Source organism: Strix aluco, chromosome 15, assembly GCF_031877795.1.
Source record: "Strix aluco isolate bStrAlu1 chromosome 15, bStrAlu1.hap1, whole genome shotgun sequence".
Lineage (NCBI taxonomy): Eukaryota > Metazoa > Chordata > Aves > Strigiformes > Strigidae > Strix > Strix aluco.
Window position 1 is genome coordinate 6,562,432 of NC_133945.1, and position 288,358 is coordinate 6,850,789.

General features: G+C 47.5%; 3 protein-coding genes across 5 annotated transcripts; 1 reads left to right on the forward strand and 2 right to left on the reverse strand.

Annotated features, from left to right (window-relative positions):
* Positions 1-3,935: 3,935 nt before the first annotated feature.
* On the reverse strand, positions 3,936-207,512 carry LMF1 (lipase maturation factor 1). Of its 3 annotated transcripts, XM_074840918.1 has the most exons (11): positions 207,314-207,512; positions 196,774-197,083; positions 182,203-182,213; positions 147,704-147,852; positions 123,676-123,741; positions 66,605-66,772; positions 31,538-31,715; positions 28,750-28,903; positions 25,418-25,601; positions 15,637-15,749; positions 3,936-4,261 (listed from the first exon to the last, which is right to left on the reverse strand). In XM_074840918.1, the coding sequence occupies exons 1-11, from the start codon at positions 207,510-207,512 to the stop codon at positions 4,087-4,089; spliced, it is 1,707 nt and encodes a 568-aa protein (XP_074697019.1). In that variant the 3' UTR covers positions 3,936-4,086. The 3 variants fall into 3 exon arrangements, with proteins under 3 accessions (XP_074697019.1, XP_074697020.1, XP_074697021.1); XM_074840919.1 differs by lacking the exons at positions 182,203-182,213; positions 207,314-207,512 and having other exon boundaries at positions 196,774-196,990; XM_074840920.1 differs by lacking the exons at positions 182,203-182,213; positions 207,314-207,512 and having other exon boundaries at positions 196,763-196,949.
* A 1,798-nt stretch (positions 207,513-209,310) lies between these two features.
* On the reverse strand, positions 209,311-215,018 carry LOC141930064 (uncharacterized). The gene is made up of 3 exons (XM_074840373.1): positions 214,965-215,018; positions 213,920-214,371; positions 209,311-210,067 (listed from the first exon to the last, which is right to left on the reverse strand). The coding sequence occupies exons 1-3, from the start codon at positions 215,016-215,018 to the stop codon at positions 209,821-209,823; spliced, it is 753 nt and encodes a 250-aa protein (XP_074696474.1). The 3' UTR covers positions 209,311-209,820.
* Positions 214,307-220,396, forward strand: SOX8 (SRY-box transcription factor 8). The gene is made up of 3 exons (XM_074841148.1): positions 214,307-215,533; positions 216,870-217,108; positions 218,072-220,396. Exons 1-3 carry the CDS (start codon positions 215,091-215,093, stop codon positions 218,806-218,808), a joined length of 1,419 nt encoding a protein of 472 aa, XP_074697249.1. The 5' UTR covers positions 214,307-215,090; the 3' UTR covers positions 218,809-220,396.
* The last annotated feature ends 67,962 nt before the right edge of the window (positions 220,397-288,358 follow it).

Genomic DNA, 288,358 nt, shown 5'->3' on the forward strand with positions numbered 1-288,358 from the left:
TTAAATTGGGGAGGGGGGAGGCCAGCACCATTTGCTGCCAGTGACCAGCCCAGGAGGGATGCCCGGGGGACGTCTGTCACCCATCAGCCCTCGTCAGCGTGACTGGGGGGCAGAGTCGCTTTTAACAGCAATTTAAAAGCCCCCAGCTTCGTGTGGAGGGTCCCAAGGTGGGGATCCCCAGCACAGGGATGGGTGTAGCCACAGAGTTGGGATCCTAAACAGCTTTTTGCTGCGGTGAGCCCTGACCCAGGAGCGGGGCCAGCCCCAAGGAGGTTGGGGACAGCTGGGGACAGCTGGGCACAGGCTCTGCTGCGTGACCGTGGCTGTCCCGGGTGCTGGGAAGGTGAAAAGTGTCTTTTCATGGGAGGCTCCGTAATCCCATCAAGCCAGAGAGCACATGGATGATGTGTGCTGCTCTCGGCCAACTCACCTGCTGAAAAAATCCTGCCCAAGGTCCTGTGAGAGGTGAGACGGGGCCGTGGGGCAGGGTCCAGCCTTGCTATGTGCATCCGACTCCAGGGTCCAATTTCAGCCGTGGAAGAAGAAAATAAAAAAAAATAGTAAAATGCTTCAAATAACATCTGGCAATGAGGTGGGTGCAGGCAGCGCCTGAGCTCACATAGCTGGAGATGCTTGGCATGAAGCCGCGTCGTTACCTCCTGTGCCCATCGAGACACAAAGCCCCACAGGTGAACTCCACCAGATCTCAGAATCACAGAACCATCTGGGTTGGAAAAGACCTTGAAGATCCTCCAGTCCAACCATGAACCTCACACTGACCGTTCTCAACTCCACCAGATCCTTCAGCGCTGGGTCAACCCGACTCTTCAACCCCTCCAGGGATGGGGACTCCCCCCCTGCCCTGGGCAGCCCATTCCAACGCCCAACAACCCCTTCTGCAAAGAAATCCTTCCTAAGAGCCAGTCTGACCCTGCCCTGGCGCAGCTTGTCCTGGCGCTGGTTCCTTGGTTCAAGAGACTCATCCCCCGTCTCTGCACCCTCCTTTCAGGGAGTTGTAGAGGGCCATGAGGTCTCCCCTCAGCCTCCTCTCCTCCAGACTAAACCCCCCCAGTTCCCTCAGCCGCTCCCCATCAGACCTGTGCTCCAGACCCTGCACCAGCTCCGTTGCCCTTCTCTGGCCACGCTCGAGTCATTCAATGGCCTTTTTGGAGTGAGGGGCCCAAAACTGAACCCAGTCATCGAGGTGCAGCCTCACCAGTGCCGAGTCCAGGGGTAAGATCCCTTCCCTGTCCCTGCTGGCAATGGACACAATCTCGACGGACACAGCCCGGTCTCCATCGTCCCCAGCCCCTCGGCGGCTTGGCCAAGCCAGGAAGGACGATAATGGGAGTGAGATGTGGGATGGCGGCGTTCGCCCTCGTCCCTCTGCGCAGTAATCGGAACAAAATGTTCTTCCATTGTTCGCAGAGGAGCGTTGGTTTCCAACTATGGCAAGTATTTAGGAAAACACAATTGAGTCATAAAGGTTATTTACAATTTGGAGCGCTCTATATGTTGCTCCAAGCCCCACAATTAAACCATTTGTCTTGGTTTGAACATGGCTGGGCAACATATAGGACGTTCCCAGTCCCTGGCTGAGAGCGTTAACGTCTTGCAGAAGCGTGGCGGCTCCAGGCAATGGGCTCCGCACCTCCGCCGCTGTCACGGCTTTGCTGGGTGCTGACTGCTCCCTGCCCGCTGGCTCATCCCTGGCGAAGGCAGGCACCTCCCGGGACCCCGCCAGCTCCCAGGCAGGAGGCCACCAGAGGGTCCTCCCAGTCCCTCCAGCCATCCTGAGCTGGATCCACCATGGATGGAGCAGCCGGGCAGGAAAAGCAACCGCAAACCAAGAGGGAGCCCCGTGTAAACACACCCTGGAGAAGGGAAGGGAGAGCTGTGCTCTTGCAGCCCCGGCAGCCTGGGCTCACCGGGATGGTGAGCAGAGCTCAGACGGGACACCAGGCTCTCCCTCGAACGCAAATAAGTGCTGCAACACCCAGGACTCACCTTATTTATCGCCCGTCACCTCGGCCCCGGGGGAGCTGGCATGTCCCCGGTGAGCCACATCAGGGCAGGCACTGGGGGACTGCACCCAGGGCTGGACTGCTGCCGTTTTCCCTTTTTAACAGTTTTAGAAAAAGTAAAAAATGAGTGAAGCTCCCGCTGGTTATTCAAGAGCTGTTTGCTTTAATTCCTTTCCAGAAATACACTCTCAGCGGTGCCCATTCAGTGCCCGCGGTCAAAAAGGGGGAAGAAACGTGTAAAATGGCATTTCTGTGCCCGCATCCACAGCCCGTGCTGCCCCATGCCAGCGCTGGTGCCAGCTTTACCTGCTGGTTTGCTTTTCTCAGTTTGGACCTGTTTTTTCTTTCAAAACCTCATTCGGCTGCTTTTGGCACATCTCGCGCAGGAGAGGACGGGCTCAGCTGGATGAGCCCCAGGGACAGAGGCAAAGACATGGCCACCACCTCTGTCTCCCATGGTGCCCATCGGTCCCTGCTGGGTTGGTGGCCCCTGGCGAGGAGGTAACGGGCTGCTTCACAGCCCGGCACGCAGCAACGCTTTTCCCTTCACTTGTGGCTTGGGTTGAATTCGCTCTAGAAGGGTGAAAGCCTTATTGTAAGCTTTCTGGCCACTGGAATTCCTCTCCAGGGTGGGCAAGGCGAATGCCACTGCAAAAACCCAGGGGGAAAAGCCTGTCAAGCCCCTTTCTGCGCTGCTCCCTGCCCTCTCCTGCTTGGCCACGCAGCCATTGGCACTGGACCGTACCCGCAGGTTGCTCAGCTCCTCCCGAACGCCGGCCGGTCAGACACCTCCGGCACCAAACTCCCTCCAAACAGGCAGATTTCAGCCCCTGGGCCGCCAACAAAAAGCACCAGTTATAAAAATCCCAGGTTAAGCAAACAGGAAGGCGCAGCCCAGCGCGTCTGCGCTGCCAGGCCAGGGCCCGTTAAAACAAGACCTGTTTAAACGTGGTGGGGCTGGCGGCAGACTTGTTGACTCCAACCACCTTTCCAACCCGGCCGCTGCCGCCGGGGCGACCCGCGAGCATCGGCAGCCACGGGCCACGGGATGGGGCAGCCACACAGGGCTGCGCTTGTCCTCGGGGCTGAGTCACAGAGCCCGCAGGGCAGCTCCAGCAAGGAGCTATTTCGGGTTTCTCAGTAAACCTGTGGCTTTTTGCAGGCAAGCCTGATACAACGGGGTTTTATGTGTTACACAGGTTGCTTTGATCTTTTTTTTTTTCCCTGCAAGAAGAAACATGTGCAGCAGAATGTGCTAACAAGCAATCGATTATTATACACTACCCCAGCCAGTTGCTGGCTGTTTCAGACACCGTCCATATTCTTGCTCTCACCTCCCTCCCATCACTGTGATTTGGGCTCACCAAGCAAAACCCACGTGGTGGGACAGTTTGGGGTGATTTTAAACACAGACCGAAATGAGGGGAGACTCCAAAGCAAACAAGAGGGACAGAGGAAATTCAGGCTGATGTCCCAGGGTGTTTCTCCTAGCCTGGGGGCACTGCCCAGCCCCGGCTCACTGTGCTGCCCCGGGGATGAACCATGGGACAGCCAGACCCCTCCCGGGGGGACAGCGAGGGCAGCGTGGGCACAGCTATGTTGGGAATAAAGCAGCTTTGAAGGCTCAGTGCTTGTGGCACACATGGGGGTGGGATGGGATGAAGGAGCAGGACCTGGGTGCTCTGCCTGATGTCAGACCCCGGGGAAGCTGTGAGCAACGGGTTGGTGAAAGCAACACCAACACCCACCCAAAACTAACTGTGGTATTTGTTCACCTTTTTCCCAAATTCTAGTGCTGATGATTTCCAAACGGAGCAGCCTGGCAAAAGAAATCAATCACCAGGCACGGCTGTGGCCAGAAGGATGAACAGAAAGGGAACGATGAGAAAAAACAGAGCACAACAGCAGGTGAACAGGTTGGCTGGGAACCTTCTGTGAAATATGTGAAAACAAGGATATGGATGAAAAATACAGAGAGAGGCAAGACATGCAGTCTGTAAGGGAGCTGACTGCTCTCCCTCTTCCCCAGTCGGTCCCTTTTGACCTTGCTCGTCCTCCTCCATCAGTCCCGCAGAGGGTATGGCCAATTCCTGTCTTCGTAAAACTTCTTCAGGCCCTGGAGGTTGACAGGGGGGAAGTAAGGCCCAATCCTCTTCCGAATCCACCACCTCCCCTCGCTGGCATGCTTCCCCCCGGGTCGGGTGAATTTGTACTTGAAGTGTTCCCCTCGGATCCACCTGCAGAGGAACGAAGCACAGCCTGCTCAGGGGGGTGGCAAAGCTGCCAGGCCAAGGTGGGAAGTGGTTGGACCCTATTTATGCTTCCCTGGGAGTGGAGTTTTTGAGCCTTTCCGTAGCCGGGTGGAGAAAACCGCTCATGGGCGCTCAGCCTGGCTGGCTCCCACCTCCCGGGGCTCCATCCGTCCCTGGGAGAGAGGCACTGGGGAGCTCCCGGGCTCCCCTTGCTGCGACTTCGTTACAGAATCATAGAATCATCTCGGCTGGAAAAGCCCTTGAAGATCCTCCAGTCCAACCATGAACCTCACACTGACCGTTCCCAACTCCACCAGATCCCTCAGCGCTGGGTCAACCCAACCCTTCAACCCCTCCAGGGATGGGGACTCCCCCCCTGCCCTGGGCAGCCCATTCCAACGCCCAACAACCCCTTCTGCAAAGAAATACTTCCTAATATCCAGTCTAAAATATCCAGTAACGAAGCACAAGGCAGAGGAGCTTCAGCCCCACTGACCTGTGCGCTCCCCACCGCCGCCACGCACTCCGCACACCTCGCTACGACCAAGTTTGAAAGAATAATAATAAAAGCAGGATTTTTTTTTTTTTTCCCTTTCTGAAAGCAACTATGGAGTATTTCTGCCTGGGAAATTTCTAGGTACAGAGCCCAACTCTCACCCCAGCTCCCCCAGCATCCCTCTGCCCCAGCCAGCGGCTGCTCCTTCTGCTCCGCAGCTTATTAGCGGGGCTACGAGTGCATCTGTTTTCTGGCCGCCCTGGGAGTTGACAGAAAAGGAGATTTTAAAACAGTGCAGAAAGAAGCATTCATCAGTGTCGCGAAACACATTCGGAGGCTAACCATGCCGCTCGGTTCGGGAGGTTTGGTCCCACTTGATGTAGGGCATGCTGACAAGAGAAGGAGTAACACCCCGGTCCTCCGGCGTTGTGGTCCCTGTTTGCAGAGTGCATCGCCGCGTTTGCTGGATAAGTTCATAAAATAACCCACAATATAAAAATGTCAAAGTCATGTCAATGCTCATTTAAACCTGCTTTGCTTCACTACTAAAATACAAACCCTGCTACTGAGCAGGGCACCACGCTCCCGCAGCTGCTCGCTCCCAGGGCTGCACCTCGGGCAGCCGTAAAGTTCCTTCCTACTGCTAAAATAATTAGGGACAACTCGTAGATATTTGCCGTTAGCGCTCACCTTCGTAACGCCGGCACTGCGACAGGAAGCAGAGATTGCAGACACCAGATAAAACGGCACCCAATTAAAAGATCTGCTGCAATCACATCTTGACATCTCAATTTAAATCTTGCTGGGTACCCAGATGAGCAATACAGAGAGGATTCTCCTAACACACCACGTTAACGCTCATCACACCCATCACTTGCTGCTGACTTGCAGTAACTGTGGTATCATGTTTTTGGAATGTCTCCTGGCTGGAATAAAAAGAGGACAAATATCTCCATATTTCCTCTTCTGCTGAGGATGAAGGGGGGATCCAAGCAAGCCCAGACTAAAGCATTTGGAGCTGCACTAGGACAGCTCTAATTTAAACTACTGGTGAGGGCTGGGTGCCAAGGGAAGCAGGGGGATGGAGGTGTCCCCTGATGCCACACTGCTCCATGGCAGAGCCTCCCAGGCCGCCCCAGCACCCCGCCTCGCTGCCCGCTGACAGAGGGCTGCAGGGAGGCAGGATACCAGCCCTCAAATACAGGAAGGGAAATGGGAAAAGAAGGGGGCGATGCCATGGTCCTGGCTGGGGGTGCACAAACCTGCATCTCATCACCATAAATGCTGCCCCGCAGCTGCTGGCTTCATTACAGCCGGGGCCATTTCTACACCCTCTCTCCCCCCTCTTTTCTGAGGCTGGTAAAAGTCAAACGGGGGCTGAAGTGTTACTCCCACAGTGTTTACTTCGCAGGAGCACAAAATTTCCTGTTAATAATTAGAGCATTGCTGAACAGCAGCGTTCCCGCGGGTCCAGGTAGCCTGCAGGCTCCTGTCCGGGATGGTTAGAGATTTCCAAGCTGCGCTGCTTGATTGCTTTCTTGAATTCAAAAAAACATACTCACCTCCCAAAAAAAGCTTCAGTGGCTCATTTTATGTCAGTCCCTCTCCTGCTCGAAGCCTTTCTCTGCTTTTGGAGTTTTTTCTTTGCTAAGTGACTGCAGAGCATCTACCAAGCTGGACAGGTCTATGTACAGCCCCAATAAGGGTATAACGGGGGGCCCCTCGTGGAAGGAGCGATCTGCAAACCTCATTTGGCAGAGTTCCCGTTTTCTAGATGGGGATGCAGAGCGCAGAGAGCAGTTGACTTATCTGAGCTCCTGGGGCAGAGCTGGGAGACCCCAGGAGATGCCAGGTCTCTGCTCAGACACAGAAGCACCTTCTCCCCACCCTCAAGGACTGTCCTATAACCCCTCTGGAATGAAAATGTCCTTGTCCCTTTCGAATGGGCTTGCCTGCCCAGATTAAATAATATCTATCATCTGATTTGGTAGGATTTTTCCCATATGTTCTCTGTCTATTAAAATGTTTGCTATCAAAGGGATCAGCATGTAAAACTAGAACTGTGTGAGCGTTAGAGCGACCACATGCAACTGAAGATGCATTTTTGTGGCATAAAGTTTGCCTTCCTATCTGACTGTGTTCCAGGCTCTTCTGTTCAGAGCCTAAATCAATCGGAAGAGTCCCCCCAGGCCCCCTGACCTCTAAATTCAGCCACCCTCTTGTCCCAGGCACGGTCACTCCGCTTCCCCCAGCCTGCTCCACCCGAGCCGTGAGCTGGGATGGTCACGGTCCACGTCAGGATGACAAGATCCACGGAGGAGGAACCTGCACAACTCCGTGGGCTGTGGAGTTTGTAAACCCCGTGGAGCTGAGCTCTCCCAGAAGCTGAACCACTCACCCAGCGATGAGCTATAAATGGACCAGAGCCCACGGCTCTTCGCTGTCCTGCACTGCCAGCGCATCTCTGGGATTCAAGACTTGAAGGTTTCCATTCTGGTAAAGGGAGATACCAAAGAGCCTTTGCATGGCTGCAGCAGCCAACGTGTGCTGCAGGATGGAGAAACTGCAGTGGGAATACCTCCGGGCATCACGATACCTCTGAGCATCAAAATACAACAGCAGCATCCATCCTCTCTGTCCTTCCCGGGGTTAGGGGCTGTGGGAGAAACGCAGAAAACCTGGAACCCGTGGGAATCCTTCCTTGCAAGGCGCACGGATGTAAAAGCTGCAGAGTTTAATACTCACCAGAGCCCCTCATTTCAGGGCTCATAGAGTTTACAAGCTACCCCAGTATTTATAATCTACCTGGGTGCCTCAGTCCTGAAGTTACAGGATTTGCAATCTCCTCCAGCACTGCCTCGCTGGACCCGCTCCCTCCTCTTGGGATTCAGGGAGCGAACACACTCCTGCACTAACAGGGCCGAAGCATTAACGCCCCAGAGTCCATCATTTCAGGGCTCACAGACTTTACAAGCATCACTTGGAGCCCTGGACAGCTTGTAACTCAGGCGAGAGGCATGCACGCGTGGTTGCCTGCAGATTAAGAAACTGCTACAAGCTACAGATCACCTTATCAGCAATTGCTTGTGAGTTTTGCAACTTTGGGGCTCAGACAAAGATTTTCTGGCTGGTGGAAGGGACCTGCAGGTCTCTGAGCTCCTTCTGATGCAGGAAACTGCCGGCATGCGTGAACCTCACTTGCTGCTCCAGAGAAATGGGAACATCTTCAAGAAGGTCACGGGGAAGCTGCCTGACTTTGTCTACATTAAAAGGAGACTAATGCCAAGGGTGATCACTCACTCAGAGAGGGATGAGCAAGACTCACGTTTCAGAGGAGACAGAAGGGTCAGGAAGGACAATCCCGGCTGCAAACAGTTTCTCAGGATTTACTGAGTGAACACAAGCTGGCAGCTCCTCCTGGCTCCCTGGGAAGCACCGGGCACCAGCCACCACAGCCCAGTGTGGAAATGGCTCAGGAGGAGCATTAGGCTGAACCAGCTAAGCCTGGGTTCAGTCCCTTAGGAGATGCACGAGGGCAAAATAATCACTTGAGAAGCCAGAAAGAAGGTACGGTCAGATAAAACAAGTCAGACATTTCTCCTTCAGATGGAAAAGCCTCTCTGCTATGACAACAACGGGGACAAGGGACAGAAGAGCCCCTTTGGCACCATCTTCCGAGCCCAGCGGCGGTGCCCAGGAGGAGCTGGCAGAGCGCTGGTCCCAGTGTGGGTGGCTGGAATAGGGAGGACCACTGAGCCACCCAGGACCCACCACCCCACACGGGACGCCGGGACCCGTCTGCCACCACCCTTCTGGGCCAGCACCCGCCCTCCATCACCACCCGGATTGGGCAAGGCTACAGCCTCAGGGAAGGCAGAAAGGCTAAAAATAATAAGCATTATTTTTTAAATCAATATATTCATCCCGCCAGATGCCCGGTAGCAGCTGCGCTGTAGCACTTTTAAGGTTCGATCATATATCAGCCTATTATGACATCTTCCAACTGTACGTGTTAAAAATTAGCAGCAATATTGGAGTTGTTGGGATGGAAGGCTAAATCTCCCAGACAGCTGTAATTAGTTCCAGAGGGTGCAGCTGTCTCCCTGCAACAGCTGAGGGGTTCGAGGGAAAAAACCAGAGCCGGTGGTTTCTGTTAGAATTAATGGCCTGACAGGGCAAGGCGGGGTGGGAGAGGGAAGAAAGAAACCAAAACACGGGGCGTCTTTTCGATTTGGCTTTTTTTTGTAGTTTTTTATCTCAAGGTTCCCCACTCCATTGTAAATCAGGGAGCAAGTGGCAGTGGAAAGTACAAATTCATTACAGTAACAGAGCCTCCATCATCGGCTTTCTTGCTTATTCTAGCCCCGTTAGCAGGAGGGATCATAAATTCATCTTGGCCCAAGTTTGCAGAATAAGGGCAGTTTTATGGATTGTTTTTCAACGCCGCTGACTTCTCTTTCTCCAAGGCTCCTGCAAGGTCTGGCCCTGCAGAGCCAGAGCATCCCAGCGGGCAGTTTAGCCTCAAAACTCTCTCGGGAGATGGCAAAGTGGGGTTTTTTCCCCCATGGACAGGTTAGAAAGGGAAGCTCAGAGGCTGTGTCTATACCGAGGGCAGAGCAAACCATGGGGAAGGAAACCTGGCTCTCCCCAGGCCTCACAGCATTGTCTGGGATGACTTTCAGCATGGACAGACCCAGCGTGTGCGTTTGGGTTCAGAGCTTTGCAGGTGTGATGGGGATGTGGCCGATGCTCCCGCTGGAGCCGAGGCGGGAGCTGCCCTTGCCGAGGGAGGCGGCTTCCACGGCCATGGGACACACAGCGCAGTCCCGGCCATGCTGAAGCTGCCCCACGGCTGCATCTGCCACCACTCTGAGGAGTGGCTGGAAATGCCGTTTTCCACCCTGGGGGACATCCTGATGCTTTGAGATGAGCTCTGCCCTTCCCTGACAGCATTGGCATAGAGGTTGATTTTACCAAAAGGAAATCCCTTAAACTTTCATTCAGGACAGTGGAATCATTCTGATAGTATCAGATAGTATAATGTTGATGATAAATTAAAGATTTTCTTTGAAATTATAGTACATAAGGAAAGAAGAAATGAACTGCAAAAAACATTTCACATGGCGAAACCCAGTGAGAAAGCCAAAAGAACACGTTTATACTTTTTCACCTCTGAGGATCCTGTCACTTCCCAGGGCAGTTTCATTGCTGGCAAAGCCGCTTTTCAGTGGGAAAACCATACAAAATAGTTTACTTCTCTGTGCAGAAGACATCAGCGCTTGTGGGAGAGGCTTTGGGGACTCTGTGGATTTACATCGCTCCCTTACGCTGTCACGTCACATGGACCACATGGGTACTTGGAGGAAGACTCGTCCTGGCAGGGAGATGCCTCGAGGTGAGAGGAAGCACTTGGGGTTCAGCAAAACCCAGTTCAAACCCTGAAGGACTCGAGTCCCCACGGAGCAGCCCATGCCTGTAAGCACCGCTCCTGCCTCCTCTAATGACATTTTGGAAGACCTTGCACAACAGAAATGCCATTTCCACTTACATCCCAACGACACCCATATTTTCCAATAACCCCATACTCCCTGCCTGCTCTCAGCAACGCTCCCAATAGCTACAGAATTACTGTTACCCGCCCTGGGGGTGTCCAGGGGAGCAGCCCCCACGGGAAAGCACCTACACTTTCTGCCAGGGTCCCTGGTGACTTACACAACCCGAAAATCCAGTCCAACATGCCTCTGGGTACAAAGCCCAGAAGCTGTGATGCAAATGGGAAATAAACAGGCAGTCAAATAGAAAAAAAAGAATACCAAACGCTGTATTCTTCTTGCGTTCCTGCAGGCAGGTGGCATCAAATGGGAAGCGCTGCCTCTAGAAATAACACCACCGCTACAAATCCAGGTCTTCAGATACGTGTTGGGGCTTTTTCAACAAAGTGCTACTATAATTGGAATAAAAGTCCTTAAGTGAACATGATTTAGTATCAGAGACACCGAACACTTCAGGTCAAAAATAAAAAACTGATTATTTTTTTTTCTCCTTCTGTAGGCAAAATCTGATTTTTGTTTTCTTTTATTGTTGCAGTCTGTTTCCATGACGGTGTGTTAAACACTTATTAATTTCTCAGCCAAAGCCCTACCGTTCAGATTTATGACGGCTGGTGTTTTATGAACTATCCGCTGCACAATAATATTTTGTAAATCTACATTCCACAAACATCACTGTGCTTGAAGTAAAGCTTCACACTCAGCTAGGCTGGGCGCTCAACAATACCCTCATTTTTAATCAGTCACCTGTTTCTCATTTTAAGTTTATCACACTTGAAAAAATACTATAATTTCTAGAGTTGTAAAGAAACCTACAAACTTTGGTCTCAGAAATTTCATTTCGAAGGCATTAACTCATTTTGAAAGTCCCTTGGCTATTTAAGGTGTAGAGTTTCCATTAACAGAATAAACTCCGTGGAGTATGGAGTGTAATGTTCTTATGGAAAACAGTCCCTTCCCCTAATTATTTAGTCTAGCAGGGAATGAAAATAATTAAGTCTCAAAATTCCCTTTAGAGTGGAGCAGGGTGGGGGTGGGGGGGAAATATGGTAGGAAAATTAGCTTTTTTTCCACCCAGCTACCAAACAGAGCCGAGCTGTGGTGGGCACAATCCTGAGCTGGAAGGTGGGAGCGAAGGCATCTTCGAGGTTTGCAGCAGGCACAGGAGGGCTCCGGCCCACGGGTGAGGGTGCAGGAAACTACCACAGCTACAGCCACCCAGAATTATCTTTTCTTTCCAGGTGTTACCGCTGAGGCTTAAATTTAAGGCTGTTGTTCACAACTAAAATGAAATTATAACAAAAAGGCGATGGCTGGCTGCAAGCAGCTGTCAGCAGTGAGGATGCCCGCACCCAGCGCTCGGTTAATAAGGGGTCTAGATTAAAAAAGTAGGTATCCTGCCAACTGCCTCTTCTTACACTTCTTGCACCCAGATCGGAGGGCACAGATTAATCCCCCAGGTTCTGGCCACGGTGGGAATGGGGCTGTGCCGTGGGCGCAGAGAGCTCGCCAGCCCTGCTGGGAGCTTCAGCGTGCAACAACGGATGTTTAAAATTAAACAAAGAAATGGCAATTTTGAAATTTAAAGGAAAAAACTCTAAACCCGAGCTGGCGAGCCTGCTTGAGAAGGAGTAACGCTGGGTGAAAAGCAGCTGATGGAGCTGCTGTGTCCACGCCAGCTGCAAGCACCACGAGTGTGAACCCAGCAGAACTGGGATGGGGCACAAAAATGAAAAAAAAAAGTGAACGGTCACTTCACTTTTCTTATGCAGGTGAAGCGCTAAACAGCAAACAAGGAATAACCAAAGAAATGTAAATAGCAACAGGAATCGGTGACTGATGTGAGAGCTCAGCGCAGGATCTGACCCCGACCCCAGTGCAGGCAGGAGTGAGCACCCAGCCGTGCCCCTGTCCCGCACCTTCACACCTGGGTGAAAATGCAGATGATGCCAATGTCCCAAGTGTTTGCATTTGGCTCGCTAAAAACCGAAATGTGACCCACAACCTGGGATCCAGAGTGAAATGGGGTGTTGGATTTTGGTCTGAGCCAAACCGAGCATTTGTAAATTGTTATTTTTACTTTACGCCACCCAAAAATACACTAGACCCATGAAAAACTTTTAAAGCAAAGCTAATGCCAGAGCAAAGGCAGCTGACACATAAAACCAGCGCTGGATCCTGATCTTTTCCTACTATAAACTAGCTGCTAAAGAGTGAAAACAGAGTCTGTGCTTTGGTTAAACCACGGTAATGCATGAATCAAGACCCTGTTCAACAAGATCTGTCGCACCGTGTGTTCAGCACAGCATCCACGCTGCTGTGTAATTACTTATTGGACCTGCTTGTATTCCTCTGTACGCTGTGCAATCCTGTAAAAACTAACAAAGATAAAGATTTGCTTTTGGTTTCACTTTAAATTCCTGAACGTTTCCCTTCCTCACCTGTTACAGAATACGGTAAAAAAAACTATTCACCGCCTGGAGCAATGTAGTGTTATCCCAGCCACATCCCACTTCATTAGTTTCATTTTAAAATGAGTTCCTGCGTTCAACTACTTTATTTTAATTTAACACCACTGATGCTAGAAAGCACGGAAAGACGCAGCCCTATGGCAACGTCTTGGAAGGCAAGACGTGATATACATTTTCTTGATTTTTAATCTGTTCTGATGTCTTGTTTTCAGCCTCAGTTGCGGTGAGTACCAGCAGCAACGTTTATGGCACTGGGGGACACGTGGTAATAAACAGCTCTGGGATTATCAAATGCTTCTGTCGCTCCGTGAACCGCGAGAGCCGTTTATTGCCAGCAGCCACCAGATGGTCGCGGCTTCTGGCTGCTGGCACCAGGGGACACCTAATTCAAACTGGTGACTCAGTGTCTAAAGGTCCCAGGGTCTGCTAAAACCCTCGGGGTCAGCCAGCACTCAGGTCTGACTTTCTTGCTTCTATTTTTTTTTTTTTTAAATAAAAAAAAAAAAGCAACATAAAGGAGCACCCTGCAATGAATGCCGCTTGGTGAATTTACAGCACTGAGCCTCAGGGGACTCAAGCAAAGTCTGGTGAGACTCGGTTGATAAATCCACCCCAGACGGAGCCAACGCAATGCAGGTTCTCTAGTCGCTCTTCCAGCTCAGCCTTGCAAATGATGCCCCAACACCATCTCCCTGACAAGCTCCTGCCAGATCCCGGTGGGTGAGCCCTCTCACTGGACTTAATTTCTGCCTGCTGTGAGCTCCAGTGTTCGTTAGCACCCTAACGAGGCACCCACTGTGGGTGCTGGGGTTGCACTGTGCCCCTTCCCTGGCCAGCAGAAAGGTGCCGCCTCCATGGGGACTGAGCACCCCCTGAGAAGGAGATGGCAGGGAGAAGCAGGGAGGTCCAGCTTGCTGTCACAAGCTGCAGACCCCACACTTTGGCTGGTAAATGCATGTACAGTCCAATGAAGGTCCATAAAAACAAAGAGAAAACATGGCCAAAATGGGAAAACAACCAAAGCAAAGAGGTTTCCTGTGCTCCTCCCAACACTGAGACCAGCTGATCGCACAGCATCAGCGCGCTGCTCCTTGCACGGAAAGCCAACCCCAGCGCAGCTAATCAGAGCTAAAACCCCTCCGTCAACATTATTAAAGCTGTATCTGTCTGTGGCGAGGGCTGTGCTGCTCTAGCCCAGCACGCCTTTTGTAGCAATAATTAATAGAGGTTCCCCAGAGCCCTCCTGGGCCGGAGCCAAGGCGTCATTATTTGTGTGTAACAGATCCGCTGGTTGTGTAACCCAACAGACTGTGACAGCACCCTACAGCACGCCCTCAGCTACGAACCACCGTTTATGGGAGCTCTGGTGCAGCTGGGAGCCTCCGGGCTATGGGCAGGATCCTGCCCCGCGCCCCCGGAGCACCCACTGGCTCACTCTGCGATGCTGCGCCCACGGGACAACGGGTTCTCAAATGAGAATATGTGCAAAAACTCCAAATAACGGTTCTTATAGTGGTCTTGGCTCCTGTGCTTAGAATCCCAGGATGGGTTGGGTTGGAAGGGACCTTAAAAATCATCCCATCCCACTCCCCTGCAGGGCCACCTTCCACTAGCCCAGGTTGCCCAAAGCCCCGTCCAACCTGGCCTTGAACCCTTCCAGGGAGGGGGCAGCCACAGCTTCTCTGGGCAACCTGTGCCAGGGCCCCACCACCCTCACAGGGAAGAATTTCTTCCTTAGATCTGATCTAAATCTCCCCTCTGTCAGTTTAAAACCATTACTTGAAGGGATTATGCCCCATCAGCCTGTACTGATGCTCTGATAAGGTGGTTGTGCACTATGAGACAGGGCTGGATGCTTGGGGAACGCCAGAAATGTGGTTATTAGAAATATTAAAATATGATGGTGGGCAACTCACTCAGCGGTTGCATTCCAAGCTGTGCTTCTGCTCTGGTTTTTTGCAGACTCTATACGGACATACATTCTGCTCAGGGTATAAACGGGTTTATACATTTATACCTCTTGGGATGTGTGAACCATCTCGGAGGAAGAGCTTTGGTAAAAGGTGGAAGTTCTTAGTGGCTTAGCTGGAAAAGGAGTCTCTCCTCAGAAGGTCTGGGGGGATGCACTGTGCTAAAGCTGAAAAACATCAGCAGGGTTCAAGAGGAAGTTCATTTCACAGGGTGCTGTGAACCTTCATCCTTGTTTGCAGTGCAGTCTAAGAGCCTCAAATGGAAAATATTAGCAAGAGCTTAATACTACTTGAGTTGATCCAAAATTCCCTTAAAATGTTTTCTCAGCTAAAAATAACTTCATCAACAAGATAGACACTTTTGTGAAAAATTTCCTTTTGTAAAAAACCTTGGGGCTTTCATCTATGCCTTTCACTTGCTGATATTTGCTTTGTCTCTTCACTGAAAACACAAACACTTCCAAGACAAGTGTCCACAAAACCAATTATTTCTGCAGGGCTGTTTTGTCTTTGAAATACCTCAGTAGGCCGGTAGAAACGGTAGTTGTGATCTGAGCTCACCAAGTGATCATGGCAAAAAATCTAAAGCTGATGGGCAGGAAACCACTTCATCAGTCATGATTTCTGTCCAAGAGAAGCAACACCGAGCCCTTCACAGACCTGCCTGGGAACGGACTCAACCAAGGGTCCTTGTGTCCCCACCAGGAAGGCATTAAGGTGCTGACTCATATTAAACCCACCCTATTTAAAGGCCACCCGGGGACCATCAAATACAAAACCCAACACACCAATAGAAACTGCGTGTGCACATCCAAGACAGGAACAACACAGAGCCCAGGCACTTCCAGCTCCCTCAGGAAAACTTGAAGCTTACCGTGGGGGTGCTCTGCCCGCAAATGGGTTTGTTGCCATCAAGGACAAGGTCTCCTCTTCCTGGGCCAGCAGCTTTCCAGCCAAGTGGATTATCCATTCATTCTGCTCATAGGTCTTGGGGAAGGAATAGGAAATAAAAAAGTTAGGCACTGCTGGGCGTGTCCGTGTAGCATTATTAGCATTAAAGACTTTTGCTGCTCCTCCTCCACCTTGGATCATAAATCTCTTTTTTGAGTTGATATGTATCTACCATAGCTGGAGGTGATCTTGCCTATTCTGCCCCCCAAACACTTGATTTTACTGATTTCTTTTAGGAGCAAGCTCCACAGAGGAACACTAACATCACATTTTGAAATGACCATCCATCCATCCTTTTAAACCAGGCTGCTTTCCCTGTCGTGTTACCAGACAGAAAACAGAAGAGAGTGACTTCTCTACTCCTGATTCCTTTCTCTTCTTTATTTCCTTTAATCTAACCTGTCCTCCTTACATCCTGCACCCGTGCCGGACCCTTACCCATGCAGCCACTGAAAGGGAGCAGAGCAGCTCTTGGGAGCCCCAGTCCAAGCTCCAGTGGCAGGACTTGACTTGGCATTTACCTCCCTCCACGAATCCCTGCATCTCATGCTCTTAGCAGGGATTCTTGCCGAGGCTCCATGAAAAGCATTTCCTCTTCGGGTGACTTTCTGTGCTTTATACTTCCATTACAATTTTTTTTTTCCTCTCCTTTTTTACTGTGTACCTAAATGGATTTTTTAATGCAAGCAGTAGGGGACACTGTGGGAAAGCGAAACCCGGCAGCTGTACCTGCAGGACTGTGACTAATGCAGAACATCAAGGCAAAGTTACTCCGCAAATCTTTTCTAATGGTAGAGTTTGTTATTTCCGTTGCTAAGGGAAACAGAGGAGAGAAACGAGATGGAAAACACCAAACGCTGGTGGAAAGGCCCATCAAGCGGCAGCTCTACCTCGCAGGGTTTCTGACCCGTGCTCATCACAATTTAGAGGAAAACCACAGTCATTTAAGCCAACAACTTTTTAAAAAAGCTTACTCTCCCCATCCGCCTGCCTCCGTCCTGCCTCACTGTGCGGCTTGTTCCCGGCTGCACCACCAACACGGACGGCTGGTGGTACTGGGGGTGTTTCCCACCACCGGCTCTGCCCACCCCAAAGCTCCGTTTAAACTCCGGCGCAACCCCCTCTCCACCAACACCCCCTGTCACCCCATCTCCCATCTCCCGGTCCCCTTCCCAGTGCAGAGGAGGTGGCGGTGGCTCTCAAGGAGGGACAGGGCAACCTCAGCCCCTGTGGGACTGAGGCTACCGTGGCCCCGACACAGCGGTCTGGGAGGAGAGATGCAGTGAGCCCTGGAGCTGGGAGCTTGGCGTCACGCGAGATGTTAAACTCAAACCTTGCAAGTCTTGCAATAACCCTGCCAGGGCTGGCAGGGCTGCAGGAAAAGCCGGCAGCAGCCCTGCCAAGGGCCCGACCGCGTCGTCACGGGACAACTCACGCCAAGAGTCCCGGTCGCACCGAGCGCATCCATGTCCCTCGACGGCTCGGTGACGCCCGAGGTGCTCGGCTCAGGGTGGGCTTTGGGAGGGTGGGTGGCATGCTGGGACCCCGGGGCATCCTTGGCTGGGAGCAGGGACCTCCCGAGAGGTGCAGCAGCAATTGCAGATGATCAAATATCATGAGTCAGCCCTTCAGCATCCTGTTCCTCCCCAGAGATCCCTTTTTAAAGTGCTCTGTATAATTTAAAGTGCTATTTCTAGGAGGGCCTGGGAGGTGTAAGGGTTCCAGCGCGTGAGTTGGGGAGAAGCTGGAGAAGAACAGAAAAAGAAATCACCAGACTCCCGGAGCTAGAGCTTTATGGAGGATCCCAAATCTTCAAAGCCTGATTCAAAACCATGAGGCTCTGTAATGGTGGAACTGGCTCCCTGGCTCACATGGTCTCCAAATTGTTAATTAGCAGCTCCATACGCACAAGAGTTGGACTTCTGGTTTGTAAAGTGTTTTTCTTGTAAAATTTACAACATGTCTGGCCCCAGCAAAGTCTGCGGTGAGAAATTTCCACCCGGTGCAGCTCCCCCCACTCCCCCCAGCACGAAGGCTTAGATATCGTACGCCGCTGATGCTCGGAGCACGCAGGAGCCGGAGCTGCACTAACGACCGTGCTGTTTAACTCATTACTCTGTAAAGTGATATGGTGGCAAAGGGAGGGGAAAAAAAAAGAGTCCAGGAGATCTGGGCTGCATCCAGGGAAGCATCACACCACAGGGCGGGAAGGTGACGGTTCCTCTGTCCATGGATCCAGTGAGACCCAGACCCAAACCCTGTTTGCAGAGCTGTGATGGTCAGGATGGGGCCTGGTGTGCTGCTCTGCTTTTGCCAGCTCTGAGCGTGTAAAACAGGGGTGAGAGCTTGGATCATTCAGTGGATTAATAAAAAAGAAAAGCCAGGATAGATGCACACGTTGCCTTAAGGTGGGCAGGCACGCACGTGTTGGGTTCAGCTTTAGGTTTTGGATCATCACTGAGCACAAAGACCAGCAGACGGGGACCGACCCCTCAACAGGTCCCTGGGCTGCTCCGTCTCCATCAAGACATGGGCATGGACTGAGACTCCCACGCCTGCCTCCTGCCCTCCAAAAGCTGGGGGTGCAGCTCCCCTCGTGTCACGCGGGGCCTGTGCCGTGCTTGTGCTGGGATTACTGGGGAACCAGTGACCCACCCAGCCTGTGCAGGGTGCTGGTTGGAGCATGAAATGTGCCCCGAGCTGCACAACTCACTATCCAACCCTGAACAGAGCATCCCTGGCGAGGTGCAGCCCACATGGACACAGACAAGACTCTCTCCTTTATCTTTTGAGAGTTTTCTTTCTGTTTTAGCATAGAAAGCAACTAATGAACCTAAACACAAAAAAAGCCATCATCAGCCCAATTAAAATGCCTGAGAAAGGCAGCTCGGGCAGAGGTTGGGGTTCCCAAAGCAAGGCTACCTTCAGCACAAAGCCAAAGCCTTTCTGTGTTCATGGAAAGACCCTCAGAAACGCAGCAGGCGCTGCTCTCCAACAAGCCGGATCATCTCTAACTGTTCTTACAGCTGGCACCAGCTCTCGAGACCTCCAAAAAATCAGGTTTTAGGTATATCACAGTGGGCTAACAAAGAGGACCTGGGACTAAGTGTTAAGACCTCAGGAGTTTTTATTTCCTGACGGGCTTCAGCCTTGAGCAGTGCTCAGATAGCTGCTTCCCCCCAGGCTTCCCGTGCCCGTCTCGCTGCCTACGCTGCTCTGGGACGGGGGTTTGCTCCTTGTCCCCACCCGCACACGGCCCAGCACGAGGAGCTGAGCATCGCTGAGCACCCCGGGGTACCACCACCTCCCAGGAGCAGCCAACTCCAACTGTTTATGTTCTCTGACCTCTCCACTTACACACTTTACCAGTGTATAAACACGGCATTCTCACCTTGAATATATGAACCTGTATACAGAAGTCTTTAATAACTTTACAGAATCTAAAACCAAATCACCGCTAAGTCAGGCAACGGCGAGGAGCTGGGGGCAAACCAGACGCAGTAGCAACAAAACTCTGCAGAGATAACAAAGTAGAAGAGAATATAATCATCGCAAAAAATACATATAAAAACCACCCCGTGCTACAGGGGACATGTTCCCAACTGAAATAATAATAATAAGAACCCTTTTCCTCTAGCTTTAATTGGTCATTTAATGAAAAAGGACTGCGGATTAGTATGGCATTTTATTGAATCTCGGTCCTGGCACAGGCACACGGGAGGAGGTAAGTATGAGATACACATGTGGAAACAGCTGGAAACTTGGCACGGGAGCCCAGCATTATTATTTCACATGGTTGGGAGCTCTGGCCCGTTTCAGATCGGCGTCGGTGTGTGAGGGCGGGTGACAGAGGGGTAGGGGAGGTTTACATTTCCCGCGCTATGTCATAAGGGGCATTTTTCACGTCACAGCCTACCCACTGCGGGGTGTGAAGCGGTAACTCCACCGTCCTGGATATTTTCACCCAATACTCACATTGCTGTTTACGCTGCTGTTTCCACTTTGGTAGCTGAGGGCCTTCAACTGTTGCTGTTTAAGGAACTTGAGCTATCAGCTGGAGAAATAATCCACATCCCACAGAAAAGAGGGCGTAACTAATGCAACCCTTGGCTTTTTTATAATATTCCAGCTCACCGCCGCTTGCTACCCTCCCGCTACCCAAGCGACTTAACCAAGGAAGGTCAAAGGCTACGTCAGGTCGCATCACTTTCTCATTATCTCCAATAACCACATCCCCTCCTTTCTATTAGTTTCCCAAAGAGGCAAGCCATTTCTCCGCAGGCCTGGCTCAGCGTATAGTATTTCAGCGGGGGCAGTTTCTCAAGCCTCACTAAAAGCCATCCCTTAGCCCGTCCTATTAGGAAATTCTTGGGAAAGCAGCAGGTCCGGGCTGAGGAATAAAAGGCTGCGTGAGAGAGCGGAGCAAGACTTTGGGAACCGGCTCTTAGATCTTGCCTATACAGGGAAATCGTGCACCTGGCATAGCTCCCGTATCACCTCGGTATTTGGAAAGAAAAGTCACTTTGTTCCAGAACAGAGTCTAGACAGGGAGATACAATAGCCACTGTAGACAATAATTATTCCCTGCATAGACAAGGTCTTACTCTGTATTTATACAGTCCACAGCACGATAGGCTATCAGTCTTATTTGGGTTTCTGGGTACTTCCATCACAAAATTACTGCTAGAGGTGAGTCTGCCTGTGATCCAGCCTGTAGTTTGTCTAAATGCAGCTTGGGGGTTTGAAATTATTCATATTCACAGGGAGACAAGTAATCACAGTTAAAAGAAGAAAATAAAATTCTTACATGCTGAACATGGACCAAAATGTATGAATGCTGCAATGGAAAATGGAAGTGAATTGAGGCCTGTATTTTTAGAAGGGGGAAGAAAGGAAATGTAAAAGGCTGTGCTTAGTGCACTGCGCATGAGGTTTAGGTTTTATTACGTTACACACACCTCCTCCTCCATTCTGCTGCCATGCAGCTTTTTCCTGTAAGCACCTTCTGCTGGAAGACTGAGATAACAGAGGCTTGAATAAAATATTTCACAAAAATATTAATCTGCATTCTCTATAAGTAGGGTTACTTTTTCTCAGCTCTCCCAGTTCGTGTGTGATAACGTGAAGTCTCCATCACGACTCCCTGCTACCAGCCAGGGGGGATCCTCAGAGCATCAATCCTGCTGCTGAGGTTTCTCTCTTCTCTTGGGAAGGCAGCTGAAGTTTCTTTATAAACTTATACATCCTATCTAGAAAACACACACTGCTTCTCAGAGCACCGCATATACTGCTCCGTGGTGGGTTTGCAGAGCCCTGTAGGACACAGCGACATGGGCCACCAGTCTGAGAGGCTTCTGTGCCAGCCCTGACATCCACAGACTTTTGGAGCAGCTTCGAGGTACAACGCCGAAAGACGCTGGGTTTAAAAAACAATATGAAGATGGCATTAGCTTTGGTATTTTTTGAGTAGTTATTATTTGGTAAGCACCAAGAGCGTGTGCCTTCGCGTTGGCCAAATGCCATCCCCAAACAGAATAAATAACCTTCATGTCATAGTAAGAAGGGGAAAAGCCTTCCCTTTGATTTTTCTTTATTCAGAGCACTGCAGGCTTTCTACTGCTGCCCACTGGTAAAGAACAAATCTTTGGTACGATAAACAACTGGCTTTTGTAAAGTCCAAGACATCCTGCTACCAGGAAAAGTGACCAACTTGAAGCCCTAAAACTATGAGCAGTATTTTGTTTTCTGGTTGCTATTTATCAACGATGCTGAATCCACCCACAGCCTGCCAAAAACTGTAATGCTTTTCGTACCAGCGGCACAGCATAGCTCAGCTCTGGGTTGTGATGGCTGGGCTCCTTCGATAAATGCCCACCCTAAACGAGAAGTCAAATAATTACAGTAGCTGGAGGACAGACAAAGCTTTAACAATTTGTCTCCAGCTTCTGTAAAAACAGGATGTCTTTGCACTAACACAATAAAGTATCAAGGGGTGAAAGTTCTTCCTAATATTTAAGCTGAATTTTCTTGAGGTTAAATCATATTCTGCCATTTCATCCATTATTTCCTCCCTTCTCCACAGGGACACAGAAAACAGATTGCTGCTTTCCCCTCTGCAGCAGGTGACAACCTATTCCAAACCTGTTTTGTCATCAGGACTCTCACATGGATTTGTTCGCTCTGTTTTCGTGGGAGAAGGTTTCTGCACCGCTGCTCTCTGCGGGTCCCTCTCCTGCACCCCGAGCAGTCAGCTGCATCCTTCCCCAACCGGGTGCTCAGCCGAGTGCAGTGGGAGGGTGACACCATGTGAGCCAAAGGCCCGCTCGCCCATCATGGTATTGTGTTTGCCTTTTCACAACGCTTTTTCACAAGCGTGCTCATCTGGTGATGCACGCTCAGCCCAAGAGGCTTCCCCGGAGCAGGATCCATCCCGTCGCCGTCTGTGTGAGCACCGTGCACGCCTCTCCTCTCTGCTCGGACCCAAACCAGCAAGATCGCTGGGCTTTTAGACCTTGTCCTGTGTTGTGCTCACACCTTGGTGGCACCTGCAAGTGCAATGAGCTGTTCTTTCCAATTAAGCTCCTCTTAAAAATGTGCATTAAGTTGGCTCAGACCTTGGATTAAATTGTTTCGATGGAGGCAGGTGATCCGGAGTGATCGACCTCAACAACAAGCACCTGAACATTAGCTCCTGACCACATTATTTTTGCTGAGGCCACCCCAGCCCACTTTGCAGCTGGGGGACGGGGCAAAGGGGGTCCTGTCTGAGGATGACAAACCACTGAAAAGGGTCACACAGATTTCCACACGCCGCTGTCGGCTCGTGGAGTTTTTCTCCTTCTGCAGACGGGAAGAAGCAAGGCAGACATGTTTTGGGACGGGTTATGTCCCTGCCAGAACTAAATGAAGGGCTTCAATTCAGAGCTACAGCACCCTCGGGATGTCAAGACGTACAAAACAAAGAGGGGATTTAGAAAACAAGTGAAAAGGCATATTATATTTAGATAATAAAATTAACATCATGAAAATTGTTTCCTGGAAAATAATGCCATGTTACATTATGTATAATTATGGCACTACTGGAATGGTAATTAAGAGGCAGTCAACTAATAAAATTGCAATTCAGAGGTGGAGGAGCACCGTGGCTCCTCCCGTTCCCGTGCCAGGGCCGTGCCGGAGGCTCCCTGCCGCGCCGGCCTGTGCCAGCCGTGCCAAGGACCCGGCTGTCCCGTGCTCTGGCTCTTCAAAGCAAATCCTGTGGCTACAGCCAAGGCGGAAAGTTTCGCAGGAAACCCTGAGTGGAGGAAGGCGTCATATGTCAAGCGGTGATGAGGTGCAAAGAGGAACCTGTCACGAGCAGCACAAAGGGATGGTAAATATTTTCCCCCCAAGTCCCTGGGTTTTCTGCAGCCTGTCAGAGCTGGATATGTCAGCTCCTTACCTGGCCACCGCCAACGAACTGCAAAACCAGCCCTGCGGCCGCCTGCTCAGGAAGCGATGGGGCAGACGGCGAGCAGTGGCGTAGAAAAAATCCAGAACTTTTAAAAACAAATTACATCTAATCCAGAGGCTGAAGTAACTTGGTTTTATGGACTCCGTAAACTACTGTACAGGGTTTGCAAAACTTGCCTGGCTTCACAAACTTCTTCTGGGGTTTCAGCTTCTGGTTTCTCATCCTTTCTGCAGCTCTGTGTGCCTCAAGCCTAAACAACACCCGAACGACGGCGACTTCTCCCGGCTGCGGCAGCGCCGGGGGGACGGCAGGATAGCCAGCTCTCCTAGGGGTGACAGCTGGCACCAAATACACAGCTCAGAGTTTTCAAACAAACATTTGGCCACTCCAAATGAGATTTACTTCTACGTTTAAGCAGGTATTTACATGCCTGAACATCCAGATTTGAAAATGCTTGCTACTGTGCTTAGGCTAATTGCCTTCCCATTATTTTCGACATAAGTCATCCCTGAAGAGGTTTTTTTTTTAGTTCCTTTCTGCATCTTTTGTGAATACCTCATCTAAGCAGAATCTGAAATTGCTTCACAGAGACCTGTGTGCACTGGGGGGGTCACGGGAAAGTCCCCAGGGGCAGGAGGGGACAAGGGAACGCTGCACGGGACACACACACACTGGGACAGCCAGGAAGGGGCAACAGGTCCATCCTGGTGGACACATACAGTCCAGGACTGACTGACACACACCTCTGGCACCCACCCACCCGAGCGGGGGGCGAGCACCCTCCTCCCGCCGCCACACGGAGACCCCCGACGCTAATTACTGCTAATCAGACGGCGTGGACAGACGCCTTGGCAGGCATGCACTCCAGCAGCCCCCTGCGCCCAGGCGAACAGAAACACTCCAGGGAACCTTTCAGGGAATTAAAAACTAATAATAACGATGCGAAGGAGGCCGTGTTACTTCCTCTTCCTCCTCCTCCGCAGGCTGTCCCATACATCGCGGTCACTCAGCACCCAGCCCAGCTCTGTGGAGAGACGGCGCTGGGGTGTAACGGCGTCTCTCAGCGCCAGCACAGCTGCGCTCGCCTCTGATGCATCAGTGTTTATGCCCCGTCCTCCTTTGATTTTAAATCTGAGATAATTTTGTGTTTTAAAGCCTTCGTGATATTCCTGCCCTGGAAACAAACAGCCTTTCTCTCATCTCAGAAACGTTTCTCTCCTCTGCAGATACAACCTTCGGTTGGGTGAGCTGGATTTCTTCTCTGCTGCTGGAGCCCTCCCCAAATACCAGATTTAAACCAACAGCTCCCACTCAACCTTCTGCACCTTTATGTAACGCTGGGCACTGTTGCTGGCTTGAGTTTTAACCTTTGCTGTCGGCTTGCTGAGGGATAAGCATACCTAATGCAGATTAAATGAAATTCCAGCACACAAAAACTAGCGGGGTAAATATAAAACCATAGCCAAAGAGCGATGGTTATGTCATCGCTGAGGAATCCAAAAGGCGCCTAAATGAAAATACCACAAAGAAAGCAAACAGAGAAGTTTGGGGCAGGGGGAGAGGAGTGAGAGAAGAGGATACGCCGGGAGAGGATACAGGAACAAAGAGAAAAGCCCATGATAATCTGAGATGGGTTTGCCTCACACCACTGCTGTAAGCTCCAGCTTTGTAAAACCCGGTCCAAGTTCTCATGCTCACGCAAATGAGATTTTGCAGAATAGGCTAAAAGATATAAAATAACTAATTTTCCAAGTTTTCCCTCCTCTTCACTTTTTTAATTTATGGCTGTCACCTGTTTGCTGAGACCACATGGGGAAAATATTTTGAGGGACCCTGTGTCCATACGCAGGCAGGCGTATATATGCGGTGGAAGCACCTGCCCGTGTCCCTGGGGGCGTCCCCGGCAGGGATGCGGGTTCAAGGGGGATGCTACCAGCCCTGGTGAGTCCCGGGCACCCTGTGCGGCAGCTTCTGCCCCGCCGTGCCACCCCTGCACGAGTCCAGAGGCTTTCTCAAGGTTTTCTACTCTTGTTATTGCCGAGAAACAATTAAAAAGCCTCACATAAAGTTTCCAAGAGTTTCATTACACTAGCAGCAGACATCCTTTAGGAATACAAGCTTTTAGGGTTTTTTTAACATAATTAACTTAGCTGGGGCTTCAAATATCCCTTCACCCTCCCCAGCACATAGTAAATTCATATAAATTGTTTTTCCTGGTCACCCAAGTCTCAGGACACCCAAAGGCACGTACCTGGAAGGCAGCGAACCACATAAGCCAGTCCAGGCGGTAGTGGTAGGGGGTGATAAAGCACGGCCTCCTCTTCAAGTCCCCGGGCTTGCATTTGAAGTCGAACTCCTCCCAGACAGCAGTGGGGTCATTGGGATCCAGGCTGGATGTCCCCTGAAGGATAACTTCTGTTCTCTCCTTGGTAATGCTGCGGGACACAACATGGTATTGTTATTTGTCTGAAGCCATGTAAAATGCCGGTTCACGAGAGTCAACATGGCAACTACTTTAGTGGCCTCAGGGTACAGTTGGGCCCTGGTGGATCAAGCTACAGAGAAGCTGTCTATCCGGCAGACTTGTCTCTCTCCAGCAGCAAAGAAGATGGAAAACTCCAAGTTTCACGTCCTCCCACCCTCCCCTCTATCACACCGCGGTTGTGCCAGCCCAAGGAAGGACCACGGCCCAAAAAAGTGATTCCTACTGAAATCAATGGGTCTGTCTTTCTACATGAGAGCCTAACCCTTGTCCAAGACATTGAGAGAATACGAGTGTCTCCCAAGTCCCACACAAGCATCTTCAACCTGCACCAACTTCTCTGTTTGTCCCACGTTTCTGAAGAAAACCTTTGTTTCAGTTACTTTGATGACTCCCATGATACAAGAGCTCTCCGACTACAAGCTCCTGGTTGACAGGAGAAAGCAGAGATGAAGGATGGTCACAAAACAGCTCCGACTACAAGCTCCTGGTTGACAGGAGAAAGCAGAGATGAAGGATGGTCACAAAACAGCTCCATCTCCAGATTTTTAGCACGTGCCATGTGCAAAAATACAGGCTTGTAACTGGCACGTGTGGATGTTCTAACAGCACGGCCACCGATGTTATCTGCAGGGGAAGTTTCACAGGTGATTGTGCACAGAAATCCTGCCTCTGGGTTTCGAAGGTTTGTCCCTGAGACCTCCAGCTGCGGGATCAGCAGAGCAGCTTCCAGCTGGGACCACTCCAGCGTCCCCTTTGCGAGCCCGGCTCTCCCCGCGGCGCCGCTGGCCACGGGGTGCTGAGCTCTGGCTTGAGCCTTGGCCACAGCAAAGGGCAGGCCAGGCTTGCAGGGAGCCCAGCTTAACTGGCTATAGCTGCCTGAGCCGTGGGGAGGCGGCTGGGCCCATATGGAGCACCACCAGGAGCTGACTTTTGGGGCATCACTAACAGCTGTCTCTACGTGCCCAAACATTTCACCATCCCGGCTGGAAAACAGGTCTCATGGAGCTATTACTCAGCAAGAGGAGGAGGAGGGAACATGTAAGCCAATGCAAACCAAAAAGCAGAAAATGAAAACAAAAAAGCCCCCCCATATCCAGTCAATGAACAGAAACTTGGTTAAAAAGCACCCCAGCTTTCTGGCAGGTCACGGCAGCCTTTGCTGCTTGGCTGGACTCTCTCTGCACAGCAAGGTGGTAGAGCAGGGGGGACGGCAAACCTTCCAGGCCACGGAAAGCCCATGTGAAAACACCATCATCAAGTTCTCAATGACCTGTCAGTGACGCTCACCTCCACTGGAGAGCTGCTTTCCATAACGAACACATAACTGCGTAACTCTGCCTATCAAAGCTGTCCAGCTCCCAACACCCTTTTAATTTTTTACTACTTTGGTCCTTCCTCCTCCAACCCAAGAAACCGAAAGTTTGGAAACACACAGCCTCCACCTTCTCCCCTGGTGGCTTCCAGTGATAGATGCTTACAACCCAAGGAATACTGTACGTCTCCGCTTATAATTGTTACCTACATTTAATAGATTTCTGGATTCTCCAGCCAAGTTCCATATTATACACTGGGCTGAGTTATGAGCCGTGGCCAGCTGCCCAATGGTTAGAAACACACTGTAAATCAGGGACACCAAATTACTAATAAAAGTATGTTCCTACTGTGTGATTCAAAATATGTCAAGTTTCACATAATCGTATATTCATTATAAGCTGCAATCCTCTTTTTATTGGTTTACATAGGCTGGAATTACAAACATATTACAGCAGCATTTCATCACATGCTCTTTAGGTTCTGGTAACTGTTGAAACAGAAACCATAGACTGAAGAAGAAAAAGAACAACAACCCAAAGAAAACAATCTCCTGTAGCTTCACCACTCCAACCTTCAAAGAGGTTTAGGGGTTATTTCTCCCTCTCTCTCAAAAAAAGAAGAAACTTCAGCATTTTCCACAACTAGCATTGATATTTCTAATCATGGTTTTTTTCTAACTTTTTTCCTTCCACAGAAGTTTCTGCTATTTGAAAAACTGGGGAAAACATCATATTAATTTGATGTGCTCCAGGTTTCCTCTGCATCTGCAGTGCTCACAGTGGACCTGCTCCTCTCCGTCACCATCCGCTGTGCCAGCCCTCTCAACAGCCAACCTGCTTTGCCTTTTATAAAACCTATTTAATTACTGTTGGCTTCTCCTGTGGGACCTTGTCCAGAGCCCACTAACCCCAGAGCTGCCCATCCCACCCCCGGGCTCAGACCTCTGGGGAACACCCCATGGCCACCACGGCAAGGCGGTGGCAAAACCAGAAGTCCATGTAGAAAAGACTGGCTCTGTTGTTGCCCCTGGGGCAAGTTATTTTGATGAAGCCCTGTTTTTCAGCATTTTCTCAGTCGTCCTGGTCAGGAAGAGGCTGGGAGGAACAGCACACAAGAACGGTTATGGTGAGCCCAACCTAGCCTGACCTAAGCCTGGTGAGCTGTCCCCAGAAAACCCAGACTCAGATGTTTATAAACCAGCCTGGTTGCAAACACAGCTGGAGATGCTTCCCTCGTCCAGTCCCACCTTGCAGCCATAAGCTGGATTTCCTGAGCTGAAGGCAGCAGCCAGACCGCTGCTGGGCCTGTCCTCTCAATCTGTCTTGTTCTTTTCTGAGGCCATTTATACTTTTTGTCTCCACAGTTTCCTGTAGCAATGAATTCCCCAAGTCACTCATTGGAAAAAGCACTTCCTTTTGTTGGCCTAAAACCTGCTACCCAATAGCTTATGCGAATATTTACATGAGGGAGAGCAAATGCATGCAGGGGAAGAGAAGTTCACGTAAATATAGTGGGCTGGTGACGGTGAAGACTATCCACTGGATGAACTCTCTTATGGGTATTTTCATCCTGCTATTACATTTGCTATATCCATATAATGAGCAAACTAAAAGTGGCTCAAAGAAAACAAAATGTAATTCAGTGGGAAAGAAACCTGCTCCTTTTCTCCTTCTCTCTCATAAACAGATATTCCAAGTCTACTGGCTACTGGAAGGATTTCTCTTTAGGTTTAAGGCACACAGAGAGGAGCAGAGCTATAGGATGTGCCATTAAAATACAGGTACCTCCCAAAAGCTCCGTAGGTGTTCACTATTCTGAGAGGGTTGAACGATGTGTTCATGACTTGTCTGGAGTTGAGCAGGTTTAGGACAACCGGGATGCTGAGATAAGCGATCAGGAGGCCGAAGGAGATGTTCACCACTTTGCGGATGTAGCAGCCTGTTTGGGACACAAAAGGAGACCAGAAGAAGGTGATTTCACTCCCTGCACGCCTGCCCGACCCCCCCGTGGTGGCCGGGCCCCTGCCCGGGTGCTCAGAGCTGCTCTCGAGCTGGGGCTGACAAATGCTCCGCCGTAATCAACCCGACCTTGCCAAGGGCCATACACTATCGCTCCAGAGATCTGCCTGTCTCTAAATAGTCTGAGAAAGGGCTAAAAAGAAAAATGTCTAAAATGTAAGATTAATCATTGCTTTAATACAGGGGAAAAAACACAGCTGGCACTTGCACCTTGCTCAAAATTGCCCTCCTGGTTTGTAAGCCATGCGTGGAGTGCCTCCAGCTCCCTGCGGCTCCGTTCCTGCCTGGGGCTGCCTCCTCCTCCTCTCACCACCCAGACTTATTCCCTGCCTTTGCCTCCCTCTCACTCACTAGCTCCATTCAAACCTCATTTTCCTTTTGCAAAATCTCTATTGCTTATCGTTTATGCATGAGCCGTGTGTAGCTTCACCAGCGCTTTGGTGTTCGGTTTGCAGGAGCAGCGCAGGGCTGTGCCGGATTTCGGTCGGAGGAGACACCTACTGCAACCAGACAAATAAGCAGACGTGACCTCTGAGGGGTTCCTACCCTTATGGCCGTTTTAAATTTATTTAACATTAACAGCCCAAGGATCAGATTCAAAGCAATTGCATGTAGCTTTCCCCTTATCTCTGCAGGAGAGGGATGTTTATTTGAACCTCTCTCAGAAGCTATTACTAATTGTTTAGTCTGAGAACATTTCTGGAGAATCATTTGATTTGGGAAGGAGCTCACTGAGATGCCTCCCCTCGCCCCCTGTGTTGCTGTGAGAGCAGTATGAGTCTGCTGGGCGTTTTTTTTGTCTTTTAGATGGGCTGAACTTCCTAGCCTGTAATTAAAGAGCAGGTACAGATGCAGAGCCCTCCACAGGGTCACAGTTTATGGCCACGCACGGCCTGCTCAGCCTTCAGCAAGTGTTGATCGTCGTTGTGCCCTTGGGGTCACAGCTACTCAGTCATAGAGAAAAAGGGTTTAATACAATTAAAAAAAAAATCTACATGGCAAGGACGGAGCAAAACTTGGGGAAGGAGCATGGGACACAAGCCAATGGGATCTGGATCCAGCAGGCAGAGGCTGAGCACTAGCAATGGGAATTCGAGGTCTCAGTAGGAATTACACACACCCACACTTCAAGGATGGGGCCAGAGCCTTGTAAAACCCGGTCCTGAGCTGGGAAGGGCTGGGTACCCTCCTGTCTTCTGCTCTGGTGACCCAAGGGTGAGGCCTCCTCCAAGCCTCTTGCCACACAGCCCATCAGCTCAACAGGCTCTGCTTTGTTAGCAGAAAAAATATGCAGAAATCCAAATTCACCCAGAATATTACAGATACCCTAGCCTTTACTTATGGACTGCCCCTTTTTAAAAGCCCAGAACAGGGACACATCTATGCTCCAGAGCAGTGGTATGTATGGATGGTTCTCCTTGCTTGGGCACCCTGGCTTAGTAAGGTTTTCTGGAGAAGATCACAGAAAAGAAGCAAGTTCCTCAAAAAAAAGGATCCACCTCCCCCTCACGGTGACTCACACGTGCCATAGCAAACAGGCGCCCTTTGGCTTCTCCTCCAGAAAGGAAGGTGCAACTTGAGTGTTGTTTGGGACTGGATGCAAAAATACAGATGGTAGGAGAGCTCTAGGCTCTCACAGCCTCTAAGCAAAGTTACCGGAGGGGAAAAGCTGTTAAAGATTTCTTCCAGCAAAATATGTAAGATAGGAGACACAGAAAGTTTAATGAAACTGCATTAGCCTTGCTGGAGCTAACACTTCTGGTTAATAAGCTGTGCTTCTTGGTAGATGAGAAAGGACTGGAGACAGATGCTGCGTCTTGTTGACATTTTTCATTCTTCTGACAGATGTTTAGTGTATTTAAAAATAAGCATGTGTGATTGTTGTTGATATTATAGGCAATTTGTTGCTTATATGCGGTTTATAAAAATGTTACAAACACAACTTTACATCTGTTATGCAGCCCCATGAAAAATATCCCAGTGTGGCTTGTGCAAGCGATCTTCTGGAACAGGGCTGCTCGAAAACTCCCTTCAGAAGGAAATTCAGAAGGAAACATCAGCCACATTCATCCCTTTTGTTTAGTTACAAACCCCCTTGTATTTGCTTTTCCATATTCACGATATGAACATCAGTTCAGCTCTTCCCTGCCCTGGAGAACTCGCTCCCTGCCGTGACAGTGCCCACGCTGCCCCAGCCACTGATCCTCTTGCCTTCTCCAAGCAGGACACTGAATGGGGAACAGCCACTTTCCCAGCAGCCAGGTCTCTTTCCCAGTTAGCAAAAGAGTTGGTGGAGCCACAACAGATCAACAATCGATTTGGTTCTTTCTGGAAGACCAACCTCATGTCCAGTAACTTAACCCGGGAAGCGGGGTGCTCGTGCAGACCCAGCCCCCGAGGCGCAGGCACCCTCCAACCCACAGAGAAGACCACGCAGGGGCAGAGTCACCTCCCTGCCCACCCAGGTTTGCTCCAGAAGAAGGTGATGGCTTTTGAGATAAGCACACCAAACACACCTCAGTGAAACCTCTCCCCGCTTCTGGGAGTAACTCACCCAGGGGAAGCTGCTCCCTGGCTGCATCTTTGAGCTGCATCTGCACCACCCGCTCTTTCACCCCTCCTGGCCGGGAGCTGAAGAGGAAGCCCAGGCTGGTGTCGTCGAAGCAGGCGATGCTGGGCACGATGGTCAGCCAGTTGAGGAAACTCAGGTTGCCACTTAGTATCAGAAGCACCTAAACGGGAAAGAAGGTAGCAGAGGGTGTTGCATGTTAAATGACAACAGAAGAGTGTGGTGAAGGAAACGCTGGATGGATTTTCGCACCCCAGCACATTCTTTGTGGATTTTCCATGATTGCAACAGTGATGGCAAACCTTTCCCTCCCTGCCCAGGCTACAGCCCAAATGTACCCCACCAGCTTGCAACGCGAGCTCGGCCTTTGCTTTCAGCAGAAGAAAGATCAGCCAGGGTATAGTGTGACTTGATTTCCATAGTGCTCCCGGTGACGGCGCAGCGGTTTGGCCCCTGGGGAATCGTCTGCTTCCTGCTTATGCCGATGTATCTGTGACAGCAACGTTCCTGAAACCCTTCAGGAGGAAACATTGGAACTTCTAATTAAAGAGCAGCATTAAATATAGAAGTGTGTATTTTTTAAGAGGCTCTTTTTTTTTAATTTTAGCTTTTATTGGCCGTTTAGGAGAACGTCTTGCATGTGTAAGGCAGAGAAAGTGGAAAAATCTGTGAGCCTTTGGAGGAGTCTCCATAAATATCTGTACACTTTGGGAAAGGCTTTTTGTAGGCACATGTTATTTTTTGTCTTACTCTTACAATGACTTGAAAAATATGAGGCACCTTTTTGCCATTTTCCAGCAAGTCCTAATGAGCATCCAGCGCTCGTCTCTGGGCACTGCTGGTTTAACCTTGGTCATGAATCACAGCTTTGCAGCACAGGGCTTCATTCTGCAGCTGTAAGATGTCACCTCCTCGCCATGTCAGCCACGGGGAAGGTGGAGGTACATCCCTGCTCGAGGCACCTGCCAACCCCCAGCCAGAGCCTTTCATTAGAGCTCAAGATAAACCCGAATGCATGGAGCAATTTCTGCTGCCTCACAACTGTTGTTTTTAATTTCTATTTTTCTAGCCTAAATTTATTCAAGCCCGGTCTATACATCCTCATTTTTTTCTAGGTCAGTATTTCACCTGTTCACAGACCCTGCTGTTTTATTTGTACAGTTACATCCCTTCTCCTTTTTCATACTTCAAAGCACGCCAAACGGCTCTGGTCTCCTCTCCCAGAGGACGTCCCTGCCTGCCCATCCCCGCAGCCATGCCCTCAACCCGAGCAAAGCTCAGTCCATCTTTCTGGGTGCTGACAAGGACCGTACGGAGGGTATCAGATGGGTCTCACCAGGACCTTGTACAGCGGCGCTAACATTTCTCATGCTCCACCAGACCGACCCCTCCCGCTGTGTTTTAACGCCACGTTTATCTTCACCGCCGGGGTGTCACCTTAGTGCTTGCCAGCCGGGGCACACAAGTCCCCCAACACATAAGCATCTTCCAAATATGCAGTTCCTGGCATCACACAGACATCTCTGCTCCTAACCCACCGCACATCATCCCGCGTGTCGTGCAGTCCAATTTCATCCCATCTGCCCGTTAACCTTTGGAAGGAGGGAGCCCGTGCTGCACTGACACCACCAAGGATGCTGAGACCCGACGGACTCAAAAATCTTTGCTTTCATACACAATGGGGTTTTTAACCGAAAGCATCTGAAGCATTTAATTGCTCCACGTTTCATGAGAGAAGGGATCGCTTCCAGCTCAACCTTGCTGACACCGAGAGGTGCAGAACGGACGTGTGAACTTGCTCCAGTGCCAGTGAAACGACGTGTCAAACGAAGCCAACCCCGGGGCAGCGGCCGTGAAGACACATCTGGGTTTCCCCGGGGCCGCCCAGCCATCGCAGCGGTCACAAAGGAACGTGTCAGACGCGATTTAGCATGTTGGCATAAAACAATATATGGGAATCCAGGCACACAAAGACAAGAAGAGAAAAGCAGCTGATGCCTGTTCAGGACTATTTGAGTTTTGAGGCTGATTTGGATTCTTCTCCTATTAGTCACATTACTTAGGATTCAGCCCTAATTAACTAGCTGTTCCTCAGACACGTTGAAACAAAAGAAGCGGAAAAAAGGAAAGAAAGGAAAGTAGTCCCGCCACCTTATCCATAAAAAATGAAGGTTATGAAGCTGACTTAATCTATTACACGTCGAGAAATAATGCCCTGATGTAACAAAGTCATTTATTTTTCAGCCTTCAGACCAACTAATGAGAACTTCCCCACCTTCCAGCTGGGTTGAAAGCTGTAACCTTGACTGGCACCACTATTATTTTATTTAAAGAACACTTCTCCCATTCACACAGCTGAACTTCATCCTCCCCTGCACTGTTTACTCACAATTTTAGTGCATGTGGTCAAGGAAGACTTTCAAGACAGCGCAAGACTGAGCGTGCAAACCCACAACAGCCCCAGCATCCCGCTGCAGGCAGAGGAGCTGCTGTGTGGACCACGCTCCTGCCAAAATAACCGTGGCCCCGCCACAGGTCTCCTCCTCTCAGTGAACAAGTGATGAATCTTTCAGAAACCCTGAGGAGATGCAGAAGCTGAAGGACCGACCACAGACCCCAGAGGCACAGCTGAAGTTCTCTGCTGCTCTTCCAGCCCATGTTGCACCCGAGGACAGTGGGTCCCTGGAGGAAAACCAGCTTCCCTGAAGAGCCAACTCACGTCAAACACAAGACTCCTTGGGAGCTGGAGACCATCCCAAACTTTCTCCAACATACGTAAAAACCCCACAACAAACACCAAAAAGCAAAGAGGAAATCTTAGTGAACCTTGCAGGTTCTCCTCTGGCCAGGATGATGGAAGCCCAGAGAAGTACCAGCAGATATCACCTCCACTGTGTAATGTATCACGTAGCCACTATCATGGTAAAACTTCCTACAGCACAAGACAGATCATGTAACAGGCCTTTAGCTAAATACTGAGATGTCTTAGGAACGCTGCTATATATTTTTTACATATACCTTCATGCTGCCCTTGGCTTTCAGAGAGGTGTCTCGTGACCTCACTCAGAGGCCTCTCACCTCTGCTGGGGCTTGTTTGAGAGCAAGATCTCCATGGCAGTGCCAACCATACGGGTGGGGACAGGGAAACGAGCCCACCACCTTACTTTATAAGCAGCACACTTGATTTGTTTTCAAGGGCTTTTGGCCATTACCTGGGGACTTGGTATCAGGATTTTGTTATACTCACATAACACAAGGAGGCTCCAATTGCAACGCGGACCTGTTTAACTTGGACTTGCCAAACCAGATGGTAAGAGGACAGTTCCTATCCTGAAAAAACTTAATTTAAACATATTGGTCAAAGTCAGATCAAAATTAGGATGTAGTACAGCCGTGTTACAGGCAGAGAGCGGAAGAATTTTGGCACCTACTTATTTCAGCAGCACTCTCTGGGGATATCGCCTTAAAGAAACTCACTCAGGATCACGTAAGGAGTCTTGCAGCAGAACCTGAAATAGGACCCAAATCTCCCAATTATGAATCCAACGCCTTAATTACAAGTCCCCCCAAAATACCTGTGTGCTCAGAGGCTGGTCCCTGGAGGCTCCCTATGGTTTATCCCGGAGTGCCCCCAGCCAGTGGGCTCTCTCCTCCTCTGAAAAAGGTTCACTGTGGTGTTGCTCTCCCGCTCAAAAATAAGAGGTGGTCTCCCAAAATACTATTCCACAATGCAAACATCGACAACACATGCACAATTTCGGTCTGAGGACTTTCAGCCAGTGTTCTGTTGAAAAGATGTACGCTTTCTCATTAAAAATGACAACAAATAAATGTTAAAACCATGTCATTTCATATTTTATATGATTGGCACCATTTTTTTTAAATACGGTGATTTGCAAGTTACAGTTTTCAAAACCCCAGCAGGACTCTTCAGTAACAGAGTCACATAATCTTAAAAAAATGAGACCAATTACAGTAAGTAACAAAAGTCCTAACTATTATTTAGTTAAAAAATTAACTTATTTATCCTGAGTTGGGTAATTATCCAGAATTATGAGGCGAAAAAAGTATTTAAAATCTGAATTACATACACACGTTAGGTCCTTGAACATAACGTGTTATACTCAAGGTTTGGTGTTCCCCCTTTGACCCGAATGTGATTTAGTTCAATGTGTATTAATCAGCCTGTATTCATTAACACACTTCTCACTTTGCTACTTTGTTAGGAAACTCTGATCCTTTTCTGATGTGATTTGCCTCGTGCAATTGCAGTAATATTAAGAAAATAGTTCTGCACTTTGCCACTTCTGCTGAGGCTCATTTTACAGCTTTGTACAGAGCGACTGGGTGGTCCACGGGAGTTTTTTTTCTAGTAGTGATTCACCTCTCTTTATTGCTTGGAAGTCAGAAGCAAGATATCTTATTTCCACCAGCCCTTAAAAATCAGGGGATTCAAAAATAATACAAGTTTGGCGTTTTCTGGTCTGTGGGTGGAATCACGAACCTGACACATTTTTAACTTCAGTTATTCTGACCGAGCCTCGATGCTCGCGCCAGCCGCTGCGACTGCTGCCGGGCACCGGCCGCGGACTCAGACATGGGTTAGTGTGATACCCTGCCCGAGGGGGACTGAGCACTGTGAACCCCTCAGCTTTGCAAAAATAAACCTGGAAGGAATTCCCGCTTCGAAGTCAATTAACAGGAAAAGAGACAGTTTTTCAAACAGGCTGACGGGTGGCCGTCCTCGCGAAGGGTTTCGTGGCTGGTTTTGCACGGGGTGTGTGTTATTTGATCGACGTGTCCTGCCAGCCTCAAGGGTGAAGCTTTGTCAGCTGAGCAACCGGCGTCTTCTGCAAGCGCAGCATCCCCCCAGGCTAGTGGATCCTTTGTGATCCAAACTAGTATTTGCCTTGGCAGAGCGCACATTTACCTAAATCCTTCCTTTTCTGCGTGAAACCTCCTAAGTCTCCGCGCCCTGCTCTCCCTGCTCTGGCAAAGCAGAGCCACGCTGGTTCCTGGCGGGAAGTTTAATTTAACATGAATTTCTCAGGGCAGCGAGGGCAGAGATCTCTGATCATAGAATCATCGAAGGGTTTGGGTTGGAAGGGACCTTAAAGCTCACGCAGTTCCAACCCTCCTGCCATGGGCAGGGACACCCTGTGTCATCACCTCCCGCCCCGGGAACTGACGGGTGCACATGCCTGACGCTGGTGCTGGTGATTTGGGGTAAGCCACCAAACTTCCCAAGGTCTTATTTCACCCACGTGCAAAGCAGGTGTGTGAGTGCTGGACCTTCTCCGCACCCATGTTTGGGGGCAAGGACACCAAACCCCCGGGAGCTGGTCTGGCAGAGCACGGAGAGCATCGCTGCTCCTTCCCTATCAGCTGTGTGAAGCAGGAGTTTGTTGCACACATCTCACAGTAATTTCAGCCTTTGCACCGTGCCAGGCTTGGCCCTTCTGCGCTCCTGCCACGATCACAACCCATCTGTATCTCCATATCTCCACCCTCCGGACCTCGGCTGCGGTGGATGGGCTGTGTCCTCCCTCCCGTGGTCTTGATTTGTGTTTACTGAGTGTCTTTCTCTTGCTGGACAATATTTAAATGCACAATTATAACAAACAGATGGTATCAACCCCTGTGGTGATTTTTAAAAATTTTTTATTAAAGCACAGTATTAATCATGGTAATTGGGTAGGAACTTTAAGGTTATAAAACTACAGCATGTCTAATGAGCGAGCTCCTTATAGGAGGAACTGAGGTTTTTAATCTAATAATGTCAGTTTTATGGATTATGACTGGAGTTTTATGAAGTGTGATATGAAATACTGTGGATTCATGGCTCTCACTGGATTAATTTGGAAAAGTAGTTTTCCTGGTTCTAGGCCCAAAAACAATTATTCCTTACATTTCTGTCCCTGCACTGTTACCAAACCCCTCTGTCAGAAAATGGGCACCTACACCCATAACTTTTTTACAGGTTAGACTTCTTTGTTTAGCTGGTTTTTATTTTTTTAAATCACAGATTGTTATAAACATACAGTAGGTAGGAGAAGCTCATATTCTGGGTAGCAGACTGTATATTTGTCCAGAAGGAACAACAACGGGCTGTAAACTCTTAAACACGGTCAAGGGCTGGCTGGAGCTTCCAGGCTCTGCCCAAGCACAGGGACACAGTCACCACGCAGCACTGGAGCTTTTAGATATTAAGCCATTGGCACAGAAAAGCCAAAACTGGGGTGCCTGGAAGAGCTATAATTTATTTAAAGAGAAAGACATAGGAGCAGAGGGCTGGAAGAGACTTCAAGAAGCCGTCCAGTCTTTCCTGCTGCCCCAAGGTAGAGTCGTCTCTACCTGCACCGCAGCGTGTTTGTCTAAACTCTTCCTAGAAGCCTTTGTTGAGTGATGGAGCCAGGTCCCTGGCCTTTCTGGCTACCTGCTCCACTGCTTCATCACCTTTAAATTATTCCTAATATCTAGCCGGACTCTTCCTTGACAATATTTAATCCCATGACCCCTTCTCTGCTCACTGCCATCAAAGATTGTTCTCCTCTACCTGCAATAGCCCTTCATACAGGTAAAAACTGTCCGTGGTCCACTGCCTCTTCCCTCCCAGTCATGTTCTCGTTTGGCTTAAATGATCCCAGTTGGTCCAACCCTGCCTTGTGAAGCCAAGTCTCTAGATCTCTGCTTATTCTCACCATCCTCTGGATTTTCTCCAGCTGGGATGTATCTTTCCTGAAGGGAATGCCCAAAGCTGAGCAACAGCTTTTAGCTCTAGCCTTACCAGCAGCAGAGAGCAGGAAGGATTTATATACTCTGAGCACAAAGAATTTATGGATTCCAGTAGGATGTGTGCCCTTTCTGCAACAGTACAGCCCTGCTGACTCGACAGCATTGCCAAGATTATTCTGAATATTCATCATGTGCACCAATAGCCTCGACCTGAGCGTGGTCTACTAATATTAGACAACATTAATGAAAACCCTGAATATCCCTAGGTAGACCCTGCAGAAGCCCCCTTGATAAATCCTTCCCTCTGACAGTGAGCCATTGATAACTGCTGAATAGACTTTCCAACCCGTTTTGTTTGCTGGACAGTATTTCCTACTTCTTACAGACCCCATTTTCCTGGGTTGTTTATGAGATTTTATGTGAAACAGTTTCAAAAGCCTCAGTAAAGGCATATATTGTTTATCCTCTATTCATGAGCCTTGTTTTGTCAATGAAGGGAAGAAGACTGCTTTTACATGGTCTGCTCTTGGCAAAACCACGATGGCTGTAGTTATCCCCCTTGTTTTTTGGAGGTATTTAGAAATGGCCTGTTTCATCATTTTTTCACAGTATTTTTCCCGTAATGGCTCTGTAATGTCCTGGCTCTTCCCTTTTTCTCTCTTTAGAGGACAGGTACTTTATTAGCTCTTCTCCGTTCTTTCATTACTTCACCTACATTCTAAGATAATCACTGATGCTGACAGGATCTCAACAACCAGCTCTTTAACAGCCCTAGGATAGATTTCCTTAGGCTCAGATGATTTGAAAGGATCTAACTTAGCTAAGTACTCTCCAGCTCTCCCCTGCCTGGGGCTGAGGTCATCCTGCTTTGTTACTGGTATTAATTATACCGACAGCCATGTGAGATGTGACTTTTTAGTGATGGCTGTTACGGAAAAGGCACTAATCATTTCAAGATAAAACACAGACCAAATGTATCAATGAAAAAAAAATAGGATGTTGAAAAAACAAAAGTAAACCTCTTCCCTTCCACACAAAATAGTTGTTTATATGGCTTAGTCACTCTGTGCTCGTGAAAGCTGGAGAAAAAAAGAGTCCAGCTCATCTGTGCACTGTCAAAACTGCAGTACCTGGGTCCCGCATGGACCTTCTCATCGCAGATCCCCAGAGCAACACAAGATCTGCTCAGCTGCTTGGGACAGTGAAGACCCCCTCCTCCTGGTGGACCTGCTGCTGGATGTCCAGAACATAAGAACGCTCCTCAACGGACTTTGCATGTCGCCAAGAAAAGAGGAAATTGGTCTTTTAAGCTGGATTTTATGGATCCGTATGAAGGAGCAGAGGCGAGGAAGGGCCCACGTCAGCACCCAAGAATGTGTGTGCCGTGCTCTCTGGAGCTACCAGGGAAAGCAGTGGCATTCGGCACCGGCAAGACCATCTGGTCCCCATCCCCTTCCATCCCGTGCACGACAACAGCACTACTCTACAGCCACACAGGGCTAATGGCAAGAGGCCCAGCTGAGAGAAATGCCTGCACCAGCCTTATCTCCCACGCTTGAGCAAAGGCACTACGGGCTGCTCGGCTCCCCGTGGGAACCAGAGAGAAGCGGGAGTTTGGAAATGACCCAACCGGGCCATGCCTTTGAGCAGAGAGGGACAAATCCTGGTGGTACGGGTGACACGCAAACAAATCTTTCTGGTTTTCCTCTGGGCACCCAGCAGCTGGGCTGGGGGAAAGGCGGATGGTGGCACACTGGTGCCACTGGAATTGAAAGCGCAAGCGCTACCGGCTGCGTTGGGGATGTTTCATCGCCCACAGTCTCTGTGCCATCTGTGCCTGGGATGAATCTTTAAAAAGAAAATACCAGAGTTCTTCAAAGGTGCACACATTGCTTTGGTTTTGGTTAAGCGGTTAAATCCGCCCTTCTAAAACGCGCGGCCCTGCCGCCGAAGAATCTCCTACTCTTAGGATGACCTGAAACTTATAACATCAAAAGTTGGTCCCTCCTATAAGAGATAGGAAGAACAAGCCTCAAAAGCCAAATTTGATTTTAATGTGCCTCTAGTTACTTGCGTACCATGAAAACATAGCCTCCCACAAAGAAAAACAGGCTATCATTCCCCCATCTGGTTTCAGTTTGAAAAATACTTATATATATAGTTTTTCCCAAAAGTTATTGTAGGCACGGGCAAAAAATTCCCATTAAATGACAACAGCAAGAACATTTAATTTTCCTCTATTATTAATCTAATCTCTTGTTAACCTCTTGATTAAATATTTGCATGAAGATTTCATCTCTGCTTTGCAGAGCTGTTTAGTGCAGAAAAATACATAGGAAAATAATTACCTCTGTCCACTTGCTCTGTTTTAGACAGCAGATAAAACAGTTTTGTGAATCCCACAGAAATTCAGACAGCTACTGGAAGTACCAGGAGCAAAAGGAGCAAAGTCAGTTGTGACAGTAAGATGAGAAAGAAGAGCGTGGCTTGACTTCGGTTTACTTTTGACGCGCAGCCAATGAGGTGGTCTCAACTTAATTCACATTACAAACCGCAGCCCACGAGAGAAAGCCAACTCCCTTTCTCCATCCCTTACCTGCTGTGGGGTCTCAGGGCACATAAATGCTCCTCAGCAACCTCAGCCCTGAATTTCCAGAAGGGGTGGAAGCACCTACCCAGCTCACTGGGAATATCGTGGAGTCAGGAACTAGCCCGGATCTGGTATCCAAAACATGATTTCATAGGCGAAGGCTGAGTATTTCCTTCCCACAAGATGATAGGAGAGAACCCACATATTATTACCACATTTAATACAGAAATAAGAAAATAATAAACCTTGAGCTGTTCATTGCACAGTTGCACACACACACTGTGCACCTCTAGTTAGACTGAAGATTGGCAAATCATTTGTTTAGAGCCAGAGGAATTAGCTAGAATTCAAAGCATTTTATAATTCACATCCTGTATACAGATTTTTGTTTTCCTGAACAACTATGACTGGCGGCTTGAACAACTATGTTAACAAAGACCCATATTTATCCCTAAAAAGCAGAGGTCAGTATTTATACTATTTATAAATACTTGTATAGATAGAGACTGCCCATAATTTATAAATATATAATGGAAATATTGAGGAATAAAATAACTATTGAGGAATAAAATAAGTATAGATGCATAAATGCAACGTGCAGCAATCTTCACTAAAACTTGTCCTTGAACTGGGTCAGATTTTGACATATTACAAATTGCACTGTAAGGCTTTTGCAATCCTCGGTCTAAGACCGGGTCTAAAGTTACAAACAGAACTGTGCTAAAGCAATAGGGAACCAAACCCTTTCCATTCCTGTTATACACCCGACATTTGTTCTTGATCTAAATGTGAAGCAATATAAATGTCTCACTCCATACTCATTTTTAATTTGTAGCTATATGAGCCACCTACTGCAGTTCCCACAGATTATGGGATTTGACTGCGGAGCGTTTCTATGGATAAGCACAACTTCCAGATTTTCAATGGAAAAAATTTTAAAGAGAAGCAAGAGAGTGAAAGTGGAGTGATTATGGTTTTATATATATGTGCGTGTATATATATATAAACAAATCTCACACTTCAGCACTCCAGCTGACCTCCAGCGACGGGCGGTCAGAAGTACGGACGGACGGCGGCTCAGTGCAGGCTGCCCCTTCTGAAACACCCAGGACTGGGGTGGGAAGCTGGGGTGAGAGACACGTTCAGTGCCAAAAGGGTTAAACTTACCTCCTTTTATTTATCATGTAGCCCAAGACGTCGTAGTAAGTATTCCTATTCTAGGAAATTTTATATGTTTAACTCGATTACCGAAGTATTGTGTGTGAATTTAGGATCGGTTGCTCGCTTTGGGTCTGAAACACAAGTGGACCCCTCCTGTCCTGCAGAGCCGAGATATGTCTCCGAATTACTGACTTTGACACATTTATTCTGCTCTGCAGCTTTGTTATGTAAAATACCTCTTGGTGTTGCTTGATCCGTTGACTCTTTTGCTAGAGGCTACAGTGTTCCACATTAATATATTACAGGCTAAATAACTGCCGAAGGACTGCTTATGTAAGTGTTGGACCAATATAAAATGAAAGAATAATTTTACAGAAGGAAGGAATTTTTTGCTACTCTGCTCTGAATTATCAACATCTTTCCATCCCTGATGGTAAAGTTACTTCCTAAAGGGGGAAGCTGTCACAAAGACACTTAATGTCAAAAAACTTTCAACACCTTATTTATTTCTTTACCAAAGAGCATTTTCATGGAGCAGCAAATCTCAATGAGCTTTTCAGCAGCATTCTACATTAGAAGACCAATTTTAGATAATTTCTTCCTGATTTTACTCAAATTTGCTCCAAAAAGTTGATTTCAGTGGCAGACCTCCTAGATGAAGATGCTGTTTAAGGTGAGGAAGGCAAGTCCAGGTAAGACCAAGTCCTCCAAGTTCGGGACAGAGAGTTTCTCCATGAAGAACATGTCAGCACATGAAAAGAGGGTGGCAAAGGAGCGAGAAGACCTTCTCTACAGACCCTCAGCTTTTGAGATTGTACAGAGATAACTCAGAAACGATTCTAGCTGCTAATCCAAACCAGCCCTGCAGGCAGGTAATACCTACGAGGCAGCGACTCAAACCCCTAACCATTAGCAGAAGACTTGGCAGGTCACCACCAAAGCTACTATTGCCATCAGGAGCAGGAAGAGGCAGAGCTACTGGAGTGAACTACCCCGTTGGTTTGTACCAGCATGAGATCAGGATCTGGCCCCGATTCAGTCCCGAGAAAACCATATTAGCATGTAATTATGGGGCCTTGTGTGGACTTTGAAACAGGATGCAAAACCAAGTTCCTGATTACTCATGGTCATAAAAGAGACCATGGAATTTTCTACGAAGCCGGGAGAAGCAGGATGCAGAAGATCTCAACCCAAACTCCAAGTCAGGTTGTTACAACCAGGGCACCACAGCCCTTCCCAGCATGCCTGCAGGACCCAGCAGCCCTGGCACACCGCCGAGGAGCGGCGACGTCCCACCGCCAGCAGAGCTCCAAACGTGCTCTTCGCTAAATGCTTTAGGATCCATCCACGGGACAAGAGCGCTGTGGAAAACCAAAGCATTGTTCCCCCAGAGCACGCCTGGGTTTCTTCACTCGGCACGAGAGCAGCACTCGTTCCGATTAGCTCATTTCATCAATAAAGTCAAACAGCACATTAAAAAATTTCTACATCTATTAACGGTCCAAGCGTTTCACTAACCAGCTCCATCCCACTCATTAAAAATACTTTTATTGCAAATGTAAAGTTGAAGTCCAGCAGAAGGGCTCTGCTTCAGTGGTATCTCCAGACGGGTTATGTTGGAAAGAGCTCCGGAGGGACGTCAGGCTCTGCCCTCCATCTGTCTCCTCCATGAGGAGAGCAGGTTGGAAAGGATTTTTTCCAATCAGAATTTGTGAATTCATCAAAATACTAAATGGGCCAGACCCAGCTCTGAGCACCTTCCCCAGGAACCCTGTTCCCATCCAGGATGCTCAAAGACCATCCATCTGGTTTGTGGGACACCATCAAATCTGAGCTTCCAGAGGTGACTCACAAGTGGAATTGCCATCCTGTGCCTGATATTTTTGTAGTAACAGCGACAAGGCCAGGCTACGGACCCTTGAGCAGCCGCTCTGTCCCTGTGCACAGCCCCAAACCACAGATTGCCCCCAGCTCCCAACCCTGCGGCCGGGGGAGACGCGTGTGACGGGCGACTCGCACGTCAATGTGGAGCAGCTATGAAGCCAGGTCTGTCACCAGTGGAGACAGGCAGACACAAGATAAGGCAGATCAATGGCAAATAAGCTAAAAGCAGTTATCTGACTGTAAAAAATGATAAAATATTTTTCTTTTCTTGTTTGCACGGCAGTAAGGTCTTAGAGTGCAACAGCAGCGGTGTTTAATGACGAGCTCCTGCCTGTTTCAGTTAACAACCAGCAGCTGGTTTGTAATATCAAAACCAACTTTCTACTGAAAAGTGATTGAAGAATGCACCCACAAAAAATTATTTCACAGCTTCCTTTCAAGCTGGTTTCCAATTTGAGCTAGACACCTAGTAAATAGCATTACAGCTTTAAAAAAATAATCCTAAATATAACCATGTCTTTTGGACAGTACTAGTTGGACCGGGCAATACTTGCCTAGTCAAGTTGTTCTGGGAGCATTTTGCTGCAGGTTTTTATTTTTCCTCTCTGCTGAGGTCTGCTACATACTTGGATATTAAGACATCATAAGAAAAATTCCAGCATGGCAATTAATCATTAAATGTCATAGTTTTCCATAAGGTGCAAATTTAAGGTTATAAAACTGTCAAAAACCTAAACAGTTACATGGGCTGCTTGTGCTGTTGGCTGGATGCACTTCTGGAAGCGGATGCAGACAAATGCCTGCGGTGCTGTGGGCTGCGGCGCATCGGGGGCAGCCGGGGTGTCCCCGTGGGAAACTGCGGGGTGGTCATGGCGTGGTCCTGCACCGCTGGACCTCTGGCTGGTGGGTCGTCCCCGCGAAACCACCCAGGGCGGTCGTGATGTGTAATGCAAGGTTTGGTAAGGAGCCCGCTGGACGTCTTGCCCACAGCCTGTGAGAGCTGCTGAAGCTGCCTCTGGTGAGCCATGGAGCACATGGATCATCTTCTAGTGGACAGGAAACTAGGAGAATGTCAGGCGGATGAATTAAGATGATGCGAGGATGTGGGAAGCCCTCAACAGAGGAAATACTGCCTTTATGTTGATAGAGTACAGCCCCTTGAATGAGAGGACCTTAGGTCCGTATTCCTAAAGAATATGGAATATGAGACTAAGGAAAGTCACTTCCACACGGCAGTGTTTTGAATTCAATCGTGTGCAAAAAATAAAGAAGTAGAAAGTCACTCAAGAGGCACAATTATGGCCCTTCAGCATTACACAGCAGCAGGGATCAAGAATGCCTTGCTAGGCACCTTGGTCTTTCCCAAGAGGTACAGGGGTTTGAGGCATGGCAGGGTTCGGAGGACTGAGACCAGCTCCACAGGGCCTTTCCCAGCAGCTTCAGCAAGACCAAGACGTTGCAAGGACAAACCAGTGGTTTGACTCATGAGTTGGTCAAACCACAGACGCCATTTCATTTGCCATTTCTGCTTCAGAGCAAGCATTATCTCCTAATATTAACGTACAGGAAAAGAAGTAGTCAGCAAAAGTATTTTTCACCCTAGTAGAAATAATCCTTGTTTGAGGTCTATCCTGTTTTAATTGCAATCTGGAATAGGCTGTCAATAGGCATAAATCAGTAACTCGCTCACCAATTACATGGCAAAGCACAGAACGCCACCGTAATAAATGCTAAATGATTATTGAATAATAAAGTAGAACAGTATTAAGACTAGAAAGTGAAAGCCCTTTTTCCAGAATATCCTTTCCTCTACTAATTAGGACATTCTTCACTGAGAGACGTGTGGGTTCAAAATTCCCTCTGCAAGAAATGATGTGAATTAAACCCTGCTCTCTCAATCCTGGATCAGTCTGAAGTCACATGGAACTGTTTATATTCCTTGATTGAAGGAATGCTAAAATATTTCTGGTGAAAATACTTCAATTCCCTTTCCACATACAGTCATTGCAGGCTCCTTTGAAATTCACTTTTTCTACAATATTTAGACATATCTAACAATTGCCAAAATGAGAGCAAACCCCATTAGAGAAGGAGAAAACATCAGAAAAAATCTATTCTGATAGCAAACTTTTTGCCTAGTATCTGTCCAGGTCTTGGTAAAATTTGGATTAAATTGGTATTAAAGACAGAGTATGGGGAAAACAATGCTCTTTGGAATAAATTTAGATGGGCAGGGTGAGTACCTCAAATCTCAGACAGCTCTGGCATAGGGAAACGGGATCTGTGTTACGAATCCCTTTCAAAACAACTCAAATCCAAGGTTTTGGTTCAACCAATTGTGGAGGCACAGCAGCCAGCTGCAAAAGCTGGACCAGGACTCCGCTCTCCAAATTCACTGGCATTTCAATCCCAACACAGATTCAAACTCATCTTTTCCTTTTAAAGTTAAAAGGAAAGGACACGACCACATCCGCAGGCATAAGGAAAACGCAAGGAAAAAGTAAAGGGGATGTCACATCTGATCAGCTTGACACTATGGTGGAAAACATTGGTGGCTTCTCTGATTTATATCTTTCTGCAGCTACTTTCTTTGCCTCATTAAAGTACATAATTTCAGTAACTCTAAGCTCTTAGCAACATCTGCAGTAAAATATTTAACTTGGGTTGGCTACTCAGTGTCACCGAAAGCCAAGGCTGGGTGTATTTCAAAATCGAGGATGACCTGGATTTTTCCACCAAACCAACCTCTCGCAGCACGTTCAGAGCTAATACACGTACGGGCGTGGACCTGAGCTGTCGGCCGAGGGCTTCTGCAAGATCAGGAGAAATAGGAAACAGTTGTGGCGTGAAAATGCACTGAGAAAAAATAATCTGGTGCCATATTTGGGGCTGGTTACCATTTGATTTTAATAAAGAAAGCCTGCAAAAGCCTCGGGGATAAAAAATGAAGTACTAAATGTAAAAATTTTAGTAGAAATGCTAAGTTTAATAAAAAAAAAAAGAGGAGAAACCTGAAGAAAGTGCAGAACAGTTACTGAGCCTTAGCATCTCCATCGGTGAAGAGCCTCTGCGGCAGGCAGCAAAGCACCGGCTGCTCCCCGCTGCACTCACCCTAAGTGGTTCCCTCCACTCTATTAGAAAATGGGTTGAAAATTGTGACAAATATATGATGTATCCAGCCAGCTCGCTGACAACGCTGCACTGCATATTTAAAATATGAAATGCCCAACCGGTGGACATAAAGCCTTTGTTAAATTTTCCAAGGCCAAAAGAAGAAGAAGGAAAAAAAGACGTTTTACTTACATCCCAGATGGCAGCTTAGCAATCCCCAAGCTGTCAGTGGCGGGGACTTAAGTAAATAGCAAATGAAATGTATGTTGGGCAAAACCAGATATGCTTAAGAAAACACAAAACGTGTTAAAGAACACATTTTTATGCTGCCATCTGCAGCAGTTTCTTTTCAGTGTTGGGGCGCCTCGCTTGTAATTTAGGTTACAATGGGTATGAGGTGTAAATTATGAAATGATCAAAAAAGGAGAACTTTCAGCTCTTGCCCTCCCCTCCCCGAGCAGTTCCTTCTACACGGGATCAAACCGTGCCCGAGGACGGCTGGTGGGATGGAGCCAGGGAAGGACGTGCAGAACGCAGGAGGGCTGGGATGGTCCAGCCTCGCTGGGGGGGCTTTTATTTTATCTGTGCATTTGTGTGCACATTTATTTGCCTGTAGAAAACTGAAATAAACCTCCAATACAGGACCTGATCGCATCCATTTAGCACTAGATACTAATTCAAACATTTAAAAGAAGCTAAAGCCCTGCATTTAGGCTTGCAGAGGAAGACAGAAAAGCTAAGGTGCTCTGAAGGGTATATGCAAAAGAATAAACTTTGTGCAATTTATCTAATAGGTAGCTGCCTGCACACATGGCATATTACGGTTTCAAAAGCTGCCTGAGGAGCCTGTCTCCTACAGGGAGCTTTGAAGATCTCAACCATAAAGAGGTTAGTGCAGTGGGTATTTCCTGGTAGTATCGTACTACTTTTCCCAGCACAGATTTGGCCTATGTCAGATGGGATCACATGAAATGTAGATCCCGGAGGATGCGGGAGAGGAAGCTGAAAATGCCACCCACTTTCAAGGTCACAGCTGCAAGGAGATCCCTGCTCATGCTGCTGCACTGATCGCTTACATATGAGATGAACCTTGGAAGAGGAATGAAAATATATGTATATCAGAATATTCCAGGAAGAGCTGTCACCGGACAGCCTTACTGCTGGCGGCGTAACGCTGCAATGAGCCCTTGCACTGACAAGAACCTAATGGCAGCTGCGCTGTTATCAGGAAGAGATGCACTCTTGGAAAAAAACTGCATGGGGCTTGAGGTTTTCCAGCTCAAAATAATCTCCAGCAGAGGATGAAATACAGCTGCCTGTCCGTGAGTAAGTTCCTACGCTCCAAAGCGAGCGTGTGACTCATTCAGCAAAAACCAAGCGCATCAACATCAGCCATGGGGCTGATTTTAAAAGGTTACTCATTATTCACCAGCAAATTACATTTATCAACAGAGGGAGAGAGCAAAAATTCAGTGTTGCCTGGTTCTGTGATTCAAACAGCCTCATCTAGCGAAGGGGAATAATGAGCTTTTCTGAGGCAGGTGACACTAGTGCGACATTAAAACGGAAGAGGGGGAACAAGACACAGAGCCCAGAACTTGCTCGGCACCAGCCAAGCGGCGTTTGAAACGGCAGCGATCAGAAGGACCAGGGAGCTGAATGCTCCCAGCCTGCTGCACGCCAGCGCGGAGCTGGAAGAAGATGCAGGGAGCTGGGAAAAGATGCAGGAGCTCTGCTGGTCCAGTTTTTCTGCACCGTCAACCTCACGATTAGCGCTTTGGCAAGGCGGCTGCGTGCGAGCGGCCAGCGCCAGGTTCGAGCAGTGTGGGAGGGGGAGGAATGGCGCTTTGTCGGGCAGCAGCACTGCTCACGTGTGCCAGATGGGCTCTGCAAGGAGAAAATCTGGTCCACGCCCCTGGAAGGGCCTGGCTTGGGTGGGCATCTGCATCCTGGACCTTCACGCTATGGACTTCGGTCTGACATTGTTTCGGGTAGTTTTAGTATGGCTTTGTAGCTTAATTTCTTCTGACAGTGAGAAGGAACCCTTAAGGTTTCTGTAAACCAAAATGTTTACAAGCGAGTGCCAGAGAGCCGGGTCCAACGCGAGCAGCCAGCCCCACCACTGCAAAATTACATGATGGAGCACAGGACGTGCCACAAGGCATTAATCTCCCAACGCCCAATTTTAGCCTTGAAATCTCTGCGTGACAGATACATGAACAGCTCAGACATGACTGAGGGAAGTTTAACGAAGCAGCAAATTACAGTTCTGCCCAGGATTTTCCACCCGAGATACCACATAGGTATTTCCCAGGACTCACTCATTGGCAGTTGTGGTCGGAGCAGCTCCTTTCTGGCGTCTTGTGGTGGCACCACTGCTGTCATGGTGCTGGTGGTCATGGGTCCCCGGGCCACATCAGGGCACTGTCACCAGAAAACAGACGAGCCCAACACAACACAAGGTATTTGCATGGACCCAGCGAGCTCTAAAGGGGCCCTGTGCTACCTGCTCAGAGGTGTCTTGTGGGTGAGTCTGGTCCTGAAGACCCTCAGGGTTCCCTGTTTTGACCCTGCCCTGCACAAGGAACGGTCGTTAGCCTGTGAGCTCATGAGTGTTCATGTTCACATCATGAACGCCTGGGACTTCTCTAATGCTTTGCTTTCAGGATCTCCATGTGCTTTCCAAACTCAGGAGAGGCCAGATGGCAAGAGAGAGGCAGGAAGAGCAGCAGTGTGACACAGCACCTACAGAGCCAGGAGCAGACCCCACCGGAGACACACCTCAGGAATGTGCTCAGCCCCTTCTCTGCAGCAGCCTCAGCTTTGGAAGACAATGAACTTGTGGCTTAAGGAACATCAGAGCCATTTCTGGCCTGATCCATTCAGAGAAATCCCTCCGCACCCCCAAACTCAACTACTTTCCCCAACTTACTGATATTTTAAATAAAAGTACAGATTATTTTGGGTGTCATGGACGGGATGGAGGTTTGCACTCAGATGCTGCACCAGTACTGCAAGGGAGGCAAAGCACCACCAAGAAAGAAGCAGCAGAACCAGCAGGTATGTCCCTGAGGCATCCTCCAACCAGGGCATCTCCACCGGCATGCGGCCAAGAGCACTGACTGCCCAAGCAGCCAAGGAAAACCACCGCAAGGACTCTTATCACAGGAGTGGATGTGTGTGGAGTATTTCATTTGGCACTCTTTGGAGCTCTCATAATCTTTTCCTTTATGATTAATATTAAACAAGTCATATTCCTTATGGAATTTCCTAACTGTGTCTGTTTATATTTTTCTCCACATCATAGCTAATATTTTAAGATTGTCTCTCTCTTTTTTTCTCTTTCATTTCACATTCATATGTTTTTCCTCATTTTATAAATTAGGTTTCTTGTTTAGTAGTCATGACAACATCTGACTGTGGTGGTTACACCACAGCCTGGGGCTTTTTTTTTTTTCTTTTCTCCCCCCAAGCTGTCTTAGAAAAAATATCCTTTAAATAAATAGAAGGATAAAATGAAAGGGGCAAGTTCGGTACTGACTCCTCCTCCTTTCCCTTCAGTGACCCACTTCAACAAGACTTCCCAGCATGGTGGGTGAGGACTCATTTGGCTTTAATCCTGCAAAGTCTTATCCATTTAGTTAACTTCAATGGGAATACTCAGAGCACATCAAGTGAAACACATATGTAAGTCTTTAAAACCTTAAGGCCTATGCCTGAAAGGCAGAAAGCAAAAACCTGGAGTTGCATTTTCCTTCTGGGCGTTGATCTTTGCACAACAACTAAAGGGTAGTGGTGCTACGGGGGTGAGCTGAGATGTGCTGCTCCCCGGGGGTGAGGATGGGGTGACTTCCACGAGATGCTGGAGTTCAACTTTATCTTCTGAACAGGGATCACCACAGGACCGGCGACCGCAGCTCCCGCACAGCCTCCTGATGGCTTCTGCATCTCCCTCTTGCTCTGGACTCAACAAAACCCAGCGGTCGGAGGCAGCTGGACCCACTTGCTTCCACCTCTGCACTCTTCACTTCAATTAGCAGGATGTGGTGATTAGAGCCTGCCTGTCAGGGCAACCTGGAGATCAGGCAAAGGAATTTCAAAGCAAAGGGGCATCATACCAACAAATGCATTTTTGTGACCTAGGGAATACTAAAGAATAGCTTTTTTTTAAAAAAAATGAACATTATATTTCAGTCTTCTAGGATGTTGGTAACCAGTAGCTTAGAAGGAATTTAGGCTTTTGAAAAAATAGGAGTATATTTTATTTTAGACTTCTCCCACGAGCACAGTAAATGGCAATGGGTTATGGCTCTGTGTTTACTCATGGCAAGAGATAACTAAAATTCCATGGTGTGTTTTACATACTGAACATAAAATACCAATTACATAGATGGCCAGGCACACTGAAAGCAATGCTGAATCAAGAGGAGGCAACGAGGAAGGGAAAAGGCCGGGAATTTAACAAAGGCAGATGAACCTTTAATACGGCAGAACCTCTGGGAGCCCTGAGACACTGTGTCCAGATGTTTGGAGGTCGATGTAACCTGACTCCAAGAAGGAAGAGGATGTATTTCTTAAAATTCCCTGTTGTGCTTTAATTTACTGCAGTCTTGCAGAGGACGCATGTGGTGATCACAGGTGGAGTTTCAGATTGACCATAAACATGAAGTTGGGGGCAAAAGACTCGGAGCTGTTTCAGGTTTGGCTGCCAAGACAGTTGAGGTACAGATTTCCAGGAAAACATCTTCCTCCCTTTCCCCTGTGCTCCAGTAATCAGTAATGGGGGCCAGAGGAAAACCCTCCAGCAGAGATACTGCGGGCACCAACAACCCTTTTACTGATGGCAATCAGGACCAGAGACAGGTGACCGCCCGAACCGGGGCTCTCCAGCCGATCACTTCTTTTCTGGGTGGAGAAGGGGAAGGAACACAGGATGAACGACAACATTTTGAATCTCCAGTTCTTATCTGTGGTCACATTTCTTCTAAATAGCCCCAGGAAAATGATCTCTCTACTTCTTTAGGACCCCACTGTCTGCCCCTGAACACTTTGCGGGGAGGAAAGAAAAATATTGGCCCCATAGTGTCTCTGGCACCGTCCCATCTGCCCACTGAATCACAGAGACGGAGCCGATTTGGTTGCATTGGGTTTCAGAGTGCCCCCTCCCCCAGATCCTGACCCTTTTACCTTGGCTTCGCTCCCTCTGAGGTTTCTGGCCCACAGTAATGATCAGCGTTTGATTAGGAGAACTGGCAGATTTGCTGTTGTTGCTGCAGAGGGATTTGCGTGGGGATTAGAACTGGTTTTCAAGGGTTGGCTATGGAATAAATGACATTATTGATGCAATAAAAGCAATCCCTGTCCCTTTCCCATTCTCCACTCCTGCCATTCCCAACCCCAATCCAAACAAACAATGCAGAGGAAATTTTTCCAGAGGAAAATTTTAAATTTAAGTTGACTACCTCCTGAGTTTTCTACTGCCCCTGTATTTCTGCATCTCTCCAGAGCACCCAGCAGCAGGAGCTGGCAGGCGCTCCAAAGGAGACCATGATGTGATGGTTGACTGATGGATGAGAAATGATTGTCCTTCCTTCTCTCCCAACCTGTTTCATGTTATAGGAATGCAGAGTTCAGCAAATCCCTCTCCCTAACCTCTTACATTGCTCAGGAGGAATCACCTAAGCTTTCATCATTTAACCTCTCCCAAAATCTACTGTCTCCTCAAGGAAGGGGGATGCAGCTGAAGGAGATACAGAGGAAATCTCACCTTGAGTGTTAACCAGCCTTAGGACTCCTGGCACAGGGCAGCACAGACCCAAGTATCCAGGCAATTATTACTAAAAGACATTGGAAATTGGGTAAAAAAGGCTCCTGCAGAGGAATTGGTTAAGGTAATGATGAAAACAAATTCATCAATCTCTTTTTACTAGGAAAAAGATGAGCTTCACAAAGAAACAACCAGTACAGTTATTAGAGTGATCCATGCCTGCCAGGCACCACCTAACACCAAACCCAGGCAGGTAACAACGACTTCTGCACCCCGGGAGGATGCAGGGGCGAATATCCAATTATATGGCGAGGGGTTGCTTCCATCCCTGTGGCTCGTGGCCAGAAACGAGAGCAGATGAACAGGAAACGCATCGCTACAAAACACCGGGGGGAGCATTTTGCAAAGACCATTTGGCACGGGAGGTTTTGGTTCCTCATGTCATCTGCTGGTTTTCATGGCTTCAGCCGTTACAAAGGTTGCGGCCTGGCACTGCCGCTGGAGGAGCACTCCTCAGAGCAGACCTGGGGCTTTCACACCTTCAGAGGGGAGTAAGAAGGTTCTGCTATCTATTTCTTATATATATATATATATATAAAAAATATATATACCTGGGGGAGAAGGGTTAATGGAGCACATGCAGGTGTGAATGTGACTTCCAGCCCACCTTAAGCCGATGGTGCTGAGCTGGCCAGAACGGCTATGGTTTGGGTTGTTGGCACAAACCCAACGCAGAGTTACCCAAATACTACAGAAACCAGCCAAGGTGACACAGGGGCACTTCAGAAGCAAGAGGGGCAGCCAGGCAGCAACCTGCTATCACAAGGAGGGCTCCTCCGAAATACCTGACCCTCTCCTCCTCTCTGCTTGCTTGCAAATCAATCCACATGTCCTACCAGCCCTGACTGCTGTGCCACACAGGCCATAATCTGATACTAAACATTCCCAAACTGCTCTAAGGATTTACTGCTTATTTTGTGAGCTTTTCTGCTAGACCTTCTCCACGCTCCCACTGCACCACCTCGTATACATGATCTGTGCAACTGGGAAAGACCCGTGCTATGCACACGTAGATGTTTCCTCTAACACCAGCAGGAGTTCAGTAACAATATGTTTCAGACAAGAGATCCAGCTTTTCAAGCTTTTAGAGGGTTCAGATCCTTGGATCTTTATTAGTTGAATGAATCAGCCGCACGGCTACCAGAAAGCCTCTGGGATTTTTTCTTTCATCTCTCCTCTCATCAGCACAAGTCACAAGAAGTGCCGATGTGATGAGTAGGGAACATTGTTTTAGGCACTTGCTTTCTCAGCCTTTGCAAAACTGGCATTGATCTAGGGTCTCTTGGTGCTTGCAAGTTTTTCTAATTAAAGTAGGGTGTAAATTTAAAGCGCCATATCTCTTCCTGAGTAGCTCCACATGTAGACATCAAGCCCAGAACAAACCTGTGTTGTTCCTGTTTAGCTTAACCCATCTTCAAAGGGGGTTGCGTATGTGTGAAACGAGCAGTTAATCACCAAAACCTCCCGTGGACAGAAAAACTGTCAGCGTGCTCCTGGCAGAGGCAAAACTAAAATGCAAGAGTCCCTCAGAGGAAAGCAAGAGAGGTGAGACCTCGTGCTACAAACGCTGGCCTGGAACAAGGTATTTTGGGGCTCAAGGCTCGGCTGAGCTCAGCCACCGACTCAGTTTACAGCAGCGAGAAAACCCCATTATCCTTCTGCAAAATGCCAACATCACCCTCAGGAAAGGAAAAGTGAGACTTGGGGTTTGCAAACAAGTCTCCAGGCGAGGACCACCCCCGCCCATCGCCCAGCATCTCCATCCCACGGGTGGGTGGGCACCCCGGGAAGAGCTGGGTGCCGCTGCCTGCGTCCAAGGGCAACATCCCTCATCCCGGCCAGCGCGGCAAACAAACCACAGCTGCCTGAAGAGTATCTTGCACTAATCCACAATTTCTCTGAGTCACCGGCTCCAAGAAACCCCAGTTTTTTATAGGAAGATGAAAGTAATGAGTGACACAGGTTTCCTGCAATTTCTAGCTGTTGCATCACCAAAGAGATAATGTCTTTGGTGGTGCCTGGGGAATCAGATAATACAGCTGTGTAAACTGCGTGTGGGCTAAAGTATCTCAGGGCTGCATCCTCATCCCAACACTTCCAAATCAAAATAAGACCTCTCTGGAGGCAGCATCATTACAGAGAAACACTAAACCCAGCAATTTAGCCCAGAACAAGCAAATGAGTTATTTTCATCAAAGCAGGACACTATAAAATCCATCTTCACCTCCACCTCTAAGCAGCCCCGACACTAAGTTCCACGGCTTTATCTTGACTCTGAAATTACATTCTAGTGGCTCTAATTAAAGCTATCCAATCTTTGTGCAAGGGATACTGGTAAAACTTGCACCTCTGATCCGTGGGTAGTTTTATGGATTCAGCCGACGCAAGGTGTGCTTAAATCCAACTATCCACACACATAAAAGATGCACTAATTTAACTTCGCAGAAAATCACTTATTGAAAGATGCAAATTAATAAAACCTCTGAGTTGACCACCTGGGAGGATCGAAGGTATCATCTGGCCACCCAGGTATGTCTCGATGGACTCTGGGTTACCCTGATTGCCCCACATGAAGATCTGCCCCACAAGCTGGTATCTGCAGCTCCGGTCTTTGCCCAGCAGGTCCCAGCCCAGCCGACGCGTGCACTGCAGCGATGCCGTCAGCCTGCCCCGGCCTTTGCCCCGGCACACCCCTCCCCACGGGCACAGCTGCCAAGGAAGATGTGTAGAGCTACGTCTCTGCAAGGAAATTGGGACATGGCTGAAGACAGAATCAACAGAGTCAGGTTTCCCACACACGGAGGGAAGAGCTTGTTCTGAGGAGTCCTGACCCACTGGGCTCCCTGGCTTTGCTAACCTGAACCCAGAAACCCAAGCTAAGAGCAGAATTTAAACTGCTCCTGTAGCCAGTGATAGCAGGGGAAAGATAAAGAGCAGTAATGGTAGGAAGCCCTCATTTCAGCCAGGAGAGCTCGCTGTAACCATTAACTGCAGCAAAATCCTCCCCTCACCCCCAAGAACACCGCACCAAAGGCAACAGCCCACTCTCAGCCCCTTCCACTCCTCAAACGGGCACGTTCTGTCTTCACACTTCTATATCTGACACTATTAAATGATTCTCTTCATAATACATGTATTATAAATTCCCTTTAAAAAAAGTTCATAATCTGCCATCTGTTTCCAGTTAGGCTGTTCTGATTTCTTCTTTTTTGAAATGGAATATAAAACATTATTTAAAGGTCCCGTAATCTAGATGGTGGGAGGAGAGAAACCAAAATCCAAATACCACCACCACCACTGTCACCCTGCCGAAAAGCAAAGACTTGGTGAGAGCCAAGGGCTTGGGAAGATGCAACGTGACCAGTTCAGATCAGGAATAAGGTACTGAAAATGTGATTAAACTTGGAAGAACTTTACCACCACTTCAAGCCATTACACTGAAACTGGATAAAGCTACAGCCTTAAGACATGTGACACGTATTAGTGGGCGAGTCCTTTGGCTTGGGCGACGTTAATGGATCATAATGGCTTTAGTTAGCTTTAGTAGCTACACCTAAACAGAAATAAATAATCATCACTGGAAATATGGTAACAGTGAATGCTCAAGATCATGTCACTGACTTCAGTAACATCTCTGGTTTATAGCTGGTCTGGCTCTTATTAGAAATAATGTTTTATACATACACTTACACATACATGCAATCACATGTGCAACACATACTTTATCTCCCATCCTTGTTTGGACCCAAATGCTGCAGCACAGCATCGAGCGAATCACATCTGGAAAGTGCAGATGTTTTGAAGCTATTGCAGCCTCGCCAACTCATATCGTTTCACTGACAACATCATTGTAATTGATTTTTCTCTCTCTTCGAGCCCAAGCACCTGGAAATTCTGCTAGAGGACTGCAGACACAAAGGTTCTGGATCGCAGAGATATCTTGAAAATCAAATGCAAAATTAAAACGGGAAAAAAAAAAATACCCCAACCCTGCCCCAGAGCCCTAGGAGCCGAAGTACTCCACAACCTCTTCCCTTGGCAAAGGAAGGAGCACATGTGGTGGATGTCAGCCATGTCATTTAATACGGCTCTGGAAGGTGTTCATGTAGTGCGAAGAGGAGAGGGGTGTAAAGCCTACACAGAGCAGCACAGAAAATGAGACCTGAGAGCACCCTGGAAGGCTGTAACGCGGAAGAAACACCGAGGGCAGCCAGAATTGGTTGCGCTTTCATTACACTTAAGCAAATCTTGCAACGTGGGGATCTAACCTGTGATCTTTGAACGTCAGAGCTTAGCACCACACCCAAGGACGCAGGGCCACTGGAGCCTACCTGACCCCTGGGTCTCCCTGGTTTGGCCACCGTGGTTACTGTGATGATACCGATGGCCCCAACCCAGGCCACCGCCACCGGGACAGCCCGACACACGTGGCACCTTCCACCACGACCCTGAAACTCAGCTGGAACTCATCCCTCTGGCACGGCCGCACGCTCTCTCCCCTCCCTGCCACCATATCCTTTTGCCATATGAGCCAATATACGCTTCTCTGAAACAAAACAGTGCTCTTGGATGGCCAAACTCACTCAAGCTCTTCCTGGCCCCAAAACCAAGAGCCGCAGTCAACAGTGAAAATTAATACGGACCTTCCTGCTGTGTTTTTATAGCCATGGCAGCGCCCTGCATCCTGGGGGCCTCCCACGCAAATCTGATTTCACAGCTGGGCGTAAAATCTCGCTCTCAGGTTTAATAAGCAAAACCACTATCAGTAGCGAAGGTGAGGTGACAGGCATCGCGGCCTGGGACATCTTAACCAGCTGCCTCCAAGACACTCCGAACCCTCCTCCGTGGAAAACCATCACGTTTCAAGTCGGACAACCAAACGCAGAGGCACCAAAAATCAAAGGCTGACAGTGTCCCAAATAACCACTTTTTATTTTCAATTTAAAAAAACCAACAACCCGCAAACCCAAGGCTGTGGGATCCCTCCAAAGTTTCTCTCCGCGTGCCAGCAGGATGACTGATGGTAAATCACACCAGCTCCAGGGCTCCGTCGCAGACTGCTGCCAGGCGGCTCCGCCTGTTGGAGTCACTGACGGTCCCCCTTCCAATTAATCAAGTTCCCATACTGATTAACAGCATGATTCATGTCTCTCGTTAGGCGCATTCTGTAACAAACAAGGCTGTATTTCAAGGCTGCTGGCTTAATGGTTAAAATAAATACCTTCCAAATTTCTATTTTCAAGTAGCTGAACCTTTTCCACCTTTACAACTAATTCAGACTTCCTTCAAATTATTTTTCTAAGTAATATAACAATTTGTTTTTCATTAGAGCTTGTCAAAGCCGGACTTTGGTTTATTTTGAGAGAAACCAGCACTCTCCAGAAACTGTTTAGTACAATTTGAATGACGCCCAAAGGGGTTATTGCAGCCACAATCAAAATAGAGTTTACAGCACTGGCTAGGGGTGACACTTTATTTAATGATTTAAAAAAAAGAAAAGAGAAGAGAAAAAACCCCCAGCCCCCTGAATCAGAAGCTAATTAAATGCACTCCTATGGCTAACAGTAAGTGTTTCTAAGTCACTCCGACTACTGCAGAATGCAAGAACTTAACTTGTTGCTAACTAATACCAGACACCATTATACGAGCAGCGTTATTTACTGATTTGGGGTGGTATGTGCTGGTATTCTCGTGTCTGGCACAGCAGCCTCGCCTCGCAACAGATACTATCAAGCTGGATGTGAAATCAAATATAGGAGTGGTTAAATAGTTTGGGTTCTGCCTGCTTAAGTTAGATTTTTTTGGGTGGGGGGTATAGCTTGCTATTTAATTTAAGGTGGCTTAAATGTAACAGAAAATCTACCCTGCAACTCCTTTGATTTCACATTCCTTTTGTTTTGCTGTCGAGAAAAGCCGAGCTGGAGCCGCGCCAGGGCTGAGCACGGGAGGCTGGAGGACGAGCGAGGGGCAGGAGGACCACGGCCGCCCCTCGCCTGTGGGAGCCGGGATGGGTGCACGGGGCTGGCCCGGGCGACCCAGAGGCTGCAGCGCTGATGATTAATCTCCATAATCCCAGTCCAGTGCTTCAAGGGTCCCAAACAACCTTTTAAAACGCTCTCCCTGCATCCTCCGTCTCAGACCCGAGTCCAAAGCAGATTTTTAAACAATTGAGCAGCAAAACTATTTTCCATCAGCCCATTCCTCCCCTAGCAGCAAACTCATGTTCTGCTGTTAATTTTCCTGGGACGCTCTCCGTTTGTTGTTTTTTTCTAAACCACAACAAAATCAACAAAATTTGGACTTTTGTGAAGGCTGAATTTCCTCTTTGTTTTCGCAGGGGAAAGGCTGTGCTGCTGCCCAGCCCGAGCAGCGAACACCCACTCGCTCGCAGCCTCCCAGGGATGCTGCAGCCAGAGATGCTGGTCCAGGGAGACCCCGCACCCCAACAGCCGTCCCCGCAGGGGATCTGCGAGTGAAATCAGAGCCTGGCCTGGGGATATCACCTGGAGGAATATCTCCCGAGGTCTCTTTTACGGTCTCAACTCCAAGCTACTCACACGGCTGATCTCTATGGGAGAAGTGCGGAACTGATGCCCGAATTTCCTGGCTGGAGCCTGGGGTGGCTCCTACAGCAAAACAGGCAGCGGCTTTATTCTCATGCACAACATGTTCATAAAGTAACGACACTATTCTGCATCAATAAAGAAAAACAACTACTGGAGGAGTGCAAATGTCCTATAGGTGCATAATTAAAGCACAAACAAAGGGCCTGATTCTTCTGCCACAAGCCTGGGACTTGTGTAACCCTGATAAACCTCCTGGAGACACACATCTGATTTACACCAGCCTAAGAAAAAGAACAAAACCGAGCTCGTATCTGACAAGTGAAAACAAACACTGGATTCAGACACTTTCTGCAGGGAAGGGGGGAGCTGTTTAATTTTTGTTCCTTCTTTCTGGGCTGCTGCTGTGACCTCTGCTACCTCCTAAGTCAGCAACACAATATGTTGCAGCTGTGGCACTGCAACAGCATGATTTAATTTGCGCGTGTGTGGCTGGAAGGGCAGTTCATCCCTCCAACATCTTGTGGCATGGCAGAGGCAGCAGCGATGGAAGCGGGGGGCTTGGTTCTCCCCTCCCAAAAGAGAGGGGGAAAACCCCCGCTTCGCCTCCCATGCACAGCTTTGGAACGGAGATGGGAAAAGGACTAGCTGGAGGAAAATGTCCATTTCCATCAAAATTTTTAGGAGGTTGGGGTTTGTCCAAGCCAAGGCAAAAAAGAACAGAAAATATTTATTTATTCAACAACTGTTTTCTGCTTAAAAAACAAAAAGAAGAGGAAAATGACATTGCTTCCCTCTCTCCTGCATGTTCCCGGCTCCCACGAGCACAGGGGCTGCGTGTCCCCGGTGCGGTGCCTGGCTGGGCAAGGGTCGTGCTCAGAGCTTTTCCGAGGGAAAAGAGCTGGAAGTTTCTGCTGCAGGAGGTTTCTGCTGCAGGAGGTTTCTGCTGCAGCCCCCCCAGCCCGGGTGCTCCCTCTCAGCGGGTCCTCCCCCCTGGCCCTCCACCAGCTCGTAAAGCTGCCGCGTTCCCGCGCAGCTCCTTGGCCGGACCCCGAGAGCTGTCCCAGGAGTTTTCTTTGTGAGTTTGAGGGGGTTTTGGCTGTGGAAGTTTTATCTTTGCCTTCCGCAAGGCTGGAATTCAGCTTCGCTCTTGGCATTGTCATCCCCCCGCTTTATATACGGCTCCTGCTGAAAAACATCCTGGGATAGCCTGAATTTCAGCCCACTGCCAAGCCTCCACGGGAGGAGGACCAGTGGCAGGGAAGAACTGGCAACCCTAAAGCTTCGCCACCCCGGCTCCTTCGGGGAACTTCTGTCCTGACGTGTGACGCTGGGGGTTGAGCTCATCCCGGCACAAATGGCCCCGCTCCAGAGGATGTTCCACGCGGGAGGACGTGCCAGGAGCTTTCAGGGGCCACGGAGAGGAGTCAGGCTCCCCAAATTCATTCAAATCTAAGGGGGTTTGAAGGTCTAAAACTCTCCCCACATCCTAAAAACCCCAAACTGTGCCTATAGGACTGTGACCCAGAACAGCAGCATGGAAGCAAATGAACGACCCTGTCTTTCCAACAGTGCTAGCCTTATATTTTCCATTTACTATTTATTTATTTCTGGATTTTACCTTTGTGATACTGAAGATCCTTCCCATCTGGCACAGCCAAAACCATCCCCTGGCTCTAAGAAAACTCAGCCCCCCCTGCCCGGGTGCTGCAGGCTCCTTGCCGTGCTCTCTAACCCAGCACTACCTGCCAGCTCATAGGGGCAAGGTGGCTTTTTCCTGCCTTTTTGGCTTTCTTCTCGCTTCCCCTCATCAACTCGTTTGCCAAGCAATGTAATTTTACTGCCTGGCTTAAGGAGCCAAGAAATACGTTTGCTGGTGTAAGCTGTGCATTAGATGTCGTGAAAAACATGCAGCTTCAGGGTTTTAGGAGCCAGCTCCAGAGCACAGCGAAACACCCGCAGAGCAGCGAGGCCGTGGGTTTGCACCCTCTCCAGTTTCACTCGCGGCCACGGGTACTCGGCTCTCCCTGGCCGTGGGTGGTTGAACGCAGGGGTGGACACAGGGGCCGAGGTATGAGCAGGGGACGGAGGCGTCAGCGGGGACAGAGGGGACACGGCACAACGCTCTCGTAGGTGATGTGGTGGGAAGGGGTCCTGTGCCACTGACCTGCGGGCAGGGGAAGGGATTTGCCTTCCCCACGCAGCACTTTCATCCTCCCTCCCCCTTAAAACCACAAGCTCCTCAGGCCATGGGCAGGCTCCGACTTGATGCTTCTACAGAACCAAGAATAACAGGGGTCCAGACCTCACCTGTGGTCTCCAAGACCCCTTCTTCCCCCTCAAGATACTAACAGCCACATTCTGGGCTTGATTTCTCCTGAACTTAGGGATGCTTCAGATCTACTTCTATATTTTTGAGGCTCAGACCCCAATGCTCCTACAAAATCAGCCAACTGGTACTATCAGAATCAAAATGAAAGAATCATTCACCAAAGTGATTTGTAAAAACACTGGCCACTGCGACCACCTGCAGCTGGATTTCCATCCCTGTAAGTGAACATCACGTTCAGCAGCCACCATCAAGGGACATTCAATGAAAACCACTCCATCCTTATGAATTAGAGGTGTCCAAAACCCCAACCTCAGCACTGGAAGTTTAAACTTAAAGAGGGGGTGCACATATCCCTGCTCCAGACATGAGCATCTTGGCGAACACGGTCCTGCCTCAACACAGCAGCTACAAAATGTCCCTGTACTCCCCAGGAAGGATGACAGTAAGTGGTAGCAAAAAGCTTTCGATATTTAGCGAACTCTCAAAAACTCTAAGGACCCTTGGTTACGTACGAGCAAAGGGCAAACTCCACCTCAGGCTTATTTGGAGGTTTCTGTGGCTCAGACTGGCCATTTCTCACCAGCCTGATTTTACAGGGCTGGAGTGCAGAGCTGAGCAGGGAAGGAGCTGAGTTACAAGTCTCTCCTCCAGCTTTATTCCTGGCAGAGACAATTTGCAGCAGTGTTGCTCGGCACGTCAAGTCTGGCACCTGCTTACAATAAATCCCTAACGATGTTGAAAAGTTAAACGTCCATTTAGTTTAATTTCTGGTTTAGATTTGGATTTCTACGTACCATAAATGCTAGAAAGAATGTGTTTTTGAAACAATGCTGCATATTTACCTTGGAGATCCTCTATAATTGGCTGCCCTTCACCTAAGATTTCTTTCTAAATGCAAAAGGATGCTCTCAGCATGGAGTCTAACAGGGAGGCTTTGCCACTATCACCCGCTAACGCTTTCAGGAAGGATGAGATCTTTTGAGCAGGCTCCCTTGCAGGTGGGATGGGTTGATGCACTACTTTGGGTCTCAGAAACCTGGGGGGTTTGAATGAGAATGGTCAGTGTGAGGTTAATGGTTGGACTAGATGATCTTCAAGGTCTTTCCCAACCGAGATGATTCTGTGAATCCCAGCAGACACCAAAGGAAGAAAAATGCCTCAGGGGTGATGTCAAACCGTGCAGAGTTTGGGAGTCTTTGCTTTTGGGACGTGTGTGATGGCACAAAGCAAGATGGGCACAGTCAAGCTGTCTGGCCCTGCTGAGCATGAACCCCTGTGGCGGCTGCGTCATGAGGCTCCTCACCCTTGGATGTGCCACATACCAGAGTTTCCCCTCCACGGCCACCTCTTCAGCGCAAACAGCTGCCTCGGGATCGGAGAATCAAGTGAGAGGGTCAGCGCTGCCCATCCAAACCTCTCTCTTGGGAGCAGGGAGGACACGCACCCGCTCACTGTCTCTGGCGTGCATGGGACAGGCAGCGTGGTGGGACCCCGGTGCCACACCGTGGGGACAGTCCCCAGCCCTGAGCCCCTGGCCGGGACCGCGAGCAGCTGCACTGGCGGCTGGGGAGCTCTTGCGCAGCCTGCCCGGGGGACAAGCGGCTGATGGGGCCTGGCTGTAAAATCTTGGATGACATTTTCTCTCTGCTCACCTTTGATCCTGGTAAACGTGCTCTGGGCGCTGCAATCTGATTGAGAATCTCTCTCTCTCTGTGTGCAGATGTCCTGCAAAAACTACACCCACAGCTGTAAATCACAAAGCCCTCCCCAATCTGGTGGTTAGTGACAATGAATAATGATTTTTCTAATGGGAACTGGCCAGCATTCAACCTGCTCCTTGATTATTTTTTTTTGAGCAAAGACTATTTCTATTGAGAGACTTGCAATAAGTAAGACTCTTCGATTTATTTTAGATCAAAAACCAGCCAAAGGGGGAGATTTCTGGAAGCTCAAGCCCTGGGGACTCATGTTAGAGCAGGCAGACCCCAAACTGAGATCACGGCAACGTCAACGCACACAAAACACCAAAAATCATGGGGTGTCCCAGCCCCTCGGGCTCCCCGTTCAGGTCTTGTAAGGACATGGGTGGGTGGGTGAGCACGGGGAAGGGGACGGTGCAGAGACGTGCCCGCGCAGAGTGTGTTTCAGTCGTCGTGACCCAAATCTCCTGCGTGGTAGGTGGTCCAGGATGGTCCAGCACACCAGGACCAGCAGAGTCTGCCTACGGCACGGCCGGCACCACCCCGGGGGGATCCAGTGGGGACAGACATCCACCCTCCTGGCGCGCTCTCCGCTCCGCCGAGCCGGCGGGCTGCCAGGCCCCTCCTCTCTGACATTTCCAAACTCGCTAAGCCTTTTTCCTTACAAACGTGAACTAGGCAAGAAGAATAAGTTCACACTTGGAAAAAAAAAAAAAAAAAGGCTTTTTTCTTTAAAGCACAACTTTTTTTGGGTTCCTGACAAAGCAATATTCTCCAGGCCAGTTGGAATCTGGAAAAATACACTTACTCAACCTAGCCACCATGACTCCAATAACAATTATAAAATGTCCAATAAAACTTGCATGTAATGTCAATTCAAATCTTGAAAAGCAGAATTAAGTGGTATATCAACATTAAACTTTATTGCTTCCTTTGCAGAGCAGAAGTATTGTCAATAAAAGTCATTCTGAATGAAGAAAAGAGCAGTAAATATTAAATAAACAGGTTTTTGTTGAAATGCTATAAATGCACCAGAGCTGCATTTTACACTGGGACCCTTTTTTCCTTTGCAGACTCCCCTCATGATAGAAATAAGTCAGTAATTGCAAACTATCAATAAAGCGCCAATTAAAGGGTGGTTAGATGCATGCATTTACAATATGTCATTATGAGCCTTTATTGTATGTAGTTGGCTTTTTCAGATCCCAGTGGCTCCGTCTGAAGTCCTCCAGCACACAAACAGTCGTGCTGCTCGTTAGGGGCCCTTGGAGGAGGCGTGAGGGTGCTGGAGCCCAGCGCCAGCCCGAGAGCCCTGGCCGGGGGCTTGGGGCTGAATTTCCACTGTGCCCCAGACTGGTCAGGACCCAGAAACCCAGAGCTGAGAAGGGGATGAGAGAGGAGCGTTTGGTCAGGTTTTTTGCTCCTGGAAGTTTCTTCTGGCAGAGATGTGAAGACAAAGCATCATCATCTCAGTTCGTCACGCTATTATTTTTCTACCAACACAGAAGCGAGCAGAGCACGACAGCTCTGCCCTGAGAACATGGCAGCCGTGCCAAAGCCTGGAATTTGGCAATGTGGTTTGTTTTCTGATAGAGCGTGGTGTGTCCTGCTCCCTTCTGGGTCCGCTCACCTTAGAAGGAGCCATCGCCATCCCCCCTACACTTCCTCACACGTAAAGTATTTCTACTCACAATTCCTGCCTGCTAATCCAATCTCCACCGTGCCTCAACACCCGCCTGCTGCTGCAATGAGCAGATGACAGAGATGGGATGTTTTGCTTTGTCCATGAGACAAAAGAGCAGGTTTTTTAGGGTTGGGCTGAATATGATCCTCCCAGTGACACTGAAAACCTCAGGTGTGATGCCCGTCACAAACACAACTGGAGCAATGCCCCAAGACCTCTTTGGGTCAGAGCTGTTCTGCTCCGCTGTCGGGACCTCCAGCTGCCTCAGAAGATCCATCCTAACTAAACCAAACCCGACGTCAGTGCCGAGTGAGCAGAGGTACAAGCTCTACGTTCGGTGGTACCCAGACACAACGGGACGCGTTTTGGATGCCAGAGAAGGAGCGGGCATCTCTGCGAGGACACAAATCCTGCAGCTTTTATGTCAGCTCTTTAAAATCTGATCAGCATTTTTGTGGTTTACCAGTAGAGTTTATAAGCTGTTCTCCAGTTTAATCATCACACGTATTTAGAGGAAGCAGTAGCAGCTACCAAGTATGAATTTCATGATGCTGAAACAATATTGAACAAACGTTGCAGTCAGCAAGGGCTGAAAGCTGCGCTTCTGCGGGTCGGAGTGGCTGGGGTCTAGTGGGCTCTTTGAATTATGCTGGGGCAGAGACGAGAGAAATCAGATGTGGTCTAGGAAAGTATATATGCAGAAGCTTCTGTCCTCTGACTTTTGCACAGATTTATTTATTTCACCTACAAAAACACCCCAACAGATTCAACTGGAACAGGAATGACATTAATTTTTGAAGAAATTATTTTCACTACGAGCCTCAGTGAATCTGATGGTTGTGAAAAACAGCTCAAACATCTTCAGAGATAAAAAACAGCCCTTGAATGTTAAATATATGTATAAAAAAAATCCCTTCAAAGGGCTTGAAAGATGTCTATAAAAATTAACTTTTGAAAAAAATGTGACTATTCATCCCAGCTGCCCACAGCCGCAGGATCAGACCCTCTGCACTAGTCCTGGGCTGACATTTCTCTACCATCCGTATGAACGGAAACCAAACCAGCGACAAGAGAAACAAACCTCTAGCATCACACTAAGAGCAGCCACGCCAGCGCAAACCACCCGAGAGCCAACAGTTAATAGCTGTGAATCATCCTGATTCACTTGAGCCTGAACTCTCGACCTGCCGCTTGAGTCAGTTCCTCTGGATGCGGCTCCCGCTCCGAGAAGCTGGGCCTCAGCGACCCGCACCGCTGCCGCTCCTGGCACAGCTGCCCACGTCCTCGTGGCAGGTTACGGAGCCGGTGTGAGGAACGTGTGTCTGCATCTCGGCCACCCAGGTCCCAGCCCACCCCATGGCCCCCGGCCGCAGGCAGCGGGAGAGGTTTTACCCCCTTCAAACACCCCCTGCTCCATCCTGGGTGAAGACAAGACCCTTAGGCAGTAAACCCGGGAGCATCTCACCTGGAAGAGGATCTGCAAGAAGCCGTGTAGGATGCACATCCGCCGTCCCAGGAAGAGAAAGAAGGGCACCACCAGCTCGATGAAATGATTGACCAGGGTCTCGAACTGGTGAAACCACCACGGCGAGCGATGCATGAAGTAGGCGATGGGGTTGGGCACCGGCTGCGTCTGAAAGATGGAAGAAAAAAAGAATCAATCCCCCTCCAAGTCTCATCATCAGGGTCTCTTGGCCTTTTTCCTTATTTCTTTCCCCAAGTTTGCTCACAGGAGAACCATCCTTTGCCTCTGGGCACTCATTTCTTTTTAGAGAAAATTACTTTATTCAGTTGTTTTCATGCAAACCCAAGGAATCTTTAAAGCAACACATCTTTTAAAAAACAAGAGTCCTAATTTTCTCTTTTTTCATCATAACCAAACTCCATTCATCTTAAATTAAACCCACCATTATTTAATACTGAAATGTTACACAGAGCTCGATGCCGACGGATGTTAAATCGCTCTGCACAAGTGCTGAAGATCATCAGAGCAACTAAGCAGATACAGAAACTGAGAAAAAGATTTCCTCAGGGTCACACAGTAGGTCAAACAGAGCCAGGAATGGAAACCAGATTTCAAAACCTAGGAGATACTCTTTCAAAATGTTTAAATTTGAAATAAATGTGGTGGTAGAGTTGCTTTCCAAAATCGTAATTTGGGAGAGGAAAGTGTAATTCCTCTAAACATGCTATATTGGTTTAAGGTATTTACATACTGGCCTTGTGACAATATTATTCTTCTATCAGCCTGCAATTTTTTGACACTGGGAGATCTTCCATCCACTACAATAAAGCTGCAAATTTTACAAAGGAAACAAAACCAAATCCTGATATGTTAATAACTGCCACCCTAAGAAATGATGCAATTTTAGCAAAAAGAAAGAACGATTTATCTTAGCTTATCTGACAAGCTCAAATTCATTAGTATTGTTTTAGAATGGTGACAAAAAAAGAAGAGAGGATGAAGATGCAAATTTTAATTGAAGGAGACACAACACATCTTTAAATTATTTGTAGTTAAATCTAAAATACAAACAAAACAGGGAAAATACTGTACTATGCATGGCAACTGAGCGTGCTTCCACTGCCAAATCCCACAACTATTGTAATTCCTTATTAGCAAAGCTGGGATTAATAAAGTTGTTGCTTTATATGGATTTGAGGCTGCTGTAACCCCTCAGGACAGGAGACCGCATCCTTCCTTCCTCGGACACCGGCGCCGGATGGAGCGGTGTCGGGGTCAAGGAGCTCTGCCAAGTCCGCTCCGGCAAGGGGGTGGGAGGTCAGGGCTCCCCGCTCCCGGGGCAGCAGCAGCCCCGGGTGCCACCAAGCGTCCTTCCCCTCCGCACAGGACCTGGTTTGAGTTAATCTCCTTGTTGGACTGCTCTTGAGCATTCCCAGAACGTCAGGGAGGCTCACAAAGAGATCCTCTTACCTTGATCCCAAATTGCTCAGAAATGCCTTTAGCCTTCCAAGAAGGCAGGTTGCTTTCTTGGATTCTTCTATTATTTTTTTTTAAAGTGCTTTAACCAAAACTGACCTAGATGATGTATCAGTCCTACCAGGTGTAGCGTTTAGCCCGAGATGACCCAGTTTCCAGCACGTAACCGCCCGATCCCAGCAGGCCGGAGCCGTAGGAAGGCAGCATGTTTATCCCCCTCTTGTGATGCAGCCGCTGCCCGTGGCCCCACCAGCAGCGTGTCGTGGAGCCGCTCCCCTCGATGCAGGCAGCACTTACGGCCAGGGACCATGGAGAACAGGCAATATTACATATGTAATTACACACTCACTTACATAGGTGATTAAATCTCATGATGTGATAGCACTAAGCAGTCAGACATTTGACTGTGGCTGTTTAATTTTAAAGCTAAGACCATCCTTAGCTACTGAACGTGCCATTGGGTTCCTCCACCCCTTCCCCTCCATCACAGGCTGATGCCCTCACCTATCAAGGCCAACCACAGCCAGCAAATCCTGCTTGTTGCTTTGGGCTGGGACTCAAGGTATCGTCCCCCCAACCTCCTGTGCTTAAGGGCAGAAAGATAAAATTCTTGCCTCTAGTCCCACTGCAGTGGGACAAGGAGCAGAAGAAAGCTCTTGGTTTGGGCTCATGGAGCAGACACGTACGGGCTGGCGGGGGAACAGCCTTGTTAGCAGCAGCCTGATTCTTATCCTGGGGTAGAAATGGGGAAAAAGGAGAAGTGAAGCACAGAAATCTGGTGGGTTAATAATTCACTCCCAGGTGCTACAGCATTGCCACCCCTCCCCTTATCAGCACTGACACTACCACGGTGTCAGTGGGGGCAATGCCGCATGACAGGCAAGAAAACTCCCAACGACAAGACCGAAAGTCTAAACCAGCAGCAGACACACCACAAATAACACACGGTTCCTCGGCGCTTCTTTTGACAGAGGGAAAGAAATGCATTTGCTAAGAGCAGCGCTGGCGCTGGAGCCTCTGGGGATGCTATCAGTAAGGGACCCTCCCCACCGCTGCAGCCGCTTCGCCGGTGTGTAAACCTCGAGTCTGTAAAGCGAAACACAGCGATAGAGAAGCGATTCGCACGTATCAGAAATTTGTTAAAAGGCTGCTGGGGGAGGAGAGCGCTCTGTGTGTGTGTGTTCCTCCCAATGCCTTCCAGATGCTGCGAACGCGGGTGTAGCGCGGCACAGGTTTCCCGGGGAGAAAGCCGTGTTTACTCAGGAAGGGGTGTTGAGGCAAGAGCAAAGACCCAGAGCAACGTGTGAATCACCGTGGCCCCAAGCTCAGGCACCTGTGATGCTGGAAAGCTTTCTGGTTTCTGTTTGCTACCCGGGGGTGCTGGGAGCACCCGACACCCCATCCGGTGGGTCCCGCTGTGCAGCACCCAGCTGGGGCTGGGAGAGAGCCCCTGGGGCGCATTGCTGGGCTGAGAGAGGAAACTTGCCCACCACAGGCATGCCTAGTGCATTCCCAGTGTAATCATATCCTACGGAAACATCGCGGCGGTGTCGGAGGCGGCGCTGTCAGAGCCCGGGAGGAGGGACAAGCATTCCAGGATCACTTCACCCAGCTCGTTTCGCTGGGGATTTTGAGCTTTGCTTCATGGCTGCTTTGCAAGGAGAAGCATCCTAGGAAGCAGCCAGGAGTTCCCCTACATCGAGAACTCTGAACTCCTGACACACACAGACACAGAAAAATGCAGCTCCAAGTCAGATGCCACTAAATAAACAAGCTGAAGGCAGACGTACGGTGAGAGGAACAGAGCAGAGCCCGTGTCTCCCACAAGCCCCGTTTCTGGATACCCCTGTGAAACATAAAATGTTTTTAAATAAAAAAATGATTAGTAAAAACCAGCTTCATGTGTCAGCACAAGGTGCAATATAATAAACCTTCTGCCTCCCTCACACCTCCAGCAGCCAGAGAAAAACTGCGCTGCAAATGCGTTTTGAAATCGGATTGGGGAAAATTAATTCCATAATTCACGGGGCAGATTTGTAACGTGTGACTGCGGGGCGAGACTCGGCAGGGGCTGCTGAATGGATTCTGGGTCGCCAGCTAAGGCATGTTCTCTGGCTTGTATCTACCAGGTTTTATGAGGGCTGGTAACAGATTCTAAAAATATGTACAATAAACTGTTTTTTCTCCCTAAGGGGTCTATGGTTTAATTATGTTCTTAGTGAGAACCATTAAAGTGCTAAGTACCTGAAGACTCCTAATTTACTAAACTATACGCTACTAAAACCCAACAGAAGGCTATTATACACCAGAGTAAACGCTCTTCTCTGGGACTGTAAATGCACAGGGTCTCTCCTCTCAGCCTCCTTATTGGTATGGCATTACATAAACTCCGATGGAGTATGTAATCCCAGTGTTAGATACCCCAGCTCAGCCTAGGGAAATCTCCAGGCTCTCCTACACGTGTGTGTGTGAAAACAAGTCCCACATTGTCCTCGAACAACCCACCGCTCAGACAGGGCTGGGGCTGTTATTACAGCGGGAGCGGCACAACTCCCATGCAAGTAACGGTGCGGCACGGGAGCGCGAAGCTGGAGGGTGGGGAAGCCCCTGTCCTCTCCAGATCACAAATGAGGAGGAGCCCAGAGATATATCAAGTAACTTTTATCCTGTGCAACAATGGGTTTTTACCTTCCTTCACTCCACAATAAACTGCGACACGGTGTCAGGAGTCTCTGTTGTATCTGCTCGCTCGTCTGAGCGCCTCAACAGCTCAAATTCACAAGGCATCTTTCAAAAAAACAGTAGCAAGTTATGAACGAATCAGGTTCAAAAAGGCGAACAAAAAAATCCATTCTTCCACCTGTTTGCACAAGATAAACTCAGATTATCTATTGATTCAGATAACCAGAAATATACTTGGCATTAATATTAAAACAACACTAAGGACAGCCTTTCAAAATACGTGATGCCCATCACAGAAATCTGGCTTGGTGAAAAACAAATCAAGCCATAAATACTCCTTACACTCTAGATACTATCATTTCTTTTCCCATCGAAAGGCACCTACTTAACCAAAATAATCAAATCTGAGCGCACTTAATGTCAGAAAAATCTTGAAAAACAGAAGGAAATGGAACAGCAGCAAATATGAATAAATGATGAGTGGAAGCAACTATTCCGTCAAAAGAAATAGGATTAACTTGGTGCAACAAACACTTCAGTAACAGCTTGTGGGCACCAGAGGCTCCAACAGTCAAAAGAGAGGGAAGCCTCTGGCACAAACAGAAAGGTGTGAAGAAGAGCAGTACCCTGGAAAAGCAGGCTCAGAGCTATTACTGAGTGTTTTCCTGAGCGTTTGTAGAAGGTACAGATGAACTGTAAAGCACAGTACTCCAACTTCCCAAGGCACTGAGGCATGAACTCATCCTCTCAGCTTCAAAGAAAAGCTCTCAGTTCTCTTGTACTTCAGACCAAAAAATAAAAAGGATTCTCCATCGCAGAGCATAATTTGATCAACATGATCCAACAGGCTGTTTCTCTGCCAGTCTATTCTGTTTCAGATCTTGACCCTTCCTCCTTACGCATCTGCAGATCAAAGCTCCACTCTCCCAAGCCCCAGCAGAAACGGCTTCCCAGCCCCGTGCAGAAGAGCAAGAGGCAGCAAGCAGAAAGGAGATAAACTGGGTCACTCGCATCTGCTGGGAAGTGTGGGAAGATGCGTGTCTTGACTGAAGTCAGACCGTCTCGTGCTGTGCAGCAACTGACGACTCCTGCAAAACACCCTTCTTCATAACGGGGGGACATTAGAGAGAGCTGCTTCCTTGCCGGCGAGGCTTTGTGGTGGGCGCTCTGCGTGTGCAGCCACCTTGATTGATGAACAACATAGCAATTTTGGACAAAGATACACATGTAGGCAAGGGTTTTGAAAGGAAATTGAGCAGCGAACTGCTCAGTCACTCACGTAAATCCCAGCGGTACCTTGTGCCGTGTGTATTTTATACATATTCACGCACACAAGGCTCCACGTGCATGCTCCTAATGTACTTGCATACACAGCCAGTTAAAAATAGGCCCTTCAAAACTTTCCAATTATTAATATGATTCCAATCAAAATAAAATCTTAAGAAAAAACTAAAAAGTTGTATCTGTCTTAAAATGCACAGAGATCTAATGTCCGGGTGGGTCACAAGGGGTTGGCTCTTCAGTAACATAATATCAAAATAATTAAGTCTCGATAGGTCTATTAAAAAGAAAATTTACCTATACGTTCTCACTGGGCAGAGCTTCTCTTGTCCAGTCAATAGTAATATTCAGTTCATAGAAAAACATACTGGAATCTGCCTGCTTTAAGACAGCAACCCAAGCCAAGGAGATGTGTGTTTGACTCGGTGCCAGCACAACCATAAAATGTTGGCAATTTAGTAGAGACGTAGTGCCGCGCCACTCTCCCAAAGGACCTAAATAAACTTCAGATGTAGAACATATATTTTTACTTTTTATATATATAAATCTGCTGTTTCATTTTTAACTCCTTTCCCCAGCCGTCCCTCCGTCTAAGGTTTTTCAAAGCTGAAACAGGTCCCTACTTCTCCCAGCTGAGCGAAGCCTCAGCAATGAAAAGTTAAAAGCATGAAAAATCAGAGAAATGATTCACGTCTGGGCATTGGGTTTCTTGGGGAATGATGGCTGCACATGTGGCTACAAATGCCGGCGGGGAAAGGGTCTTGGGAGAAAATTCTGTTGTGCAATTTCATGCCTCGGCGTTATAAAATATCCCAAGGAACTTTTTTTTCCCTGTTCGGAAAGTTGTACTTGCAAAGTCACCAGTGAAGGTGAAACCTTCCTGCCACATCCATGACATTTAGCTACAAACCCAAGCTTTGCTCATGATGAGTCAGCCCCGATTTACACCAGCACGTGCAAGGATGTACTTTACCAGGGCTACACTGAAATGCTGGAGGTTTGAATTCCAACAAGTTGGGTGGGGGCAGAAGGCTCCATAGCTGCACTGTTTGCTTTTCCAGACTGCACCCTACCTCCTGGTCAGAGCTATCCTTCTCCAATAACAAAGACCACATTTCCACGGCCCACAGCATACCTGTTTATTGACACTATTCCTCCATAGCGTGCCTCCGAGCTGCTCGCTGTATATAGAGTTAATTGTGGATGCATTACAGATTCACCTATTTATTCTGTACATTCTTGGAGGGGTCCAGAGCTAAAATTACACAAAGAACCGCTGAACTGTTCAGGGTATTTATTTGTTCAAAATCCCTTTAAAATAATTAGCAGGGCCTGGAACAGACATCTTGGCTCTGGAGGGGCCAGAAGAAACTGGTGCAACCAACTGCGGGTGTTGCTGCCTTTGGGGAGAAGATTTGTTTATTGAGAGCCCTGGAGATGGCTCACGTTTGGTTGGGGAAGTGGACCAGGCTGGAAGGCACATCTGTAAGAAAGAGGAGCTAAGGGCAATAAATGCTTACCAAGAAGGACCCATCCCAAGGGCAACGGGGGAGCTGCAGCAATCCTTCTCCAGGTTTTGATATCCCGTTGCCATCAGACGGGGCTTTCCCGGTGTGTCTCATACTCTCAAGATTTTCCAACACAGAAATGCACTCCCTGGCCCGGTGCTCTCCAACGGAGCTCACCTTCCCTGGTGGATCGTGAGGCAGGTCGTTCACCAATATTTTAAATTGCCATTTAAGAGCATATTGCAAATGTGATCCTTTAATTGGTCACTATTATGGCTCTCTATTAGAGAAGACAAGTTTTTCCACACAAGGTAAGCCCTTGCGAAAGCACTGAAAATGTTTAAAAACAACCTAGCCCTGATATATTTATTATATATTTCTCTATATATAAATAATTTCATGAAAAGGAACGTACTGAGTGGAAACTCCATTTAAAATGTGATCCCAGATGGTGGCAAAGCTCTAAAATTGCAGGGCAACATGTAAAGAAAGATTAACGACCTCAAACAGGCACAAATTTATGAGGTGAAAGCCCCTGTAATCCCAGAGAAAAATGATACCAAACGTTAGACTAGACAGCTAGAAAATACCTCTGCTTAGTTCATGTGGCCTCTGCCATTTTACATTTTCTTTAAATACACATTACTTTTGGGTTCATTCAGTCTTTTCTCCTGCAGACTAGGGGTATCACTTTGGTACATGAGCACGACGATGGATTTGCCAGCTCCCACCGGGTACCCCCTTATAAGCAACTGGTAAATCAGATAACAGGCAACAGCTACACTGCCACATCCCGGGAATAAGCAGCCGAAAGGAGAGAAAACAGAGCCAGGACACCACGTCAAGCATTTATCATCACTGCAAGACCCAAAAGCTCCAGCATCAAGTGGACTGAGATGACAGTGCTTAACATTTCCAGCACTAAAGCTCGTGCAGTTCCTTATTCTGCCTGAGTATGAAACATTTCAAAGGAAAGGATGTCAACGTTTCTACCCAAAGAGCATGGGTCACCCCAGCAACGAGCATCTTCCATGCTTTTAACTCTAACTAGGACCAGATGGGACCTCTGGGTCCCACAGCCCATCTCCCTGAGAGCTCTGGCACCTCGAAGATCCCCTGGCTAATCCTGTCCTGTTCATCCCTCTGATGATTCCCCTCTGCGACCTCTGCAAGGTCACTTGCATGGTCTTCTCTGGACCATTTTACCATAATATTTTTCTGCGGGAATTTTCAATAAACTGGGATTTTCTGACCTTTTCAGCAGAGTTCCTGGCACGCTCTAGTCGATAACACAGCCATGGAATGATATCAAATTAGTGTGTTTTTAAACCACTGCAAACAAAAGGATATTCAACACCACACAGCAAGAATAGCAGAGAGCCAGCGCTGCTGTCGTGCAGGGCTGCTTTGCTGAGCTCACTGTTGCAAACCAGGGTTATTCTCTGGTTTGCTGTAGCCCTTGGACGTAGCAGATGAGCAGGGAGCTTTGGACACAGCACCAGGATGCTGCCTGTGACGGGAAATAGACAACCACAACCTGTGGGGACAACACCGACAAGGACACAGGAGCCAAAAGCTACCCCAGGACTCCCATCCACTGCTCTGCAAATCAAAGTTTTCCATCAGAATTTTCAGAGCCCTGGGCTGTGATGGTGTTCTGCTGCCAACAGGTAGAGCCACAACTACCAAAGGGTCAGAAAAGTGTTTAAAATCCAATTTAAGTACTAAAAATACAGATCACAGGCTGCCCTAAGCAGCTGAAGCTGAACCTACAGCGTAGAAGATGGTCAGGAGGGGAGAAGGAGGAAAAACTATCTGCCATGTTAAAAAAGAAGACAAGCTTGTGTTCAGTTAGGAAGAAGTCCATAACCCGAGAGCAGAGCCTGTTCTCCCTGTTGAGGATCTACAGGTAAATTGTCTTCTGGGTCTCCTGGTACAACTCCACTATGTCCAGTTGAGAACAAGTGCAGGAAGGGGAGATACCCTGCTGAGAAGTGGATCTCTGCCACCTCTGTGAGCACCAGGGATGGCTGCAGGGACGGTGGCAGCTGCCAGGTTATTTTCAGCCTTTCTGCTCTCCTCTAAAAGGTGCCAGAGCTCCCCTCTTCCTGGCGTGGGAGGCTGCGAGGTTTTCTGCAGCAGGGAAAGCCCCGGATACAGATACACGGGGTAATGGAGCTGGCAGGGTCACAGCAGCCTCGTGGATCTGCCCCAAACTGCAAGTTATTTCTAAACCAGCCAGTGCCCATTTTCCACCTCCACCAAAGACCCTTGCGATGCAGCGTGGTCCCTTCTCTCTTTTTAGGGATGTGCTTTGAAGGGCAAATCCACTGTTTTAGAGAGAGGGTGGAAGAACATCTTTCCAAACATCTTTCCAACCGCTATGCCCGCTCAGGCGGGCCCAGGGCTTTAAGCTACCATTCACGACTCTAAAAATGTACCGTGGCTGCTCTCCCAAAGGCCCTCATTACTTCACTTTTTTTCCTTTTTAAAAGTTCAGTGCTAAAACCAGGATCGTATCTCCTTCAGAGGACTTTTTTTTTTTTTGGTGTGCGCTCATAAATACGATGTTCAGCACCAGGCCAAGGAACACATGGGCAAAACCCACGGGCGGTGAACGCCAGCAAAGCCCCCGGCTCGTGCCTGTGTTTGGATTAGGTAGTTTTGTGGCCTGGACATTTACAGTTGGGTTAGTTTTTTGGTTTGGGTTTTTTTTTTTTTTCACAACTTGAGACAAACAGTAGGATCTTTCATAAAACGTGTTCACAAAGGGTAAATTGTACCATTAGGAACCAACTACCTGGACGGTCATTTGAATTCTCCGAACTGGAACGCCACCGCGCTCCACGGCCAAATCCAGCGCCGGGGGCAGGAGGGGGAGCTTGGCATCACGGGCTGCCTCGTTTAACTCTCCAACTGCCCGAGAGACAGAGTATGCTCAACATCATCTGCATCAAATGTGGGTATTTCAACCAGCCAGCTGGTTTGAGCAGCGTCGCTATCAATGAAACATCCAAGGGGTGGAAGGGGTTGAGGGTATGGTGTGAAAGGCATCCTGGTGCTGGTTAGCTCTGCAAGTCACCTCGGTTTTACTGAGAAGACTTTGAGCCAAGTCAGAAAAAGAATGTAAACTGAAACTTTCATATTAAAATGAAACAAAAGAGTGGTCCCAACACTGACCAGGTGTTTCTGCAAGGCTGGAAAGGGTGAAACAAGTTGAAGATGGTCAGATCCCATCCATCCTCCTAGATGTTTGTACAAAGACATAAACAGCCTCCCAAAATCCTTCCAAAATAACAAAACCCCTGGAACTGACTCTTCACTCCATCCGAGAGGTGCAAAAAAGAATGGCTAGCATTAGGAACACACGTTTTGCCTACGAGTCCCAGCACACAGCCTTTGAGTAGCCCTCGGCAAGGCTTCTGGAGTGGGTAGCATCAGTGAAGTCTGCTCCTCCGTGCTCTACTCATTGTGACACCAGATTAACACATTCTTACCTCTTTAATTAATAGTCATTAAGGGCAAAATGAAAATAAAGGTCTTTGGGATTTGAGAAAGTACAGGGTATGGAGCTACTCTACCCTTCTACCCTGAGTAGTATTCTCAAGTACTTCCTGGAGCAGACAGAAGATGTCTCTGCTCCTGTGGACCTCTCACCTCTTTGCTTTAAACACTGAAATAGAGATTTCTAACACATTCTCACCTTGTTTCATGTGTTCTTCCAGCCCATTTTTCAGCACTAACGCCTGACAACTCTGCCAAATACATTTTCCAATTTATTGACAGGTCTTGCATGTTTATATTTGTTTTTAACCCAAAATGGTTATGCCAATTCAATCCAAGTTGAATATGTATATAAAATAACGTGGTATATCTTATTCCTATTCTCCTCTAGAAACCACATTGATATGAACACCAGGATAACTCTGCCCATTCTAGACTGTGGCATTTTACAAATTTAACCATTTCTCTATAGCTGAAGTAATACAACTCCTGGGTACAGTGTAAGCAGGCAAAAAGATTTCTCTGCGATACTTGGTCAAAAGGGCCTTTTAAATGGGCACAGCAGTTACTCATCCCTTTCACTGGACACTCAGTGATGCTCACGCTAAGGCTGCTTTGCTCTGCCAGAGGCACCAGCTCCGCAGAACATGCTGTGGCTGATTCAGGAGACTTCAGGCCTGAATCTCCTGTTGGTCGAAGAGCACTTATAGAGCAGGATGGAGTAAAAATAATCCTTTTGTTTCCTAGGGGAAAAAACAAAGAAAAAATCTGCCAAAGCAGAAGGGTCTGGGGAGCAGCAAGTGTTACCTCCTGCGTTAGCCACTGTCCCCCGCGCGAACAAGAAAGCAGGAAAAACCAGGTAACTGTCCCAAAGATGTAGCCAGAAGCTTAGCAGAGCTTACTTCTGTTTTAAGCCTTCTCCCTAGTAACAAAGGATGCAGACTGAAAGAATTTAGGACAAGTAAAACAATTCACTAGAAAACTCTTTGCCATGAGGGGCCGATACACAAACTCTTTCAATGGGCGGATGAATCCAGCAGTCAATTCTGCTTTCTCTTGCCAATGAACTGCACCTCTACAGCCATTCAAACAGGCACCGCATCTTTTCGTGTGGAAATCATTCAAATAACGTGGGTTTTTTTAATTAAAGGGTTAAAATAGCGACTTCTTACAAAGACATGACAATTTGCTAGGAAGTCATACACACACACAGTGACATAGATAGAAATATTAAATTCTGCTAATGCCAGGAAACAGGTTTGGGCATCTTTGGATGTCTGGATACAAAAGTGTGCTTGTTATAAATGTCCTCATCCTGCTCTAGACCTTCCTTGGGTAAAAATAGTAATTACCTATATTTTTAAGGACAATCTAGGAATGGAAAGTTCCACAGTACACTCCTAATAACTCTAGTCGTTTACCTTCCAGCACAAAAACGTGACAGATTTTAAGCAGCACATTCTGGAGTCGCTTGTTAACCGAGAGAGGCTTTAGGTCGCCTGCAGGGTTGGGTCAAGTCTCTCCCACCAGCACCAACCACCACGCGTCTGAGTGTTCAAATCCTTTTGCCTCGAGATCCATCAAGTATTGCACTTGTGTAATCGCCTTGCTTGTTTCGTAAGCGCTGCTTGTTTCTATGCTTTTCTAAAATAAAGAAATAAATTCTGTAGACAGATAAATTCCACCCAATAAATGTGTCGCTCCGCTATCCCCGTGGACGTAATAATGCCCTCACACTTGTCCTGAGTTGGAGAGCTTGCAAATCATCGTTATAAATAAGACTGCGGACCTAAGCCAAATGTCTCATTTTTAATAAAGCCTTTTACCTCCTTTCCTAACGCCAAATAACATCGCGGAGCAGGAGCTCAGAGCCTGAGCAACCGAGGGATGGCAGCCCCCTTCCTCCGGCTCTGCCTCCCTGCTTGGTGCCATGGTGCCCGTGCCGGCCAGTCCCTGTGCCGCCGTGGGACTCGTGCCGCCGTGTTTACCCAGGCTGGGTTTTGGGGCTGGATTTCTTGCATATTCCTCTACCACTGGCACCAGCCCGTCACCCCCCGGGAGAGGCACGCGCCTGCCCCAAACACTGCGCCCATTGATGCCGCGGGGCTGGGGCGATGCCGGGGCGGCGAGGGGGGGGGTTATGTGTGTGTTTGCCTGATGAAGTTAGGTTCTCGCTGGGTATTTAATATTCCCCGTCATGCAGGCCTGTTTCTCCTTGAGCCTGCCTGTCAGTTAAGCCCGGGGATGTTTATTTTAACGGCCACTTGTGGTCAAGGCTGGTGCCAGTTGTACGGCATCGGTTACGCAGATTTAACACTGGGGACTCGGCCCCCGGCTCCCAGAGCACTGAAGGCAGCCAGGGCCGCCCCGGCCTAATGCGAAACAACTGAACTCTTCCAACAGTCCCCGCTCCAGCTTTAACCCTTGCCGGGCAGGAGTCGGGCTGCCTCCCCCACAGCTCAGCCTTCCCAGCAGCCGCAGGTCTTGTCCCCCTGGGGCCTTGTCCTCTCTCCTGTTCCCCAAACCCCACCCTGGCAGCAAAAAATCTTGTTGGGGTGATGATCTGGAAGTTGCAAGAATAAACAGAAAATGTATTAAGTTGCTTAAGGAAGCAGCTTTTTGGGGGAAGGAGAGCATTTTCATTGCTCTTATGGGTTTATCGTTACCCCAAGGGCGCAGCAGACTTCTGGGCGATGGGCTGCTCTCCTCTGCCCGGTGAGGCCCCAGCCAGCGACACGTCCCCTGCAGCTACGACCCGGTGACACAAAGCCAAGCCATTCCAGCTCACACCCTCCTCCCTGCGACAGGAGCCTGGCTTCAGCGCACCCTGCCTCCCCAAAAGCGAGCCTCGTGGAGAGCGAACATGCATCACAACGCAAGCCCCTGCTGCTACGCAAGAGCCGGGAGGATGCTAAAATGTTAAATAAACTGTGGCCCGCAGCAAAATTATGCATCATTTTTGATCGTCTGGACAGTCTCCAAGATGCTAATCAGCCCCAGATTAAGTCATCAACCAAACTGATGAGCAATCACATTTTGTCAGTACAGCTGGACATCATTACTTGGGAGCTGATCTTTCACCAGAGAGGGAAGGCGGCTTTTTGTCATTGATCAAACTGGAAGAGAGGGAAGTGGGAGGACTACCGAGGACCTGCGCCGAGTTGCCACAGTCTTTACACACCAGCAGCATCAGCTCTCTGCCCTCTGTGTGCTCACAAAAATTGCCTCTTACCATCCCAACGCAACGACCACTGCTTTTCGCCAGGCCACCACCGCCGTGCCGGTGCCGATCCATCAGCAAACGACTGCTCAAAGCAAGCACGTGTTGAAGTGTTTTGCTGAATTACCACACATGTCAAGGAGCAGATATGTTTTCCATGGAGAAACAACAGCCTGTGGAAGTGCTTTAACTCGACGATTGCAGATGCTGTTAATAACTATGTGGGACAATAATTAACAGAAACCCACTAATCTAAGCATTGCAGCGCTCAAATCCCCAGTTCATTTGTTGAGAATTTGTTAATGGGAACAGATTCAAGGCTTGTTCGCAGCGTAGCCCCGCTGGGTTTGCAGAGTTCTGAGATCAGAGTTTTGCTCTAAGAGTTAAAACCTGCCCAGTAAATAATTTAAAACTGGAGGAGAAGCAGCCTAAGGTGTCTAGTATGGAGATACAAAATATGTCTGGAAGAATCGGTACAAAATACTCACCCTAAATTTCTTGCTATAAAAATAACGAATAGGAAAAAAATACATAAATGCTGGCAAGATTAATTAAGAGAAGGATTTCTTCATATATTTTAACACAGCTTAAGAGGAAATAAATTAACTAGAGTTGCTATCAGGGAATTTACTCTTTTCACAGATCTCAGACATGGATAACACAGCACCATGTCTCCAAACAATTCCTTCCCTGTGGTTTTCTCATCTGCATCAATTTTTCCACAGCCAGTGCACCCCGCGCTTTATTAGGCCGTACGGAGACACGAGAGGGTTCAGCTCCCCCAGCCCCCCCAGTGCCAGCACACATCTGGCTGCCACACGGGAGCCAACACTCAGCTGCCCCGTGTCCTCCCTCTGTAACACATCGATCGATTTTTAAGTTATATATCTGTGACTGTAATGCCCGAGTGAAACCTCCTCCGGTAACTTTACGTACGAGGAGGAGTTTCTCCGCGAGCGCCTGCCCGATGCGGAGCAGCAATTCCTTTGCTGCTTTATATCAGACCCTAGGCCGAGCGCCTTCCTCAGACCTTGTTACCTGTAACCAACAGGCCATTTCTAATCCCTACGTTTTCATCCCACTGCATTTGCAATGTCTTTATCAGCTTCCGGAAGCAGATACAAAAATTATATATAAATATGAGCACATAAATCAAACTAAAGCCCTACAAAAAAAGACCAGCTACACCATCTCACCCAACAAACCCTCCTCCTGCCTTTCACATCTGCTTTTACTTAAACAAGAGATAAAGTTCTGTTACAGCCCAACAAATTTATTCCATTTTGTCATTCATCTTGTAAGTAAAATGGCTGTATAGAGCACATGCTGCAATGTCAGCATCCAAAGTTTCTACAACAACCTAAGAACTGCCTGAATAAGAGAAAATATTCCAGTGCATCGCCAGCTTGCTGAGGCCATGTGTGAGCAGGGCTTGGACCAGGCGACGTCCGAGCTTCCACCCAACCTCTACCGCTCTGCTCTGCTGCAAGCAACCGGCTCCTATTCAATAATCTGATAAAAGCCATTTTCAGCCCAGCCTGGCTCCTCCTCTTCCTCCCGCCTGCTCTGAGGCAGAGCACGGCATCGCCTCAGCCACACATATTGGGCAGAAACAGGCAAATCCTGCCTCCGGGAGAGGTTTGGCTCTGTTGGGAGCTCCCCTGCCAAGACGATGGGTTGCCCGGATGGGCACACTGGGAAAGGCAACTGGAGCCCATGCAGACACCCAAGGAAGGGGGACAATGACATTTAAGTCCCAGCAAAGCCACAGTTTCAGCCCAAGATGACAACTGCCTGCAGCCCCTTTTTAATTCATTCCTCTGAAACAAGAAAAAAAAAGAAAAAAGAGAAGAAACTATTCATTTCAGAGCAGGTGAGCAAGGTGATGGAGATGAAACAAGAACGCAACCTCAGATGCTTTATAATAAAACGCTGGAAATACGAAGGCAAAGCTGCATTGTGTTAAAATTCAAGACTAATTTAAAGTCTTGTTCCTCAGTGCAAAAGCTGGAAACACGCCCAAATGAAAGGAGGAGGGAAAAAATAATAACCAGGCCAATTGTATATTTCTCCTAGAAATTCCATGTCAGAACGTACCTCGCGACTCACACTCGCAGGCTCCAATTTCAATAAATCAACACAGCGTGCAGGGTAACAGTAGCACAAGTCTTTTTCTCTTTCCATAATACACCCAGGTAAAATCACTGTGAAGCAAAGAACAAAATGCCCATTCTTTCTGGTGCTTGGCAAGGGGACAAATTACTTTCTGCACCTCTCTGTGTTGAAGGACTAGTTATTAAATACAGTCTAAGCTGCCTTTCCAGCTGTACTTAAATCAAGGACAAAATAAAGCAAACGCGACTGTCCACAAGAAATTCAGAGAGCAAAAGAGCAATGTTAGGATGAGGCCACCCCCACGCACGTCTCTGCCTACCCAAGTATTTAAATAATTCAGATTTGCAATGCAGAGCAAAGTCATACAGCTCTGTTACACAGAGCTACTGCCCAAAACTGCACAGTCTTGTGCAATGTACCACAATTTTTGCCAATAATTTACGGATTATTCCAACCGTCTAAGCCCAGTCCTGAGCACCTCACTGCCAAGAGCGAGCAAACAAGAAGGTGAGAGTGAGCTCAGAGCGGTCCCATTTGCTCATCCCAAACGCGTTTGCACAAAAAGCCTGGTATTTTTGTTTGGATAGCAGTTTGTCCTTGTCTGGGACCCAGTTATGCTGAATGCCGTGGAAATACCGAGGAAGTGAGAGATCAGAGCAGAAAGCCTAATAAAGACCCAGCATAACTTAAGGGAGGAAAGGAATACAAAAATGTGATGTGGCTAAAACGCTGTATTAAATCAACGCTATATTAAATGAACGCCATCGGCCAGGACAGAAGAGGGGTCTCCCCGTCCCTTGGTCCCCCCGCCTCCACCGCCTCCCTTGTAATGACATTTCATGCCACTTCTGCTACAAATGATTTTACATTTCCTTTATAATCCCTCTCCTCTGCGAGGCGTAACTTCGTTACTGGACGGCACCAGGAGCTGAAACGCAACGCGGGTGTTATCTCGGAGGGAGGAGGGCAGTGCCCTGAGCTCCTGCACGCTGCCAGGAGGGAAGAGCCAGGGTTTGTAGCCGGTCTTTTCTTTTCTAACTCAGTGCCAAGAAGGAGGATACCTGGTGGGAGCAGAAAATGCCTATATAGACTTTTAAAACATCAGATTTTTCTTTTTTTTCCTCCCTGAAATTTGAATTTTCAGTAAGTCTCTTGGCACGTGGGCTTTTGGAAAGAGCAAAAAAATTCCTTATCTAGAGAAACGTGGTTTATTACAATCACAACCAAGACATGCAAGTGGTCAGTGGGTCCAACCCCCTGAACCGCCTCGGGAAACCTCTCCTGAAAGCCACGTAGGAGTGGAAGCAGTGGGCGACGTCCCACAGCCAGTGACCCCGTGTGCCACAGAAACCCAGCAGGGAAAAGCAAAGACTTTCGGATCAGACTCCACCATAAAAAGAGCAGTCAAATGAAATAAAGCCACAGGCTCGTCCTTTTGGGGGGCAAGAGAAAGCAGCGTGCCATGCATAGGTAATTTGGATTTTCCATTACATTCTTCAGCATTTCTGCACAGAGGCAAACTTTCCCCGAATAACCCCTCAACTATTTGTTGTTATTAAATTACATCTTTAGCTTGCCACATAAAACACCTTTGAGACTTTGTGCCTTCCATAAAATATTTAAAAAGTAAGCTTCTTGCCCACACAAGCAGCTCAGTGCATTAAAAGTATGCACCAGCCCAAGAAGAAAAGAGTTGCTCGAACCTACATATTAGTGATTAACATGTTTCCAAGTTGATGCACTGATTAAAATAAAATTTACAAATAAGTAAGCCAGGAAGTAAAACTCTTTAACAGCACTTGCCTATAAACATCTATAGTTCACCATAGCCAGCAATTTCCTCCTATATTTAGGGGAAAAAATAGTTATGAACTGCTAACCATTGCTTCATGGTAAGTGGTACCACTGTTAGTAATTTCTCATTCCCAGGGATCAGGAACAAACCAGCAAACAGGGGAAGAGCAGCCAACTCCGGAAAGCACCGAGAGCCCCTCCGGGGCAGATGGACTGGAGAGTCCGTGACATCTCTCTGCCCGGAGGAAACGCCACAGAAAAATGTGGACAGGGATAATTTTAATCAGACTTATAAAGGGGGACCACTTCAGTTCAATAAGGATGAGGCTTTACAATCTGTCATCAGCTTTTAGTAAAGGCACCCAGGCTGTGAATGCAGCCGAGCTTACGTCAACCCCGGCCCCAGCCCCTCGCCCTCGTCCCCCCAACAATCCCTCCCCTCCGCGCTGAACCGTTTTTTCCACTTGCTCGCCTCACTGCCAGCATATGTATCAAAACTACCCAAATAATTTTCTCCATATAAACATTACTGTGGTTGATCTTGTAGAACTTAATTATTTGAAGGCAATCCCATGTGAATAAAGAAATAAACCAGAATTTTCCAGTTAAAAAATAATAAAAAAAGACTCGATAGTCTTATTCCAGAGCAGAAGTTCTCAATATTCAGTGCACATGAAACTCATTTCTGATGTTGCCAACCGACAAAGCAATAGACGTGGTATGAACACACTCTTCTGCTCCTCAGCTGAGGGAGCGCCAGCTTTGGTCCACTGCAGCAGCTTTTTTGCACACGCACAAGCAGTTCCAAGGCACGAGTTTCATGTGTAAAGCTGATATTCACATCAACAAATATGTATTTAAAACCTGATTAAGCATCTGCACAGGGTCTTGACCCCGTGAACCAAAGTAGAGAAGTGTCCTGAAGCTGCACACACATTTGCTCACACCTTTTTGGAAGTCTGCATCTCTCCCAGATGCTCCATCTGATACCTGCAACAGGCAGAGCAACGACCCAGTCCTGCGCTTGTTATAAAGCGCTAAGGGCTAAAGTAATTCTACCTAAACTCCTTATCCAACTGTACAGCTTGACTTAAAAAGGACCGAACTCCAAACACATGATTCCAACACCCCATTCACCTGCAGCACGTCTGAATGTCCAGCTGGTACCCAGGACAATGCAACTGGGAGGCAGGAAGGAAAAGCCATGCCCAGAAGTGCTGTTTTATAAGCCTGTACTTCCCAGGATGAAAAGGAAAATACCGCCACGTTTAGACAGAGGAGGCCAAGAGCTTTGAATGTAAATACATTTCTCATTCTTCGCTGTGAGGACACAGACCCTAGCAAGCCACAGGCACAGCACTCACATGGTAGATATAATTATGATCCTTCTTCCTTACTCAGAGAAAGCAGGTCTTTGGTAATCTAGAAAACTGATACCAACTACCAAAAAGATTTGTGGAGGTTCAGGAGAATGGAAGTTAAGTCACTGCAAAGGGAACTCAAGGGCAGCCTGGTTCTAAAATTTGGTTTTGTATGAATTTGTTTTCAGCACTTTGGTTTTCCACAGCCAGCAAACACTTTGAAAAAGTCTCATTAAAAATTCACTGTCCTCCTCTCGTAAGCTTTGAGGGGAAAAGCAAAGAGCAACTGACTTTCCAAACTATTTTGAGACTTGGATGAATTAATAAATACAGATAAACAAGCCCAGGAAAGGGGAGGAGTGGGGGCAAATCAGTGCCTGAGGGACTCCTTTCTCGGGCTCCCTGGATCGGTCACAAAGAAGCTAACGGGATGAAAATTAGGCTTTTGTTCTTATTCTGGTTACGTTTAAAGAGGATTCTTAAATTTTTAGGGAATTCTTTGTGCAGATGGTGCCAATAGGTGTCGGCTTGCAGCAAGGAGACCAGGAGCCTTTCGCAGGTATGTGCCGCCGCTCTCCTCAATGGGTCAATGTTTTCTGCTCGCCCCAGCGTCGTGCCTGCTGCGAGCAGCACGGCATGTTGTTGGAAGGAACTGGAGCCCTCCCCTCCTCCTGCCCTTGAACAGCTTTAACGAGGAGTGTGGTTCCCGGTGGATATGGAAAAACTAACAGCGGCGGCTGCTGCTGCCGGGAGGAAAACGGACTCCTTGGAAAAGAAAAAAAATCAGGCGGCTCTAAGGAGATGCGAGTGGCGATGCAGATAGGAGGGGCTTTGTACCCAGCTCTTGCTGAGGACCCACACGTACCATCTCCCCATCTTCTGCAACCACACTGGTACAATCTATGTGACACGATACAACCATATCACCATGTTCCGTGAGTTTGTGCGCTGCTGGAAACTCTGTTACTTACCCCTGTGACTGTCTGCAGCACCCCACCGGGAACCGGCTTGCTGGTAATAGCATTTCTTCCTCAAAATTGAGCATTTTAAAGTAGACTTGCTGCCCCAATAAAGAGCCCATTCGTAGTACCAAATGGCAAAGGCTCCAGAGATGGGATGGAGTTGAGAAACATCCTGTGTTTCCTGGTACTTTCTGAATCAATGATTTCATACCTGTCTCGGGACAACTACGACTATTTGCCACCTTGTTTGTGAATGTGCCGTGCCATGCCTGGAGCAGAAAAGAAAATTTTGGGAGGGAAGATAATGAAATAGATAATGAAGTCAACAACTGAAATACCTGGCTGAGGGCTTGGCCGCCTGGAGAGATCTCAAATGCCTTCTAACTCTGGTTTTGTAGTGGACGTAGACTCAACGCAAAAGAGTCTCTTATTCAGTTGCCAAGGGTCAGTGGAAGATGACAATAATCACGTTGCTCAATGTCAGAGAGGAAAGGGGCTCCCAGGAGAGCCAGCAGAACCTGCAAACCACTGTACAAGGGAATCCACCCTGGGGGCTAAGCCCTTGGCTGGAAAGGGGACGAAGAAATGGCATTCACCATCCTGATGAAGTTGTACACATGGCAGTCTGAGGGCAGGAATAAACATACCAGTGCAGACTCATTCCTGGTTTCACCAGCAAGTTGGTTATTACTCTCTGTTCACAGGGAAGTGCAGGAAAAGTTGTCCAGAGACATGCTGGACCACGCAGTGTTTGCAACAAGGTGACAAAAACCCAAATGAAAGTATAGCCAAATCTTCCTGCCTCATTGTCCTGAACATTTTGTCAGCAGCGTCCGGGTGGCCCATTTGAGAAAGGAGAGATTAGGACAGTTCCCCTGATTAGTACCATGCTGGGTGCCAGGAGAAGAGGACCCATGGCTCTGCAGGTTTGAGAACCCTCTTGCAGAGGACACCACGATAATGTGAACCACAGCCAGCCTCCAAGGACCTCCAGAGACCGAGGACCTCCAGAAACCAAGGACCCCTGTTCTGGCTTGACCGTGAAGAAGAAGAGTGATGGACACCCACCTTAGAAGAAGAGGAGAAGGACCTGAAAGGGCAGGGAACCCAGCTGGAAGAGCTCTGGCCCAGTGGGAAGAGCTGGCAGATAGCGTGGCTCTCTCTTAAGAAGCACTATTATATTTTAAGTCTGGCTGCAGCAGGATGAAGAGGCTGTAAGAGACTCCTGTTTGGTCTGAGCAAGGTCTGTACTACATGGTTGAGTGGAATAATACAAGGGGGGCACCGTGAGCAGGGTGGGAGTGGGCTGAGAGCAATGGGAAGCATGGGGGGTGGTCTGGCCCACGCCAAGGGGAGCAGGAGGTAACCTGGTGCTGGGTACTGGGCCAGAAGGTCAGGATGGGACTCCCAGGTGAGCCAACGCAGCGGAGCGGGACAGGGGATCAGATCCAGCTCTAGGAGAAGGAACCGAGGACCAAGAAAGCAGAGGGTTTCCCAAAGCCAGCTGGACGGAGATCAGAGCCGAGGCAGGCCTCAATGGCAGTCCAGTTCCTCTGGTGCAAATCTCCCACCTCATGGATGCGATCCAGGTCCTGCAGAGCTAATGAAGCAATAACTTTTTCCAAAAACAAGAAATGCTGAGAACGCCGGTGTACAGGCCTGCTGGAGAGCGAGGCGAAAGGCAACCACTTGCAGAAAACGGCAGCTCCTCTGTAAGGTTTGCTTTGTCCAACAGCAATATCTGAATTTCATCTCTCACGGCTTCTCCATAAAAATAATTACAATGTCAAAGTCCAAATATAAAACCTGCCAAGCAGTCTGGGCATAAACACCCCCGAAATGCCCATGCACCCGGCCTCCTGTTACTGTGACTCAAAAGTCCCTGCAAGCAACAGGATTCTGCTCTTCATTTCAAAAGGTTTTCAACCTTTCTTATCCTTCAGCTGTGCTGCATTGGAGCCGCCCCTCACCTTAGGGTAGGATATCTGCTACTGAAATGGAAAGCAGTAACTGATGAATAGGAGGAGGAACTACTGAAAGAAATTCAGAATAGCTGTGATTAAAAAAAGTGTATGAATATGAATGAATCTATTCCATGGATGTTTGTAAGAAAAAAAAAATCACCACTTACAACTAAATTCTAAGTACATTATATTAATGTATTATTAAATGAATGCTGCATCATCATTATTATTAAAGCAATATGAATCTATTAGCTTATTATCTTTCCAAGGTATCATAAAGCAGTGGATAAAGGCAAGACTTGTACATCAGTGAAAATGCTCTTCTTTACGGGACAGCTTCTGCTCCCCACATCGTGGGAGTGAGCAACTCACCCATGTGCACCAGCACCCCGAGAAAGCACGCTGAATCCAGCCCGAGACCCAGCATGAAACATTAGCCAAAGCGGGAAAAAGGGGAAAGCTGGGCACAAAATCCACAACAGATAGACACTGTTGAGCAGCGCTGGTCTAATGCTTCGATTTTAGGTTCTTCATGGTGAGACCAAAACGGTATTCTGCAGTTCGGACTAACCATGAGGTCGTTCCATGGTGTGATTACAACGCGCGGCAGCGATCTGTGTGGTGAGGCTTTCTGAGGGCAGGCAGAGGAGGAAAGGCAGGGTGAGAGGCTGAAGTGAGGGAGGAGGAGAGGGCTTTGGGGAGCTGGTGAGGTTTGGGGGGGGCGGTGGGGTTTGGGGGGGGCCATCATTCCCGCAGAGGGCAGCATCACCCCTGCGCAGCCAGGAGGGCAGCCCGCAGGCTCCTTACTCCCTGTTTTAGCAGCCTGAAACAATGCGTTAGGCGGGCAAGGTTTGTCATACTCCAGCAGCAATTCTGAATAAAGTACAGGAAAACGTAGCCAAAAAGCCAAAAGCCACCAGGATTAAAAAAACCACACACCACCACACCCGCAAACACTGAGAAATGAGTTCAAGATTGCAATCACACCCCTTGGCATAAAATTCACTCAGAGTGAAATTACGCCAACGAAGGACGGGTACAGCTCTGCGGGACGGCACTGGGCTCGGCGGTTTCAGATGTTCGTGTTTCAAGGGGGGCTCAGCTGCACCTCCCGACACTTCAGGCGAGGAGGCAGACTCAAGCAGAGACCCCCAACATCTGAACACCCTCCACAGTCAGTGGAGAGGACAATGCACAATGCATGGGATCAACTGGCTCATATTCAATTAAAAATTATCAGACAACTACTGTAGGTGACATTACACCAAAATACATTTTTCTAATACCCCTGGTGTAAAATTGTTAACCATAAATTTTGGGCTGAAATCATCACAGTGGTGTTTGAATTCTAAAAATGACATCTTAAACTTTTAAAAAATTTTTTGTAAAAACTTCCTGCTCTGTTTTGCTCAGGGAATTTTTCAGATTCACTAGGAATACGCAAAAAGAGAGAATTCCACATGGATCACACCCATGAATAAAACACAGACTAGTGCACAAGTAGCGATAATTCACTTACTGGCAAACTCCTACTTGTCAGGGAAAGGGTTAATTCTACCAACGTTGGAGCTTTATTGTGTGCACAGCCAGAATTAGCTTACACTACAAAATGAAACACCGTGAAACCTGTACTGCATTAAGGTTAGTGGAACTACATAATAATTTATGAACTGGACTATGGTTTACACCACAGACAAACAATCGCGAAGCAGGAGGTCTTAGGAAGCCGAAGGTTAAAGGTGATTGCATATTACCTGAACTTCCCTTCAATAACTCAACACATGACTATTAGCCTGGTTTATCTGGCTCTATTAAGAAGAGCCGATGAAAACTTTTAATCTGCTTCCAAATGGCTCCAGGCACTGGGTAGATATTAGCTTGTTTTGTTGGGAGCACTGAAATAAAACCAAAACCGGGGAGCTCGGCTGCCCAGCCCTCATTAGGGCTTTAAGAGCCGTGCCCTGGGTGCGGCCGCGATACGGCCCTGCCCGCAGCCCCTGCCTGCACCTCTGCCCCTGCCCTCAGCCCCTGCCTGCACCTCAGCCCCTGCCCTCAGCCCCTGCCTGCACCTCTGCCCCTGGGCAGGCAGCGCATTCCTGCGCACCCCCGGCAGGCACCGTCCCCCGGACGTATCCGCACTCCGGGTCAAACCAAGAAAAATCAGCATTTGGCACCAGGAGCCTTTCTGCCCTGGGAACATTTCACAGCTTTAATTGCGCCGTTGGTTTATTACGCTTATAAATGTGGCTGCAAGTGGTTTTGCTCCTTACGTTACCTGTCCTGCCACCGGACATCTCTGATCACACACCACACCCCAAGGACCCTCAGTAAGAAGCTCCTGGAAAGAAACCTCCATCATAAATTACCACCAACTTACTACAAGTGACAAATTACCTCGTACCCTAAGTCTGGATGACCCACTTCTCAGTGTGCTCCGCGGTGCCCTCACCACTGCCTGAACACCAGCTCTGCTCCACAGCGAACCCCAAGAGCTGCCTCCACACCCCGCTGCTGCTCGTGGAGCAGCCGGGGGGGACCCCTCGTCCCCCTTCTCCACCGCTCCTGGGACACGGGAAGCCAGCACCGAACACTGAGCAAATTCAACACGCTTTGCCCCCAAATAGCATGACTTTGGCTGACAATAAAGTATGACCTTACGGTCGTGCCAGCAAAGTTTCTGAAAATAATCCTTTCATGGGTTTTATGTGATAGCAGCTGTAAGCATTTAAAAGCACTAGCATTTACAGGGGGGTTTTCCCCCCCACTCCTTTTCAGCTTGGCAATACTACAATTAAACAATAGGTTGCATTTCTTGAGTAAAAGCTGTATTACACAGCTACTGCTTTATTATTCTGTGTATTTGTTTCACTATGGTGCCTATAGGGCTGAAACAAAGCCAGGGCCCTGCCCCAAAGAGTTTACGCTCTTAATTAGCCTTAAATAAGGTAGCAGCTCCCTATAGCTCCAGTCCCAGTGACTGCTGTTTCTCTTACAGGGGCACATCCACAAGGCAGTGGGGTCCCTTGAGGAGCCTCATCAACTCCTGCACGCTGAGAGTCAGGTCCTGGAGACCTCCTGGATGTTGCTGCTCCCGGGACACAGTGGTGGCAGAGCCATGGGAGGGACCAGGCCCCCCGCGCCGCGGCCGTCCCTTGCTGCCTCCCCTACAGGGACCATGGCCGGGTCCTCAGCAGAGGCACGTTGGACCCCACAGCCAGAATGTGCTTCCCACAGCAGAGCCAAGTGCAATTAATTCCCTGAGCCAAAGACACCGTGACTCCCTAAGTGCCTCCAAACAGCACCACTGTGCCCGCCTGGGGCTTCTGCTGCTACAGGCTGGCTGCAGAAAGGGAGATGATGTTGCACGTTTGCTGCAAAATCAAGTGTGGGGTGAAGACGCAGGCGCGTGTGTGTTAGGGGGAGGGTGTTTCATTACCTCTGTGCAGCACAACGAAGCCAAGTTCGCAGACCTGTGAGACACTGCAGATGATCTTTCAAGTGGGCAGTGTTTTATTGGAGGTAGGAGGCAAGGAATGATCTGGAGAATCTTAGCGGTGAGCATCACCCTGGGGAGAAGGGAAAGGGATCTCACAGACTCATAACTCAGGCTTCATGTGCTGATCCATCAACCCAAGAGCCTTGTCTCACCCAAAAGCTGTCTACGCTTCTCGTTCCTTCAGAAGCCGCAGCAACGCCTGCCTCTCCTCCGGCAGCACAGCCATTTCATTCAGCACGTTTTAAACAGCACCCGCTGCATCTCTCCAACGTGTCCCATCTCCCCGCTCTGGGACATCGCAGTGCATCACTTTTAAACAAACAAGGATGGAATTAACCCAATGCAGCACCGTGCCCTGTAGCTCCAGCTACTCTGTGCGCATGTGTCTGTGTGTATTATAAGAAAATAAACAGAACTAAATTGGAAATCCTGGAAACGGATTATTTATTTATTTGCACTGCAAGCAAAGTCAGAGGCATCTACCACCTTAAAGCCTCTACAAACTGAAGCAACTGTTTAAGAAGAACAAATTTGGGATGTTTAAGTAACTTCTAACAGAAATAAACAGTGTGGGTCCAAAGCAGAGTGAAAATATTGAGCAATCACCAAAATCTGTCAAATCAAACTTAACAAATGAAAGGCCTTCAAGATAGTGACTGCACATTCTCAGGGTTGCTTGGGCTACGCTTCAGCCCAGCAGCTTATTTACCTTTCCAGCCAAATCCATCATCCCCCTGACATTCCCAGCAAACACAAACAAGGAAACTCAGCTTTGTTGCTGAGTTTTAGGGAGAGCAATAACAAACCTGTCTTGCTTCAGAGGGAGATAGATAAGTCCATGCTTTACCTGCTCCAGTCTGGCACTGGGAATCCCTCTACACTTTCTAAACAGCTCCGGAAAACGGGAATCACGACACAAGGACAAAATCCTCTGTTAGCCTCTGGTCGCACCTGACATAACACAGCCTTTCCTTGTCCCCAGGACAGTAAATATGCTTTGATCAGGGCAGTTACCCCACCGGGACAGACACCTGCCAGTGCCCGGGGCCACGGTGCCCCAGCAAGCAGGGGGGAGATGTGGGATGGGACCACCGGCAAACCCTCTGGGCTCTCCAATTCCCTGGAGTTTTTCTGGGACCGGATGCAACAGACAGGGCAGAAGCAGCAGGAGAAGGAGTTATTTTCTTCATCCCCCTTTGCTCGGTGTGGCTGAGCACACCCCTCTGCCCCATCCCAGACAGGAGAGGTACAGCACTAACATCCCCTTCCTGTTCAAACTGCAGGACACCAACTAAATTTGGATTAACCTGTACTACTAGTTAGCCCAAGTCCAGTAATAACTTTATTTGCTTGGTTTCCAGGCAAGGAAGATGAGGACAAGGGGGTCAGCTGTCTGCAGCCCCAGGAGACCTGCACCTCGGATGACCACGATGGTCCCAGGGACGTCTTTGGGGGCTTGGGGGGGGTCCCTGGTCCCCTCTGTGCCCACCACCAGCCCCTCGGCACCGCCGAACACTTGGTGACCACAAACGAGCTACTGGGGGATGGCAGACAGGAAGGCAAAGAGGGAAAGGGCCAGAGCACCCCATATTTCTAAGGGTGCAGACCACAGAAGCTCTAAAATATAAGCCTTGGTGCTTAAAACAGACATAAGCCTAAAGGGCACGTGTATTTTTAATTTAATAACTAGCTTCACAGATATAAACAAGGTGGAAAACGTAAGGGATGTCTTCAGCTGCTTTTCCTTACAAACAAATCTCAAGGCTCAAAACATCCAAACATCGCCCCACGCTGTTGACAAAATATTATTTATATTTATTTGTGTATGTGTGCATTGGAGCTTAGTGGAAGAGCAGAGGGTTTGGGGGAGCAGCGGGCAGAGCACTGTGACAGTCCGTCAGCCCCATGCCGGGGGATGGAGACTAGCCTGCAAAAAGCACCCACGCGCTGAGCCGGGAGAGGCATCTCCTGGCAGGACAGACGTCTGCAGCACGGACACACACACGCTGCTGATGCTGGCTCCAAACACACAGACCTTAAAGAAAAATGAGAACAAGCTCTCGGCTTGAAGGAGAGAAACACTCAGCACCTTCAGGGACGGGGTTAATTTGGCAGGGAGGTGCCCGGGTACAGCAATGACAGGAGCCCCAACCAAGATTCATTTCCCATTTTTGGGCCATGATCCTTTTACCCACGTGGAAAAATCAGTTAAAGCAGCTTGCATGGTTCAGAAGCACTTGTGCTCTCTCCTGATGATGCAAAAATCCCAAGATTTTAAGCAAGAGAACAATTATGTTCCCTTGTCCTTCAGCTGTGTGTTTGACAACAAAAATGGGAAATACTTCAGTGATTAAAATAATGAATTCCTCTTCCAAAACATGGGAAAAACAAGGTGTAAGGGAGATGTATTCATGGCCAGGCAGGCACACACTCCTCTGCCTGCTCCCCAGAAGCAGCACTGAGCCCAGGGAGCAGGCTCCTGCCCCAGCCTCATGGACATTGAGGGTCTGACACCAAGTCCTGGTGCTTCCCTTATACGTGTGGGCCTTTGTCTTGTGCTAAAATAAGCAAGTGGTATCACTACAACACACGGAAACTGCTGCCCGCCAGACTGATGGGTATATTAATTTTGCCTGTCTCTGCTTGTCCACCTGCTCATCACTTACTCCACCAACCCTTTGCTCCCTACCTGAGCAGCACTGGGTGCAACCGCATCCAAATCCCAAGCCGGGGCTCCGTGGCTCTTCTCTGCACTAGGAATCTCAAGAAATAACATCCTCCTGCCACAGATCTGAAACCCTCACCCACAAAGCTCCTGCCTGAGCCAGGCACGGCGGAGGGTTTGCTGCAGCTTTTAGCTGCGGCTGAGAAAGAAACCCAAACCACAGTGCCCGAGGAGAGGAAGGAAAGAGAGAAAAGAGGAAAGGCGAGTTATGGATTTCACACCTGGAATATGTTTAGGAAATGTAGTTAAAACAACTCTTGATCCCCGTTACTAAACTGATACAGTAGTTTGAAAACCTTGTCCCTCTTGCTCCACGCTCTCCTCTCGCAGCAACTTTTCAAGGCAAAGTGGTGACAAAGAGCAGCAGCACAGTGTGGCCTGGGAGTGCCAAAGCAGCCGGGACGGATCCTGCCCAGTGCTGGTGAAGAGGAAGCTCCGGCGAGGCCATCTCACCCCTTCACTCCCATCTGCTCGGGAAAAGCCCTGGAGATCTCACTGGGCCAGTGGGGACGAGGCAGCTGCTGTGCAGGGAAAAGCACATAGCAAGGAAAGAGGGCAGATGGTGAAACATGAAAAAAGAACAAGGAAAGAGAGAAATAACAGACCTGTAAGTTCAGAACTGCTGCAAAGAAAGCCAGCAGAGGAGGGAAAAAGGTAAGCGTGGCGCTGTGAATTATTAATGACACTGAAAACCAGGATTTATAAAAAAGAATGTGGGGAAATACACATTTTACTAGTTGGAAGTTTTTTTCTTAGCTTTACACGGATATAGTTCAAAAATGCAAGGGAAACTGCGTGGCAGAACAAGCCAATCCAGCAAGACGAGGGTGCAAGAGTTAAACGTCAGAGAGCAGCAACTGAGCTGCGGGTGCCAGGCACAGAGACAAGGAGAAGATGGGGAAACGGGTGCCTGGTGACCAGAGGAGAAAGGATCCTATTTTCCTTCCAGCACCCCTAAAAATAGAAACCAAAGTAAAAGTGAAGGGCTGCAGAAAGCCATTCTCCCACAACTCCGGTGAATTTAGCAGCATCGCTGCTGGTTTATACTGATGGAGGAAGAGGAACAGCTGGGAGAAAAGCGAGGAAAAGCATGTGCTCAGTAGGAATAAAAGCACATGGAGATGAGGGTGCAGTCGAAGTAGCTCACGCTTTATCTAGGAATAAATGCAATGGATACTCCTGCCCCTTCTGCAGACCTACGCGGGGTCTCAGCTCCTGTGCTTCTGGGTGAGGACACCAGGAGCAGGTCTGGGCTTCACGGGAGGAGCAGCCCACACACCCAACACGTCAGTACAGGGCTGTGGAAAGCAGAATCCACTTAAAAAAAAAAAAAAAAGTCAAAAATAAAGCAAAACCCTCTACCCTCCCTGTAAACTTTACAGAGAGACAAACAGGAACGGGAAGTTGACCAATTTGTGTTAGATTCTGGGGTTTTAAATCCTCCGGGACATAAACCCAGCCCCACCTCTCTCTTTAAAGCCACGTGTAATCTTTAAGCAGGTAAGAAAATAAGAGCTCAATTAGAGCTACTGTAACTCCATGATTGTTTAGACATAATTGTCTAAATAAAATAAAGGACCTAATTAGCAGTATCATCAAAATGAAAGGCATATTTGAATAAACATGCTGCTGCTTCAGTCAAAAGCAATTAGCGTTTCACTTGTTAAGAGCAATCTCGGCTGGATGCAGATGGTTTTAATAATGCAAATATTTTTCCTGCTTATAATAATTAAAACTACTTTTTTTTTATTTTTAAGAAATTCTACAAAGACTGCTGCTGAGAATAATCAATATTCTCACATTCACCCCTAAGAACCGTCTCATCCCTGATAAGGGGATTTTAGACAGCAAGTGAACTGTCCTCACATCCACTCCTACCCACGCACAGGACTTAAAAGAAATACTTTTGCATCCCACTTTAGTGAAATAAATAAACTGGGCACCTCGAGAGCACACACTGCAGAGCCACGTCCCGTTCTGTGTCCCTAAACTCTTTCAATAGCCGTGGAGATGCAGGTTGTACATCCTAGTTTTGTTCATTAAGATCTGGAATTCTGGTGTGGGGTTTTTTTTTTTACCTACCATATGTCAAGAACCAAAGGCAGCTCTTAGGTAAAATAAAAATAATAATAAAATAAAACAAAAGTGCATTCCAGCTCAGCTGTCCCCTCCATGTGGACTGCCCAGGGGCAGGACGCAGCTCTTTAGAGTAGACTTACATAGTAACAACATAAAAATAAAATAAAGAACCACCAAGACGAGCACCCTCTTAAATATCAAGCAGCTCCATACTGATGCTATCTGCTTAAGTGAGAGAAGGAAGTTACATATCACAAATCACATAGATGTATGGTGAAAATTAAACACATTTTCCTGAATCCAGGAACTTGAGCTGTGAAACTGCTCAATGTCAGATAAAACAGAAGAGTCAAATTAAGTAATTTCTCACCCGTTAATAGATTCAGCCATCAAAAAGTTACAGGAGACAGACTACGCTGGGCTCCTTAGTGAAGTCTGAGAGCAAAAAGTATGCTTTCCTGATTCTACATGTTAATGAAAAAGGAGTGGAATTTATGGGTACTTTTGAATTTAATTAAGCAGGGTCTCGGAGCTCTTAATTTTGCTCAACAGGGTGGGTTGGTGCGACATGGGAAGCCGGGGCTGGCTGCAGCCTGGGCACTGCCCTCGCCCCAGGAGCTTTGGGTTTGGTCCCAGAGCCCCTGGCCACCGCTCACCCCACACCCTCCATGAGCCAGAAACAACCCCCTAGCATTCGTTCAAAACTGAAAATGAAAGACTACAAGTTCAAGGGGAAAGCAAAGGTATGGACAACATGCATTTCGCTGCCTGCATCCTCCTCTCCCCAGCCCTCAGTGCAGGGACCTGGGAAGCCACCTGGTCCCGTTCAGCTCAGCTTCACCCCACCAGGGGAGGAACGTGTCCCTATGTGAGGTCTTTCCTGTCCCCACTGTTTTTTTTTTTTTGCTCTGGTTAATGAAACTTCAGCATCAAAACCGGAGCAATGCAGGCATCAAAATTAAAGCATCCGTCTGTCATCCCCACGCTAATATTGTTTGCAGCCTGGCTCTTGGAATTTAACGTCTGCAGTAATGAAGGAAACTGCTGGGAAAGCGTTCAAGAATTCCCTAAAGAGCATGTTAATGAATCCTTCTCTACAGAAGCACAGTAGAAAGGGTCACTCTGCAAACCAGGAACCATGCATTAAACAATGTCACTATGAGGCATAAACAGAATCAAACGGCATTTACTTTTTGCTTGGCCTCCCACGTTTCACATCTGCCTGCGCCGACACTGCTTGTGGGCTTTGTGACTGGGAGCACCAGCACCGGCACACAGAAACACTGACTGAGGCCATCCCGGGCCCTGTGCACCCACCGGCCACCGCGGGCCCCCCACAGATCCCCCCCGGCGAGGCAGCGCTTCCCCCTGCCCTGCAGAGCAGAGGCACGACTGCAGCCTTCATCTACACAAGCCTCAAGCAAAACGTCCAGAAAGCAGCGGATAAAAGTCGTGGCTGACTCTCAGTGGCGCGAGGGAAAGCGTGAAAAGGTAAATCACCCTAAAAATCCATCCCATTGATTGGGACAACTGGGAATGCCACAGTGCATGAGTATATAAAGAGCAGAATGTAAAAGAGCACATTTCCCAACACAGTCATACGTTCACTAAAAAACCCCAATTTGCTTCACTTCAGAAATTGTAAAGATATCTTTTATGACCCTCTGTATACAGGGGATGAGACCTGTGACCAAATATTTTCTAGATTTACAAAGGGATGAGTGACCTCCCTGCTGTTCATAACTACAGACACAATTGAACTTTATTCCTTAAAGTTTGTAGAAATAAGGAAATGCATCTGTCCCTGAGACGTTACACCCAACAAGCGCTATGGCCCTCACATTTTAGCTGTCCTGCAGACACTGAATAGACCTTCAAAACATGTGGCTCATAGTTTTTAATAGTGACAGTCTCTCTTGCTTCTGATAATACGTACGAATTTGAACTCCCATTGTACCACCAGCACATAAACACTGCAGTGTTTCACAGGGCAAACACTTCTCAAATGCTGTTTACATTTGATTTTATCAGTCCTATGTAATAAAAAAAAAAATCACCTGGCACATGGTTGAATAGGTGCAGCTGAGCAGCCCAAGCAGCATAACCTCAGTGCACATGCAGTGAGCCCGAAAAAAAAGAGAAGAAAAGAAAAGAAAAGCAGCTACTCTCTGAAGTCAAATGGCAAAATGCCCGTTTCATGTCGAATGCCAATGCAAAATACTTGCTGATTCCTCCAGCGGTTTATTATTAGTGATGAAGTCCCCGGAGGTCTCTCCGAGGTCATTTTTCTGCTACCAGGCTCAGTCCAGCAGAAAACAATAGAGATTTTGCAGCTCAGATGACATGCTAAGATGAATAACAGGAAGGTGAATAAGAATGGTGCTCACAACAGGCTCTGAAAAACAATTCCAATTACACAATCCCCTCTTCGAAAAGTCGTATTTTTGCCTAATGTGAAGCGACTGTGGGAAAACTCTTGTGACCATGAGCAAACACAACTGCTGACCAGGCTGCAGGCAGGCTGGGAGCCCGGAGCCGCCTGGCAATAAGCTGCCGGGCTGTCTGCCCACTCTGCTCACGTTTGGCTTTGCTGGGAAGGAAAAGTCACCCCCACACCCACATGTACAGAGGTCTTTGATGTACCGGTGCTTACTCGTCCCGTTTCCCCTCTCACAGGTACCTCTGTTCTGTCACGAGTTTGTATTGCAACAGAGATCCCCAGAACAAGCTGAGGTTGGCACAGGGAGCAAACTGAATAACACTGCATTTAGACCAGTGACTTTCAGCTAGAAATATTTCATTTAAAAGGTGGTAAATAAACCACGTAAGATCATTTCTGAGGAACAGACCTTCAGAGTCCAACCTGGTGCTCCCTGGTGCTGTGTGGCTCCCACTCCTGTTCCCTGGCTGTCCATCTCACCTCCTGCATGTAAGGGAGAACGGGGCTCCCAAAGTCAGTTCCCCACCGCAGGAGGACCTCAGGTTACTGGAACCAAGCTCAGGAGCACCGTGGCTACGGGGCAACCTGGTGTGTTGGCAGCATCAGATAAAACACGGGGCTGCTGAAACACCATTTCAAACCAAGCATGTTCCCTTGATGCCACAACAGACTTGTGAACAACTCTCTCCTAAACCTGTACTCCAAACCCTTGCTCAACATCCTCCAAGGAAAATTTGATGAGACAGTAACACCACGCCTCATTACCAAACATCAACATCTCTGCTGGGGGTAGACCAAGTATGAGCCCAAGATTATCAACTGTACCTCCAGCCACCAAACTCTCCGCTTCAGAAGGAGAAAATATAAAGGTAACCAGACAGGCATCAAAAAAGCATTTCAGGCCATTTAGTAGCCCAAAATCTTTCATTGAGAAGTATGACTATCTTGTTTGCTTTTGGAAAAAGGGTTGTGCCATGTTGAAGAAACCGTCAACGTGGGTTGCTTGAATGTTACAAAGCTTTCATTTGAGGTCTGGCTTTTATTTAAACTGCAAAGCTCAGGGGATTCTCCAGGACCACAGAAAATTATTTTGAGAAAGTACACTGAAGTCATGCTGCTGAAAACGCAGGGAACCGTACCTCGGGCCAGAGCCCAGACTTTCAGAGAGCACAGACAAGAGCTGAACTGTAATCCAGCAGCGCTTTGTCAGTGTTGGCCAGCGACTTCACCTGGACTCTCTAGGTGTTTGCTCCAGTTTAATGGGTAACTTCATGGCACTGACATCGTTCGCTCTTTTAACAGGGCTCTTTCCAAAGCAATTACTCATTTATAAGGGCTGTAACATTTTATACCGTATGTTTTGGTGTCGTACCCAGCAGAGCCTACTCCTGGCAGGGTGCCTGCTCGCCTTCGGCAGCAAGGCCCTGACGACAGGGTCCGCGGGGGCTCCAGCGAGGGCCTGCTGACATCCCCGCAGGTCTTCTCTCTGCTGAGCTCCATCGCTGCTTGACTTTTAGTTCTCCCCCTAGGTGTTTTCAAAATGGGATAAGACTTATTTTTTTTTATTTTTTTTTTTACTGTGGGCTATCGCATGCCTATTCATGCAATTAGGTCCTTAGCGAATTCTTTCAGATCAGCGGCATGGGTCTGCACCACTCAACAGACTGCGCTGAAACTTAGGGAGGAAAAAAGGCCAGTAGAGCAAAAATCTAAGTATGAAGCATTTCACCTAAAATAAGAATATAAACGGAAGCAATCTATACCTGCTGACGTTGGGTTTCAGCCATGTCTATTAGTACTAATGCGAACTGCACAATCTAACATTATTAGGGGCAGATTAAGGAAGGACTCGCACAGCTGTAACACAAAAGTTATCTTCCGAGATGGGTTTGGTGGAGTTCCAAACTGACTGACTGCTCTCTGCATTTGCAGACATCCCAAAACGTGTGTGCTCCCACCACGGGAGCCATGTCCCACCCTCCCTGCCCGCAGTTACCGCAGGGCTCAGCCGAGGACAGCGGTTTGAAAGCCTTTCATCTGCACAGAGCAATAGGCTACGGCATCTATGAACCCACTTATTTAATACACTCTTGGATGGGCTTTGCCACTTGGTGGAAATTAAGGGAAAGAATATAAAGGTAAAAATATATAAATCATCCTGCAACTTGATTTAATTCTGATTGTGACTAGGGCGGTTCACGTCAGTTTATGAATTCCTCCTACTTCGGTTGATCCATCTGCACACGCTGCTCTGGCTGCTAATCAGGTCAGCACTCCCTCCTCTCTCTTCCCCTGTGCCCAGAATTGCATTTAAAACACAAATAATAATAATAAAACATAATAAAAATGTCACTAGACAAAGCAAATAAACCATAACTACAAAACTGCTCGCTGATATTTTGTACAAACTCCTATAAAATTAACTTTTACAACTTTTACTGGCAACTTCAACCTTGGTTGAAATTATTCTCTGATTAGTGTGCCCATATATCTCAGGGCAGCCAGTGACCCTCATCCAATTACGTTAAGAAACAGTTTGCACACATCCAGGCCTCACAATTAAAACCGGGATAACATACACCCCACTCCCAGGGCAGAAATGTCTCCCCTATGATTTCTGATGTATGATTTGGAACGTGGTAGAAAAGATTTGCTCTTTTAATCCACCCACTAAAATCAATCATGCACAAACTTTAACAGTCAGAGAGGGTGTTGTGAGGGGTTTTGGGTTGTTTTTAGGGTTGTTTTTTGGGTTTTTTTTCTGTTAAAAAAAACCCAAATAAAAAAACTCAGCATGCACATTGCTGGCTTTAATTTCCTTGAGTAAACAGTGTGTCGCAGCCATGTTGTTGAGGGCTGGGGAAGAGGACGCATACCTGAAATTTAGGCTCATTACTGCTCTATGAAATATGTCTCCAATGTCAGCCCTGGCTCGGCTGGCTGTTGGATTTAAACATGAATTACTCCAGTTACTCTATCAAAAGTGTCAGTACACAAGTGGCTGTGGAGTTTAATTAGCCTGGCCTGCTCGCAACAACACTGCATTGAACAGTAAAATAAGATTATACTCATGCTGAGCACATTTAGCTTAAACAGCCCCAAAAGTATTAAAAGGGTAGTAGGGTGAGGACTGATTGTAAGTTTACAACTGGAACAGATTATAGTCAGGTTCCCAGATTGCACTGGTAGGTTGGCTGTGGGGAAATGGGTTTTCACTGGATTTACCCCTCTTTAAGGTTACCTACATTAACACAGCAGCAGCTGGAGGAGCTCCTGGTGCAGCAGAGCATGTCTCTGACAGCACATACCCGTTGGAGAGAGGTTGCCTGCTCCCAAAGGATGCTCAGCCTTTGGGAATGCTCTGCACAGAGCCTGGCTCAACACCTTTCCTTAGCAAGAACCTGGGCCAGAGTGGCTGTGCCTGCAGAACGATGTCCCTTTATTTATTATATTGGTCTAATTCTTGTCTTTGAGCGATCAGTGACAGCTTGGTGGAACAGCTGGTGGATTAGTTTCCCTGACACACTTCCCATCCCAATTTATTTTGGGGCTGATGGACACATTCCTCATCTGCCAGCAGCTCTGCTCCTCAGCTGTGGATCCCCACACAAAAGGGGGTGTCAGGAGGGGAAAAGCTCGTGCACACACTGCGAGGGCAGAACCCAGTCCTGTACGATCACGAAGCACAAATTAAACATAAAATCTAGAAGGGCCTTGAATCTGTTGATGATTATTTTAAATTAGAATTTTCAAATGTAAATTGTAATATAAATTATATAAAATGTAATCATAGGAAATACAATTGTATTTTCAAGGTTAACAGTTATCGTCTGTAGACTTGAATTTGCTATGCAGGAGTCACTGGAAAAAACTTGAAGAGACTGAATAGAAAAAAGGCAGAAAATCCCAACACTAGAGAAATCCAGACTTGCTCCTGCCAGTACTCTCAAAAGCCACAGCTCAGTCAACAGATGAAGAGCAAAACAGTGTCGATCATCACAAAAAAAGGACAGAATTGGCTACGAAAAGCAAATCTAAAGAGAAACCAGTAAGCCTCAGAGGCACAGCAGAGGAGCACAAGCAGCACATCACTTAAAATGTGACAGTCACCACGGTCAAACCAACGGAGAGATGGGAGAGCACTGGAATGGGATCAGCTGCATCTAAGAGCCCGCGGAGGTCTGGAAATCCACGGCATCAGCTCTGATGTTAAAAAAAAAAAATCAAACAACGGGGGTAATGCTACTACTACTGTGGATTTGAGAGGCATTAAGGGAAACGCAAGGGAGACGAAGAGGAAGCGACGCTGAAAAGAGATGTTAGGAAATCCTCCCATCCAAAGAATTTGAAAGGACAGGCAAAGAAAGGGGAAGAGAAGTGTGAAAATAAGAGAGGGAGGAAAAGGCCCCGAGATGCCCTCAGGTACTTCATGTGCGGATCCTGCCCGAGCAGCCTTCGGCTGTGATGCACAAAGGAGTCCTTCTTCAGAGGAGAGAGAAAGCCATGCAGAACATTCACCATAGCTAATTAATTTAGGACCCTCAATTACAAGTAGGATCTTGTGACACTGCTTTATTTGTAGCCCTTTTTTTTTTTTTTTAATAAACAAAAAGCAGATAAGAAGCGTGACACCTTTAATGGCTTTACAATGGCTTTCCTGCCAGCGCCACATGCCTCAGGGACCTGCCAGAGATCGTCCCTGCCTCTGAGAGTCCCGTACCCACCGCTCACCCGAAATCGAATCATCGCTGTACAGCTCACTACTCAAGAACATCCTCTAGAAAAACACTAGACATGGAATTACTTCAAATATCAAAAGGCAGACGACCTCCTATTTCATTTTAAAATGGGACTTGCTTCCTCAGTCTTTGCATTGGAGCAGGAGATGCCCAGCGTTACTGGACAAAAAACAGAGGAATAAACAATGCTGTGTTTTTTTTAAAACTGCAAAGGGAAAACGCTGTTGTTTATACGCTGCAATACGGACAGATTTACACGCTAACAGCCACATTAAAATAATACAGCTCTGGCACAAACTCACAAAAAGCGACGCAATTCAGAGTTGCCTGCAAATGTGTCGATGGGGAGTTGGGGACCTTCACGTGAAAGCCAAACTCACCGAAGGCAAATGCTACAAAATCCTGATAACCTTTGGGGTGAAACCCTTTGGGGCAAACCCAAACTGCTCCCCCTCCTCCCTCCACAAATCAGAAGAAGCCCTGCCGTTCTCGCAGACACCCGTGCCCATAAAAGCAGCCCCTCCACATGTGCAGTTAACCACATGTCTACGGGGAATAATGTGATCATTCTTCCACCCACCTCAACCCTCCTACAAGATAGCCCAGGGCACTATCCCTCCACAGAAACTGCACAATTTTAGTTTAAAGGAACAAAGGACATTCTTTGAGCAGGCAGACTGGAAATAAGCATTTCAAGCCAAAAGTTTTACCCCACAGCATTAATATGAAGGGGGTAACTCCATGGAGCAGCATATCATAAAGACCACGATCAACCATATTCGCCAATACAGAGCGTGTTCATGGCTTGACAGTCATCAGACCAGAGCCTGTCTCTAACAAATTAACTTTTGCAGTTTGGAGCTACACCGGGCACCCCTGGGGAAGGTGAACCCATCGTCCGTCCCCAGCTCTGTGCCGTGATCCAAAAGTCAAGAGAAGAGGGAAGTTTGCCTTCACCTGACTGTGCTTGCGTCCCTGCAGAGATACTCCCCCTCTCAAACACAGAGGACAGCAATATAAGATAATTTTGCAATATGCCTGTAAACCTGTTTGAGAAGATTTCCTCCTCATATCTCACCCTCAATCCCCAAACTCACACCAAGCAGAAGACAAACGCAAAGCCTCCAAAGAAACTTAGAACAAAAATACTTAGCTTTCCACAAGCCCTTGGTTTAGAACAACAAAACAAGCCAATGGAGGGCCTTACTTGCCCCAAAAGGAGGGTTGGGGATGCTCCAGTACTATGGGGAGGCACTAGATGGCACTCCTAGAGACAGCCTAAGCCAGCGGCTCTACAACGCACCAAGCAGCCCGATCTCTGGACCCAGGCCATGGTCTGATCCAGGAGGTAGCTCCTGGGTGCATCTGCTGAATGCTTCAACAGTATTAGCTTCCTTCCCAGTTTTCTCTCCTGGGATGCAGATCTCCTGCATGCAGCAAACAGTGCCAAAAGCCCTGAGAGCTGTGCCGTCAGGAGCTGAAGCTCCAAAGCCTGGTGTCCTACAGATCTGCCTCTGTGCGTCCTCCTCTTCCACCACATCCCATTTCAATATTCTTGACCCACCACATTTCCCATGACGTCAACGCCATGGTACCTCAGGGCTCCCCAGGCTTCAGCCATGCCCACAACACCCTCTAAACCCTCTTCCCCTTCCACCTGTGTGCCAGGGTTTCCTTCTCCAGAAACGCCGATCAAATTTTGTTTCAATCATACATCAAATGATCCTGAGCTGGTGGATGCCTTTATGCACAAACATCCATAAAACTCCTATCTCAAACTGTCGAAAATCTCACACATGGAAGTATTTATTACCCCAGAGCCCCACAGACACTCATGAAATTCCTATCATTAGTAAAGTTGGAGGACTGCATCCCCACTCAGAGCAGATGAGATGCTCATCTAATAACCACAAGACTAATGGCTGCTTCAGTGGCTCTAAATTACTTTCTTTCAATAAAGATAAGTCTTGAATCCTTACTGAATAAACAGATACCTCTGCAGGCCTAACCCAGCATTTTGAAAGATTAGTGACTCATGATGTCTTGGCTGAGTCTGGCTTTCTGACCAAAGGCTGCTTTAAATGAAAAATTAAAAAGGAGGAATCTTTCCTGTCATGCAACTAAGCGTAAAGCACATTCTTCAGCAAACTTCAAAAGTTTTAACCATCCACTAAGCTTGGGCAGCTTGGGTACAGAGCAACTTAAATTTGGCAAAACATAAGCTGTGCTTGGAACCGAAAATCCACACTGTACAGCCAAGGGAATGCTGGGCCTTGGAGAGATGGTTCACTCTTCAGAAGAAGATAAAGTATTAAATTTCTGCTAAATCTCAAGCAATAAAATTAAATTCAAACTTTGAGGGAAGGGAATGAAAAGGCCGATGCATAATTGTTTTGTAAAATTTGTGTTTAATTTACTTGAGACGGGCCATTTTATAGTTTATCAAAACCAGCTGGTGTCACAGACATACATTCATGGTCCCGTAACATGGATACAATTTATCCTGTGAAATCTGTAAATGAAACAAGACAAAGCTCTCAATATCTTTTATAATAAATTCTTTCAACAGGTAGAACCAAATCCTGAAGCAAGCTTTCTTAATGGACTACAATAAAAAAAAAAAAAAAACAGTAATCCAAGAGTTGGGCTCTCTCAGAAGCCATAAAATCATTAAAAATGTACAATGCTAAATGGTGAGTTAATGACTACCCACTGACGTCTGACTAAGTCCCCCTGGACACACTGATGGCCAGCACGCTGCACGCTCAGGACCAAGATGAACATATGCACACCGCAAGGAATTCCTCCCAAGATGCTTTTATGAGAGCATGTTTTGGCTAAAAATCAAATATTCCCATGGCACCTGGCTGTCACGTTTCTGGCATGTGCTCACACAGCACGCACCAGACATGTATGACCTCTTGGTTCCACAAGGAAACCCATCTCCTGTTTTTGATGGTATTTACTTCAAGTCATTTTACAAACTGCAGAACAGAAGCTCAAGGTCTGGCATTACCTCGGATGGGCTGGGCTCAAATCTACTGGCTGGCAAAGGGGGGGATCATCTTCAAGAAACGGGGGCTTAGATAGAGGCAGCTAGATATATGGACAACTCCTCTTGGAACCACAGATGAAGGAAGGCCGGTGGAAGTTCCACCTAAGAACAAGCATGTCAAGAGCAATGCTTTACTGGAATCCAAAGCCGGCAATTATTTTCGAGCTCTGTGTACCCATCTGGCTACAGACAGTCTCTCTCCCCGCCTCCCCAACTGAGTATCTAGGCTACCACACCCTGGGTGGCTCCTGGTCTTTGGTCATCACATGGATGACTTTCTATAATGACTCCTTGGATCTGTGTCCAGGCAGAGCCCCCTCAAAACCTGTGAAAAACCATGTTTGCACTGGACAAAACCAGGTACAGAGTAAGGGTATAGGCCTGGGATTGCCTTGGAGGAACAGGAGGAGATCTAAGAAGTAAACTCTCATTGCACGGTATCAGATGCTGAAATCTCTACACCTTCAGCAATGCATGCCCAGGTCTGCTCTAGCTGCTCTTCGGGATCAAAGTTCCTCTTTGGGAACAGCAGTTATGTTAACAGCAGGAGAACAAACTTCAAGTCATCATTTCAACCACTGTTGCAGGGTAAAAATAAATCACTGCCTAGCTTTTTTGTGGCCTTCAATCCTATACTCCAGCAGCAGTGTCTGCTGGCAGAGGAGAGATTATACAAATTTGCAGCTGCTTTACCTCTAAATACAACTTCTGGAAGAAAAGACTGGGGGAGTAACTGGGCCATTCATCCCAGAGGGACCCTAAACCCAGCTCTGGTGCACACAAATGCAATACCCATAAAACCAGCATGTTGTCGAGCCTCCTTAAACCAAACATGAAAACACCTGTTAAGGGTCCACGGGGGTTCATTTTTCCCGGTGTGAAAAGTCCAGCAAGAGAGGTCAGGGCTTGCTACTGTGCAGAGGTTTGCATGCACCAGGCCATGAAGCGCATCTCCAGCGGGCTCCAAAAAGGAGGTGGGCTAAAAGCCTGCACGAAAAGACATCACGGGTATGGCTATATAGTGCTTTTATGTCACACGCTCCTGGGAATGTCGATGTACACCCTACGCAGGGCTCCCCTGCCACAGACATGCTCTGTCAGCCTGCAGCCATCGGAGAGAATGTGGCCCAAAAAAACAGCAAAATGTGCATTATGCCAGGGACCACCTAAGACAACCCAAGGGAAGGCAAAACCTGACGTTCCCCACAAAGCTGTGGTTAAACGACTGACGCTAACGAAGAAATGAAGCGATTTCACCCAGTTTTGGCCATCCCCTTTAGCCATGGCATTAGACCAGCACCTCAGCAGCACTAAAAAAAGCCCAAATCTGGTACAAAGATGCAAGTTAAGCTCAGCATTGAGAGACTCCCCGGAGCTGGAGGAGTCTGTCCAGCCTCGGGAGGAGGGCAGAGCTGTTCGCAGGCACCGACACAGCCTAAGGGCAGCAACGACCTGCCTGACCCCGCTGCCCCCTCTCAGCAAGCCAGGACCACAGGATCCAGCCTCCCCAAGCCACAAAGGGCTGCCACAGGGTCCCTGCAGGAAACAACAATGCAGCCAACACCCTGTGCTTTAATCATCTAATTTTTTTCCTACATTTCCAGTATTTAAGGGGTTGTTTGCATCCTATTTTATTGCAATGTCCTCATTGCTTGTCAGCTCCTTAAATATCTGTGATATCTGTGATATCTACCCCCAAAATCCCATCTTGCATCCTCACCGACTGCAGCATCACCTCCCAACTTATAACCATGCTTGCTGTAACAGACAGCCCTTTGTTCTTCCACGGAGGAGAGCATGTAACCTATCCTAACCTAAAGGGAACTATTTCTTTAGTGTACAGTGTAAATTGAACTAAAGTGCCAGAGAAACAGTAAGAAATTCCTGAGTGCTCTTCTAAAAACCCCCAGCCAAAACGGCTCCTGTATAGGTGACATATAAGATTTCGTAGAAAAGGAAACATTAGAAATCTAGGAGAAGTCAGTAACATCTTAACTAGCAAATTAAACCCATACCACGCTTGATGTAGAGGCAACCCTGCTAAAAGCCTGTATTATTGCCCAAAGAAAGTACTCTCGGAGGGAGATAGGCTGAAAGGTCTCAAGCCTGGCACGAGCTCCTCTGAGATTTGCTGGAGGCAAATCCCTTAAAATGAAACCTGGACTCATCCTTGTCAGACAAAACAGGAGACGGTGCCGAGCAAGGAGTAAAGCCTGCGGGTAAATACCCGCTCCTGCGTCTTCAGCTTCTCCCTCGTGTCCTTTGAGCCTCACCGGGCCCCACTCCTCCCTCCTGAGCCTCCGTGCGGGGTTAACTCTTCAGTCATTCTAGCTAGGAAGAGTAAAACCCAATAATTCATATGGGCTACAGATACGAAGACACTAAACAGGACAAAGCCGTGGATAAAATCCTCACAAGCACCCATACTGCTTAACTGCCACCTTCACAAGATCTTTTAAATTTGAGAAGTAAAAATGCAACTAAACCCACCCCCATGTTGATCTTTCACAGTCCTTCTACCAACACTTTTTCCTTCTACGTACAGCTGCCCCACAAACAAGAAAACAGATCAACTACAAATCTCCGAAGTACTTTCTAGATGAGAAAGTTTTGCATTTAATTACATAACGCAACACACATGGCTTTCACGTCTGCGCAGCGTCGCACTCCATCATCCCCGGGAACTGCCCTCCACCCTCGCCCATCAGCTTGATAAACTCATTACAGTAACGAGGAAGGCGATGGGCTTGATGTTAATCAGACTGCCGAGACGTACAGGAGTAATAAAACAATCGAAAGCAAATCTGCAATATTTAAGCTGCTAACCGGCCATGTTTGTTAACTACTGCTGGCCTTTACATCCCCCCAAGGTAATCAGCTAACGCTTGTCTGCTGGTAGCACACTCGGGTCACGTGTGTTGCTGCTGCATATTTGGCACGGATAACTGCAAAAGGGAGTTATAAAAAGCACTGTTAGATCCTGCTCGTGGTTAGGAAAATGTACGGCAGGAGCAACTTGATGAAAATTGCACACAAACATACACAGAGGAATACTAATGATCAAGTATTTTGCAGAAGCAAAATGCATTGGTGGAGAAAAACTGCTTTTTAAAGACATATTTCCGGTTACATTTCCTACAAAACTGCTAAAGGAAATTCTCAATGATGACAAATTCACAGACCATGGTGAAATTCAGACTAGTGCCTTAAAGAATTAAAGGATTGCCCTTTTAAAACTTTGTGTGTGCAGGTTTCTGGGAAACAAAGGGATCAACCTGCTGGAAACACTCAGCACCTCTTACAAGCAGCATCCCAGCAGGGTTTGGCCAAGAAACAGTGAGCTCCCTGGCCCCTCACAACCGCTCCTGGCTGCGAGGCCACTGCATGAGGACCGCCAGCAGAAGGTAAAGATGTTTAGCAGAAAAGCATCCCCTAAAGAGCCCTGGGAGTGACCTGGGGCACCCCAACATGGAGAGGGGTCAGCTGCCTCCCTCCCCTTGGAGGGTTTCAGGAGTTGATCCTCCCCTGGCACCTTCAGTCTCTCTTTGACAATCTCTGTAGGACCTTCCCAAGCATCCTCTGGTCGAATCAAGGTTGGGACAAAAACTGCTGGAAGAAGTCTTCTCCCTAAGGACAGTGTCCAAATCCAAGGTCAGCACAAGACCAGGGTTGCAGGAATTCGAAGAGGCACCCTCACGTGAACTTTAAGCTCAGCAAGTTACAAAAGCGAGTTGCTCTCTCTATAATAAAAGCAAAGTTCAATTAGGAAAGTCAGGTTTGACTGGCTTTGAGAAAACTACCCTTTGATAACTACATGCTACATTATCCTTTCACTTCTTTTGGCAGAGAAAAGAGGTTACTGCAGTTTTCTTTGGCTCCTGCTCCCTCCTGTCAATCCCTTGTGCACTCAGATAGTTCAGGTTCAATGTTCAAAAGGAGGAACAGCTTGTGAAATGTCCATCAGCTCTGTTTACCAACAGAACTGGTGAGCAAGGGCAAAGGGAGACGGCACTTGGAGCTGGCAACTACTGCTTAGAGATCACAGGACCTGACCGTGCTACCTGCTCGTGGGGCTCTTTCTGCAGTTGCTGGAAACACTCTTTGAGGTGATTTGCAACAACATAAAGCGTGGCAGCAATAGTAAAAAACATCATTAATGAACAACATAACGAGTCAAGAAACATTCCCAGCCTGTTCTTGCTCATGTTGGATTTCAACATCTGTGCCGGTGTTCCTAGTCATTTGGCTTAAGAGTACAGCAGGACAGCGTTTCACATCATCTGCCAAACCTGGTATTGAAAGGCTGCTAAAATTGCAATTAACTCCTTGAATTAAAGTATTTTACTTATTTGCCTCGGGGCCAAGGGTAACACATTCAAGCAGATTTCCATTGTGGGCTGCTTGCAAACTGTTAATTGCAACTATTGCCTTAAGGATTTACCAATCCTAGCTCATTTCATACAGAGCGTGGGCCACCTCCTGCGTGGGATACTATTTCTACTCCTTAGACAGATGACAGGAAATTTTATCAAGCAAGATGAAGACTGTTGCAAGGCCCTTAAGCTACCAACAAACCTACATGTTCTTTGTGGCAAGCGCTGCAGTTAGACAAGTGGGTATTAAAGCCAACTCACATTTTATATTTCAATAAATGCTCTTTAATAGTTTTATTTGCAGAGCAGAATTTGCTTAGCTGCAGCAGTTGCGGGTTAATGTCTCCCCAAGCTCTCCTCCACGTGAGCGAGGATGGCCTGACACCCAGAAGTTAAAAAAGCAGTAACAGAATCATAGAATAGTTTGGGTTGAAAGGGACCTTTAAAGGTCATCTAGTCCAACTCCCCTGCCATGGGCAGGGACATCTTTCACTAGACCAGGTTCTCAGAGCCCTGTCCAACTTGAACTTGAATGTTTTCAGGGATGGGGCATCTACCACCTCTCTGGGCAACCTGTTCCAGTGTTTCACCACCCTCATTGTAAAAAAATTATAAAAATAGTAAAAAATTTTTTCCTTATATCTATAATCTTACGGGAAAATATGGGTGAAAAAGGGGTGCTGGTCCCAACTCACCAAGGCAGCCAACGGCCTGGAGTGCTGAGCCTGGGGGAAGAGGGGAACCAGCAGCAGGACTCCAGATGTTAGCAGGTTCCTTGAGGAAGGCGAGTTCATTGAACATGGCTCTAAGAAGAGGAAAAAAACCCTTCTCCCTGCTTGTGCCACAGAGCTTTTGTTCAGTGCCCTCAGCAGTGAACGGGAAATCCTAGCACACAGCCCAGGCACAGCTCCACTGGCTTCAGTCACCGGCCACGGCTGCAGGGGAAAGGTGGGCATTCATTCACCTCGGGCTGGGATTATTAAACCCATGTATTGATTGCAGAGACCGACAAGCTTGTGTTACATTCAAATGGATCCAACATGACAGTTCGAAATTCAATATTGTCTCAGTCTAATTGGACAGGATCCAGTTCAGTTCTGTCAAACGACTTGATTAATGCTAAAGCAATAAAACCCCTTTTAGCCATCCAGACGGCCAGGCTGAAAGGGAAGAGGAAGAACGTGATCCTTGGAAAATATAGATAAGTGAATTCATGAATATGAGTAAGATAAATGCCATTTTTAATACGAGTATTTCCATGATGCTTGCAAAGACAACAATTCACAATCCCTACTTTTCCATGTAAATTGGTCAAGAGGTAAAAGCTTCTAGTGAGCACCTTGAGCAGTCAAAGCTTTTACCTTGGAATGTGGCACGACAGCATGGTTAGGAAGAAGTTTTATTTCTTTGTCTCAAGTTATTTTGAGACAGACTAGAAAACCTGGTTACAAAATCGCTTAATGAGAAGTCCCATGAAGTGGAAGAAATGGGTCTGAACTGCAGATGGGAACACTCCTAACTCTGGGAAGAGAAACCAGTGTTCCACGTCTGACTCCACATGGGAATTTCATAGCTTAAATAAAATTTTAACAATAGGAACGGTTGTCTTGTTTTAAACTGGTGGGGAAAAGCTCTGTGCTGCTTTTATCTAAATTTTGTCATGGAAGTGGCTATTTTTTGTTGCAGCACAAATGGCACTGTACAAGAGATGATGGGATGATTCTATACATAAAAGGGCAGCAACTTCAAACGCCTGAAAACACTGATCCTGCCACTATGTTAATAGAATAAGACAAAAAACAGTGGGTTTACTGATCTGTTGAGTTTTTAGGGTTGAAAGAGCTAATCCACATTGAGTTACCCTCCCAGCTTTTATGTATAATACATACCAAAAAAGATAAGCAAATTATATTACATTATATATAATTACAGAAGCTCCTAATTACATATCACAATTTCTAGGCAGTCTAGCAAATGCCATGCTTTCCAGAATGGCAATTCCTGAAGTGAATAGTAAATCAGCTTTTGCTTGCCACTGATTTGAAACTTTAAGCTATAAATTAAATTAATAAGAGACAAAGGCTTCTTTTGTGCATTTGCAAGCCTGTAGGATTTTACAAATAATAGGACTGGAAAGTGATTTATATTCCAAGATTAAAGGTCAGTTTGGCGCACACGACTTTGGAGCAAAACACCACAGCAGAGACTTATTATTAACTCATTCGTGCACCATCCTAACGCCGTATTCTTCTTTTTACAGAGTTACAAAGCTTCCTGTGATAACTGTTAATAGTTGCAGGGCAGAAAAAAAATGGCATTGGAGAAATACGTAGAATTCTTCCCGATTTACAGTAGGGAGGGAAATGTGTATGCGAATTGTATTGGGCCATCAGCCTCCAGATTACCGAAGTGACATTACCTGTGAGCTGCAACTCAAATCAAATATATGTTCAACATGAAAAGTTTGAAAACACAGAGAACTGCATGGAAGGAGCATAAATTAAATGTAAATAGAAGATATGCAAATAATTCAAACTTTTTCCAGCAAATGGAAGGGCTCTACTATTGATGAAATTCTGCCAATGGCCGGTCCTTCTCCTGGACAGACCAACATTTCTGTGGAAATAAAACTTCAAGCTGAACTTAAAACTTTTGGTGCAGGCAATAATTAATATAGTGTTAAACTGAGAACTGGAATAGCTTCTTACGGTTATTCCCATAATAAAATCCTAGTAAGAGACCAGAGGAGGAGAGATGCGCAAACACGCCCGCCACTGGGAATGCAGCTTCTTCAGTAGAATTTTTGTGTGTGTCTGCTATTTTGTAGGCAACAAATTCAATATTTTACTTATTAAATTAGGGCAGACTTCTCTATTATGTGAAAATTCATTAAACAATTTAACACATTTAACAGTCAAAGAAAGAGATGAAACAGTAGCACGCTTTCATAATCTGATGAAAATGTAATCTGATCTCCAAAGAAGAAAGCACCAGCTTGTAAACCAACACCCTATTTGTTTAAACTCTATCTGCGATTAAAAGCATGTAGTTATTTTGCTTTCCCCGGAAAAGCAGATGGCAAGGATGTAGGCTGGTTTTTGGATAATTTAATTGTACGTTGGAGCTCTGCATACACCATTTTGCAGCTTCACGTTTCAGTTTTGCTTAGACTTCTGGACCGTTGAGAGCAAACATTACGGAAAAAGAAGAGCATTAAATTTTGGCAGACACCAACACTTTGCATCATCCCAAAGGTCTCCGAAGCAAAGGAACTGGAATGATGGTTAATCCCCTACAAACACTGGGGAAGGTGGGGATGGATGAGAAGACCAACTCTCCCCAGACTGCAGCTGGCATGCTGCTATGTAGGAGACCAGAAAAAACAGTATTTAATGTCCATGCATGCCACAAAAGATTCTCATCCATAAAGCAAGAAAGATAACAGACATGTTACTTGGAAAGACTGGAAAGCTCTTGAATTTTCTTCTACCATTTTCCCTTCTTGTTTCTGTCTTCCAGATAGCACTGAAATTTGTCATCTTTCTTCTCTTTGCAGATTTCTTAACACACACCATTAACTAGCTCATAAATCCACAATTTAAATAATTATCGGTGCATTGCCTCTGTTATCTTCAAAGCTGACAAACCTCCTGGGTCCTGAACATTTCATGAGCAGTAGATTATTCCCCACAGCCCCTGGTAGGCAGAGGGAAGTGATGGGCTCCATCGTTCCTGTCTGCTGGAGAAGCTGGCCAGCAGGATAAAAACTACTACAGGGTTGGAGCATGGAGAGCTGATTAAGTGGCTGCGAAGTGGGTTGTAAGGATTAATCTGATTAGGATTGAAAAAAACCAAAAGGGGTGGAGGAGCGGGGAGGGAGAGAAAAGGGGAGAATATTTAAGGCAAGTGATGAGGGTCCTGGGTGGTCTGTAAACGAGTTTGAAACAGTGGGAGAGTGTAACGAAGAGATGAAATCCAATAGTTGTACAGGAAGCTTTCACCAGGCTTAAAACAAATCCTTAAGAAAAACAGAAAAGAATCCAGGAAGAGGAATTGTATTACTGCTGAAAACGGTATTGGCATATTCCCAATGCATTTATAGCGTGTGACTGACAGTTCTGCCGCTGATCCCGGCAGTGGGGAGGGATAATGTCTTCCTACGCTTCAAAAACCTCAAAAGGCTCACAACAGAAAGTTCCCTGGGGGGCATTTCCACTAAACTTTTGCTAGTTTATCCCATTTTGTTTTAATATTGCTGGAAATCAGGGGAAAGCTGGGGCAACCGGTGGGAAGCGGTGGGTGACCCAAGTGGCAGGTGCCACTAACCTGCTGGGCTCATACCAGCGTGAGACTCACAGAGGTTGCTCACTTTATTTTCGACTGTTGTAATACAGTTACTTCTGGTGAAGAAACGCACAGAGCAAAGCAGCTCCTGAACTGCACCGAAGAGATAAATAAAATCCCGCAGCAAAACCGATGCTCTGCCGCCCATGGTAGCTGGCATCTGCGAGGGATCACTTACTGCATGCTTGTCCCATCCCTCCAGTTCCTGCCATTAGTTTCCTTTTAAAGCTACTCTGAAAGTTTCTCTCTCAGCACCTGCTTACGTCCAATTTACTTCAGTCACATGTGGTTTCCTGAGCCTGGGCCAAAGATGCTTTGTCTGCTTTATGATGCTGATTTGCAGCTCTACCTTTTATTTTGATAGTTCTCTGACCAGACACTCCTCCCCCTTCTCCTAAACTCACTGCCAGGATCCTGATGAAGACGATAGCTGAACTGATGCTAACTTTGAGGTGGTTGGGAATCCACTTACCGTTCGCCTGTCATGTTTGCTGTTCAGGGTAATACAAGCCAGACTCCTGGACCAAACAGTGGCTGACAGTAAACCTACACTCTCATGAGTGCATGACTCTGGAAAGCAGCTTCCCTGCCTGCTCTGCTTGGAATAAAATATCACCTACGATGTCCCTGCAAGTAGGAGAAATCTGCTTTTGTTCTGCTTAAGGCCCAACGTTATTAATCACCCTACTTCTTCTGGAGCATCCTTTGACTTCAAGACCTATATTCCTCTTTTTAAAAAGCAGCATGACTGGGCATAAATGTCAGTATTTATCATTACGTCTTCTAAAATCACAACTCCCCAAGGACGGTTACACTGCTGAAAATTTACTGCTTCGCAGCTTTTGAGAGCTCAGACCTCATTTTCAAAAGCACTGATCATCTGCAGCAGAACCCGCTGCCAGCGCCCAAACTCTGGAAAACCAGGGCCTCCTTCCGAGCGGCGCTCAGCTGGAAGTTACACAGTCACTGCACCTCTGCTTGTGCTTCTGCCAGTAAACCCGACCTGTGCAAACCTATCTTCCCAAGCTGAGCACAAATTTCGCCTTTAAAAGCATTTGTTCCCTCTCTTTTTAAGTGATGTGCACATTTAGCTACTATTAGAACAACAGAGTCCAGTCTAAAGTTGGGAATAATGAACGTTTCTAGCAAACTGCAAAGGTATCTTGCACCCAATACAGAGCACCTGGGATTCATCTGAAAACCTGTCTCAGAGACCTTCTTGCAGCAGCCTGATACAAAATCCAGATACAGCGTAATAAGCTTTTGATGTTGTGTTGACATTTATCTGCCAATATTATTGCTTCATGCACTTACCTTATGATGGATCTTGTTACTTAATTGATCACAGGCAAGGTCAGGAATTGGCCCTTCTTCCAGTGCTAGCACTGACATCATGCAAATCACCAAAAAACAGAAGAAAGCACCTAATCCTCAGCTTCAAATCCACACTAAGCAGCCCTTCGATATGTGCGAATGAGGACAACTGGTTTTTCAATTATGCCTCCGAAAAGGTCATTTTAAAAAACTTATGACCAAATGGAAAAAAAAAAAAAAAAAAGCTGAACGCAAGCATGCTCTTCCTTTTGGTATCAGTTGCCTTAACTCAAAGAACAGTTTGCTTTTACAAAGGAGATGAAAAAAACCTGCATTTATAATTCACCTTGGGCAGAACCATGTTTCCTCTGCCTTGCTCTCTTCATGGAGGACTCATCAACAGCAGCTTTGGCTTCTATGGGGCAAGTTGTCCACTGAGGGTAGCGATGGATCAGAACTCACTTCACCCGTATTTTTTATAAAAACTACAGCTTTCAGAGTACAAATTCTACTGTTTCAAGTAACGACAGGCTGTGAGCAACCCCAGAAACCCACAGCACATCTACCAAATTCCACGGTCACTTCTTAAAACCCTCCCAGATGCTAAGGGCAGGCAGTTGCCCTGGGCTCACACCCAAGTGTCCGGCAGCACTGAGCTCACCCTGCCAGCACAGACTGCTGGAGTTCCACACCTTTTTCAAGTGCTTTTGGCAAAAATCTGGAAAAATTCCCCATGTCAAGGCTGCATCTTGTCCCTCCTCCAAGCTTCCACCAATTCTGCAGCAAACCTCAACGGTAACACGTGCGCCGGGACACGGAAGCAGCCCTGACCTCGGTAACTCAACTGCTGTGAGCCAGCACCTCCCGTCCCAATGGGAACCAGCAAAATCCATCACCAAAACCATGCAAGTTCATGCCCTGTATGAAGGAAGGAACAGAGATGCACATTCTTCTGCATTCAATGAAATAAAATCAGACTCTTTCACACCAGCAAGGGGTAAAGGTGCCAACCAACCGGCTCAGCCGCGCTGCGCCAAAAACCCTGAGGTGGGTTCTTTGGTTTCCCTTTGGTGACTGTTGTAAGGGGAAGATCTGTTTTTCCCCCAGAAGACATCAGTTTTGGAAAGCCCACCTGTCAAACCTGTGCTCCCATAGCCAGGCCAGACCTGGGAGTTCCACAGTGAAGCCACAGCTTTTTGTTGGCCATAATAATTCATTGTTGTGATCATCAGTCCTGCCAGGATTATCTTCAGAACGGAGAAAATTCTGTAAAGGGCCAATGATTGTAAACTTAGGATGCTACATAAATATTTTATAATGTTATTAAAAAGACCTCCAAAATGCTTTGCATGATTACTTCTTTTACATATTCTTGTTTTCTGTTTAATTCAGCACCATCTCCCTCATATTGATTTGTAACTTTAAAACATACATTTTGAGCATAAGATCTGCTTCCCCGTTCAGAACATTTTCGCTTCCAGCAACGCAAACTGTTGGAATAAAGCCCATCCTGAGACATCAGGGATCATGAAAGCAGATCATTTTCTGATTTATCAAAATGAATTGCTAGATATTATTTACTTTTTGCTTCATAATAGCTTGGAAAAAGCTAGATGAAAGTCTAACAAGGTCTAATACAGTGAAGAGAAGGGAGAAAAGAAATCAAGAGGCAGTTAAAGAGCAGTTAGAGCTTCCTTCTCATCCTTATCAGCACAGCTATCAGTCAGCAAGCCTGTAATTAGGTACAAAAGACATTGTGCTCTGGAGAGCTTCTCCAGGAACTGGAGAGCTGCTGTACGCAGAAGCTGGAGCACTGATTGACAGCCTCTATTTAAGAAAAACAGTTACAGAATAATTAGCAACAATTTGTACAAATCAGAAGAAGTGACCTTTGTGGCTGCGCAGCGTCTTACGTAAAGAACAAAGCTTTTCTCGGCAGCACTGACAAATTCAGAGCTAAAATGTGACTCAGTTATTAAGTAGAGGCTGGTTCAGCAAAGTCCTTCAAACTTTCCTGCTTCGTGGCAACCAACCCGTCCTGAGCACCGACAGATAACTCCACAGCAGGGAAGCAAATCCTGGGTCTTACTTTCAACGCTGACAGAGATTTTGTTGCTTTGGGAGTGGGTTTTTGTTTTACTTTCCCTTTATCCCTCTGCCTCATCTCTGTCTCAGTAGTAAGCTTGCCTCCCTAGCCTGGCTTTCCACAGCAAGGGATGCAAATTATTGAGAAACTCTGGGATAAAAGGCATTCCCTTCAAAACATCACTTGAAGAAAATTATCTTGAAATTAAAAATATAAAATACAAGTTGTTCCAGTAGTGAGTGGAATGGCCACAGGTTCCTTGCCTGATGCGTGCCATGGCTCGCACCTCTGAGCTTGCCCAGCGCTGGCTCAGCCGAGGGGCCAGCGGGACACGAGGGACCCCCCGGATGTGTTTAACTGCTCCTGTGCAGTTTCGGGGGGAGGAGGAGGAGGAGGAGGAGGCAGCAGCCCAGCGGGGCTCCCCTCCACACGCTCGCCTGCCCCAGCAGCTGCTTCGGCAGCTGTTCCTACCAGTTGGTGGCTGAATTTTACAAGATATCTGTCTGTAATTAAAAAGCAACAATACTTTGGCAGCCATTATAAAAATGCATCACTGGATTGCATCCCACGGGGAGTACTTCTGCACTGGAATAGGGGGAGATGCGATAGATGGGACCATGTAGGACTTTCCCATTTCTAAACCCCTAAGATTATCTGCTCAACTGCTCTGCCAAGACCACCACCAGCAGCCCAGAACACGAGCTCCATTTGGACTGGTTGCAGGTCAGAAATGCTCATCTCCTGCCTGTGCCACTCAAACCTGGCCCGTGCCAAGACATATGGTCGCAAGGTGCTCTGCAGTGTAAGCGCGAGGGTGGGAGAGCTGCAGGTTTGGTGGGGAGATTTTAAAATATGGGTCTTCCACAAGAGGATTTTCTCCATTTGGAGCACGTTAAGACATTGTGCTTGTGCCAGCTAAGCAGCACACCCAGAATTAGCAAAGGTTGGGCCAGAAAAACCTTGGCGCAGGAGGGAGTGGTGAGAGGCCCCTGGGGAGCAAGTTGGTGCTCCCCCATCCCACGCCTGGCTCACAGACCTGGTACCTACTAACCGTGGTTAGAGCTGCTCCAGCTCACGCCCGGGAGATGTGCTGCAAGAAATGGCCTCGAGTGGCACAAAACCTTCCATAGCAGACATTTTCCCCGGTGCATATGGGAGCTTGGCTACGGGAGGGAGGTGTTGCACTCTGTTGGGGGTGAAGGACATCCTCTGGAGTGGGCAGGGACAGGCAGGGGGACACGCCGAGCCACGTCTCACACAAGCAGGGAGCGGAGGCCGCTCTGTCTTGCCCTGCGGGCGCGACGCCACTAAAGGCTGCGGGATCTGTGCCACGCGCTCCAGTGGAAGCGGAAATCCAGCTCCAGTCTGCAAACCGCTGCACGCATATTTGTAAACCATTGTGTACACAGTAGATAAATGCTTAATAATCATGATGACAAACAGACCTAAAACCCAGAAGCAGCTTCCCTCCGCAGTAACTGCGTCAGGAACAGGTTCCACTGAGCAAAAGCCTCCCTCTTATAAGGAAAAAAGCCATCTAACCACAGCCAGCAGTGAGACGATGGCAAACCCAACGAATGATAAATAAATAAAGCCCATAGCACATCAGACCCTAGGACTTCACCTGCCAGTTACCACCCAGGCTTGTCCATTTTCACATGCTAACGGGGACACTGCTGCATGTGAAGCTCCGGGGCACCACGGGCACCCGGAGCCCCGACCTGCACGCATACCGGGGTGCAAATGTACACGCCTACCTTGGAGCCTCTGGCCATGTTAGCAAAGAAACTAATGTAGGAGGAGGTTAAATTCCCTGTTCACGGTGTCTTGCCAAGCTGGGATTAGAGCTTGGGACTCCTGGCACCCAGAGCCATGATTAATCCGCTGAGTGTTTCTACCCCACACCTCATGCCAGCCTCTGGGTAGTTTCCACGTGCCAGGCTGTGTATGGTGGTGTAACAGTCTTCTCATCTCCATCAGCATCTGCCTTTCTCTTCCACACTTACTGGAGACCATCTACTCCTCGGGGAGCAGAGGAGAGTTAGGCTGGTAGGAAAATACCTTCCCTATGTAAACCATGAGTTCCACCATTTCCCTCTCCAAATTACACAGCGTCACAGATCGTAAGGCCTCTAAACAGAGAGTCTTCAGTTAAGGAACAGATCTCCAGAAAGGCTGGGATCAAGGCCCTGCACATTAGAAAGGAAAGAGGGAGGAAAAATATGCTCCGTTTAATTACCCAAGCCATAACAACATTTTACTATTTTATACACGATTCCTGACAAAAGTGGAAATGTTATTTTCCACGAGCATAGCTGCTGGTTCTACTACAAATAAATAGTCCAGGGCGCGCTCACCACGCGAGAGATGGAGGCCATGTGTTTTCATTAATTCTCTTGGCAGAGAAGCCCATGTAGATTTTGGACTGCAGTTCAGGACTGGAACAGGAGAGCTGGGGTGGCCAACATACATCACAGCAGACTACATTTGGCCCAGGTCCACTTACGAGCTGGTCCAATACCCAGTTTTATCATCCTAATTACGAGCAGATTCCCAGCTCCCTCCCTCCCTCTCCCCTTGCAGAGGTATCTTCAGCTTCACCCTTCTCTTCCTCCCTCTGGCTGGCTGAAATCAGCAGGTGAATTGCAGTCCTTTGTTATTGCTGGTAGACAAAGTTTGGCCTCTTTCATTTTCCTTTTATTGCAGCTTCTTTTGTGTGGATTAAAATAATTGATATTGATAATGTGATCTGCCCCCTGCCCCTGTTCCCAATTACTTGCACAGGCTGGGGATCCTGCGTTATGGATATGACAGGCATGGTCTTAATTAGCCTTCTGGGCTACAGAACTGATTCTGGTTTTGATTTGAAATATTTGGGATTATGCAGGCTGACTGTTGTGGGCTGGGGTCACCAGCGGAGCCGGCCGGGGGATTCTGGGGGGCTCGCTTTGAGCTGGGTTTTCTCAGACTGCTGCCAGGTGCCTGGCAGCACGCGGAGCAGAGCCCTCGCGCTGCTAGGCAAAGAAGAAGGACAATTTACTGCAGCTGCCTTTGTGTTCGGGATTAAAAATGACAGCACTGAAGGGTCTTTGCATCCAAAGTTTTACTCAGAATGAAGCAGGACACCGATGGTCCAACAGGAGCAGCAGCCTTCATAAAAGGTCATCCCTGCATTCAGTGGGTGAAACCCCATTGAAAGTAAATGATAATAATAACAAAAAAAAAAGGATCATTAAAGCTGAAAAGGCAGATACAGCTTTCTGGACCGGCAAAATTCCATTTCAAAACGTGCAACCAGTTAACTCAGTCACAGGAGTGAAAAATAAAGGTGTCAGCGCCTGGGAAATGGATAGATTTTTTTTTTTTTTTTCCCTCTTTTGGGGAGAGAGGAATCCCAATCCTGTAACAGGACTGGTAATGTGGTCCCTGGCACTCGCACGCAATTCTCTTCACACAGGGGTGGAAAGACAGAGGTCTTGTACGAGCGTCCCCGTTTCCACTGCTCAGCGTGCCTACCCCATAAAAAGTAATTCATAGGCAACACCTTGGAACACGTTCTGCAGGTCAGAGAAGTCAGGCTCTGCCAGGTTTAATTGGAAGGGGGAAATAGTTTCCAGACGTGATGAAGGTCCGCTGAGAATGTCACCCCAAAGGTACATCTCCCGGGGCTGACAGCTCAGGCCTGCTGGCTGAAAATAAGTGTGGCTGAGGCACGAAGAGGTCTTACCAACACGGGGCGAGCGCAGCACCAGAGACTTTGCAGCCTCATGCTCACAGACGCGGCCCGCTCGCCCGCTCGTTAGGTGGCCATGGACTAGAGAGCAGAGGCGTTATATAATGCTGCATGCCGTTTTCTGCGATGCTAATCTAGAGAAGGGAATATTTCTTCAGTACCTTCATTAAACCAGGGTTACTCTCCCAGTGGAGCATCGCTGTACGCAGCGATTTCTTTCTTTTCTAACACTGTTTATACAAAACGCAAATGCAAAAATATAGGTACAAAGAGAGGGGAAGCTGAGCTCCTCTCTGTAATCAAAGAGGAGTCAACACTCAGAGCCAGAATACAAACCACAGTTTATAATCAGAATGCAATGTAATCACTGAAACAGATGTCAAAAAGATAAAACCGTATAATTCTGAATTGCCAACGATTAGTGCTCTGCATCTTGGAGAGCGGCGGGATGCTCTATTTCTGTCTACATATGCCTGCGTTTTGGGAGCGTAAGCAGAAAGCATTCAGCACAATGCTACAGAAAACTCCTTTCTGTCCCTCTCCAGCAGCATTTTTACTGAGAGAGTTCTCAAGTGAGGCTCAGGTTCGCTCCTGAATCAGTCCATGATGGTGATGGGAAGGAAGGAGAGAAACTGGTCTTTGGGAAAAACAGCATCACCAAACTGGCACATGGACATTGACTGCGTTGCCAGAGACAGAAGGCTACGATAAAGAAAGAAAACATGGAGAGCTGCCTGGCAGAAGAGAAAAGGTTAGAGAAAATTTTTCCACCAAAGTAAAGCAGATAAGAGAAATTGGTTTTAACGTGCAGATTGCTCACCTCATAGTGATAATCCATGCAAGTTAACTCTCTCCAGCAGCGATCTCCTCGAATTTTAATCAGACCCTGGGGGGGGGGAGAAAAAAAAATATTCAAAAAATACTGTCACAAATATTTTATTTTACTTTATCTTGTATGTCAAGGTATTAGCTCAAGATGCCAAAGACAGTGGTTAAATTACAGGGAGAGCTGTAACAGGGAAGCACAGAGGCTGGAACGATCCCCCGGAGGCCCACGGCACATCTGCACCCCAGGCCCAGTTGTCCCCCCCGAGGCAACATAACCCAAGGAGAGCTCCAACACGACTCCTTCCACGGTCTGTTTACTGAAAATCTGACACAAAATCCATGTGGAATATGCCATGTCACTTAAAGGGTGCTGGAAGATGCTTCATCCCCAGCCGAGACTCTGCAGAGCGGCTGTGAGCAGCCCAGCATTGCTGGGTAGGAGGCACAGAGCATTGATAAACCATAGAAAAAGCCTGAAAACCAGACTCTACCCCTGGGACGTTTCTGTATAACAGACTGAAAAGTTACCTGCAGACCTACATACAGCTGCATTCACAATTTTAAAATCCAGACCCAATTGTCTCACTCTGGCAAAGCCGCCCCTGTAGGAAAGGAAGGAGTGACACAGACTGGGATGGGGACCCGGCAGCCTCACCAGCCCTGAGCTGGATACAGAGATGCAATCAAAGTCATTAGAGAAACAAAAGAGGAGAAGGGGAAGGAAGCTGACAGATCTAAACACAGATGAATGCGCTAATGACAGGTCTGCTCCACCTTAGGTTAGAGGTTGGCAATGAAATAAGCAGGTATCAGAGGTTGCTGTGCATTGATATTTCAGGGCAACAAGAGGGTGAAATTTCCAAACCAGTGGGTCCATTCCAGGGCTGGCAGTAATATTGGGATTAAATTTCTTTGCCTCAGTGATGAAGAGTAGAAAGGAATCAGTCGTCCACAGCAGGAAGGACACCTGGCCAGGGATGAGCCTGCTAGCAGGAAGCCTTTGCAATCAAGCCGTGCCAGCCTGAAGGTATGCGGGTTCAGCCTGACCGCTTTGATGTATGGCAAAAGGTCCCTGATTAGGATCACAATATCCCAAATTGAGGAAAGCTTCACTAGTCAAAAGGTTGAACCAGCTCTATCATCTGCATACAATTAGGGGGTATTTGCCTACCTCTGACATTGCCCTAATTATAATGTTCCTGCCTTCCTTAGTAGAAAATACAGGGAGTTTCTGCGAGGACCCCTTGCTGCTACAGCAGGAGCATCCTGAAGCTTCTTTACATTTGCAGTAGGGAAGGTTTTCAAGAAGAGACCAGAGACCTTTCAGTGCTAAAATCTGAGAACTCAGAGGAGGAGGAAATTCCAGCACTACAGCACACCCTGACCTATTGGTTTCATCCAAATTGCTGAAAAAAAAAGAATCTTCACTTGCAGCATTAAACAAAATTTAGCAGGTTTGGGGCTCAAGAAAAAATTCCAAATTCCAGTTAAAGACCCCCAAAACTGTCCAGATCTCCTAAGTAAATATCCAGAAATATCCAGTTCCCAAGGCTGGATGTGGGCTGTACGATGTCTGGGAGCCCATATACAGCCATATGCTGTTGAGTGTGGAAAAGGGAGGACAGACCAGAGTCCAGTAACTCCTGATAGGGTCAGCTGGGATGATTATTGACCGTTTCTCCTGACACAAGACGTACAGGCAATCCGAGGGAAGGATCGAGTAGCTGGTTTACAAATGAACAAAAGACGTATTTTTCCACACAGCAAATCATTTACTTTATGGGAGCCAAAAGTACAAATGTGTTTAAAAGGAATTAGCCATGATCCCAGAGGACGGGCTTGGGGTAACTTCTGAACACAACCTCCTCCCTGGAAAGTCCCTAAACCACTTGACTGCCAGGAGCTGCGGGGAGCTGCCCCAGAAGATCACTTTATGTTTTATATTCCTCCCCAAGCATCTCTTAATGGCTGCTATTAGAGACAATACAAGAAGTTAGTTGGACCTTGGGCTTAACCCAACATAGGCTTTCTTAAACAAACAAAGATCTACAAAAATAGTTACAAGCTTATTTGGCTGGTAAATTAATAGAAAATAGGCACCTTTCTTGGTCTGAGCCTTATACAAGATGATGTTTAGACATGTATGTCTATGTGAATACAGGTGACCCCAGTAGCTTTCAATAGGGGTATTTACAGCCTTAAATTATACCTGCTATCAGGCACATTGCTGTGTTCAGGCAGATTTCACCCATCTGCTGTTCCAAATTATTTTTCCGTTTTTTTTCCTAGTCATAAAAAAAATGAAAAATTCAGTGCTAACTGAAAAGGACAGTAAACAGAAACTATTACACATTTTTAAAATTCATTAATCCAGGTGATTTACATCCTGTAATTTTTAGCCAAGAATAAACCTGGAGAACTTGGTAGAGCTAAGGCAGTAAAATCCCCAACTCCTCATGGCACATCTCATGGAGAAGGATGAAAGTCCCCCCCAGGCAGGGCCATCTGTACCCAATACGATCCTGTGGCCAATGAAGAAAACACTGGTGTGCTGGTTTTGGCTGGGGTAGAGTTAATTTTCTTCACAGTAGCTAGTATGGGGCTGTGTTTTGGATTTGTCCTGGAAGCAGTTTTGATAATACAGAGATGTTTTCATTATTGCTGAGCTGTGCTTACACAGAGTCAAGGCCTTCTCTGCTCCTCACCCCACCAGCGAGGGGGCTGGGGGGGCACAAGGAGCTGGGGGGGGACACAGCCGGGACAGCCGACCCCAGCAGACCCAAGGGATATCCCAGAGCACATGGCATCACGCTCAGCTTATAGAGCTGGGGGAAGAAGGAAGGGGGGGACATTCGGAGTGATGGCATTTGTCTTCCCAAGTCACCGTTCTGCGTGACGGAGCCCGGCTGTCCTGGCGATGGCCGAGCCCCCACCCGCCGATGGGAAGGGGTGAATGAATTTCTTGGTTTGCTTTGCTTGTGCGCGCGGCTTTTGCTTTACCTATTAAACTGTCTTTACCTCAACCCATGAGTTTTCTCATGTTTACTCTTCCGATTCTCTCCCCCATCGCGCTGGGGGGAGCAAGCGAGCGGCTGTGTGGGGCTGAGCTGCCGACTGGGGTTAAACCCTGACAGACAGACAGACAGACAGACAGACAGCACAGCCCCTACGAGCTCCCAACATCAACTATGAGCTTCAGGAAAAGCATCCCCTCACAGAGGCAAATGCTAGAGATGCAAAAGACTGATGCCGTCATAACCAGCAAGGAAGAGCAAGGAGATATAGTAAAGGGTAATCATTCTTTTACTGAAGTGATTGATAAGGAAAATAGCAATATAAGGCAAAGGTTTCTGTGGTGTCTGACGCTGCTCTGCACAACACGGGAACGAGGAAGGGTACCAGAGCAGCGTGGTGTACGCTCTGTCCCCCGAGGGCAGGCAGCCTGTGGGATGCTGCTACCCTGCACATCCCTGCTGGCCTTCAGACCTCTAAAACTCCCCAAGAGCTACACTAAAGCCTGAGCACCAGCCCTCCCAGCAGCCTCCAGAGGAAAGAGGCACCTTCAAACCTCCGCATGCTGTTGTCTCACACAGGTTGGAATGGGAACGGCCCGGGGTGGCTCTGTGTGTGGCTGAGATGGGTCCACGCCAGGAGCTCAGACCTAGAGACAGCCAGGACCTGGAGGTGTCCATCTCAGCATCCTGATGAAAGCGACACTCCCCACCAGCACCACCACCACAAAAAACCAAGCAGAGCTGGTCCAGAAGACACAGATAAAAGCACAATGGATGCAAAGTGCTATCATACAAGACTGGTGGGATGGGAAAGCAGAGCGGTGGGTACCAGTGGCTGCTCTGCAGTTTTACTCTCTAGCGAGTTATTCAGCAGATCTCCTCACTCTCTTCTCCATCACTCTGCGAGGGCTGGCACAGCAGAGGCAAGGACAAGACAGACTCGCTGTCAACAGTCACGGCTTCATCTCCCCCTCCCGAATCATCCGCAGCTCACTCTGCCCCTCGAACCTTTTCTAAAATTACAGGATACGATGATAGCATCTCACAGGATGTGCCGCAGCCGGCAGCCCTGTCAGTGGCAGGACAGACACTAAGAAAGGCTCTGTGTAAGAATGCTGGAATATTAAAAAAGGACAGCTATCTTGATGACCTTCCCTCCTACCTTGCCCAAGCTGTTATCAAGCTCTATTATTCAGCAGGGATAATTAAAACAAGTATATGATAGAAAGGCACCATACTGAAAATCAAAATCTTTCCTGCAATGAGTCACTAAGGGAGTTAATCACATTTTGTTTACTATAAAGCTTTCAAACAGGAAAGTCACTTAAAGCTCTTAATATCAAATCTGTTTTTCAGCACAGAAAACTCCCACTCTCATATTTAAGGGGCGTTTGAAGTCTTCTTTACCCTGCTGCTGTCTTCAAGTCCACTTCCACTCCCACACTGGAATGCGAGTTTTCCAGTTTTCAAATGAAGTTTGACCAAGAAACAAGAGCATTTAGTGCATGAAAATCTACGTGCTCTGTAGCTTTGTCCCTGCTGAAGAGGACCACTAAAGGAGAATGAGCCATGGTGGCTTGCTACATAATCCTGCTGTGAAGAGTTGTGGATCCCTGGGTATCGACACACCCAGGCTGAGCTCTGACATACCTTCCTGCTCCAGACTCGGATGGACGCTGTTGTTACAGGATCTTCCCTAATTATTTGGCTTCTACTGACATTTTTGGAAATCAGCTACTGTCCTCTTCAAGATGCAAGCTTAGTTTGAGAAACGGTATCTGGGTCCAAGTGAGCACAAGAGGACAGAAGGAGGAAGGGAGGAAACGGGGATCCCCACATCTGCTGGAGTTTCACATTCACTGGACTTCTCTCAGTCTGCTAACAATTCCCAATCCATTTTCAAGATTTCTGTGTGTATATTGAACGGGCCTGGACTCCACAGCTGCACCAGATTATATACCACAGATCAAAGCACAGGGAAAAATCCCCATCCCCTGCTCGCAGACAAGCAGCGGCTAGTGCATCTCTGACGTACCCCCACTGTCCTCTCTTCTGATGAGGACAGGACGTGCCCTCTGCCTCCTTTTCCTCCTGGTCCTTCGCATGTGCATGGGACAACCTCCTGAGACTCCAGCAGACCTGGAAAACCCTCCTCTCATTTGGACATAAGCTACAAACATCTTGCAAAGAGTATTTTGGGGGCAAATATTAAGCAGAGTTCAAGAGGTGAACGATATGGACAAATTCAATGGAAAACAAGGAAAGAAACCATTTAGCAGCCCTTTGGAGAGCAGGGCTCACATCCCCAAAACGGCATTTCTAACTGCTTCCTTCCTGCAGCGTGTGGCGGACAGATCTTGTCCCTCTTGCTACCTCCTGGCAGAGTTGCTTAAGCAAAAGAAAAGAAAAGAAAGGAAACAGCCCATCTTTAGGCACTCAGTTTTAAGTATATGATTGAAACCGAGCTCTACAGATCAGCCTTAGGTGGGACAGATTTAAGAACAAACCTGGTGCTTTCCTGCGTTAAGGCTGTGTTGGAGGCAATGCCTGACTGTTAGAAAGACCAGGATGGAAATGTTTTTAAAAAGGGCTTTTCCGTCACTTTTGGGGGGCGTTTTTTGAAAGTAGGATCTGCCCGATACCCTCAAAACCCAAGAACATATAAAGGCATTTAGAACATTCAGTAGCTTCCAGGCGGCAGCTACGGGCAGCTGCTACCACAAACCTGCTGTACCAGCTGAATCACTCTTTCTCTCACATGTACAAGTCTCTAGTTTTTGTAAAGAATAAGTTCAAGGCTCAGGAAGCAAATGAAAAAAAGCCACACTTGCGGAGCCTTCTCCACATTTTCCAGTGTTTGGTGTTCTCCATGCCAAGCCTGGTTCCCTTCCATCCCTCCCAACTTCAATTTCTCCCTTTGGTGTTCAAGCATCTTTAGGTACCGTGTGTTTTTTGATACAACGTCAAAATTGACCTGTTCGCTCAGTGCTAACTAATGCTGTCAGAAGTTTGCCATGCTAACAGGTAGGCAATAAGCAGAAAAATATTTCCAAGGGCAGCCACTGTTAACTCCTGAGAAACCACTGCCGTACACGGGGGAGGGTCTTGCCAGCCCCTGTTTACTGAGGAGCTGAGCTCTTTACTGGGCTCCAGTTGCTGGGTGATAAAAAACAACAGTTAAGTGTTTATCCACTGTAATTTGCTTTGAAGACCGGACCACACCTCAATATACTAAAACCATCCCAGTTTTTACAGCCCTTTTGAAGCATCCCAAAGATGTGAGTACAATAAGACAGCATCACCGCAAAGAGGAAAGCCTTTCTCATCCCGCTTTCAGCTCCTTGTCCAACACAATAATCTCCCCAACTTTTTATTAAACTTGCAAAGTTCGGCTGCCTGCAAAGCGGGGGCTACGTGCCAGCTGGTAACGTCATTACTGCTGGTTATCTTACAACACACCGACCACATTTCACAAGTCTGAAATAAAGGAGAAAACCTCCAGCTCCCAGACAATTTGAAACGGCACCTGACACCACACTGCACACGGGTATTTACTATTCACACCGTGATAGCACTGAGGAGTTAGTGTCACCAGACAGGACCCCGGCCGGCAGGATGCTGCACCAACGTAGAACGAAGTCCTGAGCCCCGCAGGTACCTCACGGAATCATTTAGGTTGGAAAAGACCTTTAAGATCATCGAGTCCAACTATAGATCTAACACTGCCAAGTCGTGTCCCTAAGTGCCACATCTACATGTCTTTTAAATACCTCGCACCAGCCAGGAGCACCCAGTCCTGTAGCACTCCTGTCACTGCTATTGTAAGAAGTCATTGTTCTCATTTATACATGTTTTTATATTATTCCAGCTTGGCATAACGCTCCTAATATTGTCACGGGGCAAGGCAATCATTTGGGAAACACAGAAAAGATGTGCTATAGGACGCTCAATGCACTAACTTGTTTCTTGTTTTCTAAATTCCAAAATGACTTCAGAGTGTTTTTTTCCTTTTTTTTTTTTTTTTTTTTTACACTGGCAAATTTAAGAAGTTTCTTCCCAGTTCTGAGCTAGCAGAGCACTAGCCAAAAACTTGAATTCTGCATTTATTTTGACATAAGGATTGGAGACTCATAGGCAGGAGACAGGGAATTTTGAAAACATTTTTTTTTTTATGATCCGCTCTAATCATTAGATAAAACTAAAAAGTGCGTCTGTGCTTTGGGGGGGCGGGGACAGGAAAATGGCTTTTAAATTTTATTTTCTTTTCCCAGTGATAAAGGCAAATGCATGCTCATGTGCTTACAACCCCAGGAAAACACGAAGCACCCCCAGAAATGCTGGCTCTGTTTGCACATTGGGGGTGGGTGAAGGGCCTTTCAAAGCCCTGCATATCAGAAGGGAAAGGTATTCAGCAATACAAATTAAATATAAACTAAAGGGAAGGAAACAGGTGGCTAAGTGAACCAGCAATTGCCCTTTCACCTCTGTGGCCTTGCTTTGAATCCAGCTCTAACCAGAATTATTAAATTCATACTGATGGGATGGTGGCTACAAAGACACCAGGGTTTGATCATTTTGGCGGAGCTCATGGAAGCCAGAACGTGCACACAAGCCCCTTCCAGCAATAAGAAAGCCTGGCCTGGGGAAGGGGAAAGTTGAGATCTTTGTCATATTAATTTACAGCTGACTGAGGCTCCAGGCCATTCTGCACACTCAGAAATCTCCCCGCGCTGCTGTCCGCATGAGAACTATAAAATGTTCACCCTGGATTGAATTAGCATCCAGAATGAAATATGTGCTCAATACCTTCTCCCCTACTAAGTTTGCTCCCTTTAGGGCACGGCTGAGGAGCGCAGGAGAGGACAGAGATGCAGCACCTGCTTGTACTTCGAAAACACCAACCTCCGGGGCTCCCAGGCTCTCACAATTAAGGTGCATTAAATTCACCAGCATTTTTCACAGGGGAAGGAAAATTACATTTAGGACTTTTTTTTTTTTTTTTTTTTTTTAAATGTGTTCAATAAAATGCCTGGTTTTAATCACCAGAGCCACTCCGCCGTTCTCGCTCAGCCCAAGTGCACTTTCCATCCACCAGCCCTGCTCTGCATCCATGAGTTCACAGTCATGTATAAATGGCATTTCCCAAACTCCGCTGATGTGCACCCTGGATACACCGCAGGTGTCACAGATGACTTTTGCCACTGTGCTTTTATTTTATTTGTCAGCTCTAGATATTGGCTACGTGGAAAAAAACCTATTTTGCCTCCAGCATCATCACTAGCTTTGATAGCTCACTACAGTTTTAAAGGAAAGATGACCATGCAGACACTTGAGCAGATCCACAAGCAACCAGAGGGGAAAAAATATATATATATATATATATATTTCCCAGCAAATTCTTAGCAAAACCCATGCTGAAAAAATTCATCCTCCTGCCTGCCTGCTGCAGGACTTGATTCAGCCAGCAAGGCAACAAACCAGTCCGGTTTATAAAACTCAGTAAGCCTGCTGAAAACTAGCTAGTTATGACTAATAAATTGTCTTTCAAATGCAGTAGATTGTTGAATACATTTGCAAGGTTTGCCAACTGGCGGCCAGGGGACTTTGGGGGTGGAAATCAAAATCACCCCTTCGCTCCCACTGAATCAATTCCAGTCTTGCTTGATTGAGCAACCTCACATGCCCCCTTGCCTTCCCCATCATTGAAAGAGTATCCAACAAAAGGGATTTCAGGGGAAATTAAGCCATAGAGAGGAAGTTTACGAACAGCTTTTGATTCCTACATTTCATGAGTTTGATTAAATCGTGGCAGAAATCCCAAACGTAAGGCCATGGCACACGGTGACACAGGGAACGTAACACGGGGCTGGATGACAGAACCAAAGAAGGTTGCGAACTGTGCTACTGCCAGCTGCGTCCTCCAAAGACACCTCCCTGTTTGGTTTTAGGGTACTGAAATCTGAATTTGCACTCTGGCATGCTGGGGTTTACCTTCTCAAATCACAGAGAGGATGAACATGTGAAGAAAATGGGTCCTCGCTTTTCTACTGCATTTTTCCAGTGACAGAAGCACATCTGGACGCTTTTTATTGTATCATCCCTAGCTCCTGCCATTAGGATTAAACGCAACACTGAGTTGTGAAGACTGCCTGGCCCCTAATACCAGTGGCAGAGGCTCTGTAAGGGGAACACCCCCCCTTCAGACCCCCAGGACCCGCCCCAGACCTTCTGGATCTGCAGAAGGCTCAGAGCACGGGAACCATGCGGGTCCATCCCCAGAGAGGTGGAGAGGAGCCCTTCCACCGTGTCACATCAGAGCCACCACGCACAACAAGAACCACAGAAAGCCACCTCCGATCTCCCCCTGGCTGCCCGCTGTCGTCCCACGGCTGTCATCCCACCTGGATGCAGCTCAGCCACCCCACGGCAGACGAGGGGGAGCATCCTCCGGGGAAGGTCCATGCGGGTCTAACCTCCGGCTCCCCCACACCCTGTCTCTGCTCCACTCACGTGGGCACTGGCCACAGTCTTTGCTCTCCAGCTTTACTTCAGACCTCTCTTTCTCTCCTTCCTGTGTTCACTCTCCTCTCAATTGCCTTTCTAATTAGCAATTCCCTTCTAATTAAATCTGCCTACGCCCAAACAAAATCCACAGTATTGCCCTCGCTCCCTCTCCCCATCGACTCCACCAGCCCCATTTTGCCCCTTCCCCAAAAGATCAAACCCAGGCACCAGTATCAGTTCAAGATGCACCATCACAAACAACCCCGTAAGGATTTTACACTTCGCCTAAGGAACAAAACATCTCCAAAGAAGATAAACTGTTTCCTTATTTACTTGACACCAGCAAACATGATTCACGGGCGCAGGGGTGATCCGTCACCCGTCGCTGCGGAGCAATGCAGCATCTCGCTCCACACGACCCCGCTCCGACGCCGCTCGAAGGCAGGGAAGCGGCTGAACTCCGACACGCCAAATCCTTCCCTTTCATCTTACGCAGATTGCTCTGCCCAACTGTACCCCTTTCAGGCTGCTGTACTTTGGTGATTCAAAATGAAAAAAAGCCTAAATAATTAAAATGTCATTCAAGCTCTAAGCCGATATGAGTCACTGTTACAAAAAATATCTTAAAAATTCTTTCAGGAGTGGGGGATAATTATATTCCTCCCTATCTATTGATTTTTCTCTACAATGCAGATGTCAGATTTTCCACGGTTTTTTTCTTTTTTTTTTTTTTTTTCCCTGGAGTGAGTGTCAAGGAGGAACAAAGCACTCTTTGAGACTTTTTCAGCCCAAAATTAATTCTGAAAAAAATGGTACAGACAGGCCAATAGCACGGGAAGCCGAGAAAAAGCCTGGTGACTCAAGCTATGACTGCAAAACCCCTATTGATACCGGCTCTGGAGAGAAGGGTGGGGTACGGGGCACCAGCGTTATAAATTTAGAGTCAATTTAAAGACTTTCTTTCTGTGTCTTCACAATACAAAAGATAGGCGAAAAAGAAAAAAAAAGTCTCAATGAAGGGCAATCCTAAATTCTAGATTTTAATTTTTCTCATAATATAAATGAAACACTCTCAGAGAAAATCCCAAACAGTGCCTTGCACTTCACACACTCAGCCACCCGCCGGCCTCTGCTACCCACAGAAAAAGTGGTTCCAACATCTTTTGAAAGCCAAACACATATCAGCGTATCCTGAAGACAAACCAGCTGTAATTTAGACCCCAAGTTCAGGGAAGAGGAAGGAGGTTTACAAAGTTAAAATTAAAAAAAGAAAATTGTTTAAGGACAATCAGGCAGGGCTGTAAGGTGACAGTCAGCTACGCTGCTCCTCAAGCCCGCTGGACCCCGGCACCTGAAGCACCCCAATCCGAGGGACCCGACACGACGCCTTTAGACCACAACAGCAATACTAAAACACTCAGTTTTCCTGCTGTTATGCACCAGGTTGCCCAGCCTGCTCAATACCCACCTGCTCCAGCTTTCTTCTGCATTTGAAAGGATAATTTCTGGATTTTATTTCAGCCTCCATAATAAATATCATGCCCCAATGCTGCATCCACCAGGGAAAAGATGCTTGACGGGTGTGACACTACAGCAGTGGCACAATCCTGCTGGACGTGTAAAACTGCCTCTGAACTCCACGACATTGCTTTATGACTTTTTTTTTTTTCTTCTATACCTCATAATGGACACAATATTTAATTTCCAAGACCAGCAAGGGCTCTAGCTTTTTAAAAATTCAGTATGTTTTCTATGGTCCTTTTATGCCTCAAGGTTCGTGTTACGGCTATCGAAATTGTTTGCATACTTTTAAATAATTGCATAATTTATGAGCCCAAATCTTCCAGCACAGAGTGCTCTGGTGCAGGGCTTGCCAGGAACTGCGCTGGTGGCAGAGGCTGGATTTGGGCCAGACCTATCCAGACCCTCCACATCTCCCCCATGCAGGCTCTGCCGGATGGGTCAAGCTCTGCGGCGCGGGAAGGATGATCTGGATCACGTGTGCTGCACAGGGGTGTTTTATTCCTTTCTTTAAGAATTGCCACATGGGGAAGATGTGACACAGGTATTAGGCTCTTTGGAAACTTTTTTCTACAACTCTGACAGTAGCAAACTAAAGGCTTTAAAAAGAGCTGTGCCTGATGTTCATACAAACCTCTCATTAAATGAACAGCCACTAATTCAAATCTCTCCTGCTTCTTCCACGAAAAGAGAGAAATAATGGGCCAAAATTCCTCCTCCTTAGCCAGAAAATGACAAGCTTATGCTCCTCAGATGAGACTACTGGTTAAATAGCTTTATTCTGTACCTTGCACATCAGTTCAAAGCCCACAGTCAGGCCTATTCAGGTCCAAGCCTGTACCAAGGCGACGGCACTTCCCTTCACTTGCAGAACGTTGGTTCTGGTCCCACATTAGCAGATTATAGGACCAGGCTCCAGATTCTCTGGAAGAACCCACCTTCAGGTGAACAAACCCCACCTGCCTGTACCCTCCCACGCAGGTAGGGATGGGCTGAGATGGCCCCAGGACCGTAAGCCCACAGGCCAGGTCCCACCCATGGAAGAGGTGAATGTCTAGTTCTGCCGCAACGGGCACAGGTTGGTCCAGCGCAAAAGCTAAACTGGAGTCGCCACGAAACACAACGGCAGAGCACCTCAACTCTACAGACTGGAAAAGGAAAGAGTAGTCACTGGTGTTGATTTTTGTTTTGGTTTATTTGTTGCTGGTTTTTCCCGGCTACCAGAAAGACCCTTTGAGAAGCCACCATGACTGCACCAGCATCTGACTGACTTTGAAGACGGCGCTGCAAGGAGTGGGTGAAAGGGATTTTGAAAAGTACTTGGCATTAGCGGCTCCCTGCCTTTTACAGCCACCGAAGGAACAACAAGTCTTCCTGCCAAGGGCTATTACTAGACAAATGGAGAGAGATCAGAGGCACAAAGGAGGTTGCTAAGGAGTCAAGTGTGGGATCCCTGCAGAGAGGAGGAGGGCTGCAGCTGGGACGGCAAAGGTCAGAACATTGCAGACATCATTTTCCAAAAATTCCCATGAAGCCCCGGCGCGGGAGTCGGGAGCTTGGCCCCGCCGTGCTCGCCTATGAATAATGAGAAAGCCATAAAAGAAAGCTCCCTTTCTTCCCTCCTACCCACGCTAATGTAATAAAACAAATTAGAATAATTATTCTCAATTTCAGAGCCATAATGCCCAGGATCAGGGCACGCTTGTCACTGAAATGACAACTACATCCGTTTGATTCTTCTTCTCCTTCTTTTTTTCATATTTACAGAGATCGCCTAAATTCCAACTTTTATTTCATTACATCTAATGCAATTTTACTACAGGCATCCAGATTCTATTTGCTTCAAAGTCTTCATTATTTTTGCCAGAAAGTTCATCTCCCTTATTAGCTAATCACATCCCCACCCTTCCTAGTAACCTTTAAAATGCCACCCACGTTATGACACTTTTAACAGAATCCGAGCAAAAACAAAACAAGAAAAATGAAGAGTTTAACATGAACCACTAGTTTCTAAAATAATATGCTGCAGTTGGTTAAAAGAAACATTTTTTCCTAATAGCAAAGAAAATTAAAAATAATTTAAAAAGAGATTAAATATCTAATGGTATACAAATAATCTGGAAGTAATTGATCCTTTCTCTGTGAAAACACATCTCTGTGTGAAAGATGGACAACATTTACTAGGAAACAATGATGAGAATTTAGTGGAAGAATTTATTGCTAATTATTATAAATCTTTTTGCGCTATTTCTTTCCCAAGACTACCACTTTAAATGATCCTTTTTTCTTCTGTAAAAGGGGAAACATATCTTTTGTGTAGACTTGAAACGCCAGAGGATTTAAATTATTTTCTATGTCTCTGTCTGCCAAAAAATGCTCCAGGACTCCTCTGTTCTGCAGCGGCTTCTGCTGAGGATGTACTTGAACAGCTCTGAGAGGCAGAGCTCGGACTTGGGGTGTTCAGTCTGCAGTTACATTCAGGAAGGGAAATCCAGAAAGTGGGGGGGGAAGAGAGAAATTTTGTTTACAGAAAATAAAGCAAGGGGAGGGACCACCAAGTCACAAATCACAATTGAAAAGATGCACTTGGCTTTCCCTAAATTCCCCCTGTGCCCCTCAGGACCTTCTACATGACGTACCCAGCGTAAGGAAGAGTGGGGGAGCCACTCTGGGGAAGGGCTCCCCAATATGTGAACATAAATGGGAGAAGAAAACCCCTTCCCTGCAAGACCCCATCCCTGGCTCCTGGTGTGCCACCAGCCTGGCGAGCAGAGCAGCCCCTGCGAGAGCTTTAAGGGCATCGCACAAAGAAGGTGTCAAGGACACTACATACACAGCAGATTATTAGAATATTATTAGGTAACAATACACATATATTATAAATATTACTATTTTATTACATAACACACATATTAAAGGACCTAATTCCTGGGGCAAACCTGAGGCTTGGGCTTAAGCTCCCGGCCGGGGGAGCGGAGCCTGCAGGGCATGGACCCATCTGCACACAGACCCCAACCCCAACACCTGCATCAGCCAGTGATAGATTGGCAGCTTTAAATCTGAATTTCCTTGCTTTGGGCACTTTTAAATTAAAGTGGTAATGTGCTTTAAATCCTGTTTCCCTGCTTTTTCACTACAGTCTTCAATCCTTTCCTCCAGAAACTAATCAAGATGTCTCAGACTCACTTATACGCTCTGCTCCAGCCACCTTCCCCGGTAACTTATTCCATATGTCCGTGATCCTTTGCAAGACACAACTCCACCTTAATTCCCTATTTACTTCCAGTTTCCCAACGTGCTGTTACACTCCCAGCACGTGAAACCCCCCCCCACCTCCTCGTTGCATCTCCAGGAGCGATAATTATTTGTACAGAACATCACCTCATCAAGACAGCAAACATCACCTACTGAGTCCTTTGTACACGTCTCAGCAGTGCTGCCTGCTCCCTGCTAATGGGGCACTGCAAACCCATCCTGCTGCAAAGCAAAATGCTTATTGGAAACCCCCGAGAAACAGTAAGAGCCCCAACAAGCTGTGTTGCACGTGTACGGGCTTATGTGTCTTTAAAGCGTCACTGCTCGCAGAGCACCAGTATCTCCAGCTGGTTGTGGCAGAATCACAGAATCATCCAGGTTGGAAAAGACCTTGGAGATTATGTAGTCCAACCATTAACCTAACACTGACCATTCTCAACTCCACCGTATCCCTACAACTCCACCGTATCCCTACAACTCCACCGTATCCCTACAACTCCACCGTATCCCTACAACTCCACCGTATCCCTACAACTCCACCGTATCCCTACAACTCCACCATACGGCATTGGGAAGAGGACCCAGAGAAGAGGCTGCAGGAGATGTTGGTGTAGAGAAGCTGCGCAGATGACTTCCAAGTTGCATGGTACTGCCCATGAGCAGAGGGGCACTGCCGGGTCCTGTCTATCACAGCGTCCACGACCCAAAAAACAGGGAAAAACAGGAAAGTGCACGTCAGTTCTCCATTTCCTTCAGGACACACTAAAAGCATTTTCCCTCCCTTGTTGGCCAGGTGCAACTGGCTGCACTCCCTGAGTGAGAGCACCCAAGAGACCTGCACCAACACGGGTAAATCCCAGCACCAGCCCACTGCCATCCATAGCAGCAAACGGGCAGGCTGGCCTGGGACGGCTACTCCTGGACCACAGCTCTGCTGCCATGGAACAGGGATGCAGCAGGCTTGCAAGAACAAGAGAGTGGGAATCTCAAGGCGTTTAACCTTCTTGATCACCGATACTCCCCCCGACACCTTCCGTGCTCAGAATGTGCACTGGGAAGGGATTGGGATTATCAGCACAGCAACCACCAGTCCTCAGCCGGGTGTAACACAGAGAACTGCCAGGCTCCACATCTGTGCCCCACAGAGAGAAAGGTGGGGAGGGAAAAGGCACAGGAGATGTTTTTAAATGGAGATGATGATAAGTCACATAAATTGAAGCACATCATCACTGCTGGGTGCTTCCAGAGGGACCAGTAACACCCGACAGCATCGCGGCCGTGTGCCACGATGGGCAAGCAGCACTCACATTTGCTCTGGTGCAAGAAAACTCAGTCTCAGCTCTTACTTCTACGTTGGCCTTGAGTCCAACCTGACCTAAAGGCATTTCATGTGCCTCATGTTTTACAGGAGGAACACCAGCCGTAAACGGATAATGACATTTCCAGCACCAGCCCTTCAAGTGCCAGCTGCACGGTTGCAGCCGCACAGAGCTGCAGTAAAACAGCGGCAGCTCACGCTTCCAGGCAGGGTTCCCTCGCACAACTTTCCTCACTAACTTCATCTGCGGCAGCAATCCAGGCTGTGCACGGCTGATACACACTCGTTAAAAACCTACACGCATACTTCAAATATCTCCAAACCTGAAATAACACAGAGCGGGAGAGACAGCACACGTGCAAACGCTATCACGCACCCCCATAAAAACCACTCATGTCTCCTCCACTCAAAGCTGCTCGCTGTTTAATGCTCTTCCCAGTTAAGCCAAAGATGTAATGATGCGAGAACAGATCTTGGCATGGAGCTGGGCAGGCCTGAACCCAGCTGTGCTTGATTTTGGCAGCATCAGGCTCAACAAACCTGCCCAAGTGGGAAGGGGCCCCGGCACGGCATCCTCTGCTGGATGGGGCTCCCACGTCCTCGCTCCTGCTCTGCCTGTGCTCATCCCAGTTTCTCCCCCAGCCCTTGGCTCAGTTTGGGACCTGTTTCCCCATCACAGTCCCCAAGTCATATTTTCTGTCCCCAGCAGTTTTGCTTTTTGACCTGGTAAGTCCTTGACCTGTCCCATCATTACCACTATAGCTCCAGTTGGAAGAAGCAATATTATGCCAAGAGTTAGACCTGAACTCATTACGCACCCTGTTTATATCCACTTTATTGACAGAAAGATGTGCTGATAGGGAACAGCCCCACATTTAACTGCCTCTCATCAACAAACCCCTCTGGTGAGACTGGAGGAGTTGTGTGTAACAAGCAGAGGCAACCCTTGAGAATAATTAGTGAGGAAATCATAAAAGTCATGTCTGCAGTCAAAAGCATCAGCTTTGCATGTCAAGATTCAGCTCGATGCACGCCAGGATGCAGCCTGAGCTCCTCCGCAGCACCAGGCCCCAAGCTGGACAGGGATGTCACAGCTCATGCAACGCAGGAAAACCCCACGGCAGAGAAATCGGGAGAAGCCCCCGACACCCAGCACTGCCACTCCTTACCCACCAAGGCTGGCTGGAGGGGGCTCAGGGATGGACCCTGCCTGGGGTTCTTCCCAAAATCCAGATAAATCACATTCCTGTACTCCTATCCCTTTACACGTGTTTTTTCAGTTACTAAGTTTTATCAGTGTTACTATAGTTACGCACACAGGTGTTGACGAAAATCAAATTCTCACATTTCTGAGCAAGTAATTCTCACATTTACCAGCAGAAGTAGGGAGGTGATAGTTCCCCTGTACTCTGCACTGGTGAGGCCACACCTGGAGTATTGTGTCCAGTTTTGGGCACCTCAATACGAGATATCGAGGTGCTGGAGCAAGTGCAGAGGAGGGCAACAAAACTGGTGAAGGGCCTGGAGAATAAATCCTGTGAGGAGCGACTGAAGGAGCTGGGAGTGTTCAGTTTGAGGAAGAGAAGGCTGAGGGGAGACCTCATCACTCTACAGCTACCTGAAAGGACATTGTAGAGAGGTTGGTGCTGGTCTCTTCTCACAGGTGATTAGTGACAGAACAAGGGGGAACAGCTTTAAACTCCAACAGGGGAGGTTCAGACTGGACATTAGGAAAAAATTTTTCACAGCAAGAGTGGTCAGAGAGTGGAATAGGCTGCCCAGGGAGGGGGTGGAGTCACCATCCCTGGATGTGTTTAAGGGTCGTTTAGATGAGCTGTTGGGGGATGTGGTGTAGGGGAGAACTTGTAGAGTAGGGCTGAGGGTTGGACTCGATGATCCCAAGGGTCTTTTCCAACCTGAATGATTCTGTGACTCTAAGTATGCACACAATGTTTCTTAGACACTCAATTAATGAAGAAACAGAAACTATATTTTACGGTTTACGTATGCAATCACTAATGACTTTCAGGATCCAAAGAGCTATGATGAAGTTTCAGCAACACAGCGCTGGCAATTCATCAGCTCACAGCTACTCCCCAGCCTGCCCCCAGCACAAACGGGGCAGGTATTTGGATTCCCCCAGCACATTGTTTTCGCCTGTAGCAGGTAATTACACAAAATATATGAACTCAACAAATTGTCATCTACTCCAGGTCTTTTGCAAAAAAAGAACGGGACTAGCACTTTCTGAATGGGGTATTAGCCACAAATTGTATTTTCTGATAAAAGAATGCTCATGAGCAATGCTGCTACCTATCACAAAAACAACCCCAAAAGCAAACCAGAAACTTGCCCATCTCAGAGGCAAAGGCCACGGCCTCACCCAGTGCAGCATATGATCACAGCCCTGGAAATGAAACTTGAATCTCCCCCGCCAGCCTGGCCAGAGCACAAAGCCCAGACAGCACAAATGTGACTTGGCTTTGAAAAGCCACAAGATGCAGGGGAGATGCTGCTCTACCGAACCAGGGAAGCACAGCTACTCCTCCAACGAGTCCCATTACTGGGGATCAGGCGATTATACAAATCTGCAGTTTGACTAAATGGCTTCCAGGAGCCGAGAGCCTCTTGGGCCCCCCAGCCTGCAGTGAGGGGCTCAGAGGAGAGGCTGACCCAGACCAGGGAGTGGGGCCAGCAGCACAGAGACAGCCCCACCGTCCTCCAACCCACCAAACACACCGAGTCCAACACCAGCTCTACAGGGAACAGAGCAGCTGGAAAACAAACTCTGTCTGCTGAAAAATATATATACTTGAGAGAGGGCTGAGGCTTTGAGAGCGCAGCATCGTGCCTTCGATGTCTCCCCAGGTAGTTGCAGATGTCAAAACAGCTAATTACCACCAGACAACAGTGCCGAGCAAAGCACCTCACTGACAGCACGGGCTGCTCCTTTCAGCAAGTCACCGCCGTTTGGTTAACGTCCTTGGGTAACGCTGACGGGCCGAGCACGCCCCTCTGCTTACCCACCTCTTGATTCTCGTGGAAACACAAAACAACTCTTTGCATCTTCCAAGCTTCAAGAAATCAGAGTGACAGAGAGTCGCAAGCAAAACGACGAACACATCAAGTCACCGAGCGCTTCTGAGGCGAATCAGCCCCATAAATGTCTGTTTGCATCACTTATTTCCTAACAAGCTACTCACTCACACAAAGGGACTGCTATTCTGTTGCCTCTGCATGTTCCTAAGAAGCATCCGTCTTTACATCCTGCACTAATGGATTATTAAGAACATCAAACATATAGATTGAATCACATAATTATGCCTTTTAAAAAGTCAGCAATATTTGAGATCAGCCCAGCACTTGCTGCCAATCAAACCCCAGAAGCAGAGCCTGCCTGTGCTCCTCGCCTCCTGCAAGTACGCAGCCAGGATTATTTTACTTCTCATAAGCTGTATCTCCCCTAAGCATGCCTAGCCAGCCCTCAGGGAAGGCATCACAATAAAGCAACTTCTGGACATGATTTTTTGGGGGAGGATTAGCCAGAAAACAGCAAGACTTCCTTACACTGGTCCAGAGCTGGACAACGGTGCTCACATGCTTCAGCAGCAAACACCTGGTTAAGACTAAAAGAGGAGGAAACAGGACCATGCTGGGGATGGTGCTGAGTGTCAGGAGCAATATTCACCTCCTAAGCAGAAAAGATATTAACAGGGAGATACAAAAGAAAAGGCAGCAGCAAAGCAGGGGAGCAGGCACAGCGCATCTGTGACTTTCATGTGTTGCTCAGACATCTTCCACCAGCTCTGTGGGCTTCTATGGTTTATGTAGTAAAAAAGCATAAAGACATATCACTGCTCCAGTGCTCCTTAATTAGGAGGGTGTAAAGAAGCCTGAAGGGCAACAGGATATAGGAAGATTTTGAAATGATGGTTGATGTGCTCTGTGGAGACCGATAGCAACAATCATGCCAATTCGGGTTAGGAAATAATGTCCTTTAGGTCCAGCCTCCCTTCTTCACAGTCAGGTTTATTTTGTATCCAGCAGTTTACTGGGCTTGATCTTTTGTTCCTTCACAGGCTGATACAAGAAGGGCTGCAATGGCCATCGGTGCATCAGCACTCATTTTGGTAGGAATTCCTAGTGCTTCAGTGTGAAGCTAGAGCTCTGCATGGAAAAAGTTCCCAAATATCATACACTGAGCAGAACAAAAAAGGGGCTGACAAATGAAATCAACCCCCATGTTCATGATACAGGAACCGACTGCAGAAAACAGGAGAGCTATGGGATAAGAACCTGAAGTCTTCACTGGGAGTCATCACACTGCGAAAGAAAGACAAGTTGTCCATCTAAGGTGCGTGTCAAACCCCCACACGGCACTGCTCACTTAGCACAAGGTGAGAAAACCCCAAGCTGACCCGAGGGAACGGCGCTGCTTTGGAGGATGGCATTTTCCAAGGAAAACCTAACCCCAACCAGCTAGAAGAGTCCCCGGAGAATCGTGCGGGAAAGTCGAGCTTTCTTCCCATGTAAGACATAATCACTGCCAATCCCACCCCCGGGAAAAACTTCCTTCAGTTCACGTTTGTGCACAGGCTTCTGCTCCTGCCCAGATCAGAGAAGAAATCAAAGATGGCCTGTGAGCAGGTGCACCTCTGCGCCGGGAGGACACTGCGCTTTCAGGCATTAAACTCGCCTCCCGGTGCCTGCAAGCCCCATTACCCTGGCCAAGACGGAAACGTACATGTGTTTGGGCCCCAAAACATTAAAGATACCATCAATCACCAATTTCCACTTGCTTGTATAGATCCCCATTTAATGACCTTTCCATGTTTTCCTCTCCCATGCCTGTTACTTATATATCAGTAACCCAGACAGACGAGGGACTCGAGGGGCGGCATCTCTTCTGCAGAGGGCTCTCCCTAAAATAACGGGAGAGTTATTACTCTCCAGATAAAACCAAGAAGCAGCACAGAGATAACAGTAACAAAGATGTTTGGTGAGCACGGTTTCCCTTTATATCCAACCTGTCCCATAATTCAGAAAATATATTACAAATTAGCAGGAAGAGAGCAAAGCTCAGACTCCTCTATTTTAGAAGGAAAGCGGGATGCAGACTTAGCGATCATATAACTTGTTAAGAAAATTAGCTGTGTTTCCCTGCATTTGGCATCATGGATTGTCGATTCTTTCTACAATCAGCATCACGACTGTGAAGAAGCATTTCAGAAGCTGAGAAGCATCAAGACCACAGCAGTCAGCCTCCACCCATCGGGGACAAAGGGGCTATGCTGACATTTGGTAAAAATGTCACTGGGGATAAATGGCCCAAATAATACATTCACAATGACGTTCCTGGAAAAAAAAAAAAAACAAAACACACCAACCCAAAACCAAACCAAACACCACACCAAAAAAAGAACAAAAAAAACCCACCCCAAAAAACCAACCCCCCCCCAATCACATCCACACCCCCCACCAAGCCCTGCAAGGTCTAACCTGCATTGAAGGTAACTTGCATCTTGGACTTCACCAGATGAGGGGATTAACAGCTCACCTCATGGGATCTAACCCAGAAAAACAGGGAACACTCTCAGCTCCTCCTGAATCACTGCACAGGGCTCCTGCAGGGACTGGGACCCCTCGGGTCACCCACACGGGTCCCCATGACTGTTGTGAAAGGTCAGCCAGTGCTGTATTACTGCACTCACAAATCTTTAACAACTTAGACCTTTGCTGCCCTCAAAAATATAATGAAGAAACCACGCAGACCAGCTACTAAAGTGCTTATCATTCTGTGCTTAAAGGAGAGGACAGGAAATTTAATTTGTACTAAAACGTGGATGGAGATTTCTGGCAGGTTAGCAGCCTTCAACTGTGTTTCCTAAACAGTTGCTTAAAATACTTGAAACCTACTGTAAAACCATCTCTCAACAGTGGCTGGCGCGTTAAGTTTTAAGCGCTGCTTTAAACTTGTAGAAATCCTTCCTCAGGTGGAGAGAGGCTGCTCTCAGGACTGTGACCTCCCCACACCCATCCCACGGCTGGGGGGGACACAGCTCCAGCCAGCTCGAGCGTAGGTGTTATTGGGACCTTCTCCAGCCAACTCTGAAAGATCTCAATTTTAACCAAGTCATCGTGATGTCCAAATGAGAAATGGGGAAGCATCAAGAACAACTTGCTTCCTCACAAAAATTTAATACCAAAACCACCCTTAATTTCTCATCCAAAGAAGTTTCAACAGAACCGTTCTCGCTAGACCAACAATGTACCCTTCACAGCTGTTGGATGAACTGCATGGAGACCCACATCTCATCACCTGTGATGTCCCCACGGAGCTCTGCACAGAGCCAGCAGCAAGTCACAGGCCATCTCGTGCAGAAGGGACACGGAGCAGTGAGTACCGGCACAGACCCAGCCCTGCCGCGGGGAGGACGGTGCCTCTGTGCACCCAAGCCTGCAGCGGTGCCAGCCCTGAGGCTCCCGACCGCTTCGCCAGGCTCTGAGGCTGCAGCAGAGCCCACGCACAGACTTACAAACCACCTGTTGGTTTAAGGCAGGTCATTTTTAAGGATTATCTTCCATTATTCTCTCCCCAATCCATACGCTGTGCTTCACTTGGCTACCACACTTCCCTCCCAACATCATTTGCCCACAAACACCACCAAGCTTTGCAGACGCTCCCATTTTCACTCCTTTCCTCAGGAGTTTTGCTAAGAACAATTCCAGCTTTTTTTCTAATAGCAACTTCTCAGCTGTCCCAGGAAAAAGACTCCACAAAGCAGATCACAGGAGCCAAAATAATTTTGCATTTACCTCCCTAACCACAACAGCTTGTCTGCCATGAGTGTCCTGACATTGTGTGTTCAGCCCAGCACGGAGATCTCCCCATTAGCTCCATCTCCCGCTCTCATCCCAGGGAGAGTCAGACAGACCCTCTCTCTACAAGTCAGGCTTCCTAAAGGACTGATTTCTATCATTTAAAGTTAAGTTGCAGTTACAGATGCATCCAGTAGCCTCCCTCCCAGGGTATGGCAGGAGCAGCATGGTAGGATGCTAGAGCAGCAGCATCCACCTGAACTCCGACCAAAAGCCTTATGGCATTTTAAAAGCATTAAAAATGTGACTTTGTCCCATAAATCATTACTGAATATTTTCAACCAGCAGTTGCATTAAAATCTATAGGATTAGCTACACATGCAGATATTATATAGAGTCACAGAAAACTGGGCTGGAGCAGACCTTCAGGCATCACTTTATCCATCTGTATCACCACACAGCAGGACCCGATCTAGTTAATTAGTAATGAGCAAGAATTGCAGGAATTAGTAATGAGCAAGAATTGCAGCTTTAGGAAGCTGAGCGAAATCTGGCAACACAATAGCTATGGCAAAGAAATGAATGCAACATCAAAGAGTGGGTTTTGAAATACTACTTCCATGACACATACGAAAAAGCAGAATTTTCTGCTCTTTCAAGCTGAATTTGCTGAACTGTCATGGGCTGGGAAGTCGCCCTTAGATGCAACAAGCGTACAGCACCTGTTTTCCAAGAGTATCTACTGTGATAACACATTCTCCACTAACAAAGTGGTCTTGAAAACAGGTAATAGGAAGGTTAACGTAAAAAAAAAAAGTTTTGTCTTTCATTTCTTTTATTTTTTAACAGTGGGAGGATAATTAAGAGCTTACTGAGCTTGACTACACGTTCAAGCACTTTAAGAGCTGGAGCGAGAGAGGATTTTAGAGCAAATGGACACAGGAATGTCCATCCACCTGCAATCTCTTTCTACAGTGATGATCCTTAGCTTAAAGTTTTGGGATATTTAGCAATATCCACAATGCGGATCGAAATGACAGGATAACGCCCCTGCCACACCTTTATTTTAACAAAGATGTGTCAGTTCCTGATGGATTCTTTTAAAAGCTACTTGGGAAATTCCACTGGCACAGGGACAGTAATGCAGCAATTGTTCTCTTTGAAAACACGGAGCAGAGAATGACATTTCAGCAAAGCGCACACAAAGAAAAAATAACAGGGTAAAGCTCCTGGTTCCTGGGAATTACCCATTGGATTACCAACCATCTTATCAAAAAGCAACAATGCCCAAGCCTCAAACTTCACTTTTATTCCTTTTCAAGTGCCAATCACAAGAGCAGCACCAACATACCAACACAGATATTATTACTCCCATGTTTGTCCTCCTTAAAATAAATACCAATAATAAGTTGAAAGATTCTGCAAACCAGAGCACGAAGCATTTCCTGCTACATGTTCCTTCCTTGTAACCAGAAAAATTCCTACACCAGAGGACTCCAATGTGTTGGACCAGGGGCAGGTTTTCTGCTAGGATGAGACACTTCTTTTGCTGTCACCTCAAAAAAGCAAAAAGGTGAAGTCCCACTTACCGCTCCAAGCATGATCCTGAAAATCAGCCACCGAAAGCTCCAGATGATGATGCTGGAAGGAGGCGTGTGCCGGGGCAGGCGGGAGAGGGTCCAGAGCGGGCAGAGGAATATCCCCAGGAACCCTGTTTCCAGGAGCTGTGATTCCCATCCTGTAGTGCCAACACATGAGAAATGAAAAAGAAAATAGTTATTGTGCAAGTCCTCTAAGTTACCCTTTCACAAATTTTAAGCACCCAAGAAGAAAAAAAATAACTTGTAATGCTTTTTAAGCTTAACTTGGGTGGACTTAGGTACCAACTCTGTCCTAACACACACATCTCATGCTGGGAATTCAGATGCTTTAAGCTGATGATGTGAATGATGTGCATCTGCATTTGGTGCATTGGGTTGTGGTGTTCTCCAAGTGTGCACACTGACACTTCTGTTGTTTACACGGTTATTTTATGCAGTGTGAAGCAAGAGAAAAAAATAAGAACATCTATGAAGCAAAGGAAAATGTGATTTAAGTGCCCTGGGAATTCACAAGGTGACCCAAGCACACAACTGATCAGTGTTGCTGATTCCTGCAGACCATGGACCAACCGAGCGATTGCAAACCGTCCCGCTGACTGTGCTGGATTTGTGCCAAAACGGGGCAGTCTTTATCTTCAAAAGACAATGATTAAAATCACATTAAGTCTTATTCATCACCAACATTAATGTGCAAACCAGAAGCTTTGAATTTTTAATTTTAAAGGAAAGTCATAATGAAAAAAGTCCAAATTGTCCCTCAAGCCAGTTTTACACATTGACAGATTTAGCGAAATTACTCTAGACTGAATCCCAGTAGAGCCTAGATCAAAGCACAGCCTTGTAACCACACAGTGAACCTGTTACCTGCGATACCGGGCGCTTTGGAGAGGGCAGACTATGACCTACTTCATGCAAATCTGCATTTTGCATTTTCTTTTTCCAGCACAGCATAGAACAAAAATATTGAAATGATTATTCCGGAAGAGCCAGAACACAGCAGTTCTGTTTTGACAGGTGAAGTCCAACTCCACCATGTTTTTAAGTAACAATATACTGATGCCAAAAACAAATTACTCCAACTTTGTCCTACCTTCAATTACACACTCTTACATTCAAATATTTCTGTCAAACAACTATTGAAAAAAAAAAAAAAAATCTCCATTCTCCCTCCATACATCCTGTGGTTTCTAGAACAGATACCCCAACTGCCAAAATTAGCACTTCTGAGAGGAGAAGCGAAGTATATTGTTATAAAAGCAGCTGCACCAGCAAAGCAATGGCTAATACAAAATGTGAAAGGTTAATTGTTACTAAACCCAGCCACAAATAGCAGTTATGGGTCTAACTGGCACCAAAATGGTAGTATATCTCCTTCGTTTCTGCCTGCACAAGAATCCCACTGTTATCAGCGTTTTCATATGTTAATCACTGTGTTCCCCTGCAGACGTATAGGATCCTGGCTGGACGGCTGAGCAGGAAGGCAAGCGCCTCTACGTCTCCAAACGGCCTTTCGATCCCTACGTACGCACTTCCCTCCGAGAGCAGCATCGCCTCTCACCGAGCAGGACATGCTGGCATTTTTTTTTTAATTTTATTTTTAAACCGAACTCCTAGGGAGGTGTTTGCATGCGTGGAGGGACAGGGCACGAAAGGACCGCGCCATCCCACGGGACATATTTTTGGGGCGTTAAATGGGTTACACGAGCGCGCACCCAGCACCCAGGGACGCGTGCGTGAGCGCGCGTGTGTCCCAAGCGAACCCGAAGCCTTCCCGGTATGTGCTGGCCTCCAAGGATCATGAGTTCAGCCTGCACCTGTGCTTCTTGTTCCAAAACGACAAGTTTGAATCCTGGCACCATCACCACCACCCGGCTGCGAGTCCAACAGCATAATCCGCTGCGAACCGTGCCAGCAAGGGGGACAGCTCAGTGCCGCGGCGGGAGGGGGGGACCAGAGCAAGCAGTGCTGCCAGCTGTTGGGAGAAACCTCTTAAATTACCCACTGCTGACAACGGGGGCTGGCAGCGGGTGCAGCTAAACCGGCACCAAACAGGGTTTAACTGCAAGTGCAGCCAAGGACAAACTGCGGTCACAGCACCGTTTCAGAAGTCTCTGTCTAAACTTCCTCAGCTTGCAGCTAAATCCTGTCCAGCTCCAGCTGCTCTGCACCCATCGACAGCAACAGGCAAATTTGCTCGTGCAGATGAAGTGCTGTGCTGTACTTTGCTCTGCTACTGACCTTCATAGCAAATCACAGCAAGTTCCTGCTAAAAACCAAGTTTAAGATGCAGATATGCACAGAGAGCCTCTGATTTATTAACAACCCTCTTCCTGGTGGACTGAGTCTCCGCAGATAGTAATGTGGTCATGCAGATCAATTTTCCGGACTCGCACACGTCACCCAAACAGTTACACACCCTGCCCTTGGCAGCAGAAGCTCCTTCTCCAGCCCCCATCCACCCTCCTTCCACCCTGAGCAGCTCTTCACCCTGGACCCTTCCCTGCAGCAGCCTCCCTGCTCCCAACCCACTGCCAAAGCTGTCACCGCCTTCCCTTTCCCCAGTGAGCACAGATCTCATCCTGAGTCTACCTTGTTAGTCCTCTTACAGGCTCCATCATCTGCAAACAGTTAAGCCTTGATGCTTGATCCTACCCCATAAGCAAAGCAAGCGTTTGTGATGGTAGGATTATCCGAGATGCGTTTGTCACATTTTCTACTAAAAATTACAGCTAAATCATGAAGACTTTCAAGGATGTGAACACGTTGTTGAACATCACAACTGTATCCACAGTACAGCACAGAAGGGGGGAGCTCTGCTCCATATCACATTCACTTTATTGTAAATTGATATTAGAAAGGAAGATTACAAGATCCATCAACAGAAACCTTGCGTTTCGAACTGCTGACTTAGAAACAGTTGTTCATATCTACCCCTTAAAAGCCTCAGACTCAAAATCCCTTGCAATCTTAGACAGGTTCGGGGCTGTAACCATGTGTCTGCCCCACACTGCTGAAGTTTGAGCACTGCCACCCTTTAAGACCACTTCTGAAGCTCACAAAGCCCAAATGAACCGTGACACCTACAAGGAATCAACCAAGTCACCACACCTTGGCAGGGAAGACCTTAGTAACAATTGGTACTTAGCTGACCCATGCAGCTAAGTAATAACAGCATTTTTCTCCGTATCCTTATCCTCCTCCTTGTGCTATCAAGTGGGCAGGATTGATGGGATGTGTTTGGCAAAGGAATCTAACATCCACATCCTCCATCTCCACCAAACATGGAAACCACGCACTGAACCCTCCTCCAAGCTGCAGAAATTCCAACCCTCAACATTTTTTAGGACAGTTCTACCACTGCAAAAACATAAGACATGAAGGAAGTCATCTCCGTGACCTGGCAGGACCTAGAGGGGGAATTAAATTATTTCCCACTCTGGGGCTGTGGGAGGGGAGGGCAGGCACTGGGCATCGGGAGCTCACGGGGCAGCCACAGAGCATCACACAAACCGAGAAACTAGCGGGAATCAAAGCACCGGTAATGGAGTGAAGATCTCTTCCCTCTCACGAAGCTTAATACGTACAGCGACGTTTCCCCATTCTAGCATTTTTGGAGAACCCATTTTATAAATGGCAGCAAACCCTGTGATCTTTAGAGGCATCAGGGCTATCTCAGAAAGGCAGCTCCCCTCCTCAACGCGCCAACCAACACATCCTTATTGCCGGGGCTAAACTCGGGGCTCACCTTCACCCCGGTCCCTGTGGCCCTGGCGCACACTGATACTGCTGGGAACGAAAGGGTCACGTTGTTGACCCACCTGCTCCTGTTTTCTTCAGTTGGATCTAGTCAAATTTCAGCAGCTGCAGAGCAGCACAAAGCGCCCCATTGTTATCTCCTGCGCAGCCGGAGAGGGAGCCACGGGGAGGGTTTTTTTGGGAAAAAAAAAAATTGAAATAAAATAAACTGCCAATGGCGGCTGCACTTGCCCCACACGCGTTTCGAATGTTTGTTACATGCTCTGAACTTGATGCGGCAAAATCCATAGTTTGGCATTTTCTAGAGGTCTCTGCTGGGGCAGGGGAGGAGGCGAAGTGGGGAGGATGTGCCGGGGGAGGCAGGAAAGACAGGTCAGGGGAGGAAGCAAAAAGAAAACCAACAAAAGCTTTCCCATATTCCTTTTAGGGTTTTCAAATGTTTTTCTTCTTTAAAATTATATAAACCAACAGTTTAAATTTTCAGCTAGGACATTTAGCTCAACATCAAGTGATCTCTATAGTCTAAAACCATTTGCTACTCGGAAGAGGAACTATTAAAGCCGGCACCGCGCTGCCTCACCGAGTCCTTCGGCAGAGACCATACGTGTTGGCAGGAACATCCCATGCGCTGTAGAAAACATTACTGGTGCTTAACATTAAAAAAAAAAGTCAGTTTGGTATGAATGGTCTCCAAAAAAGTGCAAAGCAGCCCCATTATGGCTCCCTATAGAGGGTATTATTTCTAATGGAGTACAGCTTATACAGCATTGTATCATTAAGGTTTCCAATTTTTATCTTTATTATTTACCATCAAACATCTGATGAAAAAAACAGCCAAGGTACCACAGCTTGTCCATGGCTAGAGGAAAGACAGTGCAATCCCCTCCCACCCAGCCCTGCATGCTGCACCTTCAGCCCTCCCGCATCCCAAACCAGTCTTCCGTTTGCATGGACAGGCAGGGAGAAAGCAACGAGGCATAGAAGGGCAGAAAGCCTTCAGAACTAAATACAAAATAGTCAGCTCCAAAGATAACGAAGTTTCTCATTTTCAATTATTTTTCTGAAAAAAAAAAAAATAAAAAAATCATCTGCTCAAAATCAAACCCGCATCTAGCTATGGTAGAAAACACTCTGGATAAATTATTTTTATTCATTCCCCTTCCTAAAATACAGGATAAGGTGAAGTGGCAAACTATCTCTCTTTGTATATACATATCTACACATAAAATTTATAGAGAGCATGTTTGCACGGCACAGACAAATGCTTCGACTACGTCCACGGATTTCAGAGCTGGGTCTCCGCAGCCCGTGCCCGGCAGCGCAGCTGTCTGCCTGCAAATATTGTGTGTCAGGCACCCCAGCAGCCAGAGCAAGACAGACACCCAATACGGACTGACTAACCCTGGAATTAGATTAACTGCTCCTGAGCCTCTCCTCCCTACCTCCCTGAAATTTAGGATGATATAATTTCAGCCATAGCGCTAAAACACCTGTTGAAAATAGCATGAGTTACGCTGATGACTACAGGATACTCTGACCGAGGACTTTAGTCTGCCAACGCTCGTCGCACCTACCACGTGCGGTTCAACCGACGCAAACAGACCCCTGTCCGGCAGCGAGCAAGATGCTCAGTAATTGTTTACCCGCCGGCATGCTGCCACGGGCACCGGCTGCTCTTTGCTTTGGCACCCACTGCTCCTCCCTATCACCTTCCCCGTCAGGGTCTCCCCTCCTTCACCCGGCCGGCCGTACTCATCTCCTGCTTGCAGAAATGCAGATCACGTTACAAAGTGCTCAGAACCATACTGACATATCAATACTTCTTTTAACAAGCACATATTGCCTTAAAGGAGAACAGTTAGGCCAGACCTAGCCCTCTTTTCCAACTATGAAAGATAAATCTCAAAAAAAAAAAAACCCAAACCTAAAATAATAATAATTAAAAAAAAGAGTCCACGGAAAATAAATGTTTCTGCTTTCCCCTTACTTTTAAATATTTTTTTAAACAAAATACTCTGTAAATCATGAAAACTTTCATCATTCATAGCAACAACCTCCTCAAAGGAAAGCAAATCTCCTAACTATCCTAAAAAGAGCTGCATGGTTTTAAAGTGTCTTGCTAACACGTCTTCTAGCAAATTAAAATACTGCGCCTGCCAGCTAACTACAAATACCTTTTTTATCTCCAGCATGAAATACTGGTCACACTAAGACCCATGGCAAAATTATCACCAGTTTCAACTGGGTTTGGCTTTCATGCGGGAGTTTCACATGTCTCAGCTACCACCTGTTGAAACATGCTGGTTTTTCGTCCCCGCTAAAGACAAGGGCCAGGGGAGTGGGCTCGCCGGCCAGCCCTGGGGCAGCGGAAGCCAGGCAGGAGCGGCACGGTGACGAAGGTGACACTAAAAACCCAAGCGATCAGGACCGGTCTGCTGCTGTGCCATGTCAGGCTTAAGCAGAGCAACAGCTAGACGCAAACAGCTTCGACTGCAGCAGAAGGAATCCCTTGGAAAGCAGGGGATGTTCAGTGAATCGCTTTAACTCAAGTTCAGACCGTGATCGGCTCTGCTCTGCACCCCAGAAGTACTGGGCGCTCCACGAGGCATCACCAGCAGCTTCCTTCCCCTGCAACATTGCCCCTTTTTGCCTTTTTTCCACTGTTTTATCCTTTTCCAAAAGGACAACAAACCTATCAGGGGGACAGACTCACTCCCCTCACTCTAGCTTTCTAAATATCAATAAAAAAATAGAGGCACAAAGAGCGCATACAAGAAATGTTCGGGTTTGTGTCAAGTTTAAAAAGTTTCCCAGGGCTCCCAATGGACAGGATTCCTGGCGATTCCTAATGGAAAGACCAGGTCTCTCAGCAGTCACACAGTCAGCCTGTAAACACGAAAACCCTGTTAATAATGTCAGAGAGCAGTTCTGAATCTCCTCCATCAACAGGCAGAGCATGCATGCAAGGCTTAACTTTGAAATAAGTTAGGTCTTCAATCGGGGGTGAGTTTAAGCCTGGGCATTAGCATTGCATACACCTTAGGAGCACAGCAAAGTGCTCTTTTCAACTGATATAAAGCAGAAAGTTTCAACTTTAAGACTTGAAAATACTGCAGAGCAACAAGAATGTTTCGTTCTGAGGTCAGCCCAAAAAAACCCCCAAAATCCTGAGTGCAACAGCTGCTGACCTCAGAAACACATCTGAACCAGGACAGAGAAAGAAGGAGAGATGCTTAAAAAAAGGAAGAAATCGGTCCACCACAGCTCTGAGGAAAAAACAATGAGCAAAGACAATGATTTATTGCCTCTCAATTCGGTGGTGCCTTTCACTTACGGATCCCAGAACAAAGAGACACATCTCACAAGCCGCCTGTCCCACGGGGTCTCGAGTCTTTTCAGAGCTCTGAAAGCCAAAGCTCAGAGGGCTGAAGGACCGAGTCCCCTCTGGCATCTTGCTCTGGGCAAGAGCAAATAACCCCACTCCTCTACTCCCACCCCAGGACACGCTGCGGCCACAAACACCAACGAGCCCAAGATCTGAACCAGCTTCCCGCAGTCCAACTCTGCCATATCCATTTCCCCCAACCACCACCTATATTAAATGTTTCAAATTTCTCGTCTGCCAAAGAGATAAGACACTGGTGATACTTCACATTTCTGCAGCCAACAGAACAGTTTTTGATGTTGTTGGAAGATTTGGAAAAATGTTATCAATAACTTTTGTTCTTAAAGTATAAACCACACAGAAAAAAAAATTTAGCATAAAAACTTTTAAAAGCTTCCAAGTGCTCTCCAGGGTAGTCATTAGAAACTACTTAGGTAACAGGAGGGTGATAACAGTGAGTTAATGCAGCGTTAAATTAGCCCTCCTTCCATGCAGAACTTTAAGTGACAGAAGAATCAGTTGGGAGGATTTTTATTTTATTTTTTAAATAATGAAGTTAATGGATTTCCTGTTTTTAGCTCTGTGGGCGGCTGTCATTTTGAGGGATCAGTATATACTGTATTTAATTACTCTGTTCTAAAGTAATGAAAATAATTTCATCTGTGTTCGTATGAACTCAGGGGCCCCAGCATCTCTCAAGCATGGCCACCAAGGCAAGGAGAAGATGTGAGCATGGGCCTCAGCAGCAAGGGGTGTGCTGTCTCGAGACGTGTAACCACAGCAGCTGCTGCTTACTCACTGGACTTCTCAACGTCTCAAACCATCCCTCAAAACCTTCACAGGGCCAACAGCCACAAGACCTGTGCCACAGCTCTTGGTGAGCAGAGGGGAACGAGCATCAGGAGTGTTCATGGCCAAGAGATGACAGTGGCTTCCCAGGGTTTCCCCACTGTCCTCCTGCAGGCATGGCCGAGGTTGGTGCTGGACTCCAAGGCAGGTTTAACAGCTCCTCCATACTCACCTCAATAAATTTAGACAAAGATCAGCAAGATTTAGGCTGGCCACAAAGACAGGGGGACAAAAAATAGCTGGGCATCCTGCACCAGTCCACAGACCACATGCAACACAGAGAACTTCATAACTGAAATGGGAAGCAATGGAAGGGACTGACTGTGAAATGAGATTCAGCAGCTCCAACAGAGCCAGGAACAGATGCAGAACAAAAGCAGAGGCCAAGGACAAGTGATGCCACCACAACCAGGTGATACGATCCGTTTAGTATCACTGCTACACGTTGCATTAGGGCACCGCAGCGTGTTCCCACTCAATCAATTCTCAGCAGAAGAAAAGAAAGCAGCTTTAAAGGCTTGAAACAAAAAAGCCTGAAGGCAGAGAACAATCCTTGGCTGATGGGAGTGGTTGGAGAGAAGCTTTCCCTGCGAAACTGATAACCTGCCTACTGCGGAGCTCTCTGTTCTCCTTTGAAGCAGCTGGCTCTGGTGCTGCTGGAAGCCAGTCTCGATGGATCACTGGTTTGAATTCAGTATCGTGATTCCTCCGTTCCCCTGTGCAGAGGTTCAGGTATACACTGCACATACCAGCAGCAACCATCTACTGCCAGGTTCCCATGGCACTAGGAAAACAAAAGGGAAAATATGTATCATCACTAAGGAACTCCGGTTCCTGAGACAAATAATTATAACCTGGAAGGGATTTTCTTTGCAATTATCCTTTCTGTACTGATCGCTTTGAAGTCCATGATATGACTAAAAGCCAGTTTTGTGGTGAGTTTTCTCTCTGGAAACCCACACTGATCAGATGAAAAGAATACATGGTGGCACAGCCAAGTGCACAGAATCAGGAGGTTTTGGCTTAAAAGAAAATAAGCAAAAACCTGGACATACCCAAAGGACAAGAAAGGCAAAAATTGAACTCTCTCCTACCAAACCTGAACAGTCAGGGTTTGTTCAGGAATTGGTAGTTATTATACACGTTCCTGCTATGTGAGAGGAAAAGCCTGAAATCCACCTCACGTAAAAACATCCCATTTGCTCAGCCCGGAGTGGTCTGAACAGAGCTCTGCAAACGCAGCGCTGTTCTCTGCAGGGAGGTCTACACAGAAATCCTGCGCCGGTGTTTGCAGCACCTTCCTTCCACGCACCCAACAGCGATTCAGCAGCTGAAAGCTCTCAGAGCCCCTTTATTGCAACAAATGGTCAAGCAAAGCTTCAGGAGCTTGGAATGGTAGCTCTGAAAGCCTTAGAGACACGAACCTCAGCTTCCAGCCCTCTTTCCCAGGGAAATCTATGTTTTCCTCCAGCACTGGTCAACAGCTGATATGGGACTGACTGGGTCAGAAGTTCAAGTCTACCCCAACACAACCAAGATACACCAGAAGGCCATTGCTGTTGCATACAACACACACTCTACCCAGCTCATCTGGCCTCTCTCATCAGGGCCTCCCCCTGCTACTCTGGGGGATGGCCCTCTGCACAGCTTTGGTGGCCACTGCAGTCTGCGTGGTCACAGGGCATAAACTGCACCAAGAGAAGAGGTGGGGAGAAAACCAGTGGAAATGAGCTCATTCAGGAAACATAACGTCATGCTGGGATTAGTCAGTGGGGGCTCTGACACTGCCTTGGGGTGAAAACTCCTGGGAAGGTCATCTTGCAACTTGGCCTTGCTACAGGTGGACTCTCTCGGAGCCTCCAAGCATCTGGGAGAAGTGGGACCTTATTTCCACCTGCAAAGCCCTGTGAACCTTGGGAAGATGCTGCAACCAAGGACATGAGGGTCCCCTGACTGAGGGAAAGTCACCAAGGGCTTTGGAAGACAGAGCTGAGTTTGAAATACCAAAAAAATCCCTTTGGTGCTTGTCTCCTCCAGGTTACATTCCTTCTTACTGTGCTTTTCCTCCTTACTCTCCACCGAAAAAGCCCCACTATGAAGTAAAAAGCCAGCAATTTCCACCTTCTCAAGCAACCTGTTGAACACATTTTATCTGTTCTTTATGGACAGGACCCCTGCAGTACTGTGCCATGTGCCTGCAGAGCTAAATTGCTAAAAACAGGTGTCTGTTGGGTGTTAAATCTATCTTCAGGCTGCTTTGGCAGCTTAAGAAACCATTAGCAGCTGTTAACATGGTTAGCATGGCAACATTGAGCCTAACAGCTCAACCAGCCCGCTTTCTTCACCATTTCAAAACTATCATTCCCCCCTTGTACACTTCAAGCAAGAACAAATTAAAACCAATACCATGAAGGCACCTGGCAAGCTATTTTGCTAGCAGACAGAAAGCAAGTCTCGAAATAAAAAGCATATTAGACAAATTTTTCCTGCTGTATCATGTGAGATTCCCATTGCCCTTGGGAGATCACATTTTAGCCTCATGCAAGCACATGTTTTAGCATCAACATTTGCAGATGATAAATACTCACCGAGGGATGACTCCTGCATCGGGCTTCCCCATCAGTTTGAAGTGGACCACTCATTAAAAATTTTCTCTGCCTCCCTAATTTTTTCCTGAACGCAGTGCCTTTAAAGTACAGCTTGTATATTTAGGGAAAAAAAGGCTGCGTGGTTCGTTAACATCAAGACAGATATACCCATCCAACACCCCAACAGCTGCAGGACCACAGGGGCGATGACAAAGGTACAATCTCAACAATGAGATGTGAGAAGACCACGAGCAGGTTATGGCCAACCTCTAGGTTGAATGTGAAAGGCTGTCCTGGTGCAGGAGTGGAAATACAAGTCCTAGTAGTAAAAAAGAGTCCCCAAGAAGGAGAGCACAATATTGCATATTAGGTAGCCAACACAGCACATTGGTTTCCGATGGGCTGTTCTTGGCAGTGCAGGGGCCAGAGACACCAGCCATGGTCATGGTCCCACCACTCAGCACGAAACACGCTCATCCCCACGCAGTTATACACGACCCATCTCCAGGTGCCTACAGAACGCACACTCCAAACGCCCAGGAGGCACCATCAGCCCTGAGCACCAGGCATGGAGCAGGAGCCTGGGGAGAGGCAATGTTCCCACAGCTCGACCTCACCGACCACGCTCACCCAAGGAAACAGCAACAGCGCTTGAGCCAACAGCCATCAGGAGGGAGAGGACTGCAGGGCCCATTTCCTTCGGTGGTGGCAAACTCCTTCATCCACACGTGGAGCTTTCAGTTACATTCTTGCACCATCTTTTACACTCAAAACCTTAAAATAACCCAAAACCCAAACAAACAAAAAAAAAAGCAGGATGCTATTTATACAAGACAGCATGAGAAAACCACTACAGAACCTATAATATGAATTTTCTGATTCTAAAAGGGGATTTGCTCTCTCTGGAACGAAGTCTATGTTTCAGGACTACAGTTAAATAAGAAAATTGATACTGCTGTGTCCTTTAGGACATCCCCTCCATCCCAGCAGAAGTAAACAAGACTCTCTATTCAGCTACATCGCTCAGAAGTAACTCAGCTAACTCTAACCAAGCTTCGGCGATGTAAATCTGCTGTGATTCAGGAATGGTTTAATCCAGACATTTTTAAACATGATGAGCTCAGAAGTGGCCAAAATGACTAATGGGACCTCAACACCCACAGCTTTAACCTCCAAGAACAAAGGAAGAAAGGGGGAGCAGGAGGAAGGAAGACCAAATGCAGATCTCAGGAAATCAAAAAGTTGCTTTCAAAACCCATCTGATTTTAAAGAGATCTGGTGGATACGTAGGAGGAAACAGCAGTTTTTCGGTAATTATGGGACAAATGCCAATAAGTCAACTGCGTTAGGAAGTAGTTCTCTCCCTGCACAGTACAATGAGATGAGCAAACACACAAACAGGCAGAAATGCTGATGGTCAGAGACCTGAACTATGTGCCAAGTCTTCTGAGTCCTGAAATCTCCCTGCTGATACAAAGAAAGAGATGAACTAGATCAGCAATCATTTAATTCAGTGCCTAAACAACTAAACTAACATACAATGCATTAAAAATTATAAACTATAAAAGAAATCAGGAAGACTTCAACATAATTATTTCCAGCGACAGCAAATGGATCTGTAAGCAACTGTTCAGATGATCAATCAGTCTGCAGGAAACATTAAACATTCAACATGACCAACCTACCCTAGCGACTCTGCTGCCACATACCAAGGACAATTTACCAAAGCAGCAGAAACAAAACCCACCCACTGTAGGAGCTGGTGTTCTTCCCATCATTACTTATTTTGAAAAAAAGCCAAAAGTGTCCTTTGGACACCTTTAAAGCCAATTCCTTAATGGGTTTCAGAGGCAGAGAGGGAAGGAGGATGCAGCCAGCACAGGACGCAGCGCCGTGCTCAGCCACCTGCCATTTTCATCTTAAACAGAGAATGGCTAATTAAAAAATACTATAGGCCTGATGTCAAGATTTCAGATGACGACCTCTTCACCCCATCCCCCCAGAAACAGTTACATTTATTAAGTAGCATGTCAAACCCATAAAGTTTTAGCTTTTATTTTTTTTTTTTTTCCATAAGGCAGCCCCAAACATTGCCCTAATTTTACCTTTTCTCTTCCCTCTGCCATAAAAATTCCCCATCATGATCAAATTACTCATCAGTCTTCACCGGGATACACTGAGAGGAGAGAGAAATAATTATAAGAGCCTTAAGATCTCAGGTCATTTCTTTAAGCTCTTTTCTCAGCCTGTCCTACTATTTTACTCCCTCTACAAAACATGGATGCACAGCAGTCATCCAGAGCAGCTTCCACCCGTGTCAAACACAAGCACACAGAAACTCAGCTTACGACCTACAAAATAACCGGAGTAAATACCCAACTCTAATATGCACCTCAAATATAAATTTAGACTTGCTGATAAAAAAAGGTAAATATAAATCAGGTTTACGTTGAGGAACAGCCAGATGTGGCATTCAGTAAGTGTTGCTCTTATTAATATGCTATTCACTATGTTTCTTTGCCACATGTATAGATATATTACTTGTTAAACTTGAAAACCTCAGACACTGGCAGGAGCTGGAGACAGACACCCTTATTAATCCGAACGAGCAGCTGTGAGAATTACTGTGGATTCCATTTTTAGGAATAAGCAAGTTTCAGAGTGGTAAGAAAACAAAAAGATAAAGCAACACAAAGCAGGGTTATTTATTTTGACAGCTGTGGTTTAGTTGTTTTAACTGTTTATGATGGTTTTAAAAGAAACTCTGAAATCCACTTTGTAAAAATAAGGAAGCCTCAGTAACAGCAGCCGGGTTGCAAGTCCGGAGAGGAGACACGGCCGAATCGTGTGTTTTGGGGTCGGGGACAGCCGTGGGACAAGGGTGGGACACAGCGAAGGGCTCTGGTGCCCCCCCAGCTGTCCGGTGGGGTTAGGGATGCTCAGCCCCGGTGGGCACGGGGTGCCTGCCACTGCCCCCAACATGGGCCCGTGGATGTGACCCCAAGACCTGCTGTTCAACCCCAGAGCCCCCCCAGTTTTGTCCAGGTGGGTGCTAGTGCTGATAACAGCGGCAACGGGGCACCCGGGTGGCTCCCACTGCTTGAACCCCCACAGGTGTCACCCTCCTGCCCGAGCAAAGCATCCACAGCAATGACCTGGGTTTGCTTTATTGGTTTAAAATAAATATGAACGTGCTTCCCTTCGGCGGAAATTAGAACCTAGCAACACAGAGTAGTTAGTATTAATATATTCCAAATATTTAACTCCCAATCGCCTGAAGGGCACGATAAATTTCCATTTCTAGGTCCTTTTATTTCCTGTGCCTGAAAACGGATCTTAACCTTGATGCACCTTGAAAAGATCTTGCCAAAAGCCCAGCGAGTGCAATGGGACTCTGCGGGCAGCACGCAGGGAGGCTGTGCCCAGTGCGGGGCTGTGGTGGCCACCGGCCACCAGCCCTCTGCTCCCCTGGCCGCTGATTCTGCAGAAGGGACGGTGGGACAGGGACCACGGGCAGCAGGATGGGCTCCAGCACAAAGATGCAGCAACAAAGAAAAAAGATAAGGGAAGTAGAGGAGAAAAACTTCCAAAACAAACCCAAAATTTATTACTACAGGCGTAACAAGGAGACTTCCAATGTTGAGTTTTTTCTGCATGAGCATGAATTCCTCAGTACCCTTTTTATTTTCTTGAAAACATTGAAACTAGAGGAAAACAGACCACTTTATATGTGTTTGCACATACACCTCCTCATTAGGAGGACCTGTACCTTAGCTCTGATATCCATCAGTGGAAGTTCTGCACATATCCAAGGACTTCATTAAATAAATTTAAGAACTACTAGACCCAGTATGCTGTTAATGACACAGCCACAGTTAACTGACATTAACTGCACATCTTCTATGAGACTGATTAGTGTTAATATTACCTGAAGAAAATCAAGGTTCTTGATTCCTGGAAGTTATGAGCCACCCTATTTTTTGGAAAACATTACGCATTCATTCTATGGTTGAGAATGCCAGCTGGGATAAATTACTTCTACTTTGCCTCATCTTCCCCAACACTTGGAAAAGAATATACATTTTTCTTTGTTTTCTGGCTGTTTTGCAGAGTGGTTGCCTACTATTGAACAGTCAATATCATTATGTGCTAACAAAATGTAAAAACAAAAATATTCCTCCAAAAATATTTTCCTGAAAGGAAACTCCTTGAAGAGCCACACTTGGCTTCCAAGGAGGCAGCATTCAACATCAAACCTGGCAAAAATGGCAACTTAGATATTATTTTTATACTCTTAAAAACCCCCACAAAACTATTATTTAGATCTTCAGCAAAGGTGGGGCCCTGAGTCTGAACACAGACTCGTTGCTCACGAATAAACATGAGCAACACATGGTTGGCAGCTATTAGGGTTCGTAATGACCACAGTAGGTTGAACAGTATTGCAGCATTGCCCCTTAACTCCTCCTGAATCATTGCAGACACAATACTATACGCCTTGTGTTTCCTTTTTTTCACACTGTTTTGCTAAATCCAGCTAAACAGAATTATACAGGTAAGAAACAATTTGTAAAACATGCTAGTAAAGCAGAGTACAATGATTAAAAAAATAGTAACTGCCTGCCTGGGTCAATATGAGTGTTTCTTTAGAGATACTCAGGAAAGGTGAGCCAAAGGGCTCGGAGACACCATCTAATTGTGAAGGTTTAAGAACTGCCGTTTAACAGTTTTTGGTAATTCACCTAAATGAGGAGTTTTCCCCTGGTAACTCGGCCCATTGTTAGCCCAGGGACACCACCCAAGGTAGGATGGCTCAGCCCCGGGCACACAGACCCCACACGGCGCTGCTCCGACGGTGGCACCGGTCACCCAACCCTGGGACAAATCCTTCCCCCGACTGAGTTATCCAGGAGTTTGGGCGACAGCCCCGTGCTCAGCTCCCTCCCGAGCCCACGTCCTGGGGTGGGAGGGCTGAGCATCCAGCACCCCACGAGCGCCAGAGCTCGGGCTGTGCCCCGCGGGCAGGAGAGCGGCCACGCACCCCAGCCCTAAAACTGGCAAGTTTGGTGCCTAAAGACAGTCGTGGGCAAACGCTTCATTTTCCCCTTTTGCTTGCACTTTGCATACAGAAACGGCTGTTCTGCCCACCCGTCCTCACCTGTCCCCTCCGACGCAGTTTCCAAGCCCAAATTCATCTGGGACAGAGGCAAATGTTCTTGAGAGACCTGAGCTGTCACGTTCAACTGTCAAGAGAGTAATTTGATGGGAGAAGTATCAAGGGAGCGATCAAGAAAATCTTGGAGAGGAAATTAAAACAGATATATGTTCCCAAAATTACAACATCCACTTCAAACTCGTGCTAGCTGAAATCTATATTTACCCAAGGCAAAGTAACTACATAATTGCACTCTGCAGAAATGACTATGCAAGACTAAACACGTGCCGCACGCTCTGCGGGAAGCTTCCTGTCTTCCACGACCTGCTTCGGGCCTCAGTTTACCAGCTCTCCCGTGTCCTCCAGGCTAGGTGGTGGCTTTGCACTCTAACTCAGGTACCACAGCGACACAGACCTGCTCCTGACCCACTCCCGAGGCACCGGTGGTGGCACCGGCAGGTTTAGAACTGCGGGGCTCTTCGTTTCTTGTTTTCTGCCCCATCCATCAAACAAATTTCCCTTGACAGGGAATTAAGCACACTAATTATTTCTGTCCCAGGGTATTGCACCCCCTCCAGCTACAGGGTCTGGACAACTGTTACTGCATCTATAGGGCCGGAGTGAGCTATGGAGGAATCCTGAAGCTCGTGACACAGCAACATGATGAAGCCACAGCTAATATTTTAAGCCTTGCAATTCTGTTTCTTCACATCTATGTCCCATAGTCAGTAACAAAACACAGCAATAAAGACAACCCTAAATCCAGTCCAGTCTTTCCTCTCCTCTAGCCAGGAGGTCATTAGAAAAAACAAAAAACCACAACAACAAAAACAAACAAACAAGAAACCCCACCACCACGCTCAGAGGATGGAATCTTTCGTTTTAAATTGTCCAACAGTTTAGCTGGCAAGGCTGTTTCTTCCAGGAATGCATTTTTAAAATCCCTAGCCCTTTCCCTACTTCCTAGAGCTCTTAATAACTATTTATTAATTATCACTTCTGCTACAAAATCAAAACCAATTGCAAATTAACTTTTGGAGAAGTTTAGAGCAGGAATTTTGCTCTGTTTGTGACCACAGATATTCAGTATCGGTTCCTAAGGATGCAGCAGCATGAAAGCTGCTCACTCAAGCTTTGTCATGAAAGGAAGCCTGGATAACTACGGCCTGGCCACCAGTTGCGGGCTGGCGGGGTTTGCACAGCCCACCAGTGAGGTGTGAAAACCCAGCAGTGCTGAGCAAAGGGTCTGCAGAGCCACTTCCCCAGCAAAGATGGCCTGATGCTCGGGCAACCTCCGGTCAGAGTCCCGATTCAGGTCACCCCAACAAAATAGCTCCCTTGCCCCTCTGACAGATCTGCATCACGGCTTTCGGAAGAAAGACACAGGGTTGGGTGTCCCAGCAAACACCTACAGCCAAGTCCAGAACGATCCCCCTTCTCCAGCCCAGTTGCAAATGCCATGAAGCCCCTTCCTGGTAAAGAAAGGAAGGGAGAAGAAAAGCAGCATGTTTTCCCACAAATATTACCATTCCCCAAGTTCTGCTGAGAAGCTGCCAGTTGGAAGGATTCAGTGGTTTAATGATAACATAACACGGCGCAGAGCAAGATTTTCCTTTGCCCCTCGCTGCCCCAGCGCCACGAAGCAGCCAGCCACGGTTCTGCTGCCGGCAACCTGGGTGGTGGGTTTCCCATGCGTGTGACATCAAATTCACTTGCGAGCATATTCTGTAGCATATAATTAGAATTTTTGCTTCTAATTTGAAGAAGCAGCTTTTTATGTTTTTATATAAACCGCTGAAATCAACCACATTAAAAAAAAAAAAAATCACACAGGATAGTGACAACTGATATTAAACAGCTATTCACATATGTCCCAATACCACAAGACTCATACACCCGCTCGGCTCTCCCCGCTGTAAGAAATCCAAATGACTTCAGTGCATAAAATGAACCATATGAATTAATCACTAGCTTTTCTGTCCTCACTCTACATTGTTATTAATTCAGGCTGAAAACGCATGTGCCCCAGAACAAAGAGTGATCCAGCAAGGGAGCGTGTAGTTCGTTAAGCATTCAGCAACGGAAAGCCAACCTGGAAATGCAAAATAGCAGGTACCACTTCGGGATTTTCTACACAAATAGTTATCAATACTGCAGGAAAGCCAGGGAAAATATCCTGCAGCTGCTTTAATACTGAAATTGCAAGTGAATGAAAACACCTCCAAAACAGTCGCTCAAAGAATATGTTCTTTTTATCGATAGAAATAACCATCCAGTCTTTGATGCAAACTTTCAATCATTAATGGGAAACTTGTCAGTAAAGCTGGGGGCTGAAATTCAGTAACTGGAAACACGTGTGAAGGTTGCCTGAACACCAGCACCGCTTACTCCAGTGATTTATCATACACCTGAGGCCGCGGTATGCTCACACCAATAAAGCCCTGGATGGAAGGGAAAAAAATATGTTCTATTTAAAAGTCATTTGAAACACGGTAAGGGAACGAAAAGCAATTCTAAAATATCTGCGTTATTTGTGAAAATAATTACTTTATAAAACAGCCAATTTTTAAATGTTACCATGTGCAGCAAACTTCCATACAAAAATTTACTCTTCCCTCTAATAAATGTAGTACTGCTCAGTTGGTCTAGAAAGCCACTTAAAAGAGATCAACAGCTTTTTAGCATGACACAATGTCCCATCTAAATGACTACATGGGAGGATAAGTACAGATATCAAAGATAAAACATTTTTTGAAGTATCTAGAAATTTGGAAATGCAGAGAACTGAGCATAGCAAGCCTCTGGACCGAAAGGAGTGAAAAAGTGCTTTGTTTCAAAAGAAGAGCCCTGATCCTCTCCCAACTGACGCATCTGCAGGGAGGGGGGTTTTTAGCAATTACCTGGAATTTCTGGAGATGCTTGTTGATCTACAGAGTTATTTCCATTACAGAGGGTGGCCCTGAGAAGGGGCACGTGTGACAAAACCAATCAGATACCTGCAGCTCCCTTCGGCCCTGGCTGCAGCAGTTCCAGGCAGCGGTATCAGCAGTTCTGGAGCAGGAGTTATTTTCTGGCAATCACACAAACCTTTTAGTTCACAGCAGTTTTATACCTGGTGCTGGTATAAATACAGAGTATTTTGCCTTCCGTGTGTGCACGGCCAGTGACACAACTGCAAAACTGACTGCCTTCCTTCACGGACAACCCGAGCAGGAAAAGAAGCTGCTGGCAACCCAGGATTTAGAAGTGAAATAAAACACTTGAGAAAGATATTCATGTACAGGATAATTTTCCAAAGAGAAAGTGCTGACCCTTAAAGAGTGGCATGTGTCAGGAGTTTTTAAATTTAATTTTACTTTAAACTCACAAAGGGTAAAGAAGTTCAAAATGCTGTTTGTAACCATAAGTTAGAGTTAAAAGGTATTCAATAAAAATGTACACCGATTTCTTCTGGACATAAATCCAAAAGGTAAAATTGTGCAACATCAGTACTTCATATTTAATAATAACAAACAGATGGGAAAATATTATAATAAATTATTCTAACTATCCAAGCTGTGTGCCAGAAAGTCTTGGCCAAATTCCGCTGCTTAACTATCTATATACCATTTTCACTGCGCAGATCTCAGAGCTCTCCATATTCCTGTAGACTGAAATAGATGCATCAAGTGACTTTCTTTTAGAATAAATAAATAAATAAATAAAATCCCTGTCTGAGCTACACTGTAGGGCTGACACAGCACTGCAAAATGTGAGCAAGGATTTGATACGATGAGCCGTGCTGTATCACGACACAGGAGCTGCAGCACTGATCGCAAGACCCAGCAGCCCACGAGAAACCCCCCAAGCATGTGGATTTATCTTTGCTCCGAGGTCTGGTTCACTCCTGTATCTGGGGGTAAATTTTAAAGCCCAACTGACACTTCAGCTTGAACCTCACGTGCTCTGCAGCAAGGACACAGGCAAGACAGCTCTGAGCACTGAAAGCCGTCCAACTCCCTTCCCAGGGGCTTGACAACCAACACAGCTGTAAATCCTGGAGCCTTTTAGGACAAAGATCTCCGTGCCGTGCCCACAGATCTGCACGAGTGTGGAAATCGGCACGGAGTGATGCTGCTCTGTGCCAGCACCCACCCCGGGCAGAGCCATGTGACATCAGGGCCCCGTGGCTGGGATTTGGGGCTGCTCAGCGCCAGCATCACCTGGGCATTTCCCCAACGGGCCCAGGGCACGGGGTTAATCTCCTGCTGAAGCCTTGGGATGAAGGCACACACATTTCAATGTAATCAATTCCGATAGCTGGATTTTCTGAAGCTCAGATTTAAAGCGTTGCATTAAAGCACTGAATTTTGGCTTTAAAGCATCCTCCTCCTCTTCTCCCTGGCCATTAGCTATCGGGCATCTCTTTTAAAAGATGACTAAGCCAGAGGAGGTCATATTAAGAAGTAAGCCATATAAGTGAGAACATAACACATTTATCAGCTAAATACAAAGGACAAAAAGTGGCATTTTAAAGCTTAGCAAAATGCAGGATAGACTGGAAGAGCTACATCTCTGTGTTACCCCTTGAACACCTCCCCAGCATCTCCTTCCCCCTTGCTGCCCTTCCCTGTCCCTCTGGTAATTTTTCAGTGTCTCCAAGCAGAGCGGAGCAGCCCAGCACACCAGCTCTGTGCAATGCCTTCCCCCAGGCGAGATATCCAGCCCAGCTGGGCAGATCCAACTGCGCTGATGCTATTCCAGATTTACGCCTAGAATCTGGCCCTTGTGTTTACCAAACTGCATTAAAAAAAAAAAAATATATAAATCTGGGCAGCATTTGCCCTTGTGACAACTGGCGATAGCAAAGGGCCGTCCCGCAGCTAGAGCAGCCCGTCGCTCCCGTCGCTGACAGCCTTCCTCCTGCAGCTGTGAGGCCGAGCAGAGACATCACACGGGGGAACTGAGCTCTGCCATGCGCTCCAGCTCTCTATTCAAAAATAACAACATTACCTCAGCAATCCGAAACAAGGGACAAGAACGATTTCCCCATCGGTTTCTACCCCTCATCCTTCACCTTTCCCATTGCTCCTTTCCCCCAGAGGAGCCTTCCTGACATCTCCTCCCTACCCTGCACCCAGATTGCTCACTCCTTATTGCATCGCTTGTTTATTCGCCCCTCGCTCTTTTTTGGGGGGGATCATCTTTGCTCTCTCCTTTCACCCCTCCCACACAGAAGTACCACCCTATTTTTGGAGCTCTGCAGGATGACTTTTCCCCTCAGCTCCCAGGCAGATCTCCACTGCGTGCAAGTGCAGTCACCCCACGCCAGCCCCAACCCCTCCTTTGCAGAGGAAAAACGTCCATATCTGCAGAAGGCCAGTGGCTGGGTGCTGACAGCCGACCAGCCTGGAGCTGCAGGACCTATTCCTGCTTTTGCCGTCTCCCACCCATCCCTGGAAGCTGCACGGGCTTCGGCAGGCGGGTCGCAGCCCAGCCTGCCCACGCAGCAAGGCGGCCAGCCCCAAGCCAGCTCCAGGGCGGTTGAGCAATCCTTGCTGAGAGGCTCAGGCTGCACAGCTCAAACCCTAGCCTGCTGTCCTTCCTACTCACAGGAGCAAAGGGCTCCATCCTGCAGATCTTCCAGCTGAGCTTGAGGTTAGTTGCTGAATTGGACACAGCCCAACATGGCTCAGACAAGCATGAAGCAAAATGGAAAATTACCCCTTATCTCCTCCCTGGTAAATGTTCATAATAAATGGGAAATCAAGAAGTAACCTCATAAACCTCCACACCTCAGCTACCTGCTCCGCTAAAACCCTGAGCTGTTTAGTCCACTTTTAATGGAGGTTTAATCACCTAATAGCCTGAAAGCATAGGATAGAACTCAAAATCCCACTACTAAAACACTGTTATTTTAGGCACTGTGCCTTCACCGAGCAGCAACTTCTCACTCTTATGTAGCAGCTTTACATAAAGGTCTGGAAGCACCTTGGGGAAAGTTTTATCCCCATCTGATGTCAAGGGAAATGCGGTTAATACGCACCAGGCAAGTGGGAGCACGGCCCCAGGCTCATCTCCCTCCCCACCTATAACACAGCCCGCCCTCTCCCCGCAACAGGTACGTACCCCTGGGGACGGAGCACTGCCTCTAGGCACTAAGTCTTCTGCTGAGCACCGAGAGGAGCCACTTTTGCTCTTCCCGAGACGATAAAGCACGGCATCGTGCGCCTTCCTCTTCCCCTCCCGGCGGGCACACCCTCAGCTCGCGGGCCAGCACCCTCTCCAGCTTCGCTACCTGCAGGTTTCCTGCCACTCAAGGGTTTTCCTGGAGGGATTATGACTCGGACAGATAATTTTGGCATGCGTGTAGACACCCCCCCATACAAAAGAATACAAAAATACGAGACAGTTGCAATAAAAGCACCAACTGTTTGGAATCAAGGCACAAGAGCCAAGGTACAGCAGAGATTTCAGCACTGGAAATTGCAGGGTGGAATTTACTTTGAAATCCTGACACTTATCTCTTCTGACTAACATAAAATATGTACCTTGGCTCACGCTCACTTCCTATATACGACTGGGAAGAGGATGGCTTAACACTGCGGTTTTACCCAGTTTAGAAACGGAAAAGAAACCCATGAGAAAATTATTTCACTAGACTTAAAATAAATAAATGAATCAAATTTTTTAAGAGTTTAAGAGAACATGGTGGACGCAATGAAGAGGCGGTCAGAAGTACTTGGCTAGGTAGCATTCTCCTTAAATCAAAAGTGATAACGTAAAACTGTAATACTCAAGTGCTAGTATAGTATTTAAGAAAATAAGGGCATCCAGGGAGCGTACTGAAGTGCACGGGGCTCAGTAGGAAGCAGATGCATCAGCTTCGAATTCTGTGCAAAGATGCCACAAATCATATAAGAACACACAAGACATTTCAACTCCCAGTTGCTGCAGTAAATTCCTTAGAGTCAAACAAGATGCTTTGGGGATAGTAAGAAAATTGGCAGCTCCAAGGCCCAAGCTCCCTGATGTGGAATCTTTGAGACACCAACTCAACACAATTCAACAGCTCAGTGCACACTTTTCTCCACACGCCCTCTCTTCTATTTCAGATTTTGCACTTTCGCTCTTGGAATGATTTTACCCAGAATCTGAAGTTCAGATGATGCTCAAGAACACTGTCAAATCCCATTAAGTTTACAAAGATACGGGTTTTAAATGACGCTAAGTCATTACTCATTTCCTTCACACAAATCAGCCCGTTCACTCACATGCACAAACACACTAACACAAGCACTTTTTGCTATAATAAGTGCAACTGATGTTTAAATTTCTATACACTAAATCTCTCTGAACTACAACACACTTTTTTCTAATTTAAAGACGGCAAGACAAAAAGGTTCTACAATTTCAAAAAATGCTGACTTCATTTTTCTGATCCAGAAATCTGTTTAAACTGGTGCATTCCCCCAAATAATCTCTATTTCAAGGAAATGACATTTTTGGACAAAGGAAGTTTAAGAAGACATCCATAGACGGCTCCATTCATGTGGTCACTCACTTTTACATCAATTTCTGCAAAGACAGTGAAGAGTGACAGCTTGTTCCCCGCTCCGGAGAGATCAAGGAGTCTGGCCTTAGAGGAAGATCAAACTTGACCTCTGGCTCTCACTCCATTACCCAATGCCAGTACTTCTACCAGTGTTTAACATGGAGTGAACACAGAAAATGCAATAAACTTCAAAATACGACTTGTGAGAAAACACAGAGGCTTCAAAAAGGGATTCTGCCAGCATAAATAGATTAACCTCTCTAGCCTCAGTAGCATCAAACAGTCAAATAAATACCCTTAAGACAACAACTTAAAAGAAGGGAAAAAAAAAAATCCACACCACTACTCCTCCTCCCAGCAAGAAAAACGAGACAGTAAGAACAGATGAGAGAATGCTGCGATACATGTCCTGAAACCAGCCCTTTATTTTATTGGTCAAGTCAATGGATTAATACTGGGTTTTTTTAATGCACGGCCAAAAGAAATTAGTACCAGATACAAATGAGCAGGAATATTAAAGTGTTCTTCCTCCTTCCAAAATCTTGTCTCCATTGCAATGGTGTTACTGCTCCCTCCACATCTGCATTTGAGCAACTGGGATTCTGCACAGATATTCAGGGTACAGTGCAGATCTGCTGATGATTCTCCAGACAAAGAGCTTTTTAAATCCTATGACTGATTAAAAAAGACAAAAGATCTAGACCATTTAACCTGACTCAAACTGCAGTGCATTTCTGCTCATCAAACATTCCTGATGGAAAGCATCCAAAATCTACAGACTTCCACTCAAACTTCCGAACTCCAGATCAAATCCAGAATAAAAGAAGGATGAAGAATCCCAATAGAGTTGGTTCCTTAAAAAAGGGCCCATAGTCCCACCAACCTTCCTCAGAGCTCCAAGAGATGCCAAGTCCCGAGACCTCAATCCTTTAATTTGTAATTCTACCATATACCTCAGGAACACCCAAGACCCACTATGCTCAAGAATGGTGCTCCAAAACTTTACATTCAGAGCTGTAATCTTCCTCTATATATTACTGCCACAAAACTTTTATGTGATATATATCAGGTCAGAAAAAGGGCATCTGAATGGTTAACCAGACATAGATAAATCAGATCCACGTTAGAAATGACAGTGTGGTTAATGGAAAATAAAAACGCCAGCAGTTCCTTGGATGTCCTTCAGTTTATTATTATTATTCAGGGGTTATTCTGCACATCAAGGTTTATTTAACTTCAGAAAAATAGAAAAATAAAAATAAAACTCATTCTCCCATGCCAGACTTGAACTTTTGATCGAAGCATGCCTTGAAGACAACTCTGCCCATCTCTCATCCTCCTTCCATCAAAAGCCTGGCGATATCACAATGAATTTAAATAGCGCCTTGCTGAGAAGTGTCAGCCTGTTGAAGCCAGCACTGTCATGGAGCTAATCCATTGTTTTCACTGGATTCTCCCCAACTTGTCTTTCTCACTAAAAATCAGAAGAAACTTTACTGTCTATCTCCCACTTTTGAGGTGTATTCTGTTTTTATGTTGGCCTTCTGGCTTACAAGACACACTCACTAGAACTGACTGCTTTCTAAAAGGTAAAACCAAGTAGGTGGATTATGCTTGGGCTGTGCTGACTCTTGGCATTTATGACAACTGGCAAATATTGCAGGGACAACAAAGTGCCATTATTCCTGCTCGGCAGCTCGCAGCAGCACCCTCAAGATCCTCCCAACACGGTGCAACATGTAGGTGAGCCCTACGGCCAGACAGGAGGTACTACTAAGAAGCAGCAAAACCAGTACTAACCCATAAATGAGGTGAGGACGTAAAATAAAGCTGATGTCCTCTGCAATTGCCTGAACACGTAACAAATGCTATTTCAAACAATTGCCTGAGTTTTGTTTTTAAAAATAGAGCAAAAGGAAAAAAATAACTCCATAGTACAGTATTTACAGGAACAATTTTGTGGCTATTGTACGAGGTTAGCCTTGCTGAAAGGCTTTGCTCCAGTTTGGCAGAGGGAAAATTCATGCTTTTGTGCAATTAAATAGGAGCAAATAAAAGAGAGAGAAGCAACAACTCCCAACATCCAATACAACCGCTGCAACCTCTTGCTAATCCACAACCTGAGCAAGGTCAGAGCGGTCATACCTGCCCAGTTACCTTTCAAAAACTCATCTGGGCTGTAGGACACGGATGACAACTCTGCAGATGCACTCTCCTGCCCTCAACGCACCTCCCCGTCCCATCTCACCGCCAAATCGGTCCTGAATCCGAGCGCACCCAGCGCTGCAGCAGACCTGGGCAGGTGGAGCTCTGCTTCTCTGAATGATGCCCCAAACTGAGGATCTTATCGCTGGGGTCATTAAAATTCCCACAGGCTTTTCTGATGGAGCAGGGAAATTAATCACCCTCTCCCGGCCACACTCCAAGTGGGTAATTACATCTGACCTCCTTAAAACCCCCAAACAAGTGGACATTGTGTTCAGGTTGCCCTGTCTCACACTGCGCACCATCCCTGCACGTTACGAGACAGGGCTAAACCCCAGCCCACAGTGGTGGAGGCCTTTCAGTGGTGGGCAGCACTCCCCTCGCCTATAGCGAGCTTGGAACTAGCTTTTTTCTTTGTCAAAAGAAATGCCTTATTTTTTTACACAAACAAGTAGCAATCAGTCCAAGCTGGGATGTTTGGACATAAGTCAAATCCTCCTCAAAAATCTGAGCCTGATCAGAGCCAGTGCCTTTGTTCAGATACACCTCTCTATGAAAAGGCTACAAGAAAGATTTTTTTTAATTTTTTTTTTTTTTTGAAGTGAGCTGGCGCTTTTATTAACCCTAGTCTTGTTTTAGCTTTTGCACAGGAAGCCGCAACTGGGAACACCACACAAAGTTACAAGTTTAATGGAAAGGCTTAACACAAATCCAACATAAGCTCAGGATAGCAGATAACGGAGACGCTAACACAAGATAAGGAGAACAAGTGCTGGTTTTATATCACACACAAGTGAACTCAGTGCCAGGACCAAACTGTTCAGGTGTATCTGTGAATAGGTGCACCCTTACATACTTACAGCAACTGAAGTTAATCGATCTGCATTGTCCTTCTCCTAGTACAAAGATGCCCAGATTTAAAATAAATACCCACATACACAAATTTTCTCTTGTTAGAACCTTGTTAAAAAGATAAAAATCTAAGCAGACCATTGCAATAAGCACATTAAATCCTTTCCTTATAAAGCAGGAAAAGCACCTAAAAAGCGGAGAATGCATTTCAGGAGAAAACACAAAGGTTAGGAAGCTTTAAATACAATACCCTTGCTATTTGCACACAGATCTGCAAAAACAGAAACTATGATTATAATTGCAAATGACTACACCTGCTCCAGCCAAACTGGGCCTCGCAGCTCGATCCGCGTGACAGCATCCAAGCGCTCGCCAGAGATGCGGCGCTCGCGTGTGAGCCCGGTGCCGGCCGAACAACGGGGCTGCCTGTCGCCGCTGCTGGCAGGGACAGAGGCTCCTGCATCCTCGGGCAGGCTGGGCCCGTTTTTGAGGCACACACTAAACAAAATACCCTGCAATCTGCTGCATCCCAAGACCCGTAGACAACATCTATGCCACCAGACCTTCAAGACCTCTTTTTTTTTTTTATTTTTTATTTTGCTGTTACATCTTTAACTCCTGCAGCCTTCTCCCCACAATGCAGGTTTTCGGGCAGACTGGACACATCACTAACAAAAACACGCACACGCTCATTTTGCATTTCTACCATACCCTTAATGCCAAGGTTTCAAAGGGACGCAGCAATTCAGGCATCTCACAGAGCACAAACAGTGCTCCCGACACGTGCGGGCACCCTGCCGTGCTGCTGTACCTCCACGACTGCTCACTGCCGTGGCTTTACAAAGGCTTTTGGCTTTTATGCCATTATACACCAGCTGCAGGAGGGCTAATGACAACAAATCCATAATATGGGGAGAACATCCTTGACATAGTCCAAACTCAAGGCACTGACTGTCCATAGACACTTTTGGGGAATAATTTTAACTGAAACAGTAAACCTTCGCATAACTGATGCCACGCACTGTGCAGCACTGCACTTCCGCCCCACCAGGAGCCAAAAGCTTAGTTAAAGCACCACAGACTGAAACGGGAGATAGGTCTCTCAGCCATGCCAATAACAGATGCTTGCCTTCTAACTGTGGTCAATGTTTTTCAAACTATGGGAGACAAGGATGCAACTTCTCTGCTTTAATACTGGAAGAAATTTCATTTAACTTAACTTTGGCAATGCATTAAGGTGAGAGCCTTAATCAAGGAGAGCTCCACTCCTGCTAGTCACCCAGTTCAACTCGCTTTTTCAGAGGAAAACCTCTGCCTGCAAAAAGCATTTTTGTTTGTTTCCTTTTTATTAAGGCTAGGACAAAAGTCAGTCACAAGAGCTGTGGAGAAACAATTTGCTTAGGGAAAGGGTTTCCCAGTTTCTGCAAGACCAGCGTTCCCATTCCACCCACTTACATTCCTGTATTAAGAGAAAATAAAATCACATCCGCAGGCCGGTCATCGGTTACACAGGTCGACATCCAGGCAACATGGCAAATGGCTGCAGGAAAATTACTTGCATGGAAAGAACTTGTTTGAAGAAGTTATGCACTCATTCCAGCACCGCCATTTACATCAGTCCTTGTTAAGAAGTATTTTATCCCTTAAAGTCATTTGCATAATTGCTGCAATCAAAGGCACTACTTTACAGTAATAACTTTAATGGCAGATTTTTCCTTAAACATTCTTTTTAAAAGGTACCTCCCAAGGTTGGTGCATCCATATTCCAGTAAAAATAAAGACAGCAGGTGACACTAAGGAAACACACGGTGTGGAGAGGGACCAGTTGCTTTTAGGTTTGTGCTTTGTTTATGCTTTATGATGCTCAAAATGTATCCCAGAACGTAAAACTTCTGTCCCTTAAACAGCAGCCTAGTTGGTACATTGGCAACTCTGGGTTTTTTTTTCCCTATTAATTTTTATATTTACTGTCTATAAGCTTCTTTCCAGGCTAAAACAAGGTCCTGTAGGTGGGAGTTCATGTCTCACTCTTCAGCTTGCCTTCCCTCATCAGAGGTTAGCAACAAAAAACATCAGGCCTGACACGTGCATTCAACACATACAGCAGTGACTCCTGGGTGATGTATTGTTACTTTGGGGATGTACCATTAACCTGTGGACAGTCATTTCAGCAGCCGGACAACAAAGAACCCCACCAGCAAAACATTAAATACCTTACAAGTTTTGTAGTATTTCATGCCTTCAGTTCACTAGTTGCTGACATCTACGAACAGGCAAGTACCAAAAAAAAAAAAAAAAAAATATATATATATATATATTTAAAAAAAAAAAAAAAGAACTGGAAGTCCCTTCTCCAAAGACCTTGTGGTTTCAGAAGGAGACACTGCAGGAAGCCTGGACAAGCAGCTGGGCATGGATGGAGAGGGAATACGTACAAAGTTGATAGCTGCTCAGCATTTTTGGAGCATGGGACTTGCTACAGCAATTTTCTTATCAAGTAGGAGCTCCAGCCTGCTCTTCTCAGCTGCAGGGAGACAATAGCACAAGAACACAAAAATAACAGAAAGACTGTGAGGGTGGTGAGGCCCTGGCACAGGTTGCCCAGAGAAGCTGAGGCTGCCCCCTCCCTGGAAGGGTCCAAGGCCAGGCTGGATGGGGGTTTGGGCAACCTGGGCTAGTGGAAGGTGTCCCTGCCCATGGCAGCGGGGTGGGACTGGATATCTCCAAGGTCCCTTCCAACTCAAACCATTCTATGATGCTATGATATTGGCTACAGGGCTTCAGTAGCACTTCAAAGTTTATTTTTAAGATGGGCAAGAATCACTGGCCCAGTTTTGAATATAAAACACAGATTTAGAGCAAAGAAGCTAAGATCCAACTGGAAGTTAGCGGCAGAAGCCAGCTGGGATTTCCACCCTTCAGCTCCTGCACGTTATTCTGAGGTCTGTGTCCTCCAGATAATGCAGCTTCACTTCAAACCCCGGGGTGTTCCACCAATGCAGCAGCATCACCAACTTGATGCTGGGGTGCTCCTCACGGGAAGCTGAGCCAGGACCCCGGGAGCATCTTGGCTTTGTCCAAGAGGACTCCACACCTCGTCCATAGGGCAGTTCCATCCCTGGGCGGTATCAGCAGAGGACTTTGGGGGAACACTTCCACTTAATTGAGGTTCTCAAATGAGTCAGGCCTGAATGAAGGCATGTTGCCCTTTAATGCAGGTCTAATTACATTAAAACAAAATGCTTTCGTGAACATGGAGAAAGGCTGGGGAGAGAATCAGACAAGCTATAAATTAAAGCAGAGGATATGAATACCATGCAAGCTGCAGTGTTAGGGTTAACGTGGGTCTGGAAACAGTTTAGAGAAAACCTGGTGTGGCTAGGGGCCAGCTCCAAGTTTAGTTGCTTTGGGCTAATCGTTTCCTTCAGGCAGGCTACTCTAGCACACTAATAGGTTTTAATAAAAACTTCCAATTGGGCCAGTAAACCCCTCATTAAGCTGTTTTTAAAGCATGAATTTAAGAGCGGCGAGGGTAAAAGGTCACAAGGAGTATTTAATTCACAACGGCTGGCAAAAGGTGCTGTTGTGATTGAAAACACCAGAGTTCAAGTGTCCAGGGCCACATAAACATCCGACTCTGTCACTAGACCTGGTTAAGTGACAGCTTGAAAAATAGATTTAATAAGACAGAGAGAAAAGTTTCCCACTCTTACACGAGAAATAGGAACAGCAGATCACAATATTAGCCAGGAACAGGAACAGTCGGTAAGCAGACCCGTCCCTCCCATCTCGGCATGGGGGGAGGATGAATAAATAGCAGTCTATGGCCATCTGGGTGTTCAACCCCGCAGCGATTCCCAGGGGCTTGCTGGGACGCTCGCGCCGCGGCTCCGTGGTCTCCTGCTGTGAACAGAACAGAGTTCTCCAGGAATAACACAGAGCAACCCGTCCTCCACGTCCTGCTGCCGATGTCTCTCCCACACGCCTTCTGTACAGCGAGCTACCGGAGTAACAAGTGCCACCGGGTGCTAGAATGATGCTTCTGTGCTGCCACGCGGAAAAGCAAACCTCTGCCTGTGAATTCTCTCGCACTTGGGCAACCTCACACCCACCACGCAGACACTGCAGATGGGTCTGCAGGAATCAGCGGGTTAAATCTGGGCACAGTTCAGCCCAGACACGTCCCCATCTCAGCACACTTTTAAACTAAGCTTTGGACCTGCACTAGGGAAGTTTGACCTCAGTCATTTCAACTGACTCCCATTTTCTTCTGTGGCCGCAGTGCTGCTCACTAGTATAGTGCAACTCATATGAAAACTTCACCTCTTCCTTGGAAACATGCACTAGCACGGGAGAAACATCTCAATCTTGTACAGCAAAAGCCAGAACCCCAGCTGTGCACTCTAACATTTAATTTTATGTCAATGCACATCTAAAATTCAAGATCCCTGAAGACCTTTTAAAAGAAAATCCTCCTTGGAACAATTTGCATTGAAGTAAAGAGTGAGGATTTAACAAGTAATGGAGAATTACGTACACTCGGCTCTCAACTTTTTCTTCTACTTCTAATCAAAACACACTTCATCTTAAATCCTGAGATAACAGATGCAATATAAAATTTGGGGGCAGGCATGGGTATGACCGAAATTATTTGCTTATTCCATGTTTACAGATAATGGAAAAAAACCTAGGAGTCTAACTCAATCTTCAGTTGATTGTCTTCTCTCCATACCAAAATTAACAAGCAAGTTTACTGTAAGAGGAAAAAAAAGCTCTTACTTTTAAAATATGCTTCTAATTCTAGCCATAGAGTTGGCCTGCAAAGAGTGCAGAAGCAAGGTTCTCTGGAACAATCCCCAAGGAAACATTTGCTTTGGCTCCAAATAGGACACTTTTGTGCATCAAGAGTCAAATAAGATCAGCTGCTTCTCAACCCTTTCTGTTTAATGATCCCATTGATAGCCAAGAGGTAAACAGACACATTTCTGTCTTTTCTGCATGTTCCTTGCTGGGAATCCAGATTGCTGCTCCGAGAGGTATCTGACGGCCACGGAGGTGACATGTGGAGTCAGAATCTCCCTGGACAGTTACATCATTTTCCCACACCACACCTGGATTTTTACTCTACAGAAAGACGTGGCTGTCCATTACAACTCACATGATCTTTGCAGCTTTTCTGCAGCTCTGCTTAGCTCCTCACTGGTATCTCATTTGACAAATATCTCAGGACAGACTTAGGGCCATCAAACTGTCTTTTGAATATCTGGGGCTACTTAACACAATAATAAGGCAGAACAGAGAAGAGAGGACAAGAAAGCTTGTAAAAGAGCATCGTCTTTTTCAAAGCCTGTTAGAACAGAGATAATAAATCACTATATTAAATCAGGCTTCCACCGGGGAAAAAAAAAAATGTCCTTGGGGACAGAAACATCATCAGGAACTACTGCTCCAGGAGAGCGCACCCTTGCTCAGAAAGGGTCAGAAACAGCAAAGCTGTCAACACCACAAATCTATTGAAGCAGCTTTGGTCTCATTCTAAGCCAGGAGAAAAAATGTCCTTAATTTCAAAGAAGGATGAAATAACAAGTTGACCTTGCTGGTTCTTTCTAGTCCTAGCACCACAGCTGCAAGCTTCAGAGAGAGGGAGACCTGCTGTTTCTGGGGCTGAGCCAGGACCAAGGGTGCTGAATGAGGCCAGCTGGCTCGTGGTGGCACACACAGGTCACCAAGGCACCTAGAAAGGAGCTTGAACAGAGAGGGCCATGGAGGAAAGCCCTTGGCACACCACAGCTCAAGGAGGAGATTTAGGCTGAGAATGAAGTTGCCACAAAAGCTCAGCTATCTAGGAGCAGCCTGACTGCTGGCCCTGCAGGTGTGCTCCTCCGAGGACAGGCAGCACCTCCATCCATCCATTCACCCATCCCTGGGACTCCCGGCAGCCTCAGCTCAGCTAGGAAGAACCAAAACCCACACTCAACAACCAGAGCGTTGCACAGCCAAGAGCAGGGAGGAAAAACGAGCCATCGAGTCGGGCGCTCCCGTCTCCTGGCAGGGAGTCTCGCACGCCTGAGCTGTACCTATCCACAGGGAGGGACCCCATGTAAAACCTCCGCGCGCTCACTGAAACACGCCACGCTACATCTAAAGCCAAATTTATATCCGAATAACAATAAAGCCAAGAAGTGATTACAGCTCGGCTAACTTCAAAACAGCACTAACCCCCAGGCGGATGCCCGCTCCAGGATTTGCATTGCGGAGCACCTCTTCACCTTTCAAAGATAAATAGTCCAATGCAGCCCATGCTTTGCACTGTGAAAACTCTTGCACGGCTGTTTCGCAGTTCATTCCCTAAAGTGAAGGGTGTTTTTAATAACTGTTACCTGACAGGAGTAAGAGCAAAGAGCAAAACCTGTGGCAATACCAGTTGATCCCATTTGGCCTAACAGCTTGTTGTTATTTCCAGACTCTGGAGTTCTTTAAAATTCATAGGGACAGCCTGCAGTTTTAATAGAGGCTACCAAAATCCATCTTAAGATGTATCAAAAAAAAGCACACTTCCTGGAGGGGAATAGGAAACAGTCAGCATTTACAAAGATCTCTCCAGGAATTTTTTTTTTTTTTTTTAAGATCTTGCTTTGAAGTAGATGCTACCAAAGAATAAGGCTTCCAGAGCTCAGCAATATTTAATGTACTTCTACAGCAATGGATGACAATGTTGTTGTTTCAGCTATATTATAACAAAAATATTGTGGTTTTCCTGTATTCTAACAAAAGTAACTCAAGATTTACATCTCATTCATCTTACTCAGAAGTAGCCCTTAAGCCAAAAACAAGGAAGGGAGAGACCCTACTGCGTACAAAGGACTTCAGTAATCCTCATAGGGTGGCTATCCAGTTGGGACATAAAGAAAGGCCAAAGAAAGGTAAAACACCACTTGCAAAAAGCAGTTTTTCTACAACCATCAGTGAGAGTGGAAAACATATACAGAAGATGAGTAACTTGAGTTAAAACTAAGATGGGTGTCCTCACTAATCCTACAAAAGCATGGATTCATATTGTAAAGTCCAGCTGGTTAAAATACCCACATCTGATTTGGAAGTATTCTCTCAAACACACGGAAGTAGAAACAATTCTCCATACTCCTCCGCCTCTCCACTTGGTGAAGCACCATCTCGATGACCCCACGTGCACTAAAGCAGTACGTCCACTTACAACTGATTAAAACAATCAATCAGTAAACAAGGAGACGGACGCGATTCCAACAAGGAGAAGGGGAGGCAACCTCGGTCATTACTTTTGCAAGCCTCCATAATACACAGACACAAATGGACTTTAACTATTCTTGTGCCTTATACTAGAATAACCAAATTTGTATTTGTGACTGGCTAGTTGTATCTTGGGAATACCAATGCCCTTTTCATCCACACAGTGACGCAACATCCTTGTCCACCCACCCATCCAACACCATGAGCACCTGGCTCAAGGGATGAGAAGATACGACCAAATAGGCTGCTTTAAGACATTATGCCATGGCAGCACTTCCCAGAAAATCAGAAGTACACTAGCAGTTTTCCTAATATTTCCACAGAGAGGAACATTTTCTACCGGGATTTCTAACTTTCCATTTAGACTCTGGGTGTAGGTTTGAATATTTAACACTGAAAAAACCCCAAACCTGTACAAATGCATCAACTTTCCAGACCTCTAAGGGAGTAATATCTGCACCTCACACCAGTGGAAAAGCAGATGATACGAGTAAGAGGTTCCTGAAATTCATACAAATCATGAGTGGAAAGGGAACTGGAATTTGGGAGGAACAAGTTCCCTCCCAGGGGTGTCCTTCAGACCACGCTTCGTTTGGTTGCCTCAGGCTTAACTATTCATCTTTAATGTCACCCTCCAAATGATGCTGTTAGTACTTACACAACCCTTCACCAAGTCTCCTTCAATCTCAATTTGCAGAATTTACACCAGTTTTCCATTCCTTAGGGCCATATGGGCAGAAAGAAATTCAGTGACAGGCAGAGAATAGAAACAATCAAAACTTAAACATTTAACAGAGAAAGACAGAACAGGCAAGCTAGAGTAATGTAAAAGCTACATACCCACAAATGCATCAATACATTATTACTGCAGATTTTTTCTCATTTTTATTCACTTACCAAACGAATACCTGCAAAACAAAATGAAGAAAAAGCAAAAAAATTAAAATCTTGGTTGATCAATGTAGGAACCTATGTCTCATATTAGTTTTATTTCAAATTTCACACATTTTGAGTTTCAAAACGCATCTGTCAAGGAGTACGGAAATATGCCTGAACCATGTAACGTGCAACTCAAAGGCACTAAATTGTAAACTGCTGCTACCTGGAAACGCGAGAAGAGCAATTCCCTTATTTCTGGGCAAATCAAGCTGCTATTTAGCACTCTGAGCAATCGGCCACCCTTTTTTCAATAAAGATGCTAAAGCAGCGTACCCGGAAGAAGCAGCACCGTCCCAAATCACAACAGATACTGGGCTTCACAAAGGGCTGCTCCTCACCTTGCTCCGACTTAAGAAACTCTTCTGAGCGAGCAATCTAGTTGATAGTGCAGCTTAACCAGATTCTGCTGCAAAATTATTCATTTATGGTTTCCAAAGCGTGCTAAGCACCTCCCAGGCAAAAGACAACAACTGAAGTTGTTAAAAACACGAAGCTTGATGCATACTTCTGTGCTGATGAAGCCCACGCTGCTGAAAAGCAAGAAGTTACTTCTCACTGGTGAACTATTTGCTGGGTTTTTTCCCCTTTGGAACGCAGGGAAGTCCAGCCCCATGCCATCTGCTAGTGTACTGGGTGCTCACCAATCCTCGGTGCCTCAGGAAAAGCCATACACACTTACTGTATCATTTTCTTGTGAATTTTTGCCAATCTGGTGCATCATTTAACTTGCTTTTTTAACTGGTCTTCTCACTGAAATTACCTTTAGCCTCAGCTACAAGATAATGTTTTTCTGTAAGATTACAAGTTCTGATTAAAAGTTAAACCCAAAGGTTAACAAGTTTTAAGATGCTGTTCTTTCACAGACAGCTTGTGTTTACTCCCATTAAGGCTTCAATCCCACACCAGGGCTTTATTATTTGTATCTGCAGCATATTGCATTACACTAACACCAAAAAAAAAACCCAACAGAACTCCAAAACAAACAAACAAAAATACTCCAGGCTTTTAAAAATTTTCAGAAAGATTTGCTCTTACTGAAAATGTCCTGACTAGGTGTGCAAATTTTATATTCATACATGTGTAGTTTGAATAGTTCTACAATCCATCAGTCTAAATATTTTACTACATTTTTAACAATTTCATACCGGGCTACTGACGTAGAGAGAGCAATAACTTTAAAATGCACAACAAGTTTTAACTTTCTTAATAAAAGTGGCTCTTTATAAAGATATCTGTCATTAAGAGCAACCTAACTTCGCTATTCTGCACCACAGTTGTGGTGCAGTTAAACATAAACTTGTACGAATTATTCTTATTTCTTGGCAGAAGTTAAGAACCCCCTGAGGCTCATTTAAAACACACACACACAGAGACACACACAAAATGAGGAATTAATAAAATATTGTATTCTTCTGAACCACATTAAGTTTTCTGACGTGTGTCTGTTGCTGATTACATCAATCTAGGCTCCATTACTTGTCATGTGATGACAGGCAAACACTTGTGAATTTATTTCTCTGAAGAAGCCTGCGATACAAATGCCAAGGAAACCAAACCAAATGGCCCACTCCAAATACATAAAAGCAGCAGGGCTTCTTGCAGGGATTTTTTTTTTTTTTTAATAGGTACAAACAGGCAGGTACCCAATTCCTGCAGACTTCAGGTTGTAGTTTGGAACCTAATTACCATTTTTCCTTTTCAAGTTCCTCTTCCTTGCTTATATGGAGTAAACAGAAGTGTTTATTAAAAAAATTGATTTTTTTTTTTTCCTACTGCCTGCCTTGGCATTTGCAACATTACCGACAGATAATGACAAGTAAAAACATGGATTTGATTTTGCGGGTTTGGGGTTTTTTGACAAATTTCAACAGAGTAACTTTTGATCTGTACATTGTCAAAACCAGAAATTTTGCAAATTCAAAGTATATTCCATTTGGATTTTCTAAATCAAATTAAAACGTGATGTCATTTCTGTTTTCTGGTTGGAGAAACAATGTAATTAGCCATGACTTGTCATTAGAGGCAAACTTCATGTCACGCTTAGAAAGACTGTAAGTATCAGCTGGGAATCATAAACATCATCAAATATTTGGGTTAAATTGTTTTCACCACATTGTCATGCTGATTAATTTTAGTCAAGTGTATTCCTGGAAAACAAAAACTGATAGCAAAACACAGCTTAAACTACATTAAACTACATCACTCCTGATGAAAATACTCTCCGCCATCAGTGCCCGTGGTGGAGGCAGCACAGAGTCAAGCTGGGTCTGAAGACGTGGCTCCGCAAGAGCCTCCCATGTCTCCAAACCACACACGGGCACCGCTGCGCAAGTGAACAGGGAGCTCCCAAACCAACCCAGCAGAAAACATCACATTTTCTATATAACACCTTTTTTTTTTTTTTTCCTGCGCACAAAGCACGTGGGATGATGGTTTCTATTTGCTCAAGAAGGAGGAAAAGCAGATCGGCCAGACTTGCCCAACAAATTTACATTCCTTCTCCACTCACCTACCTCATAGCTACACAAATTATTTAATGCAAGAGTTGTCTGGGACAGGGACTCCACTTACAAGTCTGTAAAACATGACAAAATTCTAAATAAAGTCTGTTAAGAAATAATATTAGAACAGAGACAGGAACTCTGATCTTTACATCTATTGATGCTTACTAGGAAAATACATCTGTATGTATAATCCAAAAAAAAAAAAAAAAAAAGAAAAAAACAGTCCTATCCACCGTTCGCACCCTGGCAGTGCCCAACACTACAAGGTTCTTCCAACTAAACTGATTTCCACAGGCAGGATAATTCTCTGCTGCATCCCTAATCTGCAGCTGGTGTTAACAGCCTCTCTCGCTGTTCTCCACGGAGAACATCCTCTACGGAAAGTGAACCCAGATGTCAACTTTCATCTCCATTATGAATCTCTCTCATTCTCTGGGCTGTATAAATTGGGATGGGGGAAAAGATATTTGGGTAGTAAAAACATTTTCTCTTCTCCATCAGGATGTGGCTCCAAAATCTGCTGTAACAAGGTTTCCACAGCAACACCCCTCCACAATGGAAACCAGGTAAAAGCTACACTGCGAGGTATCCCTTCCCTGTGAAGAAAGGAAGTGTGACATATTAACCACCCCAGTCTTCCCTGCAGTACCCAGCCAGGGAGAGGAGGAAGTAGGGAACCATCTCCGCAGGAGATAGGAGCAGCCTCAGGCTGCAGCAGGCAACCAAATGGACACACCACTGGCAGAGTGGAGAGCTTCCTTCCAAAAAATTCAGTAACAGGGAAAGCTGGACAAGCTGCCTGCCAGAAATCCAGGCATTGCATCAGGGGAGAAAAAAAGGGCTACGCCATGGAAGTGTAGAAAAATGTGGAAAATCCACCTGTCCCAAGACAGGGCTGAATGTGAGAATCACCTCTGACAGGCACCTGTCTAAGCAGCAATGGAGACTCCACCTCCCTCTCCAGGTATTCAGCCCAGTGTTCCTCCATATGTACTCTTGAAGGCTTTTCCTTATGTGCAACCTCTACATTCCTTTCCACCATGTAAAGCAACAGCTTCTTGTCCTATCCCCGCCGAGACAGCGAACACAGAACAGCTAATTTCCATCCTCTGCTGCTTTCACGCACTCGAAGATCTTTTGTCTCCTTTCGCAGTTTTCCCTTCTCTCAACTAATCAAACTCAGCTCCTTCAGCTTTTCACCACAACAGGCCACTTTCTTCCCTGCTGCCAAGGCTTGTGCCTCTTCTCTGCCCGGTGTGGGGCCATAGCCACTTCCAGCACAATGTGACAACCAGATAGGAGATGCTGGCTGACACCTCCCCAGCTCCGAGAAGTGGAAAACCTCATCCACTGCTGTCTTGCACACGACGCTCCTAAAGTTACTGGTTTACGTGCCTGAAAGCTTGTTTGGTGAACCACAATAATCCAACCAAATTAAAGCTGTAAACACTTCAGGACAAAAAAAAACCCCATCTTTTCAATGTATATGTATGTACAGTACCTGGCACCTGGGGATCCACTTCCTCAGCACACTGCCTCAAAACAAAGAAGCCAGTTGGCAAACATAACTTGCAAGAGCACGAGAGTCCATCAAAATGAGATGACAGAATTAGTCTAGTGCACCATTAATTTCAGAACATCATTAACTTAAAAGTGTGGGGGTAAGGAACATTTTTGACAGCTGGTTTCAGTTGCTGCCAAGCCTTTAGTATTGCACAGCGGTCGTGGGGGGAGGAAATAAGCTAGAATGGTAGTAAATGAAACCACTCGTCTGGTTTCTGGATTCACTTTATTGTGGTCACAGATCTCTAAAAACTGGGATTCTGCGCTCTGTAATTACAACATCCACATTTAAATGGAAGGAACAGAGATAACATTTAAAAAAAAAAAAAAAAGAGAGAGAGAGCTCAAGGATGAGGTTTACTCCTCTGTTTGCACATGGCGCTGGGAAAGGTGCCTGAGCAGGGCTGGAGCCAGTGGATGAGGAATGGGCCGGCTGCCCTCCTGGAGCCACGCCGGGTGCTCACACCCCGGCCCCTGCCCACGCAGCCGCGACGTGGTCAGGCACTGCCGCACGGCTCTGCCCGCGGCCGAGCTGGAGAGCCATCCCAGCACGGCTTTATTTTCCCTTGTAAGGCAGGGAACCAGGCTTGGTTAAGGATACCAAATGTGAATTACCCAACTAAGCCACGGCACTCGCTAACTGTCCTGTCCATGCTCATTTCCAAAGCTAAAAATTATTACAAGCCCTGGTTTACACAACTGCAGAATTTGCCAAACTTAAGTGAAGTTTGCTTTGGTTAAATCCTTCCAGTGCCAAAACCAGATGCTGAAATGGCAGCCTTGGGAACTCCTCTCTGAGCTGCTCCTAAAGTCCAAAGCAGGAAAGGTGGGAACAGGAGCTGGCAGCAGGAGGGCAACTGCAGCTCCTCCACCCCACCAGAGCCTGGCACAAGCCACACCAGGCTGCCCGACCTGCCAAAACCACTGCATTTCCCTAGGCAGAAACAGGCTTGAAAAGTGTGTGCCCAGCAAGTGGGAACAGACACGGACGGAAAATAAAGGAGCCAGCATTGGCTTGAATACGTTCAAGGCCTAGAACAAGAGGCCAGTCCCACAGTGGTGTTTTGGTGAGCGGAGAGGCAGCGCAGATCAAGCGCTGCAATCCTGCTTTGTCAGGACCAGCAGCAGAAAGCCTTGTATTTCTGCTGCCAGCATGCTGGCAAGTAAAATCCCAGGAAAACTGCATTTCAGTAATTCCATTCCTTGATTTTTTTTAAAAAAATAAATCATTTAATTGCATTAATTCATCTCTCTCCGAAGGCTGGCCCTCCACCACCAATCATCCCACAGACTTGGTGTGATTCCCCACCACATGGAGAAGTCTGCGGCATGGCTCTGGGTTTCAGGGCAAGCATGGCCATTTCTTCTACGCCAAGTTCCTAAAGACATGAGTTATTCTAATGCAAGTTTCCACCTACTTTCTACCCCAGACTCTTTCCCCAGGAGAGCTTGCTTGTTTTTGCAGTCTATTGCCTCCCCTTCTCCAGGACAGAGCTGCTGTTTACCCAGCCAGACCTGGAACATGTCTTCACTAACAATAACTCCGGTGGTGCAGTAACCCCAGCCCAGTGATGAGCCGGCACCGCTGGTAGCTAACGCTGTTCTCAAGAATAAATTTCTGGATTAAGACCCTTAGGGAAGTTAGTAAACACAGATCCCACCACGGATGGCTTGGACCCTTCCCTAACCCCTGATTGCTTTTCAGCTGTACCAATCACTGCATTAACATTCTTTCCAACCACAGCTGTTTGAGAAGTTAGTTGAGTTAAACAACATGAACGTGTGCTGGACCAGACCGGGTGCATGAAGCTATTTGGCAAGTTACAGTTTAAAAAAAAAAAAAAAAAAAATCATGAAAAAGACATTATTCATTCTCTTCCTAAATCTTTCAGCTGTGGAATCAATACCCCAAGTCTACACACTGGATACAGCTGGCAATTAGATGTGCCAGATAATAAGCAATTAAAAAATATTTGTCTCTGTCTCTGGCAAAGGCCTGTGGTACATCAGACACTGCACAGCCACGCCACTAACCACATAATCTTCTGATAATTTCTTTGCTCTCATTTTCTCATCGGCCACGATTTGCAGAAGCGATTGGAATCTGGAGACAGTTTGTGCAAAGGAAACAGTGGGGGGTTATTAACTGTCCATAGAGCAGACGCAGCTCCCTGTGCCACGGCTCTGCCCAATATCCCATTCCCATTGCCGCTGGTGTTTTTAGCATGGTCTTCTCATGAAATCAAGTTAGGGGTAGCAAGCAGGAAGGAGGTGAAAGAACATTGCTACGTGCCTTTTGCTGTGCTATCAAAGCATTGTGCTCTACGACATTGAGCCATTTTGTCAGGCTTTTTGGAAAGTGAAGTAGCAGACACATGCCACCACTTTTCTATGCTTTCCTAAAACTACATACAGGTAACTGTCCTGACATTTAGACAGAAGCGATTACTGGGATTAACAAGATGAAAGGTTATGAACCAGGACTCAGAGGGCAATTCCACAGCACACATTTAACAGACGGAGCAGGCGTTGGGGCAGGAGGAGCTGGCTGGCAGCGGGATGCTTACGGGAGCAGCACCAGTCAGCACCCGCTGCGGTACAGACAGAATGCTACAGCCCCTGCACACACCTTAAGGGCACCCTCGGCACAAGAATGTTTTCTACTGTAAACAAAGACATGATCTCTTCTACGTACGGTGAATTAATTTTTACAGATCTCTGGCTATCTTACAGCAGATTTAAAAAAAATCCTCCAAAGTTGCTATTATTAAGTGAAACAAAGCCAGTAATTACAATAAGTCAAAACAATGCATGCAACCAATCAATGTAAAATATTTAAATTTCCCTGTAGTCTCCCTCTTTTTAAATCTATTTAAGTTCCTACAAGCATTCACATTATTCAAATGACATTAATCTTAGAGGCCCTACTTGCTACAAAACCAATAGCCTCAGCAAGAATGCTGCAATCTCCACACTGCAGCTGCTCAAAAAACCCCTGCACACCATTTTACCAAAGCTGCTTCTCTTGTTTTTCACGTCATGTTTCAATGGCAAGTTAGACCATTCTCCAGGAATATATTCATTGAAGCAGGCAGTGACCAGACCTGGTGCAGCCCGAGATCCCACCAAAGCATCCTTTGACAGCCCTTAAGGGCTTTTGGCAGCTCCTCTCCTACTGACAGCTCATGCAGATCTTCTCAAATTCATGTCATAGCGGGACCTGGCTTCTTCATCAGCTTCATCCCCACCTGCCTTTTCAGTCCACTCCACTCACACAGCCTAACACACGTTTTTTGGAGTAGATGTCGGCAGGAACACGCTCAAACCTCGGACATCCTGTGGCAACTGCACTCTTTGCTCCTACTTGCCCTTTTAAAAAACCCAGCCTAAATTAATGGCATACAACCCATTTCCACCTGCATTTAACTCAACTGCCTCAACCCAGACAAGTAACCTCACACTGCAGAGCACACATTTACAGGGCTCGGGGACTAAGGCAGGCGAGCTCGCCACGGCATCGCCCTCCTCCTTCCCAGCCATGGCTAATGCCAGGCGAGCCGATGGCAAGGGGCTGACCCTGCTCGGGGGCTCTCGCTAAACCAAAAGCCAGCCTAGGGCAGGGAGGGGAAACCTTACATATGCTGGGGGGGTGTGGGGGAAATGCTAAATGATTCATTTCTGACATCAGCCATGATTAAATTTTAATCTCTCAAAGAAAAATATGGTTCTCATTAGCCTCATTAGTCCCCAGTTGTACTGCAAGGCAACAGTGTCACATGGTATTAATCTTTGTTTTCATTAATATGTCATATCAACTGCTCACAGCATTCTTTGAAACCGATACGCTCCCTCTCTTCTGTGCGAGTAGGAAGTGCCAAAAAGCAGCTTCCTCGACAGGAAGGATGACCCCCTGAGATCCTTCAGCTTTTGGTTTACGTTTCTAGAGATAATCTTTTCTTTCTGGGGAAAGAGGGAGGGGAGGTCGGAGTAAAAGGGATGCAAGGCTGCGATCCACAGTAACAAAGAAATTCCTGAGGTTTATTGCCAAGGCCAGGGCCAGATAAAGGAATAAGATATTCTAAGTTTTCTTCTTGTTGTTGTTATTGGGTTATTTTGGAAAGCTAGAAAAATAAAGCCAGGTTGCAAAAAGGGTTCTTTGCAAGCGGGTTATATGCAAAGCCCCTAGCAAACTTCAAATTACTCCAGTTTAGCATATTCATCAAGGTGATCTTTGTTAATGTGATTCATCTAAAATCCTAGATACTTTTTTTAATACACAAAATTGTACACTGGATTCAGGCGCAACATTAATTTTTGCTTGGACTTCAAACTTTGGTATCTGTAAAGCTGATACCAAATAAGTCTTAGAGTCCCTTGGTACGAGCTTGTATTATTTCCAGACAGGCAGATAAAGCAGGATATAGACTGATGGAAAGACCTTGCCAAGGTCACACAGTTAAGTACAGCCCGACACATCCATTCCTGCCTGTACAGTGAGGTCTCAGAGAACTTCCCAAGAGAACCAAGAGTACTGATGAAACCCAGGAGACGCCAAGTTCCTACTCCCTGCTTGCACAGCCCCTGATCTTTCAGTGTTTGCTTGCTCAGGGGCAGTCAAAAAAGTCTTACAGAATTACCCACGCTACTGAATAAAGTGTGCATTAGCTCAAAGGCACCCGTGTGGATACATTCATTCACCCTTGATCTGGCTTTGGTCTGCTGGAAGAGCAAAGGGTGATTCTTCCATCTGTATCATGCATGTCAGATCAGGACTCTTCTAGTCATAAAATGAGTATCTCCGTTAAGTGCTGTGTCCTCAGCGTAAGAGGGTCACAAACCAGTACACTTCAAAATGGGAATGATGTTTTGCCAAATCCAGCCCACAATTCACACGCCGGCTGTTTTACAAGCTGGAATAAGAAACTCAGAAGGGATCCATTTCGAACCTTTACTGGATAGGATGACACTAGACAAAACCCCAAGTGCTTTAGACTGAAAAACCAAAGCTGTAGAATGTAAGAGGAAAGAAAGTGGGGAAGAGGTCCATTTAATGGCTCCTAATGCCCTCCTGGAGAGTGCAAACACAGCCCTGAGCATCTCATCAGCCCCCCAGCATTTAATGGAGCTCAGCCTGAGCCAGTCACCAGTTCATCCGCTAGCACACAGAAGACTGTGATTAAAGTCCTGCATAGGTCAAGTGGTTTTTAATGAGACATATAAACCACAAAACCTCCATGACATACAAGTCTTTCTTCTTTCTCCGTTGTAAATGAACTTCTGAGGATGGTAATTTAATTGCAATTAAATTACATGCCTCAGAGACGTGCTTTCATGACCTGCAGTATACCTGTCCCTCCACTAAGTCCTTAATATTAAAGTTAAAAGCTATTAATATCATGTTCAATCAGCTAAATACAAAAAAACACCAGGCATCCGAGGTTGGAAAGCCAGAGGCAAGTCCTCCTCCCCGTGCTCTAGAAAAGTGTTGCAGCATCTGCAACTTTTTGGAAACCACCTGGGCATGTGGGCTTCGATGGGCACGTGAGCACAGCTCAAACGGCACTCGCCCGCAATCGCTGGGGTTGTACAGGGGTGAAGCACTGTTCCGCTTCATATTCTTTGCAGAAAAAAAAAAAAGTGTGCTGCTTAGTCTTATGTTACCCTAAATACCTGTTAGCAGTAGCTCCACCAACATTTTCCACAAGGGAAGAACACACTGAAAAGAACGCTGTAGCCACCTCATGCTGTAATGTTTTATTTATTGGCGTGTTTAACCTATTCCCTTGAGCTCTTGTAACTCTACCAGAATCTTAGTCATGAAAGAAAAAAAGGCAATAGGATTTAAAAAACCACAATTCTAGCTTTTGTATCAAGTGTCTTACAAACTGTACCACTGAATGCTCTCTAACAGTGGGCAATAGGCTTTGTAAAATGAAACAACACAATAACCAAGGGAAAGGAAGGGTTTTCAGATGACATTTGAAAATGCTGAGGGAGGGGGGGTTGGTTCAGTGAGGAAACAACAGAAGAAGAAACAGGAGATCAGTGGCAGAGTAGTTTAAAAGTTTGTTTATATAAGAAAATGTAATAGCTCTCTGGAGACACCTTACTGTGGGATAAAAGTGATTTTATTCCAGAATTACAAATTCACTTTAGAAGTGCATTAGTTATTCTGGTACAAAAGTGATTTAACTTCTGCTGGAGCACCTCTCCCGGAGAGCTTGTCCTAACAAAGGACTTCTACTGCCAATGGTCCATCTCTGCAGACATATGCCCCAGCAGAAACCATAGGGAATAAAACCACAAACGGAGGTTTCATGAGGTCACCTGCAACAAGTATTTTTACTTTTAAACAAAGGGGCAGCTTTTCCCATTCTTGCTTAAATGTATGACAATCCATTATATTAATATTCAGGAGGGAGGAAGTGGGGAGAAAGGCAAAGCCATTCATATTGGACCTGAGGAGCTGCACGAGCGACTGAACCCAGACAAGCAGGACTTGCAGTCTGCAAAATGGATGCTGAAGTATGGGGAATTCCCACAAAATCTTTTTAAGCATCTTTAGCTTTATTAATTAGCTTTTATTACAAACTGGGACCACTTTTTACTATTATTATTAAACTGAAATTAGGCATAGTCTGCAGAAATTTCAAGAAAAATCAAGGCTAAAATTAACATAACTATTAAGCACTTCACCCAGCCTATGGGTCACACATTATATATTCTTCTGCGCTGGCAGATTTTTGCATTCTTGACAGTCCCCTCCTACTTCAAAAGCTCAAAATGGCAGAGGGGAAAACAAATTCAGTATTTTAAGACAGACACCCTGAGCCTGTGATGCAAGTGCAGCACCATTATACCCATGCCCCATGACAAGGAGAACACGTCCACATTTAGTCTGAGCAGACCCCGAATACCACCGCCGTTTTGGGAACAGAGTTCCCAGAGTTACAAAAGCTTCCCTGTGCATTCCACTTTCAAATTTGGCAAAGGCAACCTTGGTCCTGCATTTCACAGGTACCAAAATTAACATGCTGTTCTCTGAAAGCTAGCCTAGTTTTGAGACCCACTGAAGTGCAGATTATTTCAAACAGTTCACTTACGCTTTGGCAGAGCCAACACTAAACTGGCGAAGTCAAGAATTCAGGGCCAGGACAACATCCTGGCCCCAGTTCTCAGGATTTTAGATTGCCAAAGTAATCCTTATCCCACAAAATCCATCACAAACAGCTCACATCAGCCTGTTCCAGGAGCAGCTTTCTTGAGGGTTATAACACCCTCAAAGACCTTTAAGCCGGTCCCTTGCCGTGCTGTCACAGCAGGCTCAGCTGTCCCCAGGCACACAGCATATTCCCTGGCTCACAGGTGGAGGTCAGCAGTACCGGGGCAGGCAGGCAACATGTCCTGCCCTTCAAAGGAGACGGTTTGCTCTTCTAAAGCTTCCTCTGACTCTGAGCCCAAGCCAGCTGGACAGCAGTTGAAAGACTTGCTCCTTCAGCAGCGCCCGGTATCTGGAGACTCCAGCCCAAAACAAATAGAAACATTTAAAATTAAAATAGAAAAAGAAAAGGCGATAAAAGGAATAAATTGTTCCTCACTGGCCTAAAGAAGAGAACTCTATTCCTCCTTATCACCCCGTATCTTCCTTGAACCGGCTTCCCAGGCAATTACTGCAAAGGATTTTGCTGGATCGGGTCAGCCCACGGGTCCGTGCCCAGCCCAGCAGTGCTGGCTCGCAAGAGTCCACGCCTGCCAGCTGAAGAAGAACATTAAGAAAGACCATACAATAATTACAAAACAATGTGGCCACAGGAGGAATTTCTTCCTCATTTCAGACTCCTCTTTGCTGAGCTATCTCGTAACTCTGAACAGGAATGCCTGACGACGTTGTCCTTTCCCCCTTTACAAGAAGTCAATGTGAGTCAAAGCTTTGGAGAACAATAAGAACTCATCTGAACCTCTCAATCTGCCCAAATCTGAAAGTAAGACAAAGTTAACAGGACCACCTAACCCCACCTACAAACCAGTGTGAAAGGGCAGTTTTAAAGCCAGCCTTAGTTCCAAGGCCAATGCTGTCACCCACCCACCCCTGATCAGCAGCAGAATTCATGAGATCTCAGGTACTCTCAAGCTCATCCCTCGTGCCACTGAAATTCCCTGAAGGATGGTGAGAAATTAGTTAATCCCTTCTTTGCTCTTTCCCCACATTTACTTGCACTGTAAGTACCAAGCCACCCAGCATCCCTTTCTCCAGGGAATTGAACGTCACACTGCATGCACAATAATAATATGGTTTTGACCACCCAGTGACCCATTTCAGAGGATCTAATGAAAAATGTAACCACAGCTGAATGAACTGTACTGCTAGGTTGCTTTGATTCTTTTCCCTCACCCTTTTACAAGAACCTAATTTCCTGTTTAATATATATTCGAAGACATAATTAAGAAGAGATGAAGTTGAGGCAATGCCTTCTATCCCCCCCTCTTTTCTCTCTCACTCCCTCCCCAGAAGAACCTGACCCATTCCCTTGGTGTATTATTGCTGCATAACCAGGAGTCACCTGCCTGGGCCAGGGTAACTTTGAAACTCCAAATCTGAAGTAGCAAAGGAGGAAAAAATACAGCCTTATCTCAAATATCAAGAGTCAATTCCTTTCAACCACAGCATCCACAAGAGGCAAACTCTGGGCTCCGCTTGCATTCCTGCTGGCCAGCTCATTGTCTTCAGAGCTGCAGAGACCTGACGCTTGGCCGTGAGCTTCCAACCCCCTCAGGAAGAGGCATTTGGACAAGGTCTGCTGGACGCTGGTGGTGGTTCGGTGCAGCAGTGGAAGAAGGCTGCCTTCTCTATCCCTGGCCCTTTGCCTCTTCCTTAAAGACTTGAAAGATGACAAAACAGCCATGCATTCAACAGGCACAACTGGATTTATTTTGGCAAAAATTCAAGAGTTCTGCAGGACTGTCACCCCTCCAGCACCAGCAGAGAAGACACCACAAGCCTGCCTGTACCAGGAAAAGCAACTGGAGCAGAGGACCAGCACAGAATACAACTGCCCAACGAGACACGGAGAACACGTTCCAGCTAGCTTTTTTTAAAATCAAAACTGTAACGACATCATAGCACCACTATAGCCACAGCACCAGTACACTGAGCACTCCAGAATGCCTCATGGACACTAACAAAGAAAGCCTGTCATGCTGGTATCTAGTTACCCCACTACTTCAGGGGCAAGCCAGATCAAACCTTCAGCCTCAGGAGTCACTGCGGATCCAGCTTTCAGCTAGAAAACCTTTGCAGCTGAACGGGGAGGTCGTTAGGGCTTTTTCCACCCCCACAACCAGAAACGCAAAGAGAAGGAAGTCAAGGAACACATCCAGATTTTGCTGCTACAGTGACACAGGCTCCTGTATCTCTGGAAATGAAAGCAGGACGATGCTTGAATTCTTGCCCTGTAACATAAAACATCTAGAAAAATAGACGAGCGATTTTGGAATAACTTGGAAATGGGCAACGGAAAACTATCCACCAAGTTATTTTTCAAATTTTGTGGCTTGCTTTCACAGTCTTAAGTTCATGCTGAGTTAAGAGCTCAGAGAACAGAGCTTTTCAGAAAACTGAAGCTGTTATCCTTCACCCACTTACATACCATCTGGAGTAGGATAGGAATGAATGGGACAGGACAAGATGCAGGCCTGCCCAAGCACATGCAGATCCTTAAATTTAAATTCACTGAGCCCATCTACAGGGAAGGTGTCCCATCGTGTGTTATTGAGCCAGAAGATTTGGGAAGAACATCCCAGCGATGCAGCTATATCATGCTCACAGCTTGGGCACCTCTTCATGGCCTTTCACTTCCCTGAAGTTGCCACATCACCTCTGTTACAGGCAGAGAGGTACTTGAAGAGGTGAACTAATGAAATTTGAGGTTCTAAGGGCCCACCGCCTTTTAACCAATGTATTTGGGGCCTTAACAAGTGTGAGGACCACCTAAAGCCTTTCCTTTTGCACCACAGCCTTTCCCTGCAGCAAGGCGATACGCAGACAGTCACTGTTTCTCCTTTACTTTTTCCCCAGAGGCTTCATGTACTCATCATGAGTGTCCCAGCTCTCTTCTGGATTGAACTGAAAACTGAGAAACCATCTCCAAGGTAATTATTGGGGGAATTCCCTTGCAACAGCCATGAGGAAAAGTACTCCACAGCAGGGACAACGTGTAGTATGGCACATTATGCAGCCAATTTGCCTCTCTCAGAGGATAAGAGAAATCAGTGCAGATATCCCAAGTAAGAGCGAGAGCAGGGGCATGCCCATAACCCATCTCTGTCAAATGCTTTCCTTATCTCACATACCTACACCGCTCCTTACCAGACTACCAACCTCAAATGGTAACACAAAGTCAACATGTACAATGAACAGCAAGAGATTACAAGGAAAAACAAAGCAGAGAGACTGTTAACCTACCAGATCTGTCCAACATTGACCAACGAGAGGTAGAGAACCCACAGGACAGCCATGAGGACCATGTTTGCACATCCAGTTACCAACACAAAGGCTGAAGTGGTCAGGCCACACAGGGAGAGGTAGTCCAAGGTGCTGTCCATGTCTGACCAATCCAGAAACCAGATGATTGTCGGCGCGTAGCTCAGAGCATCCAGGTTGATCTTCCCTTTGAAATACTTTTTGACATTCTGCAGGTACAGTTTACAAGGGAGCAGCCCCTTCTCTCCTATCAGCTGCTTATTTTGATGATATGCCACCAGGAAGGCCACAACTAGAGGAAAACAAGGAGGGGGAAAAACAGTATTAGAAGTCATCCAGGCTGAGTCCAGAGTTACAGAAGTATATTCATGCCTCGGGAAGGAATTGATTCACATGTCCTCATCTCCATTAAAATACAACACAGTCATTTCTATTAACCATGATGCAAAAGGCAGAGGAATTCTATAAATACTGTCTGTGCCTTCACACCAGGAAATGGCACAGAGTCTGTTTTGAGATAATTTTCTCCTCAACAGCTGTAAGGGACATGCCACTTGCTTCAGGCAAACTCAACAATGCGCTTCTGGGAAAAGCTCCCTGTAAGTGAGCGACCTGACCCAGCACAGAAACAGGAGGCTCAGCCCAGCTCTGTTAGACTCTGCGTGACCCTACGTTAGTCACATACACTATTCATCTCCCCATGCAGATGAGGTAAACAGCTTAATTGCACTGCAGAGTACGAGTGAGAGTAATGCATTCATTTCAAGACTCTCAGACAGAATTTCCTTTCTACAAAAAGCATTCGGAAAGGAGACACCGAGAAACCCTCGGCTCACGCACAGATACCGGGGAGCACAGCGGAAGCAGCCACAAGAGCACACGCAACTCCCTTCGGCCCGGCGGCAGCAAAGACACAGCTGTACTTTCTGACCCCTCCTATTTCAGCTTCACAAAACATTTTGCAGTGTAAATAGACAACAGCTCCAGCATGGGCTTTGTTGTGGATGGTGATTTACAATGTCTGCACTCCCAGTTCAAATAACCCACGGCAGACTGAAAGCAGATTGTTGCCTGTGAGGTTATGTTGTCCTATAAAGCCAAAGCTTATCTCCATTTTTACATAACACCTTCTGTGCATCTATCAAATACTGGATTATTTCCTTATATTGAAAACACTTAATATTTCAAAATACTGTTAATGAGACAGCTTAAACTCATACCGTTCAAGAAGGGTCCAAAGGACACCTTAAGTCTTTTGGCAGCATAATGGTTAATGGTTATACACTGCAATTGCAGAATACAGTAGTCATACTATGGGCTGACCTTCTGGATCCTCTCACATCCTGGTAGGTTAGAAATACAAAATCTTAATATTTTCCTGTCCTCTAAATTGCTACTTTTTACATGTCACTATAGCTCTCTCATTTATAGTGTCTATGCTCTTGCGCTGAACAATCTTAGAACAGCCAGATGCTTTTTTTAACAGCACATAAGCAATTTAATTACAGATTGTAGACCTAGAATTTGATGTTCTACAGAGAAAGTTGGTCAGCTTCTAGGGATTATCTCATATTTTAGGAATCTCCTCCAGTTACCAATTTGCAGTTAGTAACTGCAGTAATCTCCATTTCTCAGAAAAAAAAATGATGAAGGCCAACATTTCCTGATTAGGCTCCATACATTTTGCTCCCAGCAGCTAACTTACCCATCTTTCAAACATTTTCCAAACACCAGCCACGTCACACACAGCAATAGCAGAGGACTCGCAAAAGGCCAATTTGTTTCCCCCCAGTCCCCCTTAGTTAATGATCAAATCTGTTTCCTTCCTTATCTGAATACTGTCATTCTGCAAACACAAATTCTGGTGTTCATCTGGTTGGTGTCTCTCACTGGGAACATTGGGGGAAAGTCTATGTGAAACTATATCCCGAGTTCAGGCCTGGATTCCCGTTTCTTTGAAGTCTGATTAGCAACCAAAAGTCTGCAGCCCCAGGGAATAAAAATAAATGTCCCATTCCCCCCAGACACGCACAAAGGTCTCCAGTGGATCTTGGTTAATCCACTTAACGCTTACTCCACTTTTTTTTTTTTTTTTTAAACACACGCCATGCATTTTGTTCTCATTTGAAAAACCGCTAAAACTCACAATCCAACGCGTATCTGAGGTCACTGGGAGGGTTTCCATTGATTTCAACAGATCCTGAATCACAGCGCTAACACAATAAAGTTGGGGGTTTAATTGGTTGTGTCTCCTTCTGTCTGTCTTTTATACACAGCAAAGGATTTTACTAACAAATAGAAGACACACAGAATATTTTATTCAATTATGGACAGGGAAGGATAAGACAAAAACTGATCGCAACACTGAAGAATCAGTTTTGGACTGCAAATTAAGTGTTTTATATTTTAAAGCATTCATATTTTTCTACCAACATTCAGTTCGGCATCAGAAAGCCTGACACGTGAAACCAGCACAAGTATAATACTTCTGAGCCTCAGAGAGCTTAATATCTTCATTTTTGGCGTTTAAAAAAATAAAGACCAACTCTGCCTTAAAGCTCCATGGCTTCATTTCCCTTGATTAGCACTGCAGTTTGCTGCAGTTTTCCAAAAGTGCTAATCAAATTCACCTCTAAATGCTACAGAAATTGCTGCCCCAACCCATAACTGCTAAGCAGGTTTTTTTTCTAAAAAAATCTAAATTAGACCCCTGCACAGTATGCAAGATAAACAAGGAAAGGGTAAATTAGGAAAAACAAACTATAGCTATTGCAGAAAAGTACACATTGTATGTACAAAATACTGTACAGCCTTTTTAAGTCTGAAAGCAGCAGACTGCATTATAGGTTGGCATGAACTGCACAACTAAAGATGGGCTCCAAAGTGGTTTTCTCCCAGAACACCGATTTCTCCCAAGACACCGCACTGCTGATATTTCGCACGTTACCATTTCACAGCTAAATCCCACCTGCAAACGGCCCTAATTTACGAAGAACTCATCTAACCTGAAACAATCCTGACCATTCCACTTAGGTTTCGATCCATCACCCTCCCAAGCCATCGCCAGCGCCGTTTATTGCTCACACGTGTGCAGCGTTTCCTAGACGTGCTGCTCCGTCCCGGATCCAGCTCCCTCTCCTGGACACTCCCCAAGCTGAGCCGCTGTCTCGCACCACGCCGTGCTCCCTTCTCCACTCATCTCTGGCATCTTTTGGAGCACCTTTGAAAGGCACATCCCTTAGGCAGCACCCACTTCTCAAACACCCCCACCAAATCACCTAGACCTGCTCCTCCAAGGCACCAGCTATGTCTTCGAGAGGCTTCGCCCTGTAGGCAGTGGTTCCCACGCTACCCGACACATGCAATAGTTGAAACTAAAGACAGATTCCACAAAGGATTTCAGCAACACAGGAGATGAACAGATCCAGGGGAAAAAAAGGGAAGTTATTTATCAGCTTGGCATTGCTTCCTTTCCCTGAACCCCTCTCAAGAAACTGTATCCTTAAATTGACTGTAACACAGACCCCGCTCCCTTCTCTTTGATCTTGGCTTAGTCTGGGATGGGGGGGGGGAAAAAGTCCCTTTTAGCCCCCAAAGTCTGTGCTTTTCTTCCTCTTCCTTAACCCCTATTCTGAAACCTTCCCTTTGGCCTTGTATTTGGGGATTTTCCACTCTCCATCTTCCCACTCCCTCCAGGTAAACATGGTCAAACAAGTTTGCTTCCACCTTGGGCACTGGCTGGCACGCTCACTGCACTGCCAGGGCATGGGACAAGGTTAATCGCTTCTCTTGTTTGTCTTGTACCTTCTTCCTGGCAAGAGGGTGGCAGAGCAGGCCTATAACATGAACCAGAATTCACCAGGTAGTAAGTCAGCCAATGCTGAGGGGACCCACCTACGCAGCGTGCTGGGTTCAACCACGCCACGGGGTCCAAGGCATGGATGGAGTCTGCTCGAGCAATGGCACTGCATTTGCCTCAGCCTCTCCAAATGCTCTGTAAAGCCGTGCTCTTGGGTGTCTGCAAGGCTCGTGCCAGCCCAGGGATGTTCCGATCTCTGGCAGCAAAGAGAGAAGGATCTTACCCAAAGGGATGTTGAAATGGCAAAAGAGATGCTGAGCCGGCGAGCACCGCTGTTAGCCAGGCAGGTGGGCAGCGTCTCAGTCACCAACAGAGCTGCAAGACTCCACATCCTGCTTGGGAGAAGCTGCCTTCCTCCTCAGCAAACCCAGCTCCTGCATTTGCAAACTTTGGGCAACGCATTGATCAGCATCTCCTGCCAGTTCAGGATTTATTCTTCCATCCAGAACAGCAAACACTTGCATTTCCACGTACTAGGCAGCTTGTCTCCACCAGCTCCCGAGCTACCTCCAGCTCATGCACGTATTGCACCGAGGAGTCCACGGCAGCTTCCCCCAGGATGGAGCAACCTGAGGCAGGGCCCCAAGTCACCCACTCCTTCCAGCCCCTTTAGCAGGCCAAACCCCTCAGAGCGACTCCCACTTTCTGCTATCAGCTTACAAAATGAGAGCATAACTGAGAAGGGTGCTTTTTCAGAGTTCAGAATATACTTTGCCAGCCAGGATACAGAAGGTGATGTTTGCCCATAGCGATCCTTTCCGGCATCGCAGGTGGGAATGATGTGAGGTCACAGCTGGGCTCCTAATCCAGGGACATCCCCTGCACACTCCCAGCACAGCTCTGCACACCTCCAAGTCTCCATAAAACCCCAACACCTTGCCTATCACCCCTGTGGCTGCTCACTGCCTGGTCTTTTTACCAACACTTCCTGCACTTGGGACTTTTCAGCCCGTGCCAGTCTCCCCTGTTCCACCTGAAGCACTTTGCCAGTCTTCTTCAGACTATTCGTTCCTTCGCGGATTGAAAAAACTCAGCCTCAGCGACTCCCATGCTCCCTCCCACTCAGGAGGCAGAAGGAGCCTTTGACAGCTCACATGGGAGCACGCTCCTCTACCTGCTGTGAGCTGATCTTTACATAAGTAATACATGTAAATTGTCGTCAACTGCTAATAGACCTTCACTACTTGTTCTCACCTCAGAAGGTGCTTTACTGTACTTTTCCATTAACTCCCCCCCTCCACCTTCTCCTTCCCCTCCCAGGCTCTTCTCTCTCCCCAAAACTGAACACGTTCCTTGTTCGAACCCACATGCTACCAATAAACACCACCCAAGCATGCAACACAAGAGTCGCCCATCTGAAATGATTTGGTCTATCCATATTGCCCTGTCACCTCAGTTCCTTTCCCCCAGCCCAGGCTCAGCCTGTCATGGTAGGAGAATGAGAGAATCCCATTCTTCATGCTCTGTAAAGATTTAAAGATGTGAAATCCAAAACTTTCCGGTCATATGGCTTTCTCTCTCCCCCCATTAAAAGAAGTCTTAACTTTTACTTAAAGCCTAAACCACAAGAAGAAATGAACCAAGAGCACAGAGCTTTGCATGAAAACCAAACTACATTTTGCACACACAAAAAAAATCTGCCTGGAGCCATATATCAAGTGCACCTTTGACCCAAGAAGGCATTCAAAAAGGCCCTATGCTGGATGCTGGCAAGCTGAGGTTGTACTACCGAAAAGAAGAAGGGGGATAATATTCATGGTATTTTCATTATTATCAGAAAAATGAATCAAGTAAGTTTTCAATTGATAAATTCCCTTGCAAAGTTTTGCAACACAGAAGCAACAACACCGTAGTACTGAGCAAAGAGCCAGAGTGAAGCCAAGCACCCCCTTTTCATCGTGCAACCTTACAGCCACAAATAAACACACAACAAAGTAGTCTGTTCTTAACACTTTTTTGTTTTATTGCTATTCACAGCAAAGCTAAAGACTTTGGGGTGGTTGCTTTGGGGGCTTTTTAAGAGCTTATCTCCCCATTGCCTCTTTGTTTGAAATAAGGTGAAAGCAAACAGAAAAGGCTGGGCTGTGGCACTACTAAAACACTCCCCCATAGGACCCAAAACCCCCTGCAGGTGGAGGATGCCCTGAGAAGATCCCTCTGCTCCAGACCAGCTCTGGGCAAGCAGCAGACTGGAGATAGATTCTCTCCTTCTCAGTTCTTGTTATCATTTCCCCTAAACTACCACTGCTTGCTATGAATTTATCTTCCCATGGTGAAAGCGCTTTGTTCAGGACCAGACACAATTGCATCTCACTTACATGGCTCTTTCGTGCAGAGTTAAATGGGGGGCACGTAGCTTCCTAGGAGGACACAGTGCTAACATGCCGCTGTCGTTGTACAGACTTGCTAACAAGCACTGTGCTGAAATAAAACCTTTCAGGGGAGAAAAAGTGTCAGAAGATGTACTATAATCCTGACTAGGCAAGCTGAAAGCTACTGGGAGCCTTTTAATGTAACTGAGGGAAGAGGAGATGGAAAGCAGGGGAGATGGCTGAGAGAAGGGAGGAAGGACACCGGGGAGAGCCAGGAACCTACAGGAAGCCAAACTCCCCTGAGAAGGCTTTAAATTTCAGAATTAGGAAGAAGTAGCATGAACCTCCTGTAGCTCTAGCTCTGGGGAAAGAAAATACTACTCTTAATACAAAAGGAGAAGGAAGATAAACTGGGTTTAAATAATAGCTTTTATTTCAAAGCACTCTACAGAGCCTGGCTGAAATTGGGAAGGGTGGTACCTTAATTACTTAAACTTCTACATCTCAAATCTAATGATAGCAATCATCCAAAAAGGGCACTTAACAATGATTTAGAAGGAGGGTAAAAGGAGCAAATAATGCACATTTGTTGTCAAGAGATTTGGGAGCAGCTATTTACCTATAACAGCACTTCCAAGAAGACCTCAAAGACTTTCTGCATTGACAAAATGTCAATCATTGCCTTAAAGAAGAAACACACAGTGCAAGACCAGGATGGAAAACCTTCAAAATCTCAAAACGGCATTTCTCCAACCCTCCCTGTCCCATAAATTACTGTATTAGAGACTGCAATTAGCCACTGAAGGACAGGCTGCAATGGTGGAAGTCTGTGAGACAAGTCTCTTCACCTGGCACACCAGTAGCATATAGAGATGCCTCTACAGAAACAGAGTGAGGGGTCTGGGCAGCAGAGCATGGGGTAAGACCTCCACAGTTGTTCTCCTCCTAAGCGTTGGGGGCTGGATTCTGTGTTACTTCACACTCTCCTCCTTTGGAAGGGTTTTACCACTTGGTCTGCCCACACTTACTTGGTGGAGAGAGAGGTCCCAGATCTGAAAACGTCTCTGCGGGCAGAGTTTACAAGCGCACAGTGCTAGTATTAAAACCAGAATTGCGCAGACAGGCGTTTCATTTACCGTAGCGCTCGGCTGGGAGGACCCCGCTGGCACAGCCCCATTGCAAAGAGCAAACCTCACTGAGCACTTTCAGCTTGGATCCATTTTCCCTTCCTTCCCATTCCTGCAAGCAGCAGGTGGTTTTGGTCGCTGACCTCCACAAATCGTCAGAGTCTTTCCCACCTTCCCATCACTAACCTGCCTCTCAGACAACAGCTGCTTTGCCAGGGACTTCCCAGGCCCTGGCTGCTTCTGGAAACCCCCTTCAAAAAAAAGAAGAGGAGAGCTGTTACAACCAAAGGGAGTGGGGGAGAAGGGAGGGCACACAGAAGGACACTTCGCACCTGCCTTGCTCTGCCTCTCCTCCTTCCACAGGAGGAGATCCAAAGGGAAAGCATCTCCCCAGCTCACATCAGGCAATAAAACAACCTCTCGAGAGTGGAGTGGGGGGCAGGAAGGAGGTGACAGGCCCCCAGGTCATGCTTAGTGATTCTGCCCCTCACCTCAGCATCACTGCATACCCCAAATCATGTTTCTCTCCATCCCATCCACAGGGTCCTTCACTCTCCCACCCCTCCCTTTCCACCTAGGAGGGAGAACAAGCTTTCAGCTCACACAGCTGCACTAATAGGCAGCAGCTACAATCATCAGGGGGTGACCACTTCCCTGATACTTTAACACAAGGTCCTCCCCAAAGGATTTGTTGCTTAACACAGCAGGAATGAAAGGGTTACGTTTAAAAGGGTGAAATGAAAGAAGGGGGAAAAACAACCCACGACTGAGGAATGTCAAACTGTCACAACGGCATCAACTGTTTCCTCAGCAAGTCTGAGACTCTGCGTGTGCAGAATCGCCGCGTCTGGGAAAAAAAATAATCTGTCAGAGTAAATGGTTCCATCTTCAGAAAAGAGGTTGGAAGAGCAGCTTGGCACAGAGACTTTAAATTGTTTTCTGCTGTTTCTAAACTCAGGCTCTCGGAAGAGATCAAAAGGCAACCCACCTTCCCTTGAGAGCATCCCACCCCAACAGCCACGTCATGGTTTTGCAGCCTTTGACAGAAGAATCTGCCTGTTTGCAATCTCTCCATCTCAGACACACCAATTAACTTCCACCCCACAAACCCTTCGGTTGTCGGCTGCGCAGCGTTTCCCCCGTGTTGGGATCAGAGCTGGAGCCCGAACACCGCTGCAAGTGACAGCCAGAGCCAGAATCTGACCTGTCTCAAATCTGGCCCAGGTTTCTGGCTTTGGGTTGTTGGGCTGTTACTCGACCAAAACAAACAGCTGAAATCACTGTTACCTGATTGCAACCAATAAGAAGTTGCATAACGAGCAGGTAAACTTCTCCTCTCTTGCACTTCTTCCATTACAAAGGACAGAATCATCCTCCCATCCTGCTCTGGGACACAAATCCTTTCCTCTGAGGCTACCTCTCTCAAAAAGGTCTCTTTACCCTGGACTGAGGAAGCATTTTGGGGTCTCCTCCCTCCTTCTGCCACTCCCAGGTGTTCCCCTTCCCCTCTCCAATTTGGAAAAGTGCCAAATCCAGTTCTTCTCCCTATTTTCTCTCATCCCGCTTTCACTCACCAGCCTGCAATCTCAGCTTCATCCTCTGGCATACGTATCCTCGCTCCCCCTTTCTCCTTGCAGCCCGCAGGTTTCAATCACTTCCACGCTGTAACTCACCTGACCCCGAATCGGCGACTCACTCCTCACCTCTTACTGCTCTCATTGTCCCAAATCAGGTCTCCCACTCACCAGAAGGTCCCATATGTTTGACTCACTCCCCTCCTCTGCCTCATCATCCCCTTCCCAACTCCCACCCCTCCAGCCATCGCCTGCTCCCTTCCCACTCCCCCCACCAGCCCCTTCCCATCAAACACGCCACCACCCTACGGGCCAGCATTTGGTCCCAGATGTGGCACATTTATAACCCTAAATCCGCGACCAGAAAGCAGCGGCCTCCACTGAACGCACAGCGGAGAACACTAATCAGTTTTTCATAAGGAAACTGCAAACCGAGCTACGGGAAACTCAGCAGTCTGGATTTACACACGGGGGAATATCGGAATCACTTTCATTTTGACTGAAAGAGTCATAACCCCGCATTTCACTGAGAGCTGAAACCAAACTAGAAACAGAGCACGTGTCAAAACCATACAAAACTACAACTTCTGCATGGTTTTGATGCAAAATAATCTAAGCAGGCTGGCAGCCTACAAATCCTAACGATTTTGTGGACAAATCTGGGGCAAGTTTAAAATTTGTAACGTAGTGTGTTACATGTCAGTTTAGGTTTCACTGTGAATATTTTTTAAGTGGAACACTAGTGGGCTCCGAGCATGGCTCACAGCGTTACTTGCCAAAGCGAGAGCCAAATGAGCACAGCCAAGGTTGGAAGCTCATTTCACCATTAACTATTTTCAGGCCATGTTAATTGTAGGTCCCAATTGGTAGTGTTGGCACCAAGGACGTCATCTCTCTCCAGTCCTACGTAAGATGCTAAAGACCTGCTTCTGCATAGGACAAAGAGTTCCTCTCTGGCACAGGTAGCTCACATCTACCTTGAAGAAAAAGGATGACCAACTCCAACCAGCTCTGCTGACAGGTACCAGCCTTGTGGCGTGAACAAACTCTCCTTCCAGCTCCACCAACACAGGAGCCCCAACATCATCCAACACCATCCCAGCCGCACGGTCCCTGTCCCACCATCAAAGCAAGAGTTGAAAACAAGAGGCTCTTCCCATTTCACATCTCACTCGTCCCCTCAAGCTTTGTGTACGCAAACACGTACCCCCAACACCCAAAATTAACCAGTATTTTGGTAAAAGGCAGGCAGGGCTCTTCAGTGCAATTGCTGCACCCCTGACACACCAGGATGGGGTCTGTACCTGGGAGCTGGGGCAAAGCACCTGCAGCCCCCATCCCGCCAACAGAGATTCACCACCGAGCACCTAAGATGGTCCCGGGCCTCCTCTCCCACCACAGTGGGACCCCACGGGAGGGCGAGCACCCACCCCTGAGGCGCCCGGGGGCTCCCCCCTTCCCCGTGTCAGGGGTCCCGCCTGCCCCACCGGAGGCTTTGCAGCGGGGAAGGCCATGAGGGACGGGGCAACGCCAGGACTTCACGGGTTTCCTGCTTGACGACGAGCCCGGCCGCCCCCCCACAGCCCCGGGGTTCCTCCGGGACCCGCTCCCCGGGCAGCGGAAAGAAAGAGGCGCGGGGCAGAGACTCACAGTAAAGCAGGGCTATGGATCGCAGCAGCACGATGCGGGTCAGCCAGAAGGTACCCGGCAGAAGCGGCGGCTCGGCCCCGCTGCCCGCCGGCCCCACCACAGCCCGCTCCGGGGCCGCGGGGGCACCGTCCCCCGCCGCCGCCCGCCTCTGCCTCAGCGCCGCGCTGGGCGCCGCCATGTCGGGGCCCGCAGCGAGCATGCGTGCGGCCGGCCCGCCCCCCGCCGCGCCGCGCCGGGCCCTGAGGGCGGCGGCGGGAAAGGCCGCGCTGAGGCGGCGGCGGGGCTGCCCGGGGGCGGACACCGTGTCACCCACGGCGGGGCCCGGGGTTTGTGTGGAAAACCGGCGTTTGTACGGCCCCGGCCGCAGGGAGTGACCGTTGAAAAACGGCGAGAAAGTGCAAAGTTTAAAAAAAAAAAAAAAATGGAAAGAAAAGGAAGGAGTTGGCTGCAAAACCCTGAGGCCGCGAGGAGGGTCTGGCTGCAGCCCCTTCACCTTCACCCGCTGCACCAGGGCTCCGTCCCTGAGGAATATGAAGTTAAATTCCTCAGGCTTTCAACATTTGCCACCGCCATGATTTCTATTTCATCTAGCCATCAAGCACTTGACTCCGTGTTGAGTTCATAAATACTGGTTGTTAGCCAAACCGCTTTAATAAAGCGGCCTCAGCGGTCATTGATGTGTTTAGACGTGCGTCGTGTATCCCGCTTAAGTAAATACTGCCGCACTAAACCGTTCGATGGTCTCTGAGAAAGTATCTGTTATCAGGTGTAACATTATTCAATGCTTTTCAGACTGTAAAGCGGTCCCTTCTAAATGCCTCTTTTGTTTTTCCAGTTTCCCATCACTGCTGCTTGCATTGTTCTCCTTAGAAAAAAACCTACATAATGGTGCATTGTATAGGGAAAGAAAAATAAGCTATTTGTTAAAGGCCTCTGGTATACTGCAGTTTTGCTCTCCCTTTGGATTAGCCACAAGGTTTGGCTAGATAAATTTAAATACATGTAAGCTAATGGTTTCCTTTGTGGGGTCTTTATGAAACTTTTACAGCAAATTCCACATTAAATGGAAATGTCTGTAAAACAAGCTGGATAATTGAGGAAATTACTGAGGAAAAGCAGAGGGTTTAGGCTAAAGATGTAGCAAAAAAAGGAAGGGAACACTGAACTGGGTCGGTTTTCATTGCCGAGGATCGCTCTGAAATCTGCCAGATGCGCAGGTTGAGACGGTAGCAGGAACGAACACTGACCTGAGCTCCGGGGACATCGTGTGTCAACAGCGCCTTGCAACAATACGAGCTGCAAAGTTTTAAACCTATTAAATGGCAGAAAAATGTTGTTACTCTAAAGGACCGATCCAACTCTCATAAAAGGCAATGGAAGCCTTTCCTTTAGCTTTACGGGAAGATGGATCAAGCTATAAAGGAAAAAGTGCAATAAAATGGTAGATGAGAACATCAAATGACCTCCTCCCCGTTCTGCAGTTCCTGCTGGTACACAGCTTTGTGCGGACCATCTTCTGTGTCGGGTTTTCTGCTCACTTCTCTATTTACTGTCAGCTTTTATTTTCATGTGGCGATTTTGCCTCGTGTTCCCCCTTTTCAAAGTAAGGTACCCGAAACGAAAACAATGTAAAAACCAAGCAAGTAACGCAGACAAGATATTTAAGAGCGAAGCTCTGAGCCTTAAAGTCTCAAAGGGAAAGCGATTCATAAATGTCAGGCCGGCAGGCAGGCGCTGAGGCATCATTGATGCTGATCTTCATTCAACAAAACGCGCGCCGCCACGTCCCCCCGCCCGACCCTATTTTGCTGTGTTCCAAACAGCTGCAAAAGTGACAGAGAAACAAGCATTTACTGTCACAGCACCCAGCAGCTGTCCCCACCAGCACCTCAACCCTGCTGTCCCTGGCACCCTAAATTACTCTGTGTTCATTCAGGTCTAGTCTTTCGCCCCTCTGGCTGCCAGGAATTGGGTTTAAATGAAACAGAGAAAGTGAATGTGTGCAGAAATAACTATTTTGTAAAGCAGCATTAACATTTGGGGACTCTTCTAAAGAAAACATACATTCAATTATGTATAATGCAGTTATACACAATCCCGCTGAGCATTCAGCTGCGTTTGCTAAACGAGAGATGGGGATCTTGCAAAGAATTTGGGAGCTTCCTTCTACTAGTTAAGATTTTTCCAGCGGTAATATTTTTTCCATTAAAATCCCTGATCCTTCCCTGTGGAAATCTGATCTTTAACTCCAAGGTAAGCAGGATTAAGACTGAAAAGGATTTTCAGAGGAAGAATTACCTTTTTTTCCTCCTGTATTTGTACAGCATCTGTAATGAGGTGCTGATTCAGAAGAGGGATTCCTAAGTGGTACCATAGGACAAACAATTAGTAATCACAGTGATCATAATTAATAGAATTATGGTTCTCCATTATTTTGAAAAGACACTGTCCAGCCTGTGCTGTGCAGGAGGAAAGAAGAGATCTTTTGCCATCATCTCACCTGACCTTTAACATGTCATATACATGTGGGGAGGTGATCCTGCAAAAGCAAATTTTGTTTTGTTGCTGGCATCGTAGAATATTTGAACAGAAACAACGCATTGACATATCTTTTCCATTCCACTGGTTTTGGTCTTTAGGCATGCATGTTTTCTGGGACCGAAAGAGGAGGCCATCCCTTTCGGGTCTGTAATTGCTTTCAGCTCCGGGTCCTTGGCTGCCAGCACCACGGTGTGCAACTTCAGGCTGGGAAAGCTGCAAGATAAAAAGGCAGAACAAGCCAGGAGTTAACTTTTTCCACTGGGATATTAAAGAATTAATACTCATAAAAGCACTTGTTAGGAAGGGCTATTTTATTTTATTTCAGCAGAAATTCCACATCAGGCCCAATGTAACATGTAAAGATTTTCATGAAGCCCTCACTGCCTTTGATGCACACTGAAGTCAAAGCTTTCTAAAAATAAAAGTCTTTTTTCTCTGATTTCTGCTGCCATGATGAAACTGAGAAAAGGGCTTAGGAATGCCATGCACTCTGCTTGCATTTCAAACAGGAGAGAGGTCAGTGGAGCCCTGCCCGGTGCAGGTGTGCAGAGTTTCTTGTATCAACGCCAGGTAAATGTTCATGGGTTGGAAAAGAGCTGCTGGGGGACATGTTCCTCTATTGTTCGCCCTGCAGCTGCCAAACTATTTCTGTCCAGAAAAAGGAGGGATGCCAGAGCTAAGCACCCCATTAACACAGTAAAAACTAATATTAAACTATTATTTAAGCCTCTCACTTTTCCCCCAGTTCTCAGCAGACTTCAGCAGCTGTGCAAGGGGTGCAAGTTTGCATCCACGCACGGTGGTGGGAGCCTCGAGCTCCCCAGCTCTTCACAGTCCATGGCAGCACCTCTAATGATGGGCTTTGGATGAGGCTGTGCAATAAAAACTTGTGCTCGCTGTGGTGGGAGCACACAGTGACCTTCGTGACAGCACACAGTCATTTTTCACTCCTGCTGTGCAGGTGAAAACAAGAATTTCGAGAGCACAGCTAAGCACAGTGGTGGGAGCTGTGGAAATGCCGAGGACTAAATACCCCAAGTGTCAATTAAAATTTGCAAAAAGGTTCTGTCCCTTTTACTCCTGAATTGTTCAGAGCAGCAAGGCTCATTTCATGTGAACAGAAGACAAATTCTGGACCTAAACTGATCTACAAGCAGCTGAGCCATATAAATTTAGCCTTAAAACGGCAGAAGCAGACACCAGTTGTGTGCTGGAGCCTTCACAAGCACACAGCGTAAGATTGGATCCATCACTACAGTTCATCTTGAGAGCAAAGCTTTTCGGCTCTTCTCTGCTACTTTCATTGAAATTAGTTGAAAGTTACCACAGGTCATTTTTATTTTTTTTTTTTCAGATAGCAGGAGCTTTCCTGAAAAGGATTAAACAATCTCTGAGTTGCCACTGAACTGCTGTATCCTCTGGGCAGAGCATTAATCCTGCAGCCGACAGAGGTTTATTTTAACACCACGCATAGGTTACTCTTATCTGATCAGGGGTTGTTTTCTCTTCGCCTGTAAGGCTCTTTCTATTTGCTCTTTGAAATTCCCATGTAAAATCTGTTCGCAGTTCAAAGGTAGCCAATTTTTGAAAAATGATAACTTTACTGCTTGACCAGATTAAGCGATAGAGCCCACCTTTGGGCTGGGCCTCCATCCAGCCAGGGAAGAAGTGCAGCAAGCGTGCACGTTGCAGAGCACATCCCATCATGTGCAGCAGTTCCTGTGTGCTCTCATGCTCTGAAAATGCCTTCCCTGTCTTCTATTCAAGATGAAATTTCTCCTCCCTGACATTAGCGGGGCTCTGACACCAATGCACACGCACACTTATTCCTGTATATCGAATAGGTCTGGCAGAGAGGAAGCAGGACTGGAGGTCCAGCCACCTCCATGCCATGGGGTTTCTGAGGGTTCCCAGGTGACAACTGACAGTGTGATGGAGCCAAGCATGCGGACCTTGTATTTAGTCTCTGATCCCCAGCAACGCTGGTGTGAGCTGGCCAGAAGCTTTATCGGAGACCACACCAGACTTTAAAGAAAATGAAGCAATATTATCAATATTGACAGGTAGCTGGTGGACCTCTGTGCTGCCCAGTCTGTCAGGAACAGCTGGCTCTGTTCCACCAAATCCTCTCTAAACATACCCTACTTGGGTGCACTCTTCAAGGCTCTTGGGCAACAGGAATCTCAGTTCTTCCCTCCCAGATCTGCACCCTTTTCCTGGAAATCCCTATGTCAGGGCCTGCCCTGCAGCAGGTTGGGTCAAGACAGAGAGGTGTTAAGCTGAGTCTAGATGACACATCGTGTGGGATCACTGCCCTGCAGCTCCGTCATTTGCCTGGCCCTGTGCAAACACCGCTGGTACTTTGTCATACAAAATTTGAACATGAGGCCCCCTAAAACAGATGATGTCACTTGAACCCGCTTGTTGTCCCAGCGTAATCTCATTCCGTTTCATGGATGAGTGAACTTCTCAGGAAATGGGAGCTACTGACTTTTCCCAGGTGCTCCAGCTCCCTCCTCTCCCTGCGACGTCTCCGCTTCTCAGCTGGGTGTGTGAGGCAGGGCAGCCCTGCACCCTCCACCAGCTCGGCTGAGAACTGATGCTCGGAGACGTGGAATGGTTTGTGCAAGATCACCAAACCAGACGTGAAGCAGGACACGTACCCTGCTCTGGTTCCAGGCACTACCTCTTCCCCGTGCCCATCTCTGGAGTTAGAGGAAGCAGCTACCAAAAGTTGTCCTCCTCCTTCTACCTGCACTGGACAAAGAGGAATTCAAACTTGTGGGCTGGGAAATGCAACTCCCTGCCTCGGGCAGAGCGGGGGAGCTGTGGAAGGCAGCAGCATGCAAGGGGGAAGAAAACCAATGTCTCCAATTCCTGCTGTCCTTGGGGGCTTCTTTTGCAGGAATTTGACTTGCAGTTGAAGGCAGGGATCAGAAAATAGAGGCTCTTGTTTTTGTTCCTACCTCCGTGGGCTTGCCCCAAAGCTCCGAGCATCCCACAAATCCCTTCCCAACCTCAGCCACGCAATGAGGTTTGAATCTTCCGAGGAAACTACTCTGCAGGAGAGGCTGTCTTTGAAAAAATGAACTAAAAATAGAGATTATTGCTTTGACTCAGCCACCTCTAAAATGGATGAGATACAATTTACCTGACTCACAGAATTTCAGTAAGGTAAACTTAAAGAACTCTGAGATCCTAAAGAAACAGGCATTATAGAAATGTCTGTTAATTATATGTCACAAGAGGAAAAAAAAAAGTTCTGCCAGGTGTCCAGCAGCACTGCAAAGCCACCGATCTGAAGCCCAGGGAAACAGAAACCCTTCCTCGGTCTCATTAAGCTTTGGATTGGGCCCTGAAAGACAAGTTCAATTAATCCTCCCTTGCAAGTTCAACATATATAATACGCCTTAAGCCTTAAAGTCAATAATTTTTAAAATGGCACTTTGTAAAATTCTATTACAAAAAACCCCCAATAACCTTTGTCCAAAAGGTAACTCACTTTGTGACTCTGCAAACTGAAAGCTGAAATCTTGAGAAATTACTAATAAGGAAACGAGAGAATTCTTAAGTAAAATAAAATCCCACTTTGCACTTTAACGGAATATATTCATTTTCACTTAGAAGGCATATGGACATTCAGGCACGTTTAAATCGTGTTACATTTAAATTTAAAGCGTACCCTTTATTTCAAGGTGATTATACATCGCAGTAATTAAACAAAATGCTCTCAAAACCACCACGTTCCTGTTACTTTTTAAATGCAGGAATTCTTGAAGCACTCGCACAATTTCTATTTTTTTTCCTGTAAATCTTGTACTTGACCCTCTTTTTCCAGAGGGTAGCAGGGCTGGGGGGAAGCAGCGGCTAAAACTGGAATTTGGGGAGTTGCTTTTTGCCAGTCGCAATTAGAAGGCTGGATTCCGCGGATAATTAGAATCAAATGCTCCAAATAAATGCTGCAAAACCAGGGCTCGCTTCGAGAGGGGCAGATCTTTTGAAAAAGCGGATTATTTTTAAAAAAGCGGACCCACCCCCCCGCCCCCCCAAGACCCAAAGGCTCACCCCGAGGTGCCGCATCCTCCTCCGGAGCGGGCAAAGCCTCTGCCCTCCCGGGGAGATGCCCCGGGGCCGGCACCGAGCCCGGAGGTGGGGAGGCTGTGGGGCTCGTTTCGGTTGTTTTCAGCAATTCGCCGTTTTCCTCCGTTATTTGCCCGTTGGAAGGAGCGGGGAGCGCACGGCGGCCCCGGGGGCACCGGGGCTCGGCTGCCGGAGGACTGCACCGGCTGCGGGGGCACACGGGCAGCTCGGGCTCCGCTTGTAACCGGGAGGCACCGGTGCTTCTGCCGCGTCCCGATCCCCCCCCCCGACCCCCCAGAAATCCCCTCGGAAAAGAGACTTAAAGAAAGGAACCGGGGCACGAGCGTCCCGCCGCACCGGAGCCCCGGGAGGCGGTGGCTGCTGCTGCCGCCCCATCCCGGTGCCGCTCCGCACCGCCTCACCGCGGCGGCCCCATCCTGGGGGGCCCGGGGAGGGGCTCAGCATCCCCCCACCGGTACCCCCCAAAATGGGGCGGCGGCGGGGGGGTCCCTCCGCGCACCGGGCGTATAAAACACATCCACACCGGCGCGGGGGGGGGGGTCCCCGCTAGTACCGCAACGCACTGAAATCACGGGATAAAATAGTGGGGAGCCCACCCATACCGAAAGAGGAGCCCCCCCCCCCCGGCCGGGCCGCCTCCCGTCGCCCCCCAGCACCTCTCGGTGGCGGCGGAACGGCGGGAGCGCGGGCAGCGCGGCCACGCCCCCTTATGTAAATGAGGGCGCCCTCTTCACCAATGGGAAGCGGCGCCGGGGGCGGGGCCGCTTCCCCTCCCCTTAAAGTAACTTGTTGCCGGGGGCCGCGTCCCGCACTGGACGTGGAGCGCGGAGCGGCGCGGAGCGGGGCGCCGGCACGGCTGCAGGACTGCTTTTGGTTATTTTCTCTTTTTTTTTTTTTTTTTTTTTTCCCCCGGCTGATTTTTATGCATTTGTGACTTTTGTTTTTTATTCTTCTAGATTTGCTCTTTTAAAGTTTTTTTGTTTTCGATTTTTAATCTTTTTTTTCTCGCTCTTCGGGCGCCCGCGGAGGGGTGCGCGCTCCCCGCCGCTTCGCCCGGGCACATCCTCACCCTCGGGGCGGCTCTGCCCCTCGCCCCCTTCCCTTCCCCCCCCTTCCCCACCCCCCACCCCCCCCAATGCTCAACATGACCGAGGAGCACGACAAAGCGCTGGAGGCTCCGTGCAGCCCCGCGGGCACCACCAGCTCCATGTCCCACGTGGACTCGGACTCCGACTCGCCTCTGTCCCCCGCCGGCTCCGAGGGGTTGGGCTGCGCCCCCGCGCCCGCTCCGCGCCCCCCCGGGGCCGCTCCTCTGGGCGCTAAGGTGGACGCGGCCGAGGTGGACGAGCGCTTCCCCGCCTGCATCCGCGACGCCGTCTCGCAGGTGCTGAAGGGCTACGACTGGAGCCTGGTGCCCATGCCCGTCCGCGGGAACGGATCCCTCAAGGCCAAGCCGCACGTCAAGCGGCCCATGAACGCCTTCATGGTGTGGGCGCAGGCCGCCCGCAGGAAGCTGGCCGACCAGTACCCGCATCTGCACAACGCCGAGCTCAGCAAGACCCTGGGCAAGCTCTGGCGGTGAGTCCCGGGCCGCGCATCCCCCCTTCTCTTCCTCCTCTTCCTCCTCCTCATTCCCTCAGCGGGGCACAGCTCCGCGCAGGGAGACCCCCCCCGCACCCCGTGCGGGGACCCCCGTGGGCTGCCCGGGGAGGCGACGGGGGCTTTACCTCAGACTACGCGGCTGGATTTCCCCTCCCGCCGCTTTTTTTTAAAATCTCTTTTTATTTTTTTTTTTTTACTCTTTATAATTCTTTTGGGCCGTCTGTGCCCGTGGGGGATTCTCGAAGTGGCTCAAACTGAAGTGCAGAAATCCCCCAGAGCGTGTCGGCTCGCTGCGAAGGACGCGCGGGTCCCTGCTCCGAAAAAGCCCCCGTGCAGGGGTCTGGGTGCCCTCGGCTGGGTGCTGCCGCTGGGTCCTGCCCCAGCGCTGTGTCACGCGTGGATTTTCCCCGCTCCATCACTGAGATGTGCAGCCCGGGTCCTTTCCTCTCCTGGCCAGGGTTTCCCATCACTCTGTCCCCAGGAGACCGAGACTTTTTTTAATTGCTTCTTTTACAACGGCTTTTTCTAACATTTTTTGCCTTGACTGGCTTACTCGTTGCTTACCAAGCTATAAAACGAAGCAAGCCAATTTTTAGCACTTATTTTAATCTCCTTTCTAATTTCCCTTCTTATCTGCGTGCTTGCATGCTCAGCGCTGCCCAGCGATACAAACTTTTTTTTGCTGGGCGGCATCCGAGCGCGCTCTGCTTTCCCAGGCTCCGCGACGAGCCACGTTTTACCGCGTGGTATATTCGGTCATATCTGGCTGTACCAAACCTGCATCTTTCCTGCTCGTTTGGGCCAGGGATGCTCACGCTGCGGTTTGAGACTCTCCAAGAGTTTGCAAAGAGAGGTCTGGGTGGGGGCGAGTTTTGAAAGAAATAATCCCGTCGCTGTTGCCTTCGTGGTTTCTTTGTAAGCACCAAACAAAGCTGGAAATGGGCAGTGTTGTTTGTCCCGGTGAGGGGGTGGCATTTGTAGGACAAACATGGGAATAATATTTAGCAAAGGGGTTTAAAATGGGGCAGGGGGGTTTGTTTTGACCAGCTATCAGTATCAGCAGTGGTCAGTGTCTCTTGCACCTCTGTAGTTGGTATTTTAATACATTTTTGCAACAAGAGTTTAGCTTTTTTTTGCCATGGCAAATTCGTTTTGTAAATAACTTTCTGGTTGCTCAAATCAGTGTGTGGGAAATGGGGATGTGTGAGTCTGAAAACAGGCTGAAAACTTCTAAGGAAAAGACATTAATTTTGGATTTATTTTTTTTCCCTCCTCCTTATTTAAAAAAAAAAAAAAATCCATCCCAAACCAGTTTGTTAAGCGAAAATGAGAAACGTCCCTTTGTGGAAGAAGCTGAGCGGCTCAGGGTCCAGCACAAAAAGGATCACCCGGATTATAAATACCAGCCACGGAGGAGGAAAAGCGTAAAAGCCGGGCAGAGTGACTCCGATTCTGGAGCCGAGCTCAGCCACCACGCAGGCACGCAGATCTACAAAGCGGACAGCGGGCTGGGAGGCATGGCCGATTCCCACCATCACGGCGATCACACAGGTAAAGGACCCCCACAGGCAAAAAAAAAAAAAAAAAATCTCCAGGTCCTGGGCACGTTGGTTTGGGACATGAACCTGCTGGCAGGCACGGGCTCTTCCGCCCCCCAAATGAATATCAGTGGGATTGGGACCATCCAAATCAGGAGTTGTTGCCCCGTGAGCTGTGGTTTTGCACCAGGTTGTGAACGTGACCACGGTTTTTAGTAAATGCTTATAGAGCTGACTGTGCGATAGGAAATCCCCAAAGCGCAGGGATCACGGCTTCCCAGCCGGCCCGGGAGTGGGGAGAATTAATTGCGAGCTAATAAGGGTTAATAATCTGTTGACCATGTGAAGGGTGCCTGGGGGAGCAGGTCCTGGAGACGCGGCTTCCCCCCGAAGCTCCCCGCTCCTCGTTGGCGCTGCGAATTGGCACAGGGCGCGTGTTGACAGATTCCAGGAGGATTGCGAACGTCCTGCAGCTTCAGACGCGTCTGCACTCTCGCCCAGCCTGGCTGGGGATCCCGGCCCCGGCCCGCTCTGCCGGGACGGCTTCTCTGCCTCCAGGACAGCCGGGCTGGCTTCAGGCTGCCCGCGGGGAGAGTCTGAGCGGGGCCCTCCAAATCCCACCCCCCCACATAATTCCACTTCCCAGGCGAAGGGAAGTTTGTGTGGCTGGGGGGGTCCCGCCATGTCCCAGGGTGATCCTGAGGGGCAGAGCGCACTCCCCGGCTTCTCCTCCCCGCTGTGAACCATCACCCGAGTGGGTGGTTTACCCCTCAGCCCAGGACATGGTCCCTGGCATGGTGACAGGGGCACATCAGCCTCCTCCAACATGGGGCCATAGATTTAAATCCCCCTTCCCTTCTTGCAATAAGAGACGGGGGGAAGAAATGTGCATTTTATTTTTTTTTAAGTCATCCTTCAAGGAGTTGGGTGCTTTGTGGCTGCTCTTGTTAAAGCCTTGCTGTCCCTTTGTCCCCAGGCCAGACCCACGGGCCACCCACCCCACCCACCACCCCCAAAACCGACCTCCACCACAGCAGCAAGCAGGAGCTGAAGCATGAGGGCCGCCGCCTCGTGGAGAGCGGCCGCCAGAACATTGACTTCAGCAACGTGGACATCTCGGAGCTGAGCAGCGAGGTCATCAACAACATGGAGACCTTCGATGTGCACGAGTTCGACCAGTACCTGCCGCTCAACGGCCACGCCGCCATGCCGGCCGACCACGGCCCCAACGCCGCTGCCGGCTCCTACGGCGCGTCCTACTCCCACTCGGCCACGGGCACCGGTGGGACCAACCAGGTCTGGACTCACAAAAGCCCGGCCTCGGTGTCGCCATCCTCCGCCGACTCGGGCCAGCAAAGGCCACACATCAAAACGGAGCAGCTGAGCCCCAGCCACTACAGCGACCAGTCCCACGGCTCCCCCGCGCACTCCGACTACGGCTCCTACAGCGCCCAGGCTTGTGCCACCACCGCCTCCACCGCCACGGCCGCCGCCTCCTTCTCCAGCTCCCAGTGTGACTACACGGACCTCCAGAGCTCCAACTACTACAACCCCTACCCTGGCTACCCCTCCAGCATCTACCAGTATCCCTATTTCCACTCCTCCCGCCGTCCCTACGCGACACCCATCCTCAACGGCTTGTCCATCCCACCGGCTCACAGCCCCACCGCTAACTGGGACCAGCCAGTCTATACGACCCTGACGAGGCCTTAAAGGATGCGTGGAGCCCCCGAGGGCTTCCCCGACTTATGCACTAATGAAGGAATGAAGACGAAGAGTGTGGAGTGCCGCGATAGTTTCCGAAGTGCCTCCTGAGCCACTGGGAACTCTGCTCGTTGTGACTGGATGTCCCCTTGCTTCAAAACTCTCCAAAAGGACAGAGCTCTATTTTTCTTTAATACAATTTAAAAAAAATTTAAAAAAAAATAATTAAAAAAAAAAAAAGGACCGGCGATTCCTTTTGAATAAATGAAGGACAAAACCATTCGACTCCTCTGTGAGGACTGAACTGAATTTACTCGTCGTGGAAGTTGACAAGTGCAAAAGTGGAGCAGGGGGGTGGGAAGGGGGGGGGAGAAAAAAAAACAAAAAACAAAAAGCTGTTTGAGACTTTAAGGGTCTATTGCAATGTGAGGAACGGACCAACCTTGAGGGCAAGAACTCACTCGGACCAACGCAGATGAAACCTGAAAACCCGGCTATTCCGTGTAACAATCTCGTGGGAACAAACGAGTCTGGTGGGACCAACCAATTAAATGTCTGAAGTGTTTTTTTTAGTCAAGAGTTCTTCTAAGCAAGGTTTGGCTGTAATTAACATTTTGTTTTGTTTTTTGGAAGCTTAAAGTGTTTTTGTTTTTTTTTTTTAAATCTGTTAAATATGTATTTATGTTCTGTATTATTTTGTCTTTTAATTAATGAAGTAATTTTGTGCAAAAAGTAGAATTTTAAAAGATTTTAAAGATGGGGTGGGGAGGGAGCATAAAAATAGTGGAGATGATACAATAAAATGGTGTTATGAGTCTATAGATTTTCGTTGGTTTTTGGGTTTTTTCATTTTGAACCGCTGCAGCAGTCGTGTTTGAGAGAGGGACTGAACGAATCTGCCCATCGCAGACCTGGTCACCAACAGGAAACTCAAGTGGGAATGTAAAATAACGAGGGGGGGAAGTTACTAATTCAATTGGGAGGCTAAAATGACTGCAAAAAGGAGCAGGTGATTTTTCTGGCTACCTGCTTTTGGGTGTTAAAATTGGATTTAATGCATTGCAGAGTGTTTGTACACTTTCAGAACCAGGACTACTTTATAGGAAGATGTAATTTAATGAGAAATTATCAACTTCTGCTTGAATTTTGGCTTCTAGGGACCAGATATCATCCATCAAGCTGTGAAACTAAAATCTTCTCCACTAAAAAATTTTTAGGTACTTAGTTTTAGACTAATATTTCATTGATATATTTCTACTTCTTCCATTGTATGCTGAGCATATAATAACCATCTATTTTATGGTAACTTGTGCCTTTAAAAACTTTGTAAATCTAAAAACACATTTCAGAGGTTATCATCTTTTTACCTTTTCTATGTTTCCTACTCTTTTTCTAAAAATATTTTTTGCATATTTCCTTTTGGGGACGTGGGGGTGGGGGAAAATACAGAAAACTCATTTTTATGCAATCTATTTTTCTGTATAAAGTTTGAAAGACTTTGGCTGTTACTTATCTGTTCTCTTCACTAGCTTCTGACTAAGCAATGCTAACTTTTGTACAGATCAATTTGATAAAATTAAAAATTGCTTTTTATCAAGTACGTGTTATGTTTTCTTTCTGCTTGAGCTTATTTCTGTGCTGAAAAACGTGGAGAACAGCTTTGAAGGAGACAGACTATTCAGAATAAAATGTGTTGACCGAGGTTTTCCTTTTTCCTAATGTCTTGGGGTTTTTTGGTTGTGTTTTTTTTTTTAACTTGCTCTCTTTCCCTGTAATAAATGGCATCTTACTATGAGATTTTTAATTATTTTTTTTTACTTTGAGAAGTATATTTCCACACCCATAATCCCAAGGATTTCGTAGGATTTCATTGAGACTGTTCACATGAGTAAGGGTTTGCAAGGTCAGACTACATGGTTTTAGACCAAGTTCATTTTATTCTGTACAGCATGTAGGAATTTTACAGTAACAAATTCTGTTTTCTGGTTGGTGAGCCCATGTAAATACCTCTTAATTATGATAGCAACAAAATTATATGTTGCATTTAGTGGGTTTGGTTTTTTTTTTTAAATACAGTCATTAAAATAGTTACATTTGTGACTTTTTTTTTGCTTATATAAACGAAGTTGCAGTTTGGTTTCACTGCTTCAGACAAACCAGTGCAAGATTTTCAGGCTGGGCCCTAATTGGGAGGAAAGGGTTGGGATTAGGGAAATTCAGCTGCCTCTGCCTGAGAAATGCGCTCAGGACTTGGTTGCAGTGCAGCCCTGTGGAAAATGTTTTAACATGGGGAAAATAAATGTGATGACAATTAATGAAGCTCAAGAACATTAACAAAGTCTGAACAACAGAGTCCCAACGCAAATGTGCTGTTTGCAGTATCTGCCAAGAGCTATCTTGCCAGAGTGTCTGTAACTGGACACCATTTTCTCTGCGCTCATTTACAAAACTGCTGGCAAAATGACTTTATTACACTATAAACCAAAGCTGCAGAATAACTTTCAGAGGAGACTTTCTTTCCTTCTTTCTCCTCCCTCCAGTTACAATGCAAGTTTCAAGTCTTAATCCTAACTCACGCTCAAAAAATAGATGCGTTTTGGCTTTGCCTGTTCTGCGTGTTGAGGTAGAGCTTCCTCTCCAAAGTCACAGACTTTGGGGGGAAAAAAGGGTGAGATAGGAATAGAAATGCTTATTGTTACTTTTTTCTTGATGTTTAATAGCGAAGCTTACAGTAAACTCACTGATAACTGGATCAATCTTTAAAACAGAGTTAAAGTATCTGTATGTGACGGTATTGTAAATCACCCAAAATACTGAAATGAAAAATTGCACCGAAGCGTCTCTGACTTGGGGGGGGAGCCTGATGGGGGTCTGTGCACCCAGCAGGATGAGTCCAAGGCACAGGCTTGGGCAACATTACCAAGCTCTTCCCTCTCTCCTTTTCCTTTTCCTCCCCGTGTGTTGTACCAGCCCTGGCTCCCCAGCGTGGGGTGACGTCCAGCGAGTGCAACGTCCCTGGCACGGCCCGGAGCTGCGGGTGTGTGTGTGGGGATGTGCTCTCCTCTGCGGGAGCCCTGGGTGGCTGTGGGGCCCTGGGACCAGCCTGGCGACTACACCAAGGAAATGCACATCCAAAATATGCAGATTTTAAATCCATTTGCTTTCGGCCACGCTTGTTTTTGCTTTCTGTAAGCTGTGCAAAATGAAGTTAGCTTTCACTAACATTTGCAGAAACAAAACGCTATAGATCTGTTCTGTTCAGTAAGTACAAGCCATAATGTGAGCCCTGGAGACCCCTCTGCAGCTCCTGGAAGCAGCTCCCGTTTGAATAGCTCACGCTGAAGAGTGACATTCAACTGGTTTTGGCATCCCGCAGAGTTGGGGATACTCGCTCCACATTTCCTGTTGAGTTAAATTCAAAGACGTTACAAAATGGATGTTCAGGAAGGTGATAGGCAGGTAAAATTCAGTGGCCTGGATAATCCCAGTGACTCAGGCTTTAAGGTGAGCTGGAAATTTCTAAGAGCACCAGAAATTCATTCCTTACACCTAAGATTTGCACTGACACATACGAGTCTCCCATTTCATTTCCCTGGCAGAAAACCACTCATCAGGGGCACAGTTTATATTCAGAGAAGAGCATTTTGATTTGAAACTACTGCTGTTTATATAAATGTATTTTCATGCATTGTGCTTTTCTTCCATTTTATGTGTAGATATCGTCTACAGAAAGAGAAGTGATTTTTCCATGAGCCGAGCGTCTTCCTGATGTGAATGGCAGCATTGTGTGTCCCGAGCTCGGCTCTGATGGCTCTTGTGTTGGCGTGAATCTGGAATGTCTCTGCAGAAGTCAATGAGATCAGGTGAAACCAAGACCGGCTTTTGACCCCTGGCTGTCAACAAAAAAGGGTTCTCAAGATAATTGCAGGAATACACAAGCGATAAAAGTTCCTCTTTTTTATTTTTGGTGCAGAGAGTAATGAATGTTGCTATTTATCTGAATTGCTCAGAAGGTACTGTTTAGTAAGAAAGAGGAAATTAATTTTATAGACCGTATCCACATTCCTTCTGCATGGTGGAAAAAGTCCCTTCCCATCCTCCTTATTATAATTTTTCCTGGAGTGATATCAACTTTTGTTCCACATTTTTTACAGTTGGGTATTAGCTTTATGGCAAAGAAATTCTGAAATGGCATTTCTATGACAGTGTTCAGCTTTAATAAACTTCTGCATGGGTCTACCCCTGCTCCCTGGGATGACATCCCTCCTTGGGTTGTCTGGCATCTCCAGCTGAGCTCCCCAGACCCAACCCACAGCCTTGTGAGGCCATGAGATCAGGGGGACGGGGAGCAGGATCCCTGGGGATCTGCGCGCAGGGCTTTGGCCATCCTCACATGCTGCTCCTGGGCGGCAGCCGCGGAGCTGCCTGTCCTTACCCAGCATCTCCAGCCTAATGCTCGATGAGACGAGAAGAGGCGTGTGGCCTCCCCCTTCCTCTGCCATGTTTATCCTCCCATTGCCAGTGCTGGATGCTCGCAGCCCCTGGCTACCCGTTGCCTGTGATCTAGAAGCAAAAAAAATTAAATATAAAATAAAAATAACTAGAGACATGACTGCTGTTTGGAGCCTGTGGTGTTCAAGCACCAGGAGGGCAGCAAAAGCTGTTTTCAGGTGAGCAGGCAGATGCTGCAGCCAGTGACCTGCGTTGGGCAGAGCTACACTGTGGGGCAAAGCCAGAGAGCTTTGGGGAGCAGGGGCAGCAATGTGCGAGCCCTTGGGAAGGCTCAGTGGCCACAGGAGCTGCAGGGACAGTGCTGGGCAAGCTGAGAAGGTGCCACGGTGAACACAGTGTGGCACAGCCCCGGTCCCTGGGGAGCCTGGATGAACCCCGACCCTCGGGGAAGGCTTTAAGGAGACTCCAACATTACCCTATTTTCAGTCTTCAAGAGCATGGGGTTGAGTCCAATTGATTTAGGGCTCTTTTACACCCAAAGGCAAATTGTTAAGCATGAATTCACCAGCAGAAGGGCTCCAAACTTCTGTTCTGGGGAGTGGGAGTGAAAGCAGGGAGTTTCACACCAACTCCTGGCCGCTCTGTGAATGATGCATGGAGGAACCCCAGGTCCAAGAGAGAAAACGCCCCGTACCCCCCCCCCACCCCGCTCTCCCTCGGAGACCCTGTAGAGGCTCCACAAGGTTTTTTGGGGGTTCATCACACAGCGGCCTAATTAATGATATGAGGGGAGTTGCACAGGACCATGGGAGCCAGGGAGACCCAGCCCAGCTGAGTCAGGTTGGTGTCAGTTCAAGTTCACTTTATATGTTATACGCAGGAATTAAGGATGGCACCAAGTGGCAAAGGATGAGGCTTGGGGAGGGGAAGCCATTTCCCAAATGAGTCAGCAGGAGCTAAAAATAGCCCCTCCAGAGCCCAAACCGCAGAAAATGGTGCTTATTACAAATTGCTTCGTTCTCCTGCTGTCCTGCAACCCCAACCCGTGCGGGAGCCGGCTGCAGGTCAGTCCCTGCTGAGGGGACACGATGCGGTGCAGGAGCTGCTTCCTGACAGTGAACATGGGTTTTTGGGAGCACCAGCCCTTCAGCCAGCCCAGGCAGCTCAGGGTGGGTCTTGGGCCACGGGGTTTCTGTCGCAGAGTATTGGTGGAGAAACACAGATTTCAGTAGCGGGGCTGCGGCCGGAGCGGCGGCTGGTTTTGTGGCTTAGGTGGAAAGTGAGTTTATTCTTTCGCAGAACCTCAGTGCACGAGGAGGGAAACAGCAGGCAACATCTTTCCATAAAACCACGCAAACTCCACTGAAAAAAAAACCATTTTAATGGGGCTCCGAAAACAAACCTACCCCCAGCTTCTGCTGCAGCCTGCCAGCAGCGCTGCCCGCAGCAGAGCCACCGTGGTGGGATGGGAGTCACGGAGGGGGTGGCTGTTGCCACCAGCCCGGGGGCTCTTGCTCAGAAATGCTTTGGCACTTAGATAAACACGGTGGGTGCTGCTGAAAGTGGGGCTCTGCCCTCCCCGTGCTTGAAAGAGCCGCCGGCGTTCCTGCTGACCCCTATTAAGCTGCTCCCATATGGCTGCGGAGCTCAGCCATGCACAGTGTGTCATTGGCTTAACTGGAGTGTTGGTTTTGACCTGATTTAGTGAAGCCCGTGCAAAAAAAAAAAAAAAAAAAAAAAAAAAGCCAGTTGGACACACTTATTCAGGTTTAAAAGCCGGCTTCTTTCAGTTTATCTTAAACCAATTAGGAATGAAAAACAAGCCACTCCTAATCCAAAATAAGAGGGTGTCCCTCCCTGCCTCCGCCACCCGCTCCCGGGGCTGTGTTGGTTTAGGCAAAGCGATGCAAAGCTGCCGGCACGGGTCGGGAAGCGCTGCCCAGGCCGGGGCACCGCACCCGCACGCCCGTCCCGCCACGGCTCCGCAGCCCGGCCGCTCTCGCAGCCGCGCTGGCATCGGCTCCTGCTCCCCGTATTTGTTTGTGGATGTGTGCGCAGGCAATATTGTGACTGTCAGAGACGTGATATTAAAACATTTACCCAAAATACCTCTGCCTGCCTTTCTCCTCCCATCGCTCGTCGTCCTCCTCCTCTTTTTTTTTTTTTTTTTTTTTTTTTTTTTGTGTGTGTGTGTGTCTAAATTCCCAATGTAGCGATGGAGGTCTTCACCCAGGAAAGGGTTAAGCATTTTGAAAGGTCTTGTTTGAGGTAGAGTGAATTTTAACCACCACACACATAACGAATGCGAAACAGCCTGAATTGCTGGTGAGGAGCCAAGAGCACAAGAGAGGAGCTGCTGAATTTTAATGATTCATTATTGCATGGAAGGCCTTTGTCTTCCTTTATCCGGTGCACAATAAAAGAATTAATTGGACAGAAAATGGCAGGGCAAAGAACTGACAAGTCATTAAGGGGCTCTGAATGGCTGATTAGGTGCACATTGGGGGTGGAATTTCAACTGCACTGTTTCAGCAAGGGCTCCGGAATAATAATGGCATGGCACAGTTTATATTTTGTATGCAGTACCAGAAAGGCCTTTATGTCGGCATTGTGGTGCTATTTATTATGCTGTCTATTTAGCCATTGTTGGCATTGTGTTTGCAATAAGAATGCACAAACAAAGTTGGGATTTTTTTTTTTAACTTCACGAAGGCAAAATAATTGGGAATCAGAATCTCGCTCCACGAATAGTTTTATTAATTTTTGTGTGTGTGTCCAGAAACGGCAGTAAATATTTAGACTCGCGAGAAGTAGCTTCATTTAGCAAAAGGAAAAGAACGAATAAACTTCTCCCACTTCCCCCCTTTCCCAAAGAGCCACTGTTCGGGGAAGCCTCGTGCAGCTGGTGGAGCCCCCGCAAGCGATGGGGCGCTGACCACTTCCACACCCCGACGCCGGGAGGATGCAGCTCAAGGAAAAGCAGCCAACTGGAATTATTGGTAGCTAGGAAGTTCATTGAACATCTCGCACACGGATCCTTTGAGGCGGCTTCTGCCAAAGTTTTGTTGTTGTTGTTGATGTTAAGCAGTTGCCTGCGAGTTATAATAAAAACCACACACACAGAAGGGGAAGAAAGAATAAATAAAAAAGCCCAGCACGTTGGGTAGGTGTGATTTTGATGAGGAATGCACTTTTTTTTTAAAGAGGATAACAAATAGGAATAACAGTTTACTCTCAGGTCTGTGCACAGCTGGTTGAAAGTTTCAGGGCAAAAAAAGAAAACTTTAATGAAGATAGAGCTTTTTTTTTCCTTGCAAGTGATCCATTACAGCCCGATGAAAATAGAAAGCTGTCACCTTCACATAACTTAGAGATTTTCTCATGGTAAATATTACGCTTTAAATTTTGCTCAAAAGCTCACAGAGGATCACTTAATCTCTGACAACATCCTTCCTGTCCTCAGGATGCCGCCTGACCTCGCTGCTGTTTGATAACCAAGTGCACAGGCACCCTCCCCCTCCTGAATCACCAGCAGCGATCGCCCCTCTGCCAGCCCGGGTACGGGATTGCTGCGCTCCTGCCTCACGGGATGAACCCTGTATTTCCAAGGAATAGAGTAGCAAAAGCCACCGAGAGCTGATGCACCTCGCCCAGACGCCCCTGCAACCTGCCCGAATCTTCCTGCTGCCTTCTGGGGGAGATGCGATGGACTAGGATGGACTGGGACAGGCTGAGATGGACGGGTTCCGGCTCGCATGGCCAGCATGGAATTGCCAGCTCTGTTGGGAGCCATGTCCCATCCCTGTCCTTCCCCTCCTGCCTTGGGAACCCAGGTCAGGGAGGTTTTAGAACCACGTGCATCGCTGCTGCCCCACTGGGATGAGCTCACACACGTGCATCCTTCAGAAAACGACCTCTCCGGTCCCGGCTGGAGGAAGCGGCAGGGATAGTTTGGTTTTCTCCTCCTCTTGCAGTCTTTGGTCCCTGGTTTTCCTGTCCAGGTGGGCTGGGGGCAGAGCGAGTCTCATCCCCCACACAATGTGGGACAGAGCGAGCTGGAGCTGCCCACAGGAGCTGGAGCAAGACCCGGGGAGAGAATGAAGGGTGTCCCCCTCCACCGGTGACACCGAGGTGTCCCCGCAAAGCCCATTGCGGAGGGAGAAAGCAGGCTCCACAGCCACCAATTTACAACAAATCCTCCCCAAACTGCAGGCCAAGTTGATGTACCCCCCCACGCATCCTGTGCCTCCGCTCAGGGCCTGGCTCTTTCTCACGCTTCTCTTTTTTTTTTTTCCCTGGGTACTATGGGCTAATAATGGGTTAACAATATATATATAAATTTGAAAACGTGAGAGGGGATTTGGGTGTCAGGGAGATGGATGAGCTGCAATCTGAAACTTTTTAGGTAAGAATAAGTGAAAAGGAAAATGGGGTTATTACAAAAAATGCCATTCTCAGTAGAATACAGCCCTTCTGTAATAATATTTTAAGAGGTAGTTAGTGGCACTCTTTATTCGGGAAAGTAAAGGCATGCATGTCAAACAAAACTAAAATAAAATAATAAAAAAAAAGAGGTGGGAAGGTAACTGGTTCCACTGGAAATTGTAATGCTCCTCCTGAGACTTCAGCTTCTTAACACTGTGAAAGGAGAAAAAAAAAAAATACACTGCCATTTGTGTTCCTCCTTTCGCGCTGTAGCTGGGAAGGAGACAAATGGAAAAGCTGTTATTAACGATGAGGGGTCCATCAGCCGGGGAGCACTGGTGCCTGCCGGAACTGGAACACGCTCTGGACCTCCACTTGCTCTGCCACCGAAGATGACTCTGGCTGCCATCGTGTTGGCATCTTGGCCCCCGGAGCTGAGCCGTGAGTCACCCACATTTGAGACCAGTGAGTCACCCTTTCCTGCAAACACCCCCTTTTCCTAACAAGGAGGATTTAATGCGACCCCTGAGGAGACTCTCTGCAAATTCCCAGGCTGTTCAGGTCCCCCAGGGCTTGCTCCTGTCCCTCTGAAGCTCTCGCTGCTCCGGGGCCACCAGAACCCCAGAAGGTCTGTTGGCTTTGAGAGCCTCTCCTGGTCACCAGATGGAGATGATGGGGATAAAGCTGGACCCAAACGGACAAAATTCAGGCAGGAATCCAGATATTCTCAACATTTGGGAGAAATCAGATCTGTGGAGGAGGAGCTTGGAGCGACGTCTATCAGAATGAAGTCAGGTGAGAGCTTCAGAGCCAGATTCCGACCATCCCTTAAGAGCTGTGTGTCCAAGCCCTGGAATAGTTGGCTGAAATCCACAACTGGTGATGTGATACAGAGAAGTTAAAAACATATCTAAAACACTTAACAAAATTCCCAGATGGAAGCAAGTTTATTTTTTTAATGAAAATATCTTAACAAAACATCCGTGTAGTAGATGTTTGTGTTCTATTTCTGGGAATGCAGGAAAGATCCTCTGAAACCCCCCAGAAAAAAGAAATGCTAAAACAATCAGCCCCAAACTACATAGATACTCAGATCTGCTTGGAAGAAAGGGGGAAGATGGAAATATCTGCACTGGAAGAGAGCAAAGGTCTGTCTCAGGAGTATCCTGCAAAGGCACATGTAGGTTTGCCATGCAGGAGCAAACAAAAAACCCCTGAAACCAGGGTAACAAACAGGACTTGTAGAAAATAGCCCTTCCCCTGGTCTCTGCCAGCCTCTGGCAATCAGCAATTGCTGTGAGACACTTGCGTTGCCTCAGTGCTATGCCTAGAAGTTGCATATTTTCCATGAATTTGTCTAACCCTCCTCTGAACCCAGCTCTGCCCTCGGCCTCTGCCTGTGGCAGAGCTCTGCGGCTGAACTGTTTGCGCTGAAAAAAACCCCACCAAGTGTTTCTTTTTATCTGATTTCAGCTTTCTGTTCAATTACTGTATCATGAGACACACCAGGTGATGGTAAGAATAATCAGTCACCTCTCCCCTTCTCCTTTCCCCATTTGGTGTTTCATTGCCTACACCAAAAGATGTCAGTCTGGGCTGGAAAGAGCCTCCTAGAAGCAAGTAACATATTTCAGCTCCAAACCTAAAATATCCACTTTGGGCAGAATTTTGTCCCTGTTTCTGACTCCACCTTGGGGCCTGATATGCTCCTGGCGCTGATGCTGGTGACATTTGTCTCATCACAGTGTGAAAAATGGACTTTAAACATGCTTTAAAAGTCTGGGTTTCCTGGTTTCTGAGCAATAAATCCTGCTTCTTGGGCCATGCCTTCCAAGTGATAAATTTCTAGATCTCTGGGAAAATACACTCTAGGGAAAGCAGACAAAGCAGAAAAGGCTGTAGCGTTGCCTGAAATGACATTTGCATCTTGGATGGTGAAGCAGCTCGGCCAGGACTGTCATACACTTGCCTGTGGGAAGGAAGGACAGACCCAGTGGAGCAGATGGAGCTTCCTTAGGGAAAGGCAGAGCTGGGGCTGGACTGCCAACAGAGACCAGGAACAGGCCAGCCAGATCCCAAACTGGGTGAGGTCTCCTCATCCCACCCAGGTTCACCTGGGAGTTGCCATTTGAGGAGGCTGAGACCTGGGGTGCAGAAGATGCTCCCCCATCCTCTCCCACAGGGATGACTGACCCCCCCCCCCCCATGACCCACCTCCCGTGGGCTCGTGGCATTTCCTGAGGTTTCGGGGCCACCCAGCCCAAACCCCAGGATACGGATTTTGAGCCCTAAATGGCTCAAATGGCATCTTTTGGGTTTTTCCTTTTGCCTAATTACAGGGATTTATTTTTATTACCACTGCGGGCTTGTTCCAAAACCCAGTCGGCTCAGCAGAAGGCTTTCACAGGCTCTTGGATCAGTCCTAGCCCTTGGTATAGTTTTCCCTGTAACAAATTATCTATTATTTGCTGGTTCTCATTTAATTATCAAACAGAAGCTGCAGATATTAAGCTCCTTAATCAAGGACAAGACTCCAATAACCTTCAGGAGGTCTCTGGATTTCACTCCCTCTCCTGATGCCACAGTGAGTTCACAAACTGTGGAAAACGGATCCGTGCTGGTATGTTACAGGTCCAATCCACCATGTTCGGAGCCAAATAGTCAAAACAGTCAGACATACTGAGATGGACTTTGGCCAACATTTCTGCAGTGCAGCCACAACTGAGAGCTTAATGCACCTCTGCGTGTAACATCTGCTCTACCTTCTTGGGAACGGTGCTCGCCGCACCTCTAATCGCTTCAAACATCATTGCTAAACACGGGGATTAGGAAGGATTTGAGACATCTGCTCCCTTGTGATCTGAGCTTCAGCTCTCTCAGGGTTTTAGGAAGGTGAGAAACTCTGATGCTTCCACCTTGGTTAAAACCCTTGAATATTCTTGAAGACTGTAGAAAATGAAGATGTTACTTGTCTTCTTATTCTCACGGCAGTTTTTCTAGCTTGAGGTGTGTCCCATGTAACACCTGGGAGGAGAGCAGGCACAGGACCCCACTGAGCACACAAGGATGTGGTTTAGGAAACAGAAACATTTAAATTCCTTTATCACTGTTGAGTTTTACCATGGACTTCATTGAAGACTGCCTGACCTTTGGAAATGGGCTTTGCCTCTACCTTAAGCACTCAAAAAGTTGCTCTTAGTGTGGATCATTTTCTATGTCTATCATGCCGTGGGCTCACCCGAGCCCAAAAATGGTCTTTTCTCCCCAGCCCTAGAGCAGTGCACGCAGGGATGATTTCCCCGTAGGTTCTCCTGTTGCAATGGAGCGCACGGGGAGAAAAATTCCTTCAGCTCTGTCTTCATCGTGGGTTGTCTGATGTTGTCTGTACTCAGGTGGACTCCGATTTGAGCTCAACTTGCTGGAGTATGAGAGGTGGGATGTGAACTGCTGCTGCACAGGCTGACGGTAACTGAATACAACATACTTTCCCACACTGAAAATAAGCAATTTCTGACTGAAGTGCTGACTTGCTCTTTGAATTGAATGCTTGACTATTCTCTGTAGGAAGAAGCGTTCACACACAGGGATTTCAGAAGTAACCAAGTACTGGAGTAAAATCTTCACCCTCAGGACACCTGTCCCTCCCTTAGAAATGTAATTCAGTGCCATTTCTGTAGGTGTAAGGCTCTATAGCGGCAGTTAATATATGCATACTTCTGGGTTCCCTCATTACCATTTCAGTTGGCTCGTTTACATAATAACACAGAACAGAAGATCATTTGCATAAAATTAAAAAAAAAAATCAAATAACTGAATGTTGCTTTTATTTTGAAAGGCGCAGAGAATGAGTCTGTGAAGTTATTTATATCCCCAAAAGTACCAAGCAGGCTAATCGGCAGGGAACCGTGCTTTCTGCACAAAATGGGACTTGACCACTTCAATTTATTCATGAAATATTAGCTCACTTAGTGGAAGAGTTTTTTAAGCAGCTGGGTTGGAGCTGACGGGAAATCCCCTCCCAGCTGCAGCGGGATCAGCACGACTCAGAGCCAGACAAAAGTAAATTCCCCCAGCTCCAGTCCCGCGCAGCACCTGAAGGGGCTGGGGAATGAGGGGTCTGCTCCTTGGTTACGGTCAGCGAGACAGAAATATGTCATTCTCTTCCAGCACTTCTGCCTAATGGTCATTTACCCAATCTGGGGATTTTACACCCTCCCCTTCCCCGGTGCTGTGATGCTCAGGCACCTTCATCTACAACCAAGAGCCAGAGCAAAACTCCTCGTGGGCTTCCTGGATTTGCTGTTGCATCCTGATTTCTTCTGCTCCTCCCAATTTCCATGGCCAACTATCCCCATAGGAGCAGCCCTTCAGCCATCTCATCTGATGGGTCAACATTGCTATTGGTGTAACAACAGCGATTTGGTTTTGCAGCGAGCGGAGTCACCACCGGCGGAATACACCCTCGGGTTTCAGGGGCAGGGAAAGCCGTGTGCCAGTACTCGGCATGGACAGACGTGGTGGTGTGGGTTATGTGGGGGAAATGTGAGACTGAGCAGTGAAACTTCTACTAATTTGGTATTCGAGGCGTGTGCAAAATGGCCGTATTTGCATGAGAAAGGTTTGTTGGGAGAAATCTTAGGCCAAATCCTATTTTTGTTTAAAAGCCTCCAAACATGCAGCATCTTCACTGACACCATGAATGTTACTCCAGGTTTGCACAAGGGTGATAGGAACTGAACCTGGCCTGAGAGTACCCAAAGCCTGTGAAGCACCGAGCTCTTTATTACAGCAACTCCTGGTGAAACCACCACTGAAATTAAACTATAACCTCCTGTAACAAGTTGGCCTCTACATTTTGAACAATGGTGCAAATCCTTCTGTAGATTATTGGGGTGAGCAATGCTGGACTTGGCAAGTTCATGCAGCGCAGATGGCCTCGAGGTTAGAAACATGACCCTGAACTGCCTCCTCTATCTGTTTTTTGGAGAGCTGCTCTGGACTGTGGGAGCACTGGGGCAGAGGGACAATGGGACAATGTTTGTGCTGGGACGTCCCTGTCCCACAGCATGATGCTCTGAAACAAAGTCCTAGCACAAGCATGTGAGCGGCTGCCCTCCGCCCCCCCCAGTATGCCAAAATGAATATGCATTGTTGGGCATGGGTGTGGTGGGTTTCAGCACACTGAGCCTGCCAGACTTGGACTTCTGCCCCAAATATTCACATGGCCTTAATAATGTTGTTCCCCTTTTCTCATCCTTCTCCATGCCCTCACCAGGGCTGTGGTGGCTCCTCTGTGTTGCCAGCAGTGCGGGATTGCCCACGGCATCGCTCCACGTGCCCACCCTGGCCAGTGTCTCTGGATCTGAGCCCTTGTTTGCAAGGAGCCACGTCTTACAGCCCCATGGAAAACCCCCCGGCAGAGCTGGGGTGGGAAGGAAGGGAGGTCCTGCATGGTCCCACTGCAGGTACCTCATCAGAAGTTTTTGGGAGGACAAGATCTCCTCTGCTGAATCCCCCATCCTAAAACCCATGTGTGCCCACCAGGAACCTCCACTCCGAGATCTTTCACCTTTGTGCTTGGCCCAGAGCCCTGGTGTAGATCACACTGACGGGTGACACCTTGAAATCCTTCTCCCAGCAGCCTGGAAGAGCGTGTGCAGGGAAGATGATACGCAGCTTGGGATGGGCTCAATCCTGACTTGCTGCCCGTCTCCAGCAGCACGAGCGCAGTGTCCATGGTAGATCTGCTCCCTCTTCCAGGTATCTGCTCCTCCTGTGGGGCAGCAGAAGGCTGCGGAGTGAGCTGGGGCTGGGAACTGGAGCATGCCATAGAAAGGGAGGTGATGCTCCTGAGAGGCCTACAAACATCGCAGAGGCAATGAAGCCCCAGCTATTTGTGATGTTTCCTTGTGTCCTGTACTGAATATTCAGAAGGAAAAAGCTTTTACTTCACCAATTGCACTAGGATCACTGTGAGACAGCCCCATTAGCACCCAGTGATGGTGTCCCCTGTGCCAGTATGTGCTGGATGGGTCTTCTCCAGGTTCCTCCAACCCAGACACAAATTAAGCCGGGGGGAATCCACAGCAGAATTTCACAGCTCACTGTTTTAATAAATGTCTGGAAAACGCGGAGTGAAATTGAGTTAGGACCTGTCCAATACACTAATATTTTGGAACACATGGATCATGCATATGGGAATAGTCCTGGCCCGGAAAGCATGGGTAAGACCCAAGTAGCTCGAAGAGGCAGCTCTCTGAACGCTGCTTGGAAGCTGGATTCAATAAAGGGCGATTCCTTGGAGCCGAGGAAACAGGACAACCAGCCTGCTGAGACCCCGGCCTTGCTGCAGAGGATTCAAGGCCGTTGGCGAGTGCTGTTCCATGATACAGGACAGATGCTCTGCCCACTAATAATAGCTAAAAATCTATGAAGACTGCTAACTGCCAAAATGTAAACTCGCTTATGTGGCTTGCAACTCCCTCTTCAGCAGAGGCTGCGGACGACATGAACTCTCCTTCGCTTTACATACACAGCGTGGCCACGGAAAGCAAAACGATGTGTCCATACGACACCTGGCTCAAACCCTGGAGCAACACAGAGGGAAGCACCTACCCAAGAAGCAGCATTTTACTGCAAAAAAGCTGTAGATTTGGCCAAGTGCTCCGTGCCCTCCCTGGGCTTTGCACCACGGCCCTGGAGAGGCGTAGCCGGGTGCTGAGCATCGCCCTGTGCGCGCCTGGCTCTGGGAACCCGCTGCTGATTTGCAAGGGAAATCGTGGGTAAATAATCCTCATTACCCAGGAAGGCTGCCCCCTTCCAGATCAAGTTCACTTGTTATTCTGATCAGCCGATAAGCCTCATTTGCATAATTTTTTCTTTCTTCCACACTTCGCTATCACAGTTAGAATGGGATTTTATTACTCTTATTAATATTACTGTGATCATCCCGAGTGAGGGGTTTGCAAATGCCTTCACGCCCGCTGGGGGCTGCGGGTGGCCGAGGGCGGGCTGGGGGGTCTCAGTGGGGGGGGGGCTGTGCTTTTGCTCCCCCCTGGTGCTTCCTGCAGCCCCTTGCTCTCAGCTTTTCTGGCTGAGAATGCCACGGCTCGCCACATCCCAGGAGCTGCCCAGGCCTATAACCAGGGTAACAAACAGGGGAGCAGTATTTTTTGAGGGCCCCCCTTGGAGTTATTCCCAGCTGCTTGACTGCTCTGACAGCAAAGGTTTTTTTTTGCTGTGAGTACCTGTTTTTTCTTTTCTCTCAGGAGGGATGCTAGAGGAAACACACAGCCATAACGGCCTCTGCCGACGGTGGAGCAGCCCGCTGCCTGCCTTCTCGTGCCGATCAGACCCAGGATTTTCTCCTGAAATCAGTCTCCTCTGCAACTTTCATTCATTTTTAAAAGATAATCAAAGCTGAATCGTGTCAGTTCAGGAAGGAAAATGCCAACTGGTGTTGCTGGCTCTGAAGCTGGGTCCTGCCTTGGATGAGAAGGCACCAGTGCCTCATCCCCATCCTCATCCTCATCCTCATCCTCAATCCTCATCCTCATCCCCATCCTGCTCAGGCAGTGCTTCCCTGTTTGCCCCCACCCCCCCAGAGCTGAGAGCTGCAGCGTGGGCAGCCTGGCATGGTTCAAGAGGAGGCATGCAGATGAGATGCAAAAGAGATGGGCACTGATTTGCATCATTTGCTCCATGTAGAGGCTGCTTGGAACTGTACCAGGGCGGGAGGGAATTGTTTTACAGCTCTGTTGGTGGATATCGATGTCTCTGCTGCTGGGCCCACAAGGGATTTCTGGCTGTAGAGTTTGAAGGACAAGGACCTTCAAGCTTGGTCTTTTCAACTTTTAAAACCCCTGTTCCTTTTTGTGCAAATGCAGCTGCATCTCTTACAATTAGCTGGCTAAATTTTTTCTGTTAATTACACATTGCGTCTGTGAAACTACCTAAATTTTAGCTGATGAACATACTCTTCCCTTTCATTCCAGAGCTCTGCAACCCCTCCAGCTTCCACGAGCTCTGCGGTCCCTCGCTCCGCCGGAGCTGTGCTGGGGTAGGGGCTTGGCAGGCCCCTTAAACCTGCTCACTCATGGCTAATCTGAGCATTTCCAGAAGCCGCTGCTTTTTTACTGAGCGTGATGATGTCGCTTTACGTAACAGGGATGAACTTTTCTGCCTGCAGCAAATAAAACTCTTTGGCCCAAGCCCAAGGTCCCAGCGTGTCACCAGAAAGGTCCCCGTCTGCCTGCAAGTTCTTGAGAGGGTGCTGGGGGTTGCACCTTAGGGGGTCCCCGGGTTTCTGCTGGAACAAGGGGCTCGGGCAGCACCGTGTCAGCCAAACCCAGCACAAGCGGGGCCAGGGCGGCCACGGTCCCGTTACTCACGTCTCTCTGGCTCCTCCTGAAGGATACAACCCCGTGTAGCTGCAAACGGAGAGGGAGCGTGGCACAGATTGCTCCTTGCCCTCAAAAGGTGCGATAATTTTGGATGGGATGAAAGCAGGGCGTGAAATCTGAGGGGAACACCAATCCCATCCCGCTGTCTTTGTAATAACGTTATCCCTGCCCATCGCAGCTCCATCAGCTGAAGCCGGCACAGCCATGAGCCAGGGCTCGGGGGGATGCTGGCTGACAGGGGCTGTGCCACAGGGGTGGAAGGAGCAGCCACGGGCCAGGTTGTAGACGCTGCTTTTACAGTGCTTTTCCGTGGAGGCAGCGAGACCAGAAACCCATCCTTTGAGAGCGGGAGGGAGAGGTGGGCTCTGGCCTGCAGGACACAGCCTTTTTATTTAACCTCCCTATTCCCAGGGGCTTGGATTTTGTACCCTGGGCTTGGATTTTGTATTCTGCTGCCGCTCTCTGACTCCCAAATCCTGACAGTGGTAACAAATATCCCCCCTGCTTTGCTGTGAAGAGGTTTCCCGCTCAGCCTCCGCCCGGGCTGGGGTGCGGAGCCGGTTTGAAAGGGCGACCCGCTGTGCCGCCTTGCTCCAGGGCCGCCTCGCTGTCCCCGCTCCTTGCCAGACCTCTTACAGAAAACCCGACTGGCACAGAGCTGGGAGGTGGCTATTCATTCTCTAGCCAAGGCACAGCCCTTTTTTTTTTTTCTGGGACATATATTTCATGTTGCTTTGTGCTATTTTTCTGTGGGATAGGCTGCTGCAATGGGAAGGCAAGACCTCGGCTGTAAGGGGATAGGCAGCTATGAGGCAAAGAGGATGGATCCTTGGGAAAGGAGCAGCTCCCAGTGCCTTGAAGTCCCCAAACTTGCACTCAGCTCAGGCTAAAGGTTGGACTATCAGCCTGGCAAACGCCTGGCAGTGGTACTGTGGCACCCACCAGTGTGGCTGCTGGGAGAAAATTGTTTTGCAGTGATGTGCCAACCAAGGAGCTTAAAGTATGACAGATTTTCTCCTCTTCCTGGGGACAGGCGTGACAGACACTTATGTTATTGTTTGCATAGGTTGCCTGAAGTGAATCACATCTTTGGGCTCCAAAATAGCTGTGGAGGTTTCTCCCTGGGGAGTCGGTCACCCCAGGGAGGAAACAGGAAAACAACAAGCTAAATATTAAGTGTGTGCTTTAACGTGAAACCTAAAGACAGCACTAGGGGTAACACATTTCCCCCATATACCCACCTAGCATGGAATGAATGAAGGAGTTATTTCCAGACATCCTCAGCAAACACAAGCCTACTCAGTAGTTAAATTTTCCCCCCTAAACCCTTTAATTCTTCTGCAATCTAAGGAGATGGGCTGGATGGTTACTTAGTCTGGGTTAAAAGTCTGTGTTTCCCTAGCTGAAGTGAACTTAAATAGTGAATTATTATTAGATATGTTGTTGACTATTTCAGGGCACCAAATATCCGGACAATACAGGTCACACACCTACAGCATCCTTTCCCCCGAGGACCCCGGAGCTCTTTGCCCGTGGAGGCTACGGTACAAGCAGGCCCGGAGATCTGCAGATCTGCGCTCAGCCCGTTGCTGTGGGTAGTCCCGAGACCACTCACAGTACAAATCCCAGTTTGCTATGAGGTGCTGCTCATGTCTATATTAAGGGAAAAGGCTGAAGCCAACCCCTACTAAGCAGCAGGGACTTTGCCTGGGAGGAGACAGGACAGATGCAGAGACCCAAGGGGCTGGTCAGGAGCCCAGACTCATCAGGCTCCAGCAACTCCAGCTGCGAGGACCTTCTCTGGAAGCCCGAGTCTCCAATGAGGAGGGATGAACGGGCTCTGCCGAAATCAGAGGCCTTACAGCATTGAAAAGAGATAGTTGAAACTTTTAATTTGAAAATAATGTTGTAGCCAAGGCATAACCTTCAGAAGATGTGGGGGCAGCTCCCCCCAGCCCTGCATCCCTGGCTGGAGGCTGGCACAAGCATGGCTCAGGCAGCACGTCCCCTGTGCCACCACCCCTCGGCAAGGCTCCCTGTCCCTCCTGCCACACAGCACCGAGCACTGCGTTTTATTTGTGCCGATCCCAGAAACCATTGGTTTGCTGCAGCCTTCCCCTGGGGAGAGCATCAGCTTCACGTCCCCATTTCTCACCGAGAGCATGTGGGGCCATTAGGGCTTTCCTGAATTCTTCCTTTCTGGAAGCCCTTTTTCTCCTAGGTGACATTAACCGAGAGCTCTTGTCACTCCACCCCACTTTAATGATTTCCTCTGGAACATTTTGTGTTCAATAAACCAGTGTGTTCCCCATCTGAGGTGAATCTCCTGCAAAGAGAAGAAAAAAAACAACCAACCCAACAACCCCGTCCTGAGCAGACTGCGCGCTTGTCGCCAGCGCCTGCCACCCTAATTACGCCGTGGAAGAATGTGCACATGGCAGAGGTCCCTGAACATTTTAGGCAGGATATTGCCTGCTCCTGGATGCAGCCTCTTTCACCGCTGCAATAACATTTGCTATAATAAGCCGCGACTCCGTTTCGGGGAAGGCGTGAGCGCGGCGTAGACGTTTTGGCCTGGCTGCTCCCCTTGCGTGGAGGTGGCTGAGGGTGGCGGGGGGGCTGCGGACCCATCTCTTTGCAGGCACTGACCCCACTGTGCTGGAGGGAGGGGGGGTCTACACAGGAGAACCCCTGAGATAGGATCAGGTTGGCAGGGAAAAGCTGGGGATACCCTGGGGGTGCTAAGGGGGTGTATTGCTCCCCTGCCTTCCCCCGTTGGGGTAAATTCAGGCTGGGCAGCCAGGATGGCTCCAGGCAGCTCCTGGGGCTGCAAACTGTCCCCTTGGCCTCCAGGTTCTGTGCCAGAGGCTGGGCAGACGCCCCGTCCTCCCGGTCGGGCAGCCAGCCCAGCCTCCTCCTCCAGCCGCCTCCATCCCGCTCCCGGCGCTGGGCTCCTGCCCGGCTCTGCCTACCCGGGACACGCGCCGGGAGCCAAGCACGGCCGCTGGGCAACGCTCCTGCCTCTGCAAAGCTGCTCCTCTCCCGGCCAGGCCGCCCAGGAGCCTCCTGGGGGTCACCTCGGCCCCACGGCTCCAGGCCCCAGCGCGGGCACAGGGAGGAACGAACTGTCCAGGAGGGTTTTTTGCTTGGATTGTTGGTTTGAACTGCGTGAGAAGGTTTAGCCCACACAGGGCAAAACTCACTCTGGCTGGGATGGCATCGTAGTGTCTTGTTGGCCATGAGGTACCACAGGTTATCTCTGTGCTAGGCCAAGGGTGTGTGCTTTGCTGGGACCTTGCCCATGCCTTGCGTCCATCTGGAGGTGCCAAGTCCATCACTTTTCCATGGCGTCTCTGACAGCAACTAACACTTCTCCCCAGCCCAAACCAGTCCCTATTCCCAGTCTGAGTTTTGCCTGGTTTCCATTTCTGGGCTTTGGTTGTTCCATGCTGGACCCTGCTGGGGTTTGCTGGCAAGAAGCTGTTACCCCCCCACCTTTTCGTTGTGGGCGGACGTTTCTGCCCTGGGTGCCTTCGGTGGTTTTTCCAGGGATAGCTGTCGGCTCTTGGCTGACCAGAGCAAAACGGGCTGCTCCCTCTCCAGCCTTTAGGAACAAGGCACCGATTCAGGAGGAAATTTAGTGTGTGCTCCTGTCCCATCACACCTTCCCACTCAGTGCCCTGCACCCCTCCAGAATGTTCCCGAAGAGCAAGGAGCCGTTTTTGGGATGTATCTCTGGGACCACAGTGTCACCCCATGCTCTCCCGTCCTGAGTCTTTCTCCTTGATCTAACACAAACCCCGCAGATAGATGAGGTCCATCTCCTGGTGTGTGACAAGGTGGCTGTGTGCCAGCCAGGGAAACAGCACGTGATTGATTTACCCTGAAAATAAGATGAGCAAAAACTGAAGGGGGCTTGGTGCAGAGCCGTGGAAAGGCTCCTGCGGACCCCCGCGAGCCTTGGACTGGGCTCTGCTTTTGGGAACCATAAATAGAAGCCGAGTCACTCAAATACCCAGGACCTGTAAGAGCCATTCATAGCTGCAAATTAACAGCTACCGTCAGGCCCATCTGTGCACGCCCCAGCCCAGGGTCGGATTCCTGCTCCCTCTGTTTAACCTGATGACCATAATTACACACTCGTTTATACACCCGGCGGCACCTGAATGCTTTACAAGACAAACACCTAATCCCGCGTGGAAATTATAGCCACATAATATCTCTTTTCATTATTTGCTGAGGTGTTGAGTCTGATTACAGCACACACTGTTTGCTTTGTACCAGGGTAAAGCCCCTGTAATTTCTCTGCAAGTCAACATCATTCCAGAGACGAGGCTGAAAATCTACAGGCTACTGTGCAAACGAGCTAGCAAATATTAATCCACAGTAAATGATCTGGGAGGTGGAGGCAGGGAAGGGGTGAGCGAGGTTATTTATACCCCCCCAGAGATTAATAATGCCAAATTAAAAAAAAAAAAAAAAAGAGGAGGATGAAGGTTGTGAAACGTTCCTGCTGCCACTGTCCCTGCTCCCTAGAGTAGGGCTCCTGGGGGAGCAGTGTGTTTTCCTGGGGAGGGAAAATATCCTGGTTCAGAAGATGGATCCCCTTTGTCTCCCATGAGCTTCAGAGGGCTGACAGAGATGGGTTGAGTTTTTCATATTGTCCTGACATGTGGCACCCCCTGACCTGCCATGGGCTTCCTGTGAACCCTGGAGAGAGTCACTTCATAGTCCTGTGACTCAGTTTCCCTGTCTTTAAACACAGAATATTAATGTTTTCTAATTCCCAAGGGCAGTGTCCTACATGGATGAGAGGCACGGATGCTCAGTGCCATGGCCATGGGCACCACTAGTTGCATTTAAACTAAGGACGTGTGAAAGGTCTTTGCCAGGTGCTGTTTTCCCAAGTGAAGGGGGAGCTGGCAGCACCCAGCGCCGGAGGGGACCCACGCTGCCCGGGGCTGGGCACAGACACTTTAACAAGGGAGCGTCAGTGGCTGTGGGTGAGACCCCTTCGTGGTGCCTCTGCAGATCCCACTGGGAGGGCTGGGAAACCTTGCGGATCTCCTGTGATCCCCCCCAAATCCACTTTCCCATCTGCTGCACAGTGAGGATGCCACATCCCTCAGTGCCTTGCCCAGGATCCAGCTTGTCTGTGGTCCTTGGGCTGTTTCCCACATGGGAGATTCCCTCATTTCCCACTTTTGCAGGCCCCCAGAAATGGAGATCTGGAGTTGGAGCCCCCCGCATCCCCCCGCATCTCCCTGCAAGCTCTGCCCCAAGCAGGGCGGCAGCGGCAGCACCTCCCCATGGCTCCAGCGCTGCGCCCTTGGTCTCTCCCCAGGAAAAATATCACCTTGGGCTGAGATGCAACAGGAGTGACGTTGTCTGGAAAGAAAGAAGGATTTGCTTTAACCTGCGGCGCGTGGGTTTGCAACCAAAATATACAGGCGGGCTTCAGGCTAGACTGTACCCTGGACCCTCGCCAGGCGATGGGCCAAATCCTGGTCTGCACCTCAGCCGTGCAAACTCCTGATTGGTGGTTTCAGGGCAGTTCACTCTGGGTTTCCACCAAGAGAGCAGTGGGGGAGCCGAGGTCAGCTCTCTGCCCTCTGCCCCGCTGCTTGAGCCGGCGTGGAGAGGGAGGGAGCTCATGGCAGAACACTGGCAGCATCCACGTCTCCCACCGCTCAGCTCCGATGGTGGCACGAGCAGGGGGTGATGTTACTGAAATCCATGTCAAACGGGTGTTAATGAAGGAAAACCAGGCCTGCGTATTGCATCGCCCTTAAATGTTTGGGAAAATGTGTTTGAGCACTGGAGGGAGGAGGGTAATTATTACTCCCAGAGGCAGATGGGGAAACAGGGGTGCGGGAGAGCACTGGGACCCCCGGGGTCACTCCCAGCCAGTGCCAAGGTTGAACCACCTGGTGCAGAGGGGACTGAGCACTGCAGGACCTGCACCATCCTCAGCACAGACTCCCAGTGCCCCGGCTCTCTCCAAAACCCTCCAGAGGGATTTTAATTAAATTTAAAAAAACAAACGTGATGAACACAACTAGAACCAGACAGGACGAGGTGCGCTGGGTTGAGCCACACCAACTTCACCATCCCACTCCCGCAGCCACCGCGGGCACACGTGTGGTTACACACATGTGCACACGTGGCCACACGCGTGCTCCCGGTGCCTGCATGGAGGGACGGGGTCCGTGCCGGGCTGAGATTCGGCCTCCCGGAGATGGAGAGGCAGAGAGCTGTTTCTCCAGTGCTCAAGTTTTTCTTTCAGACTCCAAGCTGCCTTGCCAAGTGTTATAAAAATATATCAGTGTGAGCCAAAACATTTAGCACTCCACTTATTACTTTAAGGTTATAGGTTAAACAAATTCCTTCTCAGAATTTACTGTGTTCATTTTAGCTTCACAACACAGCCCTGCTAGCGGTAGATATATTTCACACTGTAATACCTCCCTTATGTATTGGAGGGGGGGAAAGGAGAAGAGGAAAGTAGCTTTCTAAATTTTTATGTGAACAAAAGCTACTATATAAACTAGCTGAAAACAAGTCCTTTGCAAGAGATAGTTTGTAAAACTTATTTTCCAGTAACCAATAAACCAAGAATGAAAGGTAAAGTTTGTTTTTACCTTGCCTAATAATTTTATTTTTTTCTGAGTTTGCCTTTTTTGTACAATAAAGCCTAAAAAGAAAATAAAGAACTGAGGTCACACCTTAGGCAAGCAGGTGCAATTGTTCCAGTGAAAGTGCACCTCTGTGAGCCAGGCTTAAACCCCTCTTAGGTGGTGCATGAATTCAGATAACGGGTATCCGCTGGAGTTATTTTACATGCAGTTCTAAGCTGGGAAAAAAAAAAAAAAGATGGTTTGGAGAGTGAGGACTTCTGGTTTGCAGCCCTTGCTTTGCCTTGGGGCTCCCTCCAGTCCAGTGCAATATAAACTCTGCCTTTTCTCATCTGCTCAGTGATCTACATCCTCCATCTTTGCAGTCTACATGTGTGTCCCTGGTGCTGGTAGCTCATGTCACCCCCACGCTGCCCCGGGCAAGTCGCCCGCGGTCTCTATAGCAGGGCCGACACTTTCATCTGGTGCTGGAGGGGCTAATTCATATCCAGAGAAAACCTTCCAAGATGGGAGGATGCAAAACTGAGTGGAGGGCGATGCTGAGCGCGGTGACTCCGTGAGATACCACAGTTACACCATACGATGCCATTCTGATGGGTGCTGCAGGGAAACTCTGGAAGCAGCTCCAGGATGCCGGGGAGGGAGGCGGGCTGGAGCTGCCGGTGCAGGTTTCCTCGGCTGCTCATGAGGCACAAATCATGGAGCGTGATGGGAGATAACGCGACTCCTCTGGAGGGACTGGGGGTGTGTATGGGGGTGCATTTGTGATAAAACTGCTTTTTTTGGATGTTCAGAAGCGAAGAGGGAGGTTGGATAGGCAGCTCAGGCTGGGGCAAAGTGCCACTGATGTCCCTATCCTGGGGGTGAGGGTGGTCCCCTGCGAAGGACACCTCTCCCCTTGCAAATCCATTCCCCTTCAGAAACCACCCTGCAGAGAAAGGTCCTGCTACCGAGCAGGGCTTTTCCTTTTTGGACATCAGCAAAACTGGTGACAGTGGACATAGTGAAGCAGCCATCTGTGTTGCAAAATACCGAAGCCCAAAATGCCCTGGAAGCTGGCGGTAGCCTTCACATTCACGCAGGTACCAGTTTGCAAAGTATAAAGTATGTGCAAAATCTCAGTATATATGGAAAAAATTGAGATTCCAGAGCTGCTCTGGGCTGTCCTACAGCCCTGGTCAGAAATAGGGTGGGGGCTCATCCAGCCCTTATATCCACTTGCAAATTACTTGCAAGATGAAGGGGCTCCAAGCTGCTGGCCTTGTTTCTATGGAACAGACCTTAACAAAAGGGAAAAAAAGAAAAAAAGTATTAGGTCCGGTTCACGTTTGGGGTTTGGATTTCACCTAGGAGGGGAGGGGAGCGCAAAATCAGACATCGAGGTGTCATGTATGCGAGCTAATAAAACTGGGCCAGCAGATTGAAGATGGAGGAGCTGAGGGACTGTTTAGAGGTATCCGTCACATAAATGAGGAGGTGGAGGAAGTCTGGATGATAGTAACCCCATATTAAAAAATTCTGCCCTGTCAACAAGCGAAGAACTACATGGTGGAAATACGCCTGTGCTTGTTGAACTGTGAAACCAGATGTCTTAGAGCAATAACTATCGCACAGGAGGCGGGGAGGGCCGAGAGGAACACGTTTGCGTACGATTAAGAAAAAAAATACATGCTGCTACAGCCGTGGTTTCAATTAAAATGGCTCAAACCAAATATTGTTCCTATTAATGGGATGTCCAGCTGTGACACCACCATGTAGTATCCTTACACATTCAGCGCAGGCAACATCTGCAACATAATCCCAGCATCCATACAACGGAGCCAAGGAGCTGAGAGGCAGCTCACATTTTTCCTGGTGGCTCAGCCTAGATGAAAAGGCCCTCGTAGGAAAAGGGGGAAAATACAGGCATGGGAGAGGCAGAAGGCGATGCAAACTGTGCCTAATTTGTGTCTTTGGGTAAACGAGGATTTTGGCATGTAAAATTGGGAACATGGCATAAGGTCAAGCTTTGGACATAGCAGAAACAAGTCTTAGTTACTGCAATAGGAAGAAACCACTGCGCTGTTTTTCCGAGGATTAAGACAGCTGGAAGAAGCAACACTTTAATTCCTTGCAGCATTTAACCTGTGTTTAAAAGAAAAAACCCCAACCCTAAGCTCCAGTTCTGGGATGGGAGCTAATAAAGCCGAGGTTTGCAGAACAGGAGCTGTTGCCACCACTTTAAAAGAGCGTTGCCTTGCAGTGTGTAAGCTCATCTGCGCTCTGGAAATATATTATTTGCCCCTGAACAAGATCTCGTGTTGCCGTGCCCTGCGAGGTGATGCCAACACCGAGCTTGCCTTCCTTGGAGGAGCCGTGTCTGGGGAGGTGGGAAGGAGCCGTCGCTGTTGCACGTCCCAGCCCGTGCGTGTTCTGGGCTTGCAGGTTTTTCTGCAAACATCTCCCCCTGCTAATGGCACTGGGCAAGGGCTACAGGGCTTCAGCTCCTTCTCTGCAGCAGGAGCAGGTGGTGGGCAGATGTAAGACAGCCAGGACTGGTATGGCAAGAAGAGACCCAAAGAAAAATGTCCCCAAGTGAGGACAGCCCATCCAGCAACAGGGCAAAGCACTTTTAAGGAGGTGCCAATTCCACAAAATTTGACCTGCTTGAGTGGACTCATGAATTGGCATCTCTTGTATGATTTGTGTTTTGGAAATGAGACTCTTGTGCATTTTTGAATGACTGGGGCGAAAAAGTGCTTTGGTGAAAATATCTTAAACAAGAATTACAAGCAAATGTTGGAATTACATTAAACAGGATTGACATGCTGACTTGGCAATCTGATTCTTTCTGAAACCCCTCTCATGAAGTCCTGTTCTTTAGAGATTACTATGAACTGCAAGCAGTGCCTTAGTGGCAAAACAGGAGTTAAAATCACAGATCCAGTCTTGGAAGACACGTGGAAGGAAGTCCCTAGTTCCTCTTGGGAAGGTAAAGGGGTACTGAAGAGAAGCAGATATTAAAGCAGAGAGAAGGCAAGGCAGAGGAAAATGTGTGCCCTTGGACACTGGTATGAAACCTGTAAGAAAACATAATCTGTTGTGGGAGAAGAAGGGGATGCAGGAAAGTGTGGACTTCCTAGTAGCGATTAAACGTGAAGAAGTAACTTGAAAGGAAATTGTGTGTATGGAAAATCACTGATTCTGTGGAGAAATAAATGAAGAGGAGGAAGGTGTGCAGGTACGTGGGAAGGCGCAAGCCCTGTCCTCTTTGCATTCTGGTTCTTCTCTCTGAGACAGAAGGAAGCATCAGAGGTGATGGAGCAACAGCAACGGAACAGAAGGATGCTTGAAAATTGCCCTTCAACTGACAGCTCCTCGGATTTGTAGCCCACAAATGTGAAACACTTGCAAAAATTAAAACACGATAAATCACAGACTTGGTGATTCACTGAGTCAGAAAGGTAAATTTTGCAGTCCCAGCCTCCTGATGCTGCCAAGTGGAAACTCGGCAAAGTTGTCAAGTTGCAACTGTGGATTTTGCAGGGTGGTGCTGCGGTGTCTGCAGATCTCTAGAGACTTGTAGATCCTGCAGCATTTCTAGACCCTTCACAGTGCTCCCCATTGTCTTTGCAAAAGCTGTCCCAGACCTTTTCTATAGCCTTTCCAGAGCTGCTTTGGAGGCAAACCAAACCTTCCTTGGAGCTTTCCAGAGCACCACAGAGCCTTTCTAGAGGCAACCAAGAGTTCTCCAGAGCTTCTCTGGAGCCCCACAGAGCCACCCCCATAGCACAAGTACAAGGTCTCCTGAAGCAATCCTGGCTCTTCTTGAGAGTCCTTTCTGGAGCTCACAGGAGCTTTCTGAAACCACCTCAGAGCCTCTCTAGAGCCTGGGCAGACCTTCTCCTAGAGGTATCTGGGAGCTTCTCTGGACGTATTCTAGCATCATCTCAGACATCCCCACTTCCAATGAGACAATTTAAAGCTTTCCCAGAGCCATCGCAGAGCTTCCCTGGAGCCACTCCAGAGCCTCTTGGAAGGCGCAAGTCTTCCAAATCTAAAGTCGCAGCTTGGCAATTTCCTAAAATCACAAGTCGACAATTTTGGAAGTCACAAAATAAAGGAAACAGCTGCAAGTGACATGCAGTGGGACTGTGTTCCATTAGAAAACTTACAGAGACATGCTAACTCATGTTAAATTAGGTGTAAAATTGATCTTCACAATTTCCCCATTGCTGTGTGTGTCATCAGCAGAGAGCAGAGTACCTCTGGGCTGCCATTACATGTGTTTGTGCACTGGATACCGTACAGGATCTGAACAGATGCTTCTTTATCAAAATAACATGCACTGGGGTGGATTCGAGCCTAAAATATAGAAAACTTGATGGTGCTGATAATGCAGAGCGTACAGATGTTACCGGTGAGAGTCTGGCCTGTTTTACATGATGACCAGCACATTGGTAATGGTCTGGGTTTGCTGGGATGTCTATTCTCAAAGTTGACATATGGATCAGTTCCTCTGGTGTGGGAAAGACACAGCAATAGGGTCCAAATACTCTTTTAAACCTAACTAGATCGCTCCTGTAGTCTTAATAGCAGTGGAAAGGCTTGTTCCAGCCCTTGTTCCCACTTTTAAATCCCTTTGAACTTGCTTGTATCCTCAGCTAAAAGCTGTTCCTTGAGCCCCTGCTTTGTAATGGGGCCCCTCATCTCCTCACTAGGAAGGGGCAGACAGGATTTATTTGAAATAATTAATTTCAAGAGGAGGGTATTTTACTGAGCTCATGGACATCATCAGCACACCTCTAACTTTCTGGTTGTGTTGGAGCTTCAAGCTGCACTAAAGTGCAAGCTCCAGCTCCAGGTTTCTCTCAGCTTTCTGGCACTTAAGAAAATGATTCAAAATTTGCAGTGTGTGCTCTTCCTGCAGTTTTTCTTATGGAGGTCTCGCATAATTCTTTTCAGGACCATGATGAGGACCACGATCCACTTCTCTAGGTGAACTTGGTAGGATTTTGAGAAACAAAACCTCATAGTCACAAGCCTTAGACATGAATGTCTCTGTGGGATTAGCTCTACTCTTGCTCTCTACGATTAATATTCTTCCTACACTTCAACATAGTGTTGCAGGTCAGCTGGTGGGACTCCCAAAAGGATATGTGAGTTAGCCAGCCAGCAAGGCTGTTTGCAGATGTCTCAATCCGTCCCTCACCTTTCCATAGCCCATAAGTCTGTTGATTTTGTTTCCACTCGCAGTGTTACTTACGCTGCCTTTGGGCTCCCACAAAGACACACCTATGCTTACTGGGAATTTCTCTATGGAGCCACCCACTCACCAGCACCAAAAGGGAAGGTTTTTCTTCACCAGGTGGTTTCTTCCACTGGCATGCCAGCTGTGGGTTCATTAACTTGTCCCTCCACACAGGTAGAGCAGACCTCAACTCCAAGCAAATTCATCCAGTTCAAGTTCCTCTTTCAGTGGCAAAGCACAACAATCTCCAACTTTTTCCATCTAGCACCTGAGCCCTTGTCTCCCCCAGCGTCCCTCAGCCTCCTCGAAACACCCCTGTTTTGTCTCACACCAACACTACTTTCCCATGCTTGGCGGAGGGGTGTTTGTGCATGCATGGCTTGTATGGCTTTTATTTTTTCGCCGGGACAAGGAGCAGTGTAATGTCTGTCTGCTTTTCCTGCTTGTCTAGTTCTTAGAAACCACATGTTCTTCCTTCACTGACAACTCCGTATTTATTAATCTGCAAAACAAGACTGCGCACTTTTTGCAGCAGCAGTGGCGAGTTGGCCAGAGTCCAAGGAGACCCTTAGTCACTTCATTTACGCAGGCTGCAATAAGAGGAGGGCGAACCCGTTGGGGAGTAATTCGAACATTCAGACGCCTGCACCAAACTCTCATTTCTACCTCATTAACTTTACAGTTTGACAACTTCACAAGCCAGGGACTTCTGTCATGATTGCTGCTACACAGCCAAGTGGCAGACACCTTCTTTCAGTGTGCAGGCTTGCTTCGTGTACGGTTGCAACGGATTTTCCTGCCCATGCAGGGAGTAACTCCCAGCTCTTGGCTGGTCAGGTCTTCCTGTGGGTCACAGCCACGTTTGCGTGGTAATTGCCCTTGTGCTCTTGTCAGAGCCTCTGCTGCTCCAGGTGTCTGCCTGGCAATGGTCTAACACACCACGAACGAGTCTGTTCCTGCTTTTGTCTAGACAAAGGAAAAAATCAGACTTACATCTAAGTTAGTTAAAATGAATTAACCAAGCCTGACTTCACCTGTTTTGACTCCAAAGATGCAGCTTTAGCTCAGCGTTAGTTGAAAGGAGCATAGAATACAGCCCAGGGTCAATCGTATGAGCTGGTTTGACGATGCTGCATCAATACTGAGTCAGCAGGTAGAGTTAGGATCAGGCTTCACTAATTTATGTTAACTATAGGGGGTGGGGGGTAACTTCAGGGTTCCCCTTCTGTCAGACAAGCCTTTGGGCAAGGTGTGGAAGACCACGGCCTATCCCTGCTCTGGGATTTTGTCTTCATTCTCCCTTTGGCCCTGAACGTGTTGTTCATCCCGATGGTACTCACACGTCTGCAGGGTCCTGCTGAGTTCACTGAGCCCGCTTGGGTGCGATGCACACACGAGTGCCCCGCGTTGGATCCTCAGGACCTCCGCTCCCCACTTCCACAGTGCAAGGCTGCACCTCCCCATTAGTGTCAGATGCCCAAAATCAGTGTTTCTTGAGATCTATCTCCTGTCCCCATAAACAGAGCCTCTAGAAAAAATCTTGCACAGACACATTTAGGCTTTGTAAAAGCAGAAGAGAACCCAATGCCCTCTTCCTAATGTTGAGTGGATCTCAGCACAGAGAGTCTGAATTAAAAGCTCTGCTCTTTCTTCCCTGCCATAAAGAACATGACTCAAAGACACCCAGGGAGAGGTGGAGGGTTGAAAATACAGTTTTTATAGCTCTTTTTCTGTTTATAAGGATGTTTTAACCTCTCAGAGTTTCCAAAAGCTTATTGCACAACTGCCAGCAGGGCTTGCTGATGCCTTGTGCTATGACAGGTGATCTGAGCTGTGCTGGAGCAGAGGGCTCCAGGAGGGAGCAGGAACAGCAGTGTAACACCAGCACCCTGAGCTGCAGAGCCTTAGGAAAAACCCAGAAGCAATAGTCAGGAATGGTTATAAATTCTCATGCTTCAGTGCTCTGCAAACCTCTAATTAACAGGGATAAGGACAAACTTTCCCTTTCGGGCATGTTGGCCCATGGCTGCCTGTTAGCACTTTCCTCTCAAGCAGCTGGCCTGAGTCACTTCTGAAGATGAGGGAGACCCAACTCGATTAAATTCCTCGCTCGAAGCCCAGCATGGGGATTCCTGTGGCTCCGAGGCAAGCTGTTTTATCGAGTAGACAGCTCATGCATCCATCACTGCCTGGGGTTTCAGATCCAGCCCTGGCTGGTGGATAGAAAACGATCAGCTTTAGATGATAGCTCAGAGGCCTGCCAAGGCAACGTGGCTTTGTCCTCCGTGAGATACATATCACCAAGGCAGCGATCCAACGATGCAGTCATTGCACATTGACCTAGTTTGAGCTTTTAGACCCTTTCAGTAGCTCAGATTGATCTCACACCAAAAAAAAAATGTATAAAACTCAGGAGTCTAACTGGAAAAATGCCTTCTCATATGGTGTTCCTTGGCCCACTCAACAATGGAGGCATAAAACTGCCTTTCCAGAAACCTTCCCAGGTTCCTCTTCAACCCAAAGACCGTATCACAGAGAAATTACATTGGGAACATGGACAGGAAATTTGTTTGGCTACAGAGGGGCTGCTTGATGGGACAAGAGATGTTCGTCTGAGGGAACATGGAGAAGCCAAGGGAGGGACTAAAGAGGAAGGTGAGAAAGAGAATGCGTCAGGGTATCGCACAGTAAAGCCTTTGTTCGGTGTTATGTGTGAAGCACCATAGATGTGGAGATGTTTCTTCCTGGTAGCAAGAGCAAATGACAAGATAAAGTCCTTCCTTAACCTGAGAGCAGTGAGATTAGATAAGACCACGTCCATGTAGTGCAAAATCTTTTCTTGCACCAGACACCACTGAGAGGTGCAAGGCACCCTGCAGGTGTGGAATTAATTTCTGCCTTTCCTAAAACACATTTGCAATGTGTAGGTGTCTTCTCCTCTCATAGTGGATAACCCAGCAGGAGCTTTGCCCTGCAGGTCAAGCCAAAGAGGTGGTGTCCTGACCTTCCTGAGGGTCAGCACAGACCAGAGAGTCAGCGGTGGGAGTCTCAGACCAGGAACAGTTAAAAGGGACAGCACAGTTCCACTCTGAAAGGTTAAGAGGCAGAAGAAGATAAAACATGTGGCATAATCCCCTCCAGTTATAAAGTGCTTCTATTTTCCCTTTTCTCTAATAGAAGATCAAAGACGCGTTTGATGAAATTAAAACTTTGGGCCAGCTCTTTTGATGGCATAAATTGACTTCACTCCAACTTAGTGCAGGTGAGAATCTGACTTTATCTATTTAAATAAAACTGGTGAAGTACAATAGGTTATAAACTTGTGGAACTTACTGATGCAAGATTATTGTTACAGCAAAAAGCTTAACAGATGCCAAAATGGTTAGAATTATATATGTGAATTAGAATAGAAAAGGTCATGGCTCTAACAAAAACTTGAATATCAAGATAGATTAGTTCACCAGAAAATGAACAAAGAGACGGTGTGCTTGGAAAAATCTGGTGAATCCCCCCAACACTTTGAAACCAGGCCTGTGTTCAGCCACAGTTTACTTCACGGCATTGGTTGGGCAAAGGGTTGGGCACAAAATACCCACAAGGTAAATTTAATGGAAATTCTTGATCTTCCCTGAGCATGAGCAGATCGGTCTCCTGATGAAAGCTTGTTACTCCCTTGTAACGGGCCCTTTACTCGGGGCCGAGCTGGGGGTTGAAACCAGCAATTCTGACTTTCAGTTCACCCTCTGATGACTCCTGGTATCTCCACCCCAAAGGGTTGATCTCGACCACAAAGGATAAGTCGTGCAGCTGAGTTCACCTTGTGCGGAGGAAGAGTGGGCACGGTTCATTGCAGTTGTTTGGATAGCAGAGATACTGTTTTCTGGTAAATTAATAGTTACACGTGACGAGCGGCCCGTCTCTGCTAACAGCAGGTCAAAGTTGTGCCCTTCTTGTTTCGGATGCAGGCTGTGCAACAGATCCCTGCCCTCTGGGTGCCCCACATAGATAAGCTGCTTGGGAATTCCCAAATCTTCAGAAGCCATCGTCTAGCAGGGCTAAACTGACCTGGAGTCAGGATTTGGGCTGGGATCAGGATTTGAGCTGCTGGGGAAGGCTGTAAAGCCAGACCCAGCTCCCCTGCCATCACTATGCAAAAGCAGCTCTAGCTCTGCTAAATTGGAGCACAGGGCTTTGCTGGGGCTGGAAGCTGGGATGGCCACTGCTGCCACATGACTCCCAGCACCCTGAGGTGGCCCATCTGAGGAAGGGGTGTGGAAACGATCCCCCATTTCCATCACGCAGTGCCATTGCCCTGCCTGGGGCCCTGCCCCTCTCCCACTTTAAATCATCACACAGGCTGTATTCAGTCATGCAGCAAATTAAACCTGGAGAAAGATGTTTCCAGTTGTTCCAAATTAATTGGGTTGCCCAGGCTGAATCCTCCGTGGCTCCGTTGCTCCCAGCGCCAGCGGTGTGGCGGTGGCACAGTGGTGGCATCGCCTGTGTCCTGGGGATGCTGCCACACCCCAGCCCTTCTGCTGGATCCCAAAGCAACTCACCTTACCCCCCTGGCAGCCCTTGCGGGAGCAGCAAACACTTGGACACTTGTTCCAAAGCATAAAAAGTAGATTTATTTTTTTTATTAGCAGCAGAGGGTGAAGAAGTTTCCTATAAAGCATGGCCGCATCAGCGCGTTTCGATCATCACCATCTTTAATGCTTTTTGGTGCAGTGAAGCAGGCCCTGGAATAAGGAGTATATTTAAAGAAAGAGCATTTTATCTTTGAAAACATGCCCCTTAACAACCATTTCGACTGTATTTATCAGTTGTTGTCTGTCTTGTGGCCAAGGCAGGTGGTGTTAGTTGGCAGAGTGCAGCCAGGATCACTTTTCAACGGGAAGGAGCCTTCCTGCAGATGCAGATTGTAAAGAAAAACAGAAGGATGACCACACACTTCTGGGGACAGTCACAATACGATGTTGGCTGAGCTTAGGTGACCCCTCACACATGCCTGAGAGAGGCTTGGAGGAAATTGCCCCTCAGGTCTTGGTGCGGGGATGTAGATCAGGGTCTCCCCGGTGTGCCCAGAGCCGTTCCCTGTGCCCCGGGCCAGCCGCGGCTGCGCCTGCTGGAAGGAGCTCAGGGCTCATTTCTCCAAATAACTTCTCACTCAGCACCTACCTCCTCTCAGTACCACCGTTTCACCCACTTCAGACGCTGGGTAATTTTAAGTGAATTCTCAATTCATGCACAGACAGCACGTCTGTTCTGTTATTTATTTCACGCGATCCACCAAGAGTTAAAGAGAAGAAAACATTTGGCTTTTAGCGGTTTACAAAGCCTCATTACAGCTGAAATAAAGTAACCACTAAATCTTGTGTGGTTACAGAGGTCACTGCCGTTCTGGCACGGTGGCGCCAATTCCAAGGCAGGAATTTCATTTTCCTCCCAGGAAAAGCGCGCACAAAGTTGAAGGGATGACAAGGGGCTGCCTCTCCGCGCGGCAGCGGGGAGCAACAAGGGCTCTTTCATGCGGGGGGCGGTGGCGAGGGGGGGGGGGGGCTCCGGCGTGTGCAGCCCCCCCGGGAGGCATCGGCTGGCGGCAGTGGTGCTGGCATGCTGCTCCCCTCCGGAGCGGGGACAACGTGCCGTGTTAGCCAGCTCCCTGGTCGATGCTCGATGCTTTGGCCTCGCTGCTTCGGCTGGGGAGTTCGGAGGGGCTTGCAAGCAGCTTTGAAACTTTCCTGGCTATCCTGTGAAATAAGTAGGTATTACTTGAGTGTGCGCAGGGATGGAGGCGAGCCAGGAAAAGACCGAGCCTCGGAATGGCATTTTCCAAAATGTCAGATGCTGGGGGTGCGTTTGGATGCGCCACTACTGGAAACGCATCTCTAACCCCCACGCCTGGAGGAATCGAGGCTGGGGGTCTGTCGGCTCCCTGACCAAGGTGTGAGAGCATCCATGATGCAGATGAAGGAGCCAACGCCTGAGGCCGGGTACCGGTGGACAACCAGGGTCCTGGCCCAGGAGCTGCTGCAGCCAGTGATTTGCGGTCTGGACAGAGGCCGAAGTTTGCAGGAAAATTTCTTCCCAGCTGGTATTAATATCCCTATACTGGATCTCCTGTAGCAGTGAGCTGAAATATTGCCTTTCCACGGCAGAGTGAAGATGGGAAAGGACAGGGCAGGGCAGAGACCAGCCAGGCAGTGCCAGCCAGGGGAGTTTATTACCGGCAGCACTTTGCTTTTCTGGCTGCGGGCAATTCCTAACAAGGCTGAAGGTTGGGAGAGTGGAGACTGCCAACCCAACCTGCATGGCTCCTGCAAACCTCTGATCCACGCAGAGATGCTCAGGAAAAAGAAGGGGACAAATGAAACCCTGAGAAAGGCTCGTGCAGACGTTCATTCAGATTTAAAACGGCCTTAATTCAATTCCTTACATCACATGCCAAGTGAATCAAGCCGAGCTGAATCAACGGCATTTGGATTCTGAATGAAGAGGTCTGCTCGGAGTTTTAGGGTGGCTGAACTGATCTGCTCTAAATTCACACCTTTAATTAACTGGAATTAATTTTCCCAAGTGTCACTGCATGCAGACAGAGCCTTGGTTGATTTAGAAAGAAAATTCCAGACCCGGCTTCTTTCTATTCACTTCTGTTCAGCATGCCACCAGCATAGCAAATTCAATAAAGCTGATTTATTTAATAAGTGTACTATAACAAATTAAATTAAACACATTTAATACAAACAGATGATGCACCTCATTTAAATGTTAGCTTCTTAATTAAAACCCGGCAATTGTGTTTTGCCCTTTTATTGGCTTCCTAGTGAAGCATGGTTGTAAAGTCACTTAACACACACACTCAATTACTGGTCTCAGGTTATACAACTTGCCTCCCTCTCCTCCATATGGGCTTTACAAGAAGGCAGGTTTGTTCCCAGCGCAATCAGCACGCCGTGCACCGCGTCTGCAAGGCAACCGCCTGCCTTTTACCAGGGGAGCTCGGCTGCAGCAGCAGAGCGAAGCACAGCCTGGATTTACAGTGGCTGCTGAGCAGGCGGGTGGCAGAGGTCAGAGGATTTATAGCCGCTGCCGAGCCCCGGGGCGCTGGGTTGTGGCGTTCCTCAGTAGCAGCAGCGCTGGTTGCTGCTCCCAAGAGAGCAAATTCAACGTTTATCAGGACATCAGTAACAGGAGCAGCACGGACACACAAGCTGCTGGGGTTTGACACCAGCCCGTGTACCTCGTGAAGGTTTTGGGGGAGCCCCGAGGCTCATTTAGAGTGGGGTTGGGATTTTTGTGTTGACTCATGATTTCCCTGGGGTGCTCCAGCTTGTGCAGGGGGCCAGGAGCGCTGGCTCTGCGCTGTGCTGCGCTTACAACTCTGGGGGGGAGCTCGGGTCCAGCTTTGCACCGGGGGGGCAACGCCAGACCAGGGCTTTAGTCTGCAAAGAACCTGATGTGAGCAACCCTTGGACATGGGGCTCAAGCACTACTTCTGTTCCTTCCCAAGCCTGTATGGATGCTTTGCAGCCATAAAACTTCCCTGTGCAATAGCTGCTGCAGTTTCATTCTCAGCAAACCCGTCGTTCCTGCGCTTGCTTCCTGAATTATGCATCAGTCATGGGAAGGCAAATGAAAGGAGGAGATTGTTAGAGGAAAACTTCGCATGAGGAGCAGGGCTATTCCTTCATGCCGCTGACATACTGTTGACACAGCCTTTGATTTACAGTCGTGGAAGCTGCAGCAAGTCCCATGCAATCTGTGTTAGCATCCTGCTGGAGGGAGAAGAAAGGCCGAGCTCTGGGGCTGCTGGGCGGCAGAAGATGACAGTGCTGGTTGCAGGCGGAGCACTGTCCACCCCCGAGATGCTTTGTTTTGAAAACAACCATCCAGCTCTAATTGCCAATCTTATTTTTTCATTATTCTTAAGACATAACGCTCTGTTCTCATTGCTGTTTGCACTGGCAGCGCTCCACGTAACGCAAGGTTCAAGAGAGGAATACAATTTCTTGCCCTTCCGTATCTCATTTGTTTGGGCATCGTTTCTGACTAATCCCCAGTTAATTACTTTAAGATGATGGCTTCCACGAATGAAAGAGCACCTTTGTGCTTGCTGTATTTTAGCGCTTACATATCATCGTTCAGGAACACAACTCTGTTAGCAGATGAAATATAACAAGCAGTTTTGGCCTTTGCTTCCCTTGGGAGATGCTTTACCACCAAGCGAGCTACTGGCTCCTGTGGTGCGGGTGGGTCTTTCTCTTCTTTGTGGGTTTTGTTGTGGTTTTTTTTTTCACAAATAGTTTCCAAAAAACCTTGGTGGGGATTAAAAGGACTTATGAAACCTTGACATTCTTCATTAGGAAGGAACATAATTTTTTGGCCAGTCCTACACAAAATGCGTCAGCTCTGCAACATGAACTTCTCCTGTTTAAGCTGAAGGGGTAACGCTAGTAAGAAATAGCAACAGTATGTTATTATTTTCTATAAGACCCAGGCACTTAGGAAAGGCACAATATCTCTCAATACTGTTCCACGTGTTTCTGTCTTACCACTTTGTGGTGAGCAAATCCTAAAATAACTTCCTGACCAACACCTACTGATGTGCTAATTACTGAAACACTGAAAGAGGAACAATTTACCGAGGGTAAAAGGAATACAATGCTGCATATGTAATGGAAACGAAATGGTGGAAGTCAAGTTTATTTTTCAAAAGCTTTCATTTTCAATTAGCTTACATGAATTAGCACAATGTTATAGGAAAATGATGCTTTCCAGCCTGCAAACATGTTTTTCTTGATACTTGGGACACTGCAGCTACTCAAGATAATATCTGTCTCTGCTATAGTTAGATGCAGGACACTCATATGTTGCATTGGAACACAATTTCTTGGCATGGCAATCTCTCTTCTTTAGTATCTTGCTCTTAATTCTGACTTTTTTGTAACAGCTAATTATAAGTATCTCCATCAAAGCCGTTGGAGGAAGAAGTCTGCAGAGGTAAAAGCAAAATTATGACCACAACATTTATTCTGAGAGGGAACTGAAGTTGTGTGCTGTTCATAAACATCAGATAAATACCGTGCTGCTGTCGCAGAGATATTCAGATCGAATGTCTGGTGATTATCTAATATCCATAATGCTATTCTGTGGCTTGCAAAAACACATTTTGCAGCATGCAAGATCCTCTAATGAAGTTTTAGCAGGTGCATTAAAAATGATTAAGAAAGAAGACAAGCAAATATTTCCCCAAATGCCAAATGACCTGTGCTGCATAATGCATCTGAGCGTTGCAGTGACATCTTGTCAAGCTGAACATGGCAGAAATTTATCTTCGCTTGGATCTTTTTAATGATGCCAATGTTTACATTATTAGTAGCTTCTATAGCTTGTAGCCTTTGGTACAGAGCATGGGCCAGCATGAATGATCTAATCACATGAAAGCAAACTCCTTGATTTATTATACTGTCAGTTTATTTTCTTCTCCGACATAGAAAATTCAAACCTTTTTACTGGCTGAATGTTTTTAGCCCCGTAATGCTCTCACTGATGTCATGCAGTTGATATTTGTGGTTCATTCCACTTCCGAGGAAAAGCCATATGATTTTTACTGGTGGACTCTGACTACACTCTGCATGCACTTTACTGAATATTAGGGAGGAAATTTGCCCTCTGCATCCTCTCAGTTGAGAAGCTGCTCACACTGCATTTGAAGTTTCCTTCTAAACCTTTGCACTGTTCTATTTCCAGCGAGGGTAATTAGCTCTGAAACACATCAATACGGGCAATATCCTGGGCCAGACTGGGTGCTGGATGGTCACAGTTATACACACAGACACAAACATCACCTGTTTCTCTTTCACCAGCTTAATGCTCTACTCTTCACTATTTATTCCCCTTCTGAATTTAGAGAGCTTATGTATCAAAGCTCTCTCCTCTGAGGGTATGCAGACCCCCGACAGTGTGCCCAGGCAAGCAATGCCCTCCTGAGCCCCAATAACTTGGACCTGCTCACAGACCCTTTGGAGCAGGAGCTCAGGAAATACCCCAAAACATCCCCTGCTGCCCCTGTTTCAGCTAGCCCATCCTTGTAGGAGCCAGACCAAAGCCTCTTGTAAGTCCAATACCCTGCCATAACACTGCCGGCCAGTTAGCACAGCTTCATTTTACCTGTCTTTTGTCATTACAGGGACTGAAGCTACGCTTACTCCCCTCATCTATGGTCTGTGTGTAATGAAAAAATCTTCTGGTGGTCTGTGTGAAGGAGAAAAGACATTTGCATATATAGTCTTTTTATCATATCATACCATATCTTACTCCTATTCTATTCTATTCTATTCTATTCTATTCTATTCTATTCTATTCTATTCTATTCTATTCTATTCTATTCTATTCTATTCTATTCTATTAACTGAATGTTCACTCTTACGCAGGGTACCTGGTGATAGGGTGGTTTTGCAGATGTGCGGATGTGTCACACAGGTGTAAGCAGCCTGTGAGCTCTCATGTCTTTGATGTGAAATATTTTCGGACTTTTCTGCCACAGAAGTCAAACCAGAGAATGAGCTCCACATTTCAAATACCTCTCAGCTACACAATGTGTGGATGATATATCTATATTTATAGAGAGAAGAAAAAGAGTGCACATAGGCTAAAACAAAGAATGCATGTAGGCAAAACCAATTAGACATGAAAAATAAATAATCATCGTAGATATAGGACAACTCCTCAGTTCCCACAAACCAGGGATAATATAATTATTCTAGAGTTTAGTAGGAATTCTGCTTTACATCTTTGGGGTACTTTATGAATCTCAGTTAATTCAAATCTACAGCATCCCTGCTAAGAACCAACCCAACTTCTAGGTGGGGTAAGTCGTAAACCAGGAGGCCTGACTAAAGAAACATGAGACGCGTGTGACCAGACAACCATCCTTCCTCCCCTTGGGAGCCCTGTTGGCAAAGGTTGGACAGAAGGAGTAATTAATACTGGAAATGAAAGGCAAATGAACTATTTCTGAGTAAGTGAAGGAAAAGGGAGAAGGTGACCTGAAGGTGCTGACTTGCTCCTTTGCCTCAGGAGATCAGCATTCCTCCATGGGTACCACCATTTAATAAGGAGAAAATGGGCATGTGAAGACTCCATGAGGAGAGAGCTGTAAGGATGAAATGCTAATCGCAGAAATGAGCAAAATGTTACTATTTTCTTATGTAACTCCCTTTCCCTCTTACATCTTCCCTGGACGAGAGAAGCCATGAGGTACCGTTAACGATGAGGTGGGATTTCTCTATTATTCCTTTTAGACCACAGGGCTGGGAGAGCACACGGAGTAATTAATTTTGACTTACAGAAGCTGTATTAAATTGGATAGAAATGGGTGAAAATAGGATTAGGAATGGAGTTTAGCCAAGAGCAAACAGAATTAAAACTCTTTAAGAGCAGGTCAACACAGCTGATATCATTGATGCAATGAGAGTAGACAGCTTGGGACATTTTTGAGTGGTAGCGTAATGTCAGAAATTGTAACCTGCCTAGTACCCAACTAGATCAGGAGAATTAAAAAAACAAAAAGTGATTTTTTTTTTGTTGTTGTTGAATTTCTGGCTGCTCTATCTGGTCTGAGCTTTCTGGCTTCCAAGGATTAATTTTGAAACAATTGTGCAGAACAAGTAAGAGTCTCCATAAACCCCAACCGATCTAAATGTGCACAGTGCTTTCAACACATGCACCAAAATCTAATTAGTATGGGATTATGTTTGTCACAAATCATCAGAAATGGAAGGATCCTTAACATGAAAACCAACTCCTCTCCCTGAAAAGCCTTCTCACAAAACCCAAAGACAAACCAGACTCAGGACATTTGTTCCCATCAGGCGGGGGGCCACATCTCTGGTGGTGTAAATTCGCATGACTCTGCTGATGACAGTCTCCATCCACTGTCAGGGGCATAGAAATGCTTGGACTCGAGGGCCTGGCTTAATCCAGTTGTGCTGCAAGAGAATAAGGACCCACTGCTCTGGCTGGGTTCAATCTGGAAATTTTTTTGACCTTTCTGACATAGTTGGTAAAAGTCTCCAGTACATTTTCCATCCCTCTGCTCTATCCCAGTGTAAATCCTTTAGAATAAACTGGACCAGATCCTGCTCCCCCCATTGAGTCAGGCCTTGGCTAACCCAAAGTGGCCAACACCTGAATTTGCTGACGAATATCTCTAAAAGATGAATGCCCAGCCTTTGTATAAGGCTTTTCAGCTTCACCTACCAAGTACTTTGGTGAACATTAACTAATGAGCACAGAGCTTTACATTTTCCCTCTCTCCCTGGCTTTATTAAACAGCGCATCCACGGAAGGTCACAGCCGGAGGGTTTGTCAGTGTGTACAGTGGCTGCCGAAGGTCCCCTTTCATGTGGGAATCCAATTTCTGCAGCTACCGGGAGCTGCACATAAACATGAATTTCAGTTGTTTTCTCTGGGGTTTCCATGGTTGCTGGCACCAGTTTGTGTCCTTGTTCTAAAGTAGATGCTCCACAAATGTGTTTTCTTTGGTCTGAGGTAGCACGTAATATTGCTAGGAAACCTCAGAAGTTGGCCAGAGGAGCGGAGCAATGCCCCGGCGTGGGGCCACCGGCGTGGGTGGGCACGGCCACTGCAGGGGCTGCCCCGTCCTCCCGTTCTCCATGGGCAATGGCGATAGCTAACAGGGGATATTGGTGCTCAGACAAATGCCAGAGCACAAGTGCAAAGTCAAGGCAATAGGTTTTGGAAAAACACTTTAAAAATCCCTCTGAAAACCAGCTCCCTAAACCTGAGACTGCGCTGCGCTGAGCCGGGGCTGCCCGATGAGTTCCCAGCCTCCTCTTTCGGTGCCTTTTAAATGCCAGAATCTTTCCTTTCCCTCGTTCCTGTGTAATTCTGCAGGTGTTACATCACATCCCTGGCTGGGAAGATCAAAGCCGAAGCGCTGGCAAGCTCAGCCCAACACAGATTCGTTTCAGCTCTAACCTACCTGAGCAGCCATGCGTGCGGTGTGCCAGGGGCACAGCCCATGGGACAACGGGGCTCTGCAGGGACCCGCACAATTATAACACAGCCCCCAAAAAACCCCCGAGGTCCTGGAGGGCTGCTGTGTTGGAAGAGGGCACTCGGCTGGGGAGCGCTGGGGTCTGGCTCGGCTAGCTCCTGATTTACATCAGGAAGGGCTTCTGCCAGGTCTGGAGGCAGAGCGCTGAGGTCTGCCTGCATTTTGGGGCAGGATTGTCCCAAAATTGCACAAACAGAAGACTGGGGAGGGACCCAGGGTCAGAGCCCTGCTCTGACACTGACTTCTCATGTGGCCTCTGCCAAGTCACTCAGCCTGGTGGTACATACATAGCAGGGATGTCAGACACAGTAATGATGTCATACACAGAGGTGCTGTCACACACAGCAGGGATGTCACACACAGCAGGGATGTCATACTGGTTCCTGCCTGCTGCAGGACACGCTGCCAAGGCAGATGGACCAAATGCCTCCCTATGCCCAAAGTAATTTTCAACCCTCGGATTAAAACCTAGCCTCAAGTCTTGCAGTGCAGAGCTGATAGTTTCCAGAATTCACTGATTTTGCTCCATACCCTCGTGCAGAGGGGTTGGTGGGAGTGAGTCACCCATAGCACGCAGTTGAGGACACAAGGCTCATCCTTGGTTCCCAGCATCTTGGAAGCAAACCCGGGTCCTCCCCCACCATGGCACAAAGGAGGGTGCCAGTACTCGGCCCTTTCTTTTGCTGCAATGTAAGAGGAGGGGGCTAATGGGATTTTTTTTTTTTTTTAATCTTGACAGCGTCTCGTTACTGTAAGTCAATTTAGATCTCAATCAGCCCACTTTTCCTTCCTCTGTGCAGCATTTTGCCTCCTCCCCCTTCCTCCTCAGAAGGTAACAGTATCTCCTGCTTAGGCATGCATTCCTTTATAATAAGGTATTATGCCTCTATTTATATGCATCTTAGGTGCAGTCTGAGGCAGCTGCTGCTCTCCAGGGCCCTGGGTGAGGAGCAGAAAATTGAATTCAGCCTGGAATGTGCGGGTGCAGTTGGACATCTGCACCCGGCCAGGGGCAGCCCTTCCCCTGCACGTTTTTAACAGCAAAATGATGCTCCTTTGGCTCAGGGCTGGTCTGGCACTGTGGTCTGTGTGGGGTCCTACCAGCCGCAGGTGAACCCCATGTGTAGAGTTTCCCGGAGCTGAGAAGGTGTTTGCAGAGACCTGACTTACCTGAGCAACTCACCACAGCGGAGTTGAGGCTCCCAAATCACTGCCCTGTGCAACGGGTTCGGGATTTTGGCTGCTCCCAACTGGCTGTGCGTGGTTTGCACGGCTGGGAGTCCCATCTCTGCCCCCCTCTGCCCGATATCCCTCCCTTGCTCCGCTATCCAATACTGCCGTGACAAATGCGACACAAGGACCCAGCTGGACTGAACTGAAATCGTGCGTTTTAGCAGCCCTTTTTGGATTAAGCTATTACGGACCGGACTGCTCAACTGCACCAACTTTCCATAATGATTTTCAAAGCGATGAACCCTTTTCCTGCAGCGGGGGAGCTTGGTCCATCTTTAGCAGCAAGCAGCATTCTCAGGATGATACCGTAGCTCTGCCCGAACTATATGAAGTGACTCTGCTTTGCTCTTTGGCTTGTCCTCAGGCTAAAACCCTGACCTTGGAAAGTCAGTGTGGTTTTTGCCATTGACCTTAATGAATGCCGTGCTTCCACCTGGTCCTTCAGCTTCTACAAAGACTGTGTTTCACCTAAAACATGACTTTTTCCTTCGAGTCAACCCATGATGAAACCTGTGGACGCGGCCTTTCCCCTCTCACATTGCAAAGTGGTGGAGGGCTCTTGTGGGGACCGCACACCCCCATCGCAGCTGGGGTCAGGGCGTGGGAGAGGCAGTGCCGGGGCAGGGCTGCCGGGGCTCCTCCATGAGCTAATTAATGGCTGTGCAGGCGGTGTGGGAGCCCAGGGCTTGTCCTCCCTGGTGGGAAGAGGGCAGGGTGAGCGGGGCTCTGACATCAGCCCTTCCTCCCTGATTAGCTCTTGTTCAGTCTGAGCTAATGAGCCTGAACTCTGAACCCCCCAGGAGAGGGGGTGATCTGCCTCTCTTGGGCCTGATACTGGGAGGATCTGCCGGGGAATGGAGGCTGGGTTATCTGCCCGACGGAAAGCCTGTGTTCTCCTTCCTCGCTGTCTTTATTTGTGGTCAGGATCATAACACAGCCCAGCTGGAGGAGCCGGGGAAAGTAGCCGGTCTGACTAATTGGTCACTGGCATACATGCTCCAGCCTCCACCAGGAACCAGCAGATAGCCCTGATTAACCCTTTCAGCACCCGGTGCTCCCTGCCTCGTCATGGTTTTGAGGTGTTCTGGAGGAAGGAGGCAAAAAGTCAAGGTTTGGTGATGTTCTGCCCAGGGCATATGCAATCCTGTGGGGGATGTTGGATCTGTGCATCCTCTGACACAGCACCGTGATGCTGCTGCAGCTCCTTGGCGAGGCGGTTCCCACTCTGAGCTGTTGGCTAGCTAATTCATGGTAGTGGCAATAAGGAGGAGAGAGGAAATTGTGCGTTGTGTTAAGGGTCTGTGGTGTTCAGGTGGGCTGTTTGCCACCCTGGTTCTGACAGAGGTGCTCTGGCTCTTTCCAAAGCAGCATGGAAAATACCTCCCTGTTCATTCTGGTCCTTTCAAATCCCTATTTCCACCACAGAGTTTTCTTAAATACTGACTTTCAGGAGCATTTTTGTCTTCAAAGGGATTAGTTTACAAACAGCTCAAAGTGCTGGTTTGGTGTGATAAATAAGATACAGCTTAGCAATGAGCTTGATCTTCTCATCTTTCCAGGAATGGACTCTGTCTTCGATGCCCATCAGCCGATTTAAACATTCCTGATGCAGCGGAACGAGGATCTGGGCCTGCCTTTTGTCCTTGCCCTCTCCAGGAATTCCAAGCTGCAGACACCAGTAGGAGCAAGCAGGGAATTACTTAGGTGTGCTGCGGATTCTCCGTCACTTGAAGACTTTAACCCCAGGAGTTTTTCACAAAGATCTGCTATAGCTCACACAGGGCTTATAAGCTTGGTGTGGAAAGGTATGTCCTGTATTACGTGTGAAGTCAGACTTGATGATCATAATGGCTCTGTCTGGCTGTAAGAGAATAACGTCCCATGTGGGTTTTCCTTCTCTTTCATGTAGGAATATTCTCAAGGAAGGCTCACAGTGGAGGTGAAATGGCAGATCAACACTGAAGCAACAAGCTGAAGCTGCAGGGAACGGCTCAGGGGGAAAATCAAAGGGAAGATGTCTTTGTTACCAACCCAGCTGCAACTTCCTGCTCTGGCTAGAAAATACCCTAGGAGGTGACTTGTCAGAGAATCGCATGCCTTTGCCTTGCCTTGCTTCCCCATAATAAGTGAATAATGAACTTGTAGGGCAAGGGAAAGGTGGAATTCCCAGAAATTATCATCCTGAGGTAAGCACAAAGAGAGTCTCTGTCTTCCACCCCTCAGATCCCTATAAATAGATACAGATTGTCAGTGAAGGAGAGGGCCTTCCTCCACTAAGCACAAGTTATAAACAAACATTTTTGATCAAGTGTCACTCCTGTCAATCTGGAGTCATGCCTTTGAATTCAGGGGGGGTGATCTGGACTCCACCCAGGGTCAATGGACCGGTTTCCATCAGGGCTGTATTCTCCATAGTTCTCCTTTTTGCTCCCCCAGCCTTTAGTCCTCGTGATGCCCCAGAGCTCTTTCTCCCCTCAGGGTTTTTTGATGTACGTGACGTCGATCTTGCGGCTCTTGTGGTGGAGATTTTACGTTGTGGCTCATGGGGCGAGGAAGGCGGGCTGCCCTGCATGTTTGCTTAGACCAAACGGGATATTTTCCTAACTGAGGAATCAAATAAACTCCACAACCATAATGTGCATTTCATATCAAAAATGTAGTTTTATTTATGGTGAAAAATGGAAGAACAGGATCCAGCCCTTTAGGATAGGCTAGTGGGAACACAACTGATGTTTTGACAAGCAGTTCAGTGGATAGAGCTAATATGTTATACAAGCATATAAGTTATTTTGGGAGAACAATGGTGACATTTTAGTGTAAGCCACTGTTTTCCAGCAAAACACTGACATTCTGGAAGGGAAATGTCTTATCTTTCAAAAGCTGAATTGTTCAGGTGCAGTGACAGAAGTGAAAGCATGAAGCAGATTACTTACATCGGACTTACTTTGTTGGTGGATGTACAAGACTTTGATATTTGGTGTTTCAAAACCACCGTCTCTGTTAGGGTGGGTGTGAAAAGAGGGACTCAGGGGAAGAAGCCAGTGGATGAGGAAACTGGATTCCGTGGGCTTGAGGAATCTGCCCAAGGTCAATCTTCTAATTAATGATCAGGATACCCTAATTGAGTGTATGCTTACTAAATTAACAGGTGACCCTTGCGCTGGAGGGACTGCCTTGTACTGGGTGACAGGTTGGAACTCAAAGCGCTCCCAACAAGGCTGAGTGGGTGACCCCCAAAATAGGATGTACTGAGGAGCAAGTGCGAGGTACTGCAGGAATAACCCATGGGCAACTGGAAAGGATGCAGAACAACTGGACAGGCAGGCAGGGGTCCTTCAGAAAACAGCTTGAAGATTATTACAGGCCACAAGTTGAGCATGAATCAACAGCCTGATGGAGAAAGTGAAGGGAAAAGGGTTGTTTGGCCTCAGGAAGAGAAAACTGGAAAAGCAGATGAGAGCAATCTTCAAAACACTGCTGCACAAAAGAGAGGGTACGATCAGTTCTCCACATGCACGGTGGAGAAGAGAGGGCTTAAATTTCAGTAAAAGAGGTTCAGACTGAATTTTGCTGAAAGCTGCTAAGGGGGGAGGATGGTGAAGCAGTGTTACAGATCTCCTGTCAAGGTCTGTCTGCTTCAAGAGCAGACCGGCCAGAAAGGACAGCAGAGAAGCTGATCCTGCCTTTGGGCAGAAGGGACTCAGCCCTTCCTTGCTGCCAGCCTGATGCTGTGACAGTACGATCACCCCTTCCTCAGGCAGAGAGCAGCAGGACCACTCTCCATCAGCCTGCTAGTACCTTTGTTTTCATGGGGCTGATGAATTGCACCCAAAGGCTTTAGAGGAAACCTCGGCTCCATTCCTCTGGGGTAGAAACAGTTTATTCTTGCAACCAGGTATTTGTTAATTACCTTCCACCCGGCTGCGCAGCCTTTCACTTTGCTATGATTATGTTACCCAATGAAAAAGGATATGTGGTAACAAGTCAGAGCACAGGGAGCAGAGGAAGGCTAACATTTCAGTTTGCTTGTGTGCTAATCTTGATCCTCTTCTCCTAAATCCTCTTAACCTCTGTGGGTTTTTTTTTTCAATCACCTCGTTTTGCATCAAACATTACTAGCATGGACAAAAATTGAGCAACAGAAGATATCTTCACATCCAGCCTGATGAGCTCCACTAACTAACTAACCTGCTAAAATATTTATGAATAGACTAAACGCTGATAATTTGATCTAAAAGTGTCTGGTCGCTGCTCTCTTTCTTGCCCCACGTATTGTCTAGTTGTGCATTGTAATTTTAGGCTTCGTTCGATGTACTCGTCTTTTAAGACGACTGTGACCAAGTAATCAAGGCTGTCATCACAGCAGAACCTGGCTCTTGAGTCAAAAATCTCCCCACTGGTCTTTTTTCATTTCCTGGCTCAGCATCAGGGGAAGAGATTATGTGATCTGATAGGTAAAATTATCCCATCAGAGGTGAACGTCCTAATAAAAGGCTTTTGCAGGCCTGGTTGTATGATATCCCTGAGAAGGCTACATTCATTTGGAGCCCTTTATTGAAGGGAATGCTCAGTCCCTATGGAAACCCAACGGGACAAAAGGCGATTCTAGCTGCTAAGACACCCACAGCTACACACATACACACACACAGACATACACACAGGTCAAGGATGCAAAACTGTTGCATTTCCCTGATTGGAGGGAGGGGGAAAAAAGGAACAATAACAAAACATCCCAATGTTGGATGTTTGGCTCAAAACTGAGAGCTGTGTTTTCCCAGCTGGTTAAAATTGTGGGTGATGAGCACTGCTTGGCCTGTCTGTCCAAAAAAAAAAAAGAGAAAATGATCTAGAAGTCTTAATTGGTGTTTTTGGGGCAATGCGATCAGGTTCAATGAATCTGCAGAAAGAAAAATGGATTCTGGGTGACCTTCCCTGAGACCTCTGCTGTTTCTCTGACTGTTTGGTCAGCTGCTTTCTTTTTTCAGTGGGTTTTGAAAGGAGTTTTTTAAAAGTGAAAACAAACTTTCTGAGATTTACTTTGAGTGATGCAAAATAGTTAGTGAGGGTGAGGAAGGTGGCCTGTTGGGGATTGTCCTCTCTCTGCAGGGCCATGCCTGGGAGCCAGTGGGACACGATGCACAGAGCATCTCCCGGGTGCTGGCTGAGCTCCCTGCCTGGGAGAGCTGAGCCTGGGAGGTTTCAGCGATTGGAAGAAGGAATGAGGATGTGTCCTTCCATCAACCTGGGGGATTTTGGGGGTGGAGGAGGGCAAAGGGGAGAAGCAGCTCGGTGTTTGTGCTGTTAGGAGCGGCTCAAAGGGATGCAGATGCTGGTCAGAGGGAGACAAAGGTGGGTGCCAAGCACGGGCTCGCCAGCAGCGAGCAGAAGAAGTGGGGAAAGGTGTGGTGGATTGCTTGCTGCGGTGATGCAGTGGGTGAGCCAGGCTCTTTATCAGCCCTGTCTCGGTGGTGTTTGCACACTGAGTCCTGCAACTTGCTTTGTCACCCCAAATCTCCCCACTTCAAACCACGGAGCACCCTCTGCACAGGTTGGGATTTGTTCCTGCTTCTTGGGGAGGCTGGGGGAGATAGAGAGGAGCACATTGCACATCTGAAAAGTGTGTTTTCAATTAAAAGAAGACAAAGCTCCAAAACACACAGTGGGTTAAACATTATGGTAAAAAGCATTCAAGCTGCTCTTCCATTGCAAAGTAACCAACGGTTTATGTGTGTGATTGCAGGCAGGTGGTTCCTGTTCGTATTAAAAATGAGTAATCCAAGCCCTCAGAGGGTTTCTTCAGAGACAATCTGGACAGACCTGGAAGTCCAATGTGCCTTTTAAACCATAAGTGTTTCCCCTCCATATCCCAGAATTCTCCTTCCCCAGCATTTTTAAGGAGCTCTTGGCCAGCGGATCACTGTGTTCAGGGAGGGGAAAACCTGTTACCATAAATTAAGAGATCCCCTGCTCCCTGCAGCCTTCAGGGAAATCTAAACCAAAGCTCCTTGCGGGTGGTGGGTGGGTGGGTGGAGGCTCTGCCCCAATGGGGTGATGTCCCCACCCCATCTCCAGCCTTCCCAGGGTCCACCAGCATGGCTCACACCTGCAAGCTCTAGTAACAGTGCTGGGATGGGTTTTGCTGATGCCTGGTTGAAAGACCCCAGCATGGGCTGTTCATTGACCGTTACTCTGGAGCAGAGACTCTCCCGATGCTGTTACCTGCTACTGGCATCTAAGGAGGTTTAGACCACAGACACATAACGAATCGCTGCTCTGCTCCAGGAGCCACCTCCGCATGTCTGCAGGTCTGTGTGGGTATCTTGGTTATCATCATGACTTTTTTCCTCCCAGCACCAGCTTTCTGCCTCGATGGATCCTTGCAAGGACCCTGTGCTGTCCTACTGCTCCTGCCATTGGGTCAGGCTGTTTGCCTGCTGTCTGCATGCAGCGTCTTACCCGGGGGAAAGGCACAAGCCCCGTTGGTGACTGCAGGTTGAGCTACCCCACTTGCTGGTCCCAGAAACTACAGGTTGCACTGCTGAGTAGCCCAGACCTGGCAGCTTGGGTGCGGGGAGGATGGGCATCCCCTTGGCACACCCAAACAGGCAGGTCCCTCCTGTATTTGTGGATTTTGGGGCCTTGCTCCAAAGCACCAGGCTCCCCAGGCAGATGCGGGCAGGGGAGCCGGTGCTGTGGCCACCCTTGTTGCTGTTGGGCTCAGGTGCTTCTGTTCGCCTTATGCCACTGTCCCACTTCCAGGCCTTGTCCTGGCAATGAAGGGGTGTGTCCTCTGCCCGTTCTGCTGACCCCCATGCAGCAAATCATCTTAACAAATGGTTTCCCTTAATGCCTAGATGCAGTCAGACTGCTCCGGTGCCGCGGGATTACAAGTCTGCCCAGTCTTGCAGGAGGTTCTTGCTCAGCATAACGTGTGCGAGCGGTGTGTCTGGACAAGGGCTGTTCCTCAGGTGCCCTCTGTTGTCGCTGCTTGGCTCTAGAAACACTTGATCTCCTTTGAAGGCATCGTGGCTTCAGCTCCCCTGTGCTTTTGGGTAGACTTGTTTTGAGATTCTCATCACCAAAGCTCCAGCCCCTCTCCCTATTGCACAAAGGAGAAAAAAACTTAATAATATTTTAGAAGAAGGCCTGAGGGCTGCATTGCAGTTTAACTTGATCACCCAGGGGAATAAAAGAATACCACATGCGGAGATCTTTTACTTAACATTGCGATGTTTAATCTTGCCCAGTCAGCAGTTTTTGAACATATTCCAGGAAAGCTTTTAAGCCTGATAAAGCCGGGGCTTTTGCATTTTCAAGTGATACTTTAGCTACAAATGACATGCTCTACTTGTCATTTGGCTTTAAAGGAAGGTAATTAAAATCTTCCTAAGAGTACAGTTACACCAGGGAAAGAACTAACATAAACTAAAATAAAAAGAGAGAGACAAGCCCACAAAAATGCAATTTAGCAGATGAAAAATGTAAAGGAAAACTGTTAAAAGATAAAAGTATCAAATGCACAATAGCTGTTTGCTGAAGGAGGACTAATGATATGGGAGGTACTAAGACTTACACAGCAAAAGCATGGGCAAGGCGAGGGAATTTCCAGCATATATTATTTGCAGTTTTTAGGGCCACTGGGAGCCACAAGACAGACTTGCAACTGTCTATTGCAGTCCTGGCTGCAAAAGACATACTCTGTTACGCAAGGTGTGAAGAGAACCTAAAAGACAAATCCAGCTGTGAGCCCTTGCCCGAAGCTGGGTGGGTGCAAGTGAAGCATTTCAACCAGAGTTTTGGGGGCAATCACCCTCTATCACCTCGCCAGCCCCCCAGGCACGTGCCTCAGCACTCAGCATGTGTCACCCCAAAAGGACCACAGCAGGAACTTCTTCCCTTCTCCTTCCAGAGAACCTCATACAGTCGCGTCATTTCTGGTTTTGATCTGTGGAGAGGAAAAGGAGTATGACTGAGGTGCATCATTCCCAAGAACCTTCACTCCCAAACAGCTGGAACAGTTCAGAGACGTTCCAGCATAAAAATGGGGAAATGAAATTTTCTCCTAGGATAACATCAAGCCTGCATCATTCAACAGCCTCTGGCATACTCAGCCGTCGAGAGAGGCCTGCTGATGAGTTCAGCAAAAACAGACACTATCCATCTCTCCAGGATCAAATGTAAAATAAGAATCCTTTCTTTTTTGGGTCATGATCTGATACCAGACCGGCTGGAGCAGCTGGTGGTTTGAAACCTGGAACTTCCCTCGTGATGGCAGATTCCCCCGAGGCCCACATATTTATTAGTATCATTTGCCACTATAAAATGAATAATATCTCTGCATGGTCGCTGCATGTAGTAGTTTCCCTTTGTTAGTGATTATTACTCCCTGATGCCCGTGTTTCTGAGACAAAGTCTTCCTCCCTCCTCCAGACAGGCACAAACACCAGCAGGGAAGAGAAGCAAGCTTCTTCTCAGATGGAAGAGCAGAAAGAAGATGATTGCAACAAGTCCAACCTCACCCCAATTCTTGTCCTTCTTTTTTGCAAGTCAAAATGAGCCCCGTAAGAGAGAAAAGCTGCCTGTCAGGAGTCCCTGGAAGGACTTTGCTTCTCACCGCAAACAACGTGATGTGAAGGGTTTGGTGTCCATGGTGGGAGTGGAGGCATTAGGAGGGAAAAAGCAGCTTGTGCTGCTTGGGATGGAGCAAAGTGGCTTCACAGTCAACCCAAAACATCTGTGTACATGTCCACAGAGGTGCTGGCGTCCATGTGAGGGCCTGGCTCCTGTGGAAATATACATCAGCCCTTCTCTATGCTTTGGGGCAAGGCAGAGTACCCCGGAGGATCTTCTGTTCCTCACAGGAGGATATAGGCAGGATGGTGTCTGATTTCCAGACTTTTTTGCCATCCATTGCCTCAGGAATACAGTCTGGACTCTGCCATTGTCTTGATGGGCAGACCCAAGCCAGTTTACAAACTGTGATATACTCGTTTTTTATGGTGGAGAGACCTGTATCTGTACCCGGAGTGAGCCCTTTTCTGTGCTAATCAGACACAGTAGGTGCAGTACCTGCAGGCTTCCCTATTCAGTCTGAACCCCAAATGATGCCTCTGCCTGGATCCATTACCCAAAAGGCACATTTCATTTACCTCCCATGTCTGTTTTGGGCTCACAGCACTGCAAGGGAAGAAGCTGAAATAAAATGACTCCTTTGCTCTCCAGTTCCCATAACATACTTCCCTTCCTGACTGATACTGCACAGGGCTTGTACCTGGTCCATGCTGCACGTGCAGGTCCCATCCATGGTCACTGGGACTAAAAATCAGAGAATCACAGAATCATCAAAAGTTGGAAAAGACCTTAAAGGTCACCCAGTCCAACCATTAACCTCACACTGACCGTTCTCAACTCCACCAGATCCCTCAGTGCTGTGTCAACCCAACTCTTAAATACCTCCAGGGATGGCGGTGTAATTGTTTCTCCACCCTTAGAAAACACATGGTCCTGCTGAGCACTGGCAGCAGCTGGCATCATCCCTTTGCCATGCAAATGCCTGGTCTGTCCTTTGTTTTCACGAATGGGTGGGTTGGTCGGCTGGAAATTGGTGGAGGGATGCTCCAGACCAAAGCCACCCCCACACAGAGGGACCGCCAGCTCAATGCGTGGCAGCCATGGCGTGGCATGGGATGGACCTGCCTCCTTGGCGTGGAGATGGGCTCTTGGAGAAGCACATCACCATCACAGGCACGTCAAGCTGGTTTTCCCCTTGCTCTGCTGAATACCCACCTCCGGCTCCAGACAGAGTCGTCTCTGGGGTTTCATCTAACACAGATTCCTCCCTGACCTCGAACTATTCGGAGCACTTGAAAGCTTTCCTATCCCAACAGACTCGTTTTAGCACCTCGAAGCCTTTGCTGGCGAGTCCCAGCAACAGGTGTAACACGAAGAAAACCCAAACCCAGAAGCCGACATACCGTACTGCTCCCTCAGAGACTGAAGGAATGGGAGGAAAGTTGCGAGATGAAAGATGCTGCAATGACTTTTTGCTGACATGTACAAATGTGATCCTGACTATTAACTTTAATGACCTGCCATTATGCGAGGGGAAAAGAGGGAGGGATCTAATTTTTTGTAATTACTTTAATTGCCACCCTGTGGTCTTGTTTCGTGCTGTTGGTTTTGCAGTCAGGTGGGAAAAAAAACCCAATCCTCCCCCCATGACACCCTGGTATCTCAGATTTGGGTTCTCTACTATCCCAGTTGTGCAGAATAAAATCTTTCAAGGAACCTAGAAAATGCTTCTGCAGATTTAAATGTTAAATGAGAGCTCCATTTTTTAATACAGCTAGAACTGCAGCTACAGATGACTCTTTGTAATTTAAATATAATTGAGCCCATAAACAAAACATGGGTTTGCAAAGCATGAGCCAGTGGAACTGGGAGAGGCCATAAGTAGAGGGATGGAGCGCGTTTCCTTGTGTGTGAGGAAGACTTGATTGTGTAAGGGCTGTTTAGTCCGGTTAAAGGCTCTATTAAAGTTAATGAGACTAATTTCCTTCACTGAGTGGCTTGCAAGAGTCAGGGAGGCAGGATTGGGCCCTTGTTGCTGCAGGATTTTCAGTCCCCATATTGCATATTCAATAGTATCTATCATCAGTTAATTGCCCCATAAATTTGAATGATTATTCCATAAAGAGAAGAATATTACACTGAACATATTAATATTAAGCAGTCATGCCTTTCATCCATTATTCGAAATGCTCTACAGAATGGGGAAACATTTATGTTCTTGGTATTAGGGGCTGAGAAAGTGAGGAAGAGGAGGATGAAAACCAAGAACAAGGCCAAAGGGAGGATCCAGAGGAGAGGGCAACAATGTACCCGCAACGCTCTGCCGTCTCCAGGTGTGTATTCCTGTTTGAGCCCAAACCCAAACTCACCCTCCAGACTGGGCTGAAGGAGAAGTTTTGGGTTCTGCTCCAGCCTCCCTGCTGGACTGGCTGCATCTGGAGAAGAACTTATTTTCTTTTCCTGAAGCCCCCCCCCCCCTTTTTTTTTTTTTTTTTTTAATGGAAAATGCGAATTCCATTCAGTGAAACATGTAATGAATTTCTGATAATTTTGCCCAATAATTATCTTTGGAAAAAGCAAAGAGATAAATTTGAAAAAGCACTCAAAGGTCTTGTTTTGACATTTTTCAAAATGTACCATTTCAATTCGTGTTTCAAGCTTTCACTTAATTGTATAAGTGGTTCCAAGACATTTTCAAGAAATCAATGAGAGGGATGGTTTCAATTTGATTGAAATGTAACATTTTATATGACCCATTCTACTTTGCTTTCAGTTTGTGATTTGCCAAAAGTTTTTTAAAAAATGCCTGGTTTTGATCCAGCCTCAAATGATTTTTTCCTTAGTTTTTCAAAATTGCCAATAAGCCCCCAAACCCTCTTTTTCTTACAAAGTCCTGCAGCTCCCTTCAGTGCCTTCTTGCTTCACTTCCCCTACATGTAAAATAAGGTTAATAATTTCTGGTGTAATGGAAGGGTTGCGATAATGAACTTCAGGGTTTTCAGGCCACTTGGAGATCCTCAGCTGGAAGTAGCTCCTGTGTTAGCAGAGCCTTAGTGCTTCTGTCCACCTCTGGGAGAGGTGGAAGCAAGGACAGGGAAGAGTCCAGGGGCTGAACCCAGTGCAGGGACATGTCGTGCATTTCTGGTGGCTTCACCTCACCCTCATCCAGCTGCCTACAGAACCTCGGCGAGGTTTATCCTGGCAATAGGCATGGGCTTTCACACCTGTAGACAAGGCTGTGCATTGCTGAGTTGAGTTTGGGCTGAGCGCCCGGGCTGTGAGCTATTTTGAAGTCTCAGCAAGCTTAGCTTTTGATTTGAGGCTGAGCTTTTATTGCCGCAAGATGGGGGAGGCCTTGTATGCGAGCAGAGCGCTCAGCGGGTGTTAATCTTCAGCCTTTGACATGTGCCCTGTGGGGTACGAAGCGTAGAGAATTGCAAAGTCAAGACCTATTGTTGAATGCACCTTTCTTGCCACTTGTGCAACCTCCGAAGCATTTTTCTAACAAGTATTTGTGTTCGTCCTTTGCTATTTTACTTGAGTTCTTGAACCTACTAAATTAAATCAAAGGGAAAATGGACAGTATCTTTGGGACTCCATAGAAACAGCACAGCTCTTCTGGGACAAAGATCACATAGTTTGGGGGATTATGCTGGAAAGACTTTAAAAGAAACTCTGTTAGAAGTAGGAGGTACCAGAGATGACCAACTGCTCCCCCTGCCCCTCAACTTCCCTACTCCATTCTGTAAATCCAAATGATTTTACAATTTCCAATGAGCTTTGGAGGAGAAAACAAGCTTTGGCCTCAATCAAATCCAAGTGAGCAGGTGTATCGGTCTATACCGTTTCCATGGGCTCCTGGGAGGGGAGGCTGGATGTCTGCCCTTGGCTGCAGGGCAAATCTGATGGCCTCTTTCAGGTCTTGGGGCCAACTCATGCAAGGTTACCCAGTTGGTGCTGATCAATAATTCAAAGCTATGTCCAGACAGACCCACCCGGCATTGAAACCTTGGGGAAGTATTACAAGTCATGTTGTCTGAGAGTGGTTCAGACAAACTGAATGAAAACTAATCATAAATATATGTGAATAGTCCAAATATACCAAAACCAGGCCTACCCCCAAGAAAGAAGCTGTGTGCTGGACACCTTTCTAGCTGGGCTGTGACAGGAGCACTTCCTCATGAAGGCGGCCCTTTATCACTCCTTCTTGTCTGTATTCTTTTCAGGTTGGGCTGAACTTGGGGTGATGACGTGGGTAGCTTCAATTCAGAGATGTGCATTCCCTTCTCTGTTTAGACAGATGACATCAGAAGGGCTGCATGGAGGAAGAAATGGCAGGGGAAAGACCTGGAGCTCTTGACACTGAGATTCCTCAATGTCTCTGTGAACACCAGCCCCCTTTCTGGTAACTGGCAGACTCAACCAAGCAGAACAAAAATGACATGGGTTGTTAAAGCTGAGCATTCCTGCTCAGGGTTCAAACACATTGATAGGGAAATTTTCTGCAATGTTGTTCTGTAGAAAATTAGAAGGCTTCCCTCTCCAGGGCTCTTGATCTAGTACCTTTAATCACTGTTAGACTCACAAGGGAAAAGAAGAAGCAAACATTCCTTACCCTTTTTATTGTTTTTCACTTAGTCAACAGTTAATATTTTTGGAACCCTTGGTGTACTGATTGCTATAATTGAGTAACCCCTACGAAAGAGGAGCTGTGTCTTGCTTTTAGTCCAAACTGCTGGCCAACTCCAAGTGAAACCCAGCTAGAAAAAGAATAAAAAGAGCTAAAAAAAGTGCTGTGTGTGTAATTTATCTGAATGCCATTGCACGCTTGGGAAGGGCAGCAGGGAAACCAACATTCCTGTCTCCAGTGAGCATTCCACAGAAATTCATTGAGGAAAGAAAAAAAAAAAACAACCAGCCAACACGCAAAACACTTCAAACAGCTTCCAAATGCCGAGATTTGCTCTACAGAGCGGCAGCGTTCTCTTACCTTCTCCTCCAACCATTTCTCCATCTCATTACTTGAAGGTGTTAAGCAGCTTAGTTGTTCCTAACCCAGATTCCTTTGCAGAGGTCTCTGCGTGCAACAGAAGTTGGGTTATGTTGAAATGGGATGTCTACCAGGAGAAGGCAGATGTCTGGCCTCCACGATTAGGACCAGATATGGAGGTAGACATCAAAGTCAAGACGGGCTGGAGTGCAAGGAACCCGAGTTGTCTCCCATCCAAAGGGTGAGTGCAGGTTTGGCAGCCCATGCCGCAAGGTGGGCTGGGGACAAGGACCAGGCTGGGCTGGAGCCCAGTGCCTGTGCAGGAGCAACACCTCCTGCATGTCCTGCATCTGCAGTTGTGAAAGCTGGTGGGAAGTCAGCCTGACTTCTTTTATTAAAGGTGGCAAGACATCGTGAAAGGTCCAGTATCTCGAACTGTTGATTGAACAGAAAGCCACTGCAATCGGTCTGCATTAATGACTGTCGCCTGTCTCAGCAGGACGGGTAATCCGGGCGTTGTTGCACAAGTCTTTCTTCTTTTCCCATCAATAGCATCACTGAAGCATCGCGGCAACAGGTCACTACAACTACCTTGTACTCCTGATGTCTCACCAAGGCTTGCATCAGGAAATCTCTCCAATCCCTTATAAAATAAACCTACCGGTCAGCAGATGACTCACTAACAGAGACTTCAAAGGAAATTCAATTCCTCAGAATTCTTTTTCCTTAATAAAGGTACTTTCCTTTTCTAATTATTAATTAGTTACCAACCAGAGCTATTGTTATACCCTGTCTAATGACTTTCCTTCTATTCTCATTCTTGTTTGCTCTGGTATGAAAAACTAATTTAAAGAGAAGACTTCAATGAGATCATATTACAGTGTCACAAAGGAAGGGAAGCAGGTTGGAAAAGTGTCCCTGGTACAGCGGGGTGAAAGCACAGCCCCAGCTGGAGCAAGGACAGTGAATTCAATAGGGAGCGCACGGAGCTTGTGCGTGGATCAACAGAAACCTAGCTTAGCCAAAAGGATATTATTTGACCAGTTTTCAAGTTTACTTAGCTTGGGCAGTGAAACTTGTCTGGCCAGTTTGAGCCATTTTCACTTCCTTGTTCTTGTTTTCAGAGGATGTGGGAAATTTGCAGAAAAGATGCAGAAAAGATTCTGCAAGGGAAATCTCAAATCCAGTAGTATCTTTTTGCTGAAAAAGAGGAAAATAACTCTAAATTTAGATTTCTATGTATCTGATAGCAGAAAGAAATTGAAAAAATCACTGAAAGATCCATCAATTTTGAGGGATTATTATCAGCACTGCAAAATCCCACCCCGTTTCACACTCTAGAGATGTTGCCGGTAAAGGGGAACCCAACAACCTCTTGGTCTCCATACTAAAAAGATATACAGCTAATAAACCAGAGGGGAATTTGCCATCAGTTTTTGGTTATTATTTCAAACTGTGTATATTAGAAATAGCTTCTTTATTTCTTTTTTTTTTTTTTTTTTTTTTTTTTAAAGAAATGCGTAGGAAGCTGTTTCCACATGCCAAATGATGAGTCCTTCTGCCAGTCTCCCTCCCCACCAGACAACTGTTTGGACACGGTGCCATGCTCCAGCAATTTATATGATTCAGTCCCCCGATGGGGGTTTGGTAAAACTGTATCTGGCTCCTTCCAAGACAAACACTTTTTTTAAGGCTGAATTCTATGGCACATATCCTGGATACCAGGTATAAGTCTCTATTCGGAGAAAAATCAGCACCTTCATTGCCCTTGTTTCCAGTCTGCATATCATATATGCATTTGTGTGTTTTTAGAAGGAAAATCTCAGCTTAGAGAACAGCTGTTTCAGCGGCACCAAAATCTTCTCTTAATCAGCAGAATTAGGTGTCTCTGATTTGTGCAGACTTCACTAAAGATCTACATTTTTCAGGAAGTTTCTGCCTCTGAAAATTGGATTCTGTTAAGGTGTTTTAGTGGCCAAAACTGGCGGTACTCCAACTCACCGGCTGCTTTTGAACTTCTTGGCTAAGCAAAGCAGCAGCTGCTTGGTGGACAGTGAAACTCAAGATTTTGCTTTTGTACAGGCTTTGAGACTGGCCTGGTCCCTACCTCCTCAGGTAATATTGAACCTGGATCAAGGGCAATATTTTGGCTGGTCTTTTAAAGGTGGCTGCCACACATTTCGGGAGAGTGATGTATTATGTGATAAATACCTGTGAGCACTACAGGGGGGCACAGAGGGTGTTGGCGAGTCCAAGACTACTTTTAGTAAGAAAGTTGGGCAAAGATTGCTGCTATGTTCCTTTCAAAGGTACTTGAAAATGAAAATAGGTATAGCAGGGACGTCAGAAGGGACGTCAACAAAACTTCTGGGGATGCCCCTTTAGCTACAAGAGGATGAGCAGACACTGGCTGGCTCCTGGAGTCCAGTTTGGAGCAAGGTGAGATCCCGGGAGAGAAATGGCAGAGAAACACCACGGTCTTTCTGCATCCTGTGTTTTTGCAGGGTAATAAGATCTCAAATAAGGTCTGCAGGAAAAGACACCACGGGCATTCACCATGACAGGCAGGGGTAACCCATAGGCTCAACATCAGATGAGGAAACCACCTCCTCTGTCCTTGCCAGAGCCTGCTCTGCCTTTCCTGCTTTCCTGACATAACCGAGGGCCGTTATCGAATCAATGGGAAATCGAAAACCCACAGCTGGCCGGGCCACCTGCGCCTGCAGCCCCCATCACCCGTCGTCCCCTCCCCTGGGACGGCATCCAGTTGTGGAGCGGGGCAGCGAGTGCTGGCGTGGGTCCGAGCCGTGGGGTCAGCCGGGGAGGCAAGGGGCCACCCGGCCCCTACACTGCGCCTGTTGTGGAGGGGGATTACTGTGGGAATTAGTGCCGGTGGATAGAGACGAACTCTCGGGCAACAACTGTGGGTGTCTTTTCCCCCAGCCCTTCCCAGGGAATCTGCCAGCCCGGCCTGTCTCGAATGCAACCCCTGTGTGTCGGATCAGCACAGCTGTATGCGCGCCACTGCTAATCCGTCTGCACAACACGTGCGCCAGCTGCCTGGCCGAGGGGCCGGGGGGACGGGACGGTGCCAGGGCCCACCACGGGATGGCCTGGACCCCCCTGTGTCCTTTGACCTGCCAGTGGAACTCAGCCATCAATGGAGGTTTCTGGTCCCCACCCGTGCGATGCAGCCAGGCTCTGGTCCAAGGGGTGTGCAAGCCTCCAGCTCTCCTTGCTCAGCCTCCCCCTCGCCTTTGGACACCCCTGCCACATTGCGTTGCACAGAACGGTTGCAATCTCAAGTTGATAAATCCTCTACTCTCCTGTCAGGTCTGTGTTTGCAAAGCAGAAGGTAGCAATGCTTCATCACCTCCCTGTCAGCCTGGCTGCATCCCTTCAGTCCGCAGCAGCATGTACAGCTTTGGGCTCATGCACGTAGGTACCAGTACTGAAATCACCGACACTCTTCCCAAAGTGCTTTGAGATCTTCTGAGAAAACAGTGCAGGACATATTTTCCCCTCCCCCCTCACATTTCTGGGGTAATTAGTCCCTGTGAGTTAATTTCCCAGCCGTCGGGACTGGCAGATGGATTGCAGACCCGCATCGCCCGCACCGGATGAGGATCCTGTCACAGCGCCGTGCTCTCGGCTCCAGAACACGCAGCATGTTTGCCTCTGATTAGGATTGCTCTTGCTTTCCAGCTTTCTGTCACCACACTATTGTTTTATAACTTGATACCTAATTTATTTTAATGACAACAAATAATTTGGCAAGTGCTCTCCATCCTTGTTCTGGCAAAATTCTGCTCTAAGATTGATAAAGCTGTTAAGTTGGGGTGGGGGTGTTTTGTACTGTTGTTTTGGGGTTTGGGATTTTTTTTGGTAGAAACCTAAAGACATCAAGGAAATCTTTGAAAAATTACCATTGACATCCCCGTCTTTCCTTCAGACCTGTCAGTCAAAGGAGGAACTGCCATGCCAAAAATGTGTAATGACAAAGGGAGGCAAAAATGTTTATTGATGCAGGGCTGGGAACCCACTGCATCCCTCTTCCCTTCCCTTGTAGCCGGGGTGATAATGTCATCCTTCTGCTCTCTGCTCACCAAAGAGCCGGGCTGCTCCCTGTCCTCAGCACCCTGACCAGGGGGAGGCAAATCCCTTCTCCCCAAGCAGGACTGGCTACAATCCCCATCCTTAAGAGGCTGGTACATTCCTTAGAGGCATTTCCAGGGGTCTTCCCAGCTCAAGCAAAGTTACACAAAGCTGCACAAGTTCAGCAGATGAAACCAAGTGGATTAAGTTGAAAGTTGGTGACAAATTCAGCAGCTGTTTTTGCAAGTATGACCAGAAGTGACTCCCTGAAGCTCTATCGGTGCCTCAGCAACAGGTTTGGCCTCAAGCCCCTGAAACCCCTCTCCAGCGAATCTCTTAGTTGTTCTCTTTCTGCACACAGGGTCGAACTCCAACTAAAGCTTCCTGTCTGTGTGGTGGTGTATTTGGAGTCCTTCTGCCTTTATGGGTGTCCCCGTGGCAGAGCTGCAAGGCCGTTATCCTGACTGAACCAGGGACACCCCATCAGCCTTGCTCCCACTGACTCATCCCAGGACGTGAAAGCAACTACAGGATTAAATTCAGCTCCCTGCAAACGACTGGCATGGAAATATACTGCAGGCAGGACTAGCCTCTGGGGTCTGCATGGGTCAGACAAGACCATAGCCCTGGGGTAGGCAGGAATAGTGTTTATAAGAGGTCTTCTTCCTACGTGAGATGCGGCTCTGACCTTATCCTGCCTGACCTCTGGGCCGTACCTGTTTGTTCAGCCTGCAGATAGGCTGATGGTCTGCAGAAATCCCCTCTCCTGGAAAAAACACACTCCTTCTTTCTTCTGGGGTCCTGGGGAAGCTCTAGTCTTATTTCGTATTCTGATAAGTAAAAACAAAGAGCCAAAATGGAGCAAAACCAGATGCATTAATTAAACAAACACTAACTCTAGGGTCCCTGCACGTCCCCAATGTGAAGTTGGCTCTGATTTATCAAGACACATTTGGCTCATGAAGAATGAGGCCAAATGTCTCAACATCTACAGCTCTCTGCTCACAGGAGCCCACAACACTTGACTTTTCTGTGCTGGCTCGTGGGCAGGCAGAGAGCTGCCCTGACATGGTGCCGGCCCGCGGGAAGCCGGCTGCCCACGAAACAAGCCCTCCTTGTCCTCACTGGTATGCGAGCCCACGGCCAGCGACCCGAGTGGGACACACAGATGGCACCACCACCCAGCAGAAACCAGCTTCTTTGCAAAGAATAATGCCTCTGTAGCGTTTCTTTTCTGTAGCTCTAAAAATAAAGCGACAAACAAATGGGAAGGGACACGTGAACCAAGGACCGCAGCGTGGGGAGCAGGAGCTGGGAGGGTGAAGAGGAGGCAGTGCCTGGAGATCTGGCTCTGGGATTCATAGTCTGTTGCTTAAAATTTGAAAATGTATCCCTGGGGGACACTTGAAGGGGATGAGTACTAAGGAAAGGATGAATTGCAGGCCAATGATAATAGTCATTACTAAGTCAATCTCCTGCTGAGGCCAAAAAGAGTTCACTCCTCTGCATTATTAAGTCTTCCAGTACATAAGAGATTGCTGCAATGGGAACAGCTCTCCTCTCCATGCCCGCTGGGGAGAGGTTCAGAAATGATGGGTTACGCTGCAGCAAAGGAGTTTTAAGTTAGAAAAATCATTCTGACTGGAAGGTGTTAAACACTGGCAGAAACTGCCTGGGGTTGAAGCGGAGTTGTCATGCTGGAAGCTTGCTGAGACCAGGTTTGACCCACAGCTGCCAGGCACTGCTTGAGAGCTGCTGCTTCAGCCCGGGGCAGGAGGACAGATGGGATGACCTCCACGGGTCCCTCCCAGCCTTGTTTTCCATCATTCAATGACAACACAAACAGTTTGTCGTGTGATGCTGGCTGCAGAGCTTCTTCGTGCAGCAGATGCATCTGGCTTCGTTGTTACTAGTATTGCATTGCCATCAGCGGCCTCTGGCACGTGGTTTCCTTCCTCAGAGTTAACCCTTGTTTAAATCATGTGTCACAGCAGAGCAGATGTGCTCTGCTACAGTCCAGAAACCGCTCAGGCCCTGCAGCACCTTCGTCTAGAGGCTTAAACTGTGCCTTATTTGTAAGCCAACAATGCAATGTTCAGGGGCTGCCATCTCAGTCTGGGGTTTGTTGTGCAAGTGCTAAAATGCGCAGTGGAGCATTTGGCTAAGACCAAAATATCACAACCTGGAAAGCCACTTTCTCCCTTGGCAGTGCCCAGGGTAGGGGTGTTTTCTTTCTATGACTGATAGGGGTAAATCCATGGGATAAATGAGGCTGTAGCTGTTTCTGGCTCAGATCGTCCCTGCCACTGCTGGCTGAAGAAACCTAGAGCCTTCTTGGGCAGTGAAAAGATTGACTACCACCTCCACATCTTGCTGCGTGAAATTGGTGGTTGTTTCTGCTCAAAGCTGGGCTTCCTGAAGTGTTGTTTTTTTCCTAACACAGCTGGTATTGAATCTATTGTTAAGGCGATAGTTCATATTTAAATACATACTGATAATTGAGAAGGCTCAGATCGTTGCATACACTTTGCATTTGAATTTCAGTAATTTCTGAGCTTAGTTACTCTGTCAAGCATGCTGTATTTGTGATTTATTCACAGGCAGAGCTAATAATTGCAGTTTCATATGGAAGGGAAGGCATCAGAATTCAATACTGAGTATCTGATTGAAGGAGAATACCAGTAAGACAGAGGTCATAAAAATACCATACACAAACCCAGCTGTTTATCCATTTCCTCCATTGCTCATCATTGCAATGTCTGCTGGCTGAATTATTTCCTTTCTGTTTAAAGGAAGAGAAACAACCAGGCAACCAAAAAGAAATTAAGCCCTAAAGTGGATGCAAAAGGTTCCCAACTAAAAGACCTTTTTTTTCTTGCAAGTGCAGCCCTGAGTTGAGTTATGCTGAGGGACGGTGTGGAGAAGTTGGCATTTGAGAGAGTGTAAAAATACAGGCCATGTCTAATTGCAACTATTTTGCCTGCTCGGGCTTACAGCAAATTGAGACGTTTTCAAGCAAAAGATTCTGTTACCCTGATAAGGTAAGTCATAATTAGGTGGGGTCTTCTTCAATTAGCTCCAAACTTAACTTGACCTCCAGGTGGTTAATTAGGGGCTGTCAGCCCAGTAAAGTTCCTGTAAAGTTGGTTTCAGCTGTACCAGAGATGGCTGCAAACCTCGAGCCCAGTCTGCTTGGTGTGGAGGCAGTTTGGGGATGTGCTGCTGTTTCCTGCAAGTGCTGCCAGTGTCAGAGCTGTGATTCCCACACTGAGGGCTGCAGGGATGCTGTGGATGCAGCCCCGAGGCCCCGGCTGGGATGAGGCCATGGTCCTGGGCTCAGGGTGAGGGAAAATGGTGCAGTCCCAAGGTCAGATGGGTATGTAACCTTCCCTTCTGGCTCTATCCCAACGGTCTTTTTTACTTCTGCCTAACCTGGAGGGCCCAGAGGAAGGACCGAACGTGCCGTCCATCCCTTCTTCCTCCTCATCCTGCTCTGTGGCCAGGAATTTCCATGCTACTCCTTAGGCAAGGGGTGATTTGGAGTCCCCTGAACAATTGTCAGGAAGGAAGACAATAATGATTTTAAATGAAAATAGTTACAAGTGGGGAGTCACCGTGCCGAGACATAATTCATTTCAGACTGCCTGTCTTGCAGCTATTTGCCAATTCCTTCAGCATGTAATCTTCCCATTTCCTACAGGCGAACTCTTTTTTGCACACTTATAATTAGGTGCATTTTTTCTTTCTCTCTCTCACTAACCTCAGGCTCCAGGCTTGCAGCTTCTGAAAGTAGCTCACGTCCCATTAATTTTTTTATTTTTTTTTTTTTATTACCCTGTTCTGCAGGGGAGAGAGGGGGTTGGGGAAGGCGACTACGCCGAGAGTTGAAGGGAAATGTTTTGGCTACAGTGTCCTGGAGCAGTTTGGGAAGGAGACAGGAGCCAAGAGAGCGGTTGCAAAGGGTCGGGGGCCGATCGGGCTGAGATGTGCCCAGTGGCACCAGGGAGGAGTGGGTGGCTGGAGGGTGGGAGAGAGCTTTGCCATGGGAACGGCGGCATCTCGGGGAGGCTTTCCACTGCACAGCTGACTGCTTGACTTCACTGAGCAAAAACCTCGAGCAGAGGCGGTTTCCCCTTTATTGCTTTGGGGATTTGACATGATTACATACATTAACTTGTGGCTTTTCTCTTGTAATTGCTGGTTACTTCCTATAAATGTGTATGCGTGGATATACACACTCACATGCATATATATATGTATGCATATATATATACACACACATACATGGATGTGTCTGTATATAGGTACAGAATTATACCTAATATTGTTGGACTTATCACACCATAAAGCAGGTCCCATCGAACACCAGCTACGGGGACTCTGAAAATATGCCCTGGGTGGTCTGGGGAATGGAAAGCTACTTATCTGCCTATTTCTTATCTATTTGCTTCAGCATCTGAGCCCCACGTTTTCAGGCCCCTGGGTAATGGATAAAGTCAGGACTGTTGTCTCATGGGTGCCTGGGCAGAGAGAAGGGATGAAGGCTCAAACAATCCTCGTTTCCTGAGTAGAGGCAGCGGGAACTGGTGCCCGAGCTTCCCCTGGTTTGTATATGAGGTGGTGTGGGATGCATGCCAGGTTACAAAGAATCGGGATTTTCAAGATTTGAAGGTAATTGCCTCTGGTTTGTATCCAGCGAGCATTTCTTTGGTTTCATAAAATGCATATTGTAGGAGGTGAGAGAAAAATTATGAGTTGTTCTGTTTTGGAGGAAGAGGACCATGTTTAGATGATGCTTGTTGTATATCTAACCTGAAAGGGGGAATTGAGACATGTACGTATGGCTGGGCTGGGGTCAGAAGATACCTGCTTGGTTTGGTGGAGGTAACGAGGATGAGACACACGGCCCCAGTTTAGGCATGAAGGAAAGAGGACAGTTACGCTCCGTTTTCTTTGCCCTACTCTACGTTATCCAAATCAGAAGGGTATTTTGTATGAAGACAGTCTGAAAAAAAGATCTGAAAATACGATTATCTTCTGATTTAATAAAATCTTATTGTCTGATGTATCCTGAAGATGGAGAGGAGACATGAGAGGAGAAGTACTAGCTGCTTGTTTAAATTTGTTTGCACTGTTTTTATACTATATTAGTCCCATTCTTCAGCGTTTCTACAGCTCATCCACAGGGGCAAGGAAGGATTTATTTCTGACCCTTTTAGCATGATTTAGCTTCTGGTTTTGAGTTTTTTTTTTCTTTCCTTTATTTCCTCTGAAACAGTGGAAATTGGCCACAGCTAAAAACAGGATGTTGAGCAAAGCACTTATACTCCTAGTGGTATTAAAATCTCTTGGATGCCTGGTGGATAGATCATTCCTCCATGCTCTGGGTTAAACAAACTGTCTGATTTAGGGTGCAGAAATGCCTTCTCTCAGGTCACAAGGGTGAGGACTTCGGAGCATGCAGAGGATCACTGCGGATTTCCCCCAGCAAATTCCCTACTATTGCAGGAAACTTGACATTAGTGATGCTCTTGCACATTACAATGGTGGTTTTGTGTGTTAAGGTTTCTGTGATAGCAATGAATGGGGAACGTGGGGAGTGGCGCCCTGTGAACCTCCCTGGACTAATGCCTCTCCTGAAAAGTCAAGGAACTGGTGTGGATGTTGAGTGTGGTCCATTGGAGTCCTGTGCTCCCAAAGTGGTTCTTCTGAAGTGACCCTGTTGTCTTTAGCATGACAAAGAAGGGTTTCCTGAATGTTCCTTTCCTGATGTTCCCTAAATCCTGGACCTGATGGTGCCTCCCACCCCACCGCCCCACCGGTGCTCTGCCCAGCTCACGTTTCTGCACCAAGCTTCATTTCCCAGCAAACCTCAAGGACGTTACGCAGCAGACCACTGTAAAACCTAAATTCGAGCTGTTCAGGTCCATAGGGTGATTTAACTACTGCTAACTAAGAGTATTGTACCTGGCATTGGTGCAGAGATAACTCATCAGACAAAATATTAACCTGACTGCAGCCAGAGCCTTTGCCATTTGACTTGTGATAAAGAAATTTATCAGCTAATTACGGCTGGGCTTGGAGCCTTTCAAATAATGTGCAGGGTTTTCCCCCCTCCTACTCTTAAGAAAAAGTAGTAAAAAGGACAATTCAGGCTAGAGTTGAATGAAAACCCACAGATCTCCTGATTTAATCTGTGTCACAGGATCTCTTGTTCCCTGTGCAGCAACAGACCCTTTGGGGACTGGCTGAGGCTCGTACCACGGCACAGCTTGTCTCTGGCGAGGTTTTGACAGGCTCCAAGGATTAGCCAGCAAAGTTTGCTTTGGGGAGCTATTGCCACAGAGTGGAGTGCAGCAGCTCCTTCTGCTCGTCGTCTTTTTGCAAGAAAAACAGCACTGGGTGATTGAGGCCCCCGTGCCATGGTATGGCTCGAAAGGGAAGTGCTTCACAGCTGGAAGGAGCCATCATCTGATGACCTTGAAATGAAACCCCTTGCAACTCGAGGCGATGCGTTTCTGGAGGGAGTTCTGCACATGATTACAGTCACAGAGAAAATGCCTGGCTGCCACTAAGGAGAGCCCAATGCTAACAGCTGCTCTGTGTCCTCCTGGAGCTAAGAAAAATGTTTGTATGAAATGCTGGGATACAGCAGGTAGTGAGGTAGAGGGTTACAGATCTGCCAAAACTTGTTGGTGTTCAAAAGCCATTAAAACTTATTAAAGTGAATGCAGATTTCACAGTGGTCTCTGCTAAATGACTTACAAGATGCAAGCTTTCAATTGGGTGGTCTTTTCCTCTGGTATCTCATCTCGCCCTGTCACTCTGCTTCACCCCGTTGAGCTGCAACAGAAACCCGGGACTTTGCAGGCTGTTTCTCTAATACAGAGTGTGGGGGCTGGTTTGGTATCTTTTTATTTTTTTTGTAATTTATCTTATTGATACCAGTCTTGGAACAGGGACAATCCTATCTTCCAGCAATCTCAGCTCAAAATCACAGCCTGTTTGCCAAGCAGTTTTTCCACCCTGGGAACTAAGGCTAATCACAGCCTTTGCAACCCACCCGCTTCTCACCACGGTCCTGCCCGATAATCTCTGCTCAGCGGCACAGGACCCCTCACGGGCAGCAGGACTGGCTGTTTCCTTCTGCCAAAACCAGTACTGCCACCTGATAGCCAAACAATTTAACAATACTTAAAGAAAACATGAGCAAAGGTATCTTAATGTCATTCCACAGAACGAACTGTGCTTAAAGCCTGCATTACGTTGCAGTTGCTGCGTCTCTAGCAGGTCGAAAGGCCTTGCAGTACTTAAAGGGGTTTATAAGAGAGAGGGGGACAGACTTCTAAGTAGGGCATGTAGTGGCAGGACAAGGGGCAATGGTTTTAAACTAAAAGAAGGTAGATTTAGACTAGATATAAGGATGACATTGTTTATGATGAGGGTGGTGAAACACTGAAACAGGCTGCCCAGAGAGGCGGTAGATGCTCCATCCCTGGAAACATTCAAGATCAGGTTGGATGGGGCTCTGAGAATCCTGGTCTAGTAGAAGATGTCTGAAGATGTCCGAAGATGTCCCTGTTCATTGCAGGGGGGTTGGACTAAATGACCTTTAAAGGTCTTTTCTAACCCAAACTCTTCTATGATTCTACGATTTTGGAAGGGGCCAGCAATGGGCAACAAAAAGGACGGAAGATGTGAAAAGGCTCAAAATAAGATTGTGCGGTTTGGAGAGGAGAAAAAGAAAAGGTGTTTTGAAGTGTATGTACAAAACATGAAAAGAAAAACCTTCTTCCGTGGTCTTGCAGACTTCCTATATTTGATGGGGAGCTGCAAGAAAGTGAGGAGCTCTGGTGCCAGAGAGCAAAATGCAGCCCGGTGGGCGGCTTCCCCCACAGCCCAGCACATGCTTAAACTCCTGAACTGTGAGCAATTTTCATGGTGTGGTGTAATCTATCCACCCCAGCCTTGCTAGGATGACAAGGAGAGACAGAATAATTTTCTCCAGTTCAAGAAAACAGCAAAGTGCTGCTTACAGTAACACATTAGCACTTAAATCCCTTCATTCCTACAGAATGAAATGGATACTGATAATTATTAATGGACAATAAACTTGCAGACTGGAAAGGCAAAATTCATCTGACCATGGACAGACTAGTATTTACAAATGTGTCAGCCCAGTGGAAAAATTCTGCTGAAATCATGTTACTTTACTGGTATTTTTTTTTGAGTAAATGTTCTTGAATATTGTTTTAAGGAATTTTGTTTTAGGGAAAAGCCTGATCTTATGTCAGGGAAGTTAAATTGTTCTGGGTATCAAAGGGTCACCAGAAGTTGGTTTTTGTTATTTCTTTATGGCACTTGAAATATACTGATTGAAACAGTGTTATAGGAAGACGTGAATTCACTGAAATAGCAATTTTCAAGTAACAATAGTGATTT

Coding starts and splice junctions, on each gene's coding strand:
- LMF1 (XM_074840918.1), bottom strand. CDS start 207,512: ATGCTCGCTGCGGGCCCCGACATGGCGGCGCCCAGCGCGGCGCTGAGG. Junction 31,716..66,604: donor TCTTGCAGATCCTCTTCCAG/GTGAGATGCTCC, acceptor TTTCCCGTTTAG/GTGCTTCTGATACTAAGTGG. Junction 15,750..25,417: donor TGTGGTTCGCTGCCTTCCAG/GTACGTGCCTTT, acceptor TCCTTCCCCAAG/ACCTATGAGCAGAATGAATG.
- SOX8 (XM_074841148.1), top strand. CDS start 215,091: ATGCTCAACATGACCGAGGAGCACGACAAAGCGCTGGAGGCTCCGTGC. Junction 215,534..216,869: donor ACCCTGGGCAAGCTCTGGCG/GTGAGTCCCGGG, acceptor ATCCCAAACCAG/TTTGTTAAGCGAAAATGAGA. Junction 217,109..218,071: donor CCATCACGGCGATCACACAG/GTAAAGGACCCC, acceptor CTTTGTCCCCAG/GCCAGACCCACGGGCCACCC.
- LOC141930064 (XM_074840373.1), bottom strand. CDS start 215,018: ATGTGCCCGGGCGAAGCGGCGGGGAGCGCGCACCCCTCCGCGGGCGCC. Junction 214,372..214,964: donor CCTCCGCGGGCGCCCGAAGA/GCGAGAAAAAAA, acceptor CGGGCCCCCCAG/GATGGGGCCGCCGCGGTGAG. Junction 210,068..213,919: donor GGAGGATGCGGCACCTCGGG/GTGAGCCTTTGG, acceptor TTTATCTTGCAG/CTTTCCCAGCCTGAAGTTGC.